The 288,358-nt window shown below is 41.5% G+C and overlaps 3 protein-coding genes and 1 long non-coding RNA gene across 7 annotated transcripts in view; all 4 read left to right on the plus strand.

Moving 5' to 3' along the window:
- The first annotated feature begins 3,551 nt into the window (after positions 1-3,551).
- Positions 3,552-7,879, plus strand: abrab (actin binding Rho activating protein b). The gene is made up of 2 exons (XM_085148493.1): positions 3,552-5,749; positions 6,206-7,879. Exons 1-2 carry the CDS (start codon positions 4,992-4,994, stop codon positions 6,687-6,689), a joined length of 1,242 nt encoding a protein of 413 aa, XP_085004619.1. The 5' UTR covers positions 3,552-4,991; the 3' UTR covers positions 6,690-7,879.
- A 5,537-nt stretch (positions 7,880-13,416) lies between these two features.
- Positions 13,417-150,342, plus strand: samd12 (sterile alpha motif domain containing 12). Of its 3 annotated transcripts, none has more exons than XM_085147856.1 (5): positions 13,417-13,581; positions 41,451-41,659; positions 52,212-52,341; positions 78,057-78,197; positions 145,817-150,342. In XM_085147856.1, exons 1-5 carry the CDS (start codon positions 13,569-13,571, stop codon positions 145,846-145,848), a joined length of 525 nt encoding a protein of 174 aa, XP_085003982.1. In that variant the 5' UTR covers positions 13,417-13,568; the 3' UTR covers positions 145,849-150,342. The 3 variants fall into 3 exon arrangements, 2 of the variants coding, with proteins under 2 accessions (XP_085003982.1, XP_085003981.1); XR_014871833.1 differs by lacking the exons at positions 13,417-13,581; positions 145,817-150,342 and adding exons at positions 13,597-14,351; positions 85,674-112,571 and having other exon boundaries at positions 78,057-85,642; XM_085147855.1 differs by lacking the exon at positions 13,417-13,581 and adding an exon at positions 13,598-14,351.
- On the plus strand, positions 116,701-128,988 carry LOC146492996 (uncharacterized). The gene is made up of 2 exons (XR_014871834.1): positions 116,701-125,334; positions 125,725-128,988. It is a non-coding gene; the product is annotated as an uncharacterized LOC146492996 (long non-coding RNA).
- Positions 150,343-190,541: 40,199 nt separating the features above from the next.
- ext1b (exostosin glycosyltransferase 1b) overlaps positions 190,542-288,358 on the plus strand; it is a 140,128-nt gene continuing 42,311 nt past the window's right edge. For both annotated transcript variants that reach the window (XR_014872088.1, XM_085149420.1), the window contains exons 1-4: positions 190,542-192,469; positions 282,718-282,811; positions 285,943-286,050; positions 287,984-288,103. Coding sequence is in view for 1 of the 2 variants with exons in the window: in XM_085149420.1 (XP_085005546.1) it covers positions 191,526-192,469; positions 282,718-282,811; positions 285,943-286,050; positions 287,984-288,103 (1,266 nt within the window). In the remaining variant the exon portion in view is untranslated. The remainder of the gene's footprint in view (positions 192,470-282,717; positions 282,812-285,942; positions 286,051-287,983; positions 288,104-288,358) is intronic.

A 288,358-nucleotide genomic window follows, 5' to 3' on the forward strand; every position in this document is an offset into this window, starting at 1 on the left:
TCCTGTACAACTGAGGGGAATCAATATCTGCAGCCAAATGAAAGAAATTCAGTACAAGCAGCACAGGGTAAACAAAACAGCAGTAACACTGCGCATGTTGATAAGCACCAAGAAGCACAGGTGCAGTGTCTCCCCTTTCAGACTTCCTCTGCACTCATTGAGTCTAGAGGAACATTCTTTCTCCTCACCTGAAGCATCTTTGTCACTTTTAGCTCCATGGATTCTGTGTCATTAATTTCTCATTATACAGTGAAAGATCAGGTTTAGTTGTGCAGCGCTGAGATATAAGATACATAATAACTTCACTGCTCTTTGTGAATTTAGCTATCTGAATAATAACAGCAACGTATAAGCAGATGTTTCATGAGCTGCATGGCTGATTTTCCAACCTCTGGATGCTATAAAGGGGTAGAATTCGATGAGTGAATCTAATCAGCATCATCGTCAAACTGATATCTACCACTCTTGAGGTGTATAGTAAACAGACTGGTCTTTATACAATGCCTTTCTACTCAAGCTCTTTCTACTACATGTTTTATTCACTCGAATCCACACATGCGACGCACACACACTCTTGTGGATACATTGGGGCAACTTGGGGTTGAGTATCTTGCCCAAAGAAATGTCAAAATGCATTAACCTGCCTATCAGATGTAATTGTTTGTTTACAGAGGGTCCCAGAACACTAAGTCATTCTGGATCATTCTAGCCAGCTGTAACCTCTGATTACATCTGATGGGCAGGTTAATGGTTATTACTGTCAAATGAGTTCATTTTTGCTTGCTGCAGCCTGTTGCTTCCAGAGATAGCACAGAGATACTTGTTCTGTAATAGATGTGATGCTGTACATGCAGAAGACTGCTCAGAATGCAGACTGGTCTGAAGTGCTCTGTGCTCTGTCTGTGCTTGACTTTATCCTCTTCATCAGACTTGAAGTGTTGCTGCAATGATCAAATCAACATCCCAACATATAAATAGTGTGGATGTGGCTCTGGAGGAACAGCACATCATCTGCAAATCAAAGGTTTGGTGGTTTGAGCCCCTGCTGCTGCAGTCTGTATGCCAAAGTTTACTTGGACAAGATCCTCGGCCCCGAGTTGCTCTTTGGAGTGTGAATATTAAATAGAAAGCACTTGGGTAGAAAAAAAATAGAAAAAAGTGTGTGTGTGTTATATAAAGCACTTTGAGCCCACGAGTAGAAAAGTGCTATATAAGCATCATTCCATTTACAAAGTATGGTTATGACTGAAGTGTAACTTTGGTCAGGATTTGTTCACAGAGACATTTTCCCTTCATTTTTATTTATGGAGCACCAACACATGACAACAACAGTCGGCTCAATGCAAAAAAAAAAAATTATTATATGGTAAAGACCCTAAAATAATTACCCCCATGTATCCGGGATGTTTTTTGTTTTTTTAATTTCCTGTCTCAGCCATTTTTTTTTTCAACTCTGTGACGTGTTCATGGTGCACATGTAAAGTTGTAGTCCATCCAAGTGGTAAAAAAGTAAGTACAGTGAGAGGATAACACTCGGTTTCTTTGTTATCACTTTGATCTGCTCCATTTCTGGCTGACTGGATGTATCACATATTTTGGCACTGCCCCCAACAGAGGCTGTCTGCGAACACGCTACCACAGCTCAAGGATAATTTCCCAATTAGTCCAGAGGATGTGATATCCATGTTTTCCAAAGAGAATTTTGTTTAATTAATTTGAACACAGAGCAATTTTCCACCTCACCTCAGTCCATATTCTTGATATTTATAATCACCTCTGTAATATTTTTAATGTGTATAATTGAGCGATTTGTATATATTAGCGCTATTTCTTAAATCTGTAAACTCTGTAACATATTGTATTATTTAAATCGTTTCTTAGGGATTGATAAAGTATTCTGATTCTGATGTTCAGATACGGCTTCTTCTTTGTAATTGCAATCTGCATTTGTGGATGACACAGCAAACTGCATTCACAGTGATTTCTAGAAGTGGTCCTGAGCCCATGCAGGGATTTCTATGTTTTTAATGCAGGGCTACCCGAGGGCCCGAAGATCACAAGCATCCCACACTGATTTTCCGTGGTTCTCTAAAACTTTTGACGATATTTCGAACTGCAGATAATGAGATTCTCAGCGTCTTCACACATTTATGTCGAGGACCATTATTCTGAAATTGTTCCAGAATTTGCAAACAGTTTTCTGCAGATTGGTGAAGCTCTGCCCATGTTTACACTGACTCTGCCTGTCTGTGATACCCTTTGATACCCAATCATGTTGCTGACTTGTTGCCAGTTAACCTAATTAATTAAAAAAAAACTGTTACTTTTTTTTGTCTTTTGTTGCCCAACTTTTCGAGAAGCGCTATTATCGTCAAATTGAAAATGAGCTAATATTTGTCACAGAAGTAAAATGTTTTATCGTGAATAAAATGTGGATTCAAGAGATTTGCAAATTGTTTATTTGCGTTTTACAGAGCATCTCAACTTTTTTGGAATTGGAGTTTTATTGTGATAAATAATGCAAATTATAGAGATTAAATTCAATATGCAGTGGAACTGGCTGTCTCCTTATTTGTAGAAAGGCCCTTTTGCTCCGTGTGAAAATACTAAATACTGCTCCAACAATGAAGTCATAGTGACCTCCAGTGGTAGACAACCAAACTAAAAACTCCTTCTCCAAAATTAAACTTTAAACTCTTAAAAACCAAAATGAGCATTGCCTTGATTGTGACAAACTTTAATGTTTTAGCATGTTGGACTCCCTACAAGAAAATACAATTAAGATTAAATAGAATGCAATTACATGTATAATATAATAAAATAAAAGTATCAGTCAAAAAGGGCAAGACCATGTTGAATAGTACTGCAGTACTTTATATTTTGCAGTATGGCTATGTTCTGGGAACTGTTCACCTTTGTATGTAAATACATGAAGCCAAACAGAGGCAGGGAAAGCAGTGCTGACACAATGCAGGGTACAGAACATGCAGACATCAGCTGATGCGTGCTGGCATGGACAGCTTGAATTTCCTGTCTGCCTGCAAGACCAAACCACTTACTGAGTAAGCAGGGCATTCTCATCTTGTGCAAGTATCACATTCTTTACTGGGCAGAAGTGCCCTGTTTCTTATTTTCGCCTCATATTTCTCCTAAATTTAAACCCAAATTTAGTTTCAGCCAGACATTCATAGCTTTTATCTGAGGTCAGTTCTTTTTTAAATCTCGAGTTGTGACTGTGTGTCATATAAAAACAAAGAAGCCCTGTGAGGTAAATTGTCTCAGGGTGATTTTTTGTACCTAAAAATAACACGTATTATTTGAAAACAAACTCTTTGGCAGTTTCTAGATAAGGAAGTGCTGCATGTTTTGTCAATGAAATACAGTCTGTTCATTAAAAGCATTAAAAATAATGCATTTTTTTTTGTTATTTTGGATTAAATTAATATTTTGTTTGGATTTTCAAAGCATTTGTAAGTACAGATTTTATTTTAACCCCAGACTTGAAAGCATAGTGAACCCGTTTGTCCTTGTGGAGGAGCACTAGCCTTCCTCTCTGCACAGTTTGAAACTGTATATATTAACACGCTGAGTTGGTTTGAGAACATGTCCTCTGCTGATGCTCTCTGAGTCACTTCCACCCTCCATGACAGACTGCCAACAGATGCAACTTAATGCCTGTCTGCGTGTGTGTGTTCCAAGTCCTATTTATAAACAGGCCCCTTCCTCATCAGACATGCATGTGTAAAATCAACACACATAAAACCATCTTCAAATAAAATGCAGCTCTTAAAACAGGACTAAACACCCCTTGAGGCTTGCAGTATGTTTTGATGATATTGCTAACGTCAGAATACATGCCGCTCTCCACTGAGTGAGATGAGATTTCCTTACCTCTGCATTGGAAGACTAAACCACTGCATGCGTAAGCAAGACATCCCAGTCTTCTGCAGGTATCATATTCTTTCCTGGTTGAAACTCCCCAGAGTTTCCTTTTGTTTTTCTTTATAACCAGTTTCTTAACTAGCTACAGTTAAAAGCTAGTCGAGTACACAATTAAGGTGCTGTATTTTATACTTTAAATTGAATATTTCTGTTTTCATGGTCATGAGAATTTGCAGAATTATGATGAAGGAACTGACCTCCCAGGCCATTGTTCCTTCAGCGGTGCTAGTTTCAGTCATTATGCTAATGTACTGTTGCATTTCTTTTCTTCTTCAGAGGGTTAATCTGAAACGCTCCCTTAAAGCCCCACTATATGCAGTGAATACTGCAGCCCCTTGACCACAAAATATATTCAGACAGTTAAAGGGTAAAACGGAAAGCTTTATAGTAAAGTTTTATAACACTGGCTAACATTAGCCACCATAATCTTGTGTTGACATCAAAAATGTCAGCTTGTGGCAGTAAAGATGACACCATTAAAAGTGGGTTTAACTGCTTATGAGTTCAATGTATTCTTTGTAAGACTTTGTAAAACAGGTTTATACTTTAAACCTTAAAGTTAAAGTACTCACAAGTACTTTAACCAAAAGGTTAGCGAAAGCTAGCAAAGCGAAGTAGAATATTGTGTAATGGTTGCAGATATCTCCTAGTATACATCATCATCATTAATATCTATGAAGCTGAACATGTTGAATGCATATAAAATAGTAAGTTTTTTGTCATTCTGTTTAACAGCACTTGTTTTAATTTAGAAACTTCTGGTCTACTGCCCTGTTCACCTCTAGTTACAAGCGCCTTAATCTGTGATGAAACATGAGTGCATGGGGGTGACCAGTGTCAGAGAAAGACGATCACGTTGGTAGCCTGGGATGACTCGAATACTTTCCACCATTAGGGTTTACGCTCCCCAGTTTGGAGCTGTGTGTGGGAGCAGGGAAACAGAGGCAACAAAGCGAGTCAGGCAGAGGATATGAGTTCATTTTAGCAAATCTTACAGCTTACTTGTGAGGATTAATTGTGCCTGTATTTACAGACTAACAGAGACAATTATGTCAGACAAACACAATGGTCAAGCTTCCCAAAGGAAACCATTCAGCAACAAGAACATCAAGAAGCTCCGCACTATTAGCATGGTGTGCAACCTGGCAAGCAGCTGGCAGCAATGGGTGACAGAGAATGAGAACAAGCAGGCCAGCGAGCCAAGCGGCTGGGCTCCGTCTTCACTGGGTGGACCAGAGGAACTCGAAAAGAAGTGGGTTTCAAAGAAGCCTCAACCCGTTCGAACACAGCAAACAGAAGCTTCTAAAGGTCTTGCAGCTCCACAAACAACAACAACCTCAAAGACTGGTGAGGTTAAGACATCGGATGAGCCACCAGCGGCGTCTTTTATCAAGACAAAGCAAGTGGTGAAGACAGTGACCAGCAGCGCTCAGGAGAAGAGTGCAGGTATTGGGATCCTGACAGAAAAAATCAAGAGGGAGCATCTCCCATCAGATGAGGAGATTGACAGACTGCTAAAGAAGAAAAGCTCGCCCACCCGTCGGAGGAAGTGCTCCAATATGGTGTCATCGCTGACCAAAAGCTGGAAGCAGGTGGAGAATGAGCAGAAGCTTGTTAAAGAAGGAGGAGATCCAAGAGAGGGATTCACCTGTGGGCGTAAAGAGGACAGTGGGCCCCTCGAGGCAGATGTAGAGGGACTGGAAGTAGATAAAACACGCAGAACAAGCTTTTCAGAAGAAGCAGAGGAAAACAACTGTGAAGAAGACTCTGAGACAGCAGTGGGAATAAAAAGATCCTCAGTTCCAATGTAAGTAGTGTCACTGGGCTTCATTTTGCATTCAGAGTTAAGTTTTCAAAAAGAAAATGTTAAGAGGGAGTATAAAATGTTCACCAAACCAACTTCCATCCAACAAATTTCAAAAACTCAAAAGCTCTTTACTTCTTTTCAATATTTAAGAAATAGAGAATTGAGCTGACAGACTGGATGTTTTCATTACACCACACAAAAACTTGCACACATTTATCATTTTTGTCTCCAACAATTACATTTAAAAGCAAGTAAAACCACAAGTTCTTTCTGTTGGTTACTGAAACACTGTTTAGTTATACAGGTAACATTCTCATTAAGATTACACCTTTCTTTTTCAGGTCAGATCTGGCCAAGAGAGAAGCAGGAATGATAACCAATATAACAATAAAAACCAGTACCGAGTGTCTTGTTCATTTTGTATTGACTTGTTATGTCACTTGACATGCTTCACAGCTACAAAAAAGAAGCTGAGGATGCCAACAAGATCAACACATTGTCCAAGAAATACAGCACCGTGGGAAATCTCAAGAGCCGCTGGCAGAATTGGGCCTCTGAGCACACAGTTAATCAGAAACTCAACCCCTTCAGTGAATACTTTGATTATGACTATTCCATGTCCCTCCGCCTCCAGAAAGGTCAGGAGGGTTACGGACGTCCAAAGGAGGGTAGTAAGACGGCAGAAAGGGCCAAACGTGCGGAGAAACATATCCACCATGAAATAGACGACATGTGCTATGTGATCAGGACTATGGCCGATCCGGACCCAGATGGAAAGACCCGGGTCACATTTGGAGAACTGTTTGACAGATACGTTCGGATCTCTGACAAGGTGGTGGGGATTCTGATGAGAGCCAGGAAACATGGGAAAGTGGAGTTTGAGGGCGAGATGCTGTGGCAAGGCCAGGATGATGGAGTTATTATTACTCTTCTGGTGTGATATTAACACCTGGGTCAAAGTTGTTCTTGAAATCCTCTTACAGCTTCTTTGCTTGCACACTGGAATTTCAACCTGAAATAACCCCCGTCATTGTCAGACGGCGCTAAGAGGAGGATTTAAAATGCAGCTTGACCCAGGACTACTCGGTGGACACTCGCAGAACAATATCAAAAGGATACAAGCTGAGCTCGGCGGATGTGTCTCTACGGATTATCCAAAGAATACTTTTGCTGCTATTTCGGTAGATACTTGACGACTCTTTCTGTCAGTGTTTGAGCTGTAGCTGTCTTGCTCAGTGTTTTGAGAAATCTGCAGAGACTTAAAAGCTTTAAATCACAAGCGCTGAAGAGATAAAGTGTTGGGGTTTTGGTTCCTTAAAATCCATTCAGAGTAGCTTGCAGATTATCACAAGTGTCTCTTTTTCACTTCATGGTTTATGTTAATGAGATACTTGAGCATGTGTTAACATACCAAATAATCAGCAGCTTTGCAGTATTCTGTACACTAATTCAAACATGGGTTGGGTTTCGCTGCCTGAATACATGCAGCTCAGCTTTCATTGCACTACACCAGACACAATGCAGTGGAACGCCACGGTACTTTAAAACACCGTGGCCTTTTAGACCACAGCTCTTTGAAATGGTATCGAAGGTTGACCAAGACTGCAAGGGAAAATGGGAAAACTCATTAAATTGGAGAAATACTGTGTAGGTCCTCAGTGACAGCTAATAGTCTTTAAGTCATTTCCACAAGACAGCTGTGGCTGCCTTGTGGGGTTTTTTTGCACTAAGACATGGCAGAAAACCTCCTGTGGGTTGCAGCAAAGGGTCTACTTTGATCAGGCTGTTGCTTGGGATCATTCTACAATCTGAGGAGTTCTGAGACCTGGTGAGCACTTTGTCCTCTTTTAGTGTGTTGCTCGAGGTGCTTTTGCTTGCTATTAGAGGATGTGCTGGTACAAGATCACATTAGAACAGGATAATCAGTGTTAATCGCTTCAACTGTCAGTGGCTTTACAGGAGTGCACAGCAGTAAAGTGTGAATAAGTCAAAATTAAAGTGCTGAAATGAACGAAATTATAGTTATAAGCTGGATTCCTAATCATACAGTAGCCTATGATGACTTGCTGTATTCTGTGTTTTGTGATGCTTTTTGTCATGGGATTAAAAATAAAAAAGAAATGATAAAAAATAAATGCTTGGATATGTTTACCAGTTAATCACTTGGCTGGACTGGCCTCCGGGAGCACCTGGACATTGTCTGATTGCCTGAAGGTCGTTTTGGGCTGCAGTGAACATTCAGCTTCATCAGCAAGCATTTTACAGACTGAGCAGGGTCTGAGGATTACAAGCGACTCTCTCAGAGACAGACTGTGCACTTTCCTTTTGCAGTCTCCCTCCATCGCACAGGTGATGCACACAAAAGACACACACATAAGAAGCCCCACCACCCTCCCTCTCGCTTAGGCAGGTAATGTTACCAGGTAAACCATCTCTTGTTGAGATGACATCATACAATCTAGTAAGAGTGGTTAGTTGCCTGGATCCAGCCACTCTTACTGGATTGTATCATGTCATCTCAACAAGAACAAATTAAGTTGCTGAGTTTCATTTGGATGCTACATGATTTAATTACGTTCACCATAGAAACATGGAATTATTTAGTTCAAATTACAAGTCTGGATCTTATGCATGCAACAACCACCCTATTTCATTTTTTTGAGTCGACTCACGAAATTCACAAGATCACATTAGACGTCAGAGAAGAAGAAGATGGGTGGATTGGAAGTTGCTGTAAATCCATTGGATTTTTTTTGTTGAACATTGCTTAATATGAATACAACATGTACTACAGACATAAGTTACATTTCATTCATTCAACAAGATTATCATTGGTGTAACAAACAAATATTTTACTAGTTCATGTAACAAGACTGACTTTTGAAGTGTTTAAACAATATAAGATGGATTTAAATAAATTTAATTAGACTAACGTGGTACAAACATGTTGATTGAACAAAAATCAAATTAATTGAATGTTAATGTTAATATTATGTTAAACCTTTTTTTTTTTTTTTTTTTTTTTTTTTTTTTTTTTTTTTGCCTGTCCCGTTTGGCTCTTTTGCCATCAGAATTATTGTCTAAAGGCGAAGAAAGATGCCCAACGGATTTTCTTTACCAAATTGACCATCCCAGCTTTGCCGTAATGGTCCATTTGATTCACCTTTTATTCTTTATTTTATTTTCACTTGCTGAATACGGGACAGACTTGACTGGGGGAAAGAAAAGGGAGAAAGAAAGAGGGATATTTGTTATGTTTATGTTAAACCTACACACATATATCGTGTTGACACAACACAATCAAGATGGATTAATATAACATGATTTGTTTAGATGGAATATAAGTGGCAAGATAAAATTACGTTCATCCAATGAATTATTTTTTTTTTAGTGTAGTTGCACCTCTTAGTTGCCTGCTATAAACGAGACTAATATCGTGGTGAGTGTGAAATGGGCTAAGCTGCATATGGTTAAATGATGAACTGAAACATCAGCCAGGTCCAATTTTTTGTAGATACCTTATCACAAAGGTATCTTTTCGATCAGTTTTATCACAAAAGTGTCCAAACAAAGTATTTTTACTACACAGTTGCTTATTAGTGTTATGGTTGATTCCGACTGTAACGCCGTAGTTACAATTTTTTTAATGTCAACATTCTCTAATCTAGGTTTGAGAAGGCAGACGTGCCCTTTTGCTACTCTCATCAGAAAAAGTCCATTACACCTTTCCATTCTGTTGTAAAAGTTGAATTTAAATATCTTCATAAATAGTAAATGAACCAAAAACCACAAGAAACAATGATGGATGACAAAGTAGCACAAAAAATGAACAAATAAAATGTGCAATAGTGATCGACGGCTGCTAAGGTGATATAGTCCTCTTTCAGGTTTTATTTTAGTCCTTGCTCGGGCTCCATGTCTTCCTCTTCCTTGTATGATTTAAAAAACTCGTGCAGATTGGCTTTCCTTTCTATCAAATAGAACATTGTATTCTGACTGGAACTGATATGAACACCCTGACATGTCTGTCAAGAACACAGGATCACCATGAGACACCATGTAAGAGCTGATAACATAAACTCCCATTATGTAAAGCTCTTTAACTAAAATTATATTCTTTAAAATTCTAAATAGTAACTGTTTTCAAGGAAGCGTTCTTAACCAGATATTCATTAGTTCATTGCAGAGTGGCTGAACCACAAGTGAATAGGAAAAGTCTGCACAAGGTTTTGGAGGTTTCAGACAATATCACTGCCAAACAAGGCCAAGTGGTGGTTAAGTAAAGTGGTGGTTAGTAAAATCAAGAACAACTAATAATCTGGTTCTGCAGGATTTTCTGTCATGTTCATTGGTTCATTGAACCCAACAATTACTAACATGCTAACAATGAGAAACATGCCTAGCTGACATACTTTATATATTTGAATGCCAGCTACTGCATATACTTATGCAACAGACCAGTGAAAACTTTTTCTCCTAATTCAAAGGTGAGGCACTATAAATGTACACATGGTAGCCAGTTTCTTACTGTAAACTGGATAGTCTACTGACACAGCCTTCTTGAAACTCACAGACTTAAATCCCACTCTAGGACTGCTTTCAAGGACGATTTCTTAACAGATTTCATGGAGTGATTTTGTAAAGTTTCAAACTTTGCTAGTAGAATCCAAGCAGCTATATAAGAATCAGTCCATTTAACTAATTAGGACAAATCTGCATATAATTTTGAAGGTAGCACGCAATATCACTGCCGAGCAGCACCTAGGGATGGTTTGATAATGGGAGACTGTTTCCTGCTTATATATCTGTACTTACGGTAACTTTTGTCAAAAAGTGAAATCAACTGTGAAGTCTGCAGGTGTTCAATGTGAACACATTATATGCATGCAAGTATGTAGTATATATGCAGTATTCGCGTCTTCATCTTTTTGACCTAAACAACCAAGCAGACAGTGAGGCCATTTTTACTATAATTACAATCAACACCAATTTTAAATAATTCTTAAATAATTAAATAGTTCTTTGTGTTCATGTTCACAGAATGCTTGTCGTTGTTGTCGTTGTTGTCGTTGTTGTCGTTGCGCTTCTTGTGGCTTCTGCTTCAGCTTCCTGTAAGTGGCTATGAGGTGTATCTGATATTTCAGCATTCAATTGTGTGTTTTTAAAGCATTTTAGGGATTTACAATTAAGTGACAAGCAATAATAATAAACTGTGCACTGTGTTCACAAAGTATGATCTGCTTCATCGCTGTCAAACAGATTCAGCTGCCTCGTGACGTCTGTTTTTTCCTCCTTGCAGTCCAGCCTCAGTACTCTTTCTCCCCTTCTTTTGGGTCAGGAAGTGGCACCTAATTTGCTATCACTGAAGAAGATAGGATCACAGCTGTAAGGGTCTTGGAAACCTACAGTGGCCACATCATAGGGTGAATATAAAAAAATAAAATAATAATAAAATTAAATCTAATCTTGTGGAATTAACACTGCTTTCATTCAAAATTAGCACAAAAGAGATAGGTCTATTGATCTATTGGTCATGAGAATGCAGCATATTAACCACCAGCAATTATCTTACATTGTCTTTGTCTGTGTCTCATTTATTTATCAGCATTCAGTTCCGCTATGGCTGTTTTTGATCCAAACTACAACAACACTGCACACTGAGGACAGTAGCAGAGGGGTTGATTGTCATCATCTGTTCAGTTTAGTTTCAAAAACTAAAGGCAGGAATTGCACTTTGCACAAAATTCTTTAGGGGTATTTTCATTAGTATCTAAAATGATAAAGTATCTACATGAAAATAAGTTATAATTACTTTTATCCTTATGAAGTAGTTAACCTACTGCTTTTGCCCAATTGCACACATCAGTGATCGAGAAAACGGGTTTTGATAACTGTAATTGTTTTCTTTTGACAATCTGCCATCTTTCTATTACTCACTGTGTACTTTTAATGCCATTATTCACCGTCCACCACACGATACGAGAATGGTATTGTATCCAACAAAAATACAACTAAATGTAAACTGGAAATTAGTCGATTTAATTTGCTGGCTTGATGGAGTTGAATTCCTGTATCTTTAAATAAGAAAGCAATAAATATCTACTTAATGATGCATAGATCTTCTTTGAACAAAACGTTCCACTTTTACTAGAGTACAGCCGCGAGACACATTATGGGACACAGCCTGGCTGAAGACTAAGCGAACATCAAAATATTCAGTTAAAATAGAAATCTGAATATACTGAATGAAACTCGAATATATTTGATGAAAGTCAGATTATATTAAATGAAAGCCTGAATTTATTGAATGAAAACTGACGTTGCAAAGGCTCTGGCGCCATCTTGTGTTTAAGACGTATAATATTGTGTCGCTACAAGAAGTAGCTCAACAGGGGAGCAGCATTCCTAAGTAATGAAGACATAATTCTCTGGAAAATGCTTCTACTGTCGTAATTAGTACTAGTAACAGTAACATATATATTAATTCCCCAATCTCTCACGGGGCTGTCTTTATCCTTCGAGCTTGGCTCCAGTTACCATGAGGACCACTGTTTCCTTCACCTCCACATCTTCTCCAGCTCCTTTCTCAACCCTTGTTATTTCTCAAGTTTCTTATGTTCCTTCTTCTTAATATTGTGATCACTTGGTATAGCTACATCAATCACTACGGCCATCTTCCTCTGCTTGTCCACCACTACTATGTCTGGTGGCCTCTGCCTGCATTGTTGCCTCAATAATCCACCTGTTAGTAGTAGCTGAACCTGATTAACAACCCCCTCTGCTACCTAACTGACTAGATCAATATCCCAGAAATTTGACTGACTTAATGCTATACTCTTTCTTTAGTTTTGTGATGACTGTAGTGATCACTGGACTGTAGTCACTGTAGGCAGCGTAGGGTTTATATTAATTTCTAAGATCTCTAATTTGGTGCTTCGATGATGTTGGTCAAGCACTGTCTAGCATGTCAATCTAAAATCTGTCATAGATATATTATTCACTCAAGAGATATGGTGACAGCACAGACCATCTGGATAGTGACAGATTGAGCTTAGGCTATTATAATAACAACAACAACAACAACAAAAGCATCTGATGTAACAATGGACTTGAAACAGATTTGGAAGGTGACAAAGGAGGTGCCACATCCAGTCATCAGGCCCCAGTGTGTGAAAGCTCCAGTGTTCTATCAGGATCCAGTAAGACAGACAAAGAGCTACAATATAATTATCAGTGATATTAACTCTTGATTGTTCTCTAGCTGCTACAGTAACAAAGTGGTGAGATTGTGTTCAAACATTTGGCTCATGAACTACTGCCCGAAGACCTGATTAGTTAAAAGGAGGAAGCAAATTATTTCTCCTGCGTAGACAACAGGATTTATCTTATATGTCAGCTCCTGGCTTCCATTGTGTAATTGTACCAAGCTTAAAATCTAGATCCAGTGGGCGTGCTTTCTCTCACATAATATTTAAGCTATTTATTTATTTATTTATTTACGTGTGTGTGTGTGTTCTGTCCTGCAGACTTTGATTTAATTGCGTTGAAATGTGCTGCGTACACAGACATTTGCCTCGCTGTTTCCAGCTACGGCTAAAACTGCTTTCTCTGCAAAACCCAGGAAACTTCCTCTTCCTTCCAGTAAGCGCTGAGCCTACACTTCCCAGAATCCTTTAAGGCGCGGCAGCAGCTGTGCGCTCCGGCTTGCCCGCAGCAAAGTGGTGATAACACACCAAACAAGGTACAATGAGCGAGCGTTGACTTTTACATTTCGTCTGCTCCCCTTTGCGAGTGATGCCCAAATCTGTGGAGTAGCACCATGGCCGTGGAAGGTAAGGCGCCTCACAATGCGCTGTCCACACCGGTGTGTCAGGCTTTTTGTGTCCTTTCTAATATTGCATACAATAGTATAGTTATCATATGAAAGGATTTCCACGATTCAGCCAAGACACGGTCAGGTCAGCTGTGAAAGGCTGTGGTTGGGTGATGTTGTAGCCTTTGCTCTGTCAGCGTTAGATGCGCCGTTTTGGTCATCTTCTCCGAGCCTATTATTACGCTGTACAATTGAATCAATGTACGGCTGGTATTCAGAGTGCTGATCCATGATCACACACCATAAAGCCTCGTGTTAACGCGCAGCCTCTTTCTGTATTTACATTGTGGCTGCCTGTGCGCCTCGACGTTGCTCTGCGATTGGAGCCCCGGTTAACAGGTCTGCGACCGAGGATCGCCGAAGTCCTTTTACACGGTCGCCTCGGCATTTTCTCTGGAGGATCCTGAATCACTTTTATGAGAGAACATTAAGATAAACCCATCTCTGCTAGGATTTATTCACGGGTCTTTTTCGTGATGCAACAGCGCGCCGTGTGAGCGCTCAACCTGTTCCACAAGAACAGTCTCTTAGAGGCTGCTCGCCTGTCAGCAGGTGGTGTGGCATGTGGACAGGGGTGGTCACCTGCCTCTCCCCGTGAGTGTCAATACACAGTTAAGGTGCTCGCTCCGGACGTTTGAGGTGAGGGAAGTGGCAGTCAGTGAGTCACAATGCTCGGCCAGTCTCCTCACCTTATCGGAGGCATCCTGTGGATCCAGAATCCAATGAGAGGTATGTCAGAGGCATGCTTTCCACGCATTGAGTGCAACCAGCTCTCTCGCTTGAGAGGGCTTCTCCAGTCCTTTGTTTGTGTATTTCCCCACGCAGGTATGTTTGGTATGACATTTCGAAGCGCTTGCATAGCCAAGATCAGGTTTTTTATGTGGGACGTTTGTGTGCACAGCCATGTCTGTGTACTGTCTGACCTGAACCCGTCTCTCCTGTTTTCTTTGGTTTAAGTTATCTTAGTGAGGATACGGTTTTTGTTTTTTGTTTTTTGTCCAGGATGTATGTATAGTGGCATTGATAGCACAGATTAAACAACGAGATGAGATAAATGCTGTCTGACTGCTGTTCCCTTCATTTTCTCTAATGTTAAGGTCCTGTTTAAGAGTTTAGTGAAGCATTTGTGCTTGCCCCTTCATTGGTTAAACCTATTGTAAGGTTCAAGGCCGCTTTAAACCTTCTCAAGCTCTGTCGCTGGTGTTTGGCCCCCAGTCGAGAAATATGTTGCAGCCACGAAGTTGTGTCTTTACTGCTCCGATGATATTGCATCTTAATAGGGCAAATAGCTGAACAACAGGTATAGAGACGTCATCTGTTTCAAAGCATCTTAGATACAACCTTCCAGAATATTCCCCTGTATAGGTTCATTCATGCACCTCTTGAGATTCATCATTCAAAGCTGTAAGAGCAAGGTTGTCTGCAGATGCACTCTTTGTTCCAAAGCTGCGTAGTTTGTCTGTTGTCCAGTTTCATCCCTTTCTTCAAGTAGCAATAGCATCACGTCCTCAGCCACACCACAGCTAAAAGTCATGACATCACTTCATTTTTCCCATCAAATGATTTAATGCTCCCAAAATAATCTTACAGGATTGGCACCTCTATAGGAGATAGTCTAACAAAATGTCACCACTTAAAGCTTGAGCAGTTCATGCAGCTATGGAATAACTCTTTGCATTCGAACATTATTCATTTACATGTGTCACTCACAGAGATGAATTATGAGTCACGTCCCTATTCACTGAAGCTGCAACAGCCGCAATCTGAAAGAAAATGACACGCACACACAAACCAAGCTCGCACAAACTTTTCCAAACCTGTCAGAAACATCCTGCGGAGCCTTATGTTGAAGGTAAAATGTACTGATGCTACAGAAATACTGTGACTCAGAGTAGAAGAAAGTAATGTGGTATTCTCTTACTGATTCACTTTTTCCTTAAATTTAAGAGGGAAATGTTTACTTTTATCTGACAGCTGTATTTTTCACATTATAAAAGACATAGAAAAAGGATCTTACATTGAACTTAGGAGGCTTTGGGTTTGTGATACCTGAGTGGGCTACTACTTCGTGGTTTGGTTAGAGTGTCTTGTAATGTTTCAGTTATCTAGTATTGCATGATCCTAAAATTAAATTCACATTTTATTTCAAGGCCCAAAGAAGTAAAATAGTTCAGCACCTGACAGTAAAGCAAAGATTCAGTCCAACATCAAAACATGACTGCAGATTTGCTTAGATTACCTGATTAATCATCCCACATATTTATGTGAGTAACCACAGAGGCACAGAGTTTAACTCTATAGTTATAATTGAATTCAGTTCAGTGTCATTTATATCGCACCAAATCACAACAATACTTGCTTCTACATTAAGAGAGGTACACTCAACAATCACATGAGCAAGCTTTTGGTGACAGGGGGGAGGAAAAACTCCCTTTTAACAGGAAGAAACTTCCAGAGAGGGGTGGCCATGGAGTGAGGGGGAGGGAGACAGGACAAAAAACATGCTGTGGAACAGAGCCAGGGATGAATAATAACTAACGATTAAATGTTTAATCTGTAAGGACACATAAACGAGTGCCACTTCCTGTTTTTAATAACACTCACAAGGATGCATTTTTGCAGTTGAGTAGTTTTAATTTTGATGCTTTTAGCTCAGTTTTCTCCTTGTGATTCTAAACTTTAAATTAAGTAAGACTTTGTAGATGTTTTTATGACATAGTATATTTTTATTTGTTGTTGTGTTATATTTGCTAAGCAAAGGGCACTAAACCTTTTTGAGTCCAAGCTCTCTATAGTCAAATTACTTGTCAAATGAAATAGTTTATTGTTGCAAAATTAATCAGTGACTATTTGTCTTTTTTTTTTTTAATGCAAGAGATTTTCCATGATTTTTTGTGTTTTTTTTTTTTGTTTTTTTTGTTTTTTTTTAAAACAGAAAAGTTATATTGGTCAGGGTTCTATTTGAACATTTTATATATTAAACCAGCGGTCCCCAACCTTTTTTGGCCATGGACCGGTTTATGTCTGTTATGTCTGACAATATTTTCACGGACCTGCTTTTAAGGTGTTGCGGATAAATACAACAAAACAAAACCAGTACCAGTACCAAACGACTTACGGACCGTGGGTTGGAGACCACTGTATTAAACGATCAAACAGAAAATAAAAGTAAGGTTTGCATACAGTGCAGGTATATTAAATTATATGTCCTGCTTTTGTTATTTCTCCTTCCTGTTTTGGTTTCTTATGCTCACTGATCTCTACTTCTAAATTTGCCACAGTTGGCTAAAAATGCCTCTCTCTTTTTTTTTCTTTTTTTTTTAGATCAGATCTAATTAAAACCGTTGTTTTCTCTGCAGTTATTGCTAAACTGTCCCCGCGGGTGGGACAAAGCTTGCGGCAGCATCATCACTTTTAATTTGAGATGTGATGAAAAAACAAAAAAACATCACAACAACTCTGCTGTGTCACTGTGTTCTGTTCAAGTTCTCCACCAACCCTTCCAAGACAGAGAATATAGGTCAGATATTTAATAATTTATAAGCTATGAGAGGACAAAAAAGCTCTTTGGGAAATGAGGGCTTTCGAGACTGCCACCCCAGGACCCCACTGAGCTTTACTTTGAAAGGCACTTTTGATTAGCTGTGCTTAGCCGATTCAGTTTACACAAAATAACAAAGGAAGCACAAATGTTTGCAATGCTCTTTAATGACAAGCCGGCAAATAGTTTAGTTTACACTCGAGAGGAAGGTTTAATTAGGGTCTTTAAATGGTGTGAAATTTGATTATAGCTCCTTTTAAACGATCTGTTTAGGAGCCACTGTTTTCTTGTACAAGCACTGCTTTTTTTTTGTTAGCATAAAAAATTCTAGAAAAAAGTCTAGTCTAGATGAAAAAAGTGAAATCTGAGAAAGAAGATGGTCATATATTTGACCATCACAGGCATGTTTCTGATACCCTTTTTGACACATATTAGATTCTGAGTAAGTGAGGGTGTGTTGATTGCTCAGAACAACTTGGAGATTGATGTACATGTGTACTGATTGCAATTTTCTTGTCCCATTACAATTTCCAGTCATTTTTTTCTGAGTGATCTTCCGATGATGTTTTAACTTATTAACAATTCATATTTTTCTTTCATAGACCTTTAACTGACAAAACAGAATGCGAGCAAAAGTCAACATTTCCTCAATGCAAAATGTTGTTAGCAAAATTTTAGGATCTTCTCTCGGTGAAGCAACTAAATATAAAGTGCTGTGCTGCTGGAAAGCGCTACATATACTGTAATTAACTGAAGATGAAATTTACCTGCTGATATATTTTACCTTAAGAAAATAAGCGCATGCAGCAGTCCTATAACAAAACTAATCACAGGTACTTACTCCATTTTGCAGTATAACTTCACTAGGTAACAAAACATTGACCCGTTTCTCTTTTTCGCTTTGATTGTTCGCTCATATTGAGGCTGCTAGCTTGTGGCTAGCTTTGCGTCTGACTAGCTTTAGCTTTAGCCACTTTGGCTTTGTTAGCTTCTTCAAACTGGACATGTTCAGCTTAGGTTTGTTTTTAGGAAGATTTTCATACTTAGGGTTCCCCCTTGGTTTACTTTGGCAAACTTTGTGTATTCTACACTCAGACTGAGTACTGGCCACAGCCGTCATGCATGCTGCTTATAGCATAGCAGTAAGTATGTGCATGACTATTTGCTTGCTATTGCATGAAACCAACCATCTCATCTGACATACATGAGGCTAACTGACCGGTCACTGGTCAAAGCCAAGACTGCTGGAAATTGTCAGATTCTGGTACCTGGCTGATTGATCAGTGCATCTCTGGGATGTCTATTCTGACACGTAGTTAATTTGATAGGCACTGAGGTTACTCCAGAAACTTGACACAGGATCCTTAGTGACGTAGCTTAAGATAATTTTCCCTGGGGTCCTTAGCACAGATGGAGACATCAAGTGACCTTGCTTCATAACAGCTTATGTAAACAAAGTCATGACTTAATGGGGGAAATTTATTTTAGCGTTCTGCTGACTAAAGGTTGTATCATAAATGTACTGGTACAATGACTGAGTGTGAAGCTAACCATCGTATGGAGGGTAGGGACGCAGTACTGTTAAAATATGAATAGAATAGTGTATTAGTGTCTGACTCATTTATTTATGTGACAGAAATTATGTTTCAAATGAAAGAAGAGACACAGAGAGAGAAGTTCAAATGCTGGCTCACTTTGGGTATGAAGCACGAGGGATTAGATGCGTGGGTGTTAATGTTGGACTGTTGGTTTGGGAACTTTACAGAAATGGTCACACGCACCCACATCAGAAAGGTGTGAGCACTTCTGAACAGCAGTTCTGATAGAAGACATTGGTGCCTTAAGGTTGGGACAAAAAATAGAATAGTGTCAAACTGAAAGTGTTGGCACAGGCGGTCGCCAATGCAGGAGGACTCTTGCAAACCAAAACAATAACAGGGTTGTTAAGCAAATTAAATCTTGCTTAACATTTTCCACAGACCCTGACACAACTAAATCGAATAAGCTCAAGTAGATTAGCTTGTTTTATTTATGTTACAGCATTTTTTAAAATCTGTTGTTTGCAAGCATCTGTTCAGAGCAGCGAGTCAGTGTAGCTGTGATAACTTTCCAGTGTATCTGATTAACCCTTCAGACCTGCTAGGTGATGTTTTATTCCCTCACTTGCAATTTGCCCATGCTGAAACTGTTTTATAAGATAACTCAGTTTTAAGATAATCTTGGGTAGATTTTAATAATTGTAGGACAACATAGCAGTGTCTCCTACAGAATTTGATTATATCTGGTAGCAATCCGGTAGAACAATCAGGGTGAGAACACCACATAGTAAACGTCTTAATCATTCAGCCACCAGCATTCATTGTTATTATCAGCATGACAGAGGCTCTACATTTTTCCAGTGCTAACGTCATTATAATTTAACCAGGCAGGCTACTAAAAGGCTAACATGTGTCAGGACCATGAATTATGTGGACGTGTGCACGTACACACATATAGAAAGCAGCAAGAGCTGGACCCCAAGTCTAGTTGCAGTAGTGTTTACCCCTGTGGCTGAGGTTGTTCATTTCCCTTCTTTCTATTTGCCTCTATGCATCCAGCCTCCTTGATCTGCCCTGCCCTGCTCTGCCTGTCTGTGCACTCATTCAGAAAACTCATTTCAAATCCTTCCCCCGGATCTAGCTCAGGAATAGAATTAGGAGAATAAACATGTTTATTTGAGTCAGTGGAATGGGATTACATCTTAGTCAATTTAATAAGGAGCTACTACGTCGGACGAGGATCTTTCAAACCTTACTCAGCAGGAATAGGATTAAGATGACAGAAGATGCAGCAAATGTCGAGGGAGAGCAGTGTTGTGCAATCGTCCTCCTTTAGGTAGGCCTACAGCCATGTTTGATGTACCATACTAAAGTGCTGCTGCCTGGAGTTTAGCATATGAGATAAGCAAAATTAAAAATAGAAAATTAAAGTATTGGTAGGCACAAACATGCCCTCAAGCAACGTGCACAAAGGAGACTTTCTCATTAACAGACTTGCAGAGATTTCCACTACTTCCATGGATTGATGTAAAGGGCAAGTACCTGAAAGAGTCTGTCTAACAAATGTCAATGGGTTATTCATTACAATTCTATTGGACCTGTCCCTGGTCTGAGTGCTTTAGCTGGCTCAGCTTGCATTGCTGTCTCTGACTGTCAGCTTGAGAGAAAGAAATCCAGGAGAAGGAAAGGCCAAGTGTGTCTGGTCTGGACACTTTCTTTTTCCGCAGCACTAGTTTATATTATCTCAGTTTTACTAGAACGTGTTCTGTACAAGTAAAAGGACCAATTAAAAAAACACAGAAAAAAAGGCAATGACTTTAATATTAAACTAATAAAATATGGTATGTTTTCTTAATGCCTTTTCTTATTTTGATTTCTTGGTAGTACCTCCGCAGTGTAGTGGTTGATAAATTCAGCTAACATCTAAAAGCCACTTGTTTGAGACCAGGGGGAGACATAAATGCAGAGGGTTATGTCAGAAAGGGTATCTGGTGTAAAAATGTGTGCCAAATCAAGATATGTAGACGTATTCAACCTAAAGAAAAAGACTGATTTAGTAATTTAGTAGGGAAAGTGGACTAAAAAAAAAAGTGGACTAAAGTTTGGCTTACTGTTGTTGCATGGGTGTGACTGGGTGGGCTTGTAGAGTTTTTTCTCATGTTTAAAGACTATTGCAGCATCTTGCTCTCAGTCCTCTGGGAATCTTTGAGCTCCTGTACTGAGTATAGACACACTCATGTCTTCCACCTGGCTAAGTTACAAAATCAAGAGGTGCACAACAAACCAAACCAAAGTGACACTAACATGTGAGCTAGGGATGCTGTGATACCATGGGATGTAGTAGTTGGTACCAGTACCAGCAAAATTACACTATTTTCTATTCCTACAAAGTGAATATTCCATGTACCCTAATGTTGGTGACAGACTGTTTATTTGAAATGTCAACATTATATTTTGCATATTTTCAGGCAAGTTTTTCATGTCTTCAGCCAGGAATATATCCAATATTAATGCTAATTCATGTAAACCATTGCACACAATTTGGCCTACAGGGACATGATGATATTCACAATACAAGACCATCTGTCTAAAAAATGGTAACATTAGAAGGATAATACTTTGAATTGATGTTAAATTGAAACTCATTCACCTTGAATTCTTTGAGTTTTGTATGCTGATCTTTTAGGTGCTTTGCTAAATTGGAAGTATTCTCTCGCTTGGTCTAAAATAAGCCAGAGAGCATCACCCCTTGGCTATCCACCTGAAGCGCAAAGTACCATACCAAACTATGCTATTCTTATCATATAGTCAGAGCAGCTGCGCTAGCTGCTTCTGGTTGTCCTCTTTTTCCTCTTCTTTTCTTCAGCAGACTAAAAAACTTGGAGGCATATGATGCCCCTGGTAGTTCTGGAAGAACTGCAGCATTTGTACATGAGCAGCATACTGTGCCTACAGTATATAAATTGAAAATATTGATTCTGGTGACTTTCATAGCATGAGTTTGACATTAACTAGGTATTGTTTGGCTCACTTTACATCAAAAGGTACAATTGGCATCTTTCAGTTAAGTATATTAATAACAAATAAGCCTATTGTCACTTGGTAGAAATACTATATTAGTTAAGATATTAAGCCTGCATCTTATGAGGAAAATGAGGATGTGTGTTAAAATTGTTTCTTGTTGCAGGAACAACTTGATTTGCTTTAGAAGTTTAAAGGGTACATCAGTACCATAGATCCAAAACAAATTATCCTAATTGCACGTAATAAATACATAAAAAAATAATAATTTTCACATTTTTCGCATGCCTAGTGTCACTTTTCAAACTACATTGTTTAACATAATGTATGTACAGATGATTGAAGAATAATAAAACTCGTTCTACAAAACTACATCCTTAGCATTTGAAAAAAATGATGTAACCATTAACCAACTCTCTAATTTAAAAGCACCATTACAAATTGTAGTTTTTGTTCTATTCATATCTCTATTCCTATCAAACCTGCTTTAATACTTTCCTCTCATTGTGTTTACAGTGTCATCTGTAGCCTCGGGATGCTTCATGGTACAGCTCAATCAACTTGAATCATGAGCCATATGCTAATTCTGTTCTCAGAATTATAGCGATGAAAGGGAGAAAAAGTGTAAATTTTCCACATTTAGAAGTGATGAATATGCAAATTAATGAAGACAATACTGTTGTTTTATGCAGATAGCTTCTGTCTAACCTCTGTGAAGGTCTTCTTAAAAATGCATTGTAAAAATACCTGGCTGATTGCATTGGTTCTTGTCCGTACCGCAAAACAGGGCAGAACAAAATTTACTGTATACAGTAACTTTATCGACCTTTATGAAGTGTGACCATCAGGGAAATTAAGCCCAGGGGAGGAGACAAATTTTGCTGAATGTTCCAGTCATTCTTTGCTTATTTCATCCTTGCAAAGCGCTCCCGGCCCTTTGTGCACTTCTCGTCTCTTTCCAAAAGGATGACCTTTCTGCTTTTTGTGAATATTTGGCACCACGGTGTGTCAAGTGCAAAAACTTGGCTTTGTGTCAGCTTCAGTCCCTGGTGACCATGAAGTCATCTGCGCTCCATTCTGCTGACTGATTGAAGCTGCTGATCTGAGAGTTTGGGTATCACTGATGATATAGTGGGCACAGATGGAGAGTCATTGTCAGGTGAAGACAATCGTTATGTGGCGTTTTTAGTGCTGTGAAGCTGATTCTTTAAAGTTCTCTTAAGGTGGAATAAACAGGAGCTTTGGTTCAGTTAGGAAGTGTGTGTGAATATGGCCCATAACAAAATGGATAACTGTAAAATTACATTTTTAAAATGCAACTTTTCTTGTACTTTCAGAAGTACTCTGTTAAACAATATGAGCAAAGGCAGATGGTAACAGAAACTCATCCTCGACTTACAGCAGTACTCCACAGTGAAGGCCAAAAATGGACAAAATGTTAATTGTAATTCAGTTGAAGTGTTTTGCAGTGGGGTGGCAACGGAGCTAATTAGAACACTTCTAATTTAATCAGGCCGTTGAAGAACAGCAGTGTGCTGGGGTACAATGAGCTCAGAGAGACTCCATTGCTGAAAACATCAGGGGAGCACTTTTAGATGTGCCTTTCAGTGGGAAATTCAAATTGTTTTTTTTTAAATAGGTTAGATATAATATCCTATAATTATCAATTAAAGGACTAAAATCCAGTGGTTAGCACTGTTGCCTCATAGCAAGAAAGTCCTGAGTTCAATTCCACCACCAGGCCGGGGTCTCTCTGTGTGGAGTTTGCATATTTTCCCCGTATTTGCGTGGGTTCTCCCCAGGTACGACGGCTTCCTCCCACAGTCCAAAGACATGCAGTTGGTGGGGTTAGTAGGTTAATTGGAAACTCTAAATTGCCCATGGATGTGAAAGCAGGAGTGAATGTGAGTGTGGCTGGTTGTCTCCTGTCTATGTGTTAGCCCTGCGACAGGCTGGCGACCTGTCCAGGTTGTGCCCAGCTGGGATAGGCTCCAGGGAAGTGGATATGAACATCAGGTGTTTGGCAAAGGTGGGTAGAGGTGGTGTTGTACCATAGAATCAGAAGGACAGACTTTTTCTCTTCAAGCGCCTTTCCAGTATTTAAATCTTCTATCTAGTTTTGTTTCTTGGGTTGTCTTTAATATCTGCATAGTGGCTGCCATAGAGGGGTGGGTAGTCAAATGTGGAAGGAATTTGACTGGAAGGTTAAATTAAGATTTTTTTAGAACTCCACTGAAAACCTTTCTATCCAAAAGTAGTGTCAGTGATAAATGTTGGAGAGGGTGTGGGTCTGTGGGGGACCAGACACATATTTTTTGGGACTGTGTTTACATACAACAGTACTGGATGGATGTCAAGAACATTATACAAAACATATTGTCAGTCAACCTCCCAATGGATCCTCTGATCTTTTTGTTGGATATCTTTCCTCATGGTTTCTCCTATGAGCAGCACTTTCTCCTGCATCTCCTCCTCGTGACTGCAAGAAAAATGATAACAATTCACTGGCTCAAACCAGAAACACCCACAGTTGCCCAGTGGCTTCTGAAAACTAGACATGTCTATACGATGGAACGGATAACAGCTCAACTACAACTAAAAGTGCCAACCTTTGAGAAAAAATGGAGACTAATTATAAAATATCTTGAAAGGACACTCAAGCCTTAACATTGTTACATCTGTGCTTAGGTATTGGTATGTATGTATGTATATGTATATGTGTATATATGTTTTTTCTTTTAAATTACGTTTTTGAATAACCCCCACCATTATATGCAGCAGATTTGGTCTCAGGTCATGTTGTTGATGTGAATTGCCTTGTTATTTTTGGCAATAAAAGTTAAAAAAAAATAAATAAATTATCTGCATAGTAAACTGTATGAGTGCCACGTGAGGCCTACATACAGTCATTCTGTCAAGTTAACATATGGTCACATGGAGCTGTAGTGTTGGGTTTCTTTCATTACCATGTTGGTTGACCAACCATGGCTTGATCGAATATGACTGGAACTAATGGAGAAATTGCATTGGTCACATCATGCCCGATGGCTGTTTAATCAGCCGGTCACTCCTTAAAGCAGAAGAATGTAAACAGTTTGTGTCTCAATATGAATTCTGCTTTTTGAAGTGACACTGTGATACCGAATTATGACTCTGCATTGTAAGCACTACGTGTATCTTAAGGCAGTAAAAGCTAATTGATATTGAAATATATTACACACATAAACATATACGGTGTCTAGGATTGCTATATTGGTAAAGCAGCTTCAAACTTCTTCAAATAAAACAAGTGAAAGGTTCAAAGCATGTCTTGTATACCGTACCTGGTAACTGATGAGATTTGAGTCAAAAACTTTTGATATTGTGTATGGGGGGGGGGGGGACTTTTGATATTAATATGTAACAGTTTCTGTTGTTTTGGGCAAATGGAGGAAGTTTGAGTTTCATTAAATATTAATAGTTGTTACTCAGTTCTAAATTAAGACACTCTATTTTTTTCACCCTTTTACTGTCTGCCTTTGAAGCTGAGCATGCTAACAGCTTTATGCCTGGGATACAGGCATAAAGCAGCATCACAGCAAGCCAAAGTGAAAAGCAGTTATATTTAGCTCATATGTATTTGCAAAGTGGGTCAGTTCGGTCTGTCTTTTTCTTTCCAGCTCTGTCTCACTGACTCATTGTGTCTGTCTTTCGGATTTTTACTTTAAGTCTCCGTCCAACTTCTTTTTTTTTTTCCACCGTCTCTCAATCCATCATTCTCTCTCTCTTTTTATCCTCCCTCACACTCTGCACCTAAGAAATATTCAAAGCTGAGCACATCTGCGCCTGCTTGACACAGTCCCAAGCAGCCATGGCTGATGGAGCCCTGGGGTTGTAGAGGGCAGTCTATGAAGTTTGAATGCAGTTAACTTTTGATGGGATGTCAGGGTGAATTAAGAGCCCGTAGAGTCTAGCTGGCTGGCTAACTCATTACATGGTTTCACTTTGATAGTTAGTCATGCAGTCAATCCTCATTGTCTCAGTAGCTGACATATGAACATAACCACAGCCTTATGAGTGTGCATGAGCAAAATTAATGGCAATGATTCCAAAAAGCTTCTTTTAAGGCTGACTTAGTCATCTGAGTATCCTGTTTAAAATCCCATCTAATCATTTCAGAGTAGTGAGATTCTCTCTTTACTTTCTACGTATTAAATGCGCAGTTTATAAATTAAGCTTAATCACAAAAATAACAAAAAGCATATTGAAATGAAATCACGAAGTAGCGTAGTTGTTGACCTCACCGCTGCTTATGGAGGTCTGTTAATTGATCTCTGGGCTCCCCCAGAAAATAAGACAATATTTTCGATATATTTGCATTAAAATGACTGATAAGTTTAAGAAATAAGGAATAGATATGAGAAACACCCTTCAACCATGTTAGGAGTGTTGATATTACATAGTTTGTCCAACAGAGGGCACTCTGCAACTGTAATTAGTGTTAATGTGAGTGTAAACAAGTAATTCATGACTTGTTGTAAGTTCATTTTTGAACTCCATTGTCATATTTTCCCCAGTAAGAACTCTTAACTAACTCCTTAGTAACCAATGTTTTGTGTGCCTGAAAGGGAAAAAATAAAATCAGTACTGGAGCAGCACCGTGGAACAGTCGTTAGCACTGTTGCCTCACAGCAAGAAGAATTTGAATCCACCACCTGGCTGGTGCCTTTCTGTGTGGATTTTGTGTGTGTCTAAGTTAGCCTGCCGACAGAATGGCAACCTGTCCAGGGTCAACCACACCTATTACTCTGGGATAAGTTCCAGCGCCACCACAATCCTGAATTGGATATGTGGGAGAAAATGGATATACGAATGAAAATGTCTGCATCAATCTTAAAAATCCGTAATTTTTGTGCTCTAATTGTTTAAGATGTATTCATATTGTGTCATTTCAGTATAATTAAACAGCCACAGGTTACTAATGAAATGTTGATTCCTATTAGGGAAATCCCCAAATATTTTTATTTATTTTTTTGTTGCATGGATGTTCAATTTTTCATATCAGAATATTCTGATATTCTTTTATAAAATGTGGACATATGTAGCTACAATTTAAGCTTGGAAGCTCATTCTCCACTCTGGTTACTGTGTCCAATTTAATGACTTTATTGCAGGATTTACCAACTTTTTCATAGCCTGTAACCGGCCCTCCTCCTGAAACCCTCCCAAGTCATCTCTGGAAAAATGTATAAACAGTATTTTGTGATCAAAGGAGCCCAAAACCTGATAGCTTCTTGGGGACAGCACTGTTGCTAACTTAAAAAAAATCACTGACATATAAATGTGGAAATCTTACATATTATAACTTTTTACTGCTTAACCGAATCACTGAAGCCACTGAACCTAAATGTAACAGTCCGTGCTCGTGTTTCCATGCACAGTCAGTCTGATCTTAATCCTTGGCGCACCTACCTGCTCACAAACGGGAAAAACAAACAAACATGTATGTATGTAAAATGTAAAATTCATTGCACCATGGGGCATATTACTTTTGCAATACTCTGCTTCTGATGCGCTGTTGCATATTTGAGATTTAACAATATGAGCCTTAGGCCACCTGTGTACACACTGGCACAAATCTCTGTTCTAATGAAGGCACAGGAGTATTAACAAACTGACAAAAAGTTGGCAAAAACACATCGCAGCACTTTACAGAAAAATCTCGTGCGCACAGCGATCCTTTTGGATGCTGCAGGCCTAACTGCTGATCATTGATTTTGCTACCTGTTGAAGGTCAGGCTCTGGCGGCTTGTTGTTGGTCGGCATGCACTCAGCATTAACATCAACCGGGGTCCAGGGTTGTGCGTTATTGTGTGTAACAGAGTTTAGCATATTGTCATGATGCTTGCAGAAAGAGCTGATCTTCCGATAGAGATAGTGGGTAGTTGTTTGTGGCACGGGCACAGTTTTGACTTTATCATCACATTTTTGTCTTTTCGTGAAATAAAAATTAAAGCGAGCATTTATATTTGGACTCCTCAAATATTGTAGACCACTCCACTAGTTTTTTGTTTCTTCTGCCACACAAACTTAAGTGAGCTGATTTGATTTCAAGTGTGCAGAAAAGGGGCACGTTTGACTTCAAATCTGGTGATGACAACAACAGCGCTGACCCACTGAACGTCATGTTCTGTGACTGTTACCTGAGCTCACCTGAGTCCCAGATTGCAGAGGCAGCTCATGAATGTTAATGTAGCCGGGGAAGGCTTTAACAGTAGGTGTATTAATAACTCATGAATGGGTGCCCTACTTTTTCAGTTTGTTCAGAAGCATAAAAACCTAAACTATGCACAGCTTGAAGTCAAATACCACAGAGGAAATGGTTTACATAACCATGTGTTCTCCTTCTACTCAAAGCAGCAGCACCTCTTCTGTAAGGCACTTTAAATACTTTGAAAAAACTTGCTGCAGTCTCTTATTAAACACTGCCAATTAAATTTTGTTACTGAGTAGAAAATGCTTAAATTGTACATATGGTTGTCAAACTCAAAGAATATCTTGATCTTGTTTAATTCTGATAGACGAGCCTTTGAAATGTTTTTTAATCTTAAAGAGCTTTGCAAAAGAATAAGTAAAGCGATCACGTACATGTAACTTTCTTTTGTCTTTTTGGGCAGCGAGCTTATCCTACAGGCTCCTGTCCTGAACATCCGATACTGGAGGCCATGAGGTTCATTTCCTGTCAATTCAATTCAATTCAATTCAATTTTATTTATATAGCGCCAAATCACAACAAATGTCGCCTCAAGGCGCTTCATAGATAAAGAGAAAAGCCCAACAATCATATGACCCCCTATGAGCAAGCACTTTGGCGACAGTGGGAAGGAAAAACTCCCTTTTAACAGGAAGAAACCTCCGGCAGAACCAGGCTCAGGGAGGGGCGGCCATCTGCTGCGACCGGTTGGGGTGAGAGAAGGAAGACAGGATAAAAGACATGCTGTGGAAGAGAGACAGAGATTAATAACAGATACGATTCAATACAGAGAGGTCTGTTAATACATAGTGAGTGAGAAAGGTGACTGGAAAGGAAAAACTCAATGCATCATGGGAATCCCCCGGCAGCCTACATCTATTGCAGCATAACTAAGGGAGGATTCAGGGTCACCTGGTCCAGCCCTAACTATATGCTTTAGCAAAAAGGAAAGTTTTAAGCCTAATCTTAAAAGTAGAGATAGTGTCTGTCTCCCGAATCCAAACTGGAAGCTGGTTCCACAGAAGAGGGGCCTGAAAACTGAAGGCTCTCCCTCCCATTCTACTTTTAAATACTCTAGGAACAACAAGTAGGCCTGCAGAGCGAGAGCGAAGTGCTCTAATAGGGTGATATGGTACTACAAGGTCATTAAGATAAGATGGGGCCTGATTATTTAAGACCTTGTATGTGAGGAGCAGGATTTTGAATTCAATTCTGGATTTAACAGGAAGCCAATGAAGGGAAGCCAAAACAGGAGAAATATGCTCTCTCTTTCTAGTCCCTGTCAGTACTCTTGCTGCAGCATTTTGGATTAACTGAAGGCTTTTCAGTGAGTTTTTTGGACATCCTGATAATAATGAATTGCAGTAGTCCAGCCTGGAAGTAATAAATGCATGAACTAGTTTTTCAGCGTCACTCTGAGACAGGATATTTCTAATTTTAGAGATGTTGCGCAAATGGAAGAACGCAGTCTTACATATTTGTTTAATATGTGCGTTGAAGGACATATCCTGGTCAAAAATGACTCCAAGGTTCCTCACAGTGTTACTGGAGGCCAAGGTAATGCCATCCAGAGTAAGAATCTGGTTAGATACCATATTTCTAAGCTTTTCAGCGCCGAGTACAATGACCTCAGTTTTATCTGAGTTAAGAAGCAGAAAGTTAGTGGCCATCCAAGTCTTTATGTCTTTAAGACATTCCTGCAGTTTAACTAATTGGTGTGTGTTATCTGGCTTCATGGACAGATAGAGCTGGGTGTCATCTGCATAGCAGTGAAAATGTATGCTATGTCTTCTAATGATGCTGCCTAGGGGAAGCATGTATAATGTAAACAGAATTGGTCCTAGCACTGAACCCTGTGGAACTCCATAATTAACCTCAGTGTGTGAAGAGGACTCTCCATTTACATGCACAAATTGGAGTCTATTAGATAGATATGATACAAACCACTGCAGTGCAATACCTGTAATACCTACAGCATGTTCTAATCGCTCTAATAGAATATTATGGTCAACAGTATCGAATGCTGCACTAAGGTCAAGAAGGACAAGCACAGAGATGAGTCCACTGTCAGAGGCCATAAGAAGATCATTTGTAACCTTCACTAAAGCTGTTTCTGTGCTGTGATGAACTCTGAAACCTGACTGAAACTCTTCAAATAAACCATTCCTCTGCAGATGATCTGTTAGCTGTCGCCTTCTAGTTTTCAGATACATTCTAATTAGTACTTTAGTTAGCATGTAACAAGGATATAACTGTCTGCTGTCCCTGACTGATGGAGATGCTCTTTCCAAGGTCCTCGGGGGGCAGACAACTGAGCAGACACACTCCTCTCACACGTTCACACACTCTTCTCACATTTTCTTTTCTAATTTGGAAAGCAGAGGATGGACACCACAAGTAGATTTGCTAGGTTTGCTCACTTCCTCCGAGCAGACTGGGCGAGAATTACAAACGCGCACAGTGTTTGGAAGGTGTCTTCACAGCTTGTGCGTACGTCTTTGTCTGCATGTATACATGCAGGGTTGTGTAACGTCTGCACATCACTCTGAATGCATGCAGTGTTCGCCCGGGCACACATGAACGTGTGGGAGCTAACAGGAGAGAGATAACAGATGGGGGCAACTGATGATGTGCCTGGAAAATATGTGCAAATCCGCACATTTACTCCCAAATGCCTTAGTTATTTTAGATGTAGAGTTTTGCATGTTTCCAGCCATGTGACAGAGACTGATTTCTGATTCAGCTCTAAGCTACCGTTAACATATAAAAAGAGTCCCAGCTGCGCAGTTGACTGAAATGCCATGTTCTCTACATCCTGTCAGTTTGGGTGCCAGAAAACCTCTTCAAATTCCCCTAGAGTGTCTGCTGGCGCAATTGCTCTGGAATGAAGGCACCCACGTCCTTCCTGTCCTGTGTACATGCCTGTTAGCTTATTACATATTAACTTGTTTCACTAAAAGTTCTGGAAGCAGGAAAAAACAAACTCAAGGTCTCAAAGGAGCAGTGCAGTTTGTACAGTCTCCAGTCATCTGGCTCGCCCTGGCCTCTTTCTCTAGGCTTTGTTTCTGGGTCATAACAGTTGATTCTATTCACAAACATTTCATTCTGCTACACCCTGGGAGTCAGCCAAAGAGAAAGAGATCACTATGAGCCTGAGCGCCCACACAGAGCAAACATCACTTTTGATTATGGACCCACTACTGGTTTCACTTTGAACCAGCTCGTGCTGTGAAACACTGGCTCTAAAGTTAGTGCAGAAATTTGCTGTCTGGATTCTTCCATTCCCCCTCTTGGAAATGTGCTTTTTCTTTCAACTGGGTTTCTTGCATGGGTGTAGTTTTATGGGGAGATAGGGAAACACATCGGCCTCGGTACATATTTAAATCATCTCACCCTCTGTTAGCTCAGTTAAGTGTTCAATTGTAGGAATTCACTTGGTCATTCAGTCATTAGATTTATTGAAAGCTTTTATTGCTGAAGAGAAACCATAAATGTCAGGCTACAACCACGTTATACAGCTGATGCAGTGGGCTTGGGGACTGCATTTATATTTAAATATCTCCAATTTAATTCTGAACATAAAATACCCAAACCCCTGGAAGAGTCTGAACGTTAAGTGCACAAAAATGCCATTTACACAGTTGTTTAAGTGGGTAAATATGCAACATACAGTCCTGTTCAAGTCTTAAGCTACCGCTCGTTTTTTTATAAATTGGTAGGACAATGGAAATACGGTGTTTTACTGAATGGTGCAAACATAAGTGGAAATACAGCATAATGTTTCTAATGGAAGTCAGTATTTAGACATGTGTCTTTTTGTCTTTCTCCCCTCACTCCCAACCAGCTGCAGAAGATGATGGCCCCTTGTTAAAAGGGAGTTTTTCCTTCCCACTGACACCACTGATTGATTATAAGTGGTCGTCTGATTGTTGGGGTTTCTGTGTATCACTGGAATGTCTTTACCTTACAATTTAAAGTGCCTTGAAGCGACTGTTGCTGTGTTTTGGTGCTGTAAGTAAGACTGAATTGAATTGAATTGATTTTCTGTGTTCATTATTCTATCAGTTTTGAAAAGATCCCCAACACCACAGGCTGGAATCCAGTCCCAAACCATAACAGCATATATTACAGATGGCTGTAGAAAGTCATTATTGTACATCTCTCCTGACCCCTGACGATGATGGTCTACACCACAAATTTCTAAGTTGGGTTGATGAGTCCATAAGATGTGTTGTCCCAGATTTTCAGTCCAGTTCTTGTGTAATTTGGTATATCTCTGTCTTTTCTCGCCATTTCCTTTCCCAACCTTCCACCTTTTTTGAGCTTCAGTGAACAGTATATGGATGAACCGATGATCTCTCAAGTTCTGTCTGGTCTTCGCTGTACCCTTTTCCCCATTTGTTAAGGACATGACTTTGAGATTGTGGGGCGATCGTGGCTCAAGAGTTGGGAGTTGTCAATCAGTTGTCATTGTGTCTTTGGGCAAGACACTTCACCCGTTGCCTACTGGTGGTGGTCAGAGGGCCTGGTGGCGCCAGTGTCCGGCAGCCTCGCCTCTGTCAGTGCACCCCAGGGTGGCTGTGGCTACAATGTAGCTTGCCATCGCCAGTGTGTGAACGTGTGGATGACTGGATATGTAAAGCGCTTTGGGGTCCTTAGGGACTAGTAAAGCGCTATATAAATACAGGCCATTTACCATTTACCATACTGTTTATCTGCTGTAGATAGTTTGCCAAGGTCTGCCACTTCTTATTTTTTCCTCCACTTGTCTATTTTCCTAAAATTTTTACAGCAGACTGTACAGCATGCCAGGATATGCCAAGTTTTGGGCCAATAGCTTCCTGGGAATCACAGTTAAGTGCAAAAATAAGGTTATTTTTGCATTATTTTTGTTATATTTTGCCATCTTTGGAAGTTTTCATAGATTCATCTAAAGAAATGGGAACAAATTGTGTTTTTGCCTTAGGCTTCTTGCAACAAAGTGTCTGATAATATAATTCAAAATGGGTTATTTGCTAAATTGTCTGGTACGTCCCTTGAGTTCGATGCCCTTTTTATATTTGAATGGTCAGAGTTAAGTGGCTTAAGAAACCAAAAGTATATTTCTGAAAATGGATCGGTATAAGGATTCAACTAAAAATGAGTGAAAAGGGACAACATCCAAAGAAAAAATGTGAAAGATAAAAGCCTGAATAACTATTGCTCTTTTGCAAAGTACTGTATGTAATATTACACCATTTCAGATTGTATTACAGCTACAGACAATGTCCCTATCTATTAAGCATCACACTAATCAATTAAAATCTTACCCAAAAACTGTCCAATGCAGTAAAATATTAAATATTCACTTAATAAATACATTCAAACTTACCCATTAGATATATCTAATCTTCCATGACATCTCCAATACTCTCTATTAAACTGCAGTTGGTGACATTTGCAACCATCAATAAATTTCTTGAAAACAGTTAAAGTAAGCACACTGTGCTTACTTTAACTGTTTTTATACACACAAAATATTTTTTCAAGAAGGTAAAAAAATATTCTGATCTTTATCTTATTCATAGTTGTAGACTATTCAAACATTATTTGAGCTAACAAAACACTAACTTTAGTCATTTCCGTCTTTATTGAATACATCTAGTAATAACTCACAATGCTGAAAAGGGAAAGTTAATATGTGAATTTAGTAACTCTTTGTACCAGCTCTAGCAGCAAAAACTTCTATTAGACATTTTATAGCAGCCTCAGGGACTTTACTCAAATAAGAAGCTATTTTTGGACCTGACATTACTGTTTCAGCTCGTTTTTATTTGTAGGATGTCCTGATTTAGGTCATACCATGGGATCTCAGTAATGTTAAGGAAAGTGCTGGGAATTCTGAATGACTTCTTGTTGATTTACTGGTGTGGTCTGGGTTACTGTCTTGTTACATCACCTAACTTTGAAGTCATGGACTGCAGCCCTGACGCTCTACTGTAGAATTTCAAGAGGTGTGTCAAATCCCAGTGTTCCCTGGTACTCTGATGCAATATTGAGTAGTTCTAAATTTGGCTTGTTGCACCTTTAACACTATAGTGCTGCAGAGGAGCCAATTCATGGCCAACGTATCAGCAGTGTCACCAAGATGCTTTTTTTTTTAAGTATGAGGGGATGTGAACAGGACTCCACATTGATGTAAAACACTTATTAAACTTAAAAAGACTGTTTGACTTTTTTTTTTTTTTTTTGCTATTACACTGAAAACAGTAGATCCAAATTTAAAATGGAACAAAAGCTGCAGCTGTTGCAGTTGTTGTTTCTTTCATTTATGAAATCCAGTTTATCGACGTCTGTGAACTTCTGCCCTGCGGTCACTGAAGTTGGACTTCAGTTTCTGGCAAAGATAAGACACAGCTGCCTGTCTCTTCAGGAGTGCACAGTCTGAGAATACAAAGATCCTGACTATCTCTGGTCAAATATGACATGACTGGGCTTCTCTGCAAACAGCCCCGAAAAGCCTTCTAGACTAAATAAATGTTAAGGGAAAAAAAATGCATACAAAACTCCATATGCATATGCTAGCCACGCCTTGGCCTGATTACTGGCAGACCTGATGAATCAAGAAATCAGTTAAATAGAAGCTGTCTGACAAAGTGAAGCAGGGTAAACGATCTCAAAAGCGTGAAGTGAAACAAAATCATTGACATACATCAGTGAGGAAGTGATTGCAAAGACATTTCTAAGCCATTTTTAAACCTTCTCAGGAATATAATGACTCCAAGACTGCACTGATGATTAATCCAGGAGGTCACAAAAGTCCCCAGAACAACATCTAAAGAACTGCAGGCCTCACAAAGTCAGTGTTCAGTATTCAACAAAAATAAAATGACTGGGCCCAAATGGGAGAGTTCCAATAAAAAAACCACTGGTGACCAAAAAGGATACAAAGTCCTGTGTCACACTTGACAAAAAACATCTTGAATATCCACAACATTTTGTGAAATGATGAGAAAAAGTTTAGCTTTTTGAAGGTTTTGAGTCCCATTAGATCTGTTGTAAAACTACAACAACATTTCATAAAGAGAACATCATATCAACAGTCAAACATGGCGGTGGTAGTGTGATAGTCTGGGGATGCTTTGCTGCTTCAGGGCCTGGATGACTTGCCAAATTTAATGGAACCATGAATTCTGCTTTCACCAGAAAATCCTAAAGGAGACTGTTCAGCCATAAGTTTGTGCTCTGAAGCTCAAGTGCTTGGACAATGATCCAAAAACACACCAGCAAGTCCACTCGAATGGCTCAAAGCAGCCTAGTCAAAGTCAAAGACCTTTGATTGGGATGCTTTGGCGTGACCTTAAATGGGCTGTTCATGCTCATAAACCCTCCGATGTGGCTAAATTAAAACAGTTCTGCAAGGAAGAGTGGGCCAAGGTTGCTCCACAGTGATGTGAAAGACTCATTGCCAGCGCTCGATTGCAGTTCTTGCTGCCAACTGTACACAAGCAGTTATTAGGTTTAGTGAGCAATTACTTTCTCAAATAGGGCCAGAAGAGTTTGAATGTTCTTTCCCTTAAAATATGAAATCAGTGCATTTTGTGCTTATCAGGTTATCTCTGTCTAATCTTTGTTTGATGATCTGAATCACTGTATATATTTTTTGTTGGCATGAACTTGTCAGGTCCAAAACCCTTAAAATTCTTATTATAGCAGTCAGTATATTCAGTGTGCCTACAGTTTTTCATGGCAGGCATACAAACAGATTCCTGCTGGTTGGTCCTTTTCAGATTCAATTGATAATGGCTGCTCGTTTAAAAGTCATGTACAGTAATTAAGAGAACCAGAGTTACGTAAGACTAATCTAATTTTTACTTTATCCTCCTCTAATAGAAATGCATTTGGCTTTGAAGCGATGGCAGTTTTCGGTAACAATTCTACGTAAGTGTGCTCCATTCATTTTCTCTCCTCATTTCCCAACCCGTTACACCGAGTTCCATTGATAGAAAAAGAACGGAGTGGGAGAATGGAGGCGGATATCCTCCCTCATCTATCTCTCTTCCCTCGCAAAGCTTTCACGGCGCATGTCAGCGAGGAGAGAGGGAAGAATGTAATGGTGCTATTTATAGCAACTGTTGCTATTTAAAAAAAATAGAGAGAGAGAAAAGGAAATCTATCTTTTAGCCCTCTATCCACTCACCCTTCTCCCACAGAAAAGATGACAGGCCAGTGCGGCTGTCCTTTCTCTGTTTGCTGTGGTCCTCCCCCTTTGCCTAACTCCTCTCACCATCTTCTCACCCGTCCATCCATTTAGTCTACTTGTACCATTGTTCAGATGCTCTTAGCAGAGGATGTATAATTCATTTCTCCTCCAGAGTGGTTGCACACCAGTCATGAATTTAGTCAGGGTGAGGAGGGGAAGGGGAAGGAGTGAGCTGGGAGGAGAGAATAAAGAGGCAGTGAGAGGGAGCAATGCATCGTGCCATGCATCTAAATTCGGCTTTGTACATGACCCGCTCATGTATGATCTTTGTATGGTTTAAATGGGGCTTCACGGGGCTCTGTTCTTTAATCAGGAATCAAACAGCAGGACTATAGCTGTGTCATGTTTGACATTTTTCTTTAAAGTACTAATACACCGATCAGGCATAACATAATGACCGCTGACAGGTGAATAACACTGATTATCTCTTCATCATGGCACCTGTTAATGGGTGGGATATATTAGGGAGCAATTGAACGTTTTGTCCTCAATATTGATGTGTTTAAAGTAAGAGAAATGGACAATTGTAAGGATTTGAGTGAGTTTAATAAGGACTAAACTGTGGTGCCTAGATGGCTGTTTCAGAGCATCTCAAACACTGCAGCTCTTGTACGGTGTTCCCAGTCTGCAGTGGTTAGAATCTATTGAAGGTGGTCGAAGTCAGAAAGAGTGGCGAACCAGTGATAGTGTCACGGGTGGCCAAGGCTCACCGATGCATGTGGTTCATACGCTCCATGTATTCAACGATCCATGGAGGCCCCACCTCGGAACTTACAAGACTTAAAGGATCTGTTGGTGACAATTTGGTACCAGATTCCACAGCACAGCTTCAAGTGGTCAAGTGGAGTCCGTGCCTCAGTGGGTCCGGGCCGTTTTGGCACCGAAAAGGAGACCAACAGAATATTGGGCGGGTGTCATAATATTACACCTGATCAGCGTTTGTAGTCCATCCATCTATAAGTAAGCCTTGTTAGTTAATGTGGCATATTTTAGAGCAACTTGCCTTTTGTCCTATTAGAAAACGAAGAAAGCTGGTTAAAGATGTCACACAAAGAGTCAGTCAGTGTGTTAACCAAGTGTAGAGTGATCCTTAAACAATCAGTAGACTGCCTCACACTTTGAGTACAGGTATCAAAAAACACAAGTAAGAAAAGAGGCATGTGGGAGAGGAATAGTTCATATATAGTTATATATTAAAAGCTTTGCTTAAACAAAATTTAAATCATAAAAGTAGCAGAGGTAGTTAACGGTGACGTATCACAGCACGCAAGGCTATTTAAGGCATGGTTCATCTTGCTTTAGAATAGGTAACTCACTCCAATGATTCCTAATGTAGGGGTTAAATCACAAATTAAAGATTTTAATTCTTTTAATTACAGGTGGTTGGTATAGCAAAATGATATCACAACATTTCAAGAAAATCTCCAATAATTATTTTTCGGTCGATATAAGGAAAAACAAATACTAAATAACATTCAGTCAGACATTGCAACTTGCAGGCAGGGGCATTTACTTATTGGTGCAAACAACATGAGCGACCTTTTTCCTTTTCCTTCTTTTCCAGTGAACTAGTGTCACTGATGACAGACTACCTAATTCACAGTGTGAATCCATTACCACAAGGTGCAGCAGCATTATAGTGCAATACATCAAATGCAAACCCAAAAGCAGCTTAGTCAGTGTTTTCCAAATGTCAAACATTTAAGTAAATAATAATAACAATAATATTAACAAGTCAAGTGATGTAACCTTGAAACTCTTATAGAGCCTGCGCATTACTATCAAATAATAGAACTTGAATTGATTAATATCTTCCACCTGAGATGTTATATCTTGGCTCAGACCTTTTAAGCAGTTGATTAAAGCCGTGTAACTGCATCACTAATTTCCACCCACCACTTGGTCCTCCTGTCATGTAGAGTCTAACTAGTGAGATGCTCGGTTGATTACTTTTTGGTTTCACTTCAGCCGCCATGTCTCCTCTTTGTACTGGTGGTTTTGCCTCAAGTTGGGGTTTTTTCCCACCTTTAGCTGTAACAGTTTTCTAGCAGTCTGGATTTGTGCACTAGCAACATAAATGCAGATTATAGATATCATCAGTATCATGATAGGACACTTTTATATTGCTTACAAATTCACATTTTAGAAGTAACGCCTCCAGCGTGGCACCCTTTATTTTAACATACACAACAAATTATCATCAGGCTCATCACAACAGCTATATCATGCATTCAATGTATTGAGCATAATCATCTGTAAGCTGCTTTGCAAACCGCCCCTGCCCCAGTTTTTTCTTTCCATTCTGTGCACAGCTCAATAAATATTAGATCTGTTGTTAGCTGTGGTATCAGCTTTGTTTTTTGCATGTCTGGCTCTAGCTTTTCTTCTGTTGCACATAAAGAGAGCTATACTGCCAAATATAAGTTACTTAAATCTTAAATCTTATTGTGACTTCATAGGTCCTCAAAAAGATTGTAATATTTTGAAAGCAAGTAAAGCACTAAGTGGTCTTTGTATTCTGGCATTTGGACAGCGTAACAGTAATCTGAACAAAATCTGAGTCATTCAGGCAACTTTTGTATTAGCTCAAGTGGTCTGTGACTAAATAGAATAGAATAGAATAGACTTTATTGTCATTGCACATGTCACAAGTACAAGGCAACGAAATGCAGTTTGCATCCACCCAGAAGTGCTTTAGCCATGATATAGATATATTACAATATACACACACGCGCACACACGCGCACACACGCGCACACACACGCACACACACACACACACACACACACACACACACACACACACACACACACACACACACACACACTCTCAGGGTGTGATTCTAGGTCAGATATTTGAACAAATGTAGTGCACTCTCTCCCTTATTTTAAATGTGTTCACACTCGATTTCCCAGATGTATAGCATGTTGCAGTATGAGGAGGAACTATAAAAACTATGAAATCTACTGTAGGTGGCCCCGCTGAATGGCAGCACGGATATTGTTGCTGTTTTGTTTCAGTCCAGTCTGAACTGTGTCAGACTTGTAATTGCTCTCTGACGGTGGTCTCAAATAAGTCGCTAATTGGCAATTTTCCTGGCCGTGCTTGTCTGCCAACAAGCAGACTGGCATTTTTGTTTGGCCAGTAGATAGCTGTCGTCCTTTTATACCCTCCCCAAAGCCTATGTGTCTATCCGAGATATCAAGGACATTCAAATATGTATTTATTGCAGGCAGTTATATGAGACAAATTGCACGGTTGTGCTTTTTTTCCCCTCTTCTTTTTTCAAGTTCATTCTGTTACTCTTTTTAGACCTTTAAGTAAAGCCGAATGTGCGGCTTTCGAAAAACATGTTTTTCGACCTTTTATCCAAGCAGACTTCAGGTGTGATGAAAAGGGTTTTTGACTTCCATTCCACGTGAATGAGACGCTGGTGTTTTTAGAACAAGCGCCCAGGTTTTATGATGACAAATGGCCTATTTTAGTGACACCCAACAACTCACTGCTAGCTGTCACTTCTGCTCCTGCATCACTGCCTGATGAGACTAAAATAGTGTTCGAGTCTGACACCTCCTGAAAAACACAACTAAAAATAAGCCCTTCATGGAGGAAATGACAGAGTAGTACGATACGGTTTTACCCAGAGTAATACAAGCCTTCTGCCAATATGTGACTATGATCATTCATCTCTTACATGCATGCAAATTGATTCACAGGAATTGCTTTTTCTGTTTTCTTTTTTAAGTCATCTGCCTGAGACATGTCTTTGAATGCCAATTTGTGGCAGTCATAACACATGTTTTTACACAGATTTCCAGTTGTTTTCTTATCAAGGCAATTGACTGTGCAGGATTTTTGAGGGGGAAAAAAACAGAAGAAAAAAGGCTTTTCTGGCTAAAGATAAACTCTCCTGCTGTAGTGCTCAGCCAGTCTTGGGTCATGCTGAGAATGTCGCCAATTTACAATGCAATATTTTTCCATAAAAACTGAAAGTCTTAGGCAAGTTTAGGCAACATTTAGTATGGTCCACTGAAGTCCAAAGAAAAATTTTCTTTCAGTTTGGAGTAATTTGTATTTCGTGGCATGGCAACAAAATGATCTAGCACAGCTGGCATCAGTGACAACAGAGTCGACATGAAGTCAGGTGGGTTGCTGAGCGGCTTGCAGTTGTTACAGAAACTGTTGGCAGGCTACAGAAGATTCAATAGCACACACGTAATGAGATGTGCCAGTTTGCTGAGAGACTAGCTGATCTGTGCTGGCACTGATATCATCTGATCTGCCAGGCCGGCAGCTGAGCTCGACTTTGTAGCCTGCCTGAACTTGTTGGAATTTTCAATTTACGGATGCCTGAACGCTGGTTTTGCTGGTAGTTCCACACTAACAAAATTCTCTTTGTCTTCTTTACTTTTAAGAGTATGAGATTCATAGAAGGGTCATTACATTAAGGATAGAAAAACTAAATTGCTGATGTATGAGACAACTCCTTTGTGTTGTGTTTTCACAGTTTTCAGTTAAGTTGTCTTTTTGGAGAACTTGCCATGGTTCTTCTGTGGATGTCTGCCTGTTGATGTAAATTCCCAATTATCTCTGTGGGGGCATATCATCTCCTGCATAACTTGCTTGTCTTCTTGTTTGCAGAAGATATTTTTGTGCCTTACATTTGGGTTGTTCTCATCGTGTAGAATCATTCTGGGACTTGTCTCTCTGATGTTAGTGAATAATAGATAACACTTAGCTTTTTCCTGAAACTTTGCTGTTATTATTTATGCTCTAATACAGATTTTGGATAACTGTCTGCAAACAGTCCACTGTATTAAGAACTGTCTGGTAGTAGGAGACAGGTTGCATTACAATGAACTACTGAGACTTTCACTGGCTTACTCGCCATAAATCACTCTCTGCTGCCATCTTGTGGAATTTCTGAAGTGTAGCATTCAGTGTGTGAGGACCGGATTATTCAACATGTGTTGCTCACAGTTTGGAATTTCACCAGGAAATCTAATAAGCTAACATTTAAGAGAACTGTAAAAAGTATGTAGTACTCTTGTGTACTACACATGCATTGAAAGGCACATTTATAGAAAACTGCAATCTTAATTTATTAACTAGAGTACATACCTGAACATAATTGATTCAAATGTAATGCAAAGCACCTCCAGTTAAAATTGCAATACTACACTTTCGTCCTATTTATGGCAAATGTCTGCTGTTACACTTTGCTAATCACTTGTTTGCCCTCTGACACACTCAGCTGTTCACTGCAACCTGAGCCAGAATGGCATCGACCACCAGATGTGCCAGGAGAATATGACGTCGCAGCTGGAGGAGGAGGAAGAGTCTGTGGACGTGGGGTCTGTCCTGCTGGATGACGACAGCCCAAGCTATCAGGATGTCAGCCCTCCTAGGTACCAGCGGCGCTCCCCGCCACACCGATCTGTCTCAGAGTCTGAGCTGACCCGGGTAAGAGTTGTTCTGCCACATCTATCACAGCACAGTAGTCAACACAACAGAAGTATTTTTCTTTTAATCCAGAGAGCATTGGCGTATTGGTTTTGGTTTTCAATTTTTAATTTTCCAATTATTAATTATTTAATCTCCTGTTATTTCAAGCATATAACAACTCCAACTCCTCTATTTCTTTGCAAATCTGTACTCTCTGTGTCTCCATAGTGCCATAGGGCAGCGGTCCCCAACCTTTTTGGTGCCACCGACCAAATAAAATGATACGAGCAAGACAAAAACTGGGGTATTTTTCAAATATAATAATAAATGCGAATTCACTATGTAATTGCCTAACTTTATTGGCAGCATAATAAATTGGCACCATCCTCCTACAATGGCCAACAAATTGAGTGTAACATCCTCCTCTCTGTCCCTTAATACTCTCTGGTCACTATGGTAACGTGTAAATATTTCTTTGAAAACACACAACTACAACACAGGAAAAGACCCAGGGCAACCGAGTTAACAATAAAAAAGCCTGAAAACCATAAATTTCACACCCGAGCCTCAACTGTCGCAGCCCGGAACCAAACGACTCACCGGTACCAGTCCGTGTCCCGGGGGTTGGGGACAGCTGCCATAGTGTCTTCATAGTGTTTTCTATCATACTGCAGCTAAGGGGCACCAGAGTCAGCAATTTTCAGACTCATGGTAATTGTAAGAGAAGCTTGGATTAAAAAAAAAAAAAAAAAGAAAACCGGTGACTGATGGCTAATATTTATATTACATGTTTGCCCATTAAGTCTGTGAGTTATACACATGAGTTTAGAATTGAACTAGTCAGGGGGTGTGTGTTCTCACTACTGGGATGGTTTGGTTGACGGTGCTGTGTGAGTATTGCAGGTGGCAGCATGCTGAATGACCAGTTGCTAGTAAATACTAAATACACTGAACTGTTACATGTATTATCTTTTATATTATTTGGGGGGGTAAAGACTGTTTAATGTATTTTGATGCGTAGTGTTTTTAAAAATTTAGGGCTGCAAAAGAATGTCTCTTTGCATTTGTCGAGGGAGTTGCAGTTTGATCTTTAACTGTGAAATTTTCAAAAGGTTTTTAATGCCTTTGAAAAATCCATCAGGTCCACAGACTGTGCGTAAAAGTTGGATATAAGCTCTCGGTGTGTCATAAATATATATTTCTTTTAAAAGCCAGCATGGGCAGAATGAAAGTGTGACTGTATAGAAGTCTATGAGAAAAAGGACCCTAATCCTCATTTGACTAAAACTTAAACATTTTGCCCAGTTATGGTCTCAGCTGCTATTTTCTGATCTTTTTTCCTTTCAGCATGATGTTGTAAATCAATCAAATCTAGAGTAAAATAAACAATAAACCTGGAAATAAAACCTGCTTTGGGGGTGACTGTTATTTCAGTTTTTATTGCTTTATGGCTGATTAGCTGCAAACGTGTTTGCTCTACATTCTGGCTTGACAGCAAGCTTCAGGTCCAAATAGTTGAATGAATGCTTTTGTTTTTCCCAAAATAAATATAGGCCACCTCGAGCGCACTAAAAACTGAAATGATGAAAGTCTTAGTATTAGATTTACACTTGTGACCCCTCAAATTAGCTGCTTTGTTTTAGATAAAAGCGTAATTACTGTGTTTTCTTAAGTGCTAATTAGCAAATGCTGGAATGCTAACAGGCTAAACCAAGTTAATGAAATGCTCCACTGTATCTAAACAAAAGTATAGCACTCGAAACACTGTAGCACAAGTTCTCAGATCTCACAAGGAATTCACAAAGCATGCTTAACTGCACTGTGGTGATATAACTGCACTTATTACTCTTATTTGATGATGCATTGATGGTATTTGTTGTCACATTATGTGGAAGGCACACATCCTTTTGCTTTCCACGCACAAAATAGTATGCCAGTCATGTAGATAAAGTAACCCCTTGTGTTTCTGTCCACCTTGTAAGCACCAACAATAACTTTAATGTGGAATAAGCAGTGACAGACAAGCTGTTGTTTTCCTTGGAGTCCCTGATAATAGATGAAAGAACCCATCAACAGCAGTGAAGACTCATAAGTTGTTTCCTCTCCAGAAATAGACGGATTGGGAGAGGAGTGTTTACTTCCAACGTATGCAAACCGCCATATGCTCTTTTTCTTTGCTGATGATCAGTTACGACAATGAAAGAAGATTAAAGTACTTTGAGTCCGACACCAGCTTCTGTGTAAACCTCTTTGAAATACCAGACCTGCAGCCTGGCCTGGTTGAATTAGTGCAAACAGAAAGTTGCAGAAATTATTTGACAACTTTCAGCCTCAATGTCACATGTCCCTGTGTGCTGGATTTAATATCTCCTATCTTTGGAAAAATCTAAGTAGACTAGTCTAGAAAGAGTTTAATTATGTCTCATAGTAATCTGTACTATCAAGCTTTGGAGACACAGGACAGATAGTATTTATTAGTACTTACAGGATTTGAGGTTAATTAAATGGTGTTCAACTTCAATGAATATTACATATGTGTGCTATTATATGACCACATTCTTTCACATTCTGTATGGCTCGGCATATTATTTTTGATTTCATAAATATGCGTGCACTACCAAGTCTAAATCACGGTGATGCCCGTTCCCTCATATCAAAGTCTTCATAAGTGAAACTCTCACCACTCGGCTGTCATCTAGGGAATGCCTCCTGGCAGTTATATGTGCAGTAGGTGATCATCTTAAAAGCATAGAGCATGGAAACTGCAACCAAATCCTGTACTGTGATACTTAAAAAATGTGATGTTTATTTGCTGCAAAATAAGGTTTGAGCACCTTAGCATCAATGTCTTTAGCTGATCCCTCCAGAGTGTTATACTAATGCTATAATTAATAGTATTATGGGTGAAAAGCCAAGAAAAGTACACTTTCCTACATCTTTACAACAATCTTAACAACAACATTTGTGCTGCGAGCAGGCGTCAGTCGCTCATATGTTCCCGGGTTACACTGTTGTTTGGCTCCTTGTCTCCTCTGTTACAGTATTTTCCCCTTAGATTTCTCTTCAGCACTCCCTGATTGTCATGTCCCTTCATTACAATGTCTCAACTCATTTGCTTGTTGGTCTTTGTGTGGTGCCAAGTCAATGGACCCATCAGGGCAAGACCATTGAGGGTGCCGTGTGGAGTGTTGCACCATCAAATGTTGCTGCCCGGGGTGCATCAAGCCTCTCAAGTTTAACTGGGAACAGTTAAAACATCTTGCCATCAGTTCATGCCTTATCTCCCCTCAGACCACTGCGAGTTTGTACTCAACAGTGCCAAACTGGGCCACTTGATAAATGTTGCTATTTCAGATATGTTCCCGTCCAGTCATCTGGCTGCAACTTCACCCTTGCCAGTCACTTAGTTCTTTACTGCTGCCCATTTGCGCAGCTTTAACAGCCAAATGTTCAGTTATAGTCTAATTAATCCCAGACCTTGAAATGCATCATTGTATAATCAATGTTATTCACTACATCTGTGAGCAGTCGTAATGTTTTGGCTTGTCCGTGTATATGCATATGAGTCCAGGGACTATATATCTTGCAAATAGAAATTCTAATCAAATGTTGTTGGCTGTTAAATAACAGCAGCCACACAGATGAAACTGAGAGTCTGCATTAATTCTAGAGTCAACACAGCACTCGTGATTGATACCTCGCCCCGAGAAATCTAAATCCTGTTTAACTGAAACTTCCCGGTGCCACATTCGAGTGCTTTTTCAGCCCTACAAACACATTTCAGTTGATAGAAGAGAAACGTTGCCAAGCTTCGTCGGCTTTTCAGGTGAGAAACTCAACATTTTGTCAGGATTGCTGACTAAGAGGGAGAGTTTGATGCTAGGGCTCATTCATCTCATTTTTCATGTGGAGTGTAAGTACCTGTTTTAACGATCCATCAATTAGCACTGAATAAATGTGAAGACATAATAAATCCGGACCTTTGTGCCATTCTGTGGAACAGCATACAGCAGGTCATTTCAGTTCATCACATCAGCGGCGGTAATTTTTAAATATTGGATTAAAGTTGAATCATGCGCCTGCTCGGATTTATAATCGAGTCAAGGCTCAGCCATAGATTAAACATGAAGCATAAAACAGCCATTTAGACTCTGTGGATAGCTATAACATCCATAGCAAATAACCTCATCTCAGTCGTAATCAATATGAAGCCCAAGGTGAATATATCTTGTTTGGTGTTAACACGCCCTGCTATGCTTTATGGACCCCGCTGAATCCCAAGGTCAGGTGCTCTGAAGGGATCTGGTGTACTTTCTTTGATGTGCCTGAGTAAAGTTGGCATCGCCTGTAAATCCAATTTCAAACAGAGGCTCCTTATTAAGGCTTATTAATTTTTCCAGCACAGCGTGTTATTCTGCCAGCTATCCACAGCTCTCTGGACTCCTCTCTCTACCCTGTCCACTCACACATACACGCACACGTATCACGGTTTTATCCCAATTCCTGTATGTAACAGATTAATTAATACAGGGAATTTTCATCTCCTGCCAGCTCTTGCCGAGAGAAATGGAGCGAGGCAGAAAGAAAAGAAAGCAAGAGAGAACATGCCAGAGCTGTTAATTAGCTGTGCAGTGGAGATAGGGCAGGCGACACAGGGCTCCGTGTCTCAGACACCCATTCACTCAGTCAACATGACATTAATGGCAGCTGCCTTGCTCTTCTTAGTGCTTCTCCGTCAGTCTGCAGTTAAACGCGGAGGCAGTGTTTAGTGGTGACACTAGAGGGTAGTATATAACAGGGAATGTGACTCGTGTAACATAAGGAAGTTCAGGATGGAGGAAGAAGGAAGCGTCTAATACGACCTTTCAGTTTTCCCGCTGCTGTTGAGAACTGAGGGATGGAATTAAAAGGTAAAATCTGGATTAGATTTAGGATTAGAAGTTGGATCTAAAATTATAATTTATACAAAGAATGAGATATAATGTGGTAGCACTTTGTTTTAAGACCTTATGTAAATACAGGATTGCTTTTTTGAGAAGCTGTGAGTGTATTGGTATATTTAGCTATAACAGTGTTTCCAAATACGCTGTAATGCTGTCTAGAATAAAAACCAAAATACAATTTTGTAAGTTTGCAGTTGATTTAATCTCTAGATTTAATTGAAAGTAAAAATAAAAAAACAATCGAAATGTTGAAACTAATGAGTTTTTTTCTTTTAATATACACTGATTAGCCATGTGACTAACACCAATAATTTTATTACAATGCAATTTTCTGCTTGGGAAATTCAATTTCTGGCATTCATTTGGTTTTTACTCGGACCACTTGTTGTTGCTGAGATGCAAACTACCCCTGGCAGGGCCGTTTAAAAAAAATAAATAAATACTGCACACAGTATTATAGACAGTGGTTTTAATGTTGACGTGTTTACACTCACGGCACACTTAAGAGAACCACTGTCTTGCATCCTGATCCATTTTTAACACTTTAAGCATTTCAGTAGTTTTGATAATTATATTTTCAAATGATACATTTTCCTGTCCTTTACCGATGTACAATCAGCACTGTTTAACATTTTAGGACCTAGTTTATCATATATTTAGCTTAATTCATCCACCCATCTATTGTCCAGTTGGGGTTTGTAGGGTATCCTATCCCAGTTGTCGTAGGTTTCCATCATCTTCCTAAAATAAGCAAAGCCTTTTCCTGAAAAAAGATGTCTGGATAGCATTAATGGTGTTTTCACAGTAGTTCAAGGTTTCCGTGTGCACTCATGCACCACCATGAATGGTTCAGGAGTTAATCATCCACCAATTGATAGATCATTCTCTAGCTCCTCCAGTCGGCATGTTGCATGTCCTTGGGCAAAATACTGAATGCTAAATTCAGTATTTTGCTGATACTGTGCGATCAATCATCAGAGTTTGTGAGTCTGTGTATAATAGTTAGAAAGCTCTTAAAGGCACAGAATAAACCTCTGTTTGAATGAATGTGTGAAGGTGTGACTGTGGCGTGTTGGTGACTTTTGAAATGAGCACTGATAACAGGCTCTCTTCTTTCTACTTGAGGCATCCATAATTTTATGAAAATAAGTTCGGATTGGCTGTCAGGACCTTGTATTGTCTATAAAAGTTTATGAGCCAGTGTGGGAATTGTTTTTTTCAATCTTCTAGCCGTCATAGTTATTTATTTGAAGTGAATTGCTAGCACATTAAATAAGCATTTATACAAAACAAAACAAATGAAAAACTCTCTAAAATTACATGATTCTGATTTTGTGTCCTACATTTATAGTAATGTGCAAAAGGACACGACTTTCAGATACTGTTTACCTAGGCCAGTCACTTCACATACAAAAAAACCCCAATAGCTCTTTGGGAATTGTTATCATGAATTCAATATGCCTGTCAGACATTATGTTTTGGTTTTTTGTCTGCTGTTATAATAGTTAAAATTGTGTTTTTGCTTAGTTGTCTTATCTGTTTTGTGTCAACACTGGTTCATCCCTTGAGTAAAGTGCCATTTTTATGCCTGAGTGATTCATAGGTCAGTGCTGTTAAGTGGCTTAGCAAAGAAAAGAGAAAACCATTCCTTTAAAAATGATCAAGTACAAAGGCTGGAAAATCAGTGCAAAAGCAGTCAATGTCCAAAAAAATACTTTGAAAGACCTTCAGAAAACCTAAAGACAACAAAAATTACAACAAAGTCTGGCTGTTTAGAAGCAAAATATTAAGAAACGCTGACTTTTACACGCAACCTTTGGTACTGTGTGAACATTACTTCCATTTTATTTTTCATACCTGTTTAGGACAAAAAGGAATCGGCTACGATTTATTCAACAAACACCGCTGCGCCTAATGAAGGCTACTAGACAACGGTTTTAAATAAAAGGAACAGCACTTTGCTATCAAATAGCTATCGAGTATTTGTTCTGCACTTGTATGCATTTGCTCAATAAATGAATTCTGCCACTTTATATTGTCCAGGGAAATATCCAGAACCGAGGTTGAATTTGAGTTATTTCTGGTAAGTAAGCAAAACTCAGACGAACTAATAAATCTGTTTCACTTCATAAGCTCCTTGTGGTCAGTTTAGCACTAAATTCAAATTATTGACAAGACAATGTCCTTACATGAGCTAAAGTCTGCTGTAGTTAACATTTTTAATTGAGTGAAAAGCCATTTGACCCTGCAATCAGCCCGACAATCTTGGAGGCAAAATGAATACCGCGGTACGGGGAGGAGGGGGGTTTGCAGTTCTCCTAAGAAACAATTATTGCCGTACAACACCACTGCCAAATTCACTCTCTCAGTCACATGGTGTTTGTCTCTGGAATGCTTTTCAGCGCTTTTTAATTCCCAGCTCTTTTTTGTATTCCAATACTGTCCTCACAGAGGGGCCATGTGATTGCCTCTTGATTAATTTAGCTGAGTGCATTCATATTGGATCTTTAAATGCTTATCAGCGTTAGTGGGATTACATGCTTCATTATGTATGTAATAGTTGTTTTTTTCCAGTGTGACTGGAAATGTATGTTTATTGCAGACTCTGGTTTATGTTAGGGTTGTGCGTTTCCCCCCCCAAAAGGCTTTATTTCTCGTCTTTTAATTTTTGAGGTTGTCCTTGCTCTGTTGCTAAGGTAACGTGAAGAATACTGGGAGCTCTACTGGGCTTTCAGATATCAATTAAATCCAAGGACATCACAACACTGTACGCATGTCGGCACAGATGGCGGTCATATAAATGTGCCGCACGCGCGTGCGTATGCATTGCATTTATGCGCATTCCTTCCGGTGCGAACGCGTTTGTGCGAACGGGCTGCACATGTGGATAAATGCGTGCGTCTTTGTGTGCTCGTTCCCAGACGTATTCCACTTAGAAATAAAGCGGGCTTCCTCTCTCACCCCTGCGCTGTCACTCAAAACTCTAATTGGCCTGGAGTCTCTTAAACACGGCTCTTTGAGCATGATTGTACTCTTGTTTTCTTCTCTGTTCTGTTTTCTCTCCGCCCTTTGGCTCTGCAGGCTGGCTGGCAGGCAGAAAGGCACCGGCTCACCTATTGTACAGGCCCAGGGAACACAGCTATGGGCTAAATCAGTGCAGAATGTAAAACACAGATGGCCATTGACTCACAAATGGGTTCATGGAAAATGAGAGAGTCTCCTGTGTCAAACTCTGCTGAGTCTACCATGGAGCACCAGGCTTTTTGCTTTTCATTCCTCTGGATCATCTGTCAGTCCGGCCATCCTTCACACTCCCAGCCTCCTCTCTTTTTTTCTTTTTCCTCCTTTTCTACACTCTACTTTCTCACATGCTTTCATAACACACACACTCCTCTCTCTCTCACTTCTTTTCTTCTCCATCCTTCACTCTTCTGGCATCCTGGCCTCCCTCTCTCTTTTGTCGCCTCAGGCTTATAGTCGGGGTTAATTAGCATTGAGTTGAGCTGTGTTTAATGGTTAATGTGGTTTCTTCCTGTAATACCACACCCTCCCCTCTCTGCAGTTTCTACACCTATCCTTTGCAGGCTGCCAAGCAATCGTATTAAGAGAGGCGGCCTCGCCTTTCTGCATACATACCTACCTGCTTTCTTTGGCTGTCTGTCACTTCGCCTACCTACACGGGATACAGACCATATGCCCAAATCAGCATGTACACATCCCTCAATTTCTCTTTCTCTCAGGGATGCCGCCTGATGAGTGGGAAGGAGCGGTGAAAAGACACCGAAAAGGCAAGAGTGAGGTAGCACCATATAATAAGAAACAGGTGAGAGAAGGGCGATGGGAGAGACGAGGGCTACAACATGCGGGGAGAAGAAGTGAGAAAGACAATGCGATAGATCTGACAGGGCCTGCGTGAGATTGAACGTGGGGGAGAGGTGAGACGGGATAGAAAGAAGGAGCGAGAAGGCACAAGCCGGGAGAAATGCTGCCAGTACCTGCTGCTCTGCTTTCTTTGGGTGGAGGAAAGAGGGGGCTTCCATTGCTATGCCACACCACACGACAGCCAGAGAGCAGGCTGAAGTGGAGGGGAGTGGATGTGAAATTTTAATCACCTCTCTGTGTTTGTAATTTTAGTAGCCCCCTCAATCAAAATCAAATCCATTGCCAGCAACTTCAAGAGCAATCCGCTGGCAGTCTACTGCATAGCCCGCTGTTGAAGTAGTGCGTTTAAATAAGAAGGGTGTCTTGCAGCAAGACTGCAATGCAAAACAGAGAAGTGTATGCATGCGCTCGTTCATAGTTCTCTGTCAAAACTGGCTACAGCTACAATATTATAGGTTTTGGATACTATTGGCCCTGGATAGCAGTAAGTGTTGGTCCTCTTGTGCTTTTACAGTATGATATCTGTCTTTCTTATGGTCTAGTTTATTCTTTTTTTTATTTCAGATGCCCATACAGAAAGAATAAAACACTGTAAGACTTCCCAGCATACAGCAAAAGTCAGTCAACAAGAAAACTGACAGGAAAATTGAAGGGGCATACTTTTAATTTCCATCAAAAGTGCACTAATAGTTTAACTCTTCATTGCTATTACACGTAGTACAATGAAAGTGTGGTACTGTCCCACATCGGCGCTTAAAGAAATCCTAGCAAATCACAATAAATAATAAGATATACAGAGAATAACATGTTCAATATGTGCAGAGACATTTGGTGGTGTTGATGTTGGCTGGTCTACTGTTTGTGTGGAAATATTCTTATGCTGGTTTGGTGCATTTGCAGCGCTCAGAGCTTGCATGCACATCTGTAATCTGTAATTTTGATTAATGTGCTTATCAGGCGTTAAAGCAAATAATCAAAATAGAAAACTTAAAGTTATCCTCTAAGCTTCCTGTTATAATTCAGGGGCCGAATTTCCGCACATGTAAAGAGACGACATCACAAGGTGTTCATCTTCTAGCTGCTTATTTCGAGTCCATGTTTTTGATCCCTTTGTGTTTCTCATTTTTCCCCTCACAGAATTGATTTGCACAAATTAACACCACCTTTCTCAATTAGTCACCATTTTTTTGTGTGTGTGTTTAGATACAGATTATTTTTTTTGTTGAGGAAAAATGATCCATTTAGTGTTTAACGCAAGCGATACGTTTCTCTGAGCTGTACAATGTGAACATATGTCGAGAACATATGTTTAATTCATACATAACAGTGTGTGTAATTCAAGCTTAAATATTTTACTTTGTGCTGAGCTCCCAGCTGTAGATTTCACGACTGTCTTTTTAAACATTTTTCTGGAGTTATAGTGTAAAAAAATCACTTATTTGTCATTGATCACTGATGCAGAAGGGAAAATATCACAAAGCAGCCTGTAAAGATTCAGATACACTAAAATACAGTTAAGAAGTGAAAGTGGCATGATCCCACCAGGTCAAAATAACGGAAAACATTGACACATAACAGTATTTTACCTGCATCTTCTAGATCAAACGATTTGACCAAAAAAAGTAAGCGGTAGTCCATAAACGTCATGATCAGGGTTTATTAATGGTTATAAATGGTGACTGCGTAAAAAGCTTTTAAAAGAAGGAGCTCTTATTTTTTTATTATTATGTTTGTATCTTATACAGACAGGATATGTGAAGCTGTCCAAGCCGGTGGCCCTGTGGACCCAACAGGACGTGTGCAAATGGCTGAAGAAACACTGTCCCAATCAGCACCAGATCTACAGCGATTCGTTCAAACAGCACGACATCACAGGTAGTTTTTGGCACCTGTACAGTGGCTTCATTTGAGGAGGTTTATGGCTTATTATCCACGGGTTTCTAGTAGCTTGTTGCTCTTTTAAAACCTGATTGATTTTTTTTCTCCATTCACATTCATGATCAATAGGATAAGACGAAATGGATGTATAGATACTGAACTGCTATATCCGCTATATTGACAGTTTAGTAGAACTCATAGTGGCGGCTTTTAACGTAACATTACAAACATGTTTCCATATGATATCAGTAATTAAATAAGTGCACTTCTGAGATACTCACTTCCTGAGAGCTCTGTGCAATCACAGAGGTTAAGCTAACTGTAGAATTTAAAGATTTAGCATTTCCTGCCTGGTAAACTCCAATTTTTTGTTACCGGCTTGTTTAGAAAAGGTGCGACATGCATGTGTGAAGAGTTTAAATATATTTGCAGCCACCTTTGTCAGACCTTTGTCAGGCTAACTAATTAAAGAAAGTAAGAAAAAACAAAGCAAATCTGTTTTGCTCCTGAAAAAGTGCTAAAGTGCAAGTAACATGATATTGATCACTATGCAGCAAATATCACAACGTTAAATCACTGAATATCTCTCTTTAAATGAGGTTTGGACTGAAGTTCATGAAACTGGTACATTTATCACATCTGCTCTTGACAAAATCAGATCTCATTCATAACATCCCAGGTGCCCTCTGCACCCACTGTCTGCCACCTGCCACCCGGCCTACATCCCTCGCTTTCCACTTTCAGCGTTCCCGCCGAAAACAGCCGGCCACGTCAATCATCTTCCTAACGAGGCTACTCAAGGTCACTCTGACCTAACGACACTCCAGCCCGCGTGGCAACAGACGAGCGCTAATTGCCGCACTCTCTACCTCTCAGAGCACGAATGATCGCATTAATATGTTTATTTGTTGCTGTCGAGGACCTCCTCGACTCAGTGACTGGCTAGCAGGATAAATCACTTGGTGGTCACGATGAGTGGTGTAATGACTCACGCTCCCATTTCACCCGTTGATGCATTTGTTCTGTTATACGTCTGCACAGAGGATTTTGGGATTTAGCATCTTCTGTTTAATGGCCTGAAAATATGAATCTCGCCGCTTTGCAGCTCAAGTTGCAGATATATCTCATCACCAGCATAGAGGTCTGAGAGATCCACAGTTCAATGCACGCTTGCTGAACCACTGCTGCGTTTTTTGTTTTTTTGTTTTTTAAATCCGTTTTCAAGCGAAGGCATTTCAGCAGATTTCATTTTGTTTTCTTTTCACTCAAGGTAAAAGCTAAAAGTGATGTATTGACGAGTCACTTGTGAAACATTAGCTTCTGGTTTCTGTGGACTGATTCGGAGCTCGTGTGCTAAATAAAATATTTGCCGATTCAGATGACTTACAAGGCAAATATAAAAGGACGATTTAAAGGGCCTGCCTCTGAAAACACTCTTAATCACGCAGTTAGAGCGCTTATCCATCCACTCATTTGAAATTTCTCATGAGGTCCATATCTGAATACGGAAAAATTAATCTAACTTTAAGATTAAACACCTCTGTGTGCCTAACAATTCTAGTGCATCCAGTTAGTCTGTAAATTAATTACACTTTTAGTCTCCCAGTTAATAAAACCCTGGAACCTAGCTTCCTAATAGTGTATTAACTTAATGACCTGTGATTGTTATTAAGGTGTAATAATGTTTGCAGGCTCTAACAGGTGTGGAAAGGGTTAACCAAATGAAAACTCATGCGCATATTGTACACACGCGCACACACAGACTTGTACGCATTCACGCTGGCACAATTAGGAGATAATGACATGCGCAAAACCTGCAAGTAATTCAGTTTGTCTTCACATTGAGCATTAATTAACAGAGCCCAATTAAAACAGGCCAAGCCACACCAATTGGGCTCACGAGGCAATTTGCATCCCAATCAATCTTTGAAATATTATGCAGATATTTTTCTGTTCCTACACTCTATTAGAATAAACAAGGGGGAAACAAATGATGGAATATTGTTGTGGAAAACAATCATGCGTAGACAAACAAACAGTGAGTATGAATACATTTATAAGAGCATGCAGGCGTGCGTCTGAGAATATCTATTTGTTCAGTGTGCTTGTCAGCCATGAGCTGTGACCCTTGAAAATCAGAACCACGCGTGCATGTGTGTGTGTTTGTGTGTGTGTGTGTGTGTGTGTGTGTGCGTGCACGTGTGTATGCATGAATAGATTTTTGGCTTTTTAGCATCGGAGTCTCCAGACCGTAGCAATTCTTGACTGTATTTTCTGACAGAAAAGTCAGCCCTCTTTTTGGCTGCCAGCGGTACTCAATCTCACTTGTCTTGGCAACGTAGTCGTCCCTTCATAAAGTAGCAAATCAATAAACGGTCTCTATTTCAGATCATAATTCAAACAGGCATTTGTGTCCTCCCGCTCCTGACATAAAACAGCGGCGAGGGAAATGCATTTTACTGCGGATCAGGACTGGTGCAACATTTTAACGTTGAGCGACTTCAGTATGCAGCAGCTGGCTTCCTTCTAGGCTCCTCTAACCTCTGCCAAAGAAATCAATGTTTCCTATCCTCCCTCCAGCCTCTGCTGCCAAGAAACCCTTTCCCTTCCTCAATCTTCACCTCCCACCCCCAACAGAGACGGCAGCGAATTTGACTTTAACACCCAGCTGCCATTAAAAATGCATTAAAGCATATTAAGGCATAATTAGATATTAGTCCCTAATCCGTTGTAATTACAAAGACAAAGCTCTTTTGGTTGAGAGAATAGCTTGGCATGGTAAATTAGTTAAACACACCGTTTCCGATACTTTAGATGTAATCGGCATAAAAGGTGCAATGACATAGGTAATCAGAAGCAAAGAGGATGAAGGAGGAAAAATGGGCGAGTCGCTATTAACTTATATTTTCTGTCAGAGGAGACCATTACATCACAGTGTGGAAATTCAGAGCGTCTCTAAGGGCGTACAGTGACTGAATTAGAAGCAGCTGTGGAGGCTGGCTGCAGGGGCTGGTTTTAGAAAACTGTCGAAGATGGGGGTCCAGATTTGAGTGCAGTGTCTTTTTTTTTTTTTAGGATGAACCACATTTATACAACAGTTTTCAAGTTAGGATTGGATGAGGTGGTAAAAATTTCCAACCGGTCGCTGTCACACTAGCATATGCCAGGTTATTTGTGGTGGTGTTTGTGTGCCTCAGGGTTACTCACAGGGTGTTTTTTTGTTTTTTTGTTTTTTTTTAAGCTACCATCTGTTTATATTTATAGTTTCATACTTTTAAAAAATGTGAATGTGTCTTGCGGTGAAAAGCACTTTGAATCGTCATCAGGACAAAAAAAACACACTATATAAATGTAACTCATAACCTAAAGAGCATTTGTTTCATGAATGCAGTGATTTCTACAGACTGCTTCCAGGTAATAGATGACAATGCAAACAGCAAATGAGTCAAAGGGACTAACATGGCTCCAAATCAAGTGGCGAGCCACATAAAAGATCCATCGGTGGTTGTTGTTTGAGTGATTGAGTTGTGCAGTGACCTGATGAGCTCTTAGGGGGACAATCTGATCCGCAGGCAGAAGGAATCATGGTTAATGAAACCATTAGCAAGGCGATTACATGTCAGTGTGTTACATGTAATTAATTACTGTCCTGCCAATTGCGTGTTTAGGAAATGGCGTTCTTAATTTTCTTCATATAGAGAATTAAAAATCAATAGTGATATAATAATAAACTGAAAAGAGATATCCGTTTATTGATAAAAAGAGAAAAAAAATAATGTCTCGGCCCAAAAGAAAAGCGCAGATATCCAAGTGATTGCAGCTCGTGTACCAGTGAGGCTTTTGTAACGATTTTGAGAAAATGGGACATTTATTCAAAGGCAACTTATCTCATTGCCACTATTTGTTCATATGATTACAGTCTCAAGCACAGTAATCGTGTCACACTGTTCTGCTTATGTCTCCCAAGTATTTTACTAGTGTGATTCAGCAATGGAAGCAAAGACTGAAAGCAGGCAGTGCCTTAGAGAAGCCTGAAGGCATGTGCATGCTTTTTTTCATTTTTTTAAAAATGTTCTTATTTTATTTTTATTTTTTCTTCAATTTTTGTCTTTTTTTTTTTTAATAACATGCATTAATTATATACACAAATTAGGAACCCTGGTTCCAAATTGCTTCCACTGCTTTAGCCTACCTATGAGTTATAATGAGGAGTAGGCAACGTGATTGGAATTCATATCAATTTACTTCTCTTGAATAATGTTAATTTGGGTTTATAAGGGTGTATACTGAGCTCTCTCCTGTCCTCACTCTACACCTACGCCTGCACGGCCACTAACATCTACAATTTCATTGTGAAGTTTGCGGATGACACAACAATGGTGGGTGACAGTTTACAAGGAGGATGTCAGTGCCTTTAAACTCCAGTGCAAAGACTACCATCTCACCCTAAATGTTACAAAACCAGAAGAGATGATAGTGGACTTCTGGAGGTGTAGAAGAGCACATCACCATCACCATCAAGAGTGAACAGCTTCCGTTTCCTAGCTGTACATCTGGCAGACCATCTCACATGGTCAGTTCACACAAACAACATACCCCTTCATAGACAGCACAGTTTGACGGGAGTGACAAACCGCGCTACCCATGACACTGTGGTACCCGTGATACCGCGCTGCCCGTGAAACCGCGCTGCCCGTGAAACCGCGCTGCCCGTGAAACCGCGCTGCCCGTGAAACCGCGCTGCCCGTGAAACTGTGCTGCCCGATAAACCGCGCTACCCGATAAACCGCGCTACACGGTAAACCGCGCTACCCATAAAACCGCGCTGCCTATGAAAACACACTACCTGTGAAACTGTGATACCCGTTAAACCGCACTGCCAGTTAAAACGCGCAGGCAGCACGGTGTGACAGGTGTGACGGGTGCCGTTGATGGTGATTGGGGTATGTGCTCTTCTACACCCAGTTCACACTGCAGCGCAGTGTGAACTGGGCGTATACTGAACTCTCTCCTGTCCTCACTCTACACCTACGCCTGCACGGCCACTAGAATCTACAATTTCATTCTCAAGTTTGCGGATGACACAGCAATGGTGAGTGACAGTTTACAAGGAGGATGTCAGTGCCTTTAAACTCCAGTGCTAAGACTACCATCTCATCCTCAATATTACAAAACCAGAAGAGATGATAGTGGACCTCTAGAGGTGTTGTAAAGCACATACCCCAATCACCATCAACGGCACTGCTGTGGAAAGAGGGAACAGCTTCCGTTTCCTATCTGTACATCTGGCGGAGGATCTCACATGGTAAGTTCACACGAACAACATACCCCTTCATAGACAGCACAGTTTAACGGGAGTGACAAACTGCGCTACCCGTGACACTGCGGTACCCGTGAAACCATGCTGCCCATGAAAACGCTCTACCCGTGAAACCGTGATACCCGTTAAGCTGCGCTGCCAACTAAACCACGCAGGCAGCACTGCATGACGGGCAGTGTGACCGGTGTGACGGCAGCGCATTTCTAATCTGTGTGACTGATGTGATGTCATACAATTTTCGCAGACGGCATCAAGGTGCGACTGGTGTGACGGGTGTAACGGCAGCGCGGTGTGAACTGGGTCACTGGTGTGAACGGTGTGAACACATGGTCAGTTCACACAAATAGCATACGCCTTCATAGACAGCACAGTGTTACGTCACGGAGCGCAATGTGACGGGTATGACCGCAGCGCGGTGTGACGGGTGTAACCGGGGTAATGGCAGCGCGGTGTGACCAGTGTGACGTCATGCAGCCTTCGCAGAGGGCAAGTCGGTGTAGTGTCAGGGGTGTATACTGCGCTCTCTCCTGTCCTCACTCTACACCTACAACTGCACGGCCACTAGTATCTCCAATTTCATTGTCAACTTTGCGGACCATACAACAATGGTGGGTCTTATCACCAAAGGTTAATCCTGGATGTGACTGGTGTGACAGCAGCGCGGTTTGACCGGTGTAATGTCATGCACCCTTCGCAGACGGTAGCTTGGTGTTACGTCAGGGGTGGATACTGAACTCTCATGTACTCACTCTACACCTACGACTGCACGGCCACTAATATCTCCTAATTCATTGTGAAGTTTGCGGATGACACAACAGTGGTTGGTGACGGTTACAAGGAGGATCTCAGTGCCTTTAAACTTTATTGCTAAGAGAACCATCTCACCCTCAATATCACAAAAACAGAAGAGATGATCGTGGACTTCTAGAGGTGTTGTAAAGCACATACCCCGATGTGCTGTGGGAAGAGAAAACAGCTTCTGTTTCCTAGCTGTACATCTGGCAGAGGATCTGACATGGTCAGTTCACACGAACAACATACCCCTTCATAGACAGTGCAGTTTGACGGGAGTGACAAACCGCGCTACCCGGTAAACCGCGCTACCCGGTAAACCGCGCTACCCGTAAAACCGCGCTGCCTATGAAAACACACTACCTGTGAAACTGATACCCGTTAAACTGCGCTGCCAGTTAAAACGCGCAGGCAGCATGGTGTGACAGGTGTGACAGGTGTGACGGGTGTGACGGCAGCGCGTTTCTAATCTGTGTGACTGATGTGACGTCATATAACCTTCGCAGACAGCAGCAAGGTGCAAGTGTTGTGACGGGTATGACGGCAGCGCAGTGTGAACTGGGTGTATACTGCGCTCTCTCCTGTCCTCACTCTACACCTACGCCTGCACGGCCACTAGAATCTACAATTTCATTCTCAAGTTTGCGGATGACACAGCAATGGTGAGTGACAGTTTACAAGGAGGATGTCAGTGCCTTTTTACTCCAGTGCAAAGACTACAACTCACCCTCAATATTACAAAACCAGAAGAAATGATAGTGGACTTCTGGAGGTGTAGAAGAGCACATACCCCAATCACCATCAACGGCACTGCTGTGTAAAGAGGGAACAGCTTCCATTTCCTAGGTTTACATCTGGCGCAGGATCTCACATGGTAAGTTCACACAAACAGCATACACCTTCATAGACAGCACAGTGTTACGTCATGCAGCGCAGTGTGACGGGTATGACCACAGCGAGGTGCGACCTGTGTATCCGATGTCACTGGTGTGACGTTACGCAGCCTTTGCAGATGGCAGCGCGGTGTTACGTCAGGGGTGTATACTGAGCTCTCTCCTGTTCTCACTCTACACCTACGACTGCATGGCCACTGGTATCTCTTATTTCATTGTGAAGGAGGATCTCAGTGCCTTTAAACTTTATTGCTAAGAGAACCATCTCACCCTCAATGTCACAAAAACAGAAGAGATGGTAGTGGACTTCTAGAGGTGTTGTAAAGCACATACCCCGATCACCATCAATGGCGCTGCTGTGGAAAGAGTGAACAGCTTTCGTTTCCTAGCTGTACATCTGGCGGAGGATCTCACATGGTCAGTTCACACGAACAACATACCCCTTCATAGACAGCACAGTTTAACGGGAGTGACAAACTGCGCTACCCGTGACACTGCGGTACCCGTGAAACCATGCTGCCCATGAAAACGCTCTACCCGTGAAACCGTGATACCTGTTAAGCTGCGCTGCCAACTAAACCACGCAGGCAGCACTGCATGACGGGCAGTGTGACCGGTGTGACGGCAGCGCATTTCTAATCTGTGTGACTGATGTGATGTCATACAATTTTCGCAGACGGCATCAAGGTGCGACTGGTGTGACGGGTGTAACGGCAGCGCAGTGTGAACTGGGTCACTGGTGTGAACGGTGTGAACACATGGTCAGTTCACACAAACAGCATACGCCTTCATAGACAGCACAATGTTACGTCACGGAGCGCAGTGTGACGGGTATGACCGCAGCGCGGTGTGACCGGTGTGACCAGTGTGACGTCATGCAGCCTTCGCAGAGGGCAGGTCGGTGTAGCGTCAGGGGTGTATACTGCGCTCTCTCCTGTCCTCACTCTACACCTACGACTGCACAGCCACTAGTATCTCCAATTTCATTGTCAAGTTTGCGGACCATACAACAATGGTGGGTCTTATCACCAAAGGTTAATCCCGGATGTGACTGGTGTGACAGCAGCGCAGTTTGACCGGTGTAATGTCATGCACCCTTCGCAGACGGTAGCTTGGTGTTACGTCAGGGGTGGATACTGAACTCTCATGTACTCACTCTACACCTACGACTGCACGGCCACTAATATCTCCTAATTCATTGTGAAGTTTGCGGATGACACAACAGTGGTTGGTGACGGTTACAAGGAGGATCTCAGTGCCTTTAAACTTTATTGCTAAGAGAACCATCTCACCCTCAATATCACAAAAACAGAAGAGATGATTGTGTGGACTTCTAGAGGTGTTGTAAAGCACATACCCCGATGTGCTGTGGAAAGAGAGAACAGCTTCCGTTTCCTAGCTGTACATCTGGCAGAGGATCTGACATAGTCAGTTCACACGAACAACATACCCCTTCATAGACAGTGCAGTTTCACGGGAGTGACAAACCGTGCTACCGGTGACACTGCGGTAACCGCGAAACCATGCTGCCCACAAAACTGTGCAGCCCAAACTTATCCAAACTTTGGAGACTTCACTAGATCTACCTGAGACCTCTGGGGTTATGCTACACGTAAAAGAGAGAGCTTATACTACAGTGAAAGCCCCAAACTGAGCAGCAATGACACTTCCAAGAGTGAGGAAAACCCCACCGGCTGATGTGACTGTCCAACACCTACTTGAAAAAGGTGTTACCTTTGCTATGGGAACTAAGACAGGAAGGTAGCAACTGTTTGCCCCTCCTGTCATATGCCAACATGCCTCGAGCGAAGCACGAGTTAAAGTTGTATGTAGATTGTGAACACAAGCACTAGAAAATCGTTTTCCTCAAAAAGCGTCTGTTCTCCCTTAAACCGCGCTGCCAGTCAAACCGCGCAGGCAGCACGGTGTGATGGGTGTGACGGACAGTGTGTCGGGTGTGACGGCAGGGTGTTTCTAATCTGTATGACCGATGTGACGTCATGCAACCTTCCCAGATAGCAGCACCTTGTTACGTCACGCTGAGTGGTATGACGGGTGTGACGGCAGTGCGGTGTGACCGGTGCGAAGTCACGCAGCCTTCACAGAAGGCGGCGCGGTGTTAAGTCATTCAGCCTTAGCAGACGGCAGTGTGGTGTTACATCAGGGGTGTACCATCTCACCCTCAATGTCACAAAAACAGAAGAGATGATAGTGGACTTCTAGAGGTGTAGTAAAGCATAACCCCGAACACCATCAACAGCGCTGCTGTGGAAAGATTGAACAGCTTCCGTTTCCTAGCTGTACATCTAGCAGAGGATCTGACATAGTCAGTTCACACGAACAACATACCCCTTCATAGACAGCACAGTTTGACGGGAGTGATAAACCGCGCTACCCGGTAAACCGCGCTACCCGGTAAACCGCGCTACCCGGTAAACCGCGCTACCCGGTAAACCGCGCTACCCGGTAAACCGCGCTACCCGGTAAACCGCGCTACCCGGTAAACCGCGCAGGCAGCACGGTTTGACAGGTGTGACGGGCAGTGTGACGGGCAGTGTGACGGCAGCGGGTTTCTAATCTGTGTGACTGATGTGACGTCATATAACCTTTGCAGACAGCAGCAAGGTGCAAGTGGTGTGACGGGTATGACGGCAGCGCAGTGTGAACTGGGCGTATACTGAACTCTCTCCTGTCCTCACTCTACACCTACGCCTGCACGGCCACTAGAATCTACAATTTCATTCTCAAGTTTGCGGATGACACAGCAATGGTGAGTGACAGTTTACAAGGAGGATGTCAGTGCCTTTTTACTCCAGTGCTAAGACTACAACTCACCCTCAATATTACAAAACCAGAAGAAATGATAGTGGACTTCTGGAGGTGTAGAAGAGCACATCACCATCAAGAGTGAACAGTGGAAAGAGTGAACAGTGGAAAGAGTGAACAGTGGAAAGAGTGAACAGCTTCCGTTTCCTAGCTGTACATCTGGCAGACCATCTGGTCAGTTCACACAAACAACATACACCTTCATAGTCAGCACAGTGTTATGTCACGCAGCGCAGTGTGATGGGTATGACCGCAGCATGGTGTCACCGGTGTGGCTGCGGTGACACCGGTGTGACAGCAGCGCAGACCTGTCACACCGGTGTCACACAGACCTGTGTGACGTCACTCAGCTTTCGCAGAGGTCAGCGCGTTGTTACGTCAGGGGTGTATACTGAGTGTTGGAGTCAAATTGTTAAATGTTGTCATTGTGTTTGCCATCTGCAGCCTTTGCAGATGGCAGCACGGTGTTACGTGAGGGGTGTATACTGAGCTCTCTCCTGTCCTCACTCTACACCTACGACTGCATGGCCACTGGTATCTCGTATTTCATTGTGAAGGAGGATCTCAGTGCCTTTAAACGTTATTGCTAAGAGAACCATCTCACCCTCAATGTCACAAAAACAGAAGAGATGGTAGTGGACTTCTAGAGGTGTTGTAAAGCACATACCCCGATCACCATCAATGGCGCTGCTGTGGAAAGAGTGAACAGCTTTCGTTTCCTAGCTGTACATCTGGCGGAGGATTTCACATGGTCAGTTCACACGAACAACATACCCCTTCATAGACAGCACAGTTTAACGGGAGTGACAAACTGCGCTACCCGTGACACTGCGGTACCCGTGAAACCATGCTGCCCATGAAAACGCTCTACCCGTGAAACCGTGATACCCGTTAAGCTGCGCTGCCAACTAAACCACGCAGGCAGCACTGCATGACGGGCAGTGTGACCGGTGTGACGGCAGCGCATTTCTAATCTGTGTGACTGATGTGATGTCATACAATTTTCGCAGACGGCATCAAGGTGCGACTGGTGTGACGGGTGTAACGGCAGCGCGGTGTGAACTGGGTCACTGGTGTGAACGGTGTGAACACATGGTCAGTTCACACAAATAGGATACGCCTTCATAGACAGCACAGTGTTACGTCACGGAGCGCAATGTGACGGGTATGACCGCAGCGCGGTGTGACGGGTGTAACCGGGGTAATGGCAGCGCAGTGTGACGTCATGCAACCATCGCAGACGGCAGGTCGGTGTAGTGTCAGGGGTGTATACTGCGCTCTCTCCTGTCCTCACTCTACACCTACGACTGCACAGCCACTAGTATCTCCAATTTCATTGTCAAGTTTGCGGACCATACAACAATGGTGGGTCTTATCACCAAAGGTTAATCCTGGATGTGACTGGTGTGACAGCAGCGCGGTTTGACCGGTGTAATGTCATGCACACTTCGCAGACGGTAGCTTGGTGTTACGTCAGGGGTGGATACTGAACTCTCATGTACTCACTCTACACCTACGACTGCACGGCCACTAATATCTCCTAATTCATTGTGAAGTTTGCGGATGACACAACAGTGGTTGGTGACGGTTACAAGGAGGATCTCAGTGCCTTTAAACTTTATTGCTAAGAGAACCATCTCACCCTCAATATCACAAAAACAGAAGAGATGATTGTGTGGACTTCTAGAGGTGTTGTAAAGCACATACCCCGATGTGCTGTGGAAAGAGAGAACAGCTTCCGTTTCCTAGCTGTACATCTGGCAGAGGATCTGACATAGTCAGTTCACACGAACAACATACCCCTTCATAGACAGTGCAGTTTCACGGGAGTGACAAACCACGCTACCGGTGACACTGCGGTAACCGCGAAACCATGCTGCCCACAAAACTGTGCAGCCCGTGAAACCGCGCTGCCCGTGAAAACGCGCTCATACATTATACAGCATCAAAGGGAGTAGGGCCACTGTCAGTCATCTTTAAGAAAAAAGATTCTATTTGTCATGTCGATGGGAAGCTTCCCAGCCTGGAAGTTATCCAAACTTTGGAGACTTCACTAGATCTACCTGAGACCTCTGGGGTTATGCTACACGTAAAAGAGAGAGCTTATACTACAGTGAAAGCCCCAAACTGAGCAGCAATGAGACTTCCAAGAGTGAGGAAAACCCCACCGGCTGATGTGGCTGTCCAACACCTACTTGAAAAAGGTGTTACCTTTGCTATGGGAACTAAGACAGGAAGGTAGCAACTGTTTGCCCCTCCTGTCATATGCCAACATGCCTCGAGCGAAGCACGAGTTAAAGTTGTATGTTGTATGTAGATTGTGAACACAAGCACTAGAAAATCGTTTTCCTCAAAAAGCGTCTGTTCTCCCTTAAACCGCGCTGCCAGTCAAACCGCGCAGGCAGCACGGTGTGATGGGTGTGACGGACAGTGTGTCGGGTGTGACGGCAGGGTGTTTCTAATCTGTATGACCGATGTGACGTCACGCAACCTTCGCAGACAGCAGCACCTTGTTACGTCACGTTGAGTGGTATGACGGGTGTGACGGCAGTGCGGTGTGACCGGTGCGAAGTCACGCAGCCTTCACAGAAGGCGGCACGGTGTTAAGTCATTCAGCCTTAGCAGACGGCAGTGTGGTGTTACGTCAAGGGTGTACCATCTCACCCTCAATGTCACAAAAACAGAAGAGATGATAGTGGACTTCTAGAGGTGTAGTAAAGCATAACCCCGAACACCATCAACAGCGCTGCTGTGGAAAGATTGAACAGCTTCCGTTTCCTAGCTGTACATCTAGCAGAGGATCTGACATAGTCAGTTCACACGAACAACATACCCCTTCATAGACAGCACAGTTTGACGGGAGTGATAAACCGCGCTACCCGGTAAACCGCGCTACCCGGTAAACCGCGCTACCCGGTAAACCGCGCTACCCGGTAAACCGCGCTACCCGGTAAACCGCGCAGGCAGCACGGTTTGACAGGTGTGACGGGCAGTGTGACGGGCAGTGTGACGGCAGCGGGTTTCTAATCTGTGTGACTGATGTGACGTCATATAACCTTTGCAGACAGCAGCAAGGTGCAAGTGGTGTGACGGGTATGACGGCAGCGCAGTGTGAACTGGGCGTATACTGAACTCTCTCCTGTCCTCACTCTACACCTACGCCTGCACGGCCACTAGAATCTACAATTTCATTCTCAAGTTTGCGGATGACACAGCAATGGTGAGTGACAGTTTACAAGGAGGATGTCAGTGCCTTTTTACTCCAGTGCTAAGACTACAACTCACCCTCAATATTACAAAACCAGAAGAAATGATAGTGGACTTCTGGAGGTGTAGAAGAGCACATCACCATCAAGAGTGAACAGTGGAAAGAGTGAACAGTGGAAAGAGTGAACAGCTTCCGTTTCCTAGCTGTACATCTGGCAGACCATCTGGTCAGTTCACACAAACAACATACACCTTCATAGTCAGCACAGTGTTATGTCACGCAGCGCAGTGTGATGGGTATGACCGCAGCATGGTGTCACCGGTGTGACAGCAGCGCAGACCTGTCACACCGGTGTCACACAGACCTGTGTGACGTCACTCAGCTTTCGCAGAGGTCAGCGCGTTGTTACGTCAGGGGTGTATACTGAGTGTTGGAGTCAAATTGTTAAATGTTGTCATTGTGTTTGCCATCTGCAGCCTTTGCAGATGGCAGCACGGTGTTACGTGAGGGGTGTATACTGAGCTCTCTCCTGTCCTCACTCTACACCTACGACTGCACGACTGCACCCCTTCATAGACAGCACAGTTTGACGGGAGTGATAAACCGCGCTACCCGGTAAACCGCGCTACCCGGTAAACCGCGCTACCCGGTAAACCGCGCTACCCCGGTAAACCGCGCTACCCCGGTAAACCGCGCTACCCGGTAAACCGCGCTACCCGGTAAACTGCGCAGGCAGCACGGTTTGACAGGTGTGACGGGCAGTGTGACGGCAGCGCGTTTCTAATCTGTGTGACTGATGTGACGTCATATAACCTTCGCAGACAGCAGCAAGGTGCAAGTGGTGTGACGGGTATGACGGCAGCGCAGTGTGAACTGGGCGTATACTGAACTCTCTCCTGTCCTCACTCTACACCTATGCCTGCACGGCCACTAGAATCTACAATTTCATTCTCAAGTTTGCGGATGACACAGCAATGGTGAGTGACAGTTTACAAGGAGGATGTCAGTGCCTTTTTACTCCAGTGCTAAGACTACATCTCACCCTCAATATTACAAAACCAGAAGAAATGATAGTGGACTTCTGGAGGTGTAGAAGAGCACATCACCATCACGAGTGAACAGTGGAAAGAGTGAACAGCTTCCGTTTCCTAGCTGTACATCTGGCAGACCATCTGGTCAGTTCACACAAACAACATACACCTTCATAGTCAGCACAGTGTTATGTCACGCAGCGCAGTGTGATGGGTATGACCGCAGCATGGTGTCACCGGTGTGACAGCAGCGCAGACCTGTCACACTGGTGTCACACAGACCTGTGTGACGTCACTCAGCTTTCGCAGAGGTCAGCGCGTTGTTACGTCATACAGCCATCGCAGACAGCAGCTCGGTGTTACGTCAGGGGTGTATACTGAGTGTTGGAGTCAAATTGTTAAATGTTGTCATTGTGTTACTTAAATTTGCAAGTCTTGGTTCAAACTATATGGTCAAAGACATTCTCCTGTTTCTTTTGTCCTCCCCAGGCTGTTGAATGGTGGAGGAGGCTATAGTGTTTTATTATAGGGACACATCCTATGTGAAGGTTATGTTTTAAACTTCCTGCCTTTATGACCCTTTGGTGAGCAGGAGGTCAGACAAACGCACCCCCAAACACACACACACACACACACACACACATGCTCACACATACATGCACACACACATACACACACACACACACACAAACACACAGTGTTTTAACCTTTTATAGCCATGGGGTTTTTACAGTGGGTGTTTGTGTAAACTGTGTGTCACAGAAATAAAAGGCTGCAGGGGGAGATGGTTCTTCAAAGTGGTCCGACACCGAGGGCAGAAGGGCTGCTCTGAGATCCTTCCCTTGCTAGCATGTGAAAGCCCGGTTGAGCTGTTCGTCTTGCTTCGTTAACGGGAATAAGTCTCTAAACCAGCGGGGCCTGTGGAAGCGCAGACCCAACACTGAGCTCTCTCCTGTCCTCACTCTACACCTACGACTGCACAGCCACTAGCATCTCCAATTTCATTGTGAAGTTTGCCAACAATTCAACAGTGGTGGGTCTTATCACCAAAGTTGACCGGTGTGGCGTCTCATGTGACGTCATGCAGCCTTCGTAGACGGCAGCGTGGTGTTACGTCAGGGGTGCATACTGAACTCTCATGTACTCACGCTACACCTACAACTGCACGGCCACTAGTATCTACAATTTCATTGTGAAGTTTGCTGATGACACAACAGTGGTGGGTGACGGTTACAAGGACGATCTCAGTGCCTTTAAACTTTATTGCTAAGAGAACCATCTTACCCTCAATGTCTTAAGAAATAGTCCTCCAGGCTATCTGAAGCCATTCAGGAAGAAGAGGCTGACGTATGCCAGAGAAAAAGAACCGAACCCAAAATCAGTGGCAATGTGTCTGATGGTGTGATGAATCCAAATATCTGGTTCAAGTTGTTATCAGTAAAGAAGAGGTCAGGAGCAAGGTAAAAAGTGTCTATAGTTATCTGTTTAGATTCTGTCTTGATTTGGGCTGTCTTTCAGCCCCAATATATATATTTCACGCTTATTGTCTGTGTGTATATGTGAAGATGTTTGTCGCTTAGCTATGATTTCAATGAGGATGGGGTCTCTCATAGGTAGTTCAGCAGACCAACTAACCAATCACATCTTCCTACCGTCCTCCATCTTTATGGCTTTGGTTTTCCCTTCCAAGTAACACCTGCCCCATATATAATATCTCATTCACAAAGTGGTGTATGGAGAGCAATGTGCAATACTTGTGAATAGCTTGTTTTTGTGTAGGGTAAAATATGGGCTGTTATCATAATGGCCACTTAAGTGGATGGTGGCTTTTTTACATGTCAGCCTGAATTGCTGTGATCTATTCAGCAGGGCCAAGCTCTCTGCAATAAATATTTTTGTGTAAGACATCTGATTCTCCTAAATGTTTCCTGCATCAGTAAAACTAGTCTCACAAGGTTTCCTCAATGCCATGCACATAGGACTGTATATGTGTTTACATATTTTGCTTGCCACATTTTTAATACCTACTATTTAGAAACTACGAATTCACAGTGCGTTTTAAGTGCAGCATGCCCACGCGCCACATAGAAATAAATGCAATATAGAAACATCAAAGGCCCAGAAAATCTACAGTATTCCACCAAAAAAGTAAATATTACCCAAATATAATTCTAGAATAATATTGTTCTTCTTCCTACTACAGCAATAGATAACTTGATAGTGTAGGTGAATTCAAGGTTGGTATGACAGATTCAAAGCAGGTTTCACCTGGGTCATCACAACCTCTCTGGCTCACAACAAGTGTATCCAGCAATCTACTTCATCTCGCAGAACGGTAGTTATCTAAAATGACAAGCGATTGTCCTTTCATAATGACCATCGAAAGATGGCTAGTTATTGCCACGGCAAACTTCAAGTCATCTCAGTAATTTAGATGGATTCCACAGTGTTAGAGTCCAAGTGAGCTGTCTGCATGTTGTTAGCTGTGGCTACCCAACAGAGTTGCAGTATAATGATCGGCAAACTTAGAATACATCAGTAATGGTGAAATCAGCATGAGGCTACTACTGATGTGACAAGTGGAGGATTGAGGCGGCTTATTATCTGTCTGGGTGCATGTAATTGTGTGTGTCTCTCCATCTCTGGTGGGACTGTCTTCATTACTTAGACTGAACCTTGTTCTCTCTAGGATTATAACTGGGCTTTTCTCCTACACTCTGCATTAGCATTAGCATTGGATCACAGGTGCTCAGTAGCTCTAGTAGCCTTTTAGCTCCAGGGCTACAGGCAGCTGCGTGACTGAGACAATCAGTTGCCATCGACTTTAAGGACTTCAAGCTGCGCCACATCACAGTGAATACTAGTGAAGGATATGCCCAGTGCTGCCACAGTTTTGTCACTGCACGCTAGTTGAATCCAATTCTGTTATCTTGGTTTTATTCTTGAGGGGGATGCTATCACATATGGTAGCAAGAAGTGTACTGGATATCCAGCACTCAACACTTGCATGGCTTGTTATTCTGCGCTTGACAGAGTGTCGTGTGGGTTTGGAGTGCAGTTTTCCAGATGCAGCTCGGTGACATTCATCCCCAGAGGACACCCATATGGGCACAGCTGAGAAGGAGATTTGAGATGAGTGACTGGTATAGAAGACTTACCTGAGGAAAAGTCTTAGAATACGTTCCTGCTCCGTATCGAAAGCTTTGAGCACAGCTGCCAAAAATTGTCAGGGCTGAAAAGTGCCATTTTGGAAATTGGAGGCAGAGGACTGTTAATTTGCTGCCTTTGTACTCCTGTCCTTACACATGACTGCCTCACACACAGCCATAATTAGTATGGCGTTTTAGCTCCACCTGCAAAATGAAGTGGGCTCCTGCAGGATCAGTGTCTGGGTGTGAGTGCTTTGTCTGCGTATGTGTTTGTGTTTGTGCGTGCGTGTGTACAGATGCACTTTAAGCTCCCATTCATCACTGACTATGCCACGCTATAGCTGCAGATTAATCTGCAGCCCAACACTGCTGCTCACCCACCACTCATTAATCTAATTCCCAGGGACAATGTGTTTGTGTGTACATCGGTGCGTTTCTAGGAAGTATGTGTGCACAACATGTGTACCCATATTCGGTTTGTGTGTTAAAATACACAGAGTATAATGAAAATAGAGCACCTCATCTCCCTGCTGTTCAACACTTGAAATTCAGACATTTGTGTTGCAGGTGGAACATGTGCAGCAGCACATATACACCCTTTCCTTTTAACATCCTACAGACACAACAGATAGACGCATTTTCAAATTGCGTGTAAAAACACTAGAGTAGAACGAACTCTGCCTCTGTTTCTGTGGAAAATAGTTCAGTGACAAGGGTATCATCTCAATCCTCTCAACATTCAATTCACTACATGGTTGACCTAAATGAGTTGGGTGGTTGTTTATATTTGTATTTATTTTTTTGGATGGTGGTGGGTTGGGTCTCTCCTTATAGGCCTCAGGCGACTAGTTTAATGGCTTAGTTACACCAAAGTAAAAATAAGATGGCAACCAGTTGCCCGGTGATTTACAGCAACCAGCTCATTGCCCACAGGTTGCCTGATGGGAGACAGCCTGTCTCCAAATAAATGCAGTCTGTCTCACACTCACTGCATTCACTCCCAGACAGATGAGGCAAATTTCTAATTGCAGACAGCCGATTGCCAACACTTTGCAGTCATTGCCGGTATCAATTGGTTGTTTTTTTTTGTTATATTCCTATATAAAAGCAAAGTTGCCAAGGGCCTTTGTCCTTTTTCAGTTAAATCGCCCTCCTGCTGCGACTTAACTGCTATTTGTGGAGCAGCTTCTGAATTTCTGTTTCAGATCTATGACTTTCTTATTGGACACTTAAAGTAGATTACCGTATTTTCCTCACTATAAGGCGCAATTAAAATCCTTTAATTTTCTCAAAAATGGACAGTGTGCCTTATAATCCAGTGCACCTTATGTATGAATTCTAGTTGTGATTATTGACCTCTAACTGATTTTATGTGGTACACGGCGCCGAAAAATCTGTCAAAAATGTTTTGGTACGACTTTGGTAAGCTACAAAGTCAGGTCCCAAAGTCAAACAAACACTGCAGCATCACTGAGAGTTTAAAACTGTCTAAATTCTTTCATCTTTAATAAACTGATCAGCGTTGCTGCTTTACCAGGTGTAATAATTAATTTTAACATCCAGGCATCCATGAAAACAGAATTTATTAACTTTAATGGAGATAGAAATTAGCAGGCGTTAGCTCGCTAGTTTCCACCTAAACATGATATAGCATGTTCTGACTGAGAGATTTCTGAAAAAATTAAAACGTACAGCTCTGCTATCACTTCCAACATAAATGATGACAGAAAACTAAACAGCAGTGACTTTTGTAGGGTTACTGAAGTTGGACTAGCTGGTATATAATGATGTGCTACGTTACAGCGACACAGCTATGTTAGCATAACAAACAGTGAAGCTGGAGGATGAATGCTAACTTTTTTCTACTCAATAAAAGTTAACGTGAGGGTTCCCGATGGTTAGGGACCAGTGTTGCCAACTTAGCGACTTTGTCGCTATATTTATCGAGCTTTCAGACCCCCTTAGCGACTTTTTTTCTAAAAAGCGACTAGCGACAAATCTGGCGACTTTTTCTGGTGTTATTGGAGACTTATTTATGACGACTTTTTGACATCATAAATAAGTCTTTTCTTTATGTCTCTTCCATGATGTTATTTCTCTCTCGTAGGTTACAATTACATTAGCATGACCAATTATGCAAATTAGGCAATGACGTCATTTAGCGACTTTTAGAACAGCCAATAGTGATTTCCCTTACTGAGGAGTTGGCAACACTGTTAGGGATAAATGCGATCGCATGGCAGGATGCTGTAAACGGACCAAATTTCAGTCAGGAGAACAACTTGGTGGTTAGTCATTAATATACTGCAACAACACGGGAATAGAGCAGCTGTGATAGAATTCAACATTAATGAATCAATGGTGCGGAAGTGGAGGAAGCAAGAAGAATGAGTTGAGTAAAGTTCGACTTGATTTGTTTCACTTAATGCGCCTTATAACACGGTGCGCCTTATGGTCCGAAAAATACGGTAAATGTCCAACACTCATAGTTGAAACAGGGGTGTGTGTGATGTCCCCAGTTTTGTCCAGATGGGTGGTTCATGTGTCCACTTTATCGCCACAGCCTACAAATGAATTAACTGGATAAACACCAACGGCGTGTCTGCAACAATGACTTGCCACAATTCATCAGTTTTTGCTGCTTGATTAATGAGGACAGGAAAATAGACTAGAGCTTTAACACCTCAACGGCCAAAATTGGAAAGTCGAAAGGTTGTCATCTTTGCCTAAATTTCATAAATAAAAACTCTGGAGTAGCATGTAAATGGAATGAGCGAGAAAGGGGAATGAATGGAAAAGAATGATAGTGAAAAAAAGAAAGAGGGTAAACCCTTTCGCTTTTCAGAGATGGATGAAATTTCTTGTCTAATCAATATTCTGAAAGAGAACGAGCTGTGGCAACTGGATCACAGCCAGCATTTTTCTTTCTTGCCTACAGTAACAGGACAGTCATTATGCACAGATTCATGACCAAACGTTCCGCTTTTAGGTTGAGAAAGGATGACAGTGTCACAGTGTGAGTGTGTAAACTATATGTTTTAAGTAAATGATGACTTAATGGTTTTCTGTCATGTTGTCTTTTTGCCATGATCTTTATGTGTTGGCCTGTTAAATGAACTAAGGCCATGCTATATCATAGTGCTATATCTGTCTTGGCCAAGCAGCAGAACACCAGGCCGACATAATATTTAGTTCGCACCACTGTCCACACAGCCCAGGCCCTTTCTCATTTTTCTTCTCACCTCTGCATTTCTGGGGCCTTTTACTGCTGATTCACTGTTTTTCTTTCGCTTCCTTACGTTCAGCCTTTCTTAAATCTTCTCCTCCCCTTACCTCATTTATTTCCTCTTGACCAATTTCCTCTGCTGTCCACCTCCTCCTTCTCCTCCTCTTCCTCTCCTCACGACCACGCTACAGTGCACAGTGTATTAATTGTGGTATGAAAAACTCCCAACTGAGTCTTGGTGGGATTGTCAAAGCAAATGGCTCAGAACTGCGGGAAAGCAGAGTGAAAGCCTGGATGCCTTACAGAAGCTGTTCCACCCCGCTAATGCTGCCTCACTGACCGGAAGAAGCGGCGCGTTGGCATTCACCGCTGAGAACTGGCAGCTTGTTCATGATAATTGCAGAGCTTGTCATGTTGCAGGCATTCACAATATTTCACTAGACTTGTGAGATTATAAAAAGCTCGACTTTTACTCAAATTGCAACTGTGCAGTTTATGGTTGAATTTAAACTTTAAGTTTCTAGAAGGAGGGGAGTTCAATCCTGCACCTTTTCCATTTAACAAGATGTTCAGACTGGAAGTGATTTACAGCAAAGTTGAAAGCTAAAGACACAGAGCAATTTCAAGCTACGGGTGAATTAACCAAATGGGGGGTCCAGAGATAAACTCAAGGTGGGAGACTGAAGTGACTGCAGATGATGGGACAGCATGCCTCTGATTGACATGTGACTTGAAATACAGGGTGGTAATAAAATGGGAATGTTTGGTGATATTAAAGTCCTGTTTAGAAGTCAGCCATCTTGGATACAACTTTTGTTTTTTCAATAGGATGAGGGCCATGTGACACATCAAACTTATTGGTAATGTCACAAGAAAAATAATGGTGTGCTTGGTTTCGACGTAACTTTATTCTATCATGAGTTATTTACAAGTTTCTGACCACTTATAGAATGTGTTCAATGTGCTGCCCATTGTGTTGGATTGTCAATGCAACCCTCTTCTCCCACTCTTCACACACTGATAGCAACACCGCAGGAGAAATGCCAGCACAGGCATCCAGTATCCGTAGTTTCAGGTGCTGCACATCTCGTATCTTTACACCATAGACAATTGCCTTCAGATGACCCCAAAGATAAAAGTCTAAGGGGGTCAGATCAGGAGACCTTGGGGGCCATTCAACTGGCCCACGACGACCAATCCACTTTCCAGGAAACTGTTCATCTAGGAATGCTCGGACCTGGCACCCATAATGTAGTGGTGCACCATCTTGCTGGAAAAACTCAGGGAACGTGCCAGCTTCAGTGCACAAAGAGGGAAACACATTATCATGTAGCAATTTCAAATATCCAGTGGCCTTGAGGTTTCCATTGATGAAGAATGGACCCACTATCATTGTACCCCACATACCACACTAAACCATCACTTTTGTTGTTCCAACAGTCTTGGAGGGATCCATCCAATGTGGGTTAGTGTCAGATCAATAGCGGTGGTTTTGTTTGTCAACTTCACCATTCACATAAAAGTTTGCCTCATCACTGAACAAAATCTTCTGCGTGAACTGAGGGTCCTGTTCCAATTTTTGTTTTGCCCATTCTGCAAATTCTGTGCGCCGATCTGGGTCATCCTCATTGAGATCCTGCAGTAACTGGAGTTTGTAAGAATGCCATTTGTAAGTAGCTAATATCTGCCGAAGGGATGTTCGACTAATGGCACTCTCCAGTGACATGCGGCGGGTGCTACGCTGTGGGCTCTTGCTGAATGAAGCTAGGACAGCCACTGATGTTTCTTCATTAGTGACAGTTTTCTTGCATCCACATTTTGGCAAATCCAACACTGAACCAGTTTCACGAAACTTAGCAAGCAGTTTGCTAACTGTAGCGGGTGGTCTCATAGGGTGTCTTGCACTGAAATCTGCTGCAATGACCCGGTTACTGCATTCACCAGATATCAACACAATTTCAATCCGCTCCTCACGTGTTAACCTCTTTGACATGTCAATGGCTGTGAACACAGAGAAACTTGTAAATAACTCATGAAAGAATAAAGTTACATTGAAACCAAGCACACCATTGTTTTTTTTTTTTGTGACATTACCAATAAGTCTGATGTGTCACATGGCCCTCTTCCTATTGAAAAAAACAAAAGTTGTATCCAAGATGGCCGACTTCTAAATGGCCACCCTGGTCACCACCCATCTTGAGGAGTTTGCCCCCTCACATATACTAATGTGCCACAAACAGGACTTTAATATCACCAACCATTCCCATGTTATTACGGTGTATCCATATAAATGGCCCACCCTGTACATTAGAGAGTTACCTAGGCAACCAAAGCAACAGGCATATGCAAGTGACAGGATATCGGCTTCAAAGTGACACACTACAAATTGCTATATTCAAAAGTTTTAAAGTAGAATTAATTTAGGAGTTCTGAGTTCTACAAAGAACAATGGGGGGAAATATCTGCATACAATACAGTGCATGTTGTTGTCATGCCTCATGATAAAAATCTGTTAAAATTACAATAGAATAATAATTAAAAAAAATCTGGGAGTAAAGATAGATAAAGATAGATAATTATCACGTAACTGTTCAGCTTATATGTTGGACTGGCTTCAGCGGGTGAATCATTCATCCGCGATGGTGACATTGTAGAGAAAGAAGAGGAAAAAAACATTTAAAAACATCATGCCAAGGTCCACTTACTATGCCATATGAGTCACAAGCCATCTACAAACAAAGTAATGTCAGGGTCCAATGAGAGCAGTTTCAGCACATAATAATGGCAACAGAGGAAAAGACTGTAAGCCTGCCCTTCAGATTGTACACTAAGAGCTTCGGCTGGCACACAAACAGGTGAAAGCAAGGGAATGTTACAAAGTAAGAACATATGGTTGAATGAAAGTTCTTCCTTAAACTTATTGACCTGAAATAAGATATATGAGGTTTAGCTTACCTTGATTCTTTTAAGTATCCTAATCTTCTGTCTGTGGTGATCACACAATGTGTGGGCAAATAAATAATGACGGGTGGGTACTAGAGTTGCGGAGAACGTAGTTATTATACTTCTATTTTTCTTTATTAGTTTTTATTTTTGTTGTTTGTTTGTTTTGACTTTTTGTTTTTAATTAATTTTTTCCAGAGTGTTTCCAGTTTTTATTGTTTGAAAAATGTTTCATTGTAGTTTAGTTTTTATTAGTTTCACTGCTAGTTTTAGTCTTTTTAAGTATTGCCAGTATTGATTTAGGAAACATTAGTGTCGGTATTACAGTAAGTAACACAGAGCGTTTTTTAAAGCAGTCTTGTAGATATCCTGAGTCTCAATAAAGATGCCCATCAAAGCTTCAATAGAGAAGTTGTGATAACAAATTTTAGTAAAGTAATAAATACTAAAGCTAAGGGGAGTTTCTCTATAGCAGGGGTGTCAAACTCCAGTCCTCGAGAGCCGGTGTCCTGAAACTTTTAAGCTGAGGTGGCATTCAGCAATTTGATTCATGTTGCAATGAAGCGAAGCGAATGAACATGGTCCAATAAAAGTACATTTTTCCAAATACTTGCATTTACTTCCATTTATTTACATTTACTTCAGTAGGCTTAGGGGTTGCCACCTCAGCATTCAGTCTATAGAGTCTTGCTAATGGCCTACTAATCTTATTCATGTGTGTTGCAGCAGGGACACATTTAAAAGTTGACTGGAGTTTGACACAAGTGCTCTATAGTTTTATTTAAATTTTCCAAATTCCTAATAACAAGATGATAATAATAACATATCAAGAGTCTAAGCATGCATTATTATCCAGTGCATGTAAAGTGTTTCTTTGTTGTTTCTGCTGTTGTTTAAGGTAGACTTTACAGAAGCACAGAAAAAGCAAACCTCTGTTGCCATGCCAATCTATCTTGAGTTACAAGATCAGGTGCCAAGTGATGGCTGGTCAATATTTATAGACTCATAACAGCATGCTTCATGTGCGCATCCTTTTTTTTCATTCTGTCAGTTTGTACGTCTCACTCTTCTTTCCCGACTTTCCACTCTCAGCCTCCGATTCCACTCTCTTTTTTCGCATCAGTAATCTTCGTCTTTCCATCTTCCCATTTAATATGCTCCTCTTACTTCTGAGTCTTTATGACTCTACTTAGTTCCCCAGTGTTTTTGTAATGTCTCCAGTCTTTCAATGTGACTCTAAGTTGAGGTGCCTTAACTATGTTAGGCATTTTATGCCCATCTGGCCGTAGGGCAGAGTCAAGAGCTTCTTTTGTTAAGGCAGAAGAAAATTGGCCTAACACAGTCAACATTTTACCGATAACACTTAAGAGTACTTAGCTTTCCAAGCAAACTCCCTTTTGTGCTGTGGTAGCAAAGTGGTAGCATGGGGCTCGGCATGCCCAAACAATCTACAACAGATAGTCCAGGAAGTCCAGATAGTCCAGATAGAAAAGTCTGCTTTTTTTTTTTTTTTGCTGGCAGGCTGGATTTGAATAAAAGCAAACATTTTTATATTAAATCTTTATTATTGAGCCTTCGCATTTGATTGTTGTTGATCAAACCACAAATAGTCGTGGAACAGAGGAACCAAGAACAAAAAGAAGATGGGGACGAATATATGAAACCAGCATCCATGAGGCTTTCAGGACCGAGCTACTCTCTTGGCAGTCAAACCAATCAGATTTTCTTGTCCAGACAGCCATCAGGGCGAAAGAGGAAAGGGAGCTGCTGGGGACAAACTTTAATGCCTAGTAATTGCTCTGCATTATTATCCTATCTGCTTACCATCCCACATGTTACAAAGGCACTCATAACAAGCATTAATAATTACACCATATTCTGCATGGCTTTTTATCAGCAGCCTAAATCCCCTTCATACAAACTGATTCCATGATTAAATTATGAATTTTTATACAAGGATTTGCAATTAAGGAAAGAGCTGTGAGGGATCCTTGCTCAAGGGATACACAGTACTGATATTTATGCAGAGACGAATCTGCTTTGCAGTGAGTTGCACTGGGCTTAATTGGAAATTTCAGGCTAAGTGACGGTCACATAAAAAAGAACGAGTCATAAAACTGTTTCTCTTTATGCTTTTATAAAAGAATATTTCGTCCATGAACAGCTTTAGGAATTTGCACTTGAATGCCGTTTACACTCTGCTCTTCCATAGGCACGAATACGTTATCGGTAGCCCTTTTTGGAGTGTCTCCAGCTGTGCATGTTAAATTTCACCCTGGCATCTGATCTTTAACCTTCAGGTTCATTTTGCGTGTTTTGTTCAGGGCGGGCTCTGATGAGATTGACGGACAGAAAGCTGGAAAGAATGGGCATCATGCAGGAAGCGCAGAGGCAGCACATCCTGCAACAGGTCCTGCAGCTTCGTGTCCGGGAGGAAGTCCGGACTCTTCAACTTCTCACACAAGGTAACTTTTAGGCAGAACATGTTCTTCTTCATCTGCCTGTATTTCATTCCATCCATAGCATCCTCTCGAACATCAACCCTCTGCATATCCTCCTTCACTAAATCCATGAATCTTTCAACCCAACCCGTCCCCTTTATCCAGGCTTGGTTCTGGCACTTGGATTTCACTGGCCTCCCTGTGGCTGGGTCTTCTAAGCAGAACCCTTTGCACACAGTGTATGTATGTATGTAGTGGACCATAATGCTGTCAATCTTCATCAGCATCTAGGTTTTAAGTGCACATATTTTATCTGCCCGTCAGCAATGTAAAATTCTTCTCAATAAACCGAGCATGTCACATTTTGATAAATATTCAAATCATTTAATGTGCAGCATTTATGCACATGCCATCTGTAGTCATGGCAATCACTGCATGTTTTAAAGCCTGCAGGAAGTGGTGAATCATAAATGATTATGCAACTGAGAGAGTCATGCACAAATTGTTTATTTTGGTATCTTTTGGTGTACTGTGATCACAGACAGCTCAGAGTGGTAAACATGATGACTTGTTGATGTTAAAGGTGTAGTTTAGAGCTATCCTGCTCCACATTTACCTGGTGGAGCATGATAAGTGTATATATCTCTATAAGGCCAGATGCAACATCAGCGTGTAAAACCCTTTAAGACGGTGCGATTTTTTGCAAGCTTCTCTGGAACGTTATATATGCTTTGCATCTTTAAAAATATATTAACTACGCTTACAGCAGGTACGGCTCTAAAGAGAGATGCGCACAGATGTCGCTGCCTTTTAAGATTTACGACTTTACCTGCCTACACAGGTCAGGCTGTGATAACTTATATGGTTACACTGTAAGGTTGTTTGACAAAACATTTCAGAATAGCTATAAAGAGTCTACCTGTATGCCAGACATTCATCTCAGCAATATGTGTGGGTGCTGCTACACTCCAACGCAAGCACAGGCATAGGATCAATGCTCGTGTGCTGACAGAAGAACAAAATACCTTCAGTTTTGCAAGCAATATGTTGAGTTTATTAACACTAAAGGAAAAGGAATGATTTTAATTGTAAGTGGACAGTTTATCTGCATACTGTAGAGCTGTCTGAATTCAGAATATGTTCTTAAGAAGTAACATTGAACTTAGACTGTTTTAACTACTAAACATATTGCTTTCTCTAATAACTTTGACAGCCAAGGTTTAACTGTTTTTGTCTTACTTTACCTGCGTTAGCTTACTCTCAATGCATGTAGCAGTAAATGGACTGTTAACAAACACACTTTAGAAATATGCAGTATAGGAGCAATACAGCGGGTATAAAAATGACGACTCTGTATTTAGGTCATGCCAAAGCAGCTCAGAGGGATTTAAGTTTAGATTTTGTTTTGGCTACTCCAAAAGTTTCATTTTGTTTTTGTTTTTTGTTCTTTTTGGAGCCATTCAGAGGTGGACTTCCTGACCTGTTTCAGATCATTGTTCCGCTGCATAATAATGAGTGTGCTTGAGCTTTAGGGCACAAACTGATGGCCGGACGTTCTCCTTCAGGATTTTCTCGCAGAAAGCAGATTTCATGGTTCCATCAATTATAGCTAGTCATTCAGGTCCAGAAGCAGCAAAACAGTGTCAGACTATCACACTAGCACCACTATATTTGACGGTTGCTATAATGTTCATTATATGAACTGCTGTATTAGTTTTACACCAGATGCAACGGCACACAAAAAGTCCATCTTTTGTCCCGTCAGTCCACAGAATATTTTCCCAAAAGTCTTGGGAATCATCAGGATGCTTTTTTGGCAAATGTGAGACAAGCTTTTGTGTTCTTATTAGTCAGTGTTTTCTCCTTGGATCTCTCATGTGGATGCCATTTTTTCCCATTGTCTATCTTATTCTTGAATCATGAACTCTGACTTTAATCGAGACAAGTGAGGCTTGCAGTCCTTTACATGTCGTTCTGGTTTAATCTGTGTCCTTGTTGATGCACTCTTGAAGTGGATAATGGTACATGTCATCCACAAATGCATCATTTGAATGCAGTTATATGACAAATAATACAGCTCATTGTGCAGTTAATTGCTGATTACATAGCACTCCATCTGGCTTCGAAAATGCTAATGTTGGCGCATCAAAGCTCAGACCAGTGGCTCTTCATGGTGGTTATGGCTTTCTTTTATATACAGTCTCTGGGGATTACATGAAACAGACGGAAGAAACTGAGAAGTGTGGCAAACAGCCTTACAAAAAGCTCACCATTTTCCTCCATTTATGTTCATGCACAAGGATGCGTAAATGCACTTTGTCCTTCAGTCTCATTTTTTGCTTTCGACAGACCATTCATCTGACTTTCCACAATACATTCTTCAATACATTCTAAAGTGATCCAAAATGATTGGGTTTGTCTGTTGCTCTAACCCCACCTTTTTAACAAGTTTCATCAAATTCGGCTAAGTAGTTTTTACTTAATCCTGCAGACAAACAAACATACAGAGAAACAAATAAACATCACTGGAAACATACATCCGCCTCCACTCTTTCCTTGGCGAAGGCATAACAGCCAGCCAGGTGCTGTTGTTTTCCATCTTCTCCCCTCTCGCGCTCTCCTCCTCACCCTGTGAATTCTCAGCATCCCTCGTCTCTTTCTCAGCAATTCTAGCTTCCCTCCACCAGCTACCAGCAGCACTCCTCATCACCACTGCTTCCATCAGCACCCATCTGCACAGACTCTCAAGCAGAGCTTCGCCTCAGGGGCCAAGAAACAAATTCTAGGGATCTTTGTAACTTCGCAAAATTCTTGGAAAACATTTGGAATGTGATAAAGCTGGCACTGTCCCCCGCTTCTGTTTTGGTCCCTTAGCACGTAGAAAACATAAAGACAGAGTGGGAAAGGAAGGAGATTGTCTGAGTGATGACACTTTGCTAAGGGCTACTCTTAGCTTCTTTGTCACGATTTGTGTCTCATCTTCCCCAGTCTTCTTCTTTTTTTCACTCTCTTTCTCATTCCTCTCTGTTTTGTATTGATGATATGGGGAATGACAGCCCACCAGCCTCAGCAGCATCAGGCCACTGGCCTCAGCAGGGAGCAGCCTGTTAGAGAAGCCTATCTGGGCCTCAGGGAGAAAAAACAGAACGACCAAAAATACTAATTTGATAACTGTAGGAAATCTGGAATCAGAAAGAAGAAGTAGAGGATGAAAGGGGATGTAGAAAACGTCTTTTTGTGTATGGCAGTGTGATAAGAAATTAATAAGAATAGGGTCTTCTAAGGTCTACTAAGCATAAATTAGCAGTTTTCTAAAGTATGCATAAGCACTTTTTATTCACAGTAATATCAAGAACACCGGTCATGCTTCAACTTCTATTCAGCAGTCATAGGCGGTGCATCCAAGGCACTTTATATCACTGAACTTTGGTGGGAAGTGAGAGGTACTCTTAAGCTGTTGCTTCTGGACATACTTTTGGTAGTAAAAGGGGGAAAAGTGGAAGGAGAAGAGATGGTGCAGTATTTCTAGGCCCTGGGCGAAGTTCCTTCAGCTGTTGCTAAAGTGAGATACAGCTGTACACAGTTAGAAGCCGAGCCAGTGACAGAGAGAAATTAGGTGAGAAAGAGACGGTGGTTGAGTGCTGTTGAGATAATGAAGAGTAAGAAAGGAGGAGGAAGAGAAGCGTTGAGAGTAGTGGGGAGGGAGTGAGACAGTAGGTGACGAGAAGGTAGGATGAGAGAGAAAAGGCGATGAGAAGAAAGAATGAATGAGGAATGTGAGAAAGAGAGTGGGTGAGAAAAGGAAACCCTCCTCACTTAGAGATGTGATGCAAGATATGAATGCATCTCTCTTTCTGTACCTATATAAACACATCTCTCTATCCACTTCAGTTCAGTGTCACGGTTGGGCTGCAGCTTATCCTAGCTGTCATAGGATGCGAGGCGGAATACCGCCCAGACAGTTCGCCAATCTGTCACAGGACTAATACATAGAGACAGGCAATTCATGCTCACATTCACACCTACGGTCAATTTAGACTCACCATTTAACCTAACCCCGTGTATATATTTGGACTGCAGGAGGAAGCCCGGAGTACCTGGAAAGAAACCAAGTGACTAAATGCAAACAGAAAGGCCCCAGCTGGGCAGCGGTTTCAGACCCAGGACCTTCAGGAGGCGACTGTGTTAACCACCATGCCGCTCTCTATCAGTTTATGTCTGTCAAATATATACTTCATTCGACTGAGATATTAAGAGGTTGGAAGCCGGGTCAACACCTGAGGCTGTTTGTCCTGTTGCTTGAGCTTTTTTTGTTGTGCTGTAAGAAGTGTTGTCTTGAACTTGACACGTCTGCGGTTTAATCATATCTTAATTGCCTAATTTGAAGTCCACTGTAGTGGTGTACAGACGCCAAATTAGAACAGTTATGGCCTTGTCTAAATACTGACGCAGACAGAGACACAGACAGACACACAGATAGACAAACAGACAGAATAAGGCATTAGAGGAAGCAGGAGAGCGAGAGCGAGAGACAGGTGTTGTAATTACTGCAGTGTACCCAGACAGAATTAGCTCAACGGACAGTGATTAACCTTTAAGGCTTGCTGGGCCATGGGAGAGAAATAATTAGATTTCTCCCCTCTCTTTGTCTCTCCCTTTCTCTCTTTGCCACGAGGACAGCGGAAGCTCACGACCACTTATTCCCTACAGTCACCAGAGATGGGCTGAAGTCCTCCAAATGGAAAGTGATATCCAGTGGTATATCCAGCCTTTTAATAGCAGCCTTAGAGATGCTTTGGAATAAGAGCAGGGTTCAGAATAACACTGATCTAAAGTGGTGTGGTGCACGACACCAGTGGTAGGATAAAAGCAAAGCAGGGGTATGTACTGTATGTTCAGACTGAGAAATGTGGAGCAGCACTGGAGCTGAAGGAATCTGATTAATGTTGTGCAACATTGTGTCTTTTACATTGGCAAGATTATTCCATTACTTGTGTAGAGAGTAAACAAAAGAATAATTTGTGTTGCTGTTTCTGATGGTTGAAGGGTGAGCATGCTGAAAGAGGTGAGAAAAGAACTTTTCCTCCTTTAGCTGAAGTAAAACTACTACTAAACTAGTATAACAGTATGGAAGCCCTCAGTATATCACCTCAAAAATGAATGAATAAATAAATAAGGCTTTTTTTTTTTGTCAGTTTGAGAACACCTGTCAAATACAGCTGCTAATATTTCCGCTTCAGCAGGGAGGAAATGAATAAAAGATAAAATCAACAAATGACAGCTTTTCCTCAGTGTCTAAACATATGAATGGGTCAGATATGGAATAGGAAGGACATTAAGGTGAATCCATGACCGAAAACCAATAAAACTGAATATCATAAGGTGATTGAGTACACCATATTGTCACAACTCGATGAAGCATCATTTCAGCATTACTTTTACCAGTCGCTTTTCTGTTTTTCAAGGATGTCCACACTTCTTGGTGCCAAGCTAGCATGAATTAGCATTTTGACCTGTCCTGTTTTTATGTGCATTTGTGCTGTGTCAGATTTAACATAAAACAAAAAATAACCTGTAATGCAAGTTTTGTAAGAATTTTTATATAAATTGAACCATCTGTTTATCCAATGCATTGATGACAAAAGTCGAAGTTGTGCTACGCTTTAGCAGTAACCACTGTTACAAAGTGGCCTGATAACTTGAGGCGAGTCTCCAACATCTCTATGGTGGAATTTCCACCATGCCTTCTTTTCTGTTTTAATGTCCCAAGCCAATTTCAGTGCATTTCAGATGTGTTCGTTGACTAGGCCACTCCAAAGTCGGTTTTTTTCTCCTTTCAAAGGTAGATTTAGTCTTATGCTAGGTTGCTGTCCTGCTGCATAACTTCATTTGAGTTTTCAACTTAAAGACTGATGTTCTTCCTCTGAATTTTATAGCAGTGGGAATTCTAGTAATGATGTTGGCCAGGTTGTTGAGAGTGTCTCCTTCTTCAAGCACTTCCTAGGCACCACTATACACCAGTCTATCATGGGAATTAAACACCAGCGAGTAAAGCCCACCAGAGACTTCTTCCAGTAGCTGAGAAAATACAGGGTCAGTCGGGAAGGTATGACCCAATTTTACACAGCTGTTACAGAGAGTCCTTATTTTCTCCATCCTGACTAGAACAGCCAGTCACAACAAACAAAAGCTTGAACAAAGTAGTGTATAGAGGCTCCAGGATCATTGGTTGCATTCCGCCTTCCATACCTTCATACTATGCCACCAGGAAAGCTAGACACCTTCAGTCTTCTCCCATCAGGCAAAAGATACAGGAGTATTACTAACAGAACATCATGATTGGGGTACCTACCTTCCAGATATTAAGCGCTTTTATACCTACTGAAATGCTTATTAATAACAGTTTACCTACATCAGGTTGTGATCAGAGAATCCGAATATATTATGCACTGAAACGTATATGTTTGTATCATGCATTTGTAAAATTAACTGAACGTCTTGCAGTAAAAACTGGCCCAAGAACCATCTCACCTCTTTTTTTGGTCACTGGGAAGCATGCAGGATGCAATGGCTGCCGTTTTCTCCATCTTTCATCACCACAAGAACTATGGGGCTACATCACACATTGTGTGACTTTTCTATTACTGCCGTTTGCGGGCAGGGATAGCTCAGTGCGAGCAGGGATAGCTCAGTGCGAGCAGGGATAGCTCAGTGCGGGCAGGGATAGCTCAGTAGGTAGAGTGGTGGTCCTATGATCGGAAGGTCGGGGTTTAAATCCACTGAAAGACTACACTGAGGTACCCCTGAGCAAGGTACAATCCCTACCCACTGCTCCCTGGGCGCTGCATTGGTGGCTGCTCACTGCTTTACTGACTGAATGAGTTAAATGCAGAGAGGAATTTCCCCTCGGGGATCAATAAAGTATACATTATTTATTTATTATTATTTTTAGCTTTTCATTCAGCCTAGAATTTCCGTGGATGTCTTGTAATCATTTGACAACAAGTGTTTCTGATTAAGTTCACAGCTGTCATCAGTGTTATGCTCTTTCTATCCACAGTAGTGACATCCACAGTGGTCATCTGTAGAAAAAACAAAAAAATACCCCATACACAGCCAAAGATATATTTATTGCTACAGTTAATTTCAACAGTAGGAAATATTAGGATTGTATGAAAATCGAATGGTGATGTGTTACATACGTGTATTAAGAAGGAGAGTGGTGGCAATTTGCAGCCTGTGTTTGTTACTGGCTTCTCTTGACAATAGAAAAGATATTGTCCCTTTTAAAAATATATATATATATTTTCTACCCAAAATGTAAATGGTATATTAACTGAAAAACAGCATTTTTCATACTCATATCTTTTCAGATGGATGGTTGGATAGATGGATATATGAAGGTTATGAGGATTAGGACAAATACTTAAAGCGAACTCTACACGATGTAGCATCCACTTGTTTGGGATGTTTCACTGTATCACAAGTCCACCTGGAGAGGTTGCAAGCCTTTCTTCACACAAATGCCCTGAAAACTAATTGTAATTGACCAAACGTGTGGAACTAATAAAGGTTTATCTCTCTCTCTCTCTAATTAATAGATTAGGTCATTTAATCTTTGTATGGTACCAGTGTCAACTCAGATGTATCAAAATCAATCCATTAAAATCTACAAAAGTTCTCCTCGATATCTGTGTGAATTATCAAATTTAGTTCCATTTTAAACATCTAAAGCACTGTTGTTATTAGTAGTTTGTCACTGAGCAATTTTGTGGTTCTCACATCGAGCCCTCATCTGTGATGTAGACGTCAATATCTTACATATTACACTTCAGGAGCAAGGAGAGGGAGCTAAAAGCAAAACACACTGGTGTAACATGGTAAGTTCAAATGGTGTGATGCATTACTGCTGCACCTCAACAACGGTGTAGATTCTGCCGTATTGTCTTTTGTGAAAGAACCATCAGACACAGACATGAAGGTAGAAATAAACACAAAGAAAAACAGGGACAGGTATTTTAAAAGCTATAATGAATACCCATACCAATAAAAAATTTTTTTTTAACTATACAAAAATGAAACTTTTGTGGTGCCAATTTTAGAATTATACACATTGTTTCATATTAACAAAATAATACAATTAATACCATAAATATATTTTTTAAGTATTCATATAAGAAGGGATAACAGAATAACATTTGGGAAGTTGTCCTTGCCTTGTTGTTTCTAGACATCTCTAAATGTCCTGTTTTGTCTCTTCTAATGGATCCAGTTACAGAGACTTGTTTTTTTGTGGCTGTATGACCTCAAATAAAGTTTAGTGAAGAAGAACAAATGATAAAGAAATGTTTCCCTTAAAAATCCGTGTATCCACATAACAAGCATTTGTCTTGGTTAAATGATTTAAATGAATATTTAAAATAAATTTGTTATTTACCACTAAGGTCTAGTGATGATGTTCGTTCACTATTCCCACAATGACATCATACTCCATTGGCTTGATCCAATGTGGCATGTTAATAACTACCTTATAACCTGTACACAAAATAATTAGCCAATGTATTTTATATAAATTGGCAGACAGATAGTATTTCTATAGTAATTCTGATTCATATGAAATTTAGCATTTCTCAGCATAGTGTACAGTGCGTCCTTCACATTAGATAAACAATGTATCCAGTAAATGAACAGTAAAAGATAATCATGTGTAATACTTAAATTAATTACAAGAAAGCCTCTTTAGGAGGTCAGACTGTGCCGAGTACTAAAAGTGGTCACACCAAAGGTTTACACTGTAGCTAAAATTTATAGAGAGTGTGTATTTCAGAAAAGGTGCACAACACTATTAAAATATAGATTTACGATATTGTGGAATATTGTGATGATAATATTGTTGTGATTGTGATTAATCCACATTTTCATCATTCTTGTCTTTCTTGCCAATAATCACTGACCACGCCTGCTTGAACCCTAAGATCTTAAATTACGATGAACTTCATGATCTTCTGATGTTTTTTTTCTGCAGCAGCTATCTTTGAGCTTTTGATGTGCCAGGTGTTGCTTGCACATTGTGAGCAGCATCAGGTAATGGTGGTTGTGGTGTAGGAACTAAATGTGGGCCGGCTGTGGCTGGTAATGGGTCTTCAGGTTGAGGTGACATGGTCGAAGATGATAGTCCCCAGATGTTTGTGGCACTCTTGGTGTGGGTTCTTTACTTAGCTTCAGATGGTCGATGTTTACTTTTGAAATTATAACCCCAGTGCAAACCTGAAGGTCTGCGCTTTTGTCCTGGATAGCCGTTATAACATATGGTCCTAAATAATTTGCTTCCTGCTTTCCTCCTTTCCTCTGCTGGGTGCTTATGTTGGCTCTTTAAACCTTGTCACTGACTTTGAAGGCAACATTAGTTGTCGTCCTTTTTATTCAGATTTTTGTCTTTTCCTGTGCAACAGCTGTTTAGGTTTTGCAATATTCTGTGACATATTTTCCATGCATTTTTGTCTTCAATCAGAAATCTCTAATTTGGATATAACAATACATATTTGAGATAAAAGAATATAGAAACTAACATCAGTGTCTCTGATTGTATTTAATGTACAAGGAGACAACTTTTCTATTCATCAAAACATTCATTGTGTTGGTGTTGTTATGGTGGTTCTATAGCACGCACTGAAGTAGTTCTGCGGGAAGCTTGAATTCTTATTGAGATGCATCGTGTTTGATTGTCGAGTAGTTTGTCACAGACAGAAAGATAAAAATAAGAACCATATACTGTTCAGGAAATTTGGATGGTTAACGAGCCTCCCTGCCAAAGTAAGTACTTGGTGGTCATCTGCTTTTTTTTTTCTTTTTCTTTTTTTTTGTTCGAACCCCAAAGCATCAATATAGTCAACCCATGTTCCAGGGTGGTCGACAATTTTAAAGAAGTCTCTGACAGCGTTTGTTTGCAGATGATGGGGCAAACACTGATTTTTTTTTTTTCTAATATATATTCAACATTTCACCGTTTTGCTGAGCTGCAATAATATATAAAACGCACTGGTTTTAGTCCCTTTACAAAAATAAAATTTCAAGCATGGTGCAAATAGAAATGCATTACAGTAAGAGTTAAAACATATACCAGTCACACAAATGTCACACACAGAGTTATCAATACCAGGAGGATGGTTCTGTTTGAACTGTAACCTGAAAAACAATATACAGTTCTATTCAAAAATTATATTCATTAAATCAAAAACTTTGTTTGGACAGGAGATGACATAGCCATCTTTCAAAATATAATAAAAATTATTTATTTCATCAATAATCAATAGAAAAAATGGGATTACAATGATTAAGCCCTTCCTATAACTACTGGTCACCTTCCCCAGTAATTTGAGGATTCATGTTTTAGCTCAAAGACCTTTAAGTTCAATACCTTTTTATTATCACCCAAATCTTCAGCTGCCTTCACAGATTCTGTATCAGGATCAAGTCAAGACTCGAGCTGGACCACCCCCAAACGTTAATATTAACTTCTGTCAGATGAAACATGTTGGTGAAATTAAGATACTTAAAATACTTTAACCCTTTCATGCATGAATTATGACAACCTTAATCAGGATTTTTTTCTCAAGTTTTTGTATTCATCTTTAGGCATAAAGAAATGAATAAAAATACTTAAGTAAAAAATCCTGATTAAGGTTTAATTGAAATTTAATCAGGCAGTTTGTCACTTCTATGGCTGATTTGGACTTTAGCAGATACACCTGTGGTCATTTTGTGATATAGTCGATGAACACGCAAACATACTGATTTCCAGTTTTGGTTTTTGTTAGCTTTCCAGTAAGATCCCTTCCATCCAGTTCAAATGACTGGAAAACCATAAATAGAAATGTCATGGCGAGTGAAGTGAGCCGTGTGGAGATAATGAAGTAGGATCCGAACGCAGGCACTTGTAAAGGTGTGAAGGTGGTTTATTGAAAGTAAAGTACAAAATAGAAAAACGGCAAACTGGACTGCAGACTATCTGAACTGGGAACAACTAAACTACAAAACACGAACCAGGACACGAACATGAAGAAGGTAAGTGATGACGGACAGCAGGGAGAACACACGGCTGAAATACGATGGATACACAGACGGACCAGCGACTACAACAACAGAAGACACGACTTAAATACACTCAGAGAAACACTGGGAGATTACACACAGGTGGGGGACACAGCTGGGAGGGATTAACGAGACAAGGGAGGTAAAACTGAACACACAGGAAACAAGAAAACACTACACAAAGACGCAGACTCGACACTGAGAGACAGACAGAATATAACACATGGAACTTGAACTATACTGAACATGAGACACAACCGAAGAACAAATCCTTAAACACGAATAAACAGAAACATTGAATTCTAAATAATAATCAACGAGGCACAAAAGTAACAAAACGATCATTCAAAAAAAAAACCAAAAACCTAAGAACTCAAAATCCAGAACTGTGACAAGAAAGACATATTAAGTAAATTCATCATATAAAAATTAAAGACAGTGCTCGAACATCCAGGTACAGCTGTCCCATACTGTTCATCTGCATATGGTTAGTAGAAAAATGTTTGGTCAAGCATCCAGGTGACTTCTTATGATTTGCTGCCTGCAGGTTCTAACCTTTGACTAGCCTTTATTGGAGTGTACTCTACAGTTTGTTTGTTTTTTATTGTAGTAGCATTTGCCTGACAAACTGTGCACTGGGAAACCTGAGCAATTATTGTGGCAGGGGAATTTCAAATTATTAAATGAACACCTTTGTTGATTAGAAAGTGACTAACAAATGACAAATGACTTTTAGCCTCGTTTTAAAAAAAAAATAACAGTTCTAATATTTGGAGTACCCACCCAGTTATCGATGTCTACTGAAATTCGTGGCCAGTAGAAACATTTTGAAATGGCTTCACGTGTTTTTGTTTGCCCACAGTGAGCCTCAGTGGGGCTGGCATGAAAACCAGAGAAAGTAGTGTTGGCTTCATTGTTCCCACACACTATCTTTGTCGTGATAGACCTGGCAGTGCTTTTGTGATGCTTGTGAAACAGCTGCTCCCCTAAACAGAAGGGAAAAAAAGTATATAGAACATTTTTATTGTAGGTTTACTCTGATAATGGTAATATGTGGTAATGACATCTTTCCTTAGTATAAAATATACACAAATTAGTAACTTGGGGAGAAATTTTCACTGATTGTCTCATATTTATATGAGCTGCCCCCCTCAGAAGCAAAATAACTGATGCCAGATACACCAGAATAGTATGAACAAGACACCCAGAAAAACTGTCATGCTGAATGCATTTAATAGTAATTTTGAAGTTTTATATTTATATTTCTGGTTATATTTTTCCTGCAAATATTCACTGAAATTAATTTCATGATTCATATTGTCACACACATTTAATGTATAACTATGCTGTATAAATATGCTTCCATGACCAGATTTATAATTTCTGACAGTTAACAAAAGGTTATATGAACTGCAGATAAATACATAAAGGCCTTCATGTGGTTTTCGTCCCTTTTTGGTTATGTAATAACAATTTAATCTTAAATTAATTAAGGCATAAACTGTAAATAACAATTCACATTAAATTATAAATGAAGTAAATATGTGATAATACTGCCACCTTTAAGAAAGTAATTTTACTTGCTTTGTCAGTGCTGTGTGCTTAACAGCAAATTATGTTCAGAGCCTAAAAACATGTAAAATAGAATAGAATAGAATAATCCTTTGTCCCACAAGGGGAAATTTGGGTGTAACAGCAGCAAGAAAAAAAACTATATAGTAACTGTGGGAGTTTTTGTAATACATGAATGAAAATCACCTTAAATCTAGATATGCTTAAGTTAAAAAATAATTTGGTAACATTCATCTTTCATGGTTTCATAAAAACAAAACATTACTACCTGAGAACTAGTGAGCATAAATGAATTTACTCTGAATTATAATTATAAATTGCTCTGGCCTCGATTGTGTTCTTTCTGTTTAGTTGTCCCCAGTTTACGCTATCTGTCTACCACAGAGTTCAATATTCAACGTATCAGTTTGTACACCATTTTGCCAAAAAGTTGATGATGACTTGATGCCACTCATCTTCTTGTGGTTTACCAACTGTTTCCATGGATGATTTTTTAAAAGGGATTTTTCAGATGTTGTAGTCATGAAAACTTTGAGGTGCAATTTCTTGGATGTTTTCTGTAGAACTTTGTGGATTTGTGGAATTCAAGCCACTTCTGAGAGAGTCAGCTTGTTCCCCATTTTCAGCAGCTCAAAAGTAACTCATATCTCATGAAAGCAGTGGGATGAATTGTAGTCGCATCAATAAACACTAGCAGGGAAACAATCCCATTGCATAGCATTGGCTCTACCATGTTTGATACATTTCTGTTGCATTTCTTGCATTGTGTCCTTCTGGTGAGACTTTGTAGCCAAATTTGTTCTTCTGAGAAAGATCTACTGAATAAATGATTTGACTTTGCAGGACTGTTTGTAATCAGAGTTGTTTCTAGTCCAGCACCAAGCACTTATCAGTGCACCAGATTTACCAACCGAGAGGGCAGATATGTTTTTGTGTTAACAGAGATTGCTTTTCCTTTTAAGTGTCACATTTTATTTGAGGGTTTATTAAATGTTCGTGTTGGATCGACACAAAAACAGCCGAACAACTCCCATCTATTCATGTTAACATAAATGTCTTCATCTAAGGTATAAATCCTTGATAAGAATCAAAAGATCTGTCCATGTTTGAGGCAAAGTGAGAAGGACTGGATGAAAAACAAAAATGCCTGCCCTTCTCTAGCAAATTAAAGTGAGTTATGGCTTCACATTAACTCTTCTGACACCTTAAAAAGTCAAACTCTGAGACAATGGAAGAGGGAATGAGATTGTTATGATTAATTAGGTTGTTTTCTTTATAATGCCATTTAGCCATTCAGATAGTTGGGTGTAAAACCCTCTAGTGAGTGCACTGAATCTCCACGAATTAACTCCAAATACAAAGATTGGAAGCTGTTAAGCCATCGTCTTTCTCCTCTTAAAAAAAATCTCATTTTACTCTTCTTCTGTATTCAATTTCATGCTTATAACCATTTCAGAGTTTTCAATAACAGCCCTATGCCAGTAAATATGCTATTACTGGCTTGTGAAATCATCACTCTTAAAAGAAACTTGAATTACACAGCTGACAGAGCTCTACGAAAGTGGTTTTCTGAGTACATAGTGCTAATCTGTGAATGTAGACACAGGCTCACTGCTTATGCTTCATTTACTGTAACAGAGACTCATTTAAAAGAGAAGATGAGGACACCTTTGAAGAAATTAGACATAGCTGCTTGACAGTTTCACTTTCTTTCACTTTGTGCACTTGTGCCTGTCATTGTCCACTGGATTTGTGACATTTGTTCTTTGGTTGTTGACACGTTTGTTTGCTTGAATCGACAGTTCATAAAACACTTTTTAAAAAGATGTTAAATGTAGTTTCAGCTCCCATACTTTATCAGTGACATAATATATGCACGCGAACATTCAAAAGTAAGTAAACAAATAAATCATAGACATCCCTTAATGTTAGTGCCGTTTGTGATTCCTTCCAGATAACAAGAGCTACTGTCTCTTTCTTTGCTTAAATCTCTGAAACTGTGGCCTGAATTTCTTATTCCTTTCCCAGTCTGACAGCTTTTGTAAAGTACTATGGCCCGGGGGCAGTAAATGAAGAAAGTTTTTCTGTTGGGATTTAGTAGACCTATGTTTCCTTTGCTTCAGGCCCCTTAATGAATGATCTCCCCCTGCTTCATGGGTTTATAGAGGAAATCTCTTCAGTAACAGGATACCCCTCTCCGGCTTTTTTTCCATGTTTTTTTAACTTGTTCGACATGCACACTGTGCCGAAATGAAGATTCCAAGTAACTAGAGCCACTTTACTAACCATAAATAAAACAAATTTCACATATCCCCCCTCTAGTAAATTACTGCATAATTTTACAGTCCAGTGATTGTGGGATAACAAGCAGTCAAATCAATAACATTAATGCTTACAACCACAAAGTGGGAACACTGTGAGGTTGGCTCAGAAGTGGTAAGACACTGTGATCATGTACAAGATTAAGAGATCTTTTAGATTTTTTGCTTCAAAGCTGTACTCCTGGACCTGTCTGATAATTTCCAGGTCCATTCGTTTTTCTTGACTCTCTATGTGAGTCACAGTTCAAAATAATCCTTCTTTACCTTATACTGTCCTTTATAGCTCCCTGTCCTCTTGCCCTCATTTACAATGATTTCGGAAGGTGGTTGTGGCTGCTGTGCTCAATTCCAGTGCTGTGAGCCTAAGATCAGAGATAGTAAAAAGTACAGACTTTCTTTACTAAAGTAGAAGTACAGATGCCTGAGTTTAAAAAAACCTAAAGTACTGAAGCAACTTTTTTACTCAAGTAAAAGTGAAAAAGTACAAACTCAGAAATGTACTCAAAGTAAAAAGGAATTCCTTGAAGGACAATTCTACTAACTGTTTTTGTACAAAGGTAGCTGAAGATTTTGCTGTATTAATATAATAAAATGATATTAGTACACGAGAACACAAAAATGATGATTTATTCCCCCAGCATTGACACTGCTTAACCGGACAGCTTAACCTTTAGCTGGCAACAGCATGTGTGTGCTTGCTGTTTGTTGAGCTGATAGAAACATTTAATTTTAAATTAGCAGTCACTTCCTTCACCCTTCCTCCTCTTGACCGTTAAATGAACCAAAAATAACGAGTCCGTTTTCAAAATGTAAGGAGTAGAAAGTACTTATATTTGTTTAAAAATGTAGGGAGTAAAAGTAAAAAGTTGTCCGAAAAATAAATACTCAAGAAAAGTACAAATATATAAAATTTCGGCTTAAGTACAGAGGAAAGAACTCCACACACGCTTGCAAGACATCTGCCTAAGATGACCACATTAAACCAGCGGTCCCCAGCCTTTTTTGCACCACGGAGCAGTTTATGTCCGACACGGACCGGCCTTTAAGGTGTCGCGGATAAATACAACAAAATAAAACCCGTACCAATACCAAAAAAAAAGAAGATTTATTCATAACACACGGGGAAAGACCCAGGGAAACTGAGTTAACGATAAAAAAATAACAATATTAGAGCAGCAAAAACTGTCAAGTAGAATGAAGTCAGGAATTACTTGTACATGAAGTCTAGGCTTTGTATCATCACCATGCAGTTACAAACAACTCTAAAAGTGCAGTTACAAACGTTTGGACATATTTTTGTTGCCAGTTATGTTCGAATAGAACTAAATAAAAATAGCTTGAAAAGTTTTTAACTTTTCTTCCAAGTACATGGGCCAAAAACAAGATTTTCATCGAAAAACAGTAACTGACATTTATGCTTTTAACTCTTAAAGTCACAGAGGAGTGTCCATCTTTTTATGATACTTGCATTTTTCAAAGTCTGCTGCATTTAACTCTGGATGTTTTGCACATTTTCTTAGGTGAAACTGTGTACAAATGTAAACATTTTTAATTAAAAACTGAACAAAACGTCTTTATTCTGCGACCTTGATCTGCCAAATTCAGCACATCCAGGGCTTTTGGTGAAGGATGGCCAGCAGCGTAGGTTATCTGTGTGTCCCGTTGGCCATCATAAGTGAACAAAATATCCTTGCTCCAAAGCCTTTATTGAAACCACTCACTCTTAAGAGTTAAGGAGCTCGGGGTGACTACTGTCCTTCCTTTGGGCTTTTTAGCAAATCAGATGTCTTGCAAGAGTGTGTGGAGAGCTGAGAGCTCTCATTATACAAGTTCTCTCCTCAGGCTTCTGCCCTCTGTGGAGGCACTTCCTCCTTAAACCTCCCTTGATGCCATTTCTTTCTTTCTTCTTGCTTTCTATCTATCTATCTTGCTTTCTCTCTTGCTTGCTTGCCTTTTCTCCCTTTCTTTTTCCTGCCACAAGCGAAGGTCAAATTAATTATTTTCCTTAATTTCCTGTCACCCAGATTCCTCCCTCAGAGACTCCATCTATGGTGCGGTGCCTGAAAGATGTGATTAAAGTGCAGACAAAGTGAATACCTATGTCTGACAAAGTGAGCCATGTTTTTTCCTTTTTCATATAGATATATGGAGCGTGTGGCAATATCGCTCTTAATAAAGTCTCGCAGACTCATTTTTACTCTTCTCTGAATATTAATTTGATGCCTTGGGTGACTCCACATTAAAAGCCATTTTGAGCTCATACAAGGGAAATGTCAGTTAGAAGCAAATGGTTTCACCATTCAGACAGCAACCTAACCTTGGCCATTAATGCCATTGGTCTCAGGGATACAAAGCCCAGCGGCAGACATCCACTGTATGGCAATACACCTCAGAGAGTAAATGCCTCCCCTGTTAGGAAAGCAACCGGGCTGTTGTGTAATCAAGCAAGTAGTGCCCAGTTGTATTTTGATAGGAAAAAGCAAAGAAGAAGAAAGAAAAAAATAAATAAAAAGAGAACCAGTGCAGCCTATTTTCCTCATAGTATTTCTTATAACCTCAAGCTATAATTCTCTGTGGCATGCAGTGAAATCTTCCTTTTCAGGGCCCCAATTACATACTTTCCCTTTTCACCTCCCTCGAAGCGCTTCAAACTGGACTGCTAGTTGGCCATTTTCTTCTTCCTTTTTTTTGGGGGGGGGGGGTGAGGAAAAAAGCACAGATAGCTGAGCACAATCAAGGTTAGGCAAAACACATTTCATCTAGTTTTACTCTCAGAGAAGCAAGAGATGCATAAATGCACCAACCCGCTCTTACCTCCAACTCCGGCTCACAAGGACACCAGAGCAGGACGCAGCCGAGTATGAACAACATGTGCAGATCTCTTAATGAAGCTAAAGGAAAGAGGGTACTGCTGGAATTCCAAATTATGTGAGGAAACAGATGAAACCAAGAGAAAATGAAAATGAATAAAGCGAGATAATAAAGAAAGATGTACCCAGAACCAAAGGAAGACAGAGAACGGGTGGAAAAGGTGGAATAGCCTGAGGAATAGCATCAGCACTTGTCAAATGTGGTGTGTGCACTTGTCTGTGTCTCAGTGTCCTGCCATCTGACCCATGGCAGAGGGAAACAGATTGCTTTGACAGGTCCACTGACATCATATGATATGATCTGCACTTTTGACAGAGTCTCCAGAGAGTCCTGGGCTGCCGAACGTCCAGTAAGGCTTGAAAGCATTATGGTAGTTTTTGCCCCGTAACGTGACTGCTGTGAGGGAAAATTTACAGAGTTAATCCATCATTACATCATTTGTATAGATGTGGCCTTGCACCACAAAAGCCAAATGCTGTCAGAGTCTGGATGCCAGCAGTTACGCAAACTTAATGAAGTTGGTGCATCTTGCAGAAGTACTCTGTAAACTGTACGATGGTGGGAAATCACAACCTGAACTCTATATAAAATGACCTCCACAGATGATGAATCCCAAGCACTCAATAGTTTGCTTTTATATGCCTTTTTAAACCAGAAGTAGCGGGTAAGGTTTCACTGTGCACAGCCGCAGTCATTAGTTTAAAGCAAAATGAGAAGCCATTAGGAAGTCATTGTACTGGTCGCCTGGCAGCATTGGCTGGTTCCACTTAGTCTGCAGCTGCCTCCAGCCTCACTGACCACCTCCGGACATCCAGGAGCCCAGACAGCGTGGACAGACCAGACTCCTGAGCACACGCCTTCAGCTTCCCAGCATTTGCTCACAATCTTAGTAACCTGGATCAATAGCTATAGGACACGTACTTTACTCTGAGACTAGCCATTACCCATAAACATGCCCAAGTACTGGCTCCAGACTTACTGTGCGTATGTGTAATGGAGAAGAGGAAAATGGCACTCAAGAAGCTGTTTTGCCCACTGTTTGTCAAGGCAACCATTATGCAGCTTTGAGGTAGTGTGGCGTTAAGCCCATTGGTTAATGCCTTATAAGAACAGACACCACAATGTGTTAATGTATTTCTGTGCCATGGTACTTTAATTGTGATAATTTATTAATAAGATGGATCTGCAGTGTTGAAAGTCTCCAGCCTACTTAGAGGATAGCGCATAATGCATTAGAACAATGCTTGAATTAAAATTATGTAGCATAAATGGCTGTTTGGGTTAATGGGTCCATTAGCAGCAGCTTGGTAGGAAAGGGCTATTTAGGTGTATTCCATTTACCTGTGCTCTGGTTTAAGCACTTTATACTGGTAGTAGAGTAACTTTTCAAAGTACTGCTGAAATATTTGGAATACTGAAAATGTTTCTAATATGGAGATTTGCATGAACATATCAACTTTATTTGCATAGCACTTTTCAAAACACAGAGACTTGCAAAATGCTTCACAGTTTGAAAATAAAAGCCAAGATGAGCGTACACGTTCTAGCACACAGACTCACAATCATACAATAATATAGTCAGACATGCATACTAACATACAACACTTCAATTCATGCAAACTGAAGCAAACAACAGCCCAACTAATGAAGGAAAAATGATGGGTAAAGCTAAAAAGTCAGTTGCAATGATAAGGTCTCAGTTGCTCTATAAGCAGGGGTCTGACCATCTAGAGCTTTATATGTTCATTTAAAATATTTTAAAGTTGGAGGTTCTCGTGTTGTATTTGCTGGAATCGTTGGAAAGCTTGCTACCTTACATCTCATTGCTTTCCATGTGTTTGAGCATCAAGCATACATGAAATATTTTAACATGCAAACTCTGGAAGATGATGGGAGAATCAGAAGGTGACATTTTTTGAGGTTGTCTTTTGTTTTTCATTGTACACAACAGCAGAAAGTTCACTTCTGACACGTACTTATTTCTGGAAATACTGAGCTTGACATCTGAGTATCTGAGTAGATCGTAGAGGTGGGGGGAAACACATGACACCCCCTCCTCTGCTGTGAATTCAATGCACTATTACCTGTGATATTCTCATTAGGGCACAGCTACTGTAAACAGCCTACAGTGTTTGTACTGGGAAACTGGCAGGTTAGACCTCAATCATGAAAGCTAAGAGATCTGCCAGCATCCAGCTGGTCACTATGAAAAAAATCAGTATTCGCCATCAATCAAGGAGTTTATTGGTGCAGTAACTTCCAGAAACTGCTCGCCAACAGGTCATGGAGTAAACCTTCTTCCCTCAGAAACTGTGGTTGCCAGATGGTTGCTGTCTGGTCTCTAGTGTGTCACTGTGTGACTGGGACCTTAAAGAGTTTTTAATGTCTGCTCCAGCTATGTTTGACGTTTGCATTCCCACATACATCTTTGTCAGGTTTTGTCTAGAACAGTTCAGAGCTGCGGTGCATTTATGAAAACGTCTATAGACAGAAAAGCCGGGGCTGAGACTGAAAGTCACGCAAAGAAAAATCATCAGGCATAAAGGAGATCGAGAGAATGGTGTCAAGTGAAAAGGAAGCGAGATACCAAGGACATTTGGAGGGAAATGGGGTGCAACGAGCAGGTACATAAAAGGAAATGATGTATATTACGCCAGTGCAGGATCCTGGTTAGTGTATCAAGGATTTATGACGGCGTACTTAGCAAGAGTACGGCATCACAACTGATCATCCATTGTTATTGTAACATCTCTCACTCTGGGGGCAGATATGATTGATGGCAAGCTGTTAATGACTTTGGGTTGAAATTGTTATTCCAACAAAAATGACAAAAAGTATTTTAAAAAGGTCTTGTTTGCATTTGGACATTATCTGAAAAGAAGGCAGTCATTTATCAAACTATTACTACTAAAATGAGAGGAGGACACGTGGAAGAATAAGCAAACTTTTATAATATGCCCGACTTGACTTTGGTCTCTTTTTTTTTGCATGCTTTGAAATATAAATCCAATCAGAAAATGTGCATTGTGTTGTACCAATTTCTTTCAAAGTATGCATAATGTACAGTACAAATGCCTCGTAGCATGCATGCGATCTGATATGTTTCTGTAGGAACAGATTTTATGCATACTGCTGTTGCACCCATGCTTCACTTGATCTTCTTCTTTTTCCCCTCAAAAGTGACAGTAATCCACTTTAAAACGCACAGTAAAAAAAGTTAAAATCAAACCCTTTAGTAAGAAACAGTGATCAGCCCACCCTACGTCACTTTTAATTGGTACCATTAGTCTTTTCATGCTTGATTGCGTGCCAAAATGTCAGCCTATCTATTTCCCTCTTGTCATTTTTTTTTTTGTTCTGGGCAGAGTAATTAAAAGTAATTGTGTACTCGTTTCAGTGGAAACTTTGAAACTTAAAAATATATTTTTTTCATTTTACCTGTTGATGGAAGATCTAGAAAGCTGTACTTCCAAATGCGGAGCACATCATCAGATGCACCATCCTGTGCACTGCACATTTTCTGCACTTTGGGTCATGATGAAAGCAATTGCCACAGGCAACAATCAGCAGCATCCCAACCGAATGCAGGAATTGGAACTATTAGCATTTGATGATCTTAGTGCACGCTTGAAAGTAAACCACATGCATAAACTGCTGTATTATTAGTGAGAAGGTTTAAACCCTGGGTCTTTGCATCATTCGTATCTCCAGAGAAGGTGGTTTACTAACCACGCTATCAGGGAGGCTTGGCTGTCTGCACACCTTTTCGTAAACTGAGGCGATGATGTCATATGTTCATTTTTGGGGGTGTCTTTCACAGTTTGATTTTAAACTTTAAAACAGCCAAAGTGTTTCTATTCTAACCAAAGATAAGTTTGGGTGTTAGATGTCACACATTCCAATTTGGGACAATGTGATTAAGTTTCATGCTCACAAACACTGTAAGGACCTAAAAGAGAACATAAGGGAGGAGAAGACGAGGAAAGAAAATAATCATTACAATAGCTTTGCTGCTTGGACCCTTAAAGACCCATAAGGTCTGCAGCAAATGGTACAGATGAGCAACACTAAGTACAAAACAACTAAAAGGGACATCATCTGATTTTATTCATACAGTGAGTGTGCCACTGTATAAAATATAAACTTTATTTCATCACAGAGATGCTAATGTTAGTTTGTGCATGTATTTTTTTAAGTGGCATGATTTGCATGAAAGTTGCCTGCAGGGTCCTTTAGCATTTCATCATTTAAACATCTTAATTTGTCCAATATTAAGGTTTATAACAGAAAAGAAACTCCTAAACTATTGATAACTTTATTTATGTACAGTGGAGATAATAATTATTTCACTCGCTGAATTTAGAAGTTTGCTTACTTATAAAGGAACATGTCTATGAAGGTTCTCAGTTATCCAGGTCATTGTAGTCTAAGGGGCTTGGAGAGAAAAGCATCTGGACTTCTTTAAGTTGCTTGAATCCTTTCACCTTTCATCTTCGAAGCTTCTTCAGTTATAAGGTCAAATGGTGGACAGTCCCAGATTCAAGCCCTATAAGAGTGTCTCCCAAGAGGGACATGGACCCCCTATTAATCCTCTACTGAATCACACAAGCCAAGGTGTGAAAACAGGTGTAGCCATGGTTTCAGGTGAACTCATTGTGAAACCTAGCCCCACCCTATCATGTGATTTCCTGAGGTCAAAAGGTCCAGGATATGAGTGGGCATTAAGGCGTCTGGGAAGGGATCTAAAAACTGGATTGTAGATGGCAGTCTCAATTTTTATGGTAATTTCACTTTAATGATGAAAGACAGAATATTACCAAAAACAAAAACACATTATAGAAAAGTTATAAATTGATTTGGAGTCATTGAGTGTAATAAGTAATTGTCCCCCTAAAACCCAGCCCCAATTCTGGGTACATATGTATATATTATATTGGTAGAAGGTGGCCACTGGCACCATTAGCATTAAAGCAAAGCATTAATTGATCCCATGATAGCTGGCTCCCTTTTTCAGAGTATTTTACTCCTCAGATATGTTTTAGATGGCATTGGTTTAAGCTTAGAATTTTCAAAAGAACTAACTGTAAGTGAGCTTTTTATCCACAACACCACCAGAGGACTTAAAGCTTCAGATGCTTTTAACTTTTATTTTAATTACTTAATAAATATTTAGAGGAAAGGTTGCCTAAGGGATGAAATATAAATGAGGCTTTTTTAGAACTCTCTCATTATGTAATCTTTTTTTCCTCTATGTTGATTTCACTTTGGTGTTTTAGGTGCTACATGAGTAATTTGAGCATTAAGCGCCCTGTTTATAAATGGTCATGTTCCCACTAAGCTCTGGAACAGGTAGGGTTTTCTTCTTGCTTTCCCATGCCTCTGCTGTGTTATGTACGTGCAGCAAGAGACGAGTTCTGGGCTGAACTTGCCCTCCGCTGAAGATTTAGCTTGTTCACAGAGGGGAGCTATTAGAAGCGGGGGCCCTCGCGCCCCGGGAAGACGTTTCAAATCAAGACCAGTTTGTTTCATTGTCAGAAGATTAAAGCCAGTTTGTTGAAAGGTCTTTTTGCTATTCCACATGATTGATCTTCCTCCACCCCCCAACCTTTCACCCCCATCGCTCTTTCATACACCAGCTATGAATGCCAAACTCCTTGTCGCTCACTCTTTTCTCTTCACACTTTCTGTGTGCACATCAGCGTTTCACATCTTTTATCGTCTGCCCCACTGTAGATCTGTGATTTCTTAAAGCTGTTTTCTCTTTACTTTATTCCCTTTTTTCTTCCTATTTATGTATTTTTTTTGTCTTTCTCAGTGTTTCTGACAGTGAATCTTCCGCATTTTTGTGCCTGATACTGTTCGGTGTTCCTTTGCCTCCTGCCAATCACTGTACTTCAGGGGCATTGCTGATACAATCATAGTTTTTGATTATCGTCCAGACTGACCCGAGGATGGCCTGGCCCCAGTGCAGCCAGTCTGCCAGCCGCTGCTACTGCTTCAGTTAATGAGGGACACCTAGTATTTCCCACTGCTGGCTGGCACCTTGATTTATTGTTTCAGTCATCTCATACCTGCGGCTGCATTCCTGTGCATTAGGAAACAGTAAATAATAAGTTTACTCTGCGAGTGCTGTACCTGTCCTTTTTGTTTCTTACTGATGCTAAGCAGCAGCACAACTCGAGCTGTGACGCCGTGCTTGGTGTATACCGTAAACTCTCATGTGGAAATTGCCTTTACGTCAGCATCTCATTCTGCATTAAAACACGTAGATCTTCGGAGATCTGTGTCACTCTCCGAAGATGAAAATACATGGCTAAAGTTTGTCAGAGTTAAGCTAAATAATCAGATGACAAATGGTAGCTTCACTGCAGAACTGTGATACATTTACAGGTTCAAACGTTTATATTCAGTTTTTCATATACCACGAAATGGCAATGATAATCATCTCAAGGCAAGTATTATAAGGTAAAGCATAAAACATAGATAGAAGACTTGGAGATAAGATGATCCCCCAGGTAACTCGAAGAGGAAAAACTCCCTTTTTAACTGGATGAGACCTCTGGCTGAACCAGACTCATGGAGGGGCCAGCCATCAGCCCCACGTATTTGAGGTGAAAGAGAAGCGAGGGAGAAGAGAATATTTCATCTTTTATACAATAAAAAATTGACCTGTACAACAAGTATCGCATCAGTGGTTTAAGAATTATACCCATTACTATACGTAATCCTGCATTCAAAGTTAACTGACAAACTAATGTCATTTTAAAAATAAGTATTAACCATAATACTTGGATGAAGATTCTTCATAGTCTGTGACTGCCAGACTTTTGTTGCAGCAGCTTCTCTCGGCCTTCAGTTCTATCTTCAGTAACTGAAAAGCATGCTTTGTTGGGTTGATCTTGGCTATGTATCCTATGTCTTTACCTTGAGAAACTGTTGGGTTACTTTTGCAGTTTGCTTCGGGTCATTATCCATTTGCACTAGGAAGCGCAGTTAAACCCGTTTTGCAGCATTTGGCTGAATCTGAGCGTTTTAACTGTGTAGACTTAATAACTGTTCCTTCTATCAGCAGTCATGTCGTCAATAAACGCTAGACCCTGGCAGCCATACATGCCCATGCCGTAACATTGCCTCTTCCATGTTTGACCGATGATGCGGTATGTTTTTCTCCTCCCATCAGTCGAGTTAACTTTGGTTTCATCTGTCCAAAGAATTTTATTCCAGAGCTGTGCAGCCTCTTTTAGAGGCTAAATCTAATCTGGCCTCCGTCTTCTTGAGTGGTTTGCACCTTGTTGTAAATTGTATTTACACATCTGCTGATTTTAGACCATGATAATAATACACCTGCCTGTTTTGGAGGGTTTTTTACTTCTTCGTTAGATGTTGTGAAGTTTTGTTTTTCTTAACCATGTTAATGATTATGTCATTGTTCACTTTAGGTGTCATCCGTGAACTTTCAGCTTTGATGAGTTGGTCAGTGCGTTCCTTCTTTTTTAGAATGTTAAATCTTTTGCTTTTTCTCTGATAAGTTTATTTAGTTTTTCACTCTAATGATGGCCTCATCTCTTTGGACCTCATTTAGAGCTCCAGTGAACAGCTACCCAATGCAAGTTCTACACTTAGGATCAATATGGATGACAGTTTTATTACACCAGCTTGTCATGAAAGAACAAGGGGCCTCAACTAGCCATGAAACTGCTTGTCAGTCAACCATCCAATTAGTTTTAAAACTTTAAAAAAAAGGGGAGTGTGTACAATAATGGCTGTAATTTCTAAACAGTTTCAATATTTTTGTCAAATCCTTGGAATTAAAGCTGAAAGTCAACATTTAAATCAGATAGAAAAAAATGTGCCTGTTTTCCTGTTTTACCACCTACCTCAAGTTTGTTCCATTACTCTGACACATTGTGACATAGTGGTGATAATTTATTTATTTAAAATGACCTCACCACATTTCTGCAGCATTCGGGGATGAACTAACTAAACTCAGCTTTCCAAAACTTTTGATTAATGACAGTTAATTTATGGTTTTTCACATCGGGCTTGGTTTGGACAGCTTTTTCTCCCTTAATAAAGGAAATCCAACAAAAAACTGAATAATAACAGTAAAAAGAGAAATCAGGAAGGGGGCAAATACTTTTTCACAGCACTCTGAATCCACATTCATGCATTTATGTAGTGATTTCTTTTTCATTGAGCTGATACAAACACACAGGTGTCATTTCTAACTTAAATATCATCATTGTTCTATATTGATTGTGAATCTGTGCGCAGCTGGACGATGAAGGCACTAAACATGAAAGAATAGCTTCCACATCAGCTTTCCCTCCTTTGTAATTAAAACAGCTCCTGTGATGATAATGAAAGGAAACATGCTTGGTGTTCATAACCTTGGCAAATCAAAGGAAACCTCTGAGACCCCTAATGCCTGGTTGAATGTACAAATGTACACACACATGCATACACAAGTGCTTGGTGTCCTAACCGTAATTATGCAGATTGAAGGAAAGCAAGTGGCTAGCGAGCAACACTTTAATTTGAATTCCTCCTTTCACCCTCCGTGTTTCACTAATAGTTCCATTTACAGTCATTTGTTCCGCCTCGGGCAGTGAGCTTATAACAAAGGCGTTTGGATGTAAAACAAATGTACAGCACGCGTGTCTGCATGCATGCGCATACACACCCTTTGCGTCCGTTCCCTCATTCTTTATACAGTTTTCCTCCCCTCTGTGCTTTGCTCAACCCCATCTCCACCTCCACCTTTTCTACACAGTGTTATAGCGTTTGGCTGCAGAAAGTGCAGAATTATGGCACGTCACTCTTGTAAGTGCTGCCACTATAAAATGGGCGCGGAGAAACCATAAGACGCAGAATGAGGCAGGCCATGCTCTGCTATGCCAGCCATTTACTGCCCTGGCACGGCAATATCATGATACACTGCACACTTGGGGCGCATGACACCAAATCTACCCAGCAGATATTTATGGGGGATATATTATTTTTCATTATGCACACATTAAATCATCAGTTGATATATTAGGCCGAATAGACGTTCTTTCCTTTTTTCCCCATCAGTCTGATTTGACCCTGGAGGCTGAAAACATTCATAATAACTCTTGGTTTTGCTTTTCTTTGCCTATTATTAATTATTATAACTTGAAAGTAGTTCTCATGTAAGTTCCTTTAACTTCAGCACTGTCTATTTAACTCTTTTTTTTTTTTTTTTTTTTTTTTTTTTGTTTGTGTCCCGTTTGGATCTTTAGCCATCAGAATTGTTGTCTCGAGGCCAAGAAAGATGCCAAGCAGATTTATTTTACCAAGTGGATCATCATGGCCTTGCCATATTGGTCCATTTGATTGACCTTTATTATAATTATGAATTTATTTTATTTTCGGTTGCTTCAAACAGGACAGACATGAGTGGGGGATAGGACAGGGAGAAAGAATGAAAGAAAGAGAGGGAGAGAAAGAAAACCAGAGGGGAGAAGAGACGGTGAGAAAGGGGGGAAGAAAGAAAGAAAAACAAACAAAACACCTGGATCACGTGTATGGAGAAAAAAAAACAGAAGAGAAAGCAAACAAAAAAAGAGCAACATAATAAAAACAGCACCATCACAATAAACTAGCTAGCAGTAGATAACAGTGGATACTAAATATTAAACGATATTGTGCAGCACGCAAGATAGACAGCGCACAATGTGCTTTGAGGCAGCAGCCAAGAAAGGTGTAGTCCGCGTCTGTGAACACTCGTGTGTACACCTGTGTGGATCAGCATGCTTGTATTCCAAAGGTTTCTCCATGTAACGATCTGCTAGGGAGTGTGGGGAGCCATAGCCCCGTCCCCCAGGGTATGAAGCAGGTATGGAGCAGATCCAGGCCCCAGATATCCAGAGGCCCCAGAGTACAAGGACCCGAGGAGGACCACCAAAAGGGGGGGAACCGTGCCACCCTCCTGGGAAGAGCTGAGTAGAGCCCCAAACGAGAGGTCACCCAGCAGCTACGGAGCAGAGGCCAGAGGGGGTTGCAGTGGCGTGCCCGCGGGCTCCGCCGGCAGCCAGCTGTGCCAGAGAGGACCGAGCTTCAGGCCCAGAGGCCAGAGGCCCGAAGGCATCCCACCCCCCGGAAGGGGCCCAGCCGGGCCACAGGCGCCAGGCCCCACCAATCGGCCACCAGGAGTGAGCCGGTACATACATGAGTGCCCAGCCCCAGATGACAAGGACCACCAACACACCAACGTCTGAGGGCATCAGCCACCGGGAGGGAGTGTGGTGAGGGGAGATAGGCCTCCGTACTTTGGAGGGCCTGAGATGTACCCAGAGAGGTTGAGTCTAAGACCCAACCTGACATATAGACACAGACGAACAGGCGCACGCGGACACAAACATGCATTCCCACCCCATATACACAACCAAATACTCGGCACTCACCTAACGTGTAGACAGACACAAATAGACACTGCACAGACAGTCGCACTCCCCAAACATACTCTATATCCCAGGTCCAGGTACCCCCGCCCCTAGAGGGGCAAGCCGCACCTAAACCCAGGAGATGTAACCCTTCTCTCTGGGGTGGAGGCAAGCGGACCACCTCCTTATCTGCAGTAGCAGGGAGGCCCCGCATCCCAGACCCCAATCTGATGGCCAGCACCTCCTCCCAGCCCCCCAGCCCTGACGGCTAACTGTCTATTTAACTCTAACAAACACTTTGCAGTAGAAAATATGCAGCTTTTCTCAGGCCATAACTGCTATGTGATCTTTCGGGGGCATTCTGTTTTTTTGTGTTGACTACATGAAGGAGGACATCATCATTATTAAATAGAGTACTGTGGAAACCAGAACTGGCTTAGCATTATCAGTGTGACAGAAGTTACAGGGCATTGCAACTTTGAATTTTTTGCATGGGGGGGGGGACACAAAGAAGGGCATGGTGACTTTCATCCATCTGTTAGACATCACACATTGCTTCCTGGTACCCAGAAGAGATGCTCTATCCAGCTTTTATGGGAATTAGCAGCACAGGCTGAGATTGCATAAACCCGACATCGGTTTGACCTGTCCAAGTTTCATATTGACTGGCACACAAGATGCTCTGTTTGCTAAGTGTTTGACACAAACTTCACTGGTGCAGCATCATCCGTTTTTACACCTACATCACACTCGCCAACCCTTGCAGAGTAAAAGGTTCCTCTGAAGCAACGATGCCGCCCCGTCACATGAACTGCGCGAAGGTAACTGACATGTGGGTGTGAGTGAGTCACTGTTTGCTTTGTTGACTGCATTGTTTATCTGTGCATTTGGGGGTTTTTTGTGGGGGGTGGGGGGTGCGGGGGGAGTGGACCCACAGGAGTAGGCTTTCAGTTTTTCTGAATAAGAATGTTAATCTTAGATTGCTGACCTGGTTTCCTCTCTGTAGGGATATAACAATTTCACATTTTGTCTAAGTTTATATTTAGTTTTGTATTTTCGGAATAAATAAAAACTGGCTACATTGCATAGCTAATCCTCGTTTTATGTACCCCTCAGCCATAATGAAGCATATTGCATATTATTTCCAAAATTCTTTTGCAAACCATGTATTTACAACAACAATAATAACAACGAATCTATCATTTGATAGCGGCCCTTCAAGATTGTCAGTGTGGGAGTGGTGCCTGGCTCTAATCCTGTTTTCTCTAAAATTAATGCAAGAACCTCCACATTTGCATAAAGGGTATTTAGCTGTAAAGAAGTAAGTGACATCCATATGCTTCCTCCTGTGAGGTTTAAAATGGCCTTGAACAGTTCCTGCTGCGGTGCACTTAATATTGTTACCAAGTGGAAACTCCTTAAACGACTGCTACAGAATAACACTGTCATTTTATTTTTGTTCACAGATTTTCACAAAAACTATTTTGGTCATATTTTGGTGAAAAACATGAACAAAATACATGTTTTCTTTCCCAGGCTTGGAAACACATTATCTGTGCTCCGTGCTGATCTTGTGTTTCATGCGTTTCTAAATGTAACGTGCTTCAAGATTTGTTGCCACAGTGCTGGTTTGAGGCTGTAGTGGTGATGCTCGTTAAATTTATACTTATAAATGTCCTGTTCCTAACAGTTGGCTGTAAATTAAATGATATTTACATCAGATAAACAGAGACCCTGCATTCAACCACATGATACTATTCTTACACATTTTAAACACGTCTGCTGAGTCCAATCTAGTGCCTCACAATTACATTTTGCATCGTCTGTGAGTGTGTGCGTGTGCGCGTGTGTGTGTGTGTGTGCCCTCTGGTAGTGTCTCTGACAGATGATGGAAAAGCAAGGCTGGTGTAATTAAGGTGTTGGACTGAAAAGCTGGTTATGATTCTCTCACTCATAATTTCCCAGGTTATTAAAAGGTGAGACTTACAGGCGGGTTTATTGTAATTCAAAATTAAAATGTGCTGTGTAAGTGCAATTGCTTATCTAATGATTGTGGCTACATGGGATATTATCATTGCCCAGCCAGCTGCACCCGCATTTGCTGGTCCACTGGAATATGAGAGGTGATGAAGGTCTTGCCCACCCGCCTCACGGATCCTGTAAGCATCGCTAATTCTATACGGATTTATTGTCACAAAATAATTCAACATAAAATACGTTTTCATATCAAGATTGTTAGATTTTCTTTATTCTGAAATTTTTATCTGGTTATTTGTCTCAAAAGGAAGGAAAGTAATGTAGGAGAAGAGAGTGGGAGGTGGAGGAAAGTGGTTTGCTTTCCTCCCACCTTGTTAAAAGCTCTGGAGAAGAGCAGAAAAAAGAAAAAAAGAATCCTCTGTAATATCAGACTGAATTTCAAACACTGAAACAATAACTGACGGATGATGTTGTTTCTAATAACTACATTTCAAACGTTTACATATTAAACAACACAGATGCTCCTCTGTACATTCATCTGCACCACTGGATCGATGTAGACTTGAATGATTGTTTTAATGAAGCCGTCGGGCTTTAATCATATTTCCTCATTTTCACTTTTTGTCACTGAGTTTTTAATGTTATTGATGACTTGAACTGAACTATTTTTAGTCATTTTTTACCAGAATGGGAATGCGATCGTTTGACAAATTGAGCAACGGAAACGCACATCTCTCACACGCCACCGAGAAAAATGGCAGTCATCTGCTGTTATTATGTTCAGCCCTGGATGCTATCCATTCTTGTTTGCCATCACATGGGAACGCTGGGAAAATGTCAGACAGATGCTTCAAAGTTCATCGCAGTGAACCATTTTACGACAAGAGGTCATCATTTATACACACACACACACACACATATACATTGTCTTTCTCAAACTACAAACATTACCCAACCTTTTATACCTCTAAAGCTATTAAGATGCATTAGCCAATCAAAAGTTGGGCTTATCAAATATGTGGCCTGTGTCAAAATGAAAGTTTCCAACTGCATAGTTTAATTCTGACTAGCAGCCAACAACGCTGGCTTATTCGTCACCTCCATATTTGCAGCACAGGCAGTGCAGCGCAGGGATTTAAAGCCAGTCTGTCACACTCTCCCATCTTTACACAACATTTTTCACCTTCTGCGAAAGAACACGAGATGATGTGTCAGACTTCCCACGCATTCCATCTCTTTTTCATAATCCCCTTCCTCGGCTTTCTCCCTCTCGCTGTCACTCGCTGTCCTATTCCCCTCTTGTACTTTTGAACTTTTTCCCCCTTAATCCTATTGCTCTAAATGGCCCCGCGTCTCCAGCCAGCTCGTCCAGGCTGCAGCAGAAGAATTAGGGGCCATCCGTTCGCTCTCCTGCCAAGTGTAAATGAACAGAGAGTCAGAGAGGGAGAAACGTAAAGAGGCCAAGACAAGAAGACAAACCCAGTGGCAAAAAGGCAAAAAGAGGGGAGATATCAAGGTGTGGGAAGTGAGTGATTAAACCGGTTACAGAGCTGTCCATGAACCAGATTACTAAAGTCAAATCAGTACCTTCACGTGGTTTCACACTTTTTTTGTTTTGTGCTACTGTCTCTCTTCCTTTTGCTTTGTGACAGAGACGTGGGACATGCTTTTTTCTCTCCCATGGCGCAGTGGGTGCGACAGCCAGACGGAGGCAGAGAGACAGTTAAATAGAGAGGAGGGGACAGACACATGTGAGCAAGAGAGACCTTGAGAGACTACTTACACTGCATCAGGCTCAAGGGAAATCTAACCAGGCAATATCCAAACCAAGGCGCTGTGCTCCCGCCACCTTAGCCCCACACAATTACAATACTATTGGACAAAGATATTGAGCGCAGATCCCCTGCTATTTTTCAGGCTGCATGCTAGAGACAGATTTTTTATATATATATTTAAGTAGCAAAATATGGGATTAACAGTGACTTATTGGAAAGCAAGGCCATGCAACTAGGCAGAGCGGGCTAACATAATTAGAATATGCTGACGTTCCCAAGTGAAGAAGGTGGCCGAAGCCTTTGCTTTGCAGAACTTCTGCAGAGCTTGCAGCTGACCTACAGGCACAAACCTATAGAATAAAGAATGTTTGAAGATTGGATGAGGAATAAAAGAAACAATGCAAGCAAATTATTCCTTGTTATGAGAACAGAAAAGTTCAGTTTTCAGTTTAACCTCAGTTTAAATGTTGTTCCAGAAGATGTTGTTCATTTATACCTGGTGGTTTCGTAAAGTCTGTCGGGAAATTGCCTGACATACGACTACTTTTGCGCACCTTAGGGGTTCACCAGACCACAGAGTGAAGAAGATGAAGCATTGAGGAAAATACCTGCAGATACTTTCCCCGGTGGCATCCTGAGTCACAGAAAGTAGGAATAAAAGGCTCCATGTGGATGTTCGGTATTTTTAAACTATGGTGCCATTTATCTGAGAAGTTGGTTCATAGTTCTAAGTGGAATACTTTTTGTATTCTTCATTTTTGGGAAGGAGAATATTTTTTTCTTCTCATTTAAACCTTCTCACTAACCGTTTTTTAAATGTATGTCTCTTTGAAGCCAACCTGACACTCTGAAAACAACCTTTTCAGTCTTTGAGTCACATCAGTTACCTTGTTCTTTTGACATTGCTCTCATTTTAATGAATGTCTGCAGACAATGTTTAATTTTAAAAGTTTCTTAAACCCTCCTGAGGGCTCTTTGAGGCCGCGTAGTCCACTATGGTCCTCATTTTATTTTTCTATGGTCTAAGCAATCAAGTGGAGAAAGGTTAAAGAAAGTTCAGCCTTTGCTTGTGTAACTGCTTCACTGTTCTTTTCCCAATAAGAACTGCTCAAATGATGAAGTAAAGTCAGTGTGCAAAACTGGCACACTAACCATACAGTATATGTGCATGAAATCACAGATTATATTTATCTTTCTGTCATATACTCAGCAACTCTACTGTCCCTCCTTATTGTTGGAACACATTTCTAACACAGCACATCTTACATTATAACAGACTACAGATGGTCTGAGGGGATAACAGATGCGATTTATCACCAAAAACCTTTTCTTTTTTGGTAAATTTCCATTAACATTAATTAACTAAATTAATTCTCCTTGCCCAAAGACTGAGATTTTATCAGAAGTGCTAACTTACAGCATAGCTACCTAATCAGAATATAAAAGGTTTGGTAAAAAGTGCAGGCGTTTACAGCTCAGTTGTATAAAACTGGGACTTTTGTAAATGAGGTCTTGTCAAAAAGTCTGCACCAGTTAATGATCAGTGTAGCAGACATGTAATTTAATAATATAAAGAAATTGTTCCTGTCCTTTTTTCCCCATTAAGGAAACTTGTTTCATCTTCCATAAGCCCCAGCTGTTTGAACCTTTAGCTAAAACACTTATTATATGTTCAAAGAGTATGTTTTCACTTCTAACCAAATAACCAGCATCTAGGATGAGGATGATGTCCCAGCTCCTATGGGGCGAGAGGTAGGGTACACCATGGGCAAACAGAGAGAGAAACACCTACCTATAGCCAAACCAGAATCACCAGTTAATCTAACGTTAACCCTAATTTCCTTCGGGATTAATAAAGGATTCTGATTCTGATAACGTTAAGACTCTTTGTCTGGCAAATGAAACACAGCTAATGCTGACTGGGGTGATGTGCAACTTTATCAAAAGGCCAAGTCAGAGCTGCTAATTTGTTCTTATTAGGTTTTCCTAATATAATGTCAGTCACCCAGCTTTGACTGTGAGCAGAGAAACCCCACACACATGTGGTTCGGAGAGGCAGGCAATCAGATAAAAAGTTGACTTAAAGGACATAAATAAAAAATTTTGAACTTTGTAGATCACAAAAAGCAAGATTCCGGAATAAAAATATGGAGTTGGAAATTATCTTTAAAAGTTGTCTGTGGTGATTAGTGACCTATTCTAGATATATTGATCTTGCAAAGCAGATAACATTAGTTGATTTGTTAGAAATATCTTGTGCCAGATGTCCAGTCGCCTTAAATAGAAGTCAGTGAATAAAAGTGCTTAGTAGTGGTGCAACGGATCACGGTTGATCCGTAATCCGAACCGATCCCACTCCACGGTTCGGTACGCACGTGATTGGAAGATTCGAAAAAGAAGAAAAAAAGTATGTGTATGGTGCGCGTGGTGGGTCTGTCAAGCGATAGTTATGGCCAGCGCTAGCGGTCCAAGTGGAGGAGCAGAGGAGTTTGCGGTATTTAAGCAGCCCTTTGCTGCCCAGTCCGACCGGGCTAAAGCTATTACAGAAGCTACTGGGGTGTTTAGCTGCAGACGGGAGGCCGTATTCCGTTGTGCAAAACAAGGGGTTTAAACTATGATGAACGTGCTTGAGCCACGCTATGATATCCCGTTGCGCTTCCACTTTAGTGGCAAGATCGTTCCAAGCATGTATGAGCAGGAAAAGATTTAAGTTGTGGCTAAACTGTCCCAGGCATCTTCTGTTGCTCTAACTACTACAAATGGGTGGACCTCCAAGGCAACGGAAAGCTACGTGACCGTGACAGATCATTGTGTCACAGCGGAGTGCAATATAATGAGCCGTATGTATTATTGTAGGCTCTACCTTACAATATAAAGCGCCTTGAGGCGCAATTCAATTCAATAAAATTGAATTGAACTGAATTGAGTGGTAGATACAAAGCCCTATACTGCCCTATATTGTATCATAAATTTTTTTTTTAATAATTGCGTGGAATGAGTCTTGAGTTGAATGTTTTTAACAGGCAAAAAATACCTTAATAAGTGAATGTTGCATTTTTGTCTTTTTTCTTTTTTCACTGATCCGAAAATTGATCCGAGACTTAAAACCGCGATCCGATCCGAACCGTGAGATTTTTGATCCGTTGCACCACTAGTGCTTAGTGTACTTTAATGTTTTAGATTTCTTTGGCTTATATTTTATAGAAAAATAATTTTCACTCAACACTGTCAGAGTGCAGGGTAACACAGAGAATATGAGCTAGCAGCTGTTAACTGCTTTGCTCAAGGACACTTCAGCAGAGTGAATGCTTACAAACCATGGGGCCTGACCTCAGAAGAAGTGTGTAGTTTGAAATGTGTAGCTTCAATTGATGAACTCTAGCGAAACTATATTTTGAAAATATTTTTGAATAATATCCATTTATAATGAGTGGTTACAATAATATTTTACAGCATAACTGCCTTGAAACGCCTCAAAAAACCAGACTGCATTAACATGTGAACACATCTTTTCAGTTAAAGCACTGGAACTTCATGTTCTCTTAGAGATAATGTTTTCTTTATGAGCCTTATGGATGCACTGCAAGCCTCAGGTCAAATCTTTTTCCACTCAATGGATTCAGCATGTAAAGCTGCTGTATGATCTGCAAATGGAATGTGCAAATGTAAGACTAATATATGATTTAGAGAGGAAATGTTCTGTGCATTCAGCATCAGTAATTTACAAATGTATGTGCAGCAACAGGTGCATTCATCTAGATTTTGGTCTCTGCCACAGTCATGCATTTTGCATCTTATATTACTTTATATTTAATAAAAGATATAATGGATGCAGTGCCCTCACTATATGTACTAGATATAATACAAATGAATAGATGAATTGAAAATGCTTAACATACCTCTAAGTATGCATGAACTCTGCCTGGCGACCGGGCGTGCAGCTATGAGCAGAATAGGCAAAACATGAAAAAACAGTCATGAAATAGATGAGTGGATTGATGATTAATTGATGAAGACTCCACTGTGTAAATACTGTATATAGACTCAGACAGGTGTCTAGTTAGGGAAATATAGAAGCTCAGTGTAGAAGGACCCTGTAACAAAAAGACGAGAAGCCTTCTGCTTTGGCTGAAGAAATGGATGAAGTAAATACACAAACATATATAGAGTATGTTTAAGCAGCATCTTCACATAGCTGGGGAGGTGATGTTACTCAGTGGTTCTGACAAAAGGAGGCCAAGCTGGACATGGCAGGCAAAGACTTTATTGGGAGCGAGCAGAACTGACGAGATTTAAAATGAAGACGTCAGAGGGACAGCTCGGGTTGAGCGTTTTGGAGACAAAGTTCGAGAGACAAGGCTCAGATTGTTTGGGCAAGTGTAGAAGAGGGATCGTGAAGAGGGCTCAGAGCAACACGTTCTCACTCCTAAAGCGTAACATTTTACGCTAGGTGACAAATCGGCAGTATAATCGGCCCAACACGCCCCATGTTTTTACGAGATCGGAAAAATGAGGAAACATAAGAACCGTTTGGAATGAATCTACACATGTATGTTTATTTTGCTTAAATTGCTTTGGAAAACACAATCCAGCGTCATTAAAGTGGTGGTTAAGGTTAGGGTTAGGGCGGTAATACATGGCTGGAACGTCTATTCTCGCGACCGTCATTCTACTGGACTTCATCCACAACCCGCCGTGTAGCATTGGAACGCGGAAGGTCAACTTTTGCATTCCCATGGAACGCCTCGGGATGTGACAAATCGTCAGTATATTACATCTCAGGAGTGAGAACAGTCTGCTCAGAGTGTAGTGGTTAACGCATTTACCTAACATGCAAAAGATTCTCAATTTGAGGCTGGGAAGAGACACAAATCCCACGAAGAAATCTCATCCAAATCCAATCTGCACCTCCTTCTACTATGGTGACCCCTTGTGACTAAGGGAGCAGTTTATACCGAGTCATTAGTAGTAAAATGTAGCAGCCAACATATTATATAGCTGTGAAATGCATTTAGAAAGACTTAAAGACAAACTTTTGAAATGTAGTTAAAATGTGTGCTTAAATCAACAAAAAACACAAGAAACCTCACTGTTGGTAGTTACTCCCATTACACAAATACTGAACTACAGCAATGTTAGATTTGTGTGTATTGCTGGAAACGTTTGCATACGTGTGTGCTTATGCCCGCCTTCACAAAAGCATCATTAACAGACAAATGACACAATTATGGTTTACCACGACCACATGTGCCCTTCCCCTTCCGCTGTAATTTTCCCTTGTCTTGACCTTTGCCATCCACTGTCTCCGATGGGCGAATTCACCTAGTTTCACGACCCCATCAAAGAGTTTCGGCAGTCCTCAGGTGAGCATGTCACTGGAAGGGTTCATATCTGGAGGTGCACCTTACTCTCGCCCCTAAGAATCTCCCTGAGAGCAGGGAGTCCAGAGTGTGTTTAAGTGAAAGTCCTGTTAACCCCCATTACCCTCTGCAGTACTGTACTGGAGGATTAGTAGAATACAAATAGCCCCTCTTGCTCCTCCTGTCCTCTACATCTCAGCTCCTACACTATCTCTGTAAGAGCTGCTGACGATGAGAAAGAGTGAAATATGATTTGGGGCCAAGCAGGTGTTTACTGCATGCTAAACAGTGTCCTGCTGCTCATTATGCGGTCCTTAATGGTGGGGATGCATTAGCAAACGGTGTGAAATTTTAAATTGGGGAAGGGTGATGAAGTACCCTCTCAAAATGTTGTTGCTGCATGGTACCATGTGACCCTGCCTTGCAGAAGCTCAGATCATGGTGTGGATCAAGACAACTGGCAAAGGGTTTAGAGGCGAATTAATATTTGATAGTTCACTTCTTCTTTTTCTTTTTTGTATTGCTTTTTTTTTTTTAGAGAGAGAGAGGAATCAAAAAGCATAACAAATCAATGAAAGCTGATCTACGATGAGCAAAACATGCCCACAAATCTGTAACATTCCTACATGTTGTTTAGAAAAGTGGATAACAATGTAGTGAACTCTGCTTTCCTTTTTAACAAAGGAAACATTTACCAAAAGCCATCGTTTATCCACATATTCATCATGATATAAGTCAGCCCACATATTCTAATAGGATTATATTCATACGCATTTAGCCTTTGTTTCATGACCAATTTTTCAGTCTAAATATAATAAAATTATGGAAAATTTTCATTCAGTTTTTAGCTATGGTGATATGCCAGCCAAGAAATGCACCTTTTTCTTCTCACAAGATCATTGCTACATTACCAGTAGTACAGTACTTGTGATTTCTGCACATTCAAGCCAAACTACACACATCTGTGTTTCGAGATTACAAAGAAACCCCCGTGATGATGATGAGTGTTCAAGCTAATAGGCATGGATGAAGGTAGATAGATAGGTAGCCATCCATACACTTCAACTGATGCAGTTGAAGTGTATGTACACTTCAACTGATGCAGTTGAAGTGTACATACACTTCAACTGATGCAGTTGACGCAGTAATTTTTTTTTTAAAAAAACATAACAGTTTTTTTTTTTTAAATTTAAATATCAGAATACATAATTTATTGATTACGGGGGGTTAAAAAGAGTATACCCTTCCATAAACGTGCAAAGGGAAATACACCCTACTTTTAAGATTAGTCAGCAAACTATCAAAGAACTATTTGAAAGTTGAAAAATGTTTTTTTGTCCTAATAATTGGTCGTCTGACATCAACTTCTTCTGGCCTCTCTGTGGTCATTAACCTGATTTCATGTAGACTGCATCTGAGGAGAAGAGGAGACGGTGCATTCTCCACTGCAATCACAACACTGACTGTTGTGTGTGTCTGTGTGTGTTTTGTGGGTATTTTTGCACCTGTACTCGCCTGCCATTTTCTTAGGTACACCTGTTCTACTACTTATTAATACAGAATTCTAATCAGCATCATCTCAATGCTTTTAGACATGTAGACATGTTTGAGAAGACCTGCAGATCAAACTGACTTTGAACGTGTCATGGTTTAGTTTGGAGTGTTACAGAAACTGCTGATCCACTGGGATTGAATCTTCCTCCACAATCATCTCTAGGGTTTACAAAAAAATGCTCTGAGAAGGAAGAAATATCCAGTGTCAGTTCAGAGGCCTTCAAGGTGATATGACGACAACAACTCAGATAACCACTCATTACAAACAAGGTCCACAGAAGAGCATATCTGAATGCACACCACGTGGTATTGCAAAGCAACAGAAGACCACACCAGGGGCCCTTAATGTCAGATAAGAAGATGAAAATGAAGCTGCAGTTCACACGGGCTCATCAAAATTGGACAATAGGAAACTGGAAAAACGTTGCTTGGTCTCATGATTTTTTTAGGACTGCTGCAACATTTAATTGGTAGGGCCAGAATTTGACGGATGTTTCCAGCACTGTGTTGAATTAATGCCAGAAATAATTAATTAATTAATCACTTTGCAGCAGTATTCTGGTAATTATTTCCAAGCACAATGCTTATTTTACTGTTGATCCCTACAAAACTTATGCAGCATAACGGGTCTACTGGCGTCAAAGCAGACACCAGGTTATCCTCAATAAACGTGACAATTATTTGCAAACACAACAAACAGCCACAGTGTTATCAAAGGTTTCTATTAACAGAGTAGATCTGCAAAGCATGAGTTCCTTGTGGCTACATATATGGTAAATGGTCTGTATTTGTATAGCGCTTTACTTAGTCCCTATGGACCCCAAAGCGCTTTACACTACATTCAGTCATTCACACACACACACATTCACACACTGGTGATGGCAAGCTACATTGTAGCCACAGCTGCCCTGGGGCGCACTGACAGAGGCGAGGCTGCCGGACACTGGCGCCACTGGGCCCTCTGACCACCACCAGTAGGCAACGGGTGAAGTGTCTTGCTCAAGGACACAACGACCGAGACTGTCGGAGCCGGGGCTCGAACTGGCAACCTTCCAATTACAAGATGAACTGCCAACTCTTGAGACACGATCATCCCCATCTGCATATCTGTATATATAAAATACAGATTCCTGCTACGAAACAGTTAGAAACACAGCAAAAATATTTCCTATACACATAATTATCTATATTTCCTGGGCAGCTATGGTAGTTAAAGGTTCTTCTGACATTATTCATTTATTTATTCAGTTACTTATATTGTGTGAGAAATCTGCATCCCATGGTTTCATTAACAGGCTTAAACAGTCATTAGCTCTTAAACTTTAGCCTGAACCCAATTCAAACAAGGAGGCATAGCGAAGCCCAGAAAGAAGATAACTATTCATTTTCTCTCCACACACCCGCCATCTGTGTACTCGTTTCCCATCTCTGGTCTCCTTTAATGTCGCCTTCTTTCTCTCCTCTGTTTCTGCTCTCTTGTCTCATTCCCATCGCTCACTCTGCTTCAATTCATCCTTCTATTTTCCATCATCTCCTCCTCCGTGTTCTCTTTTCTCCTCTGTGGCAGCTCAGACCAATATAGTGCAGACCAATATGAGATTTCTTGGTTGATAGAGAGCCACAGCCACTCCAGCACACTGTTTTGGTGAGTGTGTTTATATGATGGTGTGTGCGCATGTGTGTGTGTATGTGCTTTCACCTTTGTCTTTGTTACTGTGGTACTGTGTTTTGTATGTGAATTTATTTTGGTGCAAGACAGAGTGGTTTTTGTCAGTGTGTGTGTTTGCCTGTGTGTGTGTTGGTCACAAAGCAGGTCTCCAGGCCAGGGGCTGTCAGTCTAATTCTATTTCTATGGGGAGACAGAGATGCTGCAGATAACAGTGTTGTGTGAGCTACTGTACTGCCCGGGCTTGTGTTTCAGTGGAGTTTCAATTAAAGTGAACTGACTCCTGGGAGAAGAGTGGTGGCCATCGCCGCGCTGCAGACACACACTCTATTCCCTGAGACTGATCGAATGGTTCCACGCTATACAACACAGCTTGACAGCACACAGCCTGATGGAGAATAGTGAAGGAGGCAGGCAGGTACCACACACACAAAAATACACACAGTCATCACTCTGCAAGTAAACACACACACACACACACACAAACGATGACTGTCTTGCACACACTTATGAATCCTCTTTGATTGCAGTTTTGTTTTGAAGGAAGCTCTACATGATTACTGGGAGTTGAATACCTATACATGCATTTGCTGCAAATTACATTTTATAAAAATTGGCTACCTCACGTTGTGCATGACTGCACCTTTGGAGCCAAAATTGCTAAACTTTGTCATTGTTCGCTTGATAGAATCCATATTGTTGCCACCTGAAGTCTACTGTGTGCATAAATTTTTAGGGTTATTAATCATAGTGGCATCTCATTTTTGCCCGCTTATTCCTCAGAGAGTGTACAAAATGTCACTGTCGTGCGACATCGGCTCACCATCTCCCGGGGAACAAATGTTCTTAGGCTGAGAGTTTGCATGATTCTTGCATGGCATCAGCACTGATGCAATTTCTCTCTTGAGTCTAATGTTTAGCACACAAAAGTAAGTGTAATAATTCTCGCGGTGCTATATTTTGGCACTTTTGGGATTTACTGAAGTAATGAGGTGATTTACATAGAAGTTTACTGACTAGCTGTGGAGGAGAGACGTGCTAACTTTTATTCTGTTATAATGAACAGCAAAGTGAGCAGGGACTCTTCCTCACACACATAATAAAGCATTTTTCAGCAGATAGTCCAAAAAGCTGTAAGTGCGGTCACTTGTGATGATGATCTCACTTGTTTCAATTGTATTAAGACTTAAAGTTATACTTGACAAAAGATGTGGCCTCTTCAACCACCACATGGCTATACAATACTGTGGAAAGGTCTTGAGCTATCCTTAATTTCTTTATATCTTGTGTCCAAGCAGCCTGAATATTTGTAGTTTTTTTTTTAAAGTGGTCTTGAGCAATAGTTCTCCAGGATTTTTTGAAGGGTTTTCTTTAGATATTAAATGCCTTTTTACTCATTTACCTTTCAGTCCTTGTACCTGACCATTTTACAAGAATGCTCTTTTTTTTTTTCTTTTTGCTATTTGCTTGTCAAGCCACTTGGCATTCACCCATGAATCATTCAAGCAGAAAAAAGGCACCTTAACATCTACGCGTAAGAGTTGAGCAAAACAGTGTCTTTAGGCACTTTGTAACTCTCAGCCTGTCACAGAAACTCATAATTTGTTCCTACCTCTTTAGGTGAATATACAAAAATGCCAAAGCTAAAACGGTTATATGGTTGTATTTTTGCACCAAGGTGATTCCTGAAGAGTCAGAAATTTTAGTCAGAAATTTGGCATGGTATTTCATGGCATGGTGTGTAGTGCATTCTTAAAATTTTGAGGAATCTGTGCAAGTGGAGGACAAAAGAAGAGGTGAAGGAAAATAATATATAAACAACAGATGAATGGTATCTGAAATACTGCTAGTATTGTCATGTCCTTAAGAAATAGAAAGAAAAAAAACGAGCAAACTGCTGACACAGGACCTGAAAGATGCATGTGACCCTTCAGTTGGACCGCGTAGTGTAGATCTCAGTGGAAGAATGGCTGTCAAGAAGCTGATCTTACAGGATAAAAGACAAGGATAAAGTCAAAAAAGGCTGAGGTATGTCAAATTATACAATGCACCAAAAATCTGTTGCAGCAAGTTTTGTGGAGTGATAAAGGTTTATATAAGAAATTTCAGGCCGTGTCGAAGAGTTAAACATTCTCAAACGTGTTTGTGGTATGCACTGTGGAACGTATTTAATGCAGTTAATACACAATAAGATGTTTTTTACTGCAAATAAGCCCTATTTTGCAGCTCTACATGTGTGTGCACCCTTTCAGTCGGTAGATGGGCGGATGTTTCTATAGATGATGGCTGAGTAATTCACCCCGACAGCCAAATTTGGTCAGTGGATGGCAAATATTCCAAAAGCTTCAGAAATGGGTGATTTAAGCAGCAAGATTATAGTGAACAAGTAGCAGCTAAAAAGGCAGATATCTCCTAAGCTGTTGGCGGAGACTCATCTTAAATATCATCTTAAATAGAAATGTGATAACGTGTCAGCGTTTAGTTTGTGTGAAATGTTGAGGAGAAAACAATCGCACCTAAATATTCATTTCATTCTTGTCAACATTGTCAGACCTCTTTTCTATCACTTTGCATCGATGTTCACATCCATTTTTTCCAAGCATATTTTACTCACATTTGTATAAAAGTATGTGAGAGCCAGTGTTGGTCAGGTTACTTGAAAAAAATAATCAGTAACTAATTACTGATTACTTCCCCAAAAAACTAATCCCGTTACTTTACTGATTACTTATTTTCAAAAATAATTAATTACCTAGTTACTTAGTTACTTTTTAAAAACACGATTTACAACCTGAATAGGTGATAGAGAAATAGATCTTTCAGCCCAATTCTACTTTTTCTACATAATCCATCATACAAAATGTAATCAAATGGAAAAGTCCCTTTTTAAAACTTGTTTTATTAGTTTTAATCTTTTAACTTTATGCATCAAGCAAAGATGTAATTATATGCAACATTCTCTGACTTGAAGAAATTTGTTTAATATTTAAACCTATTTTCTGCACATTCCAGCACATAACGTAAATTTTTTTTGTGTGTGTGTTTACACTCACTCTTTCAAATAGATGCAAGTAAAACACAGCAGAAAATAAATAAAATCAAAGACTAGCGGTCCTGTTGCTCTATTTTCACCTGTAAAGCAGGAGTGGGGTTGGCGGAGGTTTACCCTGGTGCAGGTGTTCCGCAGCGGTCAGTGGAAGAATCCGCGAGTTTCTCTGTGAATTTCCCATTACATCGTAGCACTCGGTGCTTGCTTGGAAGTTTAGGGGGTTTTTTTCGCTGTAAAAAGAAGTTTTCTTCCCATGTACAACGGACACTAATGTTTTTGTCACTTTTTATGGAATCAAACTCAAAGTAAGGTCAGTACTTCCACGCTTTAAACGCTGCACGCTCATACTCCCTCCCCCACTCGATATATTATCCATTGTTGATCTGCACACAGCTGTTGTCACTAATATTGCGTCACTGTCATGAGACAAAAAAAATCACGGTTTTAGTAATGCAGCGTTCCTACGGGAAAGCAACGGTAATCTAATTACCGTTTTTGCAATAGTAATCCCTTACTTTACTTGTTACTTGAAAAAAAGTAATCGGATTACAGTTACTTCCCGTCTCTGGTGAGAGCCAAACAACCACAAATTTATGCCAACTAGTCCATTTGGGTATATGATATGAGTGGAAGCTTCTAGACAGCCAGGTATATGAGCTGCTCTTTAGAAGATTAAGAATGTACTCTGATGACTAACGAAGGTAATTTGCACTAATATTTGCTAATGTAAGTAAACCAGTCCCAGTTGCTATCGGTTTCTGGAAAACATATGTTTGTTTTTTTTATAGCTGTAAATAAAACAGGGGTGCTGGCAGCCCAGTGTTACATGGGAACAATGCAGCATACACTGTTTGTTTTTCAGTGCTGGGAGAAATGAAAAGCAAGCCAAAAATTCAAAGCTTTGTTGAATCAAATTCAGTTTAAAGCTTTGCAACTAAGCAGAAGCCAGTTAACAGCACACCCTTGCTGCAGCAGTGTTTGTCTGTACTGCGTTTCAGGTGATATAAAGCCGAACATGCAGTAATTTGCCATTTGTCCGATCTGCTTTACTACACTGTTGCACAGAGTTTTCCCTCTATTCTTCCTATGCAGGCCTGTCATGTCAAACAAGCCAAAACCCACTGTTTGTTTCTTAACGCACACGTACCGAGTATCCACTGACTTAACTTGTTTACGTGTAATAACATGCCTTTAGTAAGCCCAAAGAGGGTCTCCATCAGTATACATGAGAAGGCAGTGTTTACTCAAGTCAGCGCTCTTTAATCTTGACATGTGAAGAACGACACTAATTTCCTCTCTTCTTTTCTCCTGAAGGGGAAAAGCGTTCTGATGATGTAAACACCTTCGTTTATTGTGGCTGCTTTCAAATTGCCTGAAGTGGCTGTTTCTGTAATTGTGGGGTGAAGCAAAGTGCAAGTGATTATGCGTGCGTTGAAGACTGAGCTTGTCTGTGCAAAAAAAATTAAAAATTGAAAAAAATTACACATCTGTGTAACAAATCATGTTCACGGATTCTGCGGTGGTGACATGACAAGTGTGTCGTAAATGATCTTTAAACAGCCACCTTAACTTGAGACTCTATCACACTTACACCAGGATAAAGATCTTTAGGCGAATGTAATTACCTGCCAGCTACTCCTCCTTAAATGTACAGCAAAGAAGGGAGGAGGGAAGCTTGAGGAGAATGTTTAATAGTGTTTGGAACAGCATATTCTTATAGCAGGGATCAAAAAATTGCCCTTCTATCAATCAGAATCAGAAGGGATTGCCATCATAGAAAAGAGCAGTTTCCTTTGATGAATCAGCAGGGAAAATATTTAACTGAGACAAAAGTACTACAAACTGCTTGGTTAGGTTTAGAGTACGGCACTTCAAATCAGTAATCCGGCGCGTTGAGGAATTACTCTCGCCCAGTGTGTTTAATTTCATTGCCACGATCACAGCCGTACAGCCAAACGCCAAAGAACACCTTCTACATATCTGTGAGATGCCAGCGGCTTTCACAAAACAGCTGTTATTAACATTCTGGTGAAATGTGGGCTAAAACAAGGCCAACAATTAAGTCTCTAATGAAGGGGAAAGAGGGAGATGCAAACAGAAACTGAAGGTAGTTTAGAGTGAATGGAGGATGGAGGAATCACAATGGAAGGTAGGAAGTGATGATAATGAGTCTCCTCTCACGAGTCCATTTCTCTATTTTCCGAGTTATGACACTTATCTCTTTGAGGTATGCTTCGTATGTGACAGAAAAAAGGCTGTGAAATGTCTCAAAAGAAAGTATGAAGATTATAGAACTTAACTGGAGAAAGCCTTTTCTTTTCTGCACTTTTCTCCTGTAAATATATAATATACATGCACCCAGGATGACGACAATAAACAATACTGTTTATCGTCATCATCCTGGGTGCATGAATGCAAGGGTCTTAAAGTAAAGGGCAAAACAACTCAGGCGTAATCTTGAACAATAAAAGGAAGCATTTGAATGCAGATTTTTGGCATTGATTACCATGGCAACTAGCATTTGCATCAACCCTAATATAAGCCTTGCTATCTCAAATATTAGCCGATCGTGACAGGCTGAAAATGTTTTTTTTAAGTAGTTTTGCATTCAAAGAATGCCACTGGGTATATATATGCGTTGCAGTATTTAACCAGGCGTCGTCTTCTGCGCGAGCAAATGTCACTCTATCTGTGCTGAAGATTAACAATGGATCTTCACATCTCCATTTTCCTCCTGCCTTCAATCTATATCTCCACTTCCTTTGTTCCTGTTTTGTCAGGCATTGTAATCCCCATCTTTTCACCTCCTACAAATTAAGGCCTGCATTCAGCCATCAATCACACAACTGCAGTCTTAAACAGAACGAGGAGATAAAGAGACGAGGGCGGCAATGCTTATTTGTCTATCAACTCCCTCCAACTGACTAACTGTCTGAATCACAGTTAGCTTGCCAGTGATGGCCTTTTGTTGTGCAGGATCTGTGTTATTTGGTTCAGTCTCTGAAGCCGTTCTGGTTATTTGGTTGTCAAACTGAGGTGCAAGGCGGTTTGTACTCTACCTGCTTGCTTCGCCACCACTGGTGCATGAAGACAAACTAATTTTCTCCTCCACCCGTAATGAAGAATGAAATCCTTTTGTTCAGCAGCAGTGGGGTTTAGCGCAATTGTCTTTACTCCTGCGTGCTCTTATAGAGCAGGTCAAGTAGATTTTTCTGAAGTGCCTTGTGCTCTCTCAGTGAGACAGATGATTCATTTAAAGAGGCACTGAAGCATACGTTGTTAGCTTGCTGCCTTTGATACACTACCCCATGGCTGCTAGTCTGAAGCACGTGCACATTGATGTGCTTATTTACAAAAACATGCAAACTTTGATACCACAAACCACATGGATAGCTACATGAATGTTGTTTCCAGAAGTCTTGGGCACTTCATGTTATTTGCTATTTGTATTATGACCCATTACTCAGGAGGGTGTTACTGGTTCCCAGCTCATGAAAAACTACATATACCTAGGAATGGGTATCGTTTAGGTTTTATCCGATACCGGTGCCAAACCGGTACTTTTGAAACGGTGCCGGTGCTTAAACGGTGCTCAAACCAGTGCTTAATCAATGGAAAAAACACAAACTTTGTCCAAAAACCTCTCATGTTTAGCTGTTTTACACTTTTTCTTTGGTCATTTTAGCCTTTTTGGCCAGGGTGAAGGGAGTACCTGCCATCAAACAAGAAGACAGCCGCATGTAACTACGACGGCGTTTGCTAGTTCATCTTACATGCATTAATGTAATAACGTGGTTAGCCTACTCAACGTAAATTACACACGAACAACATTAAGCTACTCGCCCAGAGAAGAACGGCTGCTGCTGCCATCATCATCTGTCATCATTTCTGCTACACTGTCAGGGCTAGGGGCTAGCGACTAAAACAGCCTAACTGCACAAAAACACTGTGCAGTCTTCACCATTCGGTGTTGATCCTTCAGCTCAGCAGGTGTGCAGCTTCTGTGCCACACCATTATACCATTTGTGAGGATGCTGTCGATGGTGGGCTTTTTTTTTTTACTAGTGTTGAAGGTCTATGTCAGGATGTTGAATAAGGTGTGCCCAAGAAACTTTTAGTTCCTCTACTCTCAACTGCTTGTCCATGTATGTGAAGGTACTTTGATTAACTCTTCGGGCTTGTTGGTTTTAAGGACCAGGCTGCTCTTCTCAAATCAGTCAACAGAGTGTGCCTCCTCAAACCTGTAAGCTGTTTCATTTTTGTTGAGAACTTTAAAATTGTAAAAGTTGGTACAGCACCTGCGCAATGTTCCCAGACAATAAAATTATCATAAAGAGGGAGCTACACCAAAAACCTTCTTGTGATTGCTTTGGTCACTTGCAGATTGCTGCAGTTCCTCATAGTTTGCACAACAGATGCCCATTTGTCTTCACTTGTCCCCAAACTGTAGTGAAACTTGGGACACAAATGGGAAATAGCCAAACATTTGCCTGTAAAGTAAATGTTGTGTAGTCCAACACATTTTAAAAGGGTCGGCTTTTACTTTGATGGCGAACATTCTGTTTTTTTCACACTTTCATGACATCTTGGAGAAGGGATTGGTAGATAAGTCATTATATATAGTGCACTACTAGCAGCTGCTAGCAACCAAACACTTGCAAGGAGGTTTTCGGTGCAGCACTGTGTTTGCAGTCATTTTCAAGACTGCTAGCAACCTCCAATGACCACGTGCCAATTGGTTGCTGTTCAGGGCAGTTACCAGGGGATCACTGATCTGTCTAAAGGTGTGTGTGAATTGGGCTGCTTCAGCAATCAGTTTCAGGGCAACTGACAGTAATTACTAACAACCAGTCGGAGAATACAGTACACATTTTCCCCTTGTGACCTGTGGTTGCCAGTTTATCACCAACCTGTCTCTAGGGCCGTGTGAGTGGGGCCTAACTGATGTGATGGTGTTCTTTCTGAAAACAGATTATACTTTTATTGCAGTATTTACATGGTATCTCTATTTATATGCAAAGTGCTTTAACTTTTATACTCTCAGTAATTACCAGTATAAATTTCTAGCTGTTAATATACTGCACTATTTACGCATCTTGTATTACATGAATGTGATTTCCTGTTGTTTTTTTTTTAATTAAAATTTAGCAACTTAACATACAGTAAATTTTGAGGGGCTAATTCAGTGTCTACCCATGTTTTTCATCCTAAAAGATTTTTTTAGAAGCAGAAAAATACAACTTACTTTTGTATTTTAGATATGTTTCTTAGAATATTTCAAAATAGCATTGCGGCAGAGTTTTGGATTCGTCTCACCTCAGCACAGTTTTCAGCATAGTAGACAAGCTTAGCAACTAGTCTGTGAATTGCAGCATTTAGAATCTGATATTTCCCTCTGGAATTGCTGGAAACCAAAAGAAAAAAACCAGCTAAAAGCGAGGTGAATATTTGAATTCCGTTTTTCTTACAAGCACAGCTTCAAATAAATGCAAATGCGTCTGCGCGCCTGCTGAATGTATAAACAGGTGACACGTTCATCGCATCAAATTCTCAAGATAATTGTGTCAGTGTTGTGTTAACTGCTCAACCCCAAATGGCAAAAGAGACGAGTAAGTGTGTCGAGATGTATTTCAATGAAAGAAAATAGCACGTCTCCAGTAACCTGTGTCACAGACACACACACTCATGGCCTCTGAAATAAATTAATCTTTCTTCTCGGGTTGGTAATTAGGCATCCCCAAGTTTTCTCAAATCATCTCATTTCTTGTAGAGATGTGATTATCATAAAGTGGATGCTTGAGGGGAAAAAAAAACCCAATTTGCATTTCTTTCTGTACTTCAGTCATTTCTCCCCAGTCTTAGCCTTACACTTGAAGAAGCAGAAAAGCCAGGCTTGTTATCAGAAGGATATGTAATAGCCCTTCATTAGAGTACTGGCTCATATCCAGCGTACCTGAATTTCATCTGATCCTATTGATATAGCCTACGTCGCTGCAAACCAGGGTCAAATAGCGGTTCTAAATTATTCAGTGTTTATTTGAACCTACATAGTGTGGTTAGGTAGAGGTATTGTAGAAGAAGACGCAGGGACATGCAGTAACTAGACTCTGTAACGCCTTTCTTTGATTCTCTTTACTGTTTGGTGTTTTGCTTGTGTTTTAATTCTACCCTAACCATCTGCCACACATATTAGCCAAAGACATTTTCAAAAGCTATACCGACTCTTCTCTCTTGTTCAAGTGCTTTGTATACCTCCCACTTTGCCACATTCATTTAGTACTTTGTTCCAGCCATAGTTTCCATGTTTTTAGGTTGTTCCTTTCTCCTTTGCTTCCATCTGCAACACCGTTTTTGTGCTGTTACTTTTTCCCATTTAGTATAAGCACTTAGTATAGTATTTCTGGCCATAGCAGGTATTCTTCTGTATAAGTCCACACTTAATATGTGGAATACTTTCTAAGTAACCCTTTATAGCTTGCCTATTAATACACTGCTAAGAAAAGCCTCGATATAGGCCCTTGGTGTTAAGGGGTCAGGCCCAAGCCCACAGTGCTTCCTGTGGCACTTATTTTCTCTCTTCAAACTGGCTAGGAGTGATGTGGGATGAAACGCTGCCATCCAGTAACATGGCAGATGTCTCTCACTGTGTGATTACTCAGTGTCAAGTAGGCGGTGAAAACAGGTGACACGTTTATTTGTGGGGGGCGCGTGCAAACAAGGCTTTGGCGATTAGTCATCATTTGTGCAAATGTTCCCTCTCTTCACTTTCACTTCCCAAAGAGACCAGTTTCAGTTTCAAAAAATAAATAAAATAAAAAACAGTGGACACCTATTGCACTCAAGTTCTTCAGCATAAGCAGTCGATTTTGCTTGTACAATAGTAGACTCCATCATACCCTGCAGTAATCCTCTGCCTACTTCCGTCTTGCTTTTGTCTTTGAAGGACAACTTGTACAGTCTTCTAATGAGCCTGTTTAAAACTGAATTTGATGGGTCAAATGTATTTTTTATGATTCATTAGCTCCCCTAAATTTGCAATACAGTATCTGCCTTCAAATATGCTTAACATGTGTAAACCAAATCCTTTTCTGAAGCCACAAAGGGCTCTGAGATAATGCAATGGGCCCTTTGGCACAATCTTCTGATATTTTACATTCTAAGTCATTAGCAGACGATGCAAAAAAAAACAAAAAACGGGGGGTTGGGGGGTGAAATCAATGTTTCACACATAATAAAACATGAAATCAGACTCTGTTGTTTCACTTTACTGAGCCTAGTTCTGCTGGAGGTTTCTTCCTGTTAAAAGGGAGTTTTTCCTTTCCACTGTCACCAAGCGCTTGCTCGTAGGGGGCATTTCTTTTTAATATTGTGAGGTCTTTACCTTACATTGCAAAGTGCATGCATAATGCCAATGCATAATATTTCTCATGCAAAAGCCTTGTTTGACACCCTGAAAAATAACAAATTAGACTTAATAATAATTTAATATTCACGTTTTTCTGCTTGTCCATTTGAAAAAAATAAACAAAAATTCAAAGTTCAGGAGGTTGTTGTAATGCAAGGTCTTTCTATGTTGGAGATCAAATCTCAAGTTTGTCAGATGCCTCAACTGTATCCAAATGGGTGCCGCTCTGCTAGCGCTGTTCACCAACTGTGTCTAATACATCTAGCAAACAATGCTGATGGTTGCCAGCAGTGAAGCAGATACACTGTCTGCTTCACATTAACCTCCCTCTGCGTTACCAATGTCTGTTGACCCAGACATATTATGAAGCTACAGGTAGACACTGGAGAGTGTGTTATCAGGAGATGAGTGTGCTTCAAAAAAGACACACACCAGAGAGCAGCGCTAGCCCCTTGCACAGTAGGACCACCATTGTCGCAGGCGGTGTAATGTGCGTGTAATTTGAACACACTTGGGCGCGCACACATAAACACATAAAGCTCTAACTACAGTTCTCTGACTGGAGGCCATGCTAGAGCACACTGCCTCGTTGCAACAGCGCGTATGGCACTATTGATTGGGAATGAATGTATATGTTCAATTCCCACCTCGATGTATTTCTTTACAACAGCCTCCCCAGATATGCTGCACATTTGATGATTAATATTCATCATATGGTTCCTTCATTGCCTGCAGATGGCCCCCTCTGTATCCGCTGGGACCCGCACACCCTGACGCGAAAATTATATCCATTTATACATAGTCTACTCGACATGATGTGCCTGTGTGCTCTGCTAAGGTTAAAAGTGTCTAGCTCAAGGGCGATGCGGTGTAGTCGTGGCAGGTATGGCCCCGCTGGGAAACCAGGAGCTTCGTCACGTATTCAGACCCCTAGCTGGTAAATACACGTTTAATGCTACAGAGTCAGGCGGGGCAGGTGGCGTACCCAGAATACACAATTACTTCAGGTTGATTTATTTTAAAGCAGGGAGGGTGTGAGGGACTGGTGGGAAGATTTCGGTGTCAGCACATGAAGACTGAGCACTGCCTTACAATATAGGAAAATCCACAGTGACCTGTTAAGAGTTCAGTGGAAGCAGTTTTTGCATTATTTTGATATCAGTTATTACAAGAGTGAAAAATGGGTTTGAGCTGTCTTCTGCTGTAATTAGTTGCATCAATCAAAAGTATAACAAGAACAAAATTAACTCGTTTGCTTGTGTTGCAGTTATGGCTTGTGTTGAATTACTAATTTGGATATCAGAAATTTGTAAAACAAAGACCGTATGTGGCAGAAACACAACATTAGAACGACAACAAACAGCCCTAAGGTGCTACATTTGCATGTATTTTGAGTTGTTTGCGTTTCCATGCTTGTATAAGAACTCTTATACAAATCTCTCCAGATATCTGCAAAAATTATGTGTCTGCCATTAGCTTTTCAGCAGGCATTGTAAAGAGTACATTGCGCGTGAAGATTTTGTTTGTTTAAAATATTAATTAGTGCAGCTTTAAGGCAAAAGAACGCTCAGCATTATGTGCTGACGTGCAACAATTGTGCAGGGATAACCCTGCAAGAGAGTGCAGATGCTAATTTGCCACTCACAGTAAACATGTCTCATGGAAATGCAGCCAAAAATTAGTAGGGGAAGTAGCGCTCCCTCTTTTTGCCTGAAGATACTTGTTTTATTGCAGTTGCTATAATGTTCCTATCATTATCTGTATTGCTCTCTCCTCCCACTCGAACTGAATGCATACCTGTTGTCTGCAGGTTGTTCAAATACATTGTGGGAGATTTATGGAAAAAGCAAAGCAGCCTATGCAAAACTTTATTTTGTATAAAATACCTATTGTGTGCCTGATGACACTCGATTCAGGTCCTCAGCGTTATTGCTAGAATATTGCGAGAGCAGCGGTAAAGTCTAAACCGGGCAGTTCGTTTAGGTAGTCAACAATACCGATAGCAGTCTGCAGGATTCATGTTTGTTACAGATGTCTCGTACTGATGAATTACAGAGTTCTTAACGTGACGACGTGTTAAGGTATGCCTGCATTTCTCAGATTCACCAAGCACAGAAAGCAATCACTCTCACAGAAAAAGATTTTCTTCCACCCACACAGCAAACACCCTGAGAAATGTGCATGAACACTACTGTATGCACACACACATGAGCATTTGCACACTCAACTGGCTTGGATGTGCCAGCGGAACTAATTGTTTGTAGAATTGATTTCTTATTTAATTACAAGACAGGCAAATTAGTTTAAACTTGAAATCCCAGAGCCACTCAAGAGGAATTAAAGTGCTTCCAAAAGTTTTCAGCAGAGAGGAAAATGAAATTTTCTTTCATGGTGATTGGTTATGTCGCTGAGAGGAAGGCGCTATATTGCGCTACCACACCGATTTATCTACCGAGTATACACAGTGTCCTCTCCGAAGAGAATAGCGAGAGCTTCCTCACTTCCTTATTGTAACTCTTTCACTGGCTAAATTGACAAGAGAATGCATATTTTCAATAGTGCACCTTTGGTAACTGCAACCAAATGCTGAAAACTGTTTCTTTACGTTGTCACTGCGTGAAAGAGGGTAATGATTCCATCAGTGGAAATGGTGCCTTCGGGGACAAAACGGATGCATGAGTTAGATTAAATGGAAATTGAGGAAAACACAAAGAAAATGTCTTTGGTTGTGGTTTTCAGCAGTTTGCTTATGATAATTTCATGCAAGTCATTTTGTTGTTATATGAAACTGACAGAATGCTTGCAACAATAAAAAAATGCGCAATTACATTAGATAAACATTATTACACCGCAAAATATACTTCATATTATATTAAGTCATTTTCTTAGGCATTTTTTAGCCTTGCATGAAAATAACATCTTTTAGCATAATGTAGCCATTTCAAGATATAGGCTTCATTCATTTAGTTCATACACATAGAGCCTGACAAGGCCACTCTAACTGTTCTCATTGTACTCTTGTTCTTAAGATATTTTTTACCCTTCTTGGGTAAAGGCAAAAAATGAATTGTTATTTAAAAAACAATAACTTAAATTTAAAAAAGACAAAGGCTATATTTATTAGCATCTACACCAATCAAAACAGAGGTGGCTAAAGTACATATGTTCTTCACTTAAAAAAATACTTTGGTAGAAGCTGAGGTATGTTAATGTTTTATGTAAAAGTGAAAGATACAGACTTTGAAATGTATATTTGAGATAAAAGTATTAAACGGAAAAAGTAATTTGTTGGAGGGTGTTTGTAACAGGCATTTTGGTCCACAGGAAACTGAAACATGTGCCAAATTAACATAGAAAAACCACATACAATACAACAACATACAATACAAGGAAATAAAAATGTTATTTCAACTTAAATGATAACTGTAATTAGGGAGTCAGCCTGACCATCTGTTATGTAGAACACAAATTTGCTGTTGCCTAAATTGTAGATTATTGACTTCACTGTTATGAACTGCCTCAAAGTAGGATGTATGGAGTTCACACTAGAAGTTTACTTAAGGTAAGCATGCTTTTGCTGTGTTATTCTTCCCTCCTGCTTACGTCTGTTGAGTAGAAAGTAGAGATAAAAATACTCAAGAAAAGTAAAGAACATTTTTAAAATCCACTTGAGTACAGTTAGTATTTGTACTTGGTTACATCCCACCTCTACTATCTACTCACTGAATTAGTCCTTTTAAATACCATTATCTGGCTGCAGTAGTCTTCCAACCCTAAAAGCTTTTCCATTACCATAAACTCTAATGATTGGAATTCTCTCCTATTTAGTATGTATGTAGGCTAACAAGCTAAGCTAGTTCATCACAGCAGTACAAGAACAATGTTGTGTTTCTATTAGGTCTCTTCTTCATCATCATCTTGTTCCAGTTTTGTTCAGTGTAGCATTTTAAAGCAGGTCAATAACTTTAAAAGTCAATCACAGGAAAATGCTTGGACCAAGCTAGCATAGCACAGCTAGCATAACTCAAACACAAGCTGTGGCCATTATTCTAGTTTACAGATTGACAAATTGGCTTATGTACCATGCAATAATGGGAACATTGTCAGCATAACAGTAACTAGCAATGGTCAAACCTCTCGAGTCTGTTTTACATTGTTTTGTTTTGTTTTTTCATATTTGGGCCACAAGGTGATGTAGCTAGCTAAAGCATTTCGAATGCCTCTTTGTTTTTGTTTGCCTAATTTGTTTTCAATCATTGGCGGTCACTTTGAACAGAAGGCAACAAGCGGTGCCATCTTCAACACAACTGTTCACAGCTAGTAGAAGAGCAGAGACCTGATAGTGAGAAATAAGATCCTATTACTCCAGTGACAAAGGGAAACAAGAGTTGCCAGTGTTTCAGAGCCATGGTGATGTGAGGTCATCATTATTCACCAATAGCTCTCAGGGTTTCTGTAGTGAGAGACAGAAGGTGAGAGAGAGACAAGAGAAAAGAGAAAATGCTGAGTGAAACACATTGCAGTTTTTTCCTTATTTTGAGCACCACTTCCGTGCTCCCTCTGTCTACATCATGGCCATCCTCCCTGTTGTCGAGTCATCAAATTTCTGTGGAAAATGAGATTCACTGTGCCACGAAGACTGATGATCCCCTTTAACCTCGGCTACTGAAGCACTTTCCACGTTCGAAAATAGCAACCAAGCCTTTTTGTCTGTGCTATTTGAAGCCCCCCCCCTCCCATATCTTATATTTAAGTGCTGTTGACTTTGAACATGCCCCGTTTGAGTCTAGATAGGCGCCGCATCAACTGAGAAGCTTGAGTGGGATCATTTCCTTCAAGCATTCTCAAAGTACATTTTAAGGCGTACCCCAAGGGCAAATTGGATAGCACTGTGGTAATAGTATTGCTTTCTTCACTTGAGCAGTTTATCATTGGCTTAGAGGCTCGTCCTAGAATCAGAATTGTTGTGGTAACGCTAATTTCTCTTATGTCCATTGGCTTTGGTTACACTCCATGGAGAATTTTCACATAGCTACACATCGAGCTGTGATAGCATGGTGGGACTGGAGAGCATGGGATACACCCCAATATTGGGAAACCACACATATAACAGCTGAATTTCAGTAAAAAATACTGATGCAGTCCAACTTTATTTATAAAGCACATTTAAAATGGCAGAGCTAACCAAAACGACATTCATAAAATAAAAGGGTCAGACAATAAGAACAGAATGACAGCGGTAACTGGTCTATAGACCTCTGTGACCTTGACGGGACGTAAAGTGTTAATATCCCATTAAGAAATTTTAAAACATACGATAAAATGTTAAAATCAATCTTGAAGTGCGCAAAGAGCCAGTGAAGGGAGGTCAGAACAGGGGAGATGTGATCTTGCTTTTACTTGTTACAGTACGGAGGCGTGCAGCAGCATTTTCTGGACCAGTTGCACCAATAAAAAGTCCATTACAATAGCTGAGATAAAGTCATGTACAACCCTCTCAGAACCTGACCTTAGAAAGATGCCGTAACCAGATATTTATTAATGAAGAACGTGGACACCTCAGAAGCAGAGTTTTAAAAGATTCAGTGATATTAAAGGTTATTGTATTACATTAGATTATTAAACTGAATTTATCTCAAAAAAAATCTTTAATCTGCCAGGCAAAGGCCCATTTATGAATAAAATGTACAGTTTTACATTATATTACACTTTTCAGCCTCTTTGTTTGCTTTTGTAAGCATACAGAGGTTACTCTTTGTGTTACAAACTATTTATGCCGCTTTCATTTCTTATACTTTGGGTTGAAGAGCTAAAATAGCCAAATCTATTTTGAAATTGCTAGAAATTATTGTTTAATAAAGGTTATGCATCGCTTTGTCAACCAAAACTCTAGTGTTACGTTGGGACCTCGCGTAATTTGTATTACTTGTATCTTAATCCTTTACAGCTCTGTCATGTCTTTAATTTTGAAAATAAACGCAGGCAAACTCAATGGGTAATAATAGTGATTATAATGTATTGTGTCCAAATTGGCATCTTAGGCTCGGTCTATTTTCTTGTTTGTTTCTATTGTTTCACTTACTTCTGTCTCTTTCCTGCTTAAAGTATATAATAAAGTGCAAAAAACAAAGTTAGGTGCATGTTGGGTGCAAAGTCTGGAGTCTCGTGTCACTGCACAACAGGTATATCCAGTAACACCAAGATCAAATACATGAAGATTCAATGGATGATGATATGAGTGGCATCTGCTATTATAGGACATTTTCTTGTCAACAGCAATGTAAGGTCTGTGGCTGGTGACGAGACTCTTGTAGTCAATCAGTTGTCATGTTATGCAGGGATAATATTTAAAAACTGTGTCCTCAAACACAGAGGTGAGTGGTACCTGCTAAGGTGTAGCTGAGAGGTATTGATCCACTGCACTGAGTAAGTATATCTAAGGTTTATGTAAAAGTATTGTATAGCTGGTTTAAAGTTTTGTGCGGGCAAACATGGCCAGTGTGTTTATTTGTGATTTTTTTTTTTAATATATTTTTTTAGAGAGACATACTTTCTTAGGGAATTGGAGATAAAAAGAATATCATCGCTATACTGAAGGGGGGAAAAAAGTGAGGAAGAATCTCATAGAGACTCGGATAGGGAAAAGTCTATTCTCGGGAAACACAATGCTGAATGGCGTGCTCAAGCTAAATAAATTATCACGGGGGCTATTTTTAAGTTGAAGTGTAAATGCAGTAATCCTCGGAGCAGGAGCTGCGAAGAGCAACGCACAGAAACCACATCGGGGAATACAGCTCTGCCTTTATCTTCCCCATCCCGCCCGCCACACACTCTCTTCCCTCTTTCTTTTACTCTCTCACCCACATGCATCCTTCACTCCGCACATTTTCGTCCCATCCCAGCACCTCTATCTGTTCTCACTTTATCTGTTTCCCGTTTCTCTCTCTCCTTTTTCTTCTCCCTGCCTTTCATATGGTAAAAGCCTCTTTTCTGTGTCAGAGTATTTTGCTTATCACTGAGTTTTCTATGGGGACTCCACTGAGGTCTATTGTAATAAACAATAACAGAGCTTTGAACAAGACTGGGAGGGGAAACATGTAAGTGGCACGCAAAGAAGAAGCAGTCAGAGGATATTAGGATACAGTGGGTCATTCTGTAACTTGCCAACTAATCTTTTTAGCTGATGCTAAAATGCTAGGCCTGTTTTTTTTAAACCCTCAGCTCCCTGCAGGACAACGTTGTCAAGCCCAGAAAGACTTTGCCTGAAAAGCAGTATTGTGGTGTTTTGGTATGGGGGAAGAAACCCTCCTCTGCTGCTGTTTAGCAGCATATAATGGGGCATCGTTAATCATGAGCGCAAGCTGAGGTTTTACAAGGTTAATGACGGCATAGCCAACCTCTCGACTGTGTCCCATTCCTCAGGTATTTATCAGTGTCAGCAGAAACCTGTGAGCTGAGGGTACTTCATATAGTTCTCTCATTGACTCTGCCCACATGTCTTAAGCTTTTCTTTTTGAGTCCACAGTGCCAGAGCCTTGCTTTTTTCCTTTACATTTCTCCTCAGGGGTCGGCTTTTGAGTAAATCACTTAAGAAAAACAGAAATATACCAAACTGTGTAAATAGAGCGCAGAATGGGTAAAATTATTTGTCACCATATACTTTATCTGTCATTTTGTATTTCATTTTATTTTGTACTTAAAAAAAACAGATAATAAATCATGACAAAATTAGATTCCCCCAGCTCAGGCATTACAGGCATACTTTGTGAGAGATATATTAGCGGCTTTGCTTGGCACAATTCTGTTTAAAATATTGCTTCATTGACATTTAAGTTAAAGATAATAGCATCATACTGAATACTAATTCAATTTCAGAATTTTTAAAATCTACCTTGCCCAACTTTTCAATAGACACAAATATTTATTTTTAGTAATTTTATATATTTATTTTAAAATCTTACTATTCATATAATTGCAAGGGCAATAGATGTAACCTTTGTGACCTAACAAAAACATTTATATGTAAAAAGTTAGTCAAAAGTTGTGTTGGTTAGAGTGACAGAAAAGATTTTAAAAAAATACAAAGAGGACTGATCTTTAGTCTACCTGTGGTGTTAGCATATCGCTCGGTTATGTCCCTTCGTCTTTGTTCGTGTGATCTCATGGATTTGTCCCTTCCTTTTCCAAGTTAAATATATTTATTGACAGCATGGTACATATGTTGTGGGACACAACTTTCAGTGCATAGTTACTGTTCTTTGAAATATGTTAATTTAAAAAAAAAAACAATCAAGATACATGTATCAACGAAATCACCTCTTCAGCATCTAGGTTTGCACTTTTTCTCAGAACGAGTGTAATTTACAATGATACATACGTACAAACTTAAATGTATGTTTTATGTTGTTTGGGATGATTTTCAAATTCATGGATAGGATGGAAAATGTCCTGCAAACAAATACATTAAGTGCTATATGAAACCATTCATCACATTCCTCATTAATAAAATCCTGCTTTAAATGTTGCAGCAGTTTGTGCTGTACATAATGTTCCAAACACAGTGTTGGGAGTTTCCAGGGTTTGGCTAACCTTAGCAATGCTAGCACCAGTAGTCTTGGTTTCTTCCATGCTAGCATGAACATCTTGATGTAGTATATTGTTACTTCTTGCTTCATCTGACTTGTTATGTGACAAACTTGACTTTTTTTAACATTACATGACAGAATTACAGAACAACACTAGTTAGCACAGTTGTTTACTTTCCAAATCTACTCATTTACAACATCTGTTCACAGGGAGAGCAAGCTCACTGTGCAATAATGAAAAAACGAAAAATCAACTAGTACCTTCTATCTGGGGCTGACTAGAGAAAGCAGCAACGTATAATCACATTTGACCAGACTGGCAGACTAAGAGATATAGCTGTTCAGCTTTCAACCAAAATGTGTAGGTTTTAAAGGCAAACTTCCTTGGTATGTATGACATTTGTTCAGTTGTTATCTAAGCCTCAAGTATGGAACTGCAAAACTCTGATGAAGATATGAATGAAATCCCCTGAAAAGTTACTTGAGATTTTCTGTTACAGTTACAGTCAAACTGCAGTTTGAATATTTCTCGTGTACAAAATAAGTACCAACATCTTCAATCATCTGAATCCAATTTAATAGATAATGAAGATCTGCTCACTAATTTGCAGCACAGCCTGCAATGCTCAAAAAAATAACTTTAGATGTGTAAGGGATCCGTGTCAGCATCCACTAATTGAGACAAATTTGAATTTTGCAAATGTTTTTATTTGCAAAATTGAAGATAAGTAATGTTACTTACCATTTGCAGTAAGCATCTTGAATTGGTATTAATCATAACAACCAAATGTTGACCCAGTTGTTTAATCTCATTGTTGTTTTAGCTCTAGAAGTAACAAATTGTCGAGTGTCTGTTGTGTTTCCGCCTTGATTCAGTCGATCGAAACCATTTCAAGAACTGGAATATAATGTTCAGAGTTATATGTCATTTTTCTTTTATCATAATGATCTACTCTTACTTGAGTCTCATTTTAGCAAGTAAACAAGCAAATTTTAGATGTAGCCCTGCCTGAAGAGGTTGCAAAAAATACACAAAACCGAACATTAGGACCTTTATACTGGGGTCCATGTGGATGATGTGCTGTAGAGATCCCCAAACCTACTTTCTTTAATATCAGAAAATCCAGAATAATGTTTAACATTTAAATTCCATTGCTTTGTTTCATTAGTTCTGTGTATTTATTTATTTATTTATTTATTGTAAAAGGCATCTCGTGGCCCACCTGCTGTGCCTTAATGATTCACTAGGGGGCTGTGGACCACACTTTGGGAGTCAGTGATCTAAAAGCATATCTACACAGACTTCCCCACATAGACATGCTTAAAAATATAGGTACAAATAAATGTCAGCATAGATGTTCTGAAATAAATGAAAAGCTTGTTTTTACTGTTTCACTTTTTGCTTCTTTGTATCACTGGGGTTTTTTTTAAAGCCCTGACGATGTGACAGCTTCGTTTCGGTTGAGATATCCTGCACGATAGAGCAGCACAGTGCTGAGCTCAGTTTGACAGTGCCCTGCTGAGCAACTAAAGGAAGCCGAACCATGGACGCAAGGTCTGTGCATGTGCAAAGTGTGAGTATGTGTCACTGTATGTGTTGGCAGGTGGCACTGGAAAAGGCACAGTAGCAAACAAATTCAACTTGACACGACTTCGAAAACCAAAATACAAGCACTTTGAGGACTTCCGTTCCCCTCTCGCTCGCTCTGCATAAAATAAACTTATTTATTTAACCTCTCTGGGTTACGCTGATGAGGAGCTCTGCTTTATAGAGATAGATGGAGAGATGGAGAAGGGGAAACATCCCGTCAGTTGTTTATGTTGTTGAAATCAGGGCAGGAAGAGAAGCAGGCATGCTTGCTCTGACTCGCAGAATAAGATGACCTATTTTAAACAGATGCTGGAAGACGAGGCTCCATAAAGCTTATCTGAGCACGACGGAGGCTCGAGTATCTACATATCTTAAATAACAAAATCGTCTATTGGTACATTTAACGGGTCACGATTAATTAATGAGTTATAAATTCAAGCAAAACACAATCAACTCTGTTAGTAAGATGCCACCAAACTCCTTATATATCCCTAGCATTGATCTAAAAGTGTCTCGGATTCTGCTGGAGGGACTGAACACCGTTCTTCCAAATGATTTTCCCTCACTCGCTGCTTTGCTTGCGGTGGACATCTAAAACATCTGATTCCCAAAGGTGTTCAGTTGAAGGCCACAGAAGACAGATGTTCAGCTAAATGTGGTTAACCATGATTGTGTGTTTGGTATGGAGTGCATGACACTAATTATATTGTAGCAAAAATAACTCCAACAAGAGTAAACTGAGTTAAATTTGTTGGCGTATTTGTGTATTCATTGGAATACATTCAGCCACACATTTATGCACATTTGTTGCAATAATAATCTGTGTGGGGGACTGGCTCAGAATAAACTACAGTGCCCACATTCATTGTAATGAAGGAACCTGTTAGTCAGTGCAACGCCGTGGCTCAGTTGTATTTTTTTTTTGTTTTGTTTTTTTTGCGGACATAAATGGAGCTCCTGTCTCGGCAGACTTTTACTGCATAGATGACACTTGACGCTGTGGATTCGTCTTTCCGTGGGATTTGTCGATAATGAAGAGCAATCCTTTGAAAACTCATCTTAATGTGACCCAGCAGCAGGACACCACCACCAGGTGCAGGATCCAGCCCGTATGGAGCAGATAGTTCAAAGCGGGGCGGACAGAATCGGCGCAACCGCGTCCTCGTTTACATTTTCACATCGAGACGCGGCACGCAGCAGAGAGGCGGCAGATGAAGCCGCACACTGAGGTGTGCTTTGATTGAACAAGCAGGACAGCTCTGATTACAAATGCATGGGTGCAAGCTGTAGAGGAGACGAAGGAAGGGGGGGGAGAAAAAGACGGCAATGACAGCGTGAGTGAAGTATGGCAGGAAGACAGACGGGGAAAATTTGATGATCTGGACATTTAACTCCTTGTTTCTATAAAGCTGCTCATGTGTTAATAGAGGCAAATCACGTTGATCAGTCATAGCGGTGGCACAGAAGAGCGAGCCGCTGTCGATACAAGAGAGTCTGTGTGCATGTGTTGTAGGCCTGCAAGCATTTATGTTTGAACATACGAACATATGGGCATGAGATGGAATCCGTGTGTATTACACTGTGAAACAGAACATTAGTAATATATCTGTTTTCCCTACGTATGGGCCGTAAACATGAAAAGTGGGTTTTGTAATTGGTGAGTTTAACTGGAGACAAACCAACTGTTCTCTGCCTCTCATTCACTCACACACACACACATGCTTGCGATTACACTCCACAGACGCATGCCGAAATCGTAATTTTCTGTCAGATGCTGGTGCGCACACACACACACACACACACACACACACACATGCTCCACACTTATGTCAGGGAGGCATTCACACGCTGCTCAGTTTAATTTCGGTTTGGCAGATTATAGTAATTATGTTAAAGAAAAGATTTTTCAAAGTACTTTTTCTTTTTCTGTCCTTGAAGACTGAAACAGTGCTAGCTAAAGGATCCTCATACTCCAATTTTTTTTGAAACTCTGCTCTTTACTGGGTCAAGTAGATTGGAAAATATATTAAAATAAAGGATCTACGAGGAGCTATGGTTTTATTGTTTTGCGTGGTTTTATGGCAACAGTAATCTCTGTGGCATTCAGGGAAATGTTTTTCTAGTCATAACAGCAAACTATCCTTTATATTAAGATGCAGTGTGTGTGTGTGTGTGTGTGTGTGTGTGTGTGTGTGTGTGGGTGGTGGCAGCCAATAGAGACGCAGTGACACCAGCATAAATTGGAAATACAGAGTATGTCATTGAACTGCACCTCTGGGCCTGCTCTCCATTTAGCACTATGTCAGAGTAATGTGTTTGCATACGCCGTGTGCTCTATTTGTGTGTGTGTGTGTGTGTGTGTGTGTGTGTGTGTGTGTGTGTGTGTGTGTGTGTGTGTGTGTGATAGCCAATGTAAACTACCCATGAAATTAAGAGGGTTTTTTTTCGTTTTGCTTTGTAAATGTAGACGTTTGCTTCTGCGTGTGACAATGCAAACTATCCTTGAAATTAAGATGTAGACCAGGAGGCGTGTACGTGTGTGTGTGTGTGCGCGCGTGTGCATGCGTGAGTGTGTGTGGGTAAACAGATAGCTCTGAGTACTCTCCCGATCCTCAAAAGACAGAGCGAACCTCTAAAGGGAGGGCGGGATTTGAAGAACATTTTGAGCATGCTGACAGCTTGTCAGGGCCCTCCTACGACTGTAATGAATTTCAGCCTTTTGTGGTGTGTGGTCCTGCTGCACCGATAAGCCCTGGCACTAATGCAGTTAACAAGGAGTAAGAAAGTGCGCCCAGTTGTGTGCGCACCGCCTGACGTGATGTATACATGCTTCTGTGCATGCATCACTCAACTCCTACACTCCTTAAACAAGCTAATCATTGCCGGACAGTCTCAAGTGTGTTTCTAACAGTATTTAACGCTGCAGTGCTTTTATTTATATGACTGAGGGTTTGATTAGTAGCATTTTAAAACTCAGTATGTGGGAGAAGGAACAAAAACTTTGAACCTAAGACTTTAAGTAACCAGGTATTGGAAGCCAAAGCCTTCAACTTCCACAGCTGCATGATCCTTTGGGTGGTGGGTCTGCAGTAGGGCCGGCACATGCGGCTCACTGGAGTTGAGCTAAGCCTGACTTCATGAACTAATGCCCGACCAGTAGCAGTTCACCCCTCCCCCAGGTCTAGATCTTGGGTGGGGTCTCTGGAACCCAGATACAGGTAGCAAGGGTGCTGTTGTTGTTTCCATAGAGGCCTTGTGAAATATACTTAGTTTAGCTTGTCACCCAGCCAGTAGAGCCAATACCAGCAGCCATGTTGCCCCTGACAACATAGCTCCAGAGTTCACTTGGGAAGTCTACCCCCTCCATCGTGATAAGGATAACAATCTCATCTCTGCTTTTTTTTTGCACTGGCAGAGACGCATCTTAAAAAAGTTAAGACAGGGCCATGTTTCCCCACTTTGTATCATCCCGTCTTCTTTTAAATACAGCCCGTAAACATCTGGGAACTTAAGGGAACCAGTTGCTGGAGAGGGATTTTGTCCCATTTTCGCCTGATTCGCCTGACAGTCCTGATCTTCTTTGTTGTAGTTTTCATTTCATAACCAGATAAATGTTTTCAGATGGTAAAAGATGTGGACTCCAGGCAGACCAGTTAACCAACTGAACTCTTCTACTCTGAAGCCATGTTGTTGTAATAGCAGTAGTATGAGGTTTAACATTGTCTTGCTGAAATATGCAAGGCTTTCCCTAAAAAAAGATGCCGTCTCGATAGGAGCTTATGTTGCTTTAAAACCTGGATATGCCTTTCAACACTGATGGCGCCTTTGCAGATGTGCAAGCTGACAGTTCTTTAGGCACTGATGCATCCAGTCCAGTTCTGCCTTAGGCCCCAACGATTGTGGGCGTCCACTGATTTTTGATCTCGTCCCCTGCACACAGAGATTGCTCAGATTTTCATCATCTTTGACTTTGAGAGTCTTTACAATTTCACACCAAATTTTTCCTCAATTTGTCACAGACATAGTTATTTGCAGATTGGTGAACCTTTGCCCATCTTTACTTCTGCTAACGCTGCCTCTCTCAGATGCTCTTTTTATACCCAATCATGTTTCTGACCCGCTGCCAATTAACCTGATTAGTTTCAAAATGTTTTTCCAGCTGTTTCCTTTTAGTACCACTTACTTCTCCAGCCTGGTGTTGCTCACTTCCCAGCTTTTTTGAGATGTGCTGCTGCCATTAAATGTCAAATATTATATGAACTAATAATTTTTCATGAAATGGTACAATTGTAACCACTTTTAACATCTGGTGTGTGTTCTATTGTAAGTAACATATTTGTGAATAACACACACATAACACACTTACATTCTACATAGTTACACAACATTTTGGTGGGAATTGGAGTTACGCAAAATAATTTCTTTTAATGCGACAAGAACTTATAGCTGCAGCTCTGTACCAGAGAAAGACAATATATGAGACTGCATCCAGTAACAGTTACAGATAAAGTACAAACCATCATCATAAATACTATTGTTTAGATTATTTTGAAAAGAAACAGCCATAACTCATGAACAGATGCACAGCATGTTTCTATCATATCTGCAGGGTGGGGGAGGGGAGGGGGGTGTTATACAATGAAAAGAAGAGTCTCATGAGAGATTCAAATGTCAAACAGTGCGCACTGGGAAGTCTGCTGATGTGTTAATCTTGTTTCTTTAAAGCAGATCTATGATACTTTTCCATTTATTTAAACCTGCCATATGCATACTGTTACAGTAATGGATGCTCATATTACACATTACCAGATTTTCACATATTTGGTGTCAGCATGTGGACGAGTATTCCTTATGAGCCAAACGCTCGGGCTTTAGACTGCTCTGTTTAAGACCGTTTTTTTTATTCTTGGATGTTTATGATGTCAAAGACAGAGGCTATTCCTTTATATGGTTATCTGAGGTAAACGGCTCCGGCCGTCTGTGCGTGAGGAACAGCCAATCAGAACAAAGTGGAGAAACTCCTTGTTTCTCAGTGATGAACTTAGTGGACGTACAAAGAGCCAGTATCAGATCATTCGATTCATTTTAACCTGTGAATCACGCAAAGCATCTAAAAAAATATTGAGCTAGAAATATAAGTAATAGATGACCTTTGAAAAGAGTCTGACCCGAGCATTTGTTCAACTTTTTTTCTTTTGAACCAAAAACACTCAAGTCAGAAGATCTTTAGTTTTTAAATGATCACAAAATAACAAGACTTCTTATATTTCATTAAAGGATTAGTCACATATAATTGACTTAGTCACATATAATTGAATTATATTTTATAGTTGGAAGTGAAAGGTTTAGTACTTTTGGTTACATTTTGCTTTTTTTCATTTGTTTAAAGTGGATTGTAATACACGCGTTCTAATTGTAATGGAGTACTGTCAAGGGACATCAAAGTATTGGCTTTTGTACTTTAAAGATCTGAACTGTACTTTTAAAAGTTTTAAAAATACATCTCAGCTTTGTGTTAGCTATTTGCCCTGAGCTTCAGCTGTCACTGTTGAAAAGAGTAACGTATAAAATGACAAATCTGTTGCACCAAACTCTGCATTCACACTCACACTCTCTCTCTCTCTCTCTCACTCACACACACACACACACACACACACGTACAAAAGCTCTTGTCAGAGGCAGGGTTGGCATGTATCTTTATGCCTTGTCTTTACATGCTCCGAGTGAGCTCTAAATGTCACTTGTCTTTCTCCACTTCATCTGCCTGACTCATCCTCCTTGTCTTCACTCTGCATTTGAAGTGCTTGTGTGTGCGTGTGTGTGTGTGTGTGAGAGAGAGAGACAGAGACACTACCATGTGCTGGTGTGTACTTGTTTGATGGACACACTGCTGCTCTCCACCTCCCTTTGTACGGCTCCTGCAAGCACAATGATGCCCACTGCATTGATTTTCTCGTGCCATTTTATAATTATGTCTCCTCTTTTCATTCGTCCTCCCCCTCGCTCACTCTCCCGCCTTCTCTCTTTTATCCTGTCTCTCTTATCTCGCGCCTCTCTCTTCTATTTTTCTAATTCCACCCATCCCACCACCACCACCACCACCCCACTAGATCCATTTTTATGCCTTACTGTGCCCATGCTTGTTATCTCAGCCCTTTCTGTTTTTTTTCTTCTCTGTTTGATCTCAACTTCTTAATTTCCTCTCTCATCTACGTCACTTTGCTTGGTTTCGTTTTGAACCCTTCTCCTCCAGAGATGGTCCTCATCGTTTCTGTTTTTGCTCTTCTGTTTTTATCTTATTTTTCTCCTTCTTGCCATTTCTGATTTTTCTCAACCTCATCTCAGCGGGGACTGTGTTTTCTGCAGATTTTTTTTCTCATAAACTTTTTCCAATGTTCTTTTTTTTCTCATTTTCTGCAGCCTCTCTGGAGTGCACTCCGTCTTCACCGTAGATTGATGGAGAAGGGCTTCCCAGCCGCAAAAGGACGCTGACACGCATCGCCTTGTCGACACCCACCTACTCTTCTTCCTGGACCTATCACAGCTCTCCATCTCTTCAGTGTCCAACCTCTATTTCTCCAAAGACCGATCTGGATAGAAACCATGCCTTCGTCCCAGCCACTCCTGTGAACTCTCACAAGTTCTGACTCGCTGTTTCCTCGCAGTTCAAACAATTGCTCGCAGCTTCTCGGAGCCTGACCAATATTTCCCATTGCAGACGCCCCATCCCCAGTCATTCCTGACCAGCCAAACCTTCACCAGACTTCTCACGCATTGACTTCTCCCATTGCTCTCTTCACTCCTCCCAACACTCTAGCCTAACAAGGTTTCCAAAAGGTATCTGAGCACAGAGATAAGTTCTGCTTTGTCTGTGCTTTTAAGGCTCTTTAAGGACCCCACCGCCGCCTATCTATCCCTACAGTAAAAAGTGACATCTACAGTATAACCCAGTTTCCAATCACTCAAACACAAGTCCTGAACTGTTTGTGGCATGTTAGCTCCTTCATCGTAGCACTTTAATGTGTGTTTTCTCCCGTGCGTACTCTTGTGCTGTATTACCGATCCCGGTTCTACCCCGCTGAGGACTCTCAGAAAAGCAGCAAAAAAGACTGTCCATAGGACTGCTATTATACTACTCTATACTTCCCTTTCTACCTTTTTTCCTCCATATATCAAGATTGTACTTCCTCAAACATAAGAGGGGAACACCAAAACACACACAACCATGTTTGTGCTTTAGTGTCCTTCCTCTTTCTCATTCTATGCATAGATCCTGTGAACAGTGTTTGACAACACCCGGTGAAGTGTCCATTGTGTCTCCCTCTGCCCACTATATTGTATATATCTATGGGTAGACAGTAAGCCTGAAAGAACTTCACTGTGAAAACAAACAACATTTAGCAGGAGAATAAAGACTGAACCTGGCATCACATTAGGTACGCTTAAGTTGGCTCCCTGAAACAAGTCACACTGTTTCCGAAAAGCAATCCAGTGGAGATGAAGCAGAGCCTGAAACGGAGATGAACTGCAAGGAGGAAAGTCCCTCAGTGTCACTGAAAGCCTGGTGCTAGTAGGTAAACTAATTTGGCAACCCAAAGGGGGGTTGGCTGAAAGAAAAAAAGAAGAAGAAGGCAGAGCAAAAGGGCTCCTTGAACAAAGAGGGGCTTTGACTTGAAATTCTTTACTCTAATGAGGAGAGAGAAAAAAAGAAGAAAAGACATCAGAGATAACAAAAGAGGAGCCTTTTTCATTTCCTCCCCTCTGTTTCACCAACTCTTTATTGCTTTGTCTGCTTTCCATCTCACTGCTTGAAACTATTTTTAGATGAGATATATTGAAAATAGTGTAGTAAGAAGACGTGCTGTGTGCAAAAGCTCAACATGGAAATGTTTTCTCTCAGTCATATTGGGAACATACACCGCATCCTATTTATGTCAGATGGGAAACTCAAATCTCTACTGTCAATGTGAATAATGGCCACTCACTGTTGATATTATAGACGTTTTAACAGTACTTAAAAGCACATTTGTCTGTAATGAAACAAAACAGCTGTAACTTGGAGCTCTTCATGATGTCTGTGAGTGTAAAGACATTATAAAAATCTGTAGCCAATATAATGACCTCTCAGTGTTAGCTGCTGATTTCAGTGTATCAGAGTGATATTTATCAGAAGCTCGTATCCACGCTGGTGTAGCAGGAGCTGTTGTCACGGCAACATCTTTTTCTTTCCTGGATGGGATCTGTCAATCAAAGGCACATTAAAAAAAATAGCAGCTGCAGTTGGAGGAGAATACGGGGTGGGAAAAAAACAAAAACGGGGTCGACCCCTGAGAGCCGTCACATTTTAGTGGAATTCTATTTGCACACCGGTCCTTCTGTGTCCACCCATGCATGGTTTGTATAGCAGCCGCGGCCTAATGCAGCAAAGACTTGCAAGCAGATTGAATAGTATTGATCACCTCTTCGGGACATACACTTGGTCCTCCAGGATTACAAAAACCGCGGGGGTGGGGTATTCTGACAGTCCAGAGGAATGGAGTTGTTCGGGCTAAAACACAAGTGGTTATTTCACGGTTGGGTGGTGGTGCTGTGTCCATGGCTGTCAAGGCTACAGCAGGGAAGAGGAGGAGGGCTGAAGCTTCCTTTAAGTTTGATTTCTTTACTACTTGATTTCCTTTTCTTTGGAAAATGTCCATAAACAAACTTGAAGGAATGGTTTGAATTGGTAAAGAGTTGCTGAATAGAGTGTGCGTTAAAAATTTCAGATCTGCCACCATGTGTCAAAGAATCAGTGGAGGGTGATATATTCGTGGAGGTGTTATTCATTAAAACAAATCACCAATTTCGGGATTAGAAGACCTAAAGAAAACAAGCTGTACAACATGTAAGGTCTTGTTGTGTCAGTGGAAAGCTAGAAACATGTGGCTAATTTGTAGCAGTGGCTCTGGGCTAGCATGTTAGCTTAGAGAAGTATTGGGTGTTCATGATACTATAATCATTAGTCATTTGTGAGCAGCATCAAACGGGCATCACCAAACCTGTTACTAGGTATCTCTGATATCTTTGTCATAGCACATATTGATGTACAAATCTAGCTCTAGCTCAGCATAGCAAAACAACTAAAAAAGCGATACCAGTCAATTAAACATCTAGCTGGTGTCAATCTAAGAGGTTACATTTTAAGTTAAGGAGTTTTCTTGTAATAAGACTAGATGACAAAATAAGATCAGAATAAAGTCTTGAAATTGTAAAAAACATATCTTAGTGTATTTAAAAAGTTAAACTATTGTATCAGTTTAACTCTCATGTCTACCTGTAGAAGGTTTCATGCAGCAACCTGTTAGCTTAGCTTAGCATACAACAGAATCTATATACCAGCACTTCAAAAACTTAGAAATCTGTAGAAAAGAGAAAGAAGGTGGGTCTTGTTATGTTCACACAGACCAAAGCTAGCTGTACCAGTTTCCAACCAGTTTGCTAATCTTTATTGGACATAGGAGTCATACTGGGAGAAGCATGGTGGTGTGGTGGTTAGCACTATCACGTCACAGCAGGAGGGTCCTGGGTTTGAATCCGCTGAGTGGGGTTTTTCATGGGGAGCACTCATGTCCTAGTACTCCAGCTTCCTCTCACAGTCCAAAGACATGCACATTTGGGTAATTCCAAACTGGTTGTAGGTGGGAATGTGAATAATTAGCTGTCTCTCTGTGTTATCCCTGCGATAGACTGGTGACCCATCCAGGGTTTACCCTGCTTATTGCGCTATGACAGCTGGAATAGGCTCCAGCTCCCCCCGCAGCCCTGAATTGAAAAAGGAGAAGGAAAGGAAAAGCATGTTTGGATATGGTCAAAAGCACACAAGAACCTGACAAGGCAAATGTCCAGGCATTCTTAAAATTTAGTAGGAAACGAAATCAACCCCGACTTCTCTGATCTTTTCCAGTATATGAAACAGTTGCATAGAATTTCATCATTTTCGATGGTAGTCCAGTAAAGAAAGCACTCTGCTTTCTAACTCGCTTTCAGCTCAGCACTTCAGTGTGGCTGTAAAGGATTATTCAGAGCATTCATATCAAAATGTATTTCCTTCCAAAGTGTCTTTGAAATGAATTTTCCCAAATTAAAAAAAAAATGGGGTCAATTTGCTTGCAGGCATTCCACTGCATAACAAATGTAGCACTGTGTCTTAGTGATCCATATGCCAGACTGCAGCACTATGGTAACCCAGGGTGTACGGAGTAAAATATTGATTTTGTATTGATATTCTCTAGAGGGTGTGTCCCTACTTGCAGGGAGGGAAGCAACGGAATAGATTCAACTCCAGAGGCATGAGGGGAAAGTTTCCACAGTTTTTGCTGGCTCTAATATTCCAGGTATAACCAGCTTGAGTTGTGGCACCTGTACCAAGGTGTCTAGGAACTTGCCTGAACTGGCCTTACAGACTTCTAGTGCCCCTAAGAGTTTTGGCACACACTCGCAGACACTGATACACAGTGCACTGTTACACAAGAGATCCCCAAACCTCACACACACAGTTATTGCACAAGCACTTTCACACATGCTAACACACGTGTAAAATCCATTCAAGGACACAGACTTTGCGTGTAAACAAATGCACAAGCACATACATAGGGTGACAATGCAAGCAGCGCACACATCAGTTAACAGGAAGCGTAGTCACAGCCGCTGACATCTTTCACATTAGTTATGCGTAAATACATGTAAACAAATGACACGTCAAACAGAATTTAAATAGAGGACAAATCTCAGATTCGTTTTCTGCCCAGCTGATAGCATGTTTCAATTCTGCTCCGAGTGCTTTTGTAACAGGCATATGAGCGAAGTCTCTTCCCCCAATCTATCTGCATATAAGGTGCCTAACGATGGAGGATAATGGAATTGATATCGTAATAAGTGTACATAATAAAGAGATTAATCTTCATGTATATGTGTTCTCTGTTTATTCCACCTACTGTATTACACATCCTCTAAAAAACTGATTTACACTGTGCAAGGTTGGCTGTTTTTGTGAGTGTGTACAGCTCATGCGCTTTAGGTTTAGTGATGCTTTCTGTTACTGTTGTGGGCTGACTGATGGGACGTTGCTACATATTGGCTATAAAAGAAAAGCACTGCCTCCAAGTCTGAAAAATGAAACCAATGTAGTTTCTTAAACCTGCATTCTGTGTGATGGCCACCAGGAGGCGACTCCTCTGGTCAAACTGTACAGAGGTTTATGAGAAAATAGCCCCACTGCTCACTTGATTTATGCCCTCACTAAACACTTTCTTGATGATTCCACGTGTCAGTCAGTAGATTTAACTTTTATTTGATACATTGTGGCGCTCAATTACCAAATCATGATCATATTTAGAGTAAAATAATAAAGCCGTGTTTCATGGATGCGATACGGTGTTTGTATTTTAAGAAACTGCGAATGAGTGGATGATGAATTTTGATTATTACTAAAAAGATTATTCTGTATTCTGAAGTTAAAATAACCCCTAAAATTAAATTAATTTATTAATGTTGCAAGATATACTAGCTTAGACTTTGTGTTTGTGTCTAGGTGTTTGATTTACTTGGTTACTTTGCGAGCATGTTTTTAGGACTTTGTTTAGCATGTATATCAGTATTCACCATCATTTTTTGTATAAAGTTGTAAAGCATTGTTTTCTTCAATTCTGTACTAAGAGAATACTACAATACCCATGAGCCTCTGCCACCACTATAATATAATATCAAATCTAAATTGAAACCAATTAAAGTGTCTGAAGCTTAGTAAACATACTAAACTATACCAAAAAAATCCATTGTTAGCAGTATGCACAACCTTTTACTGGATATTTCTTGCAAAAATGAGAGCTTTAGTCAGTGTCTGCATTTTAATTTTATACAGGCTTAGACTTTTTTTTTCCTAAAGGCCAAGATTTAATTGAATTTGCATCTTAATCTGATATGTTTTCTATGTGGAAAATTAGTATGCCTGATGATCAAGTTATTAATTCATAATGAATAAAATTACCTCTTTAAGCTTCTGAGGAAATGGAGGAATATGAGCTTGTTAGCTGTAGGGTATGAACTGTATTGTAGTAGCAGGGGTTTGGACATATACCTGCATTAGAAGGAGACAGTACTGTGCAGGTTTCATAGGAAAAGTTTTGAAAAACTAAAGAATACCAGTGTATTACAAATCATGTGATCTGCAAATAAAACTGATGTCCTAGAACTGCTACACATGCTGAAGTGCTTGTGAAAAGAGCCATGCTGCATTGTGGAGGCGGGCTAAGGAAGAAGAGGTGCACAGCAGGCGTGAGGGATGAAGAGACCGAGAGAGGGGACAGAAAATCTCTAACACTCAATCCCATGCCTTCCTCTCCCGAGACCCGCATCACACCCTCGGCACTCTGGGCTCTCGCCACCTGCCTGGGTGACATCCCCAATATTTTTGTATCTGGAAATTTCCCTCCTTTGGTTTCTCACTTTGCCCTGTCCCTCTTTTCGCTCTTTGAGTTTTGCTGCTCTAATTCTATCAGTCACTCATTCTCTGTATGCCAGCGACTGAGAATCTATCCCAAACATGTGCTCTCTCATCTCTTCGTTCCCCTCTCTTCTCTCCCTCCCTGCTATCGTTTTATTGCTTCACAGCTTTCAGCCGTGTCTATTTCTATATCCTTGTGTTCTTTGTCGCCACACTCCTACATGACTTTCTTTCACTTCTGTCTTCTTCAAAGATTCCCTCTCTCTCCCTCTCTGTTTGTGTAGCCTCCCCGCTTTGTGTCTCTGCGTCATCTCCAGCCTGGCTGTCGCGCATAATGCTCCGCGTTCCCATCTTCCGTCACGCGTTCGTGTCGAGCACAAGCAGGCAGCTGTATGAATTAAACATCTTAGACAGTGCACACACTGAGCCCCTTTGGAGTGTCGGGATGAGCACTGGTTCTGAGATAGGGGGCTCTGACCACACACCATGAGTGTTTGCCAGTGTGTGTTACTTAGTGCTTGCCACTGCATCCCACTGAGCAGTGAGGGTTATCACATGTTTGTTTTTTTTCATGATTTATGGTCAAAGGAAAGAAGGAACAAGAACCTTTCGACCCCCCCCCCCCCCCCCCCCCGCAGTCTTTTTCATGCATTCCCCGGCTCTCGGCACATCTTATATTTCTGCACTTGTTTGATTTTCTGCCTGTTTTGTTTCAAACTCTTTATTTCACTATTTTTTATTTTCTCACTTTCATTGTTGAAATTACGTTCACCTCTTTTCCTGTGTTTTTGATCTTTGCATTTTATCCTTCTGTTGTCTTTGATCCACACCTCACCCTCTCTTCCCCTAAACCCCTCCACAACAACCACCACCACCACCACCCCCTCTTTATCCTGTTCTCACTGAACCTGTCAATATGACGGATATAAAAAACTTTCCAAAGCGACTGATGGTTGCTCATTGCGGCGAGGATCAGCCTTGGATGTCAGCGGGACGCGTATACGGTGTCTCTGTGTGTATCATTATCTCTACACGTTTCAGTGTCTGCAAGGAAAGACTTCAGAGTTTACTTCATGAGCATGTCATATCTTCAGAAAGCTGTGCATTCAGGTAAGTGGGCATCAGGAGAGTCTCTCCCTTCCCCACCTAAGTCAGCTAAGCCTTCTTATCATCCTGTGCTGTGTGTTGATTCGGTAGAGATCAAGCTGACATTTGGTCGACTCCCTTTTCAACAGTCTCATTTCATTGGATTTTATCTTGCAAGGTTTGCTACAGCCACACTGCAAAGGCGAGATTCCCATTGGTTGCACTAATTGATTGTGGCAACATTTGATGGTTCCACATTAAAACCTTATTTAAAAAAGTGTCTTTCTAGTAAGGACGTGAGAATGATCCGTCCATTTTCTTCCTAGCAGGCTAAGCAGGGTATTCAAGACTCCCTTCCCCCCACCAACATTTTCCAGCCACTCCTGTGGGATCCCAAGATGACATACTAGGCCAGATGGGATGTATAACCCCTCCAGAAAGTTTAACTTGGGGTCCAGCTGGGCATGCCTGGAAAACCTCTGAAAGAAGACACCCAGGAGGCAACTTGACAGACCCCTGAACCACCTGAATTAGCAGATGCTGTGTCCAAAGTTCCCTCCGGATATCAGTCACGCTGCAGAAGGAACTCGTGTCGATTGTCTCAGTCATTCGGTTACCATCCGTAGCTGGTTTTTCGGGAGGGTTTGTATGGGTGATTTGCTTCCTGGCTGAGCTGCCATCACTCTTAAACAAGATCCCAAGATACTCAAACTTTGTTGCATGGGGCAGGAAGTGTATCAGTGATAACACTATTAGCATAAAATGACACTTCTGTGCACCACCTGTCTCTTCAGACATATATACAGATGGTATTTGCAACTTCTTGCATATTTGACCCAAATCCCATTATAAATTTAGCTGTATCAGGTGTACATTTTACTATGTATACAAGTGTAACTGAATCAGTGATTTAGACACAATCAGGTTTGGAGTATTAATGTGTTAAGATCCTGTAGTTGGAAGGAATTAACTGTACCTAAAGCAAATAAAAAGGTGTTACGTTTTTGTATATTGTCCGTCTATGATGCAGAGTCAAGAGAGGCCTATTTATTCATCTTCCTAGCTATTGTACCGTCTTGTACAGCATCTCAGCCTCATGATTCATGTCTTTCTTCCTTCCCTGAATCGATGTGTTCAAACAAGAAATGGCTCCTAATAGAGGTCTACAGGGAAGTGTTTTCTGGTCAGTCTCCATGGTGGCAGTTGAAACAGTTGAAAAGGCAACAGCTAATACCTGCTGCCTGATGGCTTTTCCCAGCACCTCGCACAGCTGTGCGCACCCGCTGCTCAACATCAAGGAGAATCCGGAATTATTACCACTGTGTTTATGTCTCAGGCGGTGTCAGTTATACCTCCGACGTGAATGGGGGGGAGACAGAATGCACATGTGGGGAATCTCTCCTCCCTGAGGATGCGTGTGTGAACCTCAGTGAATGTTTCTTGTCTTCTTCTTTTTTAAAGTCTGTGAAAACATGTGTAAATGTGCTCCACAGGTTGTGAGAGAAAATAAATCCTCAGCCTGAACTCCCCACCAAACTCCCCTTCAGCCGAGATGGAACATGCCAGAGCCCCTACTGGGTAGCCAGAACCTGGGGGCCTCCAGCCAGCAGGCGCCACAGAGGATGGAGGGGTGCTGTGAGCTTGCTCGTTAAACAGCCCTGCGCCCGACCCTAATGATATCCGCCGGCACGTTTCCTGTTTCCAGCTCGCCCTCTCTCTCCCATCTATCCCCCTCTTTTTTCGCTTTCGCTTTCCCTCCAGCCCTCCTCCCGCTCCAGCTCCTCTTTCTATTTCTGCGCCATCTGCCTCTCTCCTCCTCTCCCTCTGCTCTCCCCCTCTGTTTGGGTGAGAAAGTTGAACCCAGTGGGGAGAGAGGCTCTGTCACACTTGCCTTCTAATGAGCTGTTGCTCTCTGTGCCACCAGTTCTGACGGAGCCAAAATGGCCGACACATTTCACACTGCTGGGCCTTGATCTGTCAGGTTTCTGAGTAACTGGCTTGACAACTTCGCTGTGAAATGATACCATGTAGAGGGGGAAAGAAAAACAAAAAAGAACAAAAACACAGAACAGAAGAAATGATGTAACATGGTGCCTTTGGTGAGTAATCGTCTATTCCTGTTTTCACTGTGCAACAGAACTGGGACAGCAAAATGGGTGGTGGTGTGGGTATCCTAAGGGGTTTAAAGTGTAGGCTTGCTTGATGGCCTCATTGCTTTCATCCACTGTCTGTATGAGTCAATATTAATTTAAAGGCTTACTGTTCCACATTTTCCCCACCTTGGCAAGAAATATTTGTTGTCAGGGTATTTCCAGTGTCTTGGTAAATGATTAACATCAGTGTCCTAAATTGCTCTCTTACCGTAATTGTTACTAAGAAAGAAGCAATTAAATATAACAAATATGACGGGGCATATTTGTATGCAGGCTAATGATTAGTAGAAATTGAAACACATATGGCCAGCTTTCTAAATCCAAGTAAAGCCACCACATGAGGAAACGTTTTATCCAGTTATTTATTTATTCATGGTGTTTTCATGCTTTCCATTTTCTCTTGTACAATCGCATTTTATTTTCAGAGAGAATTGGACCCTTTTGCATATTTCTATACGAATATCATGGCAGCTGCAGGTAATAGATAGATGTTTGGAACAAAAACAAATTCTCCTCCTACCTTGTTGTGCAACCTTGGACGTGGGTTCTGGTTAACTGTGGATCCGATTAAAATAAAATCTCTAAATTCTCAGGCAGGTGTATTCACAGTATTATTCTCATAAACGTTTTTATCTTGTTTTGGCACTCACCGATCCTAAACGGCACTAAATTTATGATCACTCTGTCAAGTTGGAAGTGCATATGCACTGAACATTTCTTGGAATTAGGCTTGCTGGCAGAGGTGCATGAGAGAATATTAACTAGCCTTTAGCTCTCAGCTTGCTAGTATAAAGTCCATGTGACGTGGTGCTCTGTGATGTTCTAATATTGCAGGTAATAGTTAAGTATATTCAGTGCTAGCCTGTGTCCTGCCTCATGCATGCTGGTTCCATACAGAAATTTTCCAGCAATGTGACTGCATGCAAGACGGACAATTTCCTGCTGTGCGCAGCATGTAAGATTATCCAACAGTGCTGAAATTTCTTGAAATTGTCAGAAGCTCATGTACGAAATGAAGCTCAGTTTCTCTGAGTCATAGCAGAAAGGGTCTCTTTGTCTTTGTGGCATTTCGTTGCCAAAGGTGATAACCAAAAATATATTGTTATTAATTTCTAAAGCTGTTTTCAAGCCTGCACATCAGTAAATGTCAGAATAATATGATTGTGACATTGTCCAAAAATTGCACTTTGGCACACAGTAGGAGAAATGAGTGAGGCTGCTGCCTGAGGAGAGCATGCAGGAGGGCCGGACAGAACAGGCACACAGTAGAGAATGTCTGCAGTGGCTGGTTATGTTTTATCTGTTTGTTTTACAGCTGGCAGAAAGCTAACTCAGAATGAGCACCTCAAAAGAAGGAGACCACATCAAGTTCCACTCTTATCTGAAGCTGCAGTGGGCACATTTTAACCAAACCTTACTTTAGCCTGGAGAAATGAACCTTAATATCTGTCGAGGGTTGGGATTTGGCATCAGCTGCATGGACCCAGCCTCCTTTGTGTCAACAGTTTGGGCTGGTGGTGGTGTTGAGTAGCGGTTTTAGCAATATTTCCTTAATAGCTGTAATTCTTGGTTGAATGCCGCAGCCTCTTGTTGGTGACCACGTGCATCCACATGTAACTTTTGAGCTACTTCCATTATACTGTTGCACCAAGCGATAGATTAACTGTCATTTAAACACTGTTCTCATGAACAGTGGGTTTGGTGAGCTTCAGTGCCCTCACCATTCACTGGCTCTGTAGGATGTGGTAGTATGACAAAGTTAGAGTTACAACATGAATTTGAGGTCGACACATTTGTTGAAAATATATTTTATAATTATGTCGACACTGAGCAGATTCTCAGGTAAATATTTCCAACATCTTGCGGAATCCGTACCCACAAAGACTGAAGCAGTTTTGAAAGTAAAGCAGAGCGCTACCTAGCTTGAGTGTAGTGCTTGTGATGAAGTTCTTGGTTACTGTATGTCTGTGAAGGTTCTCAGTCATCCAGGTCATCGTAGTCAAAGGAGCTTGCAAAGAAAAGCGTCTGGACTTCTTTAAGTTACTTGAAGACGTTTCACCTCTCATCCGAGAAGCTTCTTCAGTTCTAAGGTCAAATGGTGGAGAGTCCCAGATATAAACCTAGTGGGAGTATCCCTAGTAGGTTACTCCAGATGCTTTTCTTTGCGAGCTCCTTTGACTTGGTTACTGTAGTTTTTTCCCCACAGTTTTAACTCTCAGAGATGCCGCAGTTTGTTTGAGTTTGGGAACTGAAGAGGAGTTTAAACCTGGAAATGGCAGATGATGTCAAACTTTAGAGGTGGATATCATTCTGAGTTCTCCAAGACACTGTCCACCTGGCATGAAGACAACCGAAGAATCTTTATAACGCAAAATAACATAATTATAACTTTAATATGTTTTTTTTTCAATTTAGTACAGGTACTTGTTGCATTGCTAGGTTACAAGAAATGCAATGTGATTACATTAATGCCTTTGGGAAAGCATTATACCCGACACTGGTTATATATATATCATTGTTTGCATTGTGTTAGGTGTGCCAAACTAGAAGACACTCATATGGATTTGTTAAAGCAAAAACAAACAACAATTGTGATGTTTTGTATTAAGATTATGCCTCTCTACATGGGCTTTGTGATGCAACAAGACCAGCGGTTTCCTTATGGCAACAATTTAAAATCTACCGGATTGGTTGTTATTAGGCTGTAATAGCAACATATCAGTGAGCACTGAAAAACAGTAGAATGATAATGAAGGTTCTGCCTAGCTATCTTATATGTCTATAAGCTGCATTTTCTTTGCACCGGCATACAGATGAACAATATGTATTATTATTATCATTATTATTTGCAATAACCCACACAATACATCTTTCTATATATACTGATGTTATACAGTATGCATGTATATTTGCAGTGCTTTTGTTATGCAGTGTTTTTGGAAATTCAATTTCGGCAAAACCCTTGCACTGACTGATCTGATGCTGCACTCAGCATATGAGTCAGTGAGTCAGAATTGAGCAGAGCTGCAGGGACTGGGTGTATTTTGCATATGCAATCGTAGTGTTGTCTTTCTTGCCTGCATGTATGGGTGAAGAAGGAGTATCTGTTTTCCACCATATGTGCATTTTTGATATTGTGTGCGTGCGTGCATAGGTTGGCACAAGATATGCACGGATGTGTGTTTCGGTATATTCTTGTGAGCACTTCCAGGCACAGATTGGAACAAAGTGACACGAGCTAAAGGAAAAAATGACATCCCGTCCACACCTCAGACGATGACCTCGCACCAAACAAACACACTGAGCTTTCTTCCTCCCATCCACAATAACCCGTGATGACAAGTATTCTTCCATTTCTAAGAACCAGCACTGTGGAGCATTTTCAGCTGATTGGCCTTCCTGAGATTTGCATAATGTGTAGGCTGAAATAGCTCTGAACAATAACCATTTCAATATGAATGGGCAGTTTAAGATCTATGGCAACAAAACAGTGAATAAACAACAATTTGGGGAACAAAAGTCACACTCAGCTCTTATCCTTCAGCTACAGCTCAATGTCTTGATTGTCTCGCTGGCCTACATTCTGTCTCGAACATTACACTCTCGCATTTATCTCCAAGTCGGCCTCTTAATCTCAGCTATTAGGATCTCGCATTACCATAATAAATAGAGCGCCATAATTAAAAATGACATCACTTCATGTCCCAGCAGCAATTGCCCCGCCTCTTTTTCCTTAAGACGTGTTGAGTGAGGGGACTGATTTATTGATTGAGGCTATGTGACTGTGCTGGTGTACTCAGGATTATGTATCGGCAGCGTGATGTTGTTGACACTCCTGTCGCCTTTACGGCTCCGACATGCCAAGATTTGGATGTTTGCCCATCCCGAGTGTGTCTAAATGTGTGTGTTGAGGAGGGGGAAGTGGGTGAGTTTGAGAGGTCTGTGGAAGAGGTTTTGAGTGTGAGGATTGTGTATGTGTGTGTGTGTGTGTAAGTCATTGAGGGCTGGGAGTGGTGGGCCAGCTGGCAGCCTCTGGCTCCACTGTGCCCTGTGGGTATCCGGCTTGGCACAGATTCTCTGTACTGCGACAGCTGGGACCTGGGTGCCAACCAAGTTAGAACTTCCAGACACACACATGTATAAACACGGGCACGTAGGATTGGACAGAAAAAGTAAAAGATGAGAGACAGTTTATGTGTCACTGTGTTTAATCTGAGTAGTTTTGTGTTGTGTTAGATTACGCTTGTAGTAACTCTGTTGGCCTACACCAATAGAGTTAAAGGGTCAGATTACCCAAATATGTATATTTATAGAGCTATCACAATTTCACTCACCCCTGTTTTGATCCTCTGTTCATTACAAATAAAACAATGTGAGTACTTAATCTGGCAAGGTGAAATGAAAGGGTGTGATGATGAGGCTGTAGCACGTCTGACTTTAATGCAGGATGGCAGACGAAGATGCAATCAGCGCTTGCTTTTTCATTATCTTCATCCAAGTGTCTTAATTGCTTAATCTTAAAGCAGCTTTAAGCCCTAGACTACTGAGCTCTCTCTTTTAGATTTTTGCTGCCCTGTAGCTAACAACGGGAGGAGAACGTTTATGAGTCACCTCGCAAACAAGTTTGGTGATTTACCAGTTTGTAGAGGCCAAAAAAATAGCTTAAAGAGGAGTCAATTTTAAATTACTATAGTGAAAAGTAAGACTATGGATGTTTGTGTTTCTCTCTATGTGCTGGATATGGCATTGTTCTGAGAAATCCACTTAGCTTGTGCTCAAGTACTGGAAATAGTCACGATATGTGATCTATTTGTTTACCTAGGTGGACACAAACTGTTCACTGCAGAGAAGAGGAATAAAAGCCAGTTGAAGCGAGACAGATGTAACAATGAAGACGAAAGGACAAGACGTTATGAAGGTGGATGAGTTTGAAGATCAGGGATCGTCCATCAAAAGCAGCTGATATTGCACAGTAGGTGAAAAAGAGTACAGGCAGGACGAGGGACAGGAAGTTTTACAAGATGACAAAAAGACAAGAGGTCACAGAGTCGAAGATGCTCAGATTTTCTTGAGAGTGACCAGGGTGGACACGATTCATACCTAATCTTCTCATGTCACCTCCATTTCTGTTAACCATCAAAATGCAATTCACTCCTTGGTACTGTACTTCTAATTTATGCAAAGTTTGCCCATAAATTAGAAAAAATGATTTACATATAGAATATATAGAAGGCAACTGGCGGGGAGCTGTAGCCTTGATCCAATCCACCTTTACATAGAGTGGACCGAGACAGACTCAGTATCAGATTCTTCACAGGCTGCCTATCACTCCTGTTGCTTTGCACAAGATAAATCGCTCCATTTCTCCACCGTGCATTAAGTGCAATTCTGATAGAGGAACATATTTTCATTCCTTCTGGGAGTGAAAATTAATTTTCAGGTTCTGGACATTTGTCTCAGAGGAACTTAGTGGAATACTTTCAATAAAAATGTAAAAAAGGTCCTGGTGTTTTCCTCTCAGGCCTGCGCTCCAGAGAGTTCCACCTACCTGCACCACATTACAGACCGCTGGAGAAGCTCCTTGTAATTGCCAGAAAGTGTAACTTACACAACTGGATCAAAGTTTCCCCATCTAGTGTTACCCTTTGGTACTGGGAAAATTGTTAATATCCTCCTGCATGAAAGATTGTATGCTACTATAAAAGGAAATTATGAGCCATTCCTGAGGGTCTGGTTACTCTTATTAAACTATCTATCCTTGGACTTGAAAAATTTGCTTCTAAAAGGAAACAGTTTTGCTGAGTGGAAGTCCTCTGCCCACTCTGTAAAACACATTATTATCACTGTTTATTGGATACCCTAAAAAGACATATAGATAGTAGACTGAGATGATGCGTTTTTTTTCCCTGTTTTATTTGATTAATTATTATTATTACTTTATTTATTTGTTATTACTGCTTACTCTAACCCTTTGTGGTTTTGTTGACTGTGTAGTAGGACTGTCGAGGGGGTGGTGTTGCTCATTGTCAGGTGTGTGTTGAGCTGTTTAAATGTTGTTGTTTTTTCTTTTTGTTAAAACAAAATGGGGAAAAAAAGAAATATCTGTAACAGAACGACAGCTTGGGCTGAGCTGTATGGACACAAAGTTAGAGGGGCAAGGGTGAGATGGTTTAGACATGTGCAGACGAGGGATAGTTAATGTGGAAGTTATAAGGCTGCTGCCAGACTGGAGGGAAACAGTAAGACCACAGAGAAGATTCATGAATGTAGTGAAGGAGGACATGACATGCAGAGGGTTGGTATGACAGGGTGAGATGGATGCAGATGATCCTCTGTGGTAACAACTAAAAAAGCAGCCAGAAGAAGAAGAAATGGATACTTATTGCCCTATTTGTGGTTAGTATAACAATGAAATTGATATATATCTTGGGAAAATGTGTTGCGTGTCCGTAATGCAGGAAAATCACCAATAAAGAAGCCAAACCACAATTGAAAACCAGAGTCAATATCAAACAAAAACAGACGTATGTGGGATTAAACTGGTGTCAGACTACAGTCTCTTCAGTGAATGGTGATTGACCACAACCTCTGAATAAGGACACTGTTGCTCTCATTTTCATTTAAAATCAAATCAGTTTTCTTTATTCCAGTCAACTCAAGCTGCTTCATATTTTAAAGACCCTATAATAATAGAGGCAAAACCCCAACAATCAGAAACCCCACGAGCAAGAACCTGGTGACAGTGGGAAGGAAAAACTCCCTTTTAACAGGACGAAACCTCCAGCAGAATCAGGCTTAGAGAAGGGGTAGCTGTCAATGGAAAATTGTACTTAGTAGTCAGTATAATCTTTTAATGATATAAGTTTGAATATGGTAGAATACTACATGTAACCATTTGTGTTTATTGAAAGGATGTCTCATCCTAGGAAGTCTGTAACATTCCAGGGTGTTCTGGCTTTCACCCCCACATCCTAGGAGCATGGGAAAAGGTCATACCTTGTTTTATTGTTTTACGGTAGGATTAACGTAGTTATATCTGTTTCCAGTCTAAGTGGTTTTGGTTTGATGAACTGCTGGACTTTCCAGACCAGCAGTTTTAGGGAAGTCTTTATGGGGTCACACTCTGACCCCCCCTCACACACACACACCACACAAGCACCCACTGAAGTGTATAAATAAAGGACCAGGGCAAGTCCTCAGGGCGGGTCTCTGAGTCTCACTCTAGGCTGCCCTTGCTAGCAAGAAATTCTGTGTGTTTCTCCTCTCTGATTCTCTACTGAAGAAGTGTTTTAGAATATATCTCTTAACAGTAGCCATCTGCCACGATCAATTGGGGGTGAAAGGAGGAAGACAGGATAAAAGACACACTGTGGAAGAGAGCCAGAGATTAATAATAACTACTGACCCCTGTATATAATATGTATTGTAAATAATGAGGGAAAAGAGGTGAGTGAAAAGGGAACATGGGAAGCCCCCAGCAGCATAGGCCAATTACAGCTTAACTAAAAGAGGATTCAGGGTCACCTGATTCAGTCTTTATTAAAAAGAGAAGTTTTAAGCCTAATCCTAAAAGTGGATTTGGTTTCTGCTTCTCAAATCCAAACTGTACCCAAAAGTTATCTGGCTTGACACTATGTTTTATTAACTTTAGAAGCAGGGAATTAACTAATTTAGCTAATTCATGTGTGTCATCTGGTTTCAAGGATAGATAAAGTTGGGAACCATCTGCACTGAACATGTATGCTACTCTTTCTAATACTGCCTATGGGAAACATATATAATGTTAATGGAATTGAAAATGGTAGATATGATTCAGTGATTCAAATCACTGCAGTGCAGTACCTTATTACCTGCAGCATGTTCTGAAACATTATGGTCAGCAGTATCAAACGCTGCACTGAGGTCTAGCAGGACAAGCACAGAGATGAGTCCACTGTCAGAGGCCATAAGAAGATCACGTGTAACCTCCACTGAAGCTGCTTCTGAGCTGTGATGAGCTCTGACTGAAACTCTTAAAGGAAACCATTTCTCTGCAGATGATCAGTTAGATTTTTTACTCTTTCAAGAATGTCAAAATGGAACAATTTGTTTCCATGAGCAAAAACAAACATTCAGTGTTGTGAGTATTTCAAAATGTGCCTTTAAACTGTGTCCTGGTCCAATACCAAAAGATCAGTTCTATATTTCAGAAAGTGAAAATCATGTTTGTTTATTTGTTTGTAACAAGAGTCAACGAGATTTTTTAAGACCTCAAAAATGCATCAGAAACATTCTGCGTGGCTTGAAATGTTTTTCTATAATATATACAAACAGTTTGACGGGTTTAGTTTTGTGGTTAAATGTGTTTCTATTTCATGATTACCACACATTTTATCAGCTCGTATACCAAGTTTTTCATCTCAGAGGTTACCCATCTGTTGAATTGCTCCCCATTCCTGTGTCAGTGGGTGGTGGAATAAATACACAGATAGGGGGGGAGGGGGGGGGGAGTGTACAATTGACTTTGGTAAAATAACAATTTTCCTCTCTTTTGGATAGAAAAATATTCAGTGTTAGATATTCTTAAAAAGGAAAAACACAGATTAATGCTTTATAATAATGTCCTTGCAAATTACGGCTACTAAGATTAGCATATTTGGCTCATTTAACCCCAAAATCTGTAGCTTTGTCGAGATCAAACATTTACGATGGCCACATTATTCTCTCAGAGTAACAAGTCATTAAAATCACAGTCACACATTAACATTGCCGTTTAGGAATCGCTTTCACAGGTTGATGTTTCAGGCATCAGGGAGCCAGAAATGAGGACATGGTTTCTGGAAAGCAGGAGGCTGGAAGGTATGGGGTCAAAGACAGCTGAAAGCCGCTGAGGGAGGAAGTTAGGTTAATGAGAGTAAATCAGGTTCAGCAGAGGTGAAATGTTTGAGGGTTTTATGCTGACTGTCTGACTTGCCTCATTTGTCACTACTCTCTAAGAGCTGGTAAACAAGCTCCACTTCAGAAGAGATCTAACTGACGAAGATGAATATCCAGTATAAAGTTTTACTCTATTACGCTATGTTACCTTTTTTGATTCTTCTTTTTCTCTGAGAGTCTTTACAGATACCAAAAGGTGTATGCATTGTTAAGAAAGGTTCATAAGACGGAGAAATCTACAAAATAAACTAGTCAAAGCAAAACTGTGAGTGCAGTGTTAAACTTACATAATCAAAGAAATCCAAATTTCTATACTGAGGGGCTAGAAGGTGATGGAAAGCAGGAAGAATAGAAGGAAACAAAGAGCAACCTTTTGTACTGCTTAACAGGAGAGACCTCCGATCTTTCAGCTTGTCAGCATCTGAGATATTTCTACCAGCATAACAAAAAAACATGGGAAAATGTGCCTCATCTGGGAACTGAGTACAGTGTAGCCTACTGCAATGTGCATTATCACTCTGATGTGTTTTGGCAGCTCGGAGTCAGTCAATATTAAAGTCTGTTGAATACCAAATGAAAACATCTGGAGCACAAGGTTAGAGCAACATTTCAGAACTTTTCCTTGTGTTGATACATACTTATGCACAGCAGAGTGCATTCACTCAAAATGCCATTCATTTTTCACATGCCCACCCACACATTTGTGACGACAAACAATCATGCATTTTGACAGCACTTGTGCAAATGCACCATTCCTTAGCAAGGTTCACCCCCCCCCCCCCCCACCACCACCACCACCACCCCCCAAAAAATAACAGATGAGTGAAACAATAACACAACCAACAGCCCATAGCAGGGTGTGCAGTGGCACGAGTCCAGTATGGGTGAAATGAATTCATTTCAAGTGAAGAAAGCCGTGGTTCCTGTTTTAAAAAACGACACTAGAAAGCAGGTGGGCCAACTCGTTGACAGACAGTTACAGTAAATGGATACAGTTGCTTGTAGCTGGCATAGCAAGACAGGTAGGAAGACGGGAAGAGATGAAGCGTTACGTATCATCTTCCCGCAGAAGTAATGCAGAGAGAAACCTGAGGGCCCTCCTACCTGGGAGAAACTCAAAAACAGATCCTCAGCAGGACTATAACGCCGACATGATGCATACAGTGTTTGCCTTTAGTCTCGTCTAACTGTGCAGCACAACAGTAGTTTGTAAGGACTCACTTTGATTAATAGCTGATTCAAAGAACTGCTCTATTTACCGCATGTAGGTCAGCTTGTACCTGCTTAACCATTAGGCGGCAAAACCTTGATGTGCCACAAATATGTAAAACTTCACTTTTAGTTTGCTAGCTGTGAGACACAGTAGGGTGATGTTGCACCTGGCATCTGACCATGTCTAAGAATATTTGTCCCAGTAATGTAGAAATATGGTTTTTGTTTGTTTTGTTTTACTCATCGCTGTTGAGGCAGGTGATAAATCCCTGTCACTCTGAGTATGGGACCTGCTATAATATAAAAATATTTCTCTGTAGTATTGTGAGGTCTTTACCTTACGATATAAAGTACCTTGAGGCAACTTCTGTTGTGGTGTGGTGCTAAATAAAATAAAAACTCAATTGAATTGAATATTTGCTTTTCATCAAAATGTCTGCAAACGTTTTGATAAATCTAACATTTCAGCTAGATCCATAGACATAATAATAACAAATTAAATGTCTACAATTGGCTTTGGAAACATTATAAAATTCCCATTAGCATGCTAAAATGCTAAGATACAGAACACAGTAAGTACTTACTTATTTTAGAAGTAAGTTTTAAGCAAGGTTTATTAGTATAATAAATAAATATATAATAATAATAAAATATTTATTAGTATTATTATAGTAATATTATATTATAAGTAAATATTATAAGATGTGCCCATGTTAGCAAGCTAACGCTAGCATCTAGCAAAAAATACCGCATCCTCTACTGTTACTCATGGAAATGTTTTTCAACCACTGTCTCAATCAAATTTTGAGATACTAACCTGTAACTTTAACTGTCAGACAGACAAAAGAAGAAAATTAGTGGTGGAAACAAGCTTCCAAGTGACGTTTTGTTGGAAGATACTTGTTTTGCCTTTGTTGCTATTAGTTAAACCCTACAGTTAGAGCTAATTTCCCAATTACGTAAGATCTATAGGTGAAAGACTGGAGGAACCACCTTGAAACTCAAGCCTGACAAGACGCTTGACTCTCCCTCCTGGCAAAACACACCCAGCAGTAAAAGTGGTTTTGAATCCTGGGAAGCTTTTTTTTTTTGTGATGACCATAGGCTACTTCCACACATACACAGGTATTTTTGAAAACAGACATTTTCCGTTTTCGTTTTTTTTTTTTAATCCCATCCACACCTGCAGTTTTGAAAAAATCTCTCCATCCACATGTAAACACCAAAAACGTAACTTTTCTGCTTATTTTGTGTTACTTTTCAAGTGCCTTCATCATTTCAAATGTTAATAATTAAAGACTATTTTTGGCTCACAACTTAGGAATGAACAAAATGCATACAGCAATCATAAATGTAATTTTTTTAAATGAAATTCATTCAAAACCGACATCGAGATTTGGGTTGTGAGAGCGTCTGTGTTGAATGTAGAAGCCACGTCCAAAGTTCACTCGGACTCCTCTGTCTTTCTAAATGAGGGACAGTAACTGCGTGTGGATATGCAAGCATCTAAAAACTGCAGATAGTAAGATTAACAGCAACAGTATTTTTTATTATAGAAATTTATCTCATGTAAACAATAACGTGGGGCACAGCGTGACGTGGAAAACGGCGCACACCTTTGACATTGCATGACTTAATCTCCGTTTTCTTCATCCACACCTAAACACAAAAATCTGCATTTTCAAAAATACCCATGTATGTTAATGTTTGTGTTTATTTTTTATTTATTTATTTTATTGCAGGTTGTAATAACAGGTCGGTTAGTGGACTTTTTTTTCTTTTTTTGTTGTCATTTTGTCCTTTCCCACTCTGATGTTTTTCTATCAGAAAACTGGTAAATAAGCTAAAATTGTTTGGAGAGCAGATTTCACAGTGGCAGCGTTCTAGACTCAGAAATGGGAAGCAGGGGAGTCACTTCTTCTGTGTTGTGCTCTGGTTTCCCCTTGGCCAGGGCATAATGTAACGGATATGAAGGACATACATCTTTTGAAATTGGCCCTCTGATTTTAAACCTTCTTTATGAGACAATGTATATGGTATTACTGCAGCAGAAGCCTGTACTGTGAAGCAGGATTTCATCTTTTCCAGGTGACTTCAGGATTAACCCCAGTTGAGTTCTCAAGAAAATAGTGTCACCATTCCTTGGACCTCTGTGCAGCGAGTAGAAGGGTGCCTTGTTATGAGCATTAGCATTTAATATAGATATTTATAGATTGTTTGGCTGCTTTAAAACTTTAAAAAGATTTGTACCTTTGCTATCTTTGCTTATCATATTCGCATGTAGACCAAGTCTACGTTTTATAATTATTTCTTACTATCAGACTTTTAAAACACAACGGATGTACCAGCTGAAAAAACTAAAACACTCTTTTTACCATTAATTTAATGAAATACTCCAATACTCAATAATCCACAGTATTCTATCTTAATGCTACAGCTGTGATATTGAGCAGTCTGTAAACTTACAGAGTTGCCGTTTTTACCGGCTCTCTTTCCAAGCTTTAAATAGATTAAACTTTATTAACACAGTAACTCTTTTCCAGTCTTCCTGATCAAAGCTCAAACTTTTTATTACTCTACAATGCTTCTCCTCTCAAACACCCTGCCGTGTAGCTTTCAGTCTTTGCTTTGTGTGTTTAACCTCTTCATCCTTCCTCCGTCGCACACTTCCATCCTCCTTTGAAAGATCAGCCACTCTCCTGCAAATACACTTGACGATAACTGCGATTGGTCAGATACTGCCAACACTGGCCCTTTCATGTGAACGTGCACCAGGAAACTCTGGGTTAACTCAGTGAGTTGATAACCAGCTTCCTCTGACAACTTATCATTAATGGCAGTGTCAGGGTAAGTGAATCCAGATAACAGAAAGATAGCCGGGGTATGTTGAACTTGCTTCGTGGTACTGGCCTCAGCAAGCAACTATTCGCTCTGTAAAGATGTAGTAATGATGTCCTTAGCAAAGAAAGGTACTCTTACCATTGACAACTACAACTACTTTCACCACTACATCACATCTTTAGCAGGAAATTAAGTCAAAATCATCGCTTGTAATCCAGTCTTCTTTGTTCTTTTGGTAGTCAGTGTGACCAGCCATGAGACAGTGACCTCTCATACTGTACTGCAAGATGGCACTGTGAAGTTTAGCATTCAGCTAACTGTCCCTACCCCTGTGATTTTGTATTGCACTACTTTAATTTCAGCTAAGCGTTAAGAAGCTCTACTGCTGTTTCCCTGCTTCTCTGTCTGTTTCACTGTGTGTGTGAGTGTGTGTGTCACAAGGAAATGGACACAACGGACAAGAGACAATGGTGAAGTGAAGATAAGGTTACTCAGTCTGTGTCTAACGTGCACAACTTGAGTAACCTGTTTTAAACAAATATAAGAAAAAGCGACAGGTCAGGTGCATCGATTAAAAGATCCTGGTGCTCTAGTCCAACAGAGGTTGCTCTGAATGTTGCTCCTTTATATTTCTGAGCTACTTAGTTTGAGGAAACGTGGCTTTTAGACTTCGAGTTTAGCTTTTCAGAAACATGGCGATGACTGCAAAGTCCTGCTGCTGCTTTCTTTGCTGAAATGTTATTTAAATCTAAAGCTCGTGGTTAATAACTGACCTTACCGCTGACTAACTGAATGACGGTTTACATTTAATTTTCCAAATTCGGCTATAATAAGCTTTGTGTTTATTTTCCTGTGAATGACACTGGACATAATTTAGAATACAGGGTCATTAAATTGCTAATACTCAGTAAGTTGTTCCAGTGCAGCTCTGCACTTTATTAGTCAACCATAAGTCAGTTGTAATATGTTTTTGTTGTTGTTTTTCTCATTTAATGCAAGCAAAGCCTGAGATTCATTCCCTCCCAATGTAATTCTTTCTCTTGCCCGAGGCATTCACGCTATGAATACTATGAGCTTTCATACAGCGATACAGCTTTTCCTCTTTCATTCTCTTCCCTTCTACTTCATTGTGCAGATGTAGGATCCGTTTAACCACATTTCTTCACATGCAAATCTTAGCATTACACATTTCCACCACATACTGAAAGTTTTTTTTTAAAAAAAGGGGGATAAAACAAGCAGGATAAGTCAAAAAACCTTACAATTTCTTTATATTAAGGGTACGACAGGTTGCTACAAATTGCACAGTAATCTGAATAATGCTACTTTGAAACTGTCTATGCACGAAAGATGTGTCTGCCTCATATTACCTCCATACTAACAATTTGTCAGGAATAAATCATTGAGGAAATCCTTCTTATGATCTTCCGGAGCCGTTGGAAGATGGAATGTATCACAGAGATGCACGACAAGCTGTTCAGGCAAGCTAGAAACTCAGAGTAGCGTGAAGCGAGGAGGGGAGTCAGTGAGAAAAGACAAAAAAAAAGCAACTTTTTTCAGACTTGGCAACTGTGCTGTAGTTAAAGTTACATGTCTGATAGGATATATATATATATATATATATATATATATATATATATATACAAAGAGATAATCGTTCTACAGAAAGTTAATGACACTTACAAATTTGTGAATTTGTCTGTTTACACAGCCCAAACCACGAGTTTTAAAAACGCTCTCCGGCTCCATTTCGTATATTTCTCTCACCCTCTTCTACACAAGCAAACACTGACACACTTTCTGTTGCATGTCTTAATGCAATCTACAGTGTTAATGTTGCACATTAGGGTTACAGTGCTGATGAATATGATAGGAGCAGGAAGAGCAAGTTAATTAAAAGCACTGGTTCTCTAATAATTCTGACTGTTGAGTCATTAGGAAAGAGGAAAGAACCAAGGGCTCTAATCATGGTGACAGTCTGCAGGAGATTTTCATGTTGACCATTTAATTGTTTTTTTTTTCGATTTATCACTTATAAAACATGATTATCAAAATATTAAATACTGGCTTGCTGTTTTTGTTATTGTAACTTAGTTTTTACATCTTTTTTGAAATATCTGTATGCATTTTTATTCTTCCTTTTGATGCCTGCTCTGACTCGCCTAACTCGTGTCTCGCTGTACATGAACTAACCTTACTTCCCTGATATTGGTAAATTTTTAGAAACTAAAATAAAGCAAGTCAATTTCATTGGTCAAATTTTGATTAAAAATGAGTCGCTTCATGAATCCATCAGCCAACTCATTATTTTTTTATTGCTCACGTCTTTAAAATATTTAAGCAGAGACCGTCTGCAGCTATGTCAGTGGCTTTGTGATTCTCTAACATACAGTCATATGAAATGGCCAAATCTCAGACTGACTGAAATACTGTAGTGGGACCTTAAGAGAGCTGTGCGTAACCTAAAATAATACCTGTCATACCGAAAATAATAACTACAAATTATTGCTACTAAAGGTCGTTTTAAAAGCTACTGAATCAGTGGGTGAAATTATCGTCACATTCTGCTTCCAACAATATCCTACTTTAGCATGCTAACATTCATAAACTTGTACTTAATGCAATCTAAACTTAATGAAAATGTATTTGGTCATGTACAAATTAAAATTTGGTGCTCTGTTTTATGTATTGCCTGGTGATGACAATCAATAAAAAGGCTGCCCATCCAACAGCTACTGAACTGTATTTATAAGCTTTATAAGCACCTATTGGTGCTGGAGGTAAGATTAAGGGATTATTAAAGCCAGTAGGATGTAATACTTTAACTGAATTCATCTGGAATTAGTGAAATAGTAATGATGTTACTGACAAATCTATAGAGGCATCCTATTAATATACAACTAAAAGAACAGCTGTGTTTAAAAAAAAAAAATGAAAATCATCCACAGACCTCACTCCAAACATGATTTCATACCACTTATCGTGCTCCTTGTTGCAGGAGAAGCAGTCTAAGAAGAGCTGCCCAGACCTCTCTCTCACCACTGCCTTTACCTCTTTGCTGGATGAATCTGCCCTGGGTGCCTGTTCCCAGTTAGACATGCCAAAAACACCTCAGCTGGCAGGAATCTGCTGCTTCCTTTCCATTCAGAGGAATACTAACTTTACTCTGAGAAGCAGACTGTCCAGGCACCTCAAGCCTCTCTAAATGTGAAACCTGACACGCTTTCGAGGAAGCTTATTTCCATCATTTGTACCACCGGTATTAATCTTTGGGTCCCTGTTCACAGTTTGCATCCATAGGTGAATGTAAGAATGCAGATCATAAACTGTTTTTGCCTTAAGGTTTAACACTGTTTTGTCTCTAGCAGAGAACTGATCTGCCTGCATATCTCTTGCTCCAATCTTCTCCCACTCAACAACATGACCCAAGGGTATGTGAACTCCCCCACTTGAGCCAACAGGAGCAGGCAGTCTTGTCTTTTTCAGCTGAGAGCTATGGCGTCGGACTTGGAGGGGCTGATTTTCATTTGCCCCCAGCTGCAAACTACCCCTCTATTGCACCTAGAAATTCTAGAAAAGTTATGAAGAGTAAAAGGGACAGCTGTGGTAGAGTTCCACAACCACTGGGAACATGTTTTTATCACTACTAGCAATGCAAACCAAGCTCTGGCTCTACAACAACTAAATGCCCAATACTCAGACTCCCAAATCTTCCACCCATACACTTTTCACTAAAATTTAAAGACCCTGGCAAAGACATTGCACATGGGAAATACTCCTCTCCTTTGCTTTGGCAAAATACCTCCCTGAGAGGATGAGGAGAGTGATCTCCCTGAGGCCAGAACAAACCCTTGGGTCTGCTTCTTAGAAAGAGGAATACTCCACTCCACACTGTCCTCCACCTCCACAACATGTGATGTTTGCGATGCATGCATAGGATGAGCATGTGCCACAGTAATACTGTACGAATGAGTGATACAGTTAGATATGCTAGAAACACTGTGTCTGAGAAGTCAGTCAGAAAATATGGCAGTTACTCTAATCTGTGTCTCACGCCACTTGCGTCACCCCTTCTTCAGTGTACTCTGCAGCCCAGATATTCAGATCTATCCACCTTCCGCCCTGTGTTCTCTCTTCTTTCATGTTGCTTTATTATCTGTTGCTTTTTCTTGCTCCCCCTCCCCTCCCCTCTATTTTCATCTGGCATTTTGATAAAAGGCAACACCAATGGTTCAGGTCTGGGTGAGTCCCAATTTTACAAAGGTTTATGGCCAACAAAGGCCAGATGATTCAGTGTCCCCGCTAACCCCCTCCCCAAAACCCCTCAGTTTTTTTTCTCCCACAGAACAGATGAAACAGCAAGAGGCTGAAAATCTTCTATCTTAGCTGAGCTCAAATTGGAGAATATACACACAATACTGGCCCGAGAAAACCTTGATCTGTGTGTCTTTATTTTTCTGGACCCCGATGAACCAAGCTAACTCTTAGATGTCGGTTGCCAGTGGGGTGTCCTTGAGCTTCTCGAGCGTAGTTTTTGTTCTTTGCCAATACTATTGGCTCGAAACCGGTGTCCAAGCCAGCTGGAGATAAGGGGCTCTATAGCGCTTGAGCTTTCATAATGAGGGATTAATTACTATTTTGCATAGTTTCTCCTTATTTTTCCATAATCAGTTAGTAGTTTTTCACCAAAGGAAAACAGAATAAAGAGACATAAGCATAAAAACATGTAACATGATGTTTTTGTTATTATTTCATTTAAACATACTTAAATAAACACCAGTTTTCAGGTTTTCACTATTACACGGCTCACTCTGACTTATCATTTGGAATCCTGAGCTATGAAACAATGCTTTGGATTTCAGACAAAGGTAGACAGTAAAAGCAGACTACAGAGAGACCTAAGGGACTTCAGATTAATTCTGTTACCCACAGAATAAAGAGCAGAATGACACGGTTTGATCCATGAATCCATTTTCTTCTGCTTATCCAATTCAGGGGTCATGGTGTGGCAGAGCCTATCCCAGCTGTCACAGGGTAAAGGCAATGTACAAACAGGACAGGACACCAGTCTGTCACAGGGTAACAGAGATAAAGACATTCATGATCACATTCACACCTACAGCCAACACCTAGCAGGCATGTGTTTGGGAGGAAGGTGGAAGAAAAGATCCAAACTCCACACGCAGAGGGCCAGCTAGCCAGTAGATTTGAACCTATAGGAGCTTCTTGCTATGAGACAGGACTGCTTACCACAGCACCACTGTGATGCCCACCATGCTGAGGCAGCTGGGGCTTAGATGGTTGAGTGGGTCATCTGCCAATCTGAAGGTTGGCGAATTGATCCCCGACTCTTGAACAGAGGGAGAAGTATCCTGGGGCAAGATACTGAACCCTCCACTGGAGTGTGAGTGTGTGCAAATGTTAGAAAGTGGTTAGGAGTATATAAAAGCCTGCATGAATGTGTGTCTAATTGGGTGAATGAGCAATGTAGATAAAAGCACTTTGAGTGTGTAAATGAGTATCTAAAGCTGATTTTTTTTTTCTTTCACTTATCCAATTCGGGGTCACGGGGAGTCTGGAGCCTATCCCAGGTGTCACATGATGAAAGCCAGGGTACACCTGTTTGTCGCAGGGCTGCCACATAGAGACAGACAACCTTTTAAACCTACAGCCAGTTTAGAATCAACAGTTAACCTAATCACATGCAGGTTTTTGGACTGTGGGAGAATACCCAGAGAAAGCCCACACAGACACAGGGAGAACATGCAAACTCCACACATAAGGAAGTATAAAGCCGACAGATCTTCCATGCTAAATTACAGCTGCTCAGTTGGGATTTGGCGTTGATTTGGTGGAGGGTTTTTTATATTTTTAGTTCATCTTTAAAACAGGTAATCTCCCATGTCCTGTTACAAGTTGAGGCCTAATCTTCATCAATTTGAAGAGGGCCGTTTTTTGTTGTTGAAATGCTGTTTTCATGGTAATCTACAGATCTAAGTGGACAAACCCATAATTTATCATTTCAGCTGCTGCGCCTGTCAGTATGTGAGAGTTTAATGATATCTCTCTCTGACACGTCCATGAAGCGCAGAAATCCTCTGAATAGAAGTCGGTCTATAGAGCACTCACGCATGAGACTGGGTTTTTGTTTTGCCTGTTTGGCAAACACACCACAATTATGTTATTTCGTATGGCTTCATTGTGCGCATTTGCCTGTGATGTAGACTATTGTTTAGCACACTGCATTAAATTCACTAAATTGGATGACTCCCTGTTCTTGTGTGAGTGGGTATGTGTGAGTATTTGTATGTTTGGGGCTTCTCTGCTTTGTGTAGCTGTAATTTCAGTATAATGGGTTGTATTGATGCTGAGCCTATTTAGTCTTAAGTGCTCGTCTGTACATTAAGTTTTAGTGTCATTGTGTGTTGTATATACAACAAAGTGGATTTAAAATAGACTTTTGTTATTTATAAAGAATGCTTGTAGTGATTTTTGATATTTATACTGTATACCCAACAGGAAATAGGGTAATATTTTTAAAGAATACATCTTTCATACACTTTTATACACACAGACTGTATTGTTTTCACATGCATCAGAGCTTCTGTTTGAAACCTGAACATTTCTTTACAGCTTCCAGACAGGTTTCATTAAATACATATGCTTTTTCATATGTGAAAAAAACGATGGTAATGTCTTACAGTGAGCCATGCGATTATAAATTCTCTAATCGGCAGGCGTGTATAAATTGCTGTTCTTTGAGGATTATGTAGGATTACTTGCTTAAAATTTGAGTCCGTGGAGATTACAGACGTTACTGATATCAGATCTGAGGACCTTGCAGAATGAAAAGTGGGCACTGAGGTAACTGTCTTTGTTCAGGAAAATAATTGCCAAACACAGGTTTAAACATCATTCTTGGCCAAAGACACCATCTCACCTCTTTTTAGTACTGCTGCATTGTCCTGTGCGGTACTGCACATTTTGATTTGATCTGATACCAAGTAAATACGGGGCTAGTGTTGCCAATACCAACGCCCATACTGATACTTTCAACTTATAAAAGCAGCTAAATCACTTAGATTTTTACTTTCCAAAATTGCTAGCTAACAGAACAAAACGTGTCTTTCAGATTTTTGTGTATTTTGAAAAATCAGTTTTTATGCAGACTTGGAAGGTCTTTAAAGCAGTTTGGGTCAACTTCTGTTGTTTAAACGTGTGACAGATTATAAATAAAACCAACTTAAAACCAAAAGGTTGAGGCATTTTTCACAGTGCGTATATATTTTCATTTCCAAAAAAGTGTATTTGACACAGTTCAGTGGTCCACGTGCTAAACTTAGAGGGCAGAAACGAAATATCGATTTTATCACACTGGTATCGATCCAATTCCAATACCCACATTGACAGTGATGCTATCTATATTTTGCATATAACAGCCCACCTCTACTGCTGCTACACGACACCTGCAGACAACGAAAAGCAGAGATCATTCCTGTTCCTGTTCTTCTTTGGAGTCCATTTAAAGGGCACATGCGTAGATGGTGCAGTGTAGTGTAGTGTTTCCATGGGTGAGTTTGTAGTTTAATATATCTGGTGCATACAGCAAACAGCCCAAATAAAAGTGTAAATGATTACCGATATGCACTGACATCTGATCACTCAAATCAGCTCCCGAGGCGCTTTGGGATGCATTTTGCTTCATACTTGTAAGTGTTGATGTACTGTAGCAAGAAAATATGTCATCAATGCAAGGGTGTGGCTGAGAAGTCAAATTTCCTTATTAAGGTTCCTAACTGAGCACAATGACCCACAAGTTTGTACAGTAGCCATAAAAGGGGCTGGTTGAATTGTCTAAATGCCAAGGAAAGCCACATCAGAGCTTCTTTATTAGCTCCTTTACCACAGGATACACTGGCGTATCCTTTATTTAAGGAGAGGAGACAATGCCATCCCACAAATCATAGCACCATAACATTAATAACACACCTGAAAAGTGATGAAAATCTTATGAATCTTAATTATAAGTTTGTTGCTGATGTGCTTTGAATTTTCAGCTTGTTGCACCAACAGCTGAAGTTCAAATGTTAGGCTTTGCTCAAGGTGTTAAATATAGTAAACACGATTTAAAGTTCATTGTGGTTCAGTTTGCATAACTCAGTATGTCCATTGTTGTACTGGCAGCCTTTAGGATAAACATTAATCCATTCAGGATCTTCTAGTCCTGAATGAGAAGTTTACTTCAGTCACGAAGGCATCAACAAAACAGAGGAAAAGGAGTTCCACTGGGTAATTTCACCAGCAGGAAAAAAGAAAACAATATGTATTTAATTTATAGGGTATATAAAATATTTCACCAGAGGAACGCATGGGGTGAAGTAACATGCATATTTTATATTTCATCTTCTGGACAATGTAGCGTTTAGTGTGGCAGACGTTGTGAAGATTCTAGTGCAAGACTAGTCCGATTCTTTGCACAGCACTGTGTCCTTAGGAATTCTCCTCGATTTTCCTTCACCTCACGATGTTTTCCAAGTTAAGTGATTAGGAAAATGAGGTAAGAAATGTGTTTTTCATCATCAGTTCATGTATAGTATGTCCCCGCCCCTGTTGCTTGTCTTGTGTTTCTATGGTGTATTGATAGTCACGTGCTTTTTGTGCTGAGGTGTTTTTTCTGTTATCAAACTGTTCTCCCACTAGGAGCTCAGTCTGAGTGGAGTTTTTTTTCTCCTCCTCTTACCTCACGTTACGTATTTTCGTTGTTTTTTTTCCTATCAGCCTACCTTTCTGACATGTCTCCCCAATGTGATGTTTGTGTAAAGTTGGTCAGAAGGCTCCTTTGTAAGTGCGCATGCGCCATTAGCGCGCTGCCTGCTGTAACCCTAATTTCCTTAATTGATTAATAAAGTATTCTGATTCTGATTCTGATTCTGATTTTCTTCAAAAACTGAATCACTGTCTGCAAAAAAATCTAGGTGCAGCTTCCTATTCAATAATCATGACATCAATGACTCCCTTTAGCTGGATGCTCATGTTATTGCAGCTCTACCATCTTACAAACATCTGGAAGAAGACTGTGGTTTGACAGCACAAAAATACCTCACTAAACCTTATTACTTTGTATTACTTACCTTTTTTCCACTTTGCTGCCCCAGACTTCAGATTCAAAGTTAAACTGGCCTTTTCAAAGACAGCTCTGTCACAATTCCCAGCTTTTATAAATTTTACTGTGCTCAGATTGCACCACAGAGATCTTGATTATATTCTGATGGCGCTGTGAGTGAGTTGAGCATATGTTTGTTAGTAAGTGCCAGTGAGCTTGTCCTTGCAGCTGCAGCTTCTCTGTGCCAAAGAAAAGTGCCAAAATAATGCCACACTAAAAAACTGGGGCTTAAACTTGCTGCATTGTAATTCTGAGACAGACTACTTTGTCTCACTGGAACTGCTTTATTTGCACGTTGATGTGCAACTCCCATTACAGCCGACTTTGTTAAATCAGTAACACACTGTTCATTTACATTCAGTTGGGTGTAACGCAAAAAATGTAAATTACAGTTTCTTTCTACTCTCTACTGACTGTCAGTTTTTGCTGACCTTGCAATGTAGCTGTTCAAGCCAAAAAACAAAACAAAACTGCAATGACATTCAGAAAATGCATCATCCATCAAGGTTAATTCCCTGTTTATCAAATTATAATGTGTATGCTCCATCTTTTCATCAAGTTTCATAAAATTTGGCTTATTTATGCATAATCTTTCTGGCAAACAAACAGCCATCAAAATAAAAAAAGAACCTGTCACATAACACAAGTTTTTTCTGAAGTTACTGTTCTAAGGGTGATAGATGAGGTCAGGCAGGAGTGTCCACGCAGTATGATGTTTGCAGATGATCTGTAGTAAGAGTAGGGAGCAGGTGAAACATGAAACAGAGCCTGGAGAGGTGGTAATGTATGCCCTGGAGAGAAGATGAATGAAAGTCAGTAGAAGCGAGACAGATAATGTGTGTAATTGAGAGGGAGGCAGGTGTAGCAGTGAAGACGCAAGGTGTAGAGGTAGTGGACGAGTTTAAATACACGGGGTCAACTATCCAAAGCAACAGGCAGCGCGCAAGAGAGGTGTAGAAGAGAGTGCAGGAGTGGGTGGAGATGAGTGTCAGGGGTGATTTGTGACAGAAGCAGCGAGATTGAAAGGGAAGGTTTACAAAATGGTAGTGAGACCTTCTGTGACGTAAGGTTTGCAGATGGTGGGAATGACAAAATACAGGAGGCAGAGCTGGAGATGCTAAGATTTTTGTTGGGAGTGACTTAAATGGACAAGATTAGAAATGAGTACATCAGGTTGAGTTAGAGAGGCAAATAATTGAGTATGGAGCTTCCAGGTAGGAGGAAGAGAGTAAGACTGCAGAGGAAATTCATGGATGTAGTGAAGGAGGACATCCAGAGGGTTGGCATGAGCGAAGAGGATGCAAAGGACGGGGTCAGATGAAGGCAGATCATCTGCTGTGGCGACTCTTAAAGATACCATCTGAAAGAAAATGAGGAAGAAGAATGCCGTCGCATCAGTCGGGTCTTTCTTGTTTTAGTTCTCTCACCAAGTATGTTATATTAAGCAACCGATTACATAATTCATCCTCGGCCTCTAGAAAGAAATGTTCTATGATCTGTGGAGCCTCTGAGCAGGATGAAAGGACTGGCTTGTGATCTGGCTTGGAAAGAAATTATAGTTTTGGAGAAAAATAAGGAATAAAGAAACAGTGATTTGAATTAAATTACTGCTTCATCAAGTTTAAAGGAGCTTAGTCATCGGGAATTTGTCTCTTGAGTGTAAACATATCCTGTTTTAGGGAAAACTGCAGTGACTAATGCTTTTCTCATGAAAGCACTGACATTTCAGTTGCAGTTTATGTGTTTTGACCTGCTCCTTTACCCTAATGTACGCTTCCATCCTTCCAAGTGCTTTGCAATTAGTTGGAGTGTCATCTTTCAGTTTCAGTAACCCAATCAGTCAACATTATGAAAGTAATGCAATAAAGAGTAACATATGTGTCAGCTGTAATCACAGTGGTCATGGGAACTTTATCAGAAAGCAGCAATTTCCAAAACCCTGTAAATGCGTGACGAGTGGCGTGTGGGTGCTTGACATCGCAGTGAATGGAAAACACTGTTCTTATCGTTGTGTTGTGTTGGCCCCGGGCAGCATAGCATGTGGCATTAATGTGGATGTGTCACTGCATTCACTCCGAGCTTAGTGAGTAATGAGGAACTCCCTAACTGTTAAATGGATTTCATCAAACTTGATTTACAACTTTCCACTTCTTCATTTTCCCACGCTCTATCCTTCTTTTCTATCCTTCTACCACACCTTAGTCACTTTCCTTCTCGCCCCTCTCCTTCTCCTGCCATCTAAACAAATTAAGGAGCAAATGAAGAGGGAGGAGTGATATGGGTGATGAGGCATGCCAGAATGTCAACAGATGACAAGCAGTGCAGACGGGGGGATGGGGGGGGGAGAGAGGGGAGAGGGAGAAAAAGATAGAGAGAATGTGTTGAGAAAAAAAATAGAAAACGATTCCCTGAAAACCCAGACTTGAAAAGAAATGATTAATGAGGCCAGATGTTGGGCTTCTTTTAGCATGAATCACTGCATTCCCCATGACAAAGCAAAAATTATCCCACATTTCCCCAAATGTAGCAAATTACTCCTCACACTGCAGACAACAGAGACAAATCCACTACTTTTCTGGCTTGAGCAACTTTTTCCGCGACGGGTGAGACAGTAAATCGACTAAATGTTTCAGTTTTTTTCCCTCAACCCTGACATCACTTCATTCCGATCCATAACTCTGTGAACAATACAAAAACAAGGTCTTATTAAATAGATACACTCGTGCAGAACCACTTCAGAATGCTTTTTCCCGGCCGAGCTAATTATGGCATCTGTGCAATCAAACGCCTATGAATATGCAGTGTCTTGTGAAAACACAGCAGACCCTCCAGTGGTGCTTTTGTAGGCACAGATTTCAATGAATCAAATAAACTGGGCATATCTTACTTATCCCTGACTGAACAACTTGATGTAAATTTATAGTGTGGAATGAAACGGTGCGTCAACAGAAAATGGCTAATAATCTGTTGATTTATACACCATACATACTGGTAAAAACAGGGTTAATGATTTGCAATATAATGGGGTTTTCTTTATCTTTTTAAAGCTAGTGACCTACTTAGGTGTTAAGGATGCATGTACACACTGAATAAATATGCCTATCACTAAAGCTGTCTAATTAATACTCTGTTTCTTGTTTGTGTAACCCGTACATAATTGGAAACATAAAACCCATCAAAGCAACCATCTCCTTGGAACAGAAACACAGGCTGTCTTAAATTATATATTTCTGTTCTTCCACTTGCGTGTCCATAAGTTGCTTCAGGCTGACAAACATGGCAACATAATGCTCATTATGAGTAGCTGGATGGTTTACCAACTCTCAACAGTCACCATCTTGGCTCTGAATTATAAAGGAAGTCAAAAGGAAAAAAAGAAGAAGGGAAAAACTAAACAAGTATAGCTTGTTTGGAAGGTTTGCCAGGAGGAAGCTTCTTCGCTCTAAAACTAACACGGCAGCATGGCTCAGGTTTAACAGACTTGCGTATTATCGAACAACAAGACTTCCCAACAACTTCTGAGCAGATGAGACCAAAGTGTAGATGTTTGCTAGCATATTACAGCATTTTACCACAAACACCTCATACCAGCTGTCGAGCACAGTAGCATAGGGGTGATGATTTGGGCACCTTGAAGTCACTGAGTAGACCTTGCGCTAAGGTTGGGCGATTGGACAAATATATTGATTGATTGATTGATTTTTGGATGTGTTTAACAATATTACCAGCGGTGCTAAAGATGCGTTCTGATGGTGTGCTTTTGGCTGGTATGCACAGATCTCTCCGTGCCATGTGTGACATCAATGGGAAACATTTTTCATGCATTTTCCACCAAGCCAGTGGATCTTCTTCTCTGTCTACGACCGCCTCGCTGAGGTAACAGTCCACTTCTATCTGCGCCTTCTCCTCCAGTGTGCAATCAGTCAGTGCATGATTACATTGCCATCAAAAAATCTGCACGAATATATCGCCTATCGTCGTTATTAAACTGACGATTGTTGGTTGGAAAATTTTTACATATCGCCCAACCTTACCATCTTTGTACCAAAGTATTGTAGTCAAATGTGAGGCCACCTGTCTGATACCTAAAACTTGGCTGAAAGTGGGTCATAAAACAGTATGATAATCCCAAGCAAAGCAGCAAGTTTACAACAGAATAGCTGAAAAAGAAAAAAATGAGGGTATTACAATGGCCCAGACATGAACCTAAACAATTTATCTCAATATTCCTGTTCCTATAGATGACTGTTCCCCAGTAGCTACTTAGCAGGCACCTTTTGCTCAGTGTGTTTCTCAGATTACCCCTGTGCTTTTAAGTTGATGTTCGTGTATAAGGATTGTTTTATATTATATTATATTATATTATATTATATTATATTATATTATATTATATTATATTATATCAATATTAACAAAATGAAATGAACACAAAAGAGTTAGAAAGTTAAGAAAATAAATCCAAGGAAGGTTAAGCTATTAACCTGACACTCTAAAGTCTACCTGAGCCACCTACTGATTCAATAGCACGGTAGGTTTGAAATGTAGACATGAGTATGTAAAGAGTTAACAGTCCAGTCGTGTAAGTTCACCGAGCAACTAATGGGACAAAATGTACATGTGAGTAAAGGTAAATGACTTATGAGTGTTGGATTGGAGACTCGTTCACAGCCATTTAGTAATCAAATTCATTTTCAGTCAGTTAAAAATGATTTAAACAACAGACACGTGTATTTGGCCTCTTTATTGTAATAATATGAATCATAGTTAGTTTCGTAAGAGACGCTCTGACTGGGCATCTATTGTATGTGGAAACAACATCGACGTCTGTCCTCCGTGGAAGAGCTTTTGCCTGTTTCAACATAGTTTGCCAGGTGCAGATAAACTGACAGCATGCATTACAATACCTGCTCTGTGTGACTCAGTGTGGGAAACTCTGTGCTAATATTTTTCAGTTTTAGTGAGTTTTGATTCACCTAAGTTAGCCCCCCCCCCCCCCCCCCCCCCCCCACTTTCATGCTTTGCGCTACGCTAAGGTACCCATGACACTGGTATCAATCTTCTCATCTCACCCTCTGAAAGAAATGGAAGTGTTTCTCCGTAATGTCGGACTGTTTTTATAGGGAATAGATTGTCATCGCATTGCTGAGGAAAGAAGGAATTAGATGTGTTTCTTCATGAGTCTCTGGTTCCTCTTTTCAGTCAGGCAAGTTAAGCAGTTACATCAGCTCCACGTTACTCAGGAGATGTGTTTCACTCGTAATCCATTAGTAAAATGTGTCAGCAATAAAACATCAGCTAAAAAACTGTTGTTAACTTCCCATGTCAGAAAATCCTGAGTGGAACTCCACCGGCCCGATGCATTCTCGAGCAGTAATAAAACATAAGGGAATCTAATGCGCACATAGCCAGAAGGCAGCCAGGCTATCTAAGGCTTCTGTGCAACTTAATGTTAAGCCCTCACCAACAGAGGAGGCCATCCATAATTAACCCTACACTGTCAAGTCAAAGCAGCAGTCAAAACATGCCCTCACATGTCACTCTAACCTTTTTCACTGCATTGTTTTCTCTGCCGTCAACCCATCACCCACATCTGTCGTTCCCTGCATGAGGACTGCAGCAAGAGGGGGTTGAGGGAAAAGACTTTGATCTACCATGTTTCCTTCACAGCGTTGATCTCAAAGGCTTTAGACAGCGAATGATACACAAAGCAGAGGGAGAAAAACATGCTTCTCATTTGAGATTGTTGAGGTTCGTGTGTGATTTATTTCCTGTTAGCGAGGGGCGATTGAGCTATTTGGCTGTAGGTTAATCACTGCTATCAACATCTGCTGTTCTCTGCAAGAAGCTAAATACCACATATTGTTTCATTTTTCCTTCCTGTTCGACATTCTTTTCCCACCAGTCTAAATCTTAATAAATCTTTGTATGATTAAAGATTTCATTAATTCCGGAGATGGGAGAATGGGCAATTAAAACGTGTGAATCAAAGCAGAGAAAAGGGGCGAGGTACACGGAGCACAATTGACTGAGTCAAAGGGTCAGAGAGGCTAAGTCAGAGAGAAAGAAAGAACAAGGAAACGAGCAAGAGACGGTGATTAAAAAGTGAAAGACGGAGATAGATTTGCCTGTCTTTCACTAGAAACTGAAATAGAGGCCAATCAAATGTGTCGGGGAGACCAAAGTGAGAGATCTGTGGGAGCAAGCGAATCAGAGATGGATGTCATGTGGACACGGAGAGAGACAAAGAATAATAATAAGATTGATATGCCTTAAAGGGAAAAGTGCATATACAAAGTAACCCCCCCCCCCTCCCTGTACTTGGTAACTTCCTTCATCTCCAACTTAATCTCTGTTAGTTGTTTGGTGACAGAGTCTGTATTTTTGATGGTCAGTGATGGCAGAGGCTGTTTCCTGCCACAATGGTGGATTGCTTTCTTCTTGTCAGTGAGATGGAAAAAAGTTCAGTTCAATTCAGTTTTATTTCTATAGCGCCAAATCAGTTGCATCAAGATTTTTTATATTTTAAGTTATAAACCTCACAAAAATGCAGAGAAAACCCCAACAATAAAATAACCCCCCAATGAGCAAACACTTGGTGACAGTAGGAAGGAAAAACTCCCTTTTAACAGGAAGGAATCAGACTCTGCTGTGACTGGTTGGAGATAGGAGAGGAAAATAGGGCAAGGGACACACTCACTTAAAATAATGTGGGTAAAGTAGAGTGTTGTATGAACCCATAGTGAGTGAAAAAAGGTGAGTGATGACAAAATGCTCCCAGCAGCCTTGGCCTTTTGCAGCATAACTAAGGAAAAATTCAAACAATAAGCTTTATTAACAGGGAAAGTTTTAATCTTAAAACTAGAGAGGGTGTCTGCCTCCCAAATCCAAACTGGGACCTGGTTCCATAGAAGACAGGGCTAAAAGCTGAAGGCTCTGCCTCCCATTTTACTTTTAAAACCCTAGGAACGACAGGTAAACCAGTGGTCTGAGATCAAAGTGCTCTATTGGGGTGCTACAGTACTATGAGCTCTGTAAGATAAGCTGGAACCTGATTATTTAAGATCTGGTGAGGAGAAGGATTTTAAATTTGATTCTGGATTTAACAGGCAGCCGATGAAAATAAGCCAATATGGGAGAGCTATGCTCTCTAGTTTTAGTCCCCATCAGTACTCTTGTTCCTTATAATTCAGCAACTCATCTTTCTTTTTCAAGAACACAAACTGAATGTTTGAGAAGTTGGATACAAGCAGTATAGCACTTAATCAAAGGGGGGAAAAGAATAAAGGTGAAGTCTTTGATTATTTTTAGGCAAGGTACATGTCTTTGATTCCTGAAAAACCAAGTATATCTTTATTAATATCTAATGGACTCTGAATTGTGCAAATGCTTGCACAATTAAAGCGTGACAGTTGTTTACTTTTCATCCAGTATCATCAGCAAGTCGCATTTTCAATTTGCCCTATATTCTGGTTTATGATTAGATACCTGTTGAACTCATATTTGCATTAGAATCTGGCCCTTTGCAGTCAGTAACAATTAACGAAATCACGGTGAACGTAGTAAACATTACACCTCACAACGCCGCTCTCTTCTGGTTGTAGATCCTTTGTCGCCTGCTCAAAACCCATCAAAAACCTTTTCCGTCTGCAGATGAAGCAAAGATAAAGGGTGACAGAGTTAAAAAGCAGGTTAAAGTTCAAAGGGGTAAGAAGAGCAAGCTCTCCTCTGATCTCTGACAAGGAGGGAGGTTAAAACATTAGCATTCACTCTGCGCAGCCATATTTTAGCCCCGCATCTCCTCAAAGGCAGGGAGGAATTCATGCAGTCTGCACAGGGGAGATACATGGGGTACGTCCAGCATATATATTTGTAAATACAGTATGTGGGTGTGCATACTAAACTGAGAGCGGTCCTTGTGTATATACCTTGCTGTGTATATGAAGACAAATGATGGAACGACAGAACACACCGTGTACAGTACGGTCTGATTTCCACACTCACAAGCTCTATCTGTGGGATTACTTGAGTCCATTTATCATTCCATATGAGTGTGGCTTGCATGGGTAATTGTAAATTAAGTGGATTACTGTGCAGTGTAGTGCCTGGGGGAATTAGAGAATCTCTGAATGGATGCAAAATCCTTTCGTACTGGAGCCTGCAGGTCCCAGAGCAGCATCAGCACTTTCTGAAGCAATGATATCAGCATGAGCTCCTTTGAATGATACTGATTTAATATCAGCACGGTAGATTTAATGATACTGACACTCATTATGTTTCAGCTCCCTGAAGTGGGGCCAATGTTTCAAGTGATTGGCACATTCAGCCTGAAGTGTGCTTAAGAATAGGTGTTTCACGGGACGAGGGTTAGACCCTTCCATATGCAGGAATACTTTCCTGCTGCTCAGCCAAGGCGGAGGGTTTGTATTTAATAGCAAAGTTGGAAAGTAAGTGAGGGAAAAGTATATGTAAAGTTGTTCTTTCAGGGCTTTACGTAAGATGAAGCTACAAGATTCATTCTTCTCCTCCTGGCTTCAGTGGCCTTATACCATCCAAATCCCTCAAATCAAAAACCACCTCGAATGAATTGCCGTGGAATACAAATGAGGAAGCAGTGGCAGGGATTTCTCTTTTAATGAGGACAAAAACCTATCACCACATCTAACCTGAAACGCTTCATTTGCCGCTGCCTGCCAGCCTGCACTTCCCAGAAGAATTCTGGGGTTAAAACTGTAGAGTTTGAGCGCGGTTCGCTCAGGGCCCTGGCAACAAACGATGGCCTCCCTCCCACACCCCCGAACATTTAAACCCAGCTCAGTTTGCCCAAAGCAATCTCGGCTCGGGAGTCGAAAGGTCGCTTTAAATAAATAAAGAATAAGGAGATTACTAGGCATCCCACACACGGAATGAGCAGCACTTTGAAAGGATAGCCAAGGCTACACCATTTAGCATTCAGTAGCCTCGAGCAGTCCGTGAGGCTAGCAGTCAGAACAGAAAGTCCAGATTGACTCCCACTCACTTGCCACAGCTTCATCAGTTCTTTAAGCTAAACTTCTGACCTGTTTGTCATTGTGCCGTTTGTTGTTTGTCAGCCATGAGAATATGTGGAATTAATTTATTGCCTCAGGTTGAGCAACGCAGACACTGTTTTGACCAGCATTTCATTATAATATGTTTGCATCTCCGTGTCTCTCAACTTTTACCCACCCAAACTTTGCAACAATATAGCACTTGGGAATTGTAAAGCAGGTGACAAGACAAATGCTTCAATAAGAGCTCTCTGAAAGCTTTTGTGTTATTTTTTGAATCTTCTAAATAAAAGCGGCAGGAAGAGCACACTCCCAGTGAGACCATGTAGCCAAGATTACACAGTACATCAGTGGAACTCTATTCCCAGGTATTAGGTGGGACTTCACAGGCTTTAAAAGCAAACTCAATAAGATTTGTGACTCATCATATACATGCACATACAGACAGCCGACAAAATATAGTCTCCAGTGCATACGCATGCCAGGTGCATGGACCCAAACCCACCTGAAATCCAGTCTTTTTGGGGCATGAGAGCCTGTGCGCACCGTCATACACACACACATACATGGCCTTTGTCAAGCCGAGCTTGTTACATCATCCTGAGGGGAGTTTATCAGCGACCAATCAGCAGCAGCCCAAAGGCTGTTTTGTCTTCCTTTTGCCTGAAACTCTCTGAACTCACAGATTACCTTTCAGCCATGGGTATTTGTTTACCGCAGCCTGAATTTGCAAGTCTTTATCGTGGCTACTTGCCGTCACTGAGGGGAAGTGTTTTATACACAGTTTATCTGTGCAAGGAGAGTCAGTCCACCGGTAATCCAGGTCTTTGTTTAACTACCTTCTTAGCGTGTTTGCTCAGTCACGGCTTAAAATAAGAGAAATTATTGCTTCTTTTTTTTTTTCATTAGACAACACTGTGTAGCATCTTATCATTTTATTCAAATACCAAATGAGGGGTCAAGATATTAAATGAAAGAGGGGTCAAGATATTATTAAGATTGCACAAGCAAAAATTCATCCATTTATTAAATCTACAAATTGATTATCATATTAGCTGTGCAGTAATGCTGCATATGTATTTGCTTGCTGTTAACAGGTAATTTGTTACATTCCATGTTAAAAATGTGTAATATTTTTCTATAGACGTGGTTTACAATCCCATATATTCTTCTCAAATGCTTGGCCATTTACACACTGGGAAGCATTTTCTAGTGATGGTGAACTTATGTAGCATTACTTTAATAATCTTTATTCCATACGTATGCATCCCAAATAGTCCTAATAGCCTTTGAATGCCTCTCTCTTTTCCTGGTAGTAAAAACTAGTCACTTCTACTTCTTAAATTCCCTGCACATGACCACACTGTCATCAGGGTTGTGTTTAAGGGGGTGGGAAGAAAATCAGCACATGTTTTTCTTTATTTCAGATCCTTTTTTGTCTCTTTTTGGCTGATTAAAAAGGAATGTTTTACGTGACAGTGTTGCACAATCCACCTTATAGGGCTTCACAGGCGACCAAAGGTTTTCTCACCTTCACAAATCTCCACCCTAATACAGTCCTGTGAAGGAAAGCGAGACAAAAGCGGGACTGTAGCAGGGAATGTTTTCTGTGGTGGGAATATTAGAAGCATACACAAGGAAGGATGAGCGAGCGGAGCAAGGCAAAGCTCACTGGAACAACTCCCAGCCCTCATCACAATCATGCCGAGACCACACAGCCACAAAATGTTCCAAAACAGTTGGAATACATGGGATGAACTGGGGAGGGTATGTGGTGCCTTTGATGGTGAGCGGTTAACACAGCTGCCTCTGCTCAAGCAACTGCGTCTCTCTGTCTCACCTGATTTACGGAAATGTGAAATGATGTGCACGCACCGCATTCAAAAGATACAAGCTTTCTTTTGAGAGAGCACGTCTCAAATTACACTAAATTCTCTGGTTAACACAATCCTCGTTTCCAGTGGCATTTAGCAACCAGTGTCATTTAGTCTCATTAGAGTTCCAAGCAATTAAGAGAGAAAAGTCCCCCCAGGCATAAACAAAGGCAAGAGCGGCATTGCAAGTATGGCAACTGTGAGACGCTCTAAGGGTGCAAGAAGACACTATTGGAGTTAAACCTGGGGTGCAAAACAACCACATTTTGCATAAAGGAAAATGTGAAGCATTTTTGGACTAATGGACATCAGACTAAGCGGGACAACTTTGAAGACAAGAGCAGCACTCTGGAACAGCACCCAGGCCTCTTCATCACCAACATATTCTGACGATGAGCACTGGCCAACCTCAGGATCCTGGCCTGTCTCCCAGCCAGCCCTGCTAATTACTCTCCCTCTTCTGAGCTAATTGGCCGATAAAAAATGAGGATGGCCTCTTCACCCAGCCCGAATGTTGTGCCACCAAACGGCAGTAGGGAGGATTATGCGGGCTTATGAGGCATGGTGACACTCAGCGAGAACCACTCCTCCGCTATTAATTTCCCTGTCAAGCGGGTCGCCTCTGCTGTGTCACTTTGGTTTGTTAGCGGATGCGAGAAAACTTTGGCTCGGGGTTGACTTCCGACAACTTCTTCTCATTTAGCGCCCTGGTACAAATGAACAATGAGATCACTCATTTAAGCAGATGTTGAGTCCTGGGTGATATCGGTGTTACAACTTGTTACAGGCAAATTACAAAGGGCTTATCTTACTTGAGTGGATTTTCCTTCTCTTTGCACAGTCAGGACTGCGGGTAGGTGATTTGGGATTTCCATGAAAACCAGTCTAACAATAGACCATGCATCAAGTTAATAGAGCTAATGTTTAAGAAAAGAAATGCCTTGGACCGGCTGTCCTGGTGGTCTGGCTGTTGAGACACAACACAGTGTGACTGCAGCAGATTTTTTGTTTACAGCCACAAATCTCCATATAATTAGGAGGCTATTTGCTGAGCAATTATGATATTAATTTATTCAAACACAGCTATATTTGTGGACTTTGCAGGTAATATTATTAAGTCTGTGAGAAATACAAATACGGAATAACAAGCCATGCTCAAAGCCAGCAGCCTGTTAACAGCACTGGCAAAGGTCAGTGCTGGAAGTTGATGAGAACCAGGCGAATATTTGCCTGCAGAGTTGCATTCATGTTCTTGGGGTCTTAGCCCCTAATAATAACCCTACACTTTGGAATCCTGTCAAGCATGTGCAGCCAAACTACTATCAAACAGGATGGAGCAGCTGTGCACAGAGTCACGTCTATCTGTGACTGACTAAATGTGGCCACTTCTCAAGGAGCATTTCTCAGAGGTGGATGCACTAACGTAAATATCGATAGCATTGAAGCAATCAGTACTGGACCGATATTAGTGCAATAGGATCAGTGACTCAGTATGTAGCCCACTAAACTTTAGTGGGCTACATACTGTTATTAATTAACTTTTAAATTATAAAAGTATAAAAATTAAATTTATAAATTATTAAATTATACTACTACTACTACTGGAAATGTAAAAACTATGCATCAAACACTACAAAAAATTGTCTGAATCTTCTTGAGCTTACTGTCACGTCTATTTTATTTATATTTTAACAACATAATTTGACCCCAAAAAAGTATCGGTGTTAGTATCGGCAATACTGACACTATATTTACTTGGCATCGGATTGATAAAAAATGTGCAGTATCGCACACTTATCAAGCAAAAACCTGGCTGACTTCTCATTAACTTCTTTTGTCAGCTATTAATAATCACCGCTGACAAATGACACACAGACAGTCACAAAAACATCCGTCTCTAAAACGGGAATAATGTCAGAAGAAAGAAGAAGTGAAACTGTATGTAATTTAGCAGGAACTGATTTCAATAATATTTGATTACTGTTGCTTTGTTCAATTACTGTCTGTAGTTTCCCCTTCAGTCTTTCCCTGTCTACAGCATCAAAGTTGGGCACATTCAGGTTAAAGGATAAACAGGCCACGGAGAATACTGTGGGAGAAATGCAGAAAAGAGACAACTGAATATAACGCGCGCGGGTAAAACAGAAAACGTTTGATCCAGCCGCAAACAGCACGAGCATCTCCGCGAGATTTTGACGAGCCGCTCCTCCCGAACGCTATCAGCTTCTGTTAAACTGAGAGTGTTTTGCTCTCTGGCAAAGCTCCAGTTTCCATATAGGCTTACAATTAGATAATTTGCACATGCGGAAGACTCCGGTTATGAATGGGTGCATTCCGCTAGTCCCGCCTCTTCCGTTCCCACAGTCTGACCAATCGGCGGCATCTTTGCGCCGATGGGGCGTCGCGTCGGCTGCCGTCGTGTCGGGATTGGAATGTTAGCGACCAACAATCGGAACAACTGAGCACTCGGTAATTGGACACTAGGATCAAGGAATCCCGTCTTTTTGAACATTTTCACAGCTATTTAGTCAGTCTGAGGTCACCGTTTGTTACCCGCGTGTCTTCCGGATAACTTCGCCTGCCGTGCGGCTCTTCGCCGACGAGCTTTTTATTGAATAAGAGCGCGTATGTGGGGAGGTTGTAATAAATAAGAGAAATGCAGGGATTCGTCAGGTTACAGTTGTGCCGCTGAGCTTCCTCCTGCGCTACGACGAGTCCCCGGTTTTTTTTTCTCCGCTTCTCCTCACACGGGACCATGGAGCAATAAAAAGGGGAAAAGGAGGGGGTGTGTGGGAGAATCGGACGAATTCACCCAGAGGCATTTGGATACACGCGTGGTGGCCGTACCGTCGTGTTTTTACACTGCCCGGTCAGCGTGTTGCCGAGTTTAACATCCAATCCGGGCTGTACCTTTACGTCTGGGAGAGCCTCGGGGACCCCAGCCGCTATTTATCCAGGAGGACGGAGTTCCCAGGCGCCTGTCTGACAGTTTTCCATTTCAATAGCCCCCCCACCCTCCGTGCAGCCAGGCTGAATGAGGGTGAGAAGAAGTGCAGGAGAGAAGAGTGGCTGCATATGATTGTGTCCGAGAGGGTCCGGAGAGCGCTGATCTTTGTGGGTGCACCAGAGCCCGGCTGCTAGGCGTTGTGCGATATGGTGAAACTCTACAGAAGAGGGAGAAAGGGACAAGACTTCTAAAATCGCCCACATGCACTGGATCAATTGCTGGATTTGGGAACCGAATACGCAGAAGGGGGGTTGGGGATCCTTGGAGGCTGCCGGAGGATGGAGCGGTGTAGTCGGGGTTAGTGAGAGCCTAACTTCGGGCCACTTTACATTTCTTATTCCTGAACAACTCGCCCTTGTTTTCAGGACACATGCAGGCCAAAAAACGTTACCTGATCCTGCTCTCCGCCGGTGCGTGTCTAGTGCTTCTCTTCTACCTCGGAGGGGTTCAACTTCCAGCGGCGAGCAGGAGCCGGCATGACCGCAGCAGAAACGGGCACCGGCCCGAGCAGCCCTGGCCTCACTTCTCGGACCCTTTACATCTTTTCCTGCCCTGGGATCAGACCGACACCGAGGACTACAACCTGCACATATCTCCGAGGCAGAAGAGGGACATCAACACAAGTGTTTACAAAGGCAAAAGGTGTCGCATGGATTCCTGCTTTGACTTTTCTCTGTGTCGAAAGAACGGATTCAAAGTTTATGTTTACCCGCAGCAGAAGGGGGAGAAGATCTCAGAGAGTTACCAGAATATTTTATCGACCATCGAGGGGTCCAGGTTTTACACCTCGGACCCTGGACAGGCATGTTTGTTCGTTCTAAGTTTGGACACTCTAGACCGGGACCAGCTGTCCCCTCAATACGTCCACAACCTGAAGACCAAGGTCCAGAACCTGCCCCTGTGGAACGACGGCAGGAACCACCTTATATTTAACTTGTACTCGGGGACGTGGCCGGACTATACGGAAGATTTGGGCTTCGACATCGGTCAAGCCATGCTGGCCAAAGCCAGCATCAGCACCGAGAACTTCAGGCCCAACTTTGACGTGTCCATCCCCCTCTTCTCCAAGGAGCACCCGCGTACGGGTGGAGAGAGGGGGTACCTCAAGTACAACTCCATCCCGCCTTTCAGAAAATACATGCTGGTGTTCAAGGGGAAGCGCTACCTGACCGGCATCGGCTCGGACACAAGGAATGCCTTATATCACGTTCACAACGCCGAGGACGTGGTGCTGCTCACCACCTGCAAGCACGGCAAAGACTGGCAGAAGCACAAAGACGCACGGTGCGACAAGGACAACGCAGAGTATGACAAGTAAGTTGGAGCAAGTAGGGGGGAAAGTGATTATCTGTTGGTTATTCTTTTTAATCTGTGCTTACATTTCTTTAAATGTTATTATTTATTTATTTATTTGCGCTGTCATCGCTCCAAACTGCGCAGCAGGAGCGCATCATCCACAGTTCTCACGCTGTGGCACTGTGTGTGTGTGTGAATACTTCAAATGAACTCATTAAGTGTCCTTCAGAACTGAAAATAGACACTGATCAGCAACATTCACAAGTTTGCTTTCCATTGAATTCATTACCTTTTTACCCACCCCTCTAAAACTGCAGGTCATAGTTTATATCTGACTGCTTTACCCCTCCACCCCAGCTCCTTTCTCCCTCTCCTACCTGAGGTAAAAGATCTCCAGCCAGGCCGTTAGCTCTCTGGACACCCCTCCCTCCTTCCCTCCCTCCCCTCACTTCTTCCCTTCCTATGAAGGAATCCCACCACCACCACCACCACCTCCCTACTGAAGCCTTTTAAAAGGACATGCATGGGCATGTTGGATTTGCACCCTTTACTTAGTGCAAATTAAGTGAAAGTTGGACCATGGGAGTTTTGGGCTCTGAAATTAGAGGTAAAAATGACCCAGTCATGACAAAAATACAGCTTCTCACAGTTGAAGGTGCATGCAGTGTAGTTTACGTTGGCTGGCGTGCCTAACATGTTTGGTTGAACGCGAGTGTGAATAAATCAGTCAAAATGGGTTAATTACACTTTCATTTCTGGGAGTTAGTGGCGTGGTTTCCATTTAGCCCCCGGGGACAGTTGATTACCTCTAATTCTGGAGGTATCAGGTTTTGTCGAAGTGGTAATTAATGATTCCCCCTTGGGATCAGCAGCTCGAGTGTTTGGTATGTTGTAATATAGGGGGCAATGTTTTCTCAGGTTCACATATTTGGATTAAGCGGTGAACTCGACTGCTCAGGTTCACTTGTGTGTGAGTGGCATCTGCTTGATTTGCATTTATCAACCTGTGGATTCTAGCGTTTGCAAAGAATCCAGAGTAAACTCCAGGCGTGTGGTAACAGCACTTGTCAGCATTGCTTCCAGTGAGTGTTTGTGTGTGTGTGCGTACCTGGTGTCAGGGTTAAGGGAAAGGACAGATGGGCAGCATATGGGAAGTTAACACAGATGTATTCGCTTTCTGTTAATCAGAAAGATGGAGAAAAAGAAGCTGCTGAGAAAGATGGCACTTGCTTGGTTGAGAGACAAAGTGACTTTCCTTGAACTTGAAGTGAACTCAGGAACCAGTGTGTATGAACTCAGAAACCTCTTACCAGACGTTTTGGTAATGCGAAAAAAAAAGCTCTAACAAAACTTCACAAGCATGCACTTGTCCATCCATTCATCATCCCCTTTTTCCTTCTCCTTCCAACATTCCCCTCTTCTCCATCTCCCTGGATGCCTTGGGCTCGGTGTCACCTGGAGAGATATGCCATCCATTATCTGACATTCCAGTCGGCTCTGGACAGCCTACCTCTGCTCCTCTCGTGGCTCTGTTTGCTAAAGGATCAGGCCTCATTCTCGCAAAGGCGGCTTTGCCTCTGGAAGATCTCAGCACCGTAATCGGATGATTGATCCAGCTTGATGGCAGTGGTTCAGGGAAACCTGAGTCTTCACTGCCCATTCTTTCTGCCATAGCGCGTTTCACAGTCGAGTTAATTTTGATCAATACTGCTACATCTCAGTCATTTCATTTCCAGCTGCAATGCTGTATTTGATTTTTGTTCCCACTAAAACTCAATAAATCCAATCACATTTTTACACAGCACATTTACAGTGCAGCTAGATTTGGGCTGTCAATCCGTACATCTCTCTGTGGCTTTAGTCTTCTTTGTTTTTGTTTTGTTTTTTTCCCCAAGTTCTCAAGTTTCTAGTTTTCTCTGGTATTTGGCACAAACGGCGCAACGCATAAATTTTGCTCTTGTTGTGATTTAGCAACCTGTTTAAATTTAATCAAACTGATGCCTCCCTCTTAATCAAATTTAAAGCCCTTTGGGTGCCAAAAACCCTGACGTAGCTCTCCAAGGTAAATGGATCTATATGCAGCTGGCCCTCTGGTGTTTGCCAGTGCTTCATTTCCAGAGGCTGAGGGCGGACAGGCGATGCCATGCGGGGACGCTGCAGTGCAGGAACTTAGGAATGCACACACGTGTCACAGCAGCTGTTAGCAGCTGAAGCAAGACCGCTGCCAAAGCAGAGTGTCTGCACAGCGCATGTACCCGGATGCTTTTAATGTACAGAGTAATTCAAAGTTTGATCCCAAAGAATAAATCATATGATGGAACACAGACTTTAAATAGATGGAGGCAATCAGTGCAATCAAAGCCAGGATAGTGTCGGTTCTAAGTTAGCCAATCACTCGCTTCTCTTTTCCGTGTGACAGGAAGTTGTAAACAACCAAGTCCTATAAAGTCGGACAAGTGCAGTTCGGCAGTATTTAAAAAATGAAAGCGAATGATCATACATGTGATGCGTCAGAATAAACTGGCACATGACCAGTCATAGCTTCCCTTTGCAAACTAATCTGACATGTTTTGTGTTTTAGCAACATTTGAAATCCATTAATCGCACCGAAGAATGCGATTCTTAGTTTTAAATGGCTCTTAAATGCACACGGTATTTTGTGCGGACAGTGGTTGATCCTGCACCTGAAGGAAATCGGTCACCGTTCCACATACCTACATGCATACATCCACGGTGCCATGGTTGGCGTTGCATCCAAATTCATGTTCTTCTTTTTTCCCGACCTTTGACCTCGCAGCCTCCTAGAGGAATGCTGCTCTACAAAGGTATGCAGCAGGAGGGCAGAGTGGAAGCCGGTATTTAAGTACCAAAACCGATTCCCACCCACCCACACTCATCACACGCAGACACAAACGCACCACCCTCCACACATTTATTCAATTGATTTTCTTAGCCGCAATAGCTTTCAATTGGAGTCACTCTGGTCCACTTCCATGGCCAGGCGCTGATGAAAGGAGCCATTCACTGCTACATTATCCACTGAGTTTTCAGGGCTGCTGACAATAATCCAGGGAGAGGACAGTGAAAGGCTATTACGGCTCCGCAGTTGAAAAAAGTTGATGTTGGGAGGAATTCTGCAGCAGTGCTTTGCTTTGTAGAGGAATACGTCAAATTGGGGATTATTATTATAATTTTTTTTTGTTCTTCGTGACTTGAGGAGTGCAAAATAAAGTTCCCGATTCTTTTAAATGGTAAGCATGTGTCGTGCCCCACGGTTTTTCAGGTGTGATCTTTTTCTGTTGTGTTATGTGACAAAAGAATCATTTTAAAACACCTCATACTTTTGCATTTGTCTCTGTGCAGTAGCATGCATAGTTTGTGTGTGTGTGTGTGTGTGTGTGTGTGTGTGTGTGTGTAGGCAAGCAGTGAATCAACCGTGTAAGTACTGTAATTGCTCTCTGTTTCACTATCAAGCAGATTATCCTGCAGAAACCAAATGTATGGTCTCATCTAATGTCAGTGGAGTGAATTGCTGAAAGTACATCCTTATTATCATTTATTATCATTGAGTGTTCCATTAAAGTCTGACTGAGCATGTCCTTTTTTTATTTTTTATTTATTTTTTCCTCTTCGTTGAAGCCTTTCTCCGGCTAACTGCAGCGGTCATCATCCCCCCATTTAATACTTAACCAGCTTTGTTGACTGGTATTGACTTTGTACTTTAGCTACTTCACTGGCAGCTGCCGCTCAAGGTCACCCGGGGGACTTGAAAACCCCGACGAGAGAGGGAGGGCAGCGACGAGGAGAGGTAGAGGGAAAGATTTACAGAACGAGAATGTCAAGAGGAGCTACGGAAAACGCGTGGTTTGCAAATGCCCGTGCTCGAAACGGCGCAAGGAGAAGAAGACGAGCAAGTGGGTGTGATATCGAGTGATAATAATGGCAGCAATGTCGGAATGAAAGAAACGGAGAGTCCAGAAAATTGCGCGTGTAGTGGGATTTTTCCCATTAGGAGTCAATGACGGTAACATCAGCCAGGCACTGTGGCATTTTCATTTCCACAACTGTGTCATCAGCAGAAATTTTTCCCACTTGAGAAAATTATCTTGGAAGCACGAGAGGCTGAGAGGGAGAAATGGGGAGAGAGGCCGGCCTCTGGCCCTCTTGCATCCCCCTCCTCCCCCTTGTTGTCTCTGTTTTACTTTCCCTTCTTACCTTCTCTCCTTTTGCCCTGGTTATCTTCATTTTTCTCTTTCTCCCCCCTCTTCTGTCTTCGAGCAACACTGAACTGAAGCAACGATGTGATTTGTCTCCCTGCCACAGTTTCATTTCCATAGGATATTTTTCCCCTTCTTCGTCTTTTTTTTTTTTTTTAATTCAAAACAACGTGGCGTCTGACACATTGTTGACAGAGCGCCACAGAGTGAGAGACAGTAGCTGATCTGGGCCAAGTGAAGAAAACCAGCAACATTTCCTTTCCACCTTATCTCGGTTAAACACAGGTTTGTTTGTTTTTTTAAAAAACCGAGAGAACAAAAATTGTGAGTGGGAATAACGACATTCACCTGAATGTCAGCTCGGCGGCGTCGCCTGATAGCGGCCTCCTGTTGGAGAGCGGAGCGAGTAGCAGACACAGTCGTGTTGCTTACCTCGGTGTTTGGCAGGAGAGGGTGTCACACTCCCCGGGTTGCCATTGTTTGTTTTTCTGTAGTCAGATTAATAAATCATGAATATTTCATGATTGCCTGCTCTCTCTTAGATAAAGTACTCGGCTTGTGATGGGGAATGTTAATGATGTGGAGAATAATTAGTCTGAATGTGGTGCAGCTTAATTGGGACTCTTTGATATTTTTTTGTGTGTGCATGTGTGTAAGAGACATATTTAAGCCTATAACTACATAAAACCCTCTGTTTGTTGTGTTGCGTTATCTTATCCGTCTTAAATCCCCTCTACCTTCACTATCTGTCTTTCTCTCCTCTCATTCCAACCATCTTCCTGTGTGTTTGAGTTGATCCAGCCCCTCTTTGTGACACGCAGGGCAAGTCGCTAAAAGAAAAAAGCTCTTTCCAACAAACAGTCAGAAATGTAAAGATATTCATTTTCCAGAAGTATGAAGCAGAGGAAACGAGCACATCCACACAGTTTTGTGATGGAGCACTTGTGAAAACTGTTAGGAACTGAACCTCTGCTGTCAGACATTACAAGCCTTTGAAATCAGTTGACCAGGTTTTTCAATATGCTAGCTAGACTTGCTACTAAAGATCATCCTTTAATCAACCAGTTATCGATCTCAAGTATCCAGTGCCCAAAGCAACAGCTTCAAACGTAGTTTTGTCTAATCAATAGTCAAAAACCCCCCAAACTAAGGCTAATAAAGCTAGAAGATAACTGAGGAGATGAAAGGGTTGAGTTACTCATCGTCCTGATTTTCTTTTTTTAAAAAGTCTTTACTAAAATAGAAGGTCACCTGTTGTAAAAAGCGTTACCAATTTATTTCCTGTCTTTCAACTCAATTAATTCCCTAATCATTTGATCTCCATTTGTGTGTCTTTCACATTCTACTCGTTCTCGTCGGTGCAGTTTTGCTGGTGTGTGGCAGCTCATTTATTCACGCCAGTGTGTGCGTGCACACCCCTTTGGGCCCTTTGTCTGAATGTGTGTGTATTTGCGAGTACGCACAGGACGGCTGGGGTCGCGACCCTGCTGTCTGTCCCCTTGCTGAGTGACGAAGGCAAAGCCCCACTCGCTGACCCACATTCATTGAGGGATTATCAGGGCAGCCAAGCCGCCCCTGGCCTCAGATGAGGTGGCAGGGGTGGAGGGGTGGGAAGCAAGTGAGGGGAAGAATCGAGGGGGGTCGGATGGACATGAACTCGGCACATACACACACGCACACATCGGATCAGACGGCGCAGTCCAAGTGCAACATCCTGCACCCCCTCCCAGGCCAGCAGCTGGCTAGGTGGTGGAGAGAGATTGATCAGCTGGGAGGGTTCCCCCCAAAATGAAAATCGATGGGAGAATTAGCACAGCAGTGGGCCAGCCCCTGGCGTCATTTTCTCTATTAAAAACTGCTCACTTCCACTCTGGAGGAAAGAAAGAGGTCCAAGGGCTTGTTGTGCTCGTGGTAACTGTAATTGAAAGAGTGAGAAATAACAAGGCATCAAAACGCCTTCCCTTCCCAGGACTGTCAGGAAGTGTTTAAGAGGAATGAATTAATAAGAGACACAGGCACAGCGGTGAAAGTTAACTCTCTATTCTCTCGCTGTCTCTCTTTTTTTTTCTTTCTCCTTCCTGTCACAATTGAAGCGTGCTCAGGCTTAACTAGTGCCGATGCAGTGATGTAAAAAGTTTGCAGGCAGACAGGTAAGTGAGTAGCTGCGCGTCTTTCTGACAAGCCCAGAACAGAAAGGGAAGAGGAGCAAGAGAACGAAGCTGATTGGATCCCCGTGAACTCAATTAAAGTAGACAGGTACGTGACTGGCTGAGGCAAAAAGCGATGATCAGGACAGACGCGTGATTGGCTTCTCATTAAAATCTCCGCAGTGAAGGGATGAAAGGAAGATACGGCTGCTGTCTGCACGTTTGGCTCGTGCAACGGAGACTGAGTTCTGACATCTGTCTTTTCTTTTTTTCCCTTTTTTTTGGTCGACTAAGTTTTTGAGAAATTCTCACATCTCGGTTTTCTGTGTAGCGTGGGGGCATGCCGAGACAGGACAACTCCGCTGTGAGCGCACACTCGCGTCTCCATCATTCCAACATTCCCACCGTTAGTCGCTGTAGTCTTTCTCGCCACGTGTCCTTGGATTTAAATTTCTTTAACCCATAAATATCTATCATTCGTTGAGTACGTCTGACACATATTTGCTGCACTTTATCGCTAACTGCCAGTTACTTGCAGCAGTGCATGGGGGTTAAATTTATTTAGGGTTGCTTTACGGAGCGTTTTATGAGTGTTTAGGCTGTGGGACTCCCAAGTTTATTGTTAGGATTCAGCAGCATTGCTTTCGTATCAACTGTGGTCATCAAAAAAAGATCTCCTTTAAAGTCACAACTAAACAGAGAGACAGTTATTCCCTCATTCTTCCCTCCTTTTCTTGCTCTAGTCTGGACTAGTTAAGTAGACGCAGGTTTTCACTTTGAGTAAGTTAGGCTGCAATTGTAGAGCTGTTACTGTTACTGTTTTGCTATAAAACAGTATAGGGTGTGTTTGTGTGGAGGTGGCTGGATTTCCGGCAGCCCAGTGATCCTGGGGATTTGCCTTTTGGGCTGAATGACTGCCTGGTTCCCAATCTGTGGATCGCCCAACCACTGTCCTATTATCAGTGATCATCAGTGGGCAGAAACCATGACCTTTAGATGCACTCACACAGACCTCTAGTATAAATATAAACATTTCCTTCCAGGGGGAAACCCCCCCCACTCTGATTACACCGTAAGTCCATCAATATTTGTTACAGGTTTCCCCTCCTGGGAGCTCTGTGCCTCCCTCGGGACACTGCAACAACTCCGCAGGGGAGAGTGGAGGAGGTGGAGTGTTAGCTAGTTTTTATGGCCTTGCAGAATGGCAGCTTTTACGGCCCCGAGAGACTGTTCGGCAAACACCTACTGACGGCACATCAATGGGACGGCGGATTGTTTGACGTCAACTTATACGTTGGCGTCCTTCCTTCACTTCTCTGTCGCAAGAGTAAAAACAAACACTTAACCCCTCTCCTGGTATTCATATTCAAATAGTAATGGCAAAGGGAGGAAATCTGAGTAAGAGCAAAGAGAAGGAGAATGAGGAGGAGGTGGTGATGTTGGAGTGGGGGGAGTTTAAGAGGGCAATAGCTTAAAAAAGCATTATGTCACTGAAGAATGTGTGCATGGCTCAGTGTTTAAGGGGCCAAGGCTTCAAGGAGAGAAAGAAGGTTTTGTTGGAGCAGCTCGGGCTGCCTGGCAGACTGATGGAAGGGCTCTTATCCCTGTTTGGTTCATCTTGCTTTATGACTTCCACTCTTGGGGTGTAAAAGTTGGGGCTGCCCCTAGAGGGGTTCCATTGTGCCGAAGTTTGCTCTCTTTCCAGAGGGAACCCCTGGGCCTCGTTGACACCAATGCCTCCCCTTTCACTCCCTCGTTTTCACCGCTCTCCATCAAGCCTCGCTCTCCCGCCGCGGTGGCCTCTCCTCCTGTCTGCATCTCTTTCCTTTTGGTTTTAAATCCTGGGCGACAACTGGCAACAGCGGCCGCTCACACGGCTCCAGCCATCGACAACCAGGCTCTGGTTTGGCAGATTTCACAACACTTCACGGTTCAGTGGCTTAGCCAAATCTAACAGGGAGGAGGAGGTGGCTGTGGAGGATGAGAGGATATGGTTACAAGGAAAGAAGGCATCTGGTCTCACCAAGGAGAGTCCCAGTATGCCCAGAGCGTGGGTGTGTGATTGACCGAGAGGAAGGAAGGAATTATGGTGGTTTATCGCTGTTTCTCCCAGTTTCCCTGGCAGCTTGTTTGCCGGTGCTGTTGCGTGGTGTTTATTCATGAGTTTGATAGGGCCTCCTTTTCAGATCAAGCAAAGGAGTGCATGCTTGTCTTTGAGAGGCGATGTAGGACAAAGTGCAGCTGCTGGTGGTAATGCTGGATATTTCAAATTAACTCCCACTCGTATTCTCTGCAATTTCTTTCTTCTCCTTCCTCTCTTACGTAGTCATTTCCTCTGTCTCACACTCCCACAGCCTAACAAGCCCACATGGGCAATATTCAAGTCTGAATGCGTGCGAAAAGTTAGGAAAATGGATTACTTCTCATGAAGTTTTGGCACTTCAAATAATAAGTGGCTTGGTGAATTTTTTCCACAGGTTGATGTGAAGTTGGTCTGCAGATCAAGTGCAAATTCCTGTAAGTCAGCGCTCTGCTGCTTTATCTGCAGCTCTTTCTGTGGCTGTATTGCCAAGCTGTAGGATGCTTTTTCTTGTTCAGTGGCTTCATTTTTGCCCTGCTGCGTCATGACTGGTGGTGCCTATCCAACTGCATCCTTTCCATACAAGCAGACCTGAAAAAAAAAGTCAGTAAAGGATGGGTAACTCGAGTGGGGAAAGCCAGTGACTCTGAATGTGAGCCACTGAGGGGAAAATAGGAAAGCAGAAAAATGAGGTGTGGGGGGGGGGAAAGCAAGAAAGTGTGCGGCAGAAAGAACAGCAGAGCATCCTGCTTAGTTTAGCAGCTCGACAAGGTGTGTTTTCCTTGTGGGAGTGAATTGAAGTGCTTATTTCCCCAGAAAGTTGGGACATGGCAGCTCTTTGTTTTCAAAGTGTCTTTTTTTTAGGTCGCTTGCAAGTCGTGCCTTTATCAGAAGAGGGACTAATGAGCGAAGCTATGGATCCTTCATCTTATGCAACATTTGGATCCTGTAATAAGATGGGAATGTGGATGGCAGCAGTGAAAACGTTTGGTAAATGGGCCAGTTAGTACTGAGTGTGAAAATCAGGGTACACGATTTGAACAGCAGTATCAAGCATCAGCCCGAGGTGAGATACACTTGACTTGAATACCCGCTGCTCTGCTGGAATCTGTTGAGTGGCCATCAGTTTAAGATTTCCTGCACCTTCGCTGTGCACGTCTACAAATATGTGATTTTTAAGGGAAAGGGCTTAGGAGACAGATGCACTGCACGCGCATGAGGTTGAGTTCATGTTGCACATATTGAGCGGCTGCATACATGGATGTGTTCTTTCCGGCTGTTGGCGGCTTTAGGCTTATTCATCTTTGACTGCTTAAGGAAAGTATGTAACTGTATGACCTGTCTTTTTTCTCATTTTCCCACTCACTTCCCACACACTAATTATGTTTGTTGGAAAAACACAACATCAATTTGAGGTCTTCTGCCTTTTTCCACTACCTGGATGCACATTCAGACCAAGCAGTGCAAGGAACTGCCCACTGGGAAGCTCCACTGAGAACAACATACCTTTTAAGGGCTTTTTTTCCTCCTTGCACTTGCATTGCCAAAAGAAATGCAAGCGATATCAAGCTTGGTGTACAAGCTTAGCTTGGGTCGTAATTCCTTTGACATATAGATTCAATAAAGCCTGAACTTCATAGTATGTACATTAGTGTCATGTACAGACTGGCTAACACTTTAGCAGTTTTGCATGTGGGCTATGTATTCAACCAATCAACATGTTCTAATGCCCGGATCATTCACTCTTATATTGGATTTATGCCACTGTTAAACTCTAACCCTGTTGAAATTCTACGCCCTAACCTGATGTTCACCTTTCCCAGAAATACAACTACATGACACGTCAGCGCAGCCCGTAGAGGTATAAATGCTGGCGGCGGTGTTGGTCGCTTCAATGCAAATTTGGAAATTACACTTTGGTTAATATTTAGTGTTAGGTACTCAAACAAACGAAGACCATTTAGCTATCTTAGAGCAGGAACTAAAAACAACCCACAACGAAGCTCTAAGTTCATTTTAGTTCAAACTGCATCTCAGAGCATCGTCTGTGGAAGGTTACAGAAATAGCCCGACATGAATCTTTCACAATGCTAATTTAAACTTGGTTAAATGATCTAAATGTTTTAGATCAGCTCAGATCTTTTCATATACTTGTATTTGCAGGAAAAGTGAAAAAAAAAAAGAACAAAAAAATTGTTTGAAAAGTGCTTTTCCAACACTTTTCAAACATGAGACTCCAGCCTGCAGAGTGTTTTTTCTTTTTTTTGTATCATTGCCACTTTATTGAGCTTATAGGCCAAAGTTTGAGGTCCTGCATGTGTGTCTGTGTGAAAGAAAGCACATGTATTAGCTAGTGGGTCCAGTCAGGAGTTTGTGGAGTATCTGATGACTACAGAGTATTTGCCCATAGCTACATAGCTGACAGTCTATAAATACACAAGTATACTACTGGGATCACTGAGTTTTCAGGAGCTTAAGGAAAGCATGAGCTAGTGAAGTCCGAATATACCTGCTATCTTTCTGTGTATCATGTGGCCTAGACAGCCGAGGATTGCTCACCTCTTGTGAAGTGTTTGCACTGTAGCCCACAAGGGGACAGACAGAAGTCCAGACAAGTATGTGCTACATTGACACTGCAGTCTGAGCTGTATGTGTGTTAAATTGTGCATCTGCATATGCATATGTGCATGGCTGTGTATGCTTCCAGGCCTGTGTGTGTGTGTTCCCTTTAGCAAAGTAGTGCTGATTCAGTAGTGTGTCTTTCCATTCCCACTCTCCCCCCCCCCCGCTCTCTCTGTGAATGTTCTCCTTTTAAGCCTTCAGGCGAACCTCCTGCCCGGCCTCTTCCATCCCTGTCCGCACGCAGACATACAAGCGTACCCCACTCCCACCCTCCCACGTACTGTGCAGCATCTTGTTTGGCTGAAACCCGGTGCTAACTCTAACTGTGGCCACTCATGTGGAACCCCTAGAAGCTACAAACATGAATAATGTATCAGCCATGGAGTTTTTATTCATGTTTTTTTTTCTTTTTTTCCCCTTTCCATATTAACTAGCATGTCTGCACAGACACATCCAGTCACACAGCACAGCCCAACCTCCTCGTCTTCTCAAGGGTATGGGCAACCTCTGGATTTCACAAATATTTCCTCTAAGCTGCATGGGGGAATCTGACTTCCTGTACACTCTCTTTTGACCAACAAGATAAATTCCATTTAAATTTTACCCACTATCTGAGAGTGACCTTTAAGGCCTATTTTATTTGTTTTTTGTTGTTTTATTGAGGGGGCGTGGGATCATGTTGAGCGAATTGACAGAATTCACATGGTCCAAGACGCAGAGGATATTTATTACTCAATAAATTGCATTTAATGTGGCGTTTGAAGCGAGACCAAATGAGCCTCAAAGGCGCCGGCATCACTTGATGCTGATAAACTTTTTAGAGGACGACTCAGGAGAGGTTTCTGGGAACAGGAACAGACGGATTACATCTCCTCCAAAAAATAGGTACGGTGCTTTGCATTTTCCAGCCACCATATCTGTTGGGATGGCTAGAGCCCTGTCTTACAACATCCCTACCAGATCTGCAGTACATTATTCATTTTAAATATCCCTAAAGAACCTCTTTTTCTTATTATGAACCCATTGTGTGAACTTTAAGACTTTGGCTGCTAGGTGTCTTCCATTAAAACTACGAGTGATCACTTCTTTGTGACCAGTTTCACCTTGATGACACGCAACCTCTTGTAGCCACATAATTCCCTACCAGCCAGTTGTTACCAGGGGTTTGCTGACCAGTCTGCATGACTTTGGCTTAGCAATCAATTTCACAGCGCCTGCTTGCGACCTCACAGAAATGATCTGGTAATGCTAAATGTTCCCCAGCAGCTGGTTGTTGCCATCCAGTTGCCAACCAGTCTCTAGGCCATTGCACAGTTTCAAGCAATGCATGATATATACAAAGGTTTAGACAGTGCTGAGTTAAATTTTAAGTTATGAGGCAGTGAAACCCTAAAGATGATGTAACAAGCATAGACCCTTGTGTTGTTGTGTACAGATAACATAGATTTAAGCTGAGCTGCTATGAGCATTGATCATAGTCTCTGCTCTGGGTGTTTTAGTAGGTGCTTGGACACACAATAGGAAAAGGCTGCAATCATCTTTATAACATGTTTGAGGCTTGGCCATACTGTAGAAAGCTTCCACGCCTTCTCATTTCACCATTCACTAAGCTGTGTGACTCTTCTATTCATTTTTTTTAATCTCACAGTTTAAAACAGAGATCTTTCAGAATTCTTTTAAGTTAAAATTTGATTTTTCTGTTTAATTTTTGTGCCTATTTGCTCTCTTTTTTTCTTGCTTTTTCAGAGACTTTAAAACAATTCAATACCCTGTTGCAGTAATATGGCTAAAAGTTACTGATATACAGTATATTTCAGTTTTTCCATGTCTGTTTGCTTTTTAATGCTGAATGGATGACAAATAGTAACTAAAAGTCCAATGCTGGCCGCTTAAAATTTCTGTGCAGCTTAAAAATTTAAGCGTGGTTTGTAAATTTGAGTGAAAGATTAGAAACTCTGTCAAATCCCACCAGATCCTTAATGGATTAATAGATGGAGACAATATTGGTGCCTCATCCTGTCCCGTACTACGGGTGTAACTACCCACTATTTTATCCTTTCATTATGGGCCCATGGAGCAGTAGCAGAGCCAAGTTTGGATTACCTTCGCTTTCCAAGCTAATCAGAGCGCTAGGGTGGGATTAGCATCCACTAGCCATGTTATCTTCTAATCACTTCAAAGCTGTCACCTGCCTCTTTGGTGCCAGCGTATTATACTGTTTAACTCATATGCTGCACTTTCACATACATGAACCTTTTGTTAAATGATTAAAGCCTATTTTCAGTTAATTAGCATGTGGGACTTTTGACTTAATGTTTTGTGAAGTGTTTTGTTTTATGTGATGTAAATGCGTGTTTTCGGATTAAATAAACTTCCCTCAAAGTATTTAATGTGGAATCGTTCATACTGAATGATCAGCCAGGCACAGACGCTGGCTAATTTCTAACTTTCCCAGCCCTGACAGGTAACCCAAAGGCCATCCTGCGCCTACGTCCAATTTACAGGAAGTCCATTTCACGCTTGGCTGATGTTTGCACAGTGGCACAAGTAAATAGCCGCGCGCATACTCGCAACCACACACTAATACGTCGTTAGCGTGGAACCTCCTCACAGGTAGTGAAGATCTAAAATTTTCCACAGTGAATTGTGGAGGGACCACCACAAAAAACTTACCTACAAATTATCCTCACCCAGCCAAACATGGACAGAGCTCACAAGCTAGCAGCCTCAGTATGAGCAATGAATCTAAATAGCTACAGGAAAACTATGACTATGACAAGAGAAAAGGGAAAAAAAATATAATAATAATGCTCTGTTATCAGGTGAGGTACCTGGCATTTATTTTGTTATCTTACTCTGCTGCACCTGCCTTTGTTTGGTGAGATAAAATACGCCAGCTGGTAATGGAGGGTGTACAGCGGCACATTTTCAGTTAATTATTTGTGCCCGTTTCCAGTGGCAGAGCCCTTTGATTTCAGTTGTTTCAGTGAGAGAAAATCCTGTAACTTATTGCAATTTGAGAGAAATTGTTCAATAATTTCTTTTATTAGGAAATTAATAGATTGCATTAAAAATAGTTTTTTAAATATGCATCAGTTATAGCTCTCAGAAAGAAAATCAGAGCTGATAAAAATCGATATGAGCAGGTCGCATTTAGAAAATCTGAAACTACACTCTTAATCTCTATTTTTTTTTAATAGCAGAAATGTTTATTTACTAGTCAGTTAACTTGGAACAAACACTTCAGGGTGATGTATAGATATCAGTGATGTGTGAAAGTGTTGTAAATGTGTAATAATAGGTTGTAAATGTTTTCATTCACAAGGAGCCATTGTTTTTTTTTTCTTTTCTTTTTTTTCGTTTTCCCGGGTTCTGCACGGTTTAGTTTATGATTTTAGTGTATTTTCACTTTTGTTTCTGGGAGCTTTTTATCCTATCATGATCAGATCCCGAAGCGTTTCTACCCTTTAAGGTCACTCTGGTAGTGCAGCAACTGCACTGTCTAGTTAATGATTGTCAGATTACATTACCCAACATAACCTTATCAAGGCCATAATGTGTCAGGCTGTCACTCCTTATCAGGCTGTTACCGCATGGATGGATGCACATGTGCATACATACAAAATAAACATGGATGTGGAGAGGGGAAATCTGGCCCGCAAACCAATGAGCCCGTTTATTGTACCGAGCTCGACGGTGAAAGGCGTGCGGGCGGCCACCAACGACCTTTTTTAAGGTGTGTTGTGTTTATAACTCCTCTCTTCTAATTCATGCTCATTTACTGTCATGATGATGTGCAGCCTGCACCGACAAAGTAGAGTCAGGATCCGCGAGCATGCACGAACACTGCGCTCACAGGGTCGGGTGTGTTTGGTCACTGAGCCGTGCAGCAGTGAAGGATTGTTTTAACTGTATATGAAACACTGCTGTCAGTTTGGAGTAAAGAGCAAATCGTATGAAATCCCCTGGTGTTGCTAAGAACTTATTCTGAAAGCTTTATGCATGTGTTTTGTTTTTATGAAGGTTTCATCCGTGGCAAAGTAGCTGCTAGGATCAGAGTGTATTCTGTTAATGGGTCAGTTAATAGCTAGTAGTAGCACATCCGTCATTTCTGAATCAATATGGCTGTAAGAAAGCACGTATATCTGTGGTCACTAAGAGCATAAAAGGCCAATGTTCTGTGTTAATTCCCGCCTTGCTGTGCGCATATGTTAGTTACTGTGTTGGTAAAGCAGAGTCCCTTTAGCAGCGCAGTGAGGACTGCTATAATCAAAAGACTGTAATAGCATTTGCAGCCATTTCTAATTGATGGTAGAGATCTGTGTGGGTACCTCTCCAGCCTTACTCCACATGATACAGCAGCAGCAAGACACTTGAGCACAGAGCACGGCACGGCAAACATCAGTAATGGCACACATGATGTCGAGGAGATAAGATAGGAGCTCGGGCAGAGGTGGGTTGCAAGACAGCAGCCATTGTGAGCAGGCTAAAGTAAAAAGCATTTTCCTTAACTGAAACTACAGCTAAATGAATCTACTTCATTAACGAAAACTAACATGGAAACAAATAAAAACAAAACAAAAGCATTGCACTGCATGCCGAGGCTGGTCAGAATTAACGCTGTTCTCACTTGATCATATTAGCATAGACATTAGTTGCGTTATTGATTAGTTAACAGAAAATTTGCTGTCTCCTCTTATTAGAAATTAAACATCTTTGAATTTTGGATCGTTTTGCACATTTTATCCCTTTGTTTCTGACTGGCGGTATTCTGTGGTTGAATTTATTATGAATACTCCTTATTCCTTACGTCCCTCAAATCCCCATTGTTGCTGAAAATGGAAAGTACTATTTAAACTTAAAGTTCAACCTCTTTTGTTTCTCCCCGCATTATCCGATGAAATGCTAAGGTAACATTATGATAATCAGTTCAGATTGATGATCAGCAATCACCCCCACTCACTGACTATGTAGCCATTGTTGTTTAATGCACTCAAACGGCTTGTTTCCTCACAGCGTAATAAGCCTGATTGTGAATTTCATGAATAAGTTATAATTTCTTATGACAGTAGGAGCAGTGACCTTTACTTCAGGGAAGGTGAGACAGGTTGAATGGCAGTATAAAGTTTAAATGCCCCACGATGCTCTCGACAGCGTGTCAGTGATTTACGTTGGCGTAGTCGTTAAGACACCCGTGATGGATTTTGAAACTCTTAATGCCAGCGTTAAGTTTCCTCGCCCTGCTTTTCTGTGCTGCATGTCATGGCAGCTTACAACAAGACCCACAAATGTTCCATCTAAAAATAGCACGCAGCCTCAGAAATCCATATCGTTCGAATTTTTTATTCGTATATCTTGCGAGGAGTTCACAAGATATCTGACTCTGGCAGTCGTACGTCTTTTCCAGCCAATGTGATACGGGTGCGGCTTCAGCTTTTCCCGGTGATGAATGGCTGGGTTTGAGGCAATCTGAACAGGAGGCGCAAAGTGAATGGCCTTCACAGACAATAGGTGTTTGTGGCTGCTGGCAGGAAGGTGAAATCCCAGAGGAGGAGGCGCTGCAGATCTTGCAAACAAAACAGCTTTAACTGTTTGCTGCATTTTCTTGCATGAATCCTGTGATCGAGTGCGGGGAAGTAAACACGAGCTGGACTCATGATGGTTGCCTTTGACATAAGACTTTGGTCTGGAGCTGGAGATCCCATATAAATCACAGAGAAACGTTTTAGTCTGTCAGACTTTAAATGCTGAGGATAGTTGTGGAATTTGAGCTTCTTTATAGAGACTTGTTTTTCGAATCCTGACTTTTATAGAGTTATTTTGAGGAAACCCACCTATATGACACCACGGTTGCAGTCTGACAGCCACGAGCAAACGGAAAACCAAAGCAATTTTGATTCATTTTTGGGTATACTAGCAATCTCAATCTTCTATCAACCTCATCCCACCTTTAACTGGAGCATTAGTTGTTGGATGCTCTTGGTCAAGGCGCAATTATTCAATTCAATTCAATTCAATTTTATTTATATAGCGCCAAATCACAACAAATGTCGCCTCAAGGCGCTTCATAGATACAGAGAAAAACCCAACAATCATATGACCCCCTATGAGCAAGCACTTTGGCGACAGTGGGAAGGAAAAACTCCCTTTTAACAGGAAGAAACCTCCGGCAGAACCAGGCTCAGGGAGGGGCGGCCATCTGCTGCGACCGGTTGGGGTGAGAGAAGGAAGACAGGATAAAGACATGCTGTGGAAGAGAGACAGAGATTAATAACAGATACGATTCAATACAGAGAGGTCTGTTAATACATAGTGAGTGAGAAAGGTGACTGGAAAGGAAAAACTCAATGCATCATGGGAATCCCCCGGCAGCCTACATCTATTGCAGCATAACTAAGGGAGGATTCAGGGTCACCTGGTCCAGCCCTAACTATATGCTTTAGCAAAAAGGAAGGTTTTAAGCCTAATCTTAAAAGTAGAGATAGTGTCTGTCTCCTGAATCCAAACTGGAAGCTGGTTCCACAGAAGAGGGGCCTGAAAACTGAAGGCTCTCCCTCCCATTCTACTTTTAAATACTCTAGGAACAACAAGTAGGCCTGCAGAGCAGGAGCGAAGTGCTCTAATAGGGTGATATGGTACTACAAGGTCATTAAGATAAGATGGGGCCTGATTATTTAAGACCTTGTATGTGAGGAGCAGGATTTTGAATTCAATTCTGGATTTAACAGGAAGCCAATGAAGGGAAGCCAAAACAGGAGAAATATGCTCTCTCTTTCTAGTCCCTGTCAGTACTCTTGCTGCAGCATTTTGGATTAACTGAAGGCTTTTCAGTGAGTTTTTTGGACATCCTGATAATAATGAATTGCAGTAGTCCAGCCTGGAAGTAATAAATGCATGAACTAGTTTTTCAGCGTCACTCTGAGACAGGATATTTCTAATTTTAGAGATGTTGCGCAAATGGAAGAACGCAGTCTTACATATTTGTTTAATATGTGCGTTGAAGGACATATCCTGGTCAAAAATGACTCCAAGGTTCCTCACAGTGTTACTGGAGGCCAAGGTAATGCCATCCAGAGTAAGAATCTGGTTAGATACCATATTTCTAAGCTTTTCAGCGCCGAGTACAATGACCTCAGTTTTATCTGAGTTAAGAAGCAGAAAGTTAGTGGCCATCCAAGTCTTTATGTCTTTAAGACATTCCTGCAGTTTAACTAATTGGTGTGTGTTATCTGGCTTCATGGACAGATAGAGCTGGGTGTCATCTGCATAGCAGTGAAAATGTATGCTATGTCTTCTAATGATGCTGCCTAGGGGAAGCATGTATAATGTAAACAGAATTGGTCCTAGCACCGAACCCTGTGGAACTCCATAATTAACCTCAGTGTGTGAAGAGGACTCTCCATTTACATGCACAAATTGGAGTCTATTAGATAGATATGATACAAACCACTGCAGTGCAATACCTGTAATACCTACAGCATGTTCTAATCGCTCTAATAGAATATTATGGTCAACAGTATCGAATGCTGCACTAAGGTCAAGAAGGACAAGCACAGAGATGAGTCCACTGTCAGAGGCCATAAGAAGATCATTTGTAACCTTCAATAAAGCTGTTTCTGTGCTGTGATGAACTCTGAAACCTGACTGAAACTCTTCAAATAAACCATTCCTCTGCAGATGATCTGTTAGCTGTTTGACAACTACTCTTTCAAGGATTTTTGATATGAAAGGAAGGTTGGAGATTGGCCTATAATTAGCTAAGACTGCTGGGTCTAGAGATGGCTTTTTGAGTAAAGGTTTAACTGCAGCCACCTTGAAGGCCTGTGGTACATAGCCGATTATTAGAGATAGGTTGATCATATATAAGATCGAAGAATTAATCAATGGCAGGACTTCTTTGAGCAGTTTTGTAGGAATGGGGTCTAAAAGACACGTTGATGGTTTGGAGGAAGTAATTATTGAAGTTAACTCAGAAAGATCGATTGGAAAAAAAGAGTCTAACTTAACATCAATGGAACTAAGAGTAGCTGTAGATAATATTACATCTGTGGGATGATTATTGGTAATTTTTTCTCTAATGATAAAAATTTTATTTGTGAAGAAGTTCATGAAGTCATCACTAGTTAACGTTAAAGGGATGGTTGGCTCAACAGAGCTCTGACTTTTTGTCAGCCTGGCTACAGTGCTGAAGAGAAACCTGGGGTTGTTCTTATTTTCTTCAATCAGTGATGAGTAGTAAGCTGTTCTGGCTATGCGGAGGGCTTTCTTATAAAGCAACAAACTATTTCTCCAGGCTAAATGATGATCCTCTAAATTTGTGACACGCCATTTCCTCTCCAGATTACGAGTCATCTGCTTTAGGGTACGTGTTTGAGAATTATACCACGGGGTCAGGTACTTCTGATTAGAGACCTTAGTTTTCACTGGAGCTACAGTATCCAGAGTCGTACGTAGTGAGGAGGTGAAATTATTAACAAGATAATCGACCTCTGTTGGGGTAGCGTTCAGATAGCTGCTCTGCTCTGTGTTGGTACAGGGCATTGACGATGATAACAGTGGCTGGATTATATTCTTAAACTTAGTTACAGCGCTTTCAGAAAGACATCTACTTTGATAAGGTCCACTCTCCACTGCTGCGTAATCAATTATTGTAAATGTAAATGTTATCAAGAAATGATCAGACAGGAGAGGGTTTTCAGGAAACACTGTTAAATGTTCAGTTTCTATGCCATATGTTAAAACAAGATCTAGAGTGTGATTAAAGTGGTGGGTGGGTTCTTTTACATTTTGAGAGAAACCAATTGAGTCTAACAACAGATTAAATGCCATGTTGAGGCTGTCATTTTTAGCATCTACATGGATGTTAAAATCACCCACAATAATTATTTTATCTGAGCTCAGAACTAAATTAGATATAAAGTCTGAGAAATCAGACAGAAACTCTGTGTAAGGCCCAGGTGGACGATAGATGATAACAAGTAAGACTGGTTTCTGAGTTTCACAGCTGGGGTGGACAATGCTAAGCATCAGGCTTTCAAATGAATTAAAAGTCTGTCTTGGTCTTTCATTAATTAATAGACTGGTGTGAAAAATTGCTGCCACACCGCCCCCTCGACCTGTGCTTCGAGATTTCTGGTAGTTAGAATGACTCGGGGGTGTTGATTCATTTAAACTAACATAATCATCCTGCTGCAACCAGGTTTCTGTAAGGCAGAGTAAATCAATTTGTTGATCAATTATTAAGTCATGTACTAACAGAGACTTGGAGGAGAGAGACCTAATATTTAATAATCCACATTTCACTGTTTTACTCTTTGGTTCAGATGTGGATACTGTATTGTTCTTTCTTTGTGATTGTTTAAGTTGTTTGTTGCTGGTTTTTAGTTTGTTTTTTGTCTTTTTGGAAGCAGACACAGTCTCTATGGAGATGGGTTTTTGGGGGGGTAGCAGGAGGAGAGAAGCTGCAGAGAGGCGTGTAAGACTGCAACTCTGCTTCCTGGTCCCAACTCTGGATAGTCAAGTTTTGAGGGGTTTAATAAATTTGTCGATATTTCTAGAAATGAGAGCTGCTCCATCCAAAGTGGGATGGATGCCATCTCTCCTAACAAGACCAGGTTTCCTCCAGAAGGTTTGCCAATTATCTATGAAGCCCACATCGTTTCTGGGACACCACTCAGACAGCCAGCAATTTAAGGAGAACATGCGGCTAAACATGTCACTCCTGGTCTGATTGGGGAGGGGACCAGAGAAAACTACAGAGTCCGACATTGTTTTGGCAAAGTTACACACCGATTCAATATTGATTTTAGTGACCTCCGATTGGCGTAACCGGGTGTCATTACTGCCGACGTGAATTATGATTTTATTGAATTTACGTTTACCCTTAGCCAGCAGTTTTAAATTTCCTTCAATGTCGCCTGCTCTGGCCCCTGGAAGACAATTGACTATGGTTGCCGGTGTCTCTAGCTTCACATGTCTGAGAACAGAGTCACCAATTACCAGAGTTTGACCCCCGGCGGGTGTGTCACCGAGTGGGGAAAAACGGTTAGACACATGAACGGGTTGGTGGTGTACCTGGGGCTTCTGTTTAGGACTACGCTTCCTTCTCACCGTTACCCAGCCTTTCCCCAGCTGCTTGGGGTCTGCCGGGGAACAGCTAGCGGGGCCTACGCTATCTTCGGCTGCACCAGCTACAGGGGCCTGGCTAGCTAAGGGTGAGAGCAGGGTGCAAAGCCGAGTCTCCAATTCAGTAATCCTGGCCTCCAGAGCTGCAAATATGCTACATTTGTTACAGATATCATTACTGCTAAAGGAGGCCGAGGAGTAACTAAACATCTGACACAATGAGCAAGAAAGTGCAGAAGGGACAGGTGAAGTAGCCATGGTGCTAACGGGTCGGCTACGAGCTAAGCTAGCGAAACAGTACAGAGACAGTGAGTGAATACTATAAATTAGGTAGTGAGTACACAGAAAGTGTGCTTCGGATGAAGCACGTGAAGATTATACTGTGAAAAAATAATGTATTTAAAAGTTGTTAATTAAACTGCTAAGCAAATAAGCTACTCAGAAACACCACTGTGTTTGAGCAGGAACAGGAAGCGATACTATACCACAGAGCGAGCGAGCGAACACCAAGTGACAGCGCCACCGACAGGAGGCTAGACCAAGCCTCCTGTCGGAGGCTTGGTCTAGTGGTCCCGTGACAATTATGTAACGGGAAAAAAAGAAAGCGAGTCGAGGCTCGAGATGGGCCTGCCGCAGCATGATGGGAGAACATTTGTGGCAGTAATTTAGCACATGGGTGCTTCCGCCGCAGGGGTTATTGCATCCGTCACGCTCGGCTGCGACCACGCCGACCCCTCGTTTATGTTTTCAGGCCAGCCGGCAACCCCGTAAACTCACTGGCTTCCAACAATAGAGCGCAGAATGAGACGCAGCAGACAGCGAGTCGGGGAAAAGGTGGAAAGGAGAGAAAGCCAGGGACTCCAACAGGCATGAATAAAGCACATAAATACACACAATCCAAAAAAAGACCCCCAAAGAGTGGTTATCTCCACCGTTCATCCAAATATAAACAGAACTTATTTTGGGGTTATAATCAATACGCCGAAGCTTGGAGAAAAGGAAGTGAGAAATGACTTTAAAAGTACAGCCTGACGGGTAAAGTAAGGCAGGAAAGAAGTTACAGACGATGAGAAATGTTGTGCTCAGATTGCAGATTGCGTCGGGCCGGAGCGGCTCAGACCACAGGAAGCCCGAGAGCACAACATAAACAGAGAGCATGTGTGTTGCTGAACCCTACCCGACCACAGACCCGCGACCAAAACAGAGAAACAGACCCGCTCTGTGCGTGCGCGTGTATAAATATGTATGTATATGTACACACGTGTGACAGTGTTTGTTTAAAACCACAACATAACGGAGGCAAACAGCTGCTCCGACCAGTGTGGTCAGCGCTAACCTCTGCTGCGTCCAGAGCTCATTTAACATCATATTTTCAGTCTCTGGGGTGTTTTCTGAGTGGAGGCAGACACCTCTGCTCTGCCCATATTAATTAAGGACTTCTCTAAAGAGTACTGTTGACGTAAAGGCCGTGCTGTATGAGTGTGTAGCGTATGTATACACTACTGCCTTCAGCAAGGACGGAGGCAAGGGGAGCGCTTTGCAAGTGGGGTAAAATGCATGTGGATAATCAACTAGGCCACGAGGAGCATAAGTGATAAGAGTAAACTGTGCTGGCTTCAGTTGTGCATCCTCTTTGAAATGTTACTAATGCATCGTGGCCTCAGGATGTGATATATCATCTGCCTTCTCTCTAGGGTGGAAGTCTAAAGAGGAAATGGAGCTTTATGAAGATACAAATGATTCGATATCAGCAGATCATTCTAAACACGATAAATGCATGCACTGTGCAAAGGTCTCGAGCCACCTCTCATCTGTTTTTTGCATGAACAAAAGGTTTCAATAAATTGATGTGTTACGTACAAACATATGTGAACTACATTATGTAAAAGTCTGTACAGTTCTAATGAGCTTGAAACTAAAATATCTGGCATGGTCACCTTATTCTATTGTAGAGCCTGAATGCTCAAAGGCATTCTTTTTAAAAATGTATTTAAGCGCTCCTCAGGAATAGTTCTCCAGGCTTCTTTAAGGACCTTCAAAGCTCCTCTTTGGATGTTGGCTGGCCTTTATTCTCAAGATGTTCCCACACTGAAAAATGAAGCAGATTCCAATCAGACTCTTTTCAGATGGTATTGCATCATGGATCATAACCGCATCAGTTTTGACAAGATCAAAGTCATGATCTAGAAAATGCCTAGTTTTATAGACGACTGTAGACACTCGCTGCTCTGCCATGATCTGACTGTACATATTAATGGTAATTTGAACCAAAAATGTCAAATTTTGGCTCTGTTGTCTTTCTCCACTTATTTTCAGTCCAGTTCAGGTGTAATTTGGTGCGTTTCCCAGTTTCCCTGCCTTTAAAAATGGATTCTTAGTAGCGACTCTTTGATAGTAGGGCTGTGCGATATGACCAAAATCTCCTATCCCGATATAAGAATTCTATCGTCCGATAACGATATAAATCACAAAAATGTAACATTTTCTGTAAATTCTGTGAATCTCGGGCAGCTCATCTTGCGGGAAGTGTTTCCAGCTGCGCGTCATGTAGCTGGAGTCGATTGTTTTAACCGATGCATGAAACTATACATTTTTAGACAGAAGTTGTAAAGGCCGCCGTTTTCTTTGTGAGTATTTATTACTCGGCGTGCTGCGGGGAAAAGCCTGTTCTAACGTTTGAGTCTAAGGTTTATTTTCTAGCACCTGGCGGCTCTTTTTTAATTCTCATCCGTAAATAATCTGCTCTTTCACGTGATTCAGTTTATTTTGAAAAGTCTCAACAGGATCTGGAGCTTTATTGTGAAAGGTTCATGTGGAACATAAACAAGCGGACACCGTTGTTGCTGCTAACCACAAAGCATAAAAACAGGCGCTTGTCCGTCTGTAGTGTGGTTATAATAAATATAAGAGAAAGAGAGAACTTTAAGAAATTAATATAGCCACTACAGTGACCATCAAAACGATGAAAAATATTGCCGTAAACAGTTTATTTTGCGACACCACGAAACAAACGATAGCGTAAAATGAAACGATAGACGTTTTTATATTGTCATCCGATATATATCGTTATATTGAATAGCCCTATTTGATAGAGACCATTTGTGATGAGAGTTCAGGAAACAGTAGATGGATCAACTGAAGGGCAAGATGCATAACTCAAGTCCTGCCTGTGAAAATGTTTGGATGGATCAACTTATTCTGATCCCATCGTTGTTGTTTTCAGCAACTGGAGGAGAATTTTAGTTTTATCAACACAGTGATGCAACATAATGAAGTAAAATCTGTGTAATTCTGTCCTAATCATCCTTAGATGAAAAGTAATTTCGCTCAAGTGAATAAAAAAGAAAACAGTGAAAATGGAAAAAGCTACTTAGCAACAAAACATAGGAGCACCATGAAAGTATATGAAGATAATAATAACATGTTGACTGACTGTTGGAGCAGACAGCACGGAGTAAAAAGAAACCTAGACCGTTTTCAGATGCTGCATCGTTTCATGTGCAGATTAGTTCCATCATCTAATTGCAGAAAGGATAAATAAGTCCTCGGTAAATGAAAGCAAATGTTTTAGTTATGCCAACCTGCCAGTCTTAATGATGATGAAAAGGGGGAGGGGGAGATGCAGTTTATTTAATTTTTTTTAAACTGCCTTCATCTGTTGGTTCCCAGCCTCTTATCCCTCCATCTTTCTGGCGGGGATGAGCAGACAGCCAGGGGTGAACCATGGTGCCAGGGGAAAATTAGTTTGCCGTCTCAAGGGGAAACCCGAGGTGTGGACTTTGCCCCGATTGTTTAGCATTTCAAAGGATGGCCGCTGAGAAAGGAAATGAAGGGTGTGTAGGGATGGTGGGACTGGAGAGCAAGAGTGAAACTGGCCGGGAGAGATGGAGTCTGCCACATCAAGAGCCCTGACCCTGTCCCCAAGTTAGAGCTTTCTCATATCGATTAGTTATGCCATGTCACCGCCATTGTTCCCCGCTTGTCCGGGAATCTATCTCCTCCCGTCTCTGATACAGTACTTCCTGCAAAAGCCCCTGGAGACCGCAGACGAGTCTTAGCCCTTCACATCCCCTCTGTATCACATTGAGAAAAGCTTTATAGCCGACAGTTGCCAAGAAAGAAATGACTTGGTGGCGGTGGGGTAAAAGAAAGGAGTTTGAAAACGAGCATATGCGGTGCCATTTCGACCCCCACTCCCTTCCCTTGTTCCGCTTCTCCCTCCCACGCATACACACACTTACACACACTTACACACAGACACATGCACAATCCCTTTCTGCCATAGTAACCACCCGGCTTTTCCCAGTCCCAACCCTTTTTCGCAGGCCCGTCACTCAGTGTGCCGGAAAATCCGACTTTCTCTTCAGTGAGGGATCAAAGCTCAAAGCTCAGTCCAGCCGGTGTTTGAGAAGTCACATTCTTGGGCTTTCCGCTGATCCGCACGGACCTGACTCGCCGCCCGGTAGCGGAAAAATGTTGCAGTCATTTGTCCGGTAGAAAACACATCTCACATTTTGCCTGTTCTTTTATTCCCTTGCCCTCCGTCCCAGCTTCCGTGTAGATCATGAGTCATGCACACGCTGGCACACCTTAGTGGTTTCCAATGTATGCAGAGCCGTGTGTGTGTGTGTGTGTGTGTGTGTGTGTGTGTCGACAGAAGGATTACTCCTCACAGGATCACACATGGGGTGGGTAAGGATGAACTGAACTTACCTTGACCCCTTTGGCAAGGGACAGAGGGAACTTAGTGGCCTGTAAAAAGACCGAAATAGGAAAAAAGAGACAGTGGAATATGTCGGTCGAGAGGGATTTAATGGGAGGGATGATTAATACGAGGCATTTGTTATGATCCACGCGAGAGGGGATGACTCTTCTTTTCTTGTTCCACAGCCTCTGTTAACTCCAAAGCTGGTGGCATTGATCAAATGTGGGACAACTGGAGTTGAGTTTCCAAGGTTAAAAGCAAGAAACGGGAAGAAAGAACAAAAAATGAGGGGAGGCGGGGGGAGGTCATGTCTGAAGTAAATCTTCCTGAACTGTTTGGTTTACATGAGAGGCTTTAGTGGCTTAAAGCTTTAAAAACTAACCCCCTAAAAATGCCCTTTTCTGCAACTCTTACTCTGCAATTCAATTCAGCTTTATTAATATGGCACCAAATCACAACACCAGTTGCCTCAATGCGCTTTATATTGTAAGGTAGGTAACGTAGTAATCATATGACCCCCTATGAGCAAGCACTTTGGTGACAGTGGGAAGAAAAAAACTCACCTTTTAACAGGAAGAAAGCTCCAGCAGAGCGGGCTCAGGGAGGGGCGGCCATCTGCTGCGACCAGAGAAATTCCCTTTCCCCTTCCCTTCCTGCTCTTCTCTCCACAGTGACTCAGACTTTCCATCAGACTAACAAGGAAACTTTTTTAAATGTCACAAGAAATGAAAATGAAAATCAGGTGCTCCTCCATTAGCGTAGCTGCAAAGAATACATTTTCTTTCCGAATACAAAACACAGCTCGATCAGGAAAAATGAAATCTTTTTTTCATTGCCTTTCATTCCCGCAGTGTTTTTCAAAAAAAAAGTGTAAAAACATTTCAAAACCTGCATGCATGCATGCATCCCACGGCGCCGGTAATTGGCAAGTTCCCAAAAACAGTTTAGGAGGAAGAGAAAGACGACTGAGAGAAGCATCTTGACCGAGCAAGCGGCGTATTAAACATAAAAATGAAACGTACCGGGTATCTTTACGAAACGCGTATCCGTGGCCTTTATCCATTTAAAGCTCCATTTCAAAAATCAATCTGTTAAACGTTATCAGGTTCAGTTATCGATCAGACTACAAGCAGCTGTGGACTCGCTATAATACAGTCAGTGGCTTCCTAAAGCTCAGTGTGGGATATGAGGAATGGTTATGGTGTTTTAGTTCCATTTAGTGTCAGTGTGTGTGCCCGGCGAGCTGTGCTTTAGTGTCACACTGTCCTTTTTGTTGAGTGTCACATTTTATTTTTATTTATTTATTTATTTATTTTTTTAATAAAACTGTTTAAGTTTCCTCGATCCATAAGCCGCTGGGAAATATCTCTCTTTCTCTTGCTCTGTTTTTAATCTTATTTCTCTGATCCACAGCATGACATCCAGAAATAGACCTGGACAAAACAGTCTGCTTGCTAACTGCATGAGTCAGAGTCAGAGACAGAGAGGGGAACGCGAGACAGAAGCCAGATAGAGAGGAAGGAGTGAAGCGGGAGAGACGCAGCAGGAGAACGTGAGCGAAATAAAGCGAAGGGCGAGCACAACAGAACGAACCTGACCCATCACGATGCACTCGATGTCCTCAAGAAGTGCCCGTTAAGCTCATCAGAGTCAGACCTTTACTGCTCGGGGAGGGGGAAAAAGAAAGAAAAACCACAGTATTCCCAACTCTCCATCAAGGTAGACTTTATTATCCAATTACCGGCATATTGTTGGAAAGAAAGCGCAGCTAAACATCTTTGCCGTTCAAATCAGGAACGGCCGAGCCAATATTTTCTCATTAAACTTTTTGCCAGCAGCGACGAGCCATTCAGTGGTTGCTCCAAGTAGTCATCTGCCAGATTTTGGTATGAATGCAATGACGGCATTTCACATTTGGATTTACGTCGCGAATTTTGGTGCAATGTGCTGCTCTCGTCTGGCTGTCAACATGAATTTTTCCCCATCCAGTTTTTTGGACATTTAAATGCTACTTTTTTTTTCTCTTTCTTTTAATGCCGGGTTTGCAGCTTCTCAGACACAAAGTAACCTCGAGTTAGAACAACGCCACGGCGTGCATTGATAGGTTGCTCTATTGAGAGAGAGAGATAGGAAACCTGATCCAGGAAGTGCATTCTTTTTTTGGGGCATGAGTTTCCATGCTTATCCGATGCTAATAAAGTGGCACAGGATGTTGTAGGTCTGGAAAGTTATCCCAGCAATGGGTACTGTGTTTTAGTTTTGTTTTGTGGGGTGAAGGCTACGAATATAGTTGTTCTCAAGGATGCAGAGATTAAATTAGAAAAATAAAACCACAAAATTTGCACAGCCAACAAAACGGCAGGTGATGGATTTGAACAAAAGAGGCCATGTGTTTGCGTAGTCACCCCGCCCTTATTGCTTATTGCCTCATTTGGAAAATCAAGTGTATTTAACGTTGGATGGTGCAATGCAGGTATCATTACAGAACGGACAAGATGTCGCTTTGCACGTGACAAATAAAAGGCTTGATTAATTGATCATAAGGAGAATCCCGGCAATTTAGCTGCCCCGCGTGAGCGTGCACTTGGCGAGAGTGTGGAGGAAAAGCTCTATTTTTTTTATCAGGAAGAAACCACTGGCAAAACCAGGCTCAGTGTGGGCCAGCCATCTGCCACCACCAGCTGCGGGTACAAAAAAAACAGAGTCAAAAATGCATGCCAGCAGCGCACTTCAAAAGTCAAAATAAAATAGTAAAAAATGAAATTAGGCAGTTAATTTTAACCACATTGCTTAATTTTAAAATTAGAAAAGAGTTGGATGATCAATTCATAATTAGTCTTGCTTGAGTTATGGATCATGGATCAACTTACACATGCTTATTAAGAAAAATAGAGTGTAAGCATTGACTCGTATATAAATCACAAAACTACAGTCCAGCATGACCTAAAAGCATTTCCTCAACTTAAGGTGGCTGTGGCTTTTCAACAAGCTAGAGCACTACACGCTATACATGTTAAAACAGCATGTGCATGCTTGTATCATCGCATGCTCACATATGTTCATCCTTTCTAAATTAATGCACGAAGTAATGCGCACGCATGCATACTAACTCGAAAAAGCAGTGTGTCCTAAAGTGCATGGCTGCCCGCTTGTTTGTGCGTTTGCGTGCGTGCGTGCGTGCATGAATGCCGGAGCAGCTAGGCCATATGCTCCATGCTGCAGACAATCCGTTCCAGCAGCTCCTAAGAAACGAGAGAGCGAACAGGTCTATCTTCAGTGAGGGAACCAGAGAGCATTCCCACGGAGCCTCATTAGGGAATCTGGCAGAGAGGAGTAGGAGGAAGTGGCCACAAAGGCAGGTGGTGGAGGAGAGCTAGAACAGGGCGTAGGGGTATCTTACAGGGACGGAACGGTAGAGAAAAATGCGTCTCTGGGGATAATCAAATGATGAGCATCCAGCGCTGCTTTTTGCTGCATTAAAAGCTGCTGGGTTTTGCTGGCCGACTGGGAGAGGGTAACTGGCGGAAGACGGTAAAAGCACACCTCTGGGCCTTCGACACTTCACATTTCGTACATTTTTTAACTCCCCTTTCTCCATTCCTGCCCCATTTGCTGCCTGTGTTCCTGCCGCTCCTCTGTTTTGAAGCCGTGTGATTTGATGGCCTGCTCGGCACTGTGGGATACCGCCTGATGCCCGGGCACTCTGCTAGATCTCACAGCATCTTGCAAGCAGTAGGCCGCCACTCCTCTTAAAGGGGCAGAGGAGATCAAAGTCAAAGCCTGAGAGTACGGTGATTTAGTGCTCAAAGTAAGATGGAGACAGAAGTGAGGCTTATAATGATAAGTAGATAGATGGGCCTCGATGGGCCTCGCTGTTCACGTGTAGCTGGGCGCAGAAAAGACGATGATGTGGTGCGGAGTCCTCACAGTGTTTGTGGTGAGCGGTACAACTGCTACAAGTTTGGCAAAACCAGACTTTGTCACATTTTTTTGTACACGTGAGGTCTGTAAGTTCCCCCTTCCCTCCATATACGCATAGACGCATATTGTTTGTCAAGTTTCTTTTATGATTTGACTCAAATCACGCGTTGTAAAAAAAGAGAAAAAAACCCATCACAGCACTAAACGAGGGGAAAAAGCGGAAATGTTTTTCAGGAGGCAGCACGATCTGCACATTATTTGTAATTTAATAAATTGTTTAGTTATATAAGCAACAAAACAGGAAAAGGTTCTCTGGGGGGGATCTGTAATCAGCCGATGACTTCCTCTTCAGCCTTATTAACTGATAGCTGCCTTCATGGAATATGATATCCTGGTATTTCAAACCCTTTGTCCGCCAGTAACAAGGAGTAAGCATTCGAGCTGAATGAGAAGGGCTGTAACGTGATTTCTTATCTGTTTACACATTATGAGAGAGAAAACTACAATTTTAAAAAGGCAAACTCTGTTAGGTTAATAGACTACATGAGGAAATGATCATCTGTGCACCTTGTTTTCATGCAACACCCTCGTGCATGTGCTTTCAGCAAGCTGGTGACGAATGCTCCAGGTACAAGTTTGCAGAACTGTCACTTCCTGAGTTTCAAAACTTTGAATAACTTTACCAAAACCTGAAAGTTTTCAGAACAGCCAAAAAAGGCCTAAGTTGATTGATGCAAAGGCTGCATCTTTTTTTTCCCCCTTTTTGAACAGCCATTCTGATCATTTCCTGTTTAGGGTGAGTTCATACTGCTGTAGTCTCCTCCTCGTTGTCCTACACGCCTCAACCTTTTCGGTGTTAAGTGCTTCTTCACCTTTGGAGATTTCTCCATCCAGAGCCACAGAGCCATCGGCAACATAGATTTATTCTCTCTGTTCCCTCTGGTTTTTGTGCATGTAGAAGCACTTCAGGGAGGACATTGTGTATTTTAGAGAAACACTAGAGGAAACTGCAGGGAAGCCTGTCTCTTAATGTTATGAGAAACTCACTGCCGCCGCTGCCGTTAGCTATTCCTCCTAGACCTGAACAGCATGAGGCCAGATGCCTTGTGTGCGTGCTGTGTATTTCTCAGCGCGTATCTCTGCTACAGAGCTGGTTTGGACTCTGTGTGTGTGTGTGGTTGGATCTTTTTGCTTAGGAAGTCCTGGTGGGCTGAAAAAGGCTGTTTGTGCTTGCGTGCGCCTGTGAAAGTGCACGAAACCAACCACACTTCTATAAAGCGAAGGGAAGCTCTGTGCCTTCCAGCCCATCAACCACTGCCAACTTTTTCAAACACACGTGCACCCATACACACACACACTCGGACTAATCCTCTAAAGGCAAAGTGGCCAGCGAGACGCAGTCGGGGAAAACATGGTCAGTATCCTGGAAGGACGCATCCTGGTCTCTGCTTCCTCTCCTTCTCCTCCTCTGTACTTTATGTGTCTCTCGCTAGAAACAAAGTAAATGCAATCCCATCTCTATGTGCAACATCTTTATGAAGCCTGAGCTAAACAGCTCGGGCAATCACCTTATTGTCCAGTCGATAGGAAACCACAGCACAGGACCGTCTCTCACGTGGATGTAAACAGAAGGTGCGAGGTCGACAATCACGGTAAAACAATAGGGGATTTTTTTGCCTCGAGGAAAGAAAAAAAAGTCTACTGAAAAATAAGCAGTCCGAGTGATCGCAGGACTCGTGGCTTTCTTTGAATTGCTTGCTTCAATCTGCAAGTGTTTTCCTGTGGAAAAGGTTGAAAATGTCAGGTTTCAGATTGATTATTTGTGTGGGCGTTGGAGTGAAGGAGAGGATGCAACACATAACAAGAAGACATTTTTCTGTTATGCTGCAAAACATGTTTGTTTTGGGAATGATTTTAATGATTTTACTTCACTTGATGTGTGGGGGAAGAGGGCCCCTGTATCGCTGACACACTGACCCCTTTCATAAATCCCCCAATGCTAAAATGCAATTTTGCACATATAAACCGCAGTTGTTTATATAAAGCTGTTTACTTTGACATGGCTAGATGTGTTGTCAAAAGAGACCAGTAAAAGCGATGAACTCACAGAACATTACACCCAGTCTTGCAGTTTCACTGAGCCCTGTGATCCATTTTAGTGCCTTACAGCTTTTTGTTTGGCTTTACAGCCTGCAGTTAAGTGTTATGGTTCACTTTAACAGTTACATAATGAACACACATAAAGCCAACTCCCCAACAGAGCTCGGGAATCGTTGCGTCAGCGAGGGTTCACACTGCAGGATCATCATGTGGTTCATGTAGACTTTGGATAGTTCCTGGAAGTGCTTAGTGGACAATTGGAATATGTGAACACAGAGAGACAGAAGTCCTTTTCCCAGTAATTAGTAGTCAATAAAGGCATTGACCTACAGTTGTTTTAATACCACATTGAAGTGCATGCAGCATAAGTAAAATATTTAACGATTAGTGTTAACAGCAGGTGTTATATTTAAGGTGCTGCTGTTGGTTTGTTTTATTGGTTTTTGTTATTATTGTTATTTTTAATTAATATTGTTGGGTTTTTTTTCTACCTGCCTTCTTCTTCTGTGTTTTCTCATGATAACTGAGACTGAAATTAATTTTAATTCTATTTTTCATTCTATTCAATCGAAATAGGATAGAATGAGTGTGACAGGTGACTATCAATGATGTCAACTAGCATAATGACTCAGTACACCAGCACGAGGAGAGGTGTTTTTCCTGTGCACTGAGGTATGGTTTTGTAAGCCAACTTACATTTATGGAATTTAATTATTTGTTAATGTTAAAGTATTAGTTACTCAATACTAATAATACTTTAAGTATTTATTATTAGTAGTATTTATTATTTTTCCCCTATACACATACAACATGGGCAGGTAAGTACTCGTGCTACATGCTATTCTTGTCATTAGCATAGAGGTCACAGCGAGTATCAACACATCACTGCCTAAGTTGGCTGTGGGAGGAACCACTGCAACCACGTTTTTAATAACAAATCTAATCAGGCACTTAACTCGCCTTCACCGAGCGGAACACGGACATTTTTAAAGAATGTAACAAAGGCAACGTGGCTAAAGGTCAGCGCTTTATGGAGAGTGCAGTAACAAACAAGTGGCAGCATCCTGTTATCTGGTAAAGTGATATACAAAAATGAAAATCTGAATCAGAAAAAATTGGTTTTGGAAGATCAAACAATATTTCCTCACTAGACCTTTTTTTTATAATGCAAATTATTTTGCGAGCCTGAACACAGTTCAGGAGGCGGGTTTATACCTTGCACATTAATAAACTCTAAACCTTTGCCAAATACAATCATTCTGATTGAACCTGATAACTAAATACCAGTGAACAAATATCCAAATAGTAATACATTTCATTACAGTCCTATTTATTTCTAGCTCTATTGGCACTTGGCAGCAATAATCCTTTAAGCTCGTACACGTCACAAAACTGGGGCTGCCCCAGCTTAAAATGATATATTGTACTTTTTAGGCGCAGTGGATGAATGCACATTAAAATTGATGGATGTAAATTAGAGAGAAAGCGAGAAGGATCACTTTTCTCGGAAGCCTCCCCGTTGATTACGTTTATTTTTGTATTCCTGTGTGTGATAATCACGTGTTTGCACGTCAGTCCCCGTTGTGTCTACACTCTGGAGTGGGTGTGTAGCAAAGCTTTTGTATGTAAACCAGTCTCTGCATCACATTTATCTGTGTTTATTCTCATGCCCGCTGACAGCCACCAGCTCCCAAACAGTCCAACAAGGGGCTGACTATGAAACACCCCCTTTGATCTCCCCGTGTTCCCCCTCTGAACTCTCTCCCTCTCTGTCTCTCCCCATCCTTTCTGTCCTCCTGCAAATCGGCAGAGCCTCGCCCTTTCATCGCATCGATATTTAAAGCCGTCGTCCGGGGCTGTCGCTCTGCGTTTTTATGTTCGTCTGTGCACGGCAGCACGTGTTGTTAAATGCGTGCATGTGTGTTTATATATCTGCGTCTGAGTTAAGGGCTATAATATTGGTGCTGACAGGTAGTGTCGGCAAGTCCAAATGTGTTGCCATGCTCGGGTGTCTAATGCAGAGGCTGACAGCCCGGTGACACCACAGGGACCTTTAGATCTGTGTGAGTTTGTGTGAATGTCAGAAGATTTTTTTTTTTCTTTTTTATTAAGTTAAAGTCAGTTTGACACCTCTTTGTGTGTTTTTATGTCTCTTTACTTTTCTTCTTGGTTTGTACCTCTGTGGCCCTCAGTCTGCTTTCAGACATTCGTAAAGCGGTCTTAAAGGGACTTGTTGCTTTTTTTAATTTCACCTGCTAAATCTCCAAAAGCTCTTTTAAAGCCCCGATCAAAACTCGGCGCACGGTATCAGAATTCAGAATATGGACTCAAACATGCTGTGAGTGTTGAGGCTTTGATGTTCTGTGCTGTTAAGAGAGAATTTTTTTTAAAAACATTTTAAACAGCATAGTAATTTAATTTTTTCCCCTCTTGGAAACTAATTCAGTTTTTGAGTATTTCATAGGATGTCAGCCTCAGTCTTTGCTTCTGCCTTTCCTACATCCATATCAGGATACTGTTTATCCAAACCCAACAAGGCTTACTTTACCTTGGTGGTGTTCAACTGCTGAAACTCCAGGTAACTTCACAAAAATGGGTATTTTATAGAGCTCAGCATTGACCACAATAATTGTAACCGTCCGAACAACTAATCCGCCTGTAATTATGCACAACATGTAGGCGAGAGGCAGGATTTATCGCGCTGGACGTTTTCTGCTGTCCACTAGTACTCCAAGGCCTTGGGTGCAGACCGTGTGGAGAGCAAAAGAGTGATTGCATTTGACATCATAGATAATTTAGCTTTTTATAAATAGCTTTTTATCTGAATTAATAAACGATCACATCGGTACAAGGAGAAGAAAGTCTTGGGCTGGGTATCAGCTGGCTACACTGATAGCCTATAAATATTGGATGTTGATGATGACTAACATACTGACCAAAAAGGGAAAAAAAGGTTTCTTTATTATGAATTTTTCTACAGCAACGGGCTACACAGCTCCAAAGCAGCAGCAAGGTAAGAATTTCAGTGTGTTTTGTTGGTGTTTAGAAATAATTCATATATTGCTATTGCATGTAGTTAGCACAGACAGTATAAAAGAGGTTGCTGTATACAAATGAGAGGGTGGAGTGTTAATTTAACAGCGTAAGAGGGCATTCATACACTTTCAAGGTCCAATGCACAGCCATGCATACCGGCTAATTAGTGCTAAGTAAAGGAGGGATCAGACTTTCCACATCCAGGAGTATACTAGGGTCTCCTCAGGTCCAAGCGACTTGAATTTTCTCATCAGACGGTTAGCGACCGAACATTACAATGCAACAACTACGCATGCTCCCCAGTTAGTGGACGTCAAGTGTTCGCAAAAGAAAAGTAACACGACGCCTGAACCATTAGGGCACCAGCTGTTCATATTTCAACGAACAAAGCTAAAGCACAGGCTTCTGTGGTCGGTCTGTTCTGCATACGAAGTCTTAATGATAGTCAGTCTGTCAAGATGCTCCAAAAGTTACTAAATGCACACAATTGTAATTGGATACAATATATAACTTGTATGTAAAGCACCACTGTGGGTGTCCGCCACATCAAAGAAGAGGGAAGTATTTAAAGGTGACACAGTAAACATATGTTGAGGTTTAGGCAGAATTCTCAGTAAAGTTAAATGTGAAAAGTTAAGCGCTGCATTTCTGTGCGAAACCTAAATCTCCAAGTCTTTTAAGCATCTCATCTGCAACGAAGCGACCCACAAAAACATCATGTTACACTGGTAAATTAAATCAACCGCACCTTAAGCAGTTTAGCCCATTTTCAAGCGCATCTTTTATTTTCCTGCATGCTCGCTGCTTATGTGACTGTGGTCTGACCTTGTTTGAAAGCCTGTTACTCACTGTGGGCCATTGTCAGTCTAATCCCAGTCAGGTTTATTTGTGGGAGCATGTGTATGGCCTCCGTCTAGGCTTAACGTGACTTAATGCCGCTGAGAGCCAAGCCACTTCTCTGCCTTTGATCCGTGGTGGGAGAGACTGCACGGTTAAGACACTCAAAGACCACACCGTCATCTTTGGGAAGTCTCCTCCCCCACCCCACCCGCCACATGGTTTAGTCTCCTCTCTTTCCGACAAGGCTTGCATGTTTTAATTCACCAGATAGCAAAAGCCATCCTTCCTAGCTCTCCTTAACCATTTTTTCCATTTCCCTTTCCCTCTTAGGGTTTTTTTTGGGGGGGGAACAGCGACAAAACCTTTCACATGCTGCTAAAGCCATGTCTCAGTGTCTGAGTGCGCTGAACCGTCACAGCTAATGCTATGTGGTCGGGTAGTTTTCATGACATAAGCAGACAGTGACAGAGAGATCTATAATTTTCTCCCTCTTGCGCTCGTTTTTGAGGCTTCCTCTCTGTTTCTATTCGGTCGGCAGAAACTGCAGCCAAGGGCGATGAGGGAATACCCTGTGTTTATCCCCTCCTTTCACAAAGGTTGTATTTACTGGTGTTGTCTACGTGCTTCTGCATGTGCTGAATCGACTCTTTTTTAACTTTAAGTAACAGCATCATGTTCACAACACACATTCACACCTGTGCAGCTATGCATCCACTCGCACAGCTGTTTGCACTCCGTCGAGCGTAACATTACAGCCGGGGTCCTTCACTCTCTGGCTCTGTTGGAAATGCCAGAACTGAAGTTAGGAAAGGAAGCGCTGTCATCGTCTCAGATTGCACCTCAAGTCCGTCTAAAGCAGCACCAGTGCATGCTTTCTCTATTTTCATCTGCATTCCTCTTTGATTTCACCCCCTGCTTCTCATCTTTCCTCTTTCACGTCCACTTGCATGGATGCATACATATGTATATATGTCATCTGCCATGTATTTGCCTTACCTCATTGCTTTCCCTGTTTTTGCTCTCTGCCACCTGCGCTCAAACCGCCATCCCTTATTTATCTCTGACACTCTGTCTCGTATTTATATCCTGTTTCTCTTCTCCCATACGCTCCTCATACTTCTTTTTATTTGTCCCTCCGTGCATATATATCTTCAGACTTGGCATGCCACCCATAAAAGCCCTTTTCAGTCTGCTTACTTCAGCCATGCTCTAGAATTTTTTTTCTCCCCCCTTCGGTCACGCTGCCCAGCTTAACCCTCCGCACGATTACTCATTCTGTGTTTTACTGCTCCACGTTTATTTTTAAAAACGCTTCCAAGTTCCCTTCATGCTGGCACTGCCGGCCGCTCTCGCCCATGCCAAGCGGCTGAGGTTAGCGCAGGCCAGATGATGTAATGATGCAGATTTTTCCAGCGTTCCTGCCTCACGAGTCGGTCACATGGGAATGGGTTATGGTAGAAGGAAAAACATACATTCAGAGGCACTCTTCCAGGTTTTGGATTTACACAGGTTGATGGGGTTAAAGGGGTGTTATGTATAGCTACCAGGGACATATCTGGTAGCACAGGACATATCTACATGCACGTAGCGTGTAGCCCGTTTTTATGAGGCTTTTATCCATGAACACACAGGTAGTTACTCAGGTGCTGTTCTTCTGTACTGTGCATGTGTGTATTTACTCCCTCCGTGGAACAGGCGGCTCAGCGTGTGTTGACATGTGCAGTCAGCCTTTAGCTTGTGTGTTTACCCAGGACCACAGAGCATGACTCTATCCATAGGCTGACTTGCACATGCAGCTAAAGTTAGAAGCATGGGCAAAACAGGGAATGAGGTTGTGAGCTAGTGTTGTTATAACCAGGAGAAAATATGTCTCGTTGCCTCCAATATATATCAATCTTACTCTAGATATTTCCTTCTATGGTTTAATAATCATAGCGTTATTTATTCATATTCATCTCATACTCTGAAATTGTAGTGTGAGATATAAAACATAGATATTGATGTCCACTGCCTGCTTTACCCTCAGTAGCCCCCCAGCTCTTCTTCTATGGAGCCAAAGCCCCCTTGTTTTGGAGTAGCAAGGGTCAAAGGTGAGACTAGGAAGAGGCTCCCAACTCAAGAGTCAGAGACATTCCAGCATTCCTTTGGTCTAAATCGGAGCGAACACAACCTCTCCCCGAAGATCAATGGGTGACCGTGTTATTAAAATGCAAGGCGACCACGGGGGGGAAGGACTGGATGGCTCGGTGGGTGGGAGGCGGCGCACAACAGCCGCACTTCTGATGGGAGCGATGAGAAGACTGCCTTTTTTATCTTGAAATTTGACCCCTGGCAAACCCATCCACATAAACTTCCATTTATTTCAGTCCCAACTGATCTTTAAACGGAGCTGATGAATAATTCACTGTTATCCACTTGGCTCCCCATAAAGTCCCAATCAGGCAAATGTAATTCTAAATTCTTTATCTCTCGTTGAGATGGATTTTTAACCCTTCCTGCCTTTAACAGAGATTTTTTCCATTTTTCCAGCTATCATAGGATTTCCACAGGTTAAAATGAAAAGTCAGTAAGGACAGAGTGAGCGTAGGGACTCAAAAGCAGTTGAAAACAAGATCTCAGGAAGCTCATGATCTTGTAAATTACACGTTAAGCCACCTTTTAGACTTAATTTGATGCATTTGATCAGGTCTGTATAAGCACGGCGGTCACTTTTCTGTAAAAGTTGCGATGCCAACACGTAACATTTATGCATCGCTTTTACCACAGGAGTCTGAACTGGTTACAGTTGCAGTAAAGGGTGTGCAGTTGCAAGAGCAATGCTTTTATTTTGCTCTCTTCTCTGTTATTTGCTCGACCACAGGAGCTAATGATGCTAATATAAATTGTGAAGCTCTCCTTTCAAACTGCAGCTGCTGATGAAACTTTAATGCACATTACTTCACTACAGTGCAGGGTTTTTATGACGTTGGAGCTTTAATGCATATGCTCAACAACAAAAATAACATGAATTAGGTTTATTAAGTCTGAATTTTTATGTAATTAAAAAAAAATCGGGCATAATTTACTTCTAATTTTTAGAATATTATGGATTTTTACTTCAATTGAATGTTGGTCTGTTCGATGTAGGTCGTAGAGCTCTGCAGGGCAGGCTATTTCAGGTCTCATCGCTCTCTTCGAAAACTTTCTTTTTTTTAAACATTTAGCTTCCCTTACAGTCACATCTTGTTCTCATGCTCGTGGTTAAACATAGTGATGGCAAAGCACTGCAAGAGAAAAAGAAGGAACAGGACTGAGTTGTGTGCACTTGTGTGTCCTCGTGGTGTTTACGTGTGGAGGTCAGAGCAGGAGAACTGAATGATTTATAAAGATTGATGGCTCGCTGTGCCCAGCTAAAGCAGCCGTGCATCGTTGCTGGAGAATGTCACCTGGTCCTGGAGGACCTCACAGAGCCTGAGCGACCATCCCGTATTTCTGATTTTAGTGCACGCACGTTGCATATTTTGTGAATTTGACATTGTCCTGTTTGGACCGCTGGTGAATAGAATGTCATGTGGCTCGAAAGCTTTAAAGCAGCTGCTTAATGAACCTAGACTGTTTTGTCAGCTGCTATTGCTAAAGTCAGTAGTGACAAAAAAACAACTAGTTATTTTTAGGTGCTGTTCATGCTCCTCGACATAGTTAAAAGCTGCCAGTTCATTAGTTAATTCATTTGGCAGAGTTGCAGAAACGCAAATTTTCTACTTCAAGTGAAGTGACTTTTGTGGTGTTTTTGTTACTTTGTTGTTATCTTTGAATTTTCATAGTGTTGATCAAGGAAATTACTTTGTTCTTTAACTCTTTTTTCATTAACTGAGAAAAAATTATCTGCATTAACAAAACTCTAGGATCTGCGCAGACCCCGGCACTGAAATGTTTCAAACCACAGAGCTCAAACTCAGGGGCTCTGAAACATTTGATAAACTCAACCAACCAAGACAGGCCATATGTTGCTCCTGCTGTCCTCCACTTGGCTTTATTAGCAATGTTCTTTTGGATGAGTTGCACTGTGAGTTTTTGCCCGGGTCCAGACCTTTGAATCGGTCCGCTCCACCGAGTTCACTGATTCATCTGGCATCGTGGCATGAGACATCGTTTTCTCGGTTGGAACAGTCCAATGAGCACCGTAGGAAGACCGACTGGGAGCCAATGTGCTTGGAGCATTTTGAAGCTGTATGCAGGAAGTAAGAGGAAGAAGAAGATTGAGGAGGACCACCCAAAAATTGCACCGATCATTGACAAGCTTGACGGCATTGATTCTTACATTATGTTTGCCCAACTCTTAAAGACTAACAGATATTCCAGATTTGCTAGGGCGTCTTTTAGTTTGGGATCGGTTAGGAAACATCAGATCCCTCAGAATCGGTACGAGCGGATGTGATGCCCCACCGAAAATAGAATCAGACTCTGAGTTAGGTCTGTCTGTTATCAGACAAATGAGAATTAAGACAGGATGACACTGCAGTCACTGACAGTTAGTCCCAAACACTTCTGATCTCTCGTCCATTTCCAAGAGAAAAACTGTATCTGCATAATTAAAGCAAAATGATCAAATCAGCAGCTCATGTTAATGCATGAAGATTGTGTCTCTAAAGTGACTCTGATCATTAATATTAACAATCGCAGCAATTCACCCTAATTCAAAGAACAGTTGCGCTTTCGCATCAGATATCGGGGATGATTATTTTGACCTACAGCAGGGAAACTTGATATTTCGCTTTCAGGCATTCCACATTGTGGAAACTAGTCATGATTACAGGCAGTTTGCCAAGTGAGCACAAAAACATGCTGTTTGATAAGAAAGGGAAAAACTGATGAGAAACCACCATATGAAGCTGTATAATGGAGCATGGAAGCAGGAACCAGTGATGAGTGACTTAGTTCCTGCCCATTTGATTTTGTATCTGCTGGCAGGCATTTGGTTGTGTTTTGTTTTTTTGTGTGTGTGTGTGTATGTGGTGGTAGTGGTTGTTTTATATATTTATTTTCATGTGGATCCATTCATCTGTTGGCTGTGCTGATGCCGAGTCTGATCATGCTCATGGGGCCTGTGAAGTTGATATGTTGCAGGGCAAGAAGTGGATAGCTCAGCGAGGCATTTCATGTCAGAGAGACTTAATGCAGAGGCATACAGGTGAGGGATGAAATAAGTTTTAACAGATAGCGTCTTGCAAACCAGGCATGTAGAACATCTAATTTCAGAAGGAAGGGAGGGAGGAGAGACGGGAGTGTTGAGGAGACAGAAGTTGTGAGAAAGAATGAAGTTCATCCTCATCATAAGGCAAGGGTAGGCAACTCTAGGCCTCGAGTGCCGGTGTCCTGCAGGTTTTAGATCGCACCCTGGGTTAACACACCTGAATCAAATGATTAGTTCATTACCAGGCCTCTGGAGAACTTCAAGAAATGCTGAGGAGTCATTTAGCCCTTTAAATCAGCTGTGATGGATCATGGACGCATCTAAAACCTCCAGGACCTGGAGTTGCCTACCCCTGTCATAAGGCAAGGCAACACAGGCTGTACTAAACAGTCAAAAGTCCACCTTTGTGAATCTCGTGTCCTTCTTCCCCTCACTAAGTCTCTGTCTTAACACACACACACACACACACACACACACACACACTGGCACCTTGGGCAATGAAGATGAATGATGATCAACTTGCTAAGCAGGGCTGCAAGAAGCTTTGGAGATAATGTGGGCACTCACATACACCAACGTTTCCAGCCATCTTTTGGCGGCAAAGACATTTTGTAAATCTCAGTGCCTTGTCATGCTTGTCATGCAAAATAGATGTTTGTAACATTGCTTTGTGGTCACATTAAACCATTTGGCTCATTACAGCCGGAAGCTTTAAGCGTACTGGCTTCCTGTAGAGAAAGACAACACCGATACAAAGCTTATTAGACAGGCAGGAGGAGAAGAATCACAGTGGCTGGCAGAGTATAGAGCCATAAACAGGAAGAGCTACTGTAATGTACTCCCTTTCATTAATGTTGACTTGAGCTTCTCCATAAGCCTCTACACACACATTCACTCATGCAACAAAGAGGAAACACATGCACAAAATAGCAAGAGCCCGAGAACAAATGCTGGATTATTGAATTAATTGATATTTGAATTTAAAATCTGATGTTGATGACAGAGAAGTCCTGCGAGTATAAAGGGAACTATAGGAAGTAAGTGGGCGGTGAGTTAAACTACTTAAGATGAATGATTGACGCTGCAACCGATGGGAGCAAAAGATGCTGGTGATTGAGGTGAGCGCAAGATGTAGTCAGTAAATGTGAAGCAGGGTTACCTGTGCAACAGAGTCAGTGACCAAGTTGTCATATAGCCTTTCAGTTAGCCTGAGCTTAAGGTTATTTAACAGAAAAAATAATGTTTTTCTTATAAATATGAGGTGATTAGTCTGTAATTAGATCTTTCAACAAATTGATTCATTTTGTCATAAACTTATATTGAACCCATAAAAAATACATAGAAGTGGACGCCCAGTCTATAGTAGCTAGGCAGGAAATCTCCGTTCCAACTGATTGTGTTTTATGTGTATGTTTAGAGACTGACCACCTATGTAGTACACAAAGGCAGAGGAGACTGGTTGTAGGTGTTGGCATGCTGTGGAAATTCATGTCTGTACCTTCAGACTCAAGATATGAAGGCTCATACCTTTGTTTTATCATCAACTCTAAGGAACAAGACAACGCCAGCAACATCTTAATAAAATCTCGTCCTTTTCCAACCTCACCTCAAGCCTCATCTCCTGAACTGAGATCTTGGCTCTAACGCACAAAAATGTGCATTAACATGTTTATTTGTTCCTGATATTGTTACAGTTACTTATAGTTAGCAGGTTAGACATGCAACCCTCCCGTCTCTGGATCGACACCACCTAAACAACAATAACAACAGCTGGTTTGAAGCTAACGTTATCCCGGCTAATGCTGGGCTCGAGTGTTCACTTTCATTCTGATAAACAATTTGAAGCTGTTTGATAAACAGATCGTGTAAGAGTTTATTTACATAAATAAACTCTTACACATCGTGTAAGAGTTTATTTACTAAGCTTCAGAGCCCAACAATGTTACATGCACTTTAAGGATAGTTTTACTACTGCTGGCTAACAGCAGCTAACAGAGGCTAACAGCAGCAAAAACAGCAGCACTTACCAACAGGAAAGTTCAGCATAGCAAAGTTCCTCAACAACTCTCATCAGTGTCGCTGTCGCCGGACAGAAGTGAGTCACTCACTGACTCGATTTGTATCAGACTTATTTCACAAAGATTTACAGCTTCTTTCAGAGTAGAGGCGAACACTCGTCACCCGACATTGACAGCTGAGGTAAACAGTGCGCTAACAGCCCCCCACAGTTCAGGGAAAACGCCGCGGTAAGAAAACAGAATTCAGTTGAGTGTAATTTGCAATCTACTGATTTCTGACGGTGAAAATTTTACAAAATGTAGCGTACATTTGAAAATCAAATATAACACAAACACTAATGCTGGCACGAGGAAGACAGGAGTGGTCGATACCAGACTCAATACTCAGACTAATAGGCAGATTGGGGATGAAGATGGATGGGATGAGCTCATTTGTGTCACTGTCATAGGGACCTCTTCCCTAATTTTCCCCGTGTAGTAAATTAGGGAGAAAGGGGTGTTGAATGGGTTGGGAAATATAATTGGTAACAAAAGATGAAAGGAAAAGTTTGTACATCCCTAAAGGAAAACAAAAAAGACCCAAACATCAAATAATGCACACTGCAGAACTAGTTCAAAAAGATGAACGGTACTGTATAATCATTGAAATTAAATGAATAGTGTTTTGTCTGAGCAAATACATCAACATGATGAAATTGGCGTGTGGTATCAGTGTGATCAATGCATCAGGCGGGCTCTAATAAGCTCTCACAAAACACATACGTAATTGCATCATATGCTGTGCGTGCACACAAAAACACACACATGCTCACACACACAAGGGAAGCAAGGCAGTTATTAATCACGTTAGGGGCTTGTTGTACTGACAGAGCTCTGCAGAGAGAAATGCTTCATTAATATCAGCCCTCAAGCCCCGTAGAAGTACTAAACACACACACATTAAGCAGCTATAGACACACTGTGCATGTATGTAAAGGAACACGCACATTTGGTTTGTTTGGATGTTTTTTTTGTTTTTGTTTTTACCTTCTTTGTATATTGATCTTGACCTGACTAGCATACTCCCACTACTGTATCAATCAAAGATATTTGCACTGATAATCATCTGTGTCTCACACACAAACACACACACAGAGGCATGAGGGCTCTGTGAATGTGTAAGACTTATTTATTTATTCACCGCTTCCTCTATCCAGGTCAGGTCATCTCCGACAGCTTAATGCACACAAGGCACTGCTTTGAAAACATCAGCCAGCCTCTCCCTCTCTGGGTATTTGAGGACTGACAGCTAAACAGAGAACACACACACACACACACACACACACACACACACACACACACACACACACACACAGAGCTTCAGGTGGTCGTGGTGGTACTGTCTGTTGCCCCCGCTAAGGCAAAGCTTTGATTTCCTCCCAATTCCTTTCTCGTTGGGGTGGAAGCGCTCCTCTTTCTGACGACAGTTTGTCTGCTGCTGCCGCTTGATGTTTTTATAGCAACTTGCCGTCTCTCCGCGGAACTCCCTAAGTGACCCCCTGCAGGATGCAAGCAGCACACACAGTGACACAAACACACACACACACACTCAAAATTACGTCTGAAAGGAAGCGTCTTGATTGGAAGAACCACAGGAAGTCTCCAGCTTAGCTTCCTGTTTCCATAGGCTATTGTATTCCAAAAGGGCAGCGGTAGCACAATCAGGATGTACATACACGCAGACATAAACACTTAAACATGCACATGAGATCTGCGTCTCCCTTCTAAGCTCCTGCTCGCAAATAAACAAATATAAATAAGAAAATCATTGAGTGCAGTTTATTTCCAACCAGTTGTCTTTTCTTATGGGAGTCAGACATCCAAACATTTGCTTGTTATATTATATTTCAGTTTTTAAAATGCATACAGACACATACTGCTAATAAGGGTTTGTTTTTATATTATACTTCTATCTTTTTTTTTTTTTATATCTACTGTCTGGTAAAGTCAAACAACAATCAGTTGAAAGTAGCAGAAGATGGACCATGACTAGCTGAGTCTATCTATTTATCCCCTGCCGGTATCAGTTTTATCTACTTCCACCAGTTATCTTAATCTTACTATTTCAACTTAATCTTACTGCTATTTCAAACATCTGTTGATTCTTATGGGTTAGTTTCTGCAGTCATGTGTTGATTGTAACATCTGAAATTTTAACCACTTGCCCATGTTACAAAATGTAACCAGTGCCATTGCATTTTAATGAGTTCTCCAGTGCTTTTAGCTGCAAACATGCTCTTCATTATTTTCTAACGATATGACTGTTAGTTTTAGCTAAACCTGCCATTCAGCAGTTGCTCTGCATGTCATGATTTCCCCTGCTCTGGTTTCTTTCTGATCGGTTTTTTCAAGAGATTTGTGGCATTCAAATGTTACATCTTGCACAATGTGCGGACATTACTGTGATTGTTTTTTGTTTTGTTTTTTCAAATAAAATTGTAATCTCTATTTCTCTAAATGGATGGAACCGGGCCATAATCCTTCTCCATATCCCCTGCATAAGTGCCCCTTGGATCCATGGGAATCGCTCTCCAACCTGCCCATCAAAGAGCTCGTACAGTAGTTAGTCCTGACTTTTACCACACTGACTCTGACTCTGACTGTCGCTCAGTGCGATGGCTAATACCTTCACACATGACACAACAGAAATCATGTCTTCACACGATATATCACCCTAATTTTTTTTTTTTTTGCATCTGTTAATAATGAAATTATTCTACAGTTGCGCGTCTCTAACAGGAACTAGCAGACTTGTGAGGAAGTCAAAACTTCCCCACAAGCGTTACTGCTACAACATCCTCCTTTTGCGGAGGATGTTGTGTTCCTGTGTGTGTGTGTGTGTGTGTGTGTGTGTGTTTTTGTTTTTTTAAAGATCGATTTTCATACTTGGTCTATAGCTTTAACAACTGCTTTCTTGCAGAGAAAATCCAGTAAAAGGTTCAAATTTAGTTAAAAAATGAGAATCTGAATGTATGGGACGGCAGTTGTAGTTGTTTTTCTGCCCCAACCTACTTTTTGAGATAAGATGAAAGTATCGGAACCTCTAATGCGGTAATTTCACCCTAGATTTAGATAAAATGAAAAGCAAATCTGCCCCAAGAATGTGCGAACAGGAAGGTGAAAGGGAAAACTAGTTAATTGGCAACCTCATTATTCATGCTGATGCAGATTGCTGTAGATATCAAAGTCATAGTCCATTTGTACAGGCGGACATCAAAAATAAACAAAGGCCCAAAACAAGATTACGTTATGGAAAGATTAAACAGAAATGTGCATTTTAGTTGTACAATATAGAACAGTTAGGGGAGAAAATATTTGAGTTTACCACAATTTGTTGACCACATGCACATATAACCCTTTTTTAATGTTCATTTGATAGCAGTTGCAATTTATTCTATCAGCAAATCTGGCGTGTGCACTTTGTTAAATCCTGCGTGGTATGTGGTAAACGGATTGGTACTTATATATAGTGCCTTTCTATTCAGCAAGCACTTAAAGTGCTTTCTTACTGCAAGTTTCACTCATGCAGCACTTTTATTTATGCCTTAGGGTTGCCGACACATAACACAATCCTTGCTCAATAGTACTTTGGCACATAGACTGGTAGAAGTTTTCCCTGGTATCAGTACAACAGCCTAAATGTGTAACATATGAAACAGTCTCTTAGACTGACTGAAGCATACTGCCTCAAAAATGCTGCTCATAGTGCTTTTTTTAAAGAACTATAAAAACTATACCGCACCATATTAAACATTAAATCAAGTTTAATATGTTTAATATCTGTTGCGGGAAAACCTGTTAATAACCAACATATAATACTATAAGCTATAGTCTCTTATAAGGGCTCACAAAGCGCACACATCCACACAGACTCTGTAAGATGCTAGGCTCCTGTACAGTTGTCTGTCGTATCATTTGTAGCCAAACTAAAATCAACTTTTCACGACTCTTTCCAGTATTTCTTCACCACCAAGCATATGCGAAAACACACATTTCGTGCGTTTTTGTTTTGTTCTCGTTGACATTTCACACAGATGTGTTGTGACCTCGTGGCTGAACGAGGCCTGTGATGTTTTACTGCACGCAAAAAAAAAAAAAACACAACAAAAAAACAGACCGGCATCGATGAAAGGGCACGAGATTGTGGTTATGATAATTTCATGCTGATGTGCAACTACAGTGAAAAATCCCCATAATCTCACTATAATCTAATTATACAGTATCACAGTGGCAAAGGGAAAATATTAGGCTAATCTGATAACGCTTGCAATAATTAATTGAAAATCTGTCTAATGGGTCTCTGAGAACACCTGGCAGTGTTTGTGCTTCCACTTGTTCCAGTTTCTGAGAACAGCTCTCTAATCTGGGCATTACTGGGAGGCATGTATGGGAGATGTGTTATTGAGGATTACTTCCCTTCCATCTTTTCTCTCCCTCTCTCTCAAAATTCTGCAGCCCACGCAGACTTTTCTCTGCGGTTTGACACCTGAGTGTGTGCAGGTTTCGTGTCTTACATTATCTAAAGAAAGTGGTGGGTGGAAGGAAGCACACAGCAGCACACCAGTTTTTGAACAGGCACATATGAATCTACACACACACACACACACACTAGCAGGAACAGACACACTCTCTTCATGCCGAGAAGAAGACAAAATGTCAGGGCTGGTTCTGGGAGACAACTGCTGGTGCTGCTGTCGGCATGGAGACCGCTGTGGTGTAGGGTTGCAGCAGAAGACTGCCGTGCTTAAATTCACTTAAAATGTCAAAACACCTGAGGGGGGTGTGGGCTGTGCCTGGACCTGACAACTATCAACCTTTCTCTGCCTCACGCGCTCTGACAAAAACTGGTTGGAAACCTCAGTGATAACTGTGTAACCTTTCCAGTAAGCACTCTGCCCTTTATTTGTTTTCAAATCATATTCTTTTTTGTTTGGCTTTACACCAACATGAATTTTAGGCGCCGCATATATTCCCCTTCAGGACACTTGAGGTGATTTGCTGGAGCGCATAGAGCGACTGGTTCACCTCTTTACCTCCGCCTTAACTTACGACCAAAGAGCCTAATAAACACCACATGTGCATGTTTAAAAAGAGCAAGGCTATTACGGATCCCATTAGGGCTGCTTTAGGCTGTCTTCCATCTAATTTATTCCCCGCATGTTAATTGACACAACCTTGCTTGATATTTAGTGGCCATGAATTTCCTACAATGCGCGCTGTGGCATTTAACAAAGCCTTAAAGGGGAAGGAGAGCGTTGCTGTTCGGCCGTCAGTATTCGGTGCAGCTGTTCCCGGCTCTGCAAAGATTTATGGGAAGCCTAATCCAGGAGGCTGCTCCACTTGTGTGCAATTTTTGTCTCAGTGGGAATAATGTGCAATTTGTCCTAAGTTTGGTGCTTTGCCAGAAGGGAGATGCCAGTCGTGTGATTTGTCAGGCAAGTGGCCTTCTAGCCAGATGTTGGGCGGTCAGCTGACCAGAAATTAATTCAAAATTTCGACCATGCAGGCAGTAAAACTTCATGTCTGGATGTTGGAGCTTAACAAAACAGAAACAGAAGACGCAATTTAGTAAAAAATTTAATGGGCAACCACTTTGATGGATGATTAATCATTTATAAGAACATACTTTATGGTTGAATTTCTCAAATGAGATTTCTATTAAACCTGAGTCTTTGTAGACATTAGAACAGATAGACATCAATCAGTTGAGGTAAAACGAATCTGCTAATAACTGTTACATTCAGCCCTAAACTGCTCATTAATATGGAGATATATATTTTTTTATTAATCAGCTAATCTTTCTCCTTAATGCACAGTCTGAAAGACTATTCATTGCAAAAACTAATATGCAGATTGGGGAAAAAATACATCCCATGATTCAGTCGTCTGTTGAACCACTTTTAGCAGAAATCACTTTAATCGTTTTCTGTATGACTATCAGTCTCTCACATTGCCAACACATTAGTTTTTTCAGGCATTCGTTCATGCACAGCTCTCGTAATATCCACAGTATTTTAATAGGTTTGAGGTCTGAGCTTTGACTGGGCCCTTTGCAATGCCTCAGCCAGGTCGTTGTACATTTTCTGCTGCTTTTGTTTGGCATCGTTGTCCTGTTGTGTGACCCAGTTTCATTCAAGCTTTAGTCAGCCTTCCATTTGGCTCTAGAATATTTTAGTATACCGAGGGTTCATGGTTGACTCAATGACCTCAAGGTGCTCAGGTCCTGTGGCTGCAAAACGAGCTCGAATCATCACCCCTGTGGTTGACAGCTGGTACGAGGTGTTTGTGCTGATATGCTGTGTTTGTTTTTTGCCAAACGCGGAGCTGTGCATGATGGCCAAATCTCTCCAAAGGACATTCTTGTTGTTTTTGTTCAAATGAAGCTTTGCAAACCTAAGCATACTTGTTCTAATTGGGCTTTCATTAACTTTAGCTTTTAACATCAACTTCTGGGCTTTTGTGCCAGGAACTCTGCTGGAAACATCGTCATCGTGCTAACACACACCTGCTTTTATAGAAGTGCTCACACTTGCTGATGATCACTTAATCAATTCCATTTGATTCGCAGCACTTGTTTGGTACTTATATTCTTAATTAAGAGTGCATGTTTTTTCACAGAACTAGAAAGAGTCCAGTAAAAACATTGTAAATGAGATTAATTTTAATTATCCCTGTGTCTGCTACTCTTTAGCATTTTCCAAAGGCCTAAAAAACACCCTCAGGTATCTTTAAATTGTTTGTTTCTTTTTAACCAACTCTGCCAACCACAAAGATATTGTAATTACAATGATACAAAGCAGAAACGAGCAAATTCTAGTTTTAGAGTTGACTGCAAATTAGACCACTTATTATATTTTTGCACATAATTTCTCCCCTGGCTTTAAGTGGAAAGTCATCCCCAGCTTTTGATTGGCTGCTTGCCCAACACTGTACCAACAGTTTTTGCACACAGAAGCCGAAGTGCACTCGGTTTAAATGTACACATACACTCCTGCTGTGTGGCGGCAGCTAAAAGTGCCGTCTTCTCTGTCATGCCCTGTTGCCTGATGGGTTTGTCGTAAGCCACATGAGGCCACGTTAGCCTCCTCAGCAAGCTGACTTTCTTTCTTTCTTCCTGTTTTAACCGCAGGAAATTTTCCCGTCGCCGCAGGCTGTATGAACAGCTGACTGAATGTCTGACTGAACGGCTGCTTGGCTGACTTAAAAGGGACTTTCAGGCCATAGGCTGCCGTTAAGTGTCCTCAACTTACAGTAATTGGTAGGCTTAGGGCTCATCAGAAAAAAGCTTGTCATGCCAGAACCAGCGCCCAAAAAAACATTCAAGAAATATTTACAGTAAGGAGCGAGTGGTTCCTTGAGCCACTGTTTAGGAGTGCGTGTGGGTGTGGTTGAGAGCAAGCCGGAGCGGTGATGCAGCTCTTGCCACTTTAAAACCTGTCAAATAAAACCACAATTATTGTCACACTTGGTTAAAAAACAAAGGGAAATCTTACACAAATGAAGTTTTGCATGCGAGTTTCAACTCTGCGTTTCCCATCATCATCAGACTGTTTCACAGGAAATCTGGTACATTGCTTATGACAAAAAAGAGACAATGTCTGCACTGTGTTAGATCAGAGTAATACTAAACTAATATCCCGCTCTGCTATTGTTGCACCCATCTGTTTATCTTGTTGAAATGCCCGTGGACTGTTATCAAAAGCAGTGAGGAATCCGTTGTCTTATAATCAGCATATGCTTATTTAGTGTGATTGCTCGAAAACCACAGTTTACATTAAGCTGCTGCCACTTTGACCCTGTGGATCCTTAAGCGCAGTTTTTGTTTCGCAACTGTATTAAATCCCATGCTTCATAAACAGTAGGTACTCTTAAGATTTAAGCAAATATATTTTTTGCACTGCTTTGGCTGGGTTCAAAGCCATGCAGCACACTTCCACTTCGAGTTTGCATGGTGCAGCCATGCAGGTTTTCTCCAGACGCTCCAGTTTCTCCTGCCACTGTAAAACATTTGATATTTATGCTCCCCAGAGGATAAATTAGAATTGCTTGGTGGTCTGCCAGGAGCTTTGATGATAATATATATAATAATCTTGCAGCAAAATGTACAATTGACCAGAGTGGCTGAATATTATACACTTGGAATTTGTGGTATTTGCACCCTGACTCGTGAACTCAGAAAATTACAGACTGAACCATTTTTTTCTTGTGCTCAAGTGGATGTTTGAATTTCTCAAATAGCTCTAATATGTAGCCAGAGTACTTAATTTGATCGGTTTCCCTTAATTACTTGACCCAAAAAAAAGGGAGAAAAAAACAGAAGAGGAAATCCAGCTTCCAGCTAATATGTTTCTGAAATCAGGTTACCACGAAAAGCTGGGAATAATGGCATTGCTATAGTGCAGATAACCTCACTCTGCTGCTTTGGGCATGTAGCAACATCCTCTTTATAATAGGATGGAACGTGCTATATGGGGTAATTCCAGAATTTTATTTGTCTTGGTTACCACCTCGGGATTTTTTTAGCTCCGTGCACAGCTTTCCATCCAGCCCATTCCCAATCCACCTTCATATTTGACCTGTGCCTCTAGGTTTCTGATGTCTTTTCCCCAAGGGGTAGTATGAGGAGGAGTGAGTGTGTACCCCTGTAAGGCTGCAGACAGGAAAGGGAGGAAATAAAATGATGTAACTTGTAGTGAATGGTCACCTTTGTCAAGTGGAGCAGTTGCAAGATGGCCCACCTGCTGGTTTCACTGCTTCTAATTGGGGTTTTCACCAGTTCCTGGCTTCCCACGGGGGGTGTTTCTGTCGGTTTGGTACGAGTGGTAAGAGAGCAGAAAATGGGAGACTGAAAAGCTCGAAGAGAAGAAGGGGTTATAAGCAGAGAAGTCCTGTAGAAGATTAGAGGAGAAAATGAGAGGGTGAAATGGGTGTAGGGTAATTGAAGGTAAGAGGAAAGCAAAGAGGAAGAGGAGAGAATAGCAATGTGAGAAGTGTAGCAATGAAGGAATCAAAAAGGAAGACCTGAATATGGCCTCTTCTCTGTCAAGAAGGGGAACCTGCGAAAAGGAGGCGAATGAGAAAAAGCAGAGGAGAGAGCGTTTCACCCTCAGGAGTGCACGGTGGATTTGTTAAGGCGTACTCTTGGCATCAACCTGTTTGAGCCGAACAAGAGAGAGCAGCTTAACTCGCTGTAGGAGAGGTTACAAGTGTTGAACTCGCACACTAATCAAGCTTTCTCCTTGTGTTTTCTCCCCCCACCCCCTTCTCTTCTCTCTCCTCTGTCTGCCTCCCTGCACTGCCCGTCATCCACATCGATCTACACCATCTAGGTAAGAAAACCTTTTCTCCTTCTCCTTGTGAGCTTGTGTGTGCGTGGCGTGTAAATGTGTGGGAGGCTGGGTGGGGCGTGAGAACTGGCAGGGTGGCAGGGGGAACATGCCCAGCATATTAACGATGCCCGAATTCTGTGCGCAAGCAGCTCTCAAACATATAGCTCACGTGTAAATAAGAGGCAGGATTGCTGTCAAAGGGCCAGCTTTGTGGACCGCTTTCAACTGACTGAATAAAGAGACACTTTCTTCTTCTTCTGTTGCCTGCCAGAAAGAGAGATTATCTGCTGAAATGTAATGAAGGAAAGAACAGTAGAAGAAGGGAAACTGAATAAAAATATCTAAAAGACAAATAGAAACTTGAATTTTGCAGATTTTTTTCCCTTCTGAAATGGAATTAGTCTTAGCATTGGCTCCAGATTTTTAAAGGTTCTGGTATAGAAGCCAGAAAAACATTGTTAATGACACCCATGGCCTCTATAAGTGAACTGTAGTCACTTTTAGGGATGAAATAGAGACAAAAACACAGCCTCAGAGGGTCACATTGCTGGTCCCAAGCCTGGATAAATGAGAAGGATGTTTCTGTGCCAAATCAAATATGTGGATCCAACCACACTGGTGATCCCTTGGGAAATAAGGGAGCAGTCGACAGTAGCTTAGCAGCCAAGCTAGTGCTTGCTAACGTTAGCCAAAAAAAGCTTGGGTGCAGACTTTTCCTGATATTAATCTTAGTCTAGTTTTGCTATCATTGGTATAAATTTATGTTTAAAGAGGCAGGTGTCTGGGTGCTGGTTTAGCTCCCTGAGTTGAGCCAGTAACCCTTATGGCGCAAAGCTAATGCAGCTGCCCGAGTTAAAATCTGCCCCATGGCCATTTACTGTGGGTCTTCCCCTGCTCTTCTTTCCACTGTTCTATTAAACAAAGTCTAAAAATCATAAAAAGTACAACTGAAAAAGATGAAACTCGGACCAGCTTTAGATGAAACTGGCATTTTCTGGCTAATCTTAGCTAACATTTTTACCTGCGTATCAGCTAGCTGGCTTTCTTAAAGTTCCGTCATCCCTAATGTTATCACTAGCCTGTTTGGGTTTTTTGTCCTTTGCCATTTTGCTGAAGTTATAGCACAAACAGCACAATTGCTAGGCTAATTGGTTGAGCAAATTGCTCCAAATTTATGTTGCTTTATCTATACGATGTAATTTCTCCTCGCCTAGCAAACCAGTGATTGAGGATGGCTGCCCCTACTTGATCCTGGTTTTGGCAGAGGTTTCTTCCTAATAAAGAGAGTTTTTCTTTCTCGCTTTAATCAAGGGTTACATGATTGTTGGTTTTTTATCAGTATTTCACCTAACAGTAAAAAGCACCTTGGGGTGACTGTTGCCAATTGGCGCCAATTTGTATACTTTGTGCACCTGTGATTCCTTGTTTCTATTGGTGTTGCGAATGTATAACACAGAACACCAAAGTTTAGCACAGTTGAACTGGGTGCGGCTGATGCAGGGATAAACTCAATGAGCGGTGTGAGCCATAGGAAACGTGCAGCCATGTTGTCGTGTTGCATTCGAGTGATTACTGGACTCCATTTCTGGCCTAACATTAACTGGCGCCCCTCACTTTTGGCATCACAGGGCAAACATCAAAAATCAGGAATAATGCATTATAATCTGTTTTATGCATGTTAAAAAATAATGTCTAAAACCCATAAATTAACAGTTTTTAGGATTTATTGCCACAAGCCAACTGTAAATAGGTACTTTAAACTCTAGTGGTTATAAATACTGGGACAAGAAGGTCTTAACTTTTTTTTTAGTAAGCTGACAGAACCTCTGTGATTTACTTAATTACATTCTGGTTCTTGTTATTTTTACACTTGCTTCTCTCCCTTCACCTTTTATGTAGAAAAGAGAAATATCTTGCTCTGCTTGCATGAGAGGGCTCAACTCACAGGTGGGACTAATAGCAAACAGCACTTATTTGATTCACAGTTCAATCACATTATTTAAACGGTATTACTGTGGCAATTTCACCATAGCCTTCTGAATCTCACAACTGTCATGACCGCTTCCTCGTACAATAACGCTCAGCTTGCTCCTGTGAGACTGCGCCCATGTGTCATTCCTCGCACTGTGTGGTAGCTGACAGTTGACTGTCTGAGCTGGCTGCTAGTTCACTGGGTCACTCTCTTTTATATATTTTTACTGCTGCAGGGAATTAATAATTCAAAGCAATATTAAAGCTTTTTCTTTGTTTTTCCTTTGCTGTGGGTTTGAAATTGATTGCTGCTGAAAACATGTCAGGCCGCAGCGATGCTCCTGCGATTTGCTGGGAAATCACAAACCTGAATACGCGCTGAAGGAAACAAAAAGTGTGTGTTTGTGTTTGTTTTTAGCTTGTGTGCTTGTGTGATTTCACCCGTAAATGTGGCTTGTAAATTAAAACCCTTTATAGGTCACATAGTCCACAATTAGCATACACATTTGCTTACATCCCCACACAGTGGTAATAATATATGGTGCATTACTGCGTATTATACTCATGCATGGTTGCCTTACTCCCACTTGTTAGGGTGAACAGGTTTAGTATACATTTGCATATAAACTGAATGCAAAGGGCAACAGTTTCCCTGCCTGGAGTTAAGATTTCAGAGGAGCTACCATAACAGGTCAAAAGATCAAAACACCTGCTTCCTTCTAACATTTCTTACAACCATCCTGTCCTTCCTCCAGAACACTACCTGCCCTTTTTTTCCTCCCTTCCTTCTCCCCTCTCCCGTGTGAGGTCTCTCGGTTGTTTATAGCAGCCGGTGGGAGGGTGTTTGGTCTGCTCCCTGAGGACTGTTTGCAGACAAACAAAGCTTTGAAGTTCTGCTTTACTCTCTCCCACGCCAGTTGCTGGAAACGATGTGGTCACGGTGTCCTCTGTTTTGACTGGAACGGGGTGACTGACCCGAGCACGGAGGGGGAAGAGGAAAGAGGAAAGAGGATGTGTGCGTTTCTGGGATATCTTCATGCGTTCGGCTTCCACAGCCAATTAGCATTTTCTTGAACACCTTCCTCACGGAGACGATCAAATGAGCCCACAAGATGAGACACGCGTGTCCGACATGCACCACCAGAGCAATTTAAGCTTGTATTCTAACGAAGGTTATCAGTGAAGAACATTACACAACTGTCCTTTTGGAAAAATCATTACAACTAACCACATGGGCCATTTGCTAAATGGCTTTCAGATCTTTGCATTTCAGCTGGCACAGTTCAACATCACTGGAATAAACAGATGACAAATCTCATTTTAAATCAATTCTTCAATAATCACTGACCTACAGTGCAGTGTAACCTCTTAATGAGCATTGTAGTATCAGTTCAAACAGCCGGTACTGCAGCAAAAACAGACAATGTAGTCCTAGCACTCGCACTGGAACCCCGTGCAAGTCATTGAGCTCCTCCTTCACCTGCCCCTCCACCTCTTTCGTCCTTTCCTTCTTTCATACTGGAGAATAATGAACTTTTCCCTCATTCTTTATCTCCCGCTCGCACTCTTTCTCCCCCTCCCTGCCCTCCTTCCCTTGCTCTCCTCCACCCCTCTTCAGTCCCTCCTTCCCTGTTCAATAAACTCAGACTTCATTTGCCACAGTGTTGCAGCCGGCTGTTTGGCAGACCTGACGGCCCTGTCGCACAGTGCCGACGGTTGAATGCGGCGCGCCGAGCACACTGGCTGCATTGTGCTTTTGATGAGGCCCTACATCTTAGTCCCTCGAGAGCAGGCGTGTGTGACTGTGTGTATGTGTAGCTGATGGCGAGGTCATGCTTGTGTGGCCACATTGCGGACTTTTACACGCACGCAGATGCAAACACACCACATTATGTACATTCCAACACCTTGGGACTTCAAATTGGCCTCCCGGCAGCTGTCAAAGGGGTGTGGGAATGCTTATTAACAACCAGCGCGGTAACATGGTGAATGATAAACGGGAAGAGACGGGTTCTGATCAATTAGCTACTCTCCGTCTCCATCGTTCCCTCTCACTCTCCGCTGAAAAGCCTTAAATCTTTGGCCGCTCTCCACTTGGTATGCCTGCCAAAATTCTCTGCGGAATAACTCTTCTTTCGCCGTTTAATGGTTTAACTATGTTAAAGAAAAGGGCAAGCCTTGCTATTGTCTTTCACTCTTTAATCATATTAAGTGCTGGGCAAGAATGACAGCTTCATTTTTTGATGCACCTTAAAACAAACTTCATATCTCGAGTGCTTGAGTGCCCACTCATCATCCGGTGTCCTGTCGTACAGAAGATGCTCATTGAAGGACTAGTTTTACCTGTAATTTCAGACAGATACACAAGCACTCCTCCTCTTGCATGCCTACAGTGCACGGACTATGTTCTACATGCTCTTTTATTGTCTCATTTCTCTTTGTAGTTCTCTGTTTCTCTCACACACACCAGCACACACAGAAAACCTTCTTCCCACCTGATTGCTTTCCCATTTTTCTTGCAGGGAGATTTATGGTTAGGGGAATGTTGGAGACAGGCTATTACCATGTCCTGTTTGAACTCATCAGTCAGACGAAGTGGTCGAGGTGGAAGCGGCGACATTCGTGTGCCTTTACCGAGACACACTCCCTCCTTCGCACCTCCCCTGCTCTCGCCTATGTTAACGCCGCTCCAGTGGCTGCTCCCACACTCCCTTGTTTCTCATCAGCATTAGGCAGCAGCACACGGTCTCAGACACACTTTGTTTTTACTCTAGTTGAGGCTGGATGCAACGCATGGTCTCCACTGGAGGGACTCACAATTTCACTGATTATTTGAAATAAACAAGTCTTTTAAGTCTTCAGTGTAATATAGAGTAATAACTTTGGTGGTGTTGATGCTAAGGCATCTTGACAGTTTATGTATGAAAACTCATAATCCAGCAGCATATCAATTAATTATTAATTTTTTCTATTTTTTTTTTTTTTGAAAGAGCATAACTTTAAAATTTTGTGCTGTAAGTAATAACTTCAGGAAGGAGACTAGAGCCGAGATTAATCATTTAAGATCATACAGGCCTGGAGATTGTTCTCTCTGGAAAAATTTATAGTCCCCAACTGGTTGCTGAGTGGTTGTTGAAGGTTGCTTCAGTTGCTAAAGCCCTAATCGCAGAGACCAATCAGTGACCCTCATTGGAAAACTCTCAACTTCCAGTTTGCTCGGTGAGGGGTTGCTAAAATTTGCTGGCAGTTGCTAGGTAAAAAACCTTCTTGCAATTGCTTTGGTTGCTAGTAGTTTGTGTGAAAGACACATACTACTAGCAGACTTATCTGCAAACACTTGCGAACTGATTGCTGACTGGTAGCAAAACTGATACAAACCAGAAACTGAGACCATTTGCTTTTATAGTAAAAGTTGCGTTTTCTTTTTGTTCCCTAGTGACGTCACTGACCGGTCTCTTATCTTCTATCACAGAAGTCACAGATTAGATTTTTGTAGATTTCCTGGTTTGTATATAGGATCTTGTCTAGAAAATATAATTACATTTTAAAAACCTGTCAACAGACACCGGACGGTTTTGCTTTTCTTAATAGAGGAATGTCTATTAAGAACAATCCTAATAGAGATCAAGTTCTTAAATAAACCTAAAGCTTGGTAGTTGTAGGTTGGCAAGTTTGTTGTTTTTCCTCTTTTTTTATATTATTTGAAACTAGAAATTTCCAAATTTTTTGATTGAATGTTTATAAATGAATATAAATAAATAATAATTAATCAGCAATGAGGATAATAGTCGAAGCCATGATGCTGATTAACATCATCTGCTGATCAACTGTATGTAGTAGTAGTTGTTGTTATTTCTCTTAATCTGGGCAGCTTGAATAGACACGAGTCTGTCAGTGTCAGTGTGAGTACCACATGTATGAGCCCGACCACATATATAGAGCAGACAGCCATGATGGCTGGGGGAAAAAAACCCTCACAATTTAATCAAATTGAATTTAGAAAAAAAAAAACAGCCTACGATAAAAAGAAACTACTGTGAGGTCTTATTTTTGGCAAAGCTGTCAAAGAGGCCTGAAATTTTAGTGTAGGGGAATAAAAGTGAATTAGAGCCTGACAGGCCGATGACATTTTGCTTCTACACTTCATTTTTGTCAGCTTTCTTACACCTTTTTTCATTTTCTCCCGTAGGATTATGTACGGCACCTTTTTAGGAGTGGTGGTGGTCTTTTTCCACTTTTCTGCACAGCATTGGCCTTCATCCCTGTGTCGTGTAGCTCACTTTGAATTCACGAAACTCCCCCCAAAACCAGCTTTTGCGTTGTTATTGCAGGATCCTGATGAGGAAAAATGATGCGAGTCCATTGTAAGATGAGTCAGAAAGCCTGAAAGCTTTTCAAATGCTCTGTAAATAAACAGACGATGATTAATTTGTCCCTGTCTCTGGAATTATGCCTATAGTAGGGATGTAATGTCATTACTGTTTCCTGTCGCAGAGACTGAAGAAATAAGGACGAGTCCGTAGCGCTGCTTTAAATGGTTTATTATTTATATAAAGGTACAGAGACCATCTCTCTTTTCTCAGTGTGTCTGAACTTCCTCAGTCAACTCCATTGCTGAGGGACAAGGACTGTCAGATCCTTTCACTTGTGTGTTAATTTGTCTTCTTTCCCACTCTACAACACACACCAACACACACACAGTCTTACATTGTACTGTCAAGCCATTCTGTCCTATTCCTATAAATTTAATTAGAAGTGACTGTGCTTTGCTTTCAGATGTATAGAGAGGAGACAGCAGTCAGCGGTGCTCCCCGCATTGTGTTCGGTAGCCGCGGGATATCTCACTAGCGCTGGCACGGCCACTTCAAGTAATGAAGCCCACACAGCTCACTGGGTCATCCTGACATTGTTGAAGCACGTATATTTCATTTGCCTTGTGTAGTTCACAATAGGTGGCTGGTTTTCTGCCCATGCCTGTCATATGAATGTTAATATTGTTTTCATAAGCTTCCATACTCTGTGTGTGCTGGCAGGCTTCAGTTCTGGCCTGCTGTCGGTTATCAGCGCCGGCCCGCCCGAGCCGTAGCCATAGCATCCGTTTCACCTCGGCACGCCTGCCACCAAGCTTGAATTCCACACTTATCTCCAGGCAGCAGAATGGGTCTCACAGGGACAGGAGAGAGTGAGGAATTTACTCCCCAATGCTCAGAAGCTGGCCCCCCTCCCACCCCACACACAGATGTGTTTAGGGAGTGCAGCATTAGCCGCTGAAGTAGCCATGTTCTTCAGTATATATATCAAAGCGTTCCAGAGAGCCTCTTTCCCTGCCTCGTCCTTTCACTCCCCTCATCTTTTCTCTTCAACTTACACTCCTAAGCTCACAGTGCATCGGTGCACGGGCGCTGATAGGGGTGTGTGCCCACTGATAAGTAAACACTCTCAAGGGGCTTATGGAGAAAATGCTGCAGAATATTCCCTCCATTGTATTCTGAAAGTAACTCTGGCAAAAACCATCTGTCAGCTGGTCGACGTAAACAGATAACCGAACCAATCCCACGGCCGCGTTGACTGTTAAATAGTCGAGCGCTGTAAGTGGATATTAAGCTCTCCTGTTTAGCAACCATGGCAGAGCCGAAGGCTTGTTTTGCTTCAGTCAACACAAGTGCTGTCTGTCATCCCTTAGGAGGTCTCATCTAAGAATCACGGCTTCCTGACAAGTCGCAGTGACTGAGATAGTGGAAGAAGGGTGGCGAGCGATGCCAGATTGGCTTTCCACTGCTCCTCAAAAAAGCTTGATAAGTACTGCACGGCGACAGAGAGTGCTGTTAACAGCAGTGTTACAGGTGTCATTCATTCAAACGGGGGTTAGTTTTCTCTCCCAGTGATGCTTCAGAATGCTTTTGCAGCTCTAATCCTGTCCTGCTTTGGACCAAAGAAAACCAAGCTTATGAATAGGGGAGTTTATATGAGATGCAGGTGCGCTTCTTTTTAGAAATTTGGACTTGAATTCATGAAGTGTGAAAGAAGGAACTCAGATTTATTTGCTTTTCTAATATTTGTGTCACATAAACACACTAATGTGGTGGTTGTTGGTGCTCTACCAGCTATGTTAATAGTCAGTATTTACTATTTAGCAACCAGCATAATACATGTGAGTTTTGTATTTCAAACAGTTATTCATTTAAGAAATCATTATGATTTTTATTACTTCAGTATCAGCCTGTTGGGGTACAGAAAGCTTCTGGTTTGACATTTCTTGTATCTGTAATTGTTTTGATAAATGAGGTGCAGTTCCAGGCTTTTCTAACCAAAAAATGGGTCAGACTCATGGATCCAGCATTCTTCTGCTGATATGGATTCCTTTGCATAGGAACAGATGTTTGACCTCTGGGTTTATGGGTAGCATAAGTACTAGAATGTACAAGTACTATAACTGGGATAGCATATTGAGTCATCTGCCTATTTAGTATAAGTGATGAATGTATGACTGATACCTAAACCTCTTAGGGCAACAGTCCCCAACCTTTTTTGCGCCAGGACCAGTTTATGTCCGACAATATTTTCACGGACTGGCCTTTAAGGTGTCCCGGATAAATACAACAAATAAAACCAGAAGCAGTTTCAAAAAAGGGAAGATTTATTCAGAACACATGGGAAAAGACCCAGGGAAACCGAGTTAACGATAAAAACGATGAAAAAAAATAACGGTAAAAACCCTGAAAACCATAAATTTCACACCCGAGCCTCAACTCTCACAACCCGGTACTGGTTCATGGCCCGGGGGTTGGGGACCGCTGTCTTAGGGTTTTTCTGAGATGCAGTAAATTGGTGCCTATTTAAGCCCAGAAGGTGCATTTGAATACACCGTTTCTGGTTTCTTTAACGGCTCCATGAACTGAAGATTAAGATAGATGATGGTCACAGAAACTGTCCAACAAACAGCTCACACAAATCTTCAACTCTGCATTTCCAGTACCCACAAAAGTACCTTGAATGCAAAGCCATTTTCCCCGCTTTCCTGCACTGCTGGTGTGAAAGTTACCCGATATCTTCACAGGTGATCGTACTCTGTTATTGATAATCCATTCAAGAGTCCTGATGCATTTTTTTTCTTGCACCAGGACCAAATGCATAGCTGCTATTCTTAATCACGTCGTGCCTCCCAGTGAGTACATTGAGATACATGGCACAAATGTCTATAGGATGCATTTAACAAATGTCGAATAGGTCCCCAAGGACCCCATGTTGAGCTTGTGTGTCGGTGTATGTTAATTCGTCTTTGTCCTCTGTTTTCCTCTCTTCCTTGTTTATTTCCCCCCGCTCTCTCTGCTCTGTGTCCGTCTCCTTGACCGCCCTGCCCGCTCTTTCCTTCTACAAAAGTGTTCATTCGGCCGTTTCCCAGCGGAGGTCTGCGGGCTGAGGAATCCCCTTCAGAGTGGGCCTTTATCTGGAGCTGTGCCAGTGGTAGGAGAGGCTTGATTTAAAAAGGGCCCTCTGTAGACTCGCTGTCAAGCACAGTGAGAGGCAAACCTGATGGATATCTGAGCTTCCAAGAGGGGCTGGCACAGTAGGGCCAACAAAAACCTCCGGCCTCTATCACAGTCTCCCACTCTTGTTTATTCATTTCCGCTCCCGGTCTCTCTGATTCCATCTCCCTCACTCATCTGTTTCCTGTTTCTCGCGCTGTGTTGTTCGTGGACTATGCTGTGAATTAACCTGCATGTTTATTTTTAATACATGGGCAGCAGTGATTAAAAAAGGAACCCACACGCAAGCCTTGAGCCCTCCCTTTCTACTTTTTAATTTTGAAGGTGATGCAGAAAGTTCCAATGGGTTTACAAGGTTGAGCTAGATGAGGCGATAGAATGAAATCAGTTCTCAGTAATAGGTTTTCCTTTTGGTTTGTGGTCAACGCTGCTGTTCTCAGAATTGCACATGTGGAGCTGAAGGTTATTAGGCCTCTCAAGTGTCTTTGGGGTTCTCTGTCATACAGCAGAGGGGGAATATTTTCTAACAGAGGTGCTTTATACGGTGGCCCTGAGAGGCCAAATGGACTGCAACTTAAGAAAACACCAGCAATAAGAAAAACGGACCAGTTGCAGGAACCAAAACATGCTAAGAATTGTGGGAGACACTTAAACAAAGTGAGGATCTGTCGGTTTTGTGAGGAAAGAAAAGATGAGAGGTAAGTGTGTTAGCCTAACTACTAGCCTAAAAATCCGTCATCATTATTATATGAAGCATGGGATTAAAACACACTTACCTAACATGTTTTGATTCCTGCAACTGGTCCGTCGGGTTATTGTCTCCCCAGAAACACTTCCCTTGTGCTTTTGGAAATCAGTTTTTTCCTATTTCCCTTTTTTTTCTATTTCTGTTTTCGTTTTTCTTATTTCCGTTGTGTTTTGTGTGCTTTTGTGGCATTTTTTATTGCTGTTGTTTTCTAAAGTTGCAGTCCGTGGCCTCTCAGGGCCACCGTAGCTTTAGCATTCTGTAGCTCTGGTTAAAACACGAGCAGTATAACAGTCTCCTTGATGACTGCAATATCCTTATCATGTTGTTCTTTTTTTCTTGCTTTGACCCAGATTCAATGTCGCCTTGTTCCAAATCAGAAAAGACACGTCAAGGAAACAGCTCTTCTCTATGTTTTGTTTCTGCTGTTTCAAGCAGCGGAGAAATGACAGGAGTCCTGTCTATTTTAATGTGCGCGGAGTGAGTGTCGGCTGAGTGATGAGCCAATTAAGCCAAGCCGCCAAGGTAGTCTGATTACTGGAGCTTACCGCGACGACACGGCCTAATTCGGCTGTAATGAGCATGGCTGAGGAGACTGGCATTACTCACTTTAAAACCCTCCTTCAAAGATGAGCTCATTCTGTGTACTGTTTTAGGAAAACCTGGGCTTTTCAGATATCTGCCAAGTCCATACAAAGTCATTGTTCATCCCGAAAAGTCGGTGTTATTGTCATAACACGGTGATTCATGAATTCTGCGGCGCCCACTGCGTCATGTTCAAAGTACATCTGGAAAAGATGACTAGGGGCTTTGTTTAAGGCGGCGACGGCACACACAGGAAATCGGATGTGTGCCCTCGGATACGGACACTGTCTGTACACGCAAACGCACGCTTGACACAGGTTGGCAACATTTTTGTGTTATATTAAACAGTAAGTAATGAGTTAATTGTGAAACTTTAAAAAAAATGGTATAAAGCTGTTAGATAAAGGGACAATGATAAATAGCTCTGTCCTTCCTAGACTGTGTGTTCTTGTAATCCACTGTACAGAAGCAAAAAATACCTGGGATGAACCTTTACGAGCCTCTTTATGCAATTTTATTTAGCTCTTAGAGTGTCACTGATGTCACTCTGTGTCTTCTTGTTGCATTTAAGCTGTATTTAAGTTGATTAGTGAGTTAATTAATTCCCAAATAGCATTAGCATGTAATGGAATTACCGTGTAATCTGTTTTATACACGAGAATTTGCACTAATCGCATCCCTTGTTGCTGAGTTACCTTAGATGAACTTTATGTTATCTGCTCAACCTTAAATAGCTGATGCACTTTATTTACATTAATATTACTGAGACTGTATTTGTTATTGCTGCATTTTTAAAGCTCTGTTTGTTATTTATTATATTCAGTCAAGACTCCAGGCTGTCTGTAAAGAAGCCTCTCATTTCAGATGTTTTTTTGGTGCTTGGCAATAAACTTGACGGTGAACTACACCGAATCAGCATTGGCCAATATCCTCTACAGCTCCTCAGGTGTCCATATACAACAGAGCTCAGAAGCTTACAAATATTGAAGCACGGATTAATTTCCTTTGCCATTCCTGTATATTCACACTCCAGACCCATGGTGCCAGTAAGATGAAACTCCCCTGCCTATCAGCAGAGACTCCTTCATTCTATAAAAGACAGCCAACAGATGGTGCTTTTGACAGGGTTAGTGCTCCACGAGCATCCTGTGACTGATATCAAGTGATGTGTTGCCTTGCCCGAGGTGTTTGGGAGGTGGAATACCTCCTCTGACTTATTAGAGGTGAATCATCGCGGCTCAATCACAGGTTAAAAGTTTGCCCCTTCGGATCTTAAGCAGAGGAGAGGCCCAGTAGCAAGTCTTAAGCATTAATCACAGTCTGTCTGCTAGGCCTTCAGTGGAGAGATGGCAAAGAAGACCTCTGAGCCTCTCGAAGCAGAAGAGGAAAGTGAGGCCTCGTGGGCACCCTGGGGTGTTTTCATGCACCCTAATTAGTCCTGTATTTGCCTGAAATGTTCCCTGACTTTCTCTTCACTCTGGTCCCTGTGGTATTAGCTCCATTCTCCTTCTGCATATTTACTATATATTTTTCCCACGCTCAAGTACCCGAGCGTTCCAAAGGGAGTTGGATTTCCAACACAAATAGTCATAAAAAAGATTGATGAGATCTCAGCTTGTGTCTTTTTTCCTATCTGATGATCCTCATAGCTAATGTTAGTGCACCTGCAGCTAAACAAGGCTTTAATGCCAGTAATCAGATTCAAACCTAACATTACTCCTAGCACAGAGTAAAAGGTAATGTGCAGGGGTGTACTGTTAGCGATGCTTTACCCGATGCTTCTGCTTTAGCTGTTGTTGTGCCTGGAAAAGAATTAATAAATAGCTGAACGCTTTCAAAGTTTTTCCAACTCTTTGCTACGCTATCGTTAGCCATTATTTACCCAGCACAAAACTGATACCACATAATTCACAGCCAATACTTACAATTTTGTCGCCATCTTCAATTCTTTTTGGTTTGTTTTCTCAATTTTTCACACTTCTATGTTTCTGGTCCAATCAAACACAATTTAATGTGAGGCAAAGTTAACCAGAGTATATACAAAATTCAGTTTCTAAATTATGATTTTATTTATAAAGGAAGGAAAGCTATACATAGCACATTTCCCAAAAACCTGACACCCTCCCCGCAAGGGAAATGAGATTATAATTTTAAAACTGTCTTTTGTATTTACTCAGTTTGAAACATGAATGTATGACAAATATGGGAGAAATAGGAAATCAGGAAAGGGGTAAGTATTTTTCACAGCACTGTATGTCACATTAAAGGATAGATGGATTTAGTAAATTACCTTAGATATGTTTCATAGTTGTTGTTGGGGGGGGGGGGGGGGGGGGTTGTTGTTTTTTTCAAGGATAAATTCACCCTTAAAGGCTTTGAAGGAGGACATTAACATTTTTCAAATATTTTCTGCAGAGAGGATTGAAACAGTTGCATATGGTAATTATAGCTGCTTAGCTTGGCGTAAAGACAGGAAACAGGAGAAAACAACTAGTGTGGCTCAGCCTAAGCTAACAAAATCTGTAATAAATGCCTCTAACGCTCAAGACATTGTTTAATCTAACAACTTGTTTACATAATAGGCAAAAAACCACCTTGTTTTTATTTTTACATTAGTGCTAGATTGGGCTAAGGTAAACGTTTAAGCTAAGGCTAATGTAAAGGTTTACGCCAAGCTAAACAAATGGTGTTGTTAAATTTTACTTTTTTTTTTAAATTTTACATAAGACTCCTGCTTTCACTGTAAAACACCCGAAGTAGTCAGAAACCTCACTGCTTCTTCTGTGTCTGAGAACATATTAAAACATCAAAGCTAGCATGTGTTTAGCTCACCAGAGTATACTTTATACTCATGTCACACTGCTAGCGGAAACAAAACTAGCAGCTATTAACCGTGCAGTGAGCTGCCATTAATGCTTCATTAATCTGGTTCTCCGTCGCAGGCCATTGTTAGCTTGCGGGGAGAATGCTCAGTGTAGAAACATATTTCTCCCTGTGGCATCTAAATATAAATCCGTGTGACCTTTTTATTTCCCCAGATGTTTCACTGCAAAGTAGATTGCATCAGCTTTCAAACAAAGCACCGCTGCTTTATTTTCCCTCATCTTGTCTAGTAGATTGGTCTTTTCTCTTCAAAAATTAGAGGCGATTTGTGTCCTGCTCTGGATTTTTTACAACCTGACCTTTTTTATTATTATTGTTATTATTATTATGATTTTTTTCTTTCAGATATAACTTAAAATGCTTGGAGAAAACCTCATAGAGCAGCACTTTTTTTTTAGTGAAATTGGTGTTGTTTGATGAAATTGGAAAAAGGAACTTTAACTCTTAAGAGTAAACCTGTTTTATTGTTTTACTAAGCACTTCTATTTATCACTATACTGTGCCACAAACTGCCTTATTTATGCTTTTGAATGTCCTATTTTTCAGGGTTTAAGATTCACAACTCCTTTGGCATTGCACAATACACTGTACAATGACATTTATTACACTACTGCTTAAAAAGAAATCCTGCATATGATGTATCCTTCCTGTGAAACCTGAAATTACGCTAGCAGTTATGAGCTTTACAAGAATTTTTAGAAAAATACATAGAATCTATTGATGCATAAAAGAAAGCCTGAGCTACATGATTTCCCAAACTGTTCATTTTTAATGTCACAGTCACAAAATCGCGTCGCAGTATGGCTTTAAAAGAGCTACTCCAAAAAATTCAAATAAAAGGAAAAGAAACCAAGATGTAGTTCATAGTGGAGGCATTCTCCAAAACTAGCAGAAGCCATGTTTCATTCTGAAATGATAGCGAGTTTTGTGAATCTACTCCTTTTATACTCCACTTTTTCATTTTCCAGACTTTTTATAAAAGGAATTTAAATCTCAACCTGAAAGTCTGCTTTAGCACTGTAAAAGACATACAGCTGTTTCTGTGAGCTAAGGAGGGCTCCTTGTGATTAAGCTTCATGTGTAAAACCCCTAGAGTGCCACTCAACGCTAGAAAACCTATTCCTTTCTAATGGTGAGCGCTGCTTCTTGCTTTACCACAAACACCCCCTTGTTGGGAGACCGCACATACTCCACTCATTACCATTAAAGGGTCTAACCTGTTATATTGTGTTTTCATGTACCTACAAGGACCTCTGTATTCTTTATCACCTTCTCTTTGCAGTTCATTAGCAGGAAGCCGGGCACACGGGGCCTCCCGTGCCTTTGAATATTCTCTGTAAGCATATTGCAGCTCCTCTCCAGATAACCTCTCGCTGTCAGAAACATGAAAGACCACCATGTTTGTGTGCGTATAGAAACTCCTGGCCAATGCTGTGTCAAACATGTTGCTGTTGTGTCTTTGCTCAGCAGAAACTTGACAGGGCTGTGTGTTTCAAAGCAAGTGGCTCCACTGTGGCTCACTGTAATCTGAGGAATGAAGGAGGACTTGAGGTTGGCGAGAAGAGAGTGCTCTTACAATGTTCTGTGTGTATGTGCGCGTTTGTTTTTAGTGCTACAAGACCTTGGCCCAGACCAGTGTAATTATCAAGCCTGAGGAGAGTGTGTTTGCCCATGTGAAATCTGACATCACCTACGAAACTACCATCAGCCCACACACGCACGCGCTCACACACTTGATATAGTTGCACACATGCTGCACTAGCTGCCTGGTCCAGGGGCGCATCTCTAAGCTGCCAGTAGGAGGGGGCGTGCAGATCCTGTGAGCGCTAATTAAATGTGTTTAACCCAAGGTCATGTACAGAGCTGAGTGAAAGAAATGTACAAGACTCAAAGTCCAGACAGCACAGCGAATCACGGGAGGGAGAGAGAGGGCGATAGAGAAGGGAGGATACACAACAAGCCAAAGAAGCAGACCGAGAGAAGCGGGGGAAGAAAAAGGCTTAACCGTGTTGTAAATGTTTTATTGGGCTTCTTTGAACTACTCCGAGTGTGTGTGTGTGTGTCTGCGCGCACACGTGTGTCTCAGGAGAGCACCATGCCTTTCCCACAGATGACCCAGTTAACAGCGAGGATGGGAGGTGAGCCAGAGAGATCTAGGCTGAATAAATGACCAGGCAGATATTTCCCGGGGTTGATTTGCTGGTCTTTTTTCCTGTCTGATGATCCTCATTTTTTTAACCAAGGATAATTAAAGCATTATTATTGGTATTAGTATTATATGTCATTAAGCCTTTAATCATATAACCTTGTCCCCTGTAATCAGTAGTATTGGTCCAGATTTCTGTTTTTTTGTTTTTTAATTACACTTGTGTTGAAAAAATAAGACTTCAGCCATTGCATCTCTTTTGTGTGATTATTACAATATGAATCCTGTAAAGGAATAACGGACTTGGCAAGTAGTAGAAATTATAGGTATTAAAACTACCATGGTATATAATGAGACAATGACTGGCTTTGACTGGAAAAAGAAATAAGTACTGCCATTGGAAAGCTCCACTGATACATAATTTTTGTATTACATCTGATTGTTAGAGTTTTCTCTGTATTATTGTACAGACTTTACAGTATAAAGCACCTGGAGGAAACTGTAGCTATATAAATAAACCCACCTGTTCCCCTTTTAATTCTGCTATGACTTAATTTTTTTAAATTTAGCTGCTGTTTAACCTGCCTCCAGCTCTGTGTATGTACATGGAAGGGCATAGAGGCCCCTCAGAGCTATACCCAGGGGTGCACATAAGTGGTCCGCAGGTGCGCATTCGCTGTCAAACTAAAAGACGCGCACCAGATAAGAAGTTGCAACGCACATTTGGGTACATAACATTTTCTGGAGGAGGACAGACATTTGTTTAGAACTCTTAAAGATGTCGAAGAAGCTCCTTTAAGCAATTACTTTGGTGTTCCTCCACCTCCAAAGAAATGTCAGAAGGAGTCCGAACCACAAAAGAAGCGCGTATTCTCGGAAAAGTGGTTGCAGGAGGTGAGATGGCTTCAAACAAATGATGAACGCACAGTGATGTGGTGCAGAATATGCCGTGGAAATCCCACTCTAGCGGACAAAAGACAGTGCCTTTTATATGTACGCAAACGCGCATTGCAACTTCTTATCTGGTGCGCGTCTTTTATTTTGACAGTGAATGCGCACCTGCGGACCACTTATGTGCACCCCTGGCTATACCACCAAATATAGGTGACTGCAGATGGAAATAACAATCTTTGACTGTACTAGTCCTGACTGAATTGAGAAATTGGAAGATTCACTTTAAAATTTCTATAATAAAGAACATTTGAACATGGAAGGTGGTGTTGATTCTGAGCTTTTTGACAGGTTTGTATGAGTAAGTCAATTGGAAAACAAAGAAAAACTTATAATAAAACAGACAGTTCAGCAGCAACAGACAAAGAAAGCCAATGTCTAGCTTCTGCATGAACTGGATTGTTTATAGTCAGCAGTTAAAAAAATCACCAATTATTTCTCAGGACATGGGGGCAAAAACCCCAAAACAACCTTTGCCAAATGGAATACAAATATTGAACTTAACATTTTTCACGTTGCTTGAAATACACTTCAGAATAAAAGCTTACACTGGTTTCTAACTCCAATAGAGTGTCAGCTGTTGGCTAACACAACGTCTTTATCAAGCAGTATGTCAACATTATGTTTACAGCTTGTTTTACTGCCCTGTGGAATCCCCCCAAAAATCAATAATGACGTTAAACCTTCATTATTGATTTTTGGACTTTTAAAGAGCAGAATTTGGAAAACAAGAGATAAAAAAGTAAGTGAGGGAATTTCAAACACGTTTAAGGGCAGAAAGTGATGAGAACAGAGCGATAACGGATTAAATCAGCTGGAGCCGCCTGCTTTATGTGTTTGGGTGTAATTGCGCTGCGCAGTTGCCGAGGCGAACCAAGGACCGTGTCGTAAGTAGTAGTTTTAAACCATGATGCCATTGTTATGATTAGCACTGCCATTAGCGGTTATAGCTTTGGTAATTGGACTCTCAGTTGGAGGTAAATCCATTACTGTGGGATTAAATTTCCCCCCACATCTCCTCAACTGATGTGTGTGTATAATAAATTGCCTATGCATGAAATTATTTACTGCACGAATATACAGTGTTTTAAACCAAGGCAATCTCATAAGAGCCCTATGTGTGCATGCACGCTAACGAAATTGCTGCCAGAGCTGAGTCAGTGTGACATGTGTCAAACCTTAGTGTGTGTGTGTGTGTGTTTCTGACTGGTTTGCCAGACATGGGTCCATTTGTCGCGGATGGTTAATGCAGCAGCAGTGGTGGAATTGTTATGACTTTCAGGAAGTGGAAAGTGTGCCATTGCTGGAACGGGGTGACTTAACAACACAAAGCTGATGCCGCAGCATCCCGTTGGAGGGAATTACATGCCTCGTATCGAAGATGACATTCTCTCACCGAGTTAGATCAAAGCAACCAGATTATTCTCCTCGGCTCTGTTCGGTCGGTGGAATAGACGACTTTTGTCGAATTTAAAAGAAGCGACGCCTCTCTGATTTTTTGTCGTTTGTCAGCTCTCACAAAATATCTTGCTTGTGCCCGTCTGCCCCACTGCACTTTGATAATCTCTTCCAAGGTGCAAGTTGAGAAAGTCACTTGGTAATTGGCACTAATATTTTATCCCCCGTGCTCCTCTTCCTGCTTTCTGCGCCTGCTTATTTTGTACCTACTTGTCCTCTCTCTCTCCCACCTCACATTACCTTTTAGCATTTCTGTCTTTGAAATGAAGAGGCAGGAATGCTCGGTAACTGAAGGCATGGTTCTGTGGCAACAATATCCCTCTGTTACAGGTACGGGAAGAGAAGGCTGGCTCTCTGCTCCACTGCACCGAAGAAATGCCTGAGATGGCCGCTTCTTGATAGAAAAGAGAATAAGGAGAGGGGGGGAAAAGAAGAAAAAAGAAACAAGGCCGGGGGCCCTTTCGCACCTCGCATTAACATTTGCCTGGTGCCCAGATTGTATCCAGATACGATTAATCTGGCAGCCCATTTTCTGCCTGGCATTAAAAATGTTTCTGCGCCTTCACATTAAGCATGGTGTGCTCTTTACCTGAGAATGCCACATCTAAAATGAGACAGGAGGAAGGATTTTCCTTTTCTTCCCCCGTAGCGTCGTCGAAGGGTTTTTCTCGGGCACAATGCACCTATTCAAAGCTGTCAAAAGTTTCCCGTGTCTTTTAGTTGCCGTTCACCTCTGTTGTCCTCAGCACATCCTTGACAGACAGACAGATAAAAACACAGCTGCGGAGGAAAATACTCACCCTGAGATTAGAAAAATGCACGTAGTAAGATGGCAAGCAAGAGAGCCGGAGATCACCGAAAAACATCAAGGAATGTCTCAAAGGCACGTATTGTTGAGTTTCGAGTGCTGAGCTAGAGATTCTCACCGAGAACTGCCTCTTCATGTTTTCTCTTGCATCGTTCACTTTTTATTAAAAAGGCGACTTTTGTTAAGAATATTGCTTTTGTTCAAAGGACGTGAACTTTTCTCTACGTTACAAAAGCTGCTGGAATTATTTTTATGTGAGAAGCAGAAGGTCTGAGATTATAGTCAAATATCCTGATAATATTAAAAAAAATGTTTCTTTTAAACTTGGAGCTCGGACGAAATAGCATTTTTTGACGACACAGCTTCAAGCCTATATCACTGAATAGTGGGAGATGAGTAGCAAGAGCAAGAATTGTTGTGTGGCAGTCCTTTGGTAAGCTTTGACTTCTAAATGTGCACTGCTGACTGGTTGCGAGCCATCTTGACAGTGCTGATCTTTAAGGGAACAGAGAGAATTGCATGGCAACACAAACTTTAATCTGCGCAACTTTAGGCCTTCTCTCTGTGGGCAGAAGTGAAGCGACGTCGGGAAATAAGAGGAAAGAAAATTGATACGACTGCAACTCATAGACACGTGCCCACTAAGTTTAACCAAACGCAACCACTAAGAAAAACAGTGGTTAGAGACCGCTTCCTGAACCGCTATTTACAATGACGTGTGCGATCTTTTTTCCTGTGAAACGGTTGCCTTATAGACTGTGACCTAGTGTTTGAGCACTTGCAGACAGTTCATATCAACGAAGCGACTTTAGTGCGTCAAAACGGCAATAAGACAGTCGGCCTGTTGTCAGTTTGTGACTGAATGTGGTCATGTTGGCGTTTACGTGCAATTTTCTTGTGATAATTTGGCAATTAACTGTGATGAATTGGCAAAAATTGCAACTTTGTTGCTGTTTACATTAACTACTTACATGTAGAGTCCAGCCTAGCATCATAGATCATCATATCCTCAAAAAATAGTGGTGTAGTTTAGGGATGCACTGATACCGATACTGGTATCGTGTATCGGCCTCGATACCACATTTTCTAAAGTACTCGTACTCGTTAAAAGTCCCCCGATACCGGGGACCGATACCACGGTCTGAGACCTGTCTATGTTTGAGCGGCATGTAAGGGGTTAATCACAGGCGCCGAGTAAAATTAAATTTTGTTTTTTATAATTATTTATTCTGTAATATGTTGCATACAACATGCTTTTCATTTTAAATAAATGTTCTTAATTCCAAACCAGTCCCTTGTTGTTGTTTTTTTGTTAAATTATAGAACTAAAGCTGTTACCTGTAAATTTAAATCATGTTTTTATTAAGTACTCTGTATCGGCGAGTACTGAAATGCAAGTACTCGTACTCGTTTCCAAAAAAGTGGTATCGGTGCATCCCTAGTGTAGTTACAACAGGATGGTGATTAAACTGTCGCGCGTATCAGCACAGACGGACTCAGACTGATTGCAGAGTGTTGGCAATCCGTCTGATTTCCATTATTAAACAGCAGTTATTGCAATTACTTGCAGTCTGTCTGAGACAGGTTGCAGTCACTCCCAGTTAGACTGTGTGGATGGAGACCAGTTGCTTTGCACCAGGTAACGACCTGCGCAATTGCTTTACAATTGAATGACATGCATTAGGTTATCCAATCTGCGGTGCATTAAGAGCAGAATTAGTTGGCTTTCTAGAACTTCTTGACATCCTGACAGACAAATCCCAAGTTCACGGAGCCACCCCGACAACAGACATGTCATGACAGTGACACTGCCTGCAGATATGAGACAGCTCAAGGATAACAGCCGCCTCATGCACATCTGTCTTTGTACTGTTCTTGTATAAAGACCTGAATAAAGGTAAAACCTCTCCTGGTGAAAAAAAAAGTGGCACCTGCATCCTGTTTTTGTTTGTGAGTTACTGTCAGCAGCATATACAGCGCTTTTATGTATTGAAAATACGTGACTATCGCTTATCAGTTACAGGAAATCAGACCACTGACACGTCAGAGCACCTTCCTCCCAGTGAGACCACTGGTTGAAATTAACCCTCTTAAACAACACTTGATGGCTGCTATCAAACACAGCTCAGTCTCTTATGTCATATGCATAATATGATAGAAAAAGACGCAGACAGAAACAGCACATGAAACTGCTACTTTCCAGTCTGGCAAGCAATTTGTTATCCGTTAAATCTAGTTCAGTCAGTTTACTTCCTATCAAAGCTCACAGTCAAACCACTTGCCATGAAGGTCATCTCTGACACTCATCTCCGAGAACTCGCTTCATTCCGTTTTCTTATCTTTTTCGTCTTTTCCCTCGTTCCTTTATTCAATTTTTTTCCGCCCACGACTGCTTTTAATCTTTTTAGACTTTTAATGATTTTAGGTTCAGTAGCCTCGCAGATGGCAATCAGCAGTGTTTAATTGAGGCTTGCGAGTGAGTGGATAAGAGGATTTTAAGTAGCACCTTGGACCGCTCTCGCTCTTTTTTACTTTTTTTTGAGGGTTCCACAAAAGCCATAAATTGGCTTTTGGCCTAGTTCCATCTCATGCTCTATTCCCTGGCATTCTTCTATAATGTAGGCTGCAAATATTATTCTTGCCTCAGATATTATTCTTTTGCTGAATCTGTCGGGCAGAAGGGATTTACTGTTGGGTTTCAGCATAGATGAGGTGCTTTTTTTTTTGTTCTTGGAAATGGTGTACAACAGTTCCAATAGTTTTTCTTGGTGCCACAGAGAGATGAGCCTATTTCTCTCCCGTTGCACAGGGCTTATTAGTTTTCCCTGTCAGTCCCCTTCCCTCTGCCACTAGTTTCTCTCTGTTGTAGGAGCTCCGCTCTCAACAGCAGCTCATGATTGTCTGTGCAAAACTGTAAAGTGATTTCTCAGACTTATCACATTATGTGCTGTCCTGAAATAAGCATTATCTCCAACAGTGGGTCTTTATTCGAGTTACTCTGCAATCTTGGCCAGCAGGCTACCAGGAAAGTCAAGTTGTTTATGAGCCTTATAGCCGTGATTAATTTTCTTACAGTTAAGAGCTTTACTGAGAATGCTAAGTGACTGCGGTTGATGGCTCTGGATCAGCTCATTGGATAAGAGCCCACTGTCTACGTGCTTCTAATCCCATGTCTCTCTGCAGTGACCTTGTGGCCAAATTATGCCGCGGTCCACGTCGCCTGCTGGTCTCTGTGGCTTTTCCTGCTTCAGAGCACTCCGACACAGAGGGACATCTTCTTTTCTCTGGTGTCTTCTTTTCTCGCTGCCGTGTGTTCTCTCTTCATTTGGCCGTCTCAGCTTGTAAACGCTTCTTTTCCCAGTGAATCTCTTCTCTTCTCTTCTCTTCCTCTCTCGTCCTTCCTCTTGCCCCTGATTCCCTTCCCACATTGTTCAAGCCACAGTTCCCACAAGCCCCAGGGCCACAGCTGTAGTTCGTCTGTGTCTCCCCCCTGACCCTCCCCATGTAGTACTGGAGAACAGCTGTTCCATACACACACATACACACACACACACACCAACCAGCCAAGTGCAACGCTTCAGGGGAGGCCTGCAGTAGGGGCAGTAGGTTCACTCTTTGGCTTCATCACAGTTACCACACACACAGACGTGCACATACACACACAGGTGCACACACATTTGTTTTCTGACACGAGTGTGAATCTCACCACTCTGCACTTGGACCACAAGACATAAGCTACAGATCATACGGTAAAAATGTATGCACACACTCCACGCACACTGACAGATTTCGACTACACACACACACACACACACTTTCCCAAGACACACACACGAACACAATGACCCAGACAGACACCACAACTCCCCCAGTCTAAGCCAACAAGATCCTCACTGAAAGGCTTACTCCTCGCTTTTGTTCCTCAGGGTGGGGACCACTGTGACCTTTGACCCAGGTTTCCTAACCCCACCCAGCTAGAGAGCCTAAGCGCAGTCATATGAGACCAGGTTAGCGCATCAAGATGCCATGACTGAGATGCATCGGTTGTAGCTGCAGGGGCTCTTCTCAGCGGTGACATGACAGAGGTATAAAGGAATGCATACAATGCAGTTGTAATAAAGCATCGTCATTCATTACTATCAGTCATTTTTAATACAGCAACATTGTTTGACTTGACTCTTTTCATTATTTGAATGGGTTTTTTATACTTTGTTCAAAGTTTGTAATTAATGTTTAACATATTTTTTTTTTAACATATGCAGAATTTTTATCATGGCTGACCAGTGAAACTCTTTGCTGCAGGAAAAAAATATTTAAAGCTGTTCTGAAGGCATTTCTTGTCTTCATTTATTGAATGCCTCCTTGTTTAAACACACACTATGTGATTTCTGCACCAAGGCATCTCTCAATCAAAACAATGGCTGGGAAACTTGAGGTTTCATGACTTTGCAGAAGTTTTCACAGTTTCGATTTAACTTTTTAAGCTGCTGTATCTTTACGCTAGCCTGGATTTTTAGACAGACCGGCCTTATTTTCCTTCATTTTAGGGCAGAGAACCCCGGACACAACCTTTGGATCTGTGCTACGCTGTAAATTGGGCCGAATCTAGACACTTTTTTTTTTTTAGTCGATCACATTAACTTAATCCCTGCCAGCATCCATGCTCCAGCGGTTGCCACTGATAACTATCTGCCTGTATCAGGAACAAACTGTTCTCATGTTTTGTTCTTTTGGCACAGTGATCGTGTTCTTCTCGGAGGGAAGTCTTTGGGACAGGTTGTGTTCAGGGCGCGATGGGTCTGCAGTGATGTTTCCTGTTCATTTCCTGAATCTGGATGAGTGAAGGTCCCGAAAGGATTGGAAGCTGGCACCAGTTTTCTCTGCAGCCCCGACTGTCCGTTATAGTCTCTCTGTTGTGTTCGGTGGCCGATCCAATTCAGACAGTGATGGATGAAGAGAGAACGGACTGGATTATTGCAGAGTAGAACTGAATCAGCATTGCCTGAGGCAGGCTGAACCTCCTGAGCTGGTGCAGGATGTACATCCTCAGCTGGGCATGTGCAATGACAGAGTCTATGCACCTTTAAGCACTTGGAGATGGTGCACTCTTAAAACCTGAATTGTACCAATGGTGCTGGTGAGTTTGGTGGTAGAGGCAGTGCTGCAACATTAACTACTAATCACAGTGCAGTTTTGTAGAATTTGGACATAAGCTGCTGAAACTAATAAGGTAAAATATTGATCCGATGATGGAACTAGATGGAAAACAGATGGCTGTGACAGTCAGTTGAAAATGTCATGAGGATCCATTAAGTAGCTCTCAAGACATTTCAGTCTGAGACTGGCTAAGATATAGGAAGCTGTTATGTATTGAAAGCTGCACTCAAGGCTTTATCATATTCCCATTATTTTCATCATAATCTTCTAATTATAGACTGCGTTTTGTGGCACTTTTGTTGGCCATGAAAAAGGATTTCTACAAAAGCATGCATTCATAAATGCTCAGTACAGACAGACTGCATCAGGTATTGTATTTCCATGAAGAAAATCCAAACCTCACCAATCCCCCCAGGTCTAATTTTTCGGGCCCAGTTTATGGCATCCATTCACTATTTCCCAGCAGATTTCCTGCCAGGAACACCACATCAGCATGTGTCAGTTGTCATGCACAGACTCAAAGTTGATGGGTCACAGTTCAGCACTAACACACAAATCTACATAGCAATGCATAGACCGATAAGCAGACTAAGATGAGCTCTCACAGATACACACAGACATATGTAGACATGCCTTTGCTGGTGGAGCCTTGGGGGCGTTGGCTGAATATGAATGTAGACCTCCAGCTGACATCTATCCATGATTAATGAGAGAGTATGGGTTAAGTTTTGGCTCCCTAATGAATACGGCTTGAAAAGTTGAAGAGCCTATCAATATTTGACATGTCTCTTGAATATGTTTGCATAATTGATGCGGGAATCTAAATTGAATCATAATTGCATCATTGTGGATATTTTGTCCTCTTTCTCTTATTATTTTTCTCACCCTTTGTATTCCACTGCCCTCTGTAATTCTCTCAAGGCCAAATATGGCCCCTTCACTCAAACACATGCGGTGCACACACACACACACACACGCGTACACACACTCAGATGGGTGCCGACAGACAATCAATGTGATCTCAGGGTGTGACTGACACATGGCACTGATGAACCCACTGGGTAGCGTATCACTCTGCTTGCCTCTGCGCTGTGATTGACAGCTGTACCTCCTTTCTCACTTTCTCACGCACACACGCGCACACCCTCTGAGCTCTGACTGTCTCAGGCGTCATGCTGCTCTCCAGTGTCATGCAGGGATGACATACTCTGTGTTTGATGCTGATGTCAAACTTACTATCAAATGATTGTGTGTGTGTGTTGAGGAAAAAAGAGATCTGTTTTTAATTAATAATATTGGCTCGTATGTTAGAACGATAAAGCATATAAAGAGGTTTTTTTTACTCTTTACTTTTTTTGTTTCCTTATGCGGGAAATTCACAGTGAACTAACACAGGGCTCGCAAAATTGCAAGCCAGACGTCCCGGAGCTAGCGATATCTCCTGTCGGGCGACCAAAATCTATCTCAGCCCCGCCCGTTGGGTTATCATATAGCCCGACAGGCGGGGCTGAGATAGATTTTGGTCGCCCGACAGGAGATATTGCTAGCTCCGGGACGTCGGGCTTGCAATTTTGCGAGCCCTGAACAATATAATGTTTAAAGCACTTCTCCATGTATTGATTAAATCATAGAATACTCACCTCCTTTCGTCAAAATTACATATTTAGAAGTTCTTTCAATATAAAATATCCATTTATGCCAAAAAAAGACATAACTCGCCACTTGCAAGCTCACACCACTCCACTCTTCCCTTGCGTTTGCGAAGCCCAGTTCTCCTACTGCATATAGGGGTTCCATTTGAAGTTCCCAGTCAGAATCTTTAACTGGAACGCTCCCCTCAAGTCACACTTCCAGCTCAAAGGGTCACAGGCCCCCAACCCCTGAGTTAAGAATCCAAATGATAGCAGTGCACCTAAATATTAGTAAAACTGTAAAACTTGTAAAATGGGCCGCCATGTTTGTGTATTTGTGTCTCACTAAATAAGGCACGTGCAGAGTGGCTGTCTGCGTTGTATTGCTAGCGATGCGTGAATGACTCCACCTTGCTAAGGAGCAAAACGAATCGTAGTGAAGGCAGTGACGTCCATCCCAGCTCCGAAATCTGGCCTCCGGTGCAACTGGAACGCAGAAATGGTGCCAGTCTGCCAAAGTAAATAAGGAGGGCGTGAGAGAGGAGAGGAGATAAAAACCTTTTGTTACCGTTACAGTTAGATAACATATCGTCGTTGGGACGAACTGAGACTCCAGAAGCATTGTCTTAGCTTCACCTGTCTGCTTCACTTCACTCCACCCTGTGAATGCCTGTTTCACAGTGGTACATGGTGGGAAGAAAGCAGTGAAATGGGGAGCAGTCAAAGCAGGAGGGAGGACTCGTACTGCTGAGCTGAAATGAAACAAGCGTGAGCGCAAGCAGATAGCATGACTTCATTGTCACGGCTAACAATAGGCTGGTAATGCTAGATAAACCTTAGCCCCACACTGAATGTTGACAGGATTAATTTCTTAAGCTGGCGACCTGTCCAGGGTGTATCGCAGCTCCTACGCCTAACAATAGCTGAGATAGACTTCAGTCCCAACATAAGTGGAGAAGAATGGATGGATCGATGGTTTTTAGCCTGCTAAAAATCCCAATTTGAACATGTTACCAACATTAAAAACTTTATTGTCGTTCCCGAATAGCTGCAACTTTGTAGCTTGGTCAGTTAAATTCCAACATAAACAGTCGGTGATGTCACCGCTGCTTCTCTAAATATTTCCAAAGCTGACAATTCAAAGAGGGGCAGACGTGACCGACGACAGCACATCTCGCCGTGCGAGTCCATGTGCAGAGCCGTCCATTTACTCATGGTGATGCTCTGGTGGGGTCTTAGCATTCTCTGATTGGCGGTGTTGTGCCGAGGGGACCCAGGTGGCTCCGAGACTGGGTTTAAATTCTGATTTAGAGAAGTCTTCAGAGGGATTGCATTAGGATGTATTTGTAGACAAGAAATTAGGTGTGATTAAATTTCTGCTCACCTATTGGAGGAGAGTCGGACCAGCCTTTGCCGGCAGATGGGACCGTGATAATGGTCGATGGCGCTTTGAAAATAAGGGGGTTAGTGTCTGTGTAGTACATGCATATTAACGTGGAGGGAAGAGTGACTGAATGTGTGTGTGAGTAACTCAGTGTGGGTTTTTGTGTGTGTGTAGTCTTTAGGCTCTTCAGGATTTTGGATAATGATTTGCCAGGAAAGAGCCTGCAGCGACCATAATGTGGACTGAAGGAATTGAAATATTTGTCTCCCTCTCTCTCCCCGAGTCTGTGTACGTCAGATGAAAGGACATCTCGGTGAGGGGTAGCTCCAGACTCCTCTGCGCTCCTCACTTTGGCGGCTCTGATGACAAAATGTGTCAGTGTTTTAAAAAGAGGCCCGCCGCAAAGCACGCGCTGACATGTCTAAATCCGATTGCGTCTCGCGCACATAGACCTGCGCACACGTACACACAAGCCACCGCGGCACAGCGAGGCATCCCGAGGGCCATCTGGAAGAGCGGAGCGAGGCGCAGCTGGTCTCCGGTGAACATCCACGGAGTCCGAGCCCCTCCCTCATCCAAGAGATCACACAGCGAAGCGCCGGCCGCTGACGTGAAGCACGTCCGCGTGCAAGTGTGAAGTGCAATTGTTGCGGTCATCTTGCACCCCTCACCCCAGAGCAGCCCTGCGTACGTGTGTGGAGCAGGCATCGCCTAGTTTGAAATCCACCTCACTTCCATCCCCCGGAGAGTTGAGAGTGTGTGTATGCAGTTTGGGACTTTGACTACTGTGCAGACACTAAATGTAACTGAAAAATTGCCTCCATCTGTTGGCAGTGGAAAAAATCTGAGAGGACAAATTGAAAAGATTGCAAGGATAAAGCCGTCATACTGAATTAGTGTCGTGGCAGGAAGACTTCTTGTTATCGGGGTATTTGTAAAATATTCAGGCTTACACGTGCGGTGGGGGTGGAGGGGGGTTTGAAGGGGACCATAGCTGAAGGGAAAGAAGAGACTGCTGACTTGAACTGATTCAGGAGTGCATACCAAGTGTGAGTCTGCATGTATATGAGCCCCGTCTTTATGTGTGGATGTTTTTTTTAAAAAGAAAAAAAAATGGATTTAGACTAATTTGACACCCAGCACCTACAGCTATACTCACTTCCTACATCTCATTTGAATAGTGACATGGATCCAGTACAGCTGTGCAAACTAGCATAACATCTTAGAGACTCCTGATGCCTTGTTATGAGTTGAGCTCAAAATCTGGCCGCCTGAAGACACGCTCACACACAGCGAGATGGTCTACGTGAAGCCTGCACACACATTTTATTTATGCATGTAACACAGCATTCGGTAGCTATGAAGAGACGTGTCCAGAAGTGTTTCGGGGGGGTTGTTTGTGTGACTGTGGGCGCTCTGTATTCACACAGTTTAAGAGGGACGGAGAGCTAGAGACAAAAGGAGCAAAAGAAATATTACCTTGGATCTGTCGGTCAGCAGTTCCCCCTCAAGAAATAGCTCTTGACAGGGCAGGAAGGCCTGTCACATCGTGGCCCTGCTCAGATCTTCTCCATATTCAGGTGAAATCTGCTCAAGATGGACTTTGGTGTCATTTATCAGAATGCACGCTGAGATCGGGGACTTCTTTGTTTTGTTAACAGATGTCCTCTTGTAATGCAGTCCTCATCTCTCTAATAATAACATTTGCTGTATTACAAACTGGATGTGTTTGTCTGGTTAATTTCTAGTTTAATGGGGTTAAACTCTTGTTGTTAAATATCTTGGATTTTTGGCCCCTTGTGCTCTTTTCGTGTCAGTGATTTGTACCGAGGACGTTAGAAATGAGTTTCGTTAAAGCTGGGGTCACTGGACTGACAGGAAACACTGAGACTTCTGCATGTTTTCTGGGCTCTTGTTTCTATGCTTTTATTTGTAAATTCAAAATGGACAGTACTGAACGGGCCAATCGCTTCTTTGATATGACCTGTAGTTGCATTTCCAGGGAGCTGCACTTCAGTTTACAGCATATATCATGTAAGGGTTCAGAGGGGTTTGTGGTTATGACGTAGCTACAGAGCAGATGAACACAAAAGTATGAATCCCTTGTTATTCTGATCTAGTAACACGTTTGATGTTTTTTATCCTTTGTTGGTAGACTGTTGCCATGTGTTGAAAATTAGATTCTTAAACTCACTGAATTATCATCAACGGTCAGTAAAGTTACAGACGATGGCCAGTAAGTGCTGAAAACCCATTTAAAATCAGAACGACCCCTTTGCACTCTCCTCTTCTTATCTTGTGCCACAGTAGTTCAGCAAAAAAGTCATATAAAACCTTCAGTCAGTTCATATTACAGCACCAGAACTGCTGGCATTTCAGCCTCAGTGGTTTTTTGGGAGGTTTTCTTTATGATGCCATATATGTTTGCATACATCTCTCACGTGTGGCCAGCACTAAATCTGCTGCCCTTGAAGGCGGACCTCACTGTCATCATGGTTGGTTGTCCACAGAAAGCTCGTATGTTTGGCCATGCAGACTCTGGGGTCATGCCACGCTAGAAAGCTAATAGGAAGTAGCATAAGCTGGCTAATGAGCTCTAATTAGGCTAATGAATTAGATGCACAGTGTACTGTAGGCGTTAAAAGAGCAGATGAAGAGGAAGATGGGAAAGAATGGACAAGCACAGATCAGGATGCGCACATACAGTTGCTGACACATGCGTTTTCTGTATTGCCACAGGGTAAATAAAAAGCAATGATTAAGAGGGGGAGGACATAACACACGCAGGTGCTCTCAAGCTCATATCTCTCACTATATGCATGTACACACATTATAATCCTTAACTAAACACACAACATATGTAGATAAACACAGCCAACACACATACACACACTCCCCCTCACCAAACACGCTCTGTCTCAGTTAGTCAAGAGCCAACAACATCCCCTTTTCTCCATAAGCTCACTTAGCCTGCACATCTGTCGTATTCTCGTGGGAACAGACACCACAATATGCTTCAACTTAGACACTCGCACTTTTACGGGGAGTACGAGGCTCCTGTTTAATTACTGCTGGAATCTGTCCTTAGTCTGTTTGGTAGTTATTTACCAGACAAATGGGCACATCTGTGAGATGGTATTCATAAATCTAAATAACTTTTCATATCCCTCGATGTATGACTGCTATATTTGGAGGTTCACTTCTATTCTTATGCGCCAAAAGGGGCCAAGTTGCAAGACACTGGAGCTTTATTTTAATCATGAATTATTAATCAGATGAGTCAGAGGTCTTTATTAGATCATTTTCCCTTTAACAAAACCTCAAGAGCACACTCTCAAACCCGACTACAGTAGAGTAGAAAAAAGAAGGAGAAACTTTCCAGGATTGTGTTCCAGCCATCATCAGACCTCCAGACACCTATTCTTCCACAGACTCTCACAAGACTCGCACAGAAACCCACTTTGGAAGACAATTAGAAATTATCCAGAGAGTGGCAGAGGGAGACAAGAGAGAGGTCCGGGAGGCTAATGTAACAACAGTCTCAATAAGCAGTAAATTGGATCTTTTTCTCTCTGCTCTTTGCAAGACACTGAGGTTTTGTGTTTTCATCAACCTGGAGCTCCATGTTTAGGCAGTGGACAGTATAATCGACTGGTGGGTGGCTGCACAGCCACAACGGCAGGAAAATAACCAAGAATGAGTCCACTGTGTGCTCTTATAGATTTGTGGTCGTTGCATAGGCTACTAATACGATCTGGCTGTTGGTAGTGCATCACCCGCAGCATAATACTGTATGGAAGTAAACAGCAAGCAGAAGTCATTTATAAGTCGATGCGCCGTGGAAGCCAGTGATTTTTGTGAGCAGATGGCAACAATGATGAGGAGAAAAGCAGACGAATTTTTAATTATAGGTGCATGGATGCGTTGCTATTAGTGCTGGGCTTGTGGCTCTGAAACAAACTCCAGAATTTCTGGGTGCCAAGCTACTTTCAACTATGTCTGTCGCTGCCTCTCTGCAAGGCTCTCGCAGCCGGCTCTCAGGTCACACACAGAAAAGTCGCATTCATTTCTCTGACTGTTTCCAGGTTGCAAAAAATACAAACTGCTTCTCACTTAGGAAGACACATGAAAGGAAATGCATGTTTGGATGTTCTTCCTTCATTCATCTTTCACCTTATTTACATATGTAAGATTTCTTTATTAATCTAGCCATATTTTACAAATCCAACTGACTACATGATTATTTGAGTTACTTAAAAAAAATAGACTACAGCTGTCTGTCCTTAATTTAGTTTAGGCCTGAGGGAAATCCTGCCTTCCTAATTACTTATGTTTCCCAAATTTATTGGTTAGTTTTCATGCTTAAATTATTTCCCGTCATGTAAGTAAACCATATCGGTTTATTAGACCAACAAAGAGGCATAAATCTATGCAGGGTTATAGTTTAGGAAAACAATTGATCATTTATCTTGAAATCTGAAGCCGGCATGTGTCCGCTTTATTTGTGAAATTAAATGGCTAATGAGGGTGTCGTGGTAACAAGAAAGGGAAGCTATGGATTTACTGGTCATTATGCCTTAACCTGTGGCCACGAACTACGAGTAGTGACCTGAAAGAATAACATGGCTGATACAAGCTTGGAATCAGCTTCCTCTGTGGGGTGTTCAGGCTTAGTCTTAGAGACGGGGTGAGGGGTTCGGAGTACTACTCGGCCACTGCATATGCCTCCTGGATGCCTCCTGCATGCCTAGGTGAGGTGTTTAGGGCATGCCCTATCAGGAGAAGGCCCAGGGACAGAGACGGGACATGCTGGAAGCATTATATGTCCTGGAAGAGCTGGGAAGGTGGATAGGGACTGCCCCCATGACCGAGATAAGAAGCAGAAGATGTTGTACCAGCTGATTATACCTTAGTGGAAGACGACATAATAAAACCACAAAAGTGTGTTTGTAAAAAAAAGAAGAAGAAAGAAGCAGATTTCAGTTTCCCTCTCCACTTTCACCTTGTACCCCCCATCTGTCTGAAAGACGCACCTTTTCCATGTAATTACGTTGCTACAAATAAAGGCACTTAATGACAGGTTGCCATGGTGAGTGTGTGTAGGCTCTTGACATTGGGGTTGGTGAAGAAATGTTACTTAACTGCTTTACACTTGTTGTACATTGGGAAAACGCACACACTCAAAAAGTCTTGTTTTCTGGACACTTTCTGTTTCCCGCTCCCCGAATTGTTGGCTGCAAATGTGGCGCCTCGCGCAAGTGTCTGAAAAACATAAACACACGATCACAGCCTGCAGGCATGCAGCTCAGAGGTGGGGTTTTTTTTTCCCCACCGCTAACTCAAGGACACAAAGAGGAGAGAGCGCCGGCAAGACAATAAAAGAGAGACGGAGAGAGCGAGAGGGGGGTGGGATAGAAGGAGATGATGGTAAAGGAAGGCTGTGCAAACAAACAAGACATTTAAAGGAAGGAGGAAAGTGGGTTTGTCCAGCAGGCACTCGCCTCCTAGAGGTCTCCTCATGAAACCTCATCACATCCTCTAAAACCACCAGAACTCTCGTGAAAAGAAAATTATCGGTTTTAGGCGCAATCCCAGTCGTACGATTAAGGTGCAGAGCAGGTGGATCATGTGGGAGGGAGCCAGCTGTCACATCCTACCTAAAATCTGCATCTAGTAAGCCAGTGATTTCCTCGAGACTTTCTTATAGTGGTCTTAAGATATCCCAAAACCTGGTGCTAAAAGAGTTCTTTCCATGTCCGGCTGGGTCGGATAAATGGCAAACATTTGTGTCGCATTAAACATGTGACAAAGAAAAGTGCAATGGCTGGATAAAACATGCTATAGGGCTGTTGCGTGTTAAATCACACATTGATATTCAGTGCCATCAGCTGCTGGTCTGTTTTGTGGGCACGCACACACATACGCACACACGGGGACACACACACACACACACACACAGATTGTCCAGAGAGACAGCTGGTGTGAAAATATGGGCTAATATAGCTTCTTCGTCTCCATCGACAGGTGACGGAACGTCAATGTGAGGGCGTGCAGCTGTCGCTTGTTCTTGCGGCGCGCGCGTCTGCGAGTCTGTGTGTGCGATAACTGTGTTATGTGCTGTGCAGAACGCTGCGCGTGTAGGTGTGAATGAGGGTGGGATTTTTTATCACAGGCTGTCATGTCGCCGCACTTTATTAGAGCTCGGCTGGAGAAGAGACAAGGCACCATCAGCAGTCGCCATCAGTGTGTATGTGTGTGAACAAGAAAGCGGGAGAGAATTGACTGGCTTCTAGCTTTGACCTGTCAGCGTGGGCCATAGTCAGAGAAACACACCAAAGGCAGCATCAGCAATCACCTTCACACTTCCTTACATGCTACAGCACAGCCGCTCTGTTATCAGTAGAGTAGAAGATATATGTAAAAATAATCATGCAAATGCATTACAGGGACCAGGCTACTGCTAATTAAAATGATCGTGTTTATGCTTTATGCCAGTTTATCTCCTTTTTTCTTTAATGCTAAAACACGTTATCAGATCTGTCATTGTTGCAGGAAGATTTAGTTTACATTGTTTTGATTATTGTCTTCATCACATGTTTCATCACATTTATGAAGGATGCTTCCTTTCTAATGCGCCACTGGCTGGTATTTTACCTTTGACTATACTTTGTCTGGGAGAAAATGCCTTGTTGATGTTAGAGGTCAGAGAAGAATGGCCAAACTGCTTTTAGCTAGTAGGAAGGCAACAGTAACTCAAAGAACCAGTCGTGAAACACCCTCGCTGCAGGAAGGAGCGCTTTCACAGATCATTCATCCCAACAGCAGTTAGACTCTAGAACTCCTCAACCACGATGTCATAAGTCACTGGACATTGTGGACATCCACAGTCACCACTTCATGCATAATGCACCTTCTGTGTGTTTGCATATATACATATGTATATTTAGTGTGTACCTGTGTGTGTGTGCGTGTACATGTCTATACTTATAGATATCTATTACTTACATAGGAATAGTAGTGGTAGAATAGTTATGTTATAACTATATAGTTTATAGTTTATGTCTTGCATATTTCCACAACCATATCCATAATCACATACTGTGTATGCTACTGTTGTATATAGTGTATTATCTTACTTGTTTTATATTTGTTTGTATTTTATTTGAGTTTTTGTATTTTCCTTTTGCTATCTGCACCTGAGCTGAGGTAAAGCAAAACTTTCCCATCAATAAAGTCTTATCTTATCTTGTTACAACCAACGCAGAAGAGCGTCTCTGTCAAAACTTGCCGCAGATGGGCTACGTGTTCGGGTTTTAGGCTCAGAATTTGGCGTAAACAACACAAAAGCATATCAGGTGCTTTTGTGGTCGTGTAATGGGACATATCTTCTTGGAACACCTGTTAGTATTGTTGAACATCTTTTAAACATCACAGAGTAACCGACTATTATTGTTGACCGTGCCCGTGTCTTTATGACCACAGTTTACCCGTCTTCTGATGGCTGCTTCCAGGCAGATTGTGCCATGTCACAAAGCTCAAATAACCTCAAACTGGTTTCTTGAGCATAGCGATGAGTTCACTGCAGTTAGATGGCCTCTACAGTCACCAGATCTCAATCCAATACAGCACTTTTTGGGATTTGGTGGAACAGGAGATTCTCGTCATTGAAGTGTATTCGACAAATCTGCAACAACTGTCTGATGCTGTCATGTTAATATGGACCAAAATCACTGACGGGTATTTCCAACACCTTGTTGACTCTGCCACAAAGGCAGCTGTGAAGTCAAAATGGGGTCCAACCTGGTGTAACCAACGCATTAACATCAGCATTTCCGTGTCAGGGTCAATTATGGCAACATTATAGCAAAAAAAGTCATGAATTACCTCTTATTTTTATTTTATAAAAAGTAATACATTACTCCTTGAAAGATATAACATTACTTCTGCATTATTGGGCAAGATTACCTGAAATGCATGATCACATAATAACCAGCTGACGATGCAAGTCCTAAACTGGGATTATTCTTTCCTGTGCTGCTGGTGATGGACTTCACGTGGACTGTTAAAGAAGTACAGCAGTGATGTTTGCTCAAGCTCAGGCTGTCTGTGTCCGTGTCTGCAGCAGAGTGTAATCTAGGCCTTAGAATACCACACACTGGAAGAAATCCCTGTCCTAATGAGGCCAGAATAATAACAAGATCTTTCTTTTAGACAGACAGGTATGGGTAGAAATGGAGGGCACAATTCTACAAACCTGACTGCTCATCACAGCTTCTCCTACCCGTTGAAAATCAAGCTTTGGCTGCTCGACTGAGGCCAACATCACTCTGGGTCCAGAATTCTTCGTTACTGGCTTTGCAGATGCTCGGAAAGAGTTAACGTTGTGTTAGATGTTGCTGCTTCTGGCCGGAAAAGTCGTTTGTGCTTCACCATTACATTCTCATCCTTTTTTGCAATAAAAATTAACGTTCATATCTCCATTGCTCAAAAGTTGAAGACGCTTCGTCCTCCTGTTGTGCAGAGAGTTTAAAAACTTAGCAGCGTAGCAGTTTGAGTAAGTTTAGTGTGATTATGGAATTACAGCCTATTACAGTGTTATGGAAAAAAGTGTCATTACAGCCAACGCTATTTTGAACACACAACCTGTCAAAATATGAGAAAGCACCAAGCATGCAAACACGAACGCATAGACTGATGCACAGTTTGTCTATTTCTGCTGCACACACATGCACGCGCAGAGCCAGCTGTGTGGTGGAAGCAGGTGTCACTCTCAGCTCATTACCCCTGGCTGGGTTGATCACCCTGTTTGGAGAGCAATAAGATACACCTCACTGGAGAAATAGAGGGATGAGCGGGGGAAAGCAGAGAGAGGAAGATGGGGAGGGTGGGAGATCCGGCCTCCTGCTCCGAGAGATAAAAAGAACCGGGGCAGGTAGCAGACAGAAGAGGGGAGGTGTGCACAGGTGGATGTGAGTCTTGAGATTGGGGGAAAGAGAAGAAAAAGGAAAAAGATGTAGAAAAGCTGTAAAAAATGAATGACAGGAAGTGGAAGTCAACATAGGTGGAAGGAAAAAGCAGAAAGGAGGAGGCTCGGTGGAAAAAGGCAAAAGCAAAATCAGACACTCTGGGGACCTAAAAAATAAAATAATAATAAAATCAACTCGTGGTTTTGTTCTTGCTGTGATTTCGCACATACACCTTGTTTTCCAGGAACAAGCGATTATTAGCCAGCTGCTGACTTGTTAGATCCACTTTACAATACACAAAAAGCAACGCTTTAAATGTGAGAACTCCCCTTTCTCTTGAAATCTCTCAGATAATTATTGTATTTTACCTTGTTAAAAAAGTTGTTTGAGCCCTCCTGATATAACTGTTTGGTTTTTATGTCATTAAATGTGTGGGAGTGTGTGGAAAACTACATGCATAACAGTAGCGCTGCAAAAGAGCAACATTGTGATGCATCATCTTCTTGCAATCATTCAAAATATTGTAATATGAATCAAATTCTGCTTTTTGGCTCTTTAGGACAGTTTTGTTGATGTTCTTAGTTACACAGATTTCATACTCTCATAGATACTAAATAATTTCAATATGACAATCACTGTGTCATGATAACAGCATTATCATGGGCGATGATTCCAGATAGCATCGTATCCAGAGTCACATCACAATTTCCACCCTAATACATGTTGTGGCAAAGATTTCATCCCTTCATCAAACAATAAGAGCAGCAGTTGTCTAACTCAGCGGTCCCCAACCTTTTTTGCGCCACGGACCGGTTTATGCCCGACAATATTTTCATGGACCGGCCTTTAAGGTGTCGCGGATAAATACAACAAAATAAAACTAGTACTGGTACCGAAAAAAAAAAAAAATTATTCATAACACACATGAAAAGACCAAGGAAAACCGAGTAAATGATAAAAACGATAACAAAATAACGCTGAAAACCGATAAAAACCCTGAAAACTATACATTTCACACCTGAGCCTCAACTCTCGTGGCCCGGTACCAAACGACTTACGGACCGGTACCGGTCCGAGGCCTGGGGGGTTGGGGACCGCTGGTCTAACTGACTGATGAGAACTAGCTCATACAGCATGCAATTGTCTAATCTGTAAACCGGTGACACATGACTAGAGACACCACTCTGACTACCACAGGTTGCTAGAGAAAGATGGGCAGTCCCAAACCAGATGGAGAGTGGTTGCTGGCAGTTGCTAGGTGAAACCTTTTCCAATTGCAATTGCGTCTACTTCGATCAGTAACAGATGCACTCGACAGTAGTGTGCATGCAAGACGGCAACTTGTCTGATGACACTCCCCAACAGCTCACTAAGTGGTGGCGGTGAACAAAGGGAACACAACCTGGAAACGGAAGAGTAACAGTTGCACCTTCTGCAGCTTTTTGGTTGCACTGGCAAGGCAACGTGTTCTGTTTCTAACCATTCAGAACCCTTGCAGAGAGCTAGTGAAACTGTGGCTACAGGGAGATGTTTAGGTGCAGCTCTCTCTTTGAGACTGATGGTGACAACTGGTTGGGAATACACATTTTCCGTTAGCCTCCCGTGGTTGTCCATGGGTGGATGACTTGTCTCCAGGCCTGTGTGGCTGATGATCACTCACATTTTTTTCTAAGCCCGTTCCTTTAAGTGTCATTTTCACACCAGTGAACTCACAACACGTCTGTGTGTGTGTGTCCCTGCAGGTACGACTACAAGGAGATGCTCCACAATTCCACTTTCTGTTTGGTGCCCCGCGGCAGACGGCTGGGCTCCTTCCGCTTCCTCGAGGCGCTGCAGGTAAACAAGCAACACACATATCCACAGCACTGCGAGAGAGCATTGCTCGCTGCTCTAAATTCAAGCTAACCAGCAATATCACTGCGAAGAAAAATAATCACTACCTACACTCAACCTTCCACTTAGCATTTGTTTTAATAGTGCTACCTCTAGCATTAAAGGATCACCAGATCATTACCACCTTAATTTTCAGACTAATAGCGTAATTAATATAAACAAACGAGACCTTGGCTGAGAGGATTAGCTGCTGCTTCCTGCCTCTAAACACTGATATTCATTTTGCAGATACACTGTTAAATTGTTGCCTGACTTCATGAAAAAAATAAATAAAGAGGGTTTGTTTTTTTATGCATTTGCATAGACATGCAGAGACTGTTTGCTAGCTTTTTGCTGCCCAGGTTAAGAGTATATTCAGCTGGATTACGGGTGAAACTGCTGCACATAATAAACACAAGTCATCATAGTAATTTTCTAACACTGGCTCTGCATTCACCTCCACTTTGCCTCTTCCTGCCTCCTTTTATTTACGTGCGCTGCTCGTTTTCTTTTTTCCTCCTCTCTGTTCATCCATTTCTGTAACTGCGCAGCACTCTGCATTACTACTGCACTGTCCTTTACCTCTCCTTACCGTACGCCGCTGTCCACAGAGTGCACTCACATAAGTGTGCTTATCTCACTATCAGCTGACACACACACACACATGCACGCACACGCGCAGAGAACACTTCACTCAGGAGGCAAATTTGCCCTCTCCTCTCCTTTCTCCATTTGTCACACTCACTCCAACCATCGAATTCAAACCGTGACGACAAAGAGAGAGTATTTGCCAGCTTTGGTCTTTGCATGAAAAAGCAATTCTTCATAGAGGTCAGCGCTTGTGTGTGTGCGCGTGTGTGTGTGAGAGAGACAGCAGCAGAGCCCGAGGGCCAGTTCTGGTTTAGCTGACACCTTTATGACCTGGGAGTGACAGGGCCGTCATTAACATCAAACCACAGAAACACACGGACATACCAGCTGTTCCCCTGTACCTCTCCTCTCACCCCTCCATCCTTCTGCCATTCCTTTGCCAAAGGTCATCTTCAGCTTTACTAACTCCCCACCTCTCATATCATTCATATCTGTTTATCCGCGTTCGTCTGCCTTTTCATCTTTTATGAATTCCCTTAATCCCTTCATCGTTCCTCGAGCTCACCTCCTTTTGAGTAATTAACACACCCGCTCCTAATGTCATCATTTTTAAACGTTGATGTGCAGACACGAAGTGAATAAAACAGCCAGAGCGGCCTGGTTTCTTTCTTTGATTTTCCAGACTTGTGAATGATTCAGACATTTTCAGAAATCAAATAAAATAAAACAGGGCGAGTAATTAAGAAATTCTTTTTGTGAACGTTTCACCTCTTGTAGTTCTTGTCGCAGCAGTGTGAGAAAATGTTTTTATGAATCTGGCTTTTTAAAATTTTTTCCACACATCTGAAGTTGAGTCTGGACTCCTGTGCTTTCAGTTCATAATGAGATATAGTTGGTAAATGGCCTGTATTTGTATAGCGCTTTACTTAGTCCCTAAGGACCCCAAAGCGCTTAACACTACATTCAATCACCCACCCGTTCACACACACATTCACACACTGGTGATGGCAAGCTACATTGTAGCCACAGCTGCCCTGGGGCGCACTGACAGAGGCGAGGCTGCCGGACACTGGCGCCACCGGGCCCTCTGACCACTGCCAGTAGGCAACGGGGGAAGTGTCTTGCCCAAGGACACAACGACCAAGACTGTTGGAGCCGGGGCTCAAACCGGCAACCTTCCGATTCCGAGACGAACTGCCAACTCTTGAGCCACGATCGCCCCCCAATAGTTGTCTTGCTGTCTTTGCATATAGCCTGTCTATTAGCATGCAAATCTAGAAATGTTACGTCCCAACATATCATATTAACCACTTTTACAACTATGAGCCAGTCAACATGGGTTTAAGTCCAAATGTGTCACATTGTTCTGTCAGAGTGAATGCAAAAGGAAAAAAAGGCCGGCCGTGTCCTGTAGGATTTAAGCTGCTCTAATCAATATTAATCAGTGTATTAATGGGTCACAGAACAGGTGCTGCACCTGTTGTTAGTAAACCTATATGAGCACCGACTCGCCCAATGAAATGCTTTTGTAAGCCATTTCTTCTTAAGGGCGTTTGGTTGGAATAGCACTTAATGTCACAGACCCTTCACAAGCTGAATGAGGGCAGTGGTGTAGTGAGAGGGTGGAGGGACCCGTTTGAAACTTATTAAAGAATAGCTGGTGTGCACATGGCATCATTTAGAGGCTCAAGTCAAATAGATAGATTAGCTAGATTTAACATGTCAGATAATACAGTAAAAAGTAGTCCAAAAGCAGCTGTATGTGCAATATTTGCTGAAACTAAGTAGTCGACACCTTTCAAGGTGTTTAAGATGTTTAAATAACAACCACATCCTCAGGCCTGTGGTTTTCCCCAGAGGAATCCATCATGTGTCATATATGCAAATTTATAATTGAAAAGATGTTTGCTAAATATTTGAAATTTCTATCAAAAGTTTATTAGTTAGAGGAAACTGTGGCTTATTTGTTCGGATTTGTATTTCTCATATCTAGGAAAAATAAATAGGAGTGAATAAACTCCATGAAAGTTCAGGATCTAGTCTTAAGCTGGTATAGCTGACTGAGCAAAAAAAGGTATGTCTGCTTGGATCATGGTTTCTTTCCTTCCACTGGTGTTTTTTATCCACTGTATGTCCAAACCTAAGGGGGCTTAATGGCTGAATAGTTAGGAATCTACAAGGCTCTTAACCTCCACCTGAACTTTTTATTCTTTCTCTCTCCACGTTTCCTTTTCTATTCTTCTACCGGTCACATTGTCAAATAACGGGAAAAACACTAAAAGTAAACTCTTTCAATTCAAAGAAACTCAAACACAGATAATAACAGAGTGATCGATTATTATGACGTCCAGTTATCACAGCTTTATGTAAACAGAGCTGCGTATTGTCGCTGTAATGACGAGGATCAATATCCAGTAAATCAGCTGAGATTAGGGCAGGTAGCAATGATTGTAGTCGTAAAAGCATCACTTCCAGGCCTCACTCTCTGTATGTGTGTGTCTCAGGCTGCATGTGTACCAGTGATGCTGAGTAACGGCTGGGAGCTGCCTTTCTCCGAGATCATCGACTGGAACACGGCCGCAGTCATCGGCGACGAGAGGCTCCTGCTGCAGGTAACGGCCCGTAGACGCGCTCGCACAACAATCACATGCTCTGTATATCACCTGAAAGTGACACGGCGAAGAGAAACCGCAGCATTCCCACAACTGAAATCAGACTCTCTCTCTGACTCTCGATACCCTCGGCACACGCTCGGCCTTCACCATCTTCACCATGTTTGGTTTTCTAGCGACATGGCTGTTAACTAAACAAAATTCAAGTGGCATACCAAGTCCCAGACTGCTTACAAAATACCCCCGCAAAGCCCCACATTGTTTTGTGAGAGGGCAAATAAATAAAACCACCAAATGGATTTCGTTGGAACGGCTTGAACTTCATGGGGGGAAAAGTAATTATATGCCCATTAAACCTTAATTTGAATGAAGTGTGTAATAATATTGTTTGACATTGAGTTTTATAATGCAGGAGCTCCATTTCGGCTTTCTCTGTGCAGCTTCAAACAGGTCTGAGACGTCCTGGATCGTTCTCCAGATTTATGTATTTTGCTGCGGTACAATGGGGCAAGGTGCACACAACACCCACTTAATATGTGTGTTTTTCACTAAATGTGAGATGCCTGTACTCTTTATTAGAGGTATTTATCGGAACCACAGAAATATCTGGAAGATATTGCTCGTACAGTGGATCTACCTCTCCAATAAACATGCTAACAGATAGAGGAATGTACTGTTTACTAGAGTGGATAAATACCGTTTATTGGCCATTATCTCCCCTTTACTGTGACAAATGGTCACAAAAGAAACTACACAGCTATCGGAACAAAAGTGTAAAACTGTCCATTAAATTTCAGCTGAAGCATTTAAAGCTCCTTTCTCGTAATATTGTTTGACTGATAGAAGCCGTTAACTTTATTCCTTCTTTCATGTGCTTTGTTTCCTTCAGGAACATCACATATTTGTCTCTTGTAAATGCTGCCGGTTTAAAACAAAACATTTTTAAACCTACCTTGAGTTTGTGATGTCTTCCTCCCCTCGTTCCCAGCCGGTCACGGCAGATGGTCGCCCCTCCCTGAGCCTGGTTCTGCTGGAGGTTTCCTCCTGTTTAAAAGGGAGTTTTTCCTTCCCACTGTCACCAAGTGCTTACTCAAAAGGGGTTGTTTGAATATTGGGGTTTTCTGTGTTATCGTAGGGGCTCTATCTCAGAATGGAAAGAATCTTGATTTGATGCTTTATGAATAAAACTGAATTGAACTGAGTTACAGAAACAGGACTTCATTCTTGACTGGGACTAAATTCTGCCAGGTTAAAAAGAGACAGACGGAAAACACAAATCTTCTGATGTTGCTGCTATTTTTTACTAAAACTTGCTCTGAAGAAAGTTTTTGAAAAGATCTAAATCCTGGACCTAATCACTAAAAGTTTAGCAGCTCATTGCTCTCTATGAAGACAAAGAAAAAGTTCACAAAAGAAGAAAACGAACAAAAGGTAGACCTGGGTCACAGGTATCATAACTTACCTCAGGTGACCTCAGTAGGTCACATGACAGGGTGGGGCAAGGTCTCACAGTGGTTTCACTCGTGGTGATGGTAATGATCCAGGCCCCCTTCTTACACCTTGGCTCACATGACAGCTCGCATGAATAATCTGTCGTAGTAGCAGTAGTACTCAGTAGTACTCAGTCCCACCAAAGGGGGAAACCCCCACAAGGGTTAAGATTACATATCTGGAACTCGACTTTTGTTTTTAGAATGAAGGAGACATAATTCCAGCTGCACTTTTTTTCCCCACAAGCTCTAAAAGTTAGCATGACCTGGATGACTAAGAACCTACATGTACATGTACATCTACATGCATATGTCTATGACAAGACAGTAGAAGCAGGTGCACCCCACCAGTGCATACCCACAGCAAAACGTTTTAATGCCCAGATCAATCGTTCTTCAGCAGCGATGTGCAATACTGATCGAATGCCGTTTGTTCTTTGCAGATTCCCACAACGGTTCGCTCCATCCACCAGGACAAGATCCTGTCCCTCAGACAGCAGACTCAGTTCCTCTGGGAAGCCTACTTCTCCTCTGTGGAAAAGATTGTTCTGACCACCCTGGAGGTGAGGAGTCAAGACGCATATGCTCAGTTGTACAAACTCTCCTTCGTCCATTATCAGCCTTTGTCTCCGAGGGCTGCAGTGTCCCTGCAGACTCCATGATCGCTGCGCCCTCTGTTTGGTCTGTTTGGTGTGAGGCTAAAAGTAAAAACCGAATTTTTCTCTGTTTTTTGACAGAGAGCAAAGAAAAAATGGAAATTGCGGAACGTGTTCATGTAGAATTTCTCACCGGCCGCTTTTTGTTTATATTAAATGCTA

Source organism: Neolamprologus multifasciatus, chromosome 22 (assembly GCF_963576455.1).
Source record: "Neolamprologus multifasciatus chromosome 22, fNeoMul1.2, whole genome shotgun sequence".
Lineage (NCBI taxonomy): Eukaryota > Metazoa > Chordata > Actinopteri > Cichliformes > Cichlidae > Neolamprologus > Neolamprologus multifasciatus.

Bases quoted from the DNA above. Each gene is read 5' to 3' on its own strand.
- abrab (XM_085148493.1), top strand. From the start codon at position 4,992: ATGTCAGACAAACACAATGGTCAAGCTTCCCAAAGGAAACCATTCAGC. The intron at 5,750-6,205 runs GTAAGTAGTGTC...CATGCTTCACAG, and splicing joins AAAAGATCCTCAGTTCCAAT to CTACAAAAAAGAAGCTGAGG.
- samd12 (XM_085147855.1), top strand. From the start codon at position 14,291: ATGCTCGGCCAGTCTCCTCACCTTATCGGAGGCATCCTGTGGATCCAG. The intron at 14,352-41,450 runs GTATGTCAGAGG...TGACACACTCAG, and splicing joins GATCCAGAATCCAATGAGAG to CTGTTCACTGCAACCTGAGC. The intron at 41,660-52,211 runs GTAAGAGTTGTT...TATCTTATACAG, and splicing joins CAGAGTCTGAGCTGACCCGG to ACAGGATATGTGAAGCTGTC.